Here is a 288,358-nt window from a genome sequence, read left to right on the forward strand (position 1 = left end):
GTCTGCTCACTTTAGCATTACGCAGGAAACAAGGAAGCAAGTCTCTACCTTTTCCCTGAAGTATTTGTACCATAATTACAGCTGCTCTGTTAGATTATCTTCAGCTCTCACCAGAAGATCCTGTCAGGTAGTCACAAAATGTGCTATATTAAGGATCACCGCACACTGAGAATTCACCAGTTCCCTGACCTTCATATGCCTGCTGTGTTAGAAGCAGCTGTACTTTCACGCTTCTCCTCATCTATCTAACATGCAAGTCTCTGCTCCGCTGGAGCTGCTCCTCACGTTTTACATCTCTGATCTTTCCAAGTCTTCCCAGAAGACTGGGAGCTCTCACTTGCACCAAGAGTGCTTGTTCTCATTGAACCGGCTTAGCCTTTCCTGATCCTTCCTTAGCAAAACCCCCAAATGCTAGCTGCTTTTACATAAATTACCGTTGAGCTACTATTGGTTCTGTCCGTAGCCACTGCTGGCAGACTGTTGCGCCAGGCACGCACTACCCTCACACACTCAGGCTATTTCTCGTTTAAAATTCAGGTATTTTTTATTCTCGGGTATCCTCTGTGCTCTGCTGTTAAAACACTTCCTTCATTTCAACCTAGAAATGGCTGCATTTTGCTGGGTGATAAAGCAGCACGCTGCGTTTGGGTAATGACTCTGAACTGAAGTAACCCCGACAGAGAACTGTCTCATTATTACAAGCGCTGGAAGAGGCCACATGGCAGAACCAGGTCTTCGTGCCTTGAGTCACAGAAATAGGGAAATGCAAAATTCTGGTTTCAGCATTAGACGACCAAAAAAGGCATCTGGTTTGCAAGGTAATATATGCTAGTGGGGGCAAGGGGCAGCTGGGTTCTGAAACACGCTGGCATCATTTTGGAACTAAAACCTAGTTGTTAGGTGCAAATATAAGGAATTTTCCAGGGATGGAAAGGCCAAATTTTAAAAGCTATTGCAGTGTTATGGAAACTCTCACTAAGAGCTTATCGTCCTCTTCAGCCTCCTGAGCACTCTGCGCTTTCACCCAGAGGCACACATGGTTCCCCAGACTGGCTGTGGAGGTACTCTGGAGAGTGCGTTCCTGTAGTTCTCTCTAGAGTGTTGGCCGGATCATCTCACAGTGTCCATCTTGAGAGTGCTTTCAGCAAATTGTGCTGGGACCATTCAAGGATTTGGGCAGTGGGCGTACCAACGGGACCTTTCTGACACAGCCTCTCATAGGTTTTCATCTGTCTCTAAAGGTTGTCAGAGTCTTAAAGGTTCTCCTCTACAGTGACATCCAAAACTAGTTTAGTAGCCTGGGGCTTTTGAAGTGGCTCCTTTGCAGTAGCAACACACCAGGCAGTGTGGAAACAGAGCGGCTTTTAAATCTCACTGTTCACCTGATCTCACCTCAGGCAAGATTTTAGCCCTAAATTTACTGATGACATTTTCTAATAGCAACCCCAATGCAGTCAGGTAACAGCTGTTTCCACTGGAGGTTTTTCTTACCGTGCGATTTTCCAAACGAACAAAGATGACAGCCTTTTGAAATCTAAACAGGATTTGTGGAAAGACTTGTTTGGAGAAGGCTCCGTGGCTTTGCTGGGCAGAGTGACTCCAAAGACTGAGGGCACCCTCCCGCAGCCAGCTGCCCGATCCTCCTCTAGAAACTAAAAGCTGTTTTCTCCAAGAAGTTCAGGAATGCCACAGTCACAGGCATCATCCCTTAAATGTGTTGAGGTTGAGGCTAAACTTTAGTTCAAAGACTCTGAACTCAGTGGAAAGAGGAGCTGAATCCATACGGCCAAGGCACACTGTCTCCAGAAGAGGATGAGACTGGTTATACTTGCTAGACTCATACGTGGCATCCCACAGTCACTTAGCCTATATCCTTGCGTTCACCTCAGCCACTCTCCTTCAGGCTTCCAAACCTCCTTGCTTTGAATGGTGCCATCAAACTTCATCAAGCTGCAAAGGCAACATCCAGCTGTCCAAACAGCTGCATGCTTCCCCCAGTGCCTTCACAAAGTGGGTGAAAGGTGGAAGGTGAAGAGCCTTAAAGCTTTGCCTGTCAATGAAGGGTGTGTGCAGTGATGGCACGTTGTTGCAACACAGCTACAATGGATTCCCCTGTGTCCTTTGCCTTGTTACTGGAATTGCATTGATGCATCTGGCCATTGCTGCTGGTTTTTAAAATTAAATGAGCAAATGAATCAGTGGTGGGGAATCGGGAGGCTAGAAAAGGCCAAATGGTGCGAACACCTCTTATGCTGCCCTGACGCTGAGACGAGTAATTGGTCTCAATTCCAAACAAAAACGCAAAAAAAAAAATGCTAGAAAATATAATGGAGAAGATTTGGTCCCTGCTGTGGCCCCTTAATACTTTTCCGTTATTTCACATATATCCATTCTGCGTACACCATAACTTTCCTTTCTCCAACGTAATCCTTCACAGCTGCCACCACAGGAGCATGCCAAAACAGGGCCAGGGCCTCTGGGTGCATATGAAGGTGGGCAGAAAAAGAGCCACTTAACAATAAACTCCAGAGTTCCCATGAGCAACAAGTTCCCATGAATTAGTGTTTTTCTTCCCTTCTGCCCCATCATGTGCTTGGCTTATTTCACAAGTCTCAAGCATATAAATAGGTTTGCCCTACACACAGGTAGGTCCTGGAATGTCTGTGGATACTAAATAAAAAAAATAGATTATGATCATTTCCTTCTCCTGAATAAATGAGTCAATCCCCTAAAGCAAATTCCTATCACTCTTCATGACCAGCTGCATTCAGCTAAATGTAATCCTTTCTGCAGCACTTACCACAGGCATACCATTATTCAGGGAGTTCTGTTAAGAAAATCTCCATCAGCATCACTGACCTGATGTATGTCTATCATGGCTCATTAATCATACACCGAGGACATGTGTGGGTGCGGTCAAGTTTAGTCTTGGAACAGATTCTGCTTCAATAGGTTTGAATGTTACGTCCCATTGGGATCATCTAAGAAGCTTTTATTTCCAAGGGAAAGTAGCACCATAGGCTTTTAATGAAGTTTTATCTTTATTATCATTTTGCTCTTCACTTCATTTAAGTTTCAGTCATTCTCCCTCTTCCATTTATGTGTTTCCCCTGAAGCCACAGTGTTTGGTATCAACCAGAGAGAGCACTACAGAACAACTCATGATACTTTTTTGCAGTCTATCAGTGTTGCTTCTGCAATAAATAACAGGCTCGTGAAGTCAGCTTCTGCACATTTTCTGACATTAACCCTCAGAAGTCATTTTCACATTTCACGTTTTTATTCACAATCTCCTAAATACTTGGGGTACGGGTGGCATTAGTGCCGAGGATTAATTTGACAAATACTCAATTTATAGTTTCTTGTTTGCTGGAGTCACATGCTTTGTTCTCTATTGGAGAAATTCTGTAACTAAGCAACAAGAACATGTGTCTCATATTTTATATCTGAGTCCAGAACATGATTTTGGCTAGCACAGATTTGTGTTTATGGTATTATAACAGAGTCCTGATCATGCACACATAGAGAGCATCGAAGTAAGTTCATCAGTGTCTGCCGGGAGTAAGCAGGCCCACTAATATTCTGTGAGAACAGTTGGGACTACTTGTATGATCAAGCTTTTAATTTTTCATTGTGGGAAGTAAGTGAATCATAGATTTTGCAAGTACTGATGCTATGAAAAGCCAGCTGTGAGAACACTTCTGGGAAGTGATGAAGAAAAGCCTGTGAATGTGTTGAAAATGGGTTTTCCTTAGACTTCGAAGATATGTTCCTGGAATTCTCCTTTGCCTTGGCTATTCATTCAGCTCTGGTGTTTTAGGATAAAAGATTTAGGAATGTGGGGGCTCTTTAAGGTAAGTGAATACATAGAGCACAGAACTGCATGTCTTGAGAACCTGAAGGCTCCATGGATATCACTTTAGTGCCTTATCTTTCCTCACACATATCTTTGCAGTCCAACTCATGCCCTCTAGGCAGGACCTGGGCTATCTTACTACTCTGTACAGCAGTGAGCACAGTGAGGGCTTGATCTGATGGGCCTCTAGGTCCTACAGGAATATATATAATTGTACAGACAGTTATTTCCCGCGTTCTGTAGAAATGGTTTTATTATTGTTTTTGATCAGCCAGACTGGAAATAGCAGAAGTATCAGCTCTTTTAGATGTTCCATAGAAACAGATGCCATTAAGGTAGACCACAAGTATTAAAAGCCTCTCTCTATTACTAGTAACCCATTAAAGAAGCAGTGATCCTCAGTCTCTTCTAGCTGTGTATAAATACATTTCATGAAAAAAAACAACAACGGGATGTTTAGGATGACAGACTTACTTAATTTTTTTTTTTTAATTTCTCATGCAGTGCTTTAGCCACAAAACAACCATTAATTTTAATGGAAATCAAAGCACTAATTCCCTGTGTGATGCTTCAAAAACTCATGCGCAAATATGTAGGACACGGAAAACAGAATTCTGAATTTACTGCCATCTAAATGGAGAACGGACGAAACTCAGGTAAGTAGAGCCAGTGTCCAAGACAAGCATACAGATACGTATTTACACTCTGATTTGTACTTCATGCATCACAGAAAGTCTTCCCGCTTAATGCTTTATAGGAAAAAAGCTATAGTGGAAATCAGGCGGAGTCACATGAGGGGATACATTGCTATCATTTTGAACCAATGTAAAACTACCTCCTCTGTTGTCACACCAAGCAATTCAAAGCTGTATTTGTCAGCCGTCAACAGACTAAAGACCTTGTTCCTGTAATTAAGAAGTTTGTTCTGGAGTTCTGTGTACAGGCAGACTACATGGCTTATCCTTGCCACATAGTTGAGGTCACCAACAGGTAACTCCAGCCAGGATGCGGTAAATTCTGTTAAGCAGCCATGCTTAAACCATGCTATGCCCAAAATCTTACATGAAAAAAGTAAATACACCTTATATGTAAAGATAAGGATTTATGAACAGTATAAATGAAATCTTAATAGTCTAATCATAAAATTATTAGCAGTCCAGATCTCATTGTTAAAAAAAAAAAAAAAAAGAAGAATGTTGCTGTAAAGAGAAAAGCCTCCATAATAATGTAGTTTAAAATGTTAAACACACCGGGTTTATTTTCTGTCCTTTTTCCTGGTGTTACACTCACTCTCTACTGCTCCTCTGGGTCCTAATGTTGATGGTTTCTGCTTAGTTGGAGGGGAAAGAGTAGAGTAAATCATCAGCATCAAAATTCCTTTGCCGGAAAGTACATGATGGTGATTTCTCCTTCCTACTGTCCTTTTTTTTTTCACATACGTCTTTACTACTATGCTTTCACACCTTGCTCCTTCTTCACTGGTCTGCAGCTCCGTATTACATCTGAGTTTACTGATTACTTGTTTTATGTATGTGGAATACTTGCACTTTTTTCGCTTTTCTACTCCTGCAAAGAGCTTTGCCCAGCTCCCGGTCCCAGCTCACCAGCAACCTTCAGAACCAGCCTGTGTCCCAGCTCTTATTCCGTGCCCGTACCCCACCACATGCATCTTGTGTCCTCCCTTCTCAAGGCCTCTGCTATCATACCAGGCCTGTTATTCCTCTGTGCTACATCACTATGTTAAGGTTATATCTTGCTTTGCACAGAACAACTGTTTGTTACTGCTACTGATACTGAAACTATGGCTGTACCATAAAATAACAAGCAAAACTAAAAAAAAACAAAACCAACAGACATAGCCACATGGTCATTAGAAAATTGCCATTACAGCTAAGTAAAGTACAAATAGAACTCCAGTCAGGTCAAGAAAATTTCCAGCAAAGCAAGCCTGACAAGCTTCAGTCCCGAGGCCTTGCAAACTCCATACAAAACCTGCAGCGTGTTACCAGCAATGGCACTACTGCATTACGAGGCTACCTCAGCTGTGAGGTGAGGCTTACTGACGAGACCACTCTGTCCATTCCGAATGCGCTGGGAGAAGCATTCCCAGTCACCTCTGGAAAATAAAAGCAAGTTTTTAACATGGGAAGGTTATCTGCCAGCACTGATAACATTTTAAAGAAGGTACAGCCCCCATGAAAGGAAGAGTTTGAAGACCTCTCTGCAAGAGTCATTCCGGCCCTATCCCCAAAGCAAAGAGGACACTTGCGGTAAGTCCCAAGCCCCGGACCCAGGTCATCTGCAGAAGTGCCGTGTGTCGGACGTGTATTAGACTAACACCCAGAGCTCTGAAGCCACGCAGAATTCTGCAGAGAGGTGTGACAGCTGCTCCAGCCTCTGAAAACCAGGGACTTGCAAGAGATTTCGTGTTGGTTGCCCAGGCATAGAAAGCCTCAAGTGATAATGAGGGATAACTACTGAGTGATTGAATATTTTTAGATAAAATGGCTAGAAATCCATACTGACACCATAAACACCAGGAGGGGTCCACAGCAATTTTGGTGCAGGATTCAATGCTTACAGCTGAAAAAGGATTGGCACATACTCAACACCAAACCTTAAATCTGTACACACTCAACACGTGGGCACTTTGGCATACTGCGCTGGAGAATGTCTGAAGCAACAGTCTGAGTTCATGAGATTTTTACAGTTTCTCTAGGAAAAAGAGCAAACAAAAAAAATTACAATTGTCACAAATTCAGCGTCTTCCACATATGTGGTTTAGTATTAATGTTTCTAGATGAATCACTATTTGTAGTATTATGTGAAGTTCTGAGGTGGTTCTTTTGATCTACAAAATGGATGCATATGAGGAAAACATGTTACAAATAGAAACAAAGCTTAGTTAGGAACAATCTTTTAAGCTTTGCTTTTTGGGTGTTAGTCATTAATATTCCCATAATGAGTTTCAATCTTTAATTTATTATCTAAGGAGATTTTGGTCTGTCTCTAAAAAGCAAACATATAGCCCGAACGTATGCCAAAGTCTAGCAGCTGTCTTCTGTTTGACATAGATCAGTACAAACACTGCCTCATTTTTTGCATTTAATTCTGCGTATGAACTATTCCACTTTTTCAGTTTTACAAGTACTGCATATTCAAACCGCCTTAATATCTCTAAATTAAAAACTGGTAATGAATACACCTATAGCAAGTAGTAAACTCACAGCTTTATAAAAGTAATATTGGCTGGAGATAATAAATAATTTATCCACAAATAATCATAGATTTTTAATAACTAAATACAGTACTGGAGATGATACATTCTGACAGGAATTTTTGAGTTTGATAATTATTTTTTGTCACTGCAGTTTGCCACTAATTATTTGACCAGCTCTGTTAAGAGACAATCGCATAATGATAGAAACACACAATTATCTTTAATCCCCTGATTTGTTCATTTTACTGGGATCAGTAAGATCAACTTAATATTCAGTTTGTGTCTACCTGTCAAAGATAAAGGATTATACAAGAGATCCATGAGATAACGGTGTTTACTAAACGAAACACTAACACCCTCTCCCAAGACATACTATACGTCTTCTTACTGTCTTACAGTTAAATTCAAGTTTTCATTCTGCCTCAAACTCTTCACAGGGATGAGCCTCTCTTGAGAGGGTCATTTTGGTAAAACCTGTAAGTTTAATCATTTCTATACATGCCATTTTAAAAGTTGAGTTAATTTTACTTTGATTATGGGACAAAAAGGGGGTCTTTGGTCTCCTCAACTCACAAAGGCTTTAAGCAAGGGGTGACCAACCTACGTCCTTGAACAAATTGTGCATTCTAGGTGTAGCTGTTGTGCCACAGATAGTAATATTTTGTACAGGCGGGGGGTGCTGGGTAATCCAGCCCCCGCCCCCCCCCCCCCCCCCCCCCATGAAATGAGCCAAGACGTTTCTCAGTGTGTCTTGGATTGCCTTGAGGCCCATAAACTAACCCATCCTGACTCCACTTACAATGGCATAATCGGATGCTTGTGATCAATCAGTGTTACCTCCTGCCTGGGAACAACCCTGGGAAAACCTTTGATCGTCCAAGGTGTGTGGTGTGTTGCTTCTGGTTCTCAGCCATGTGAAGACTATTATGCGTCTCCAGTTGCCAGGAGGCTGGGTTACCTTGCTTTCAACCTTAATTAATGTGAGTGATTGCAATGGTTTTCTATCTATAAATCATCCCCCGGGAAAGTCTGTTTATCCAATAACTGTCCCCTTCCTTCCTCTTTCCATGAAAATATCTGGAATAACTCTCTGATGGTACACATCTACACTGAATTACTCAGCTCCTGGGTCCACTTCTTGTCCTGGTTTCCTGACGTCTCGATTAAATAAATGTTAGTTTATGTAATCCTCTGGGGTTTTGTTTTGTTTTGGTGGGATTTTTTGTTTGGCTCTGACTTGAGTGTGGGTTTTTTTGTTTTCGTTTTTTTTTTAACCCCTAAGATAGCAGACTAATTATATAAGACCTAAGTATAATTTTAGAGATAGCTCACTCTGGTCAAAAGGCAGCCTAGATAAGACAGCATCAGGTCTGCCATATATAATCTTTTAGTAATATCCCAGAGGATTTTGCACTCTCAAAACACCTCTGCATGCTCTCATACTGCAGCCTAGGGCGTGCAACATACCATTTCAGTTCCATGCTAAAAATATTATGCTGCAAGGCTGGAAAAATGCTGACCACTGCAGCAAACAGTATCTGCCCCACTGCCATAAGGCATCCCCTACCCCAAGTGTTTATGCAGTGTATATGTGACCACCTTGGTCTAGAGACCCCAGCAACTGCAGACATAACTCTACATCACTTGAGCTGAAGGCCAGGAGTGGGATGCAGTTAGTCAGGGTATACAGCTAAGAACTCTTCCCATTATCAACTGACTTGACAGTTCATCAAGCTTATCTTAGTACTGAACTTGAGCAGTGACCTCAAATGCTTTTCTAATAAAGTCAGTGGAAGACCAAGCCATGTATTGTGCTCTAGTATCTGCCTGAGGAGGAAGTGAAAGTCTCGGAGCACTTGAACTGTGTCCTGGATAAGACAATATTAGTTCTCACCACAATGCTATGCAGGGAAAGAGAAAGGGAACATGGTCTCTAGTTTCACACTGAGGCCCGTTTGCTCCAACAAAATGAAAGCAGCAAGACTGAAGGGCATTTCTTGTTAGTAACTTTTCTCTTGGTGTGGTATTTCCATGCTTATCAGGGGGGTAAATACTGAGACGCAGACCACAGCTGCTACTGTGAAGGTTTTTATGTATATATTCTCCTAGTCCTGTTAGCTGTAGCTCAGTGTGGAATGACCTAGTGTATTGGTCTGGTCAGAAGATGGTTTATTCCAGCGACAAGTAAGTAAAATGTACCTGGTGATTTGCCATTGTGCCATAATTTTCAGATCAGAACTCTGAAGGTCTCCAAGTCTGTGTGTTAACAGAAGAACATAAGGATGGTCGCACTGGTCAGATCAGAGCTCTGTCTCCCTCAGTGTCCAGACGGCAGCAGCAGACATCTAAGGAAGAATATAAATAGAGCGCAAGCATATAGCGTTATTTCCCTGGCATAACCTCTCTGTCTCCAGTGACCTGAAGCTCAGGGATGGCAGAGTCTCTTTAAGTTTAAAAAAATAATAAATTATAAAACAGAAAAAAAAAAAAAACGAACCAGAAAATCCTCATTGGCATCATGGAAGAGTTTGAAACCTGCCCAGGTCTGTATTACTGACAGCACACACCACATGAATAATTCCTACTAATCTACTTCAGGTCCTACAGGAGGAACTGGGTCTTCTTTGGGGATTTGTGGACTACAGCGGTAGCATTAAGGAGAATAAGTTGGCCTTGGAGTGGAGTTTAGTCATTATAAACAGTGTCCAAAAAAAACATATTTACATGAAGGTGAAAGAGTGTGTCAGGTCTAGTTTGAACTAAAGGCCCGGGTTGTATACAGGTTCCGTATCAAGTCTCTGATAACTTTTCTGCAAGGTGGGAGGATGGGGTGTGGTTCCCTGGAAAAGAAGAACATATTATTTTCTCTAGATCAAACCAATTTGCATCAAAGCACCAAGAAAAAAATGTAATTGCAATCTCTCTGTGATCTATTTTTACTTTTTTAAAGGATTATTAATTAAGTACTGATTAACAATACCAGCAGAGATACACCCAGCAACACTGTAGCTATTGGTATGCACTTTAGCAGTATTTTTGGTTTCTGAGATTTTCACTTATATTTGATTCATAGGCTCTAAGGCCTTCTCCATCAGAACAGTTGGAAATACCTACAGAAAAAAAGAGTGAAAACTGTGATTACCAGTCACATGAATCCTATTTTCCCTTTGATGACAACATATAATCTAGATCCGCTACAGTGTTCTTCATCCATGTATCTCAAAGCATTTTACGAAAGAGACTGTAAACGTTGTCTTAATTTTATAAAAAGAGGCTTGAATATGGAAGGAAGTGTTTGAGGTCACACTGAAAAGTACTGGCAGAGATAGGAATTGAATGTGTCTCGCCTAAGTCAGGGAAAACAAATAGTGAACTTTTTATTTGACGATCACACCAAAAGCTGGGGAAACAATCATTGTGGTTCAATGCAAATCCAAAGACATGTTGATAAGTTATCAAAATAATGCTGAAATGCAAAGTACAAGTTACAACATTTCCCGTTGTTTTTCTAACCAAAACATATCCTTGAACTCGACTGAGATTTGGAATTGTTTCCCATTTTCTACTTGGTGATTGTAATTACTTTTGCCAGTAATATATGAGAGTTTCAGTTCAGAGTGTTACTTGGCCACAAATATCCCTAGCACAGTGTAAGTGTAACACCATGAGATAGATGCTGAAAGAGAAGCCTGAACTTCTGTCTCTTTCAAAGGACAATCAGTAAAAAAATGCTAGATATTAAAACAAGCTGACAAATAACGTGATAAACAGAGCATTATTTTCTTTTGCCTAGAATAGTTACTGAGCTACAACAAGGAAGTGGTCTAGATCTTCCATCTCTGGAACTTTTTTGTAAAGGGCAGAAGAACAAGAAAGGTGCCAAAAGAGCATAATGCATTCAAAGATGTTGTCTAAAGAAGCTATAATGAAAACTGCACCACTACAAGATATGTGAGATGTCAACAACTATCTGACTCTGTCATATACTAACTTCTGGGTACAGCTAAAACATGACATATATCAGACCAAACGTCCATTGATCCCGTATCTTGTCTCAGACAGTAGCCAAAGACAAGCATTTGGGAAAAAAAAATACAAGAATAGGAGAGTCGTATACTTTCAGTCATATACTTTCACTGATATACTGTCATCTTTCCGTGGTTTGAGGTTTAGGGAGAAACTGTATCCTCACCTTTGTGTTTATTAGCCCATGATGGACTTCCATTAATTCATCTAATGAAATCTAAACAAATTGACATCGGTACTCAGTGGTGATGCAGCATGACCATCACGTGTGACGTAAGAACACACAAATATTCATACGGAGAATGGCTAACACTATGATAATCCCAGGCAAATGTGGACCTGGTGCTAGACACACGTTTACAAATAAAGTCATCACCGATTTTGCTGAAAATGTTCCAAAACTGGACTAAAGCTGGTTGTTCTTGTTTTCAAAACAACTCACCAACACAATGATCTGCCTTCATGACCTATGTTATGAGTAACACATGAAGATTATTGAGAGAGTGTTGTCATAAGGAGTGTTGGCAGCTACGGACCTTCACCTACAGCCTTTTGCTATGAACACTTCCTCTCCCCCTGCCCTGTCCCGACAGAAGATGGCTGTCATCTCTTCAGCTAAATTGGGGAGACTCAAATTATGACTGCACTTTGAAGTGGGTGCTGCCTTAGTCATCCCTGGTGTTGAATCCATGCATTTACAATGAAGCCTCTATAGGCGATACTCTGTAAGGGCTAAACTCTTTTAAAAAAGCCCCCAAAAGCTAAAACAATTAAAGCAGGGAAGAAATACTTAAAAGCTCAGTAATTCACTTTCATACCTTCAACAATCTGTCTTTTGATGGGAAACACTTCCTACAATTGCAGGGATACTCACCTGTCCTTGGGCTATGCAAACGTTGGAAAAAAAGATTAGTCCAATCTGCTGTACGCAAGACTCGTGTTTAATCCAGGATGTGGCTGATACCGTTCACACTGAATTTACATAATGCTGGAAACAAAGGGTGAGCAAATCCAGCTGCCATGCCTTCTCTCTCTTTCTTGTACATAACCTATTACATGAGATGACTGATCAAATTTTTAAAACCTTTAAAAGGCTTTAGGTGCCTGCTTCTTTTTTTATTATTGTCCTAATTTTTAAGTGTAAGACATTTCAAACAGCAAACATTTTCACGCAAATTGCTCATGTTCCTAGCTCAGCAGTTTGGACAATGTTTTATTGGAGGGGAGGAGCAGGAAGGGGGAAGGGCTTCAGCCAGATGCACCATTACATTTAGATGCTACTGACCCAGATACTGTGTTCAAAGACACTGAAGGTTGCATGAACATATTTGATTTGTGTGTTTAAGGACATAAATACAATATGAATATGAAGTCCTTTAAAACTCTGAATGTAGGACAGGTTTCCATAGCTTGCTGATCACGTGTAGCTGCCACTGGCTTCCTTGGAAAATGTACATATTTAGCATCTGGAAATCAGACTACTTCTGTTAATTTTTTCAGCTTCAGGTCCTGGACACTAGAGTTTTGCTTATTATTCTCTATGCATGAGGAACACGGAATCGTAAAGCTAAGAAAGAGAAAAGAAACAAGCTATTACTGTGGGGTTTTTTTAACTCAAATAATTTCTAGTCAGTCATTAAGTCCATTTTCTTTTGATCAGCTTTAGTAATGTTGTCAACTCCTAATTTTCCAGGAAAATACAAAAAATTCTGTGTGTGGTGAAATATGCCCCAATGAGTTTGCTTCCTACTGTCAGAAAGTACTTAATTAAAGTAAGAGAACTGAGATTTTAAACAACATGCTCATTATAATGAAAGGGCTTGGGATACTGAAAGGGTGGAACAACACCAGCAAGAAGGCATCTCTTTTGTCTGTCAGTTATTTTGTTCTAAACAGGATGACTCAGGGCATGAGCCACAATAAAAGCTGGCAATACAGAGGAAGATGTTCTACCTCCCTGTTGTCTACTGGGCTAATCTTTCAGTGCCTAGGAATGGCTGGAGCTTTCATCCTGTGCCACTGGCTGGTTTTATCAGTGTTGTCTGTGGAGGATGACTTAGCACTGTCTGTTACTGTGTCAGTGCTTGCAAAATTCCCTTCCGGCAAATAAAACCACCAGCAGCAATATTTGTTTCTTGCCGGCCTGCTGATTAACGAGCAGGTCTGGGCCAGCATTGCTCTGAACGTAAACATCCATCTGCCGTTCAATAATTTGTATTAAAAAATCAGTGTTGACGGCTCTGTGCAAACTTGCAGGAGGTGTATGTTATAAAAGCTTTGTTTAAAATAAAAGTATGATTTACCCCAGCTGGGCATGAGATCTGGGAGTCGTGTGGTTAGAGCTGCGTACCTGTGATGGTTCCTGCTTACCATGGTGACATAGGGCTACCGCCTGGCTGGGGCTGATAGCTGCGGGTGTATTCTGATTATTGCTAGTACTGCAAGCCACAAGCACCTAAGAAACTGCAGTTCTGAAGCAGTTCGAACATACAAACCAGGGAAATCCCGGCTCTTTCAAAGCAAAGGAGAGGGGAGGAGGCCCATTGGCAGTGAAGACAGGATTCCACCCTTGGTGTTCATCCACAGTTTAACCTACGTGTTACAAGTTGGCAGATCTCAGCCACGTAGCTTGTGGAATAATTTATATCTGCAGATATGAGTCTTGAAGAAAATGCTCCATATAACTCTGGTCTCACCTTGCACGAACGTAAGAAGTCCTCCGATTTCTTTTGAGAACCATCCTTTCTGCTTGCAGCCGGAGGTAATGTATAGGTTCCCTTTACTGCTGCTTGTGGTCACTTTCCTTCTAGCTTTAGTCAGAGCTTGTCCACTCCATTTATATTTGGGGTTTAGCTGCTGGACTTGTTTTCTCTTTTTGTAATGAGCCAAGTCAGTTCATAAAAGCTAATGTGTCTGCCTGTGCTGGCACAAGGGGAAACTGCAGGAGTGTGCAGTCAGCAGTAGGAAGGGGAAAGATGGGAAAGGGAAGTAATATTATACAATATTGTTACCTAGCCTTTCTAGAGCTCTCCTGCTCTCCCCTAGTCTTGGTTATCTAAAGTAATTCTGTGTTCTCAGCAGGTTTTGCTGCTTTCATGAGAAAGGGACTTTTATTTTCTAACTAGTAACCAATTTTTAATCCTTCTCAAAGCTTTCTCAGCCTGTGGATTTCAGCCTTTCTTAATAGCTTCTAACAAGGTACTTCAAAAAAGCTGTTTAGAAAACTCCAGTTCTTTATCATGAAAGGTTTGTTTCATTCCCCCTTCAGCCTATGGAGCTTGGCTTTACACCACTGAAGTCAGGGGGCTCTGCTGTTCTATATTGGTTGGGAACCTAGCAGCCAAGAATCTGCTCCACTAGTCTTCCTAAGAAATTTACTTCAGAAGTGCGATTTATAAAGACAAGACTATTTCAACCCCTATTATACTGTTCACATCACAATGCTATGTAATTCCACCTCTAAAGATTTGCTTCAGAATATTTCCTTCTAACAGTTTTTCTTAGAGTAGCATGACGGGAGTGACTCTACAGCCAAGCAGCTGTTCTGAACGATAAAGAGCATAATTTTTGCCACCAGCACAGCTGTTTTATTCCTTGGTTCCTTAGGAACTCCCAGGCAAATGTCATCCAGTCCTGGCAAACACTCACCAGTTCCTACAGTTTTTGTATCCCATTTCTTTATAATGCCTCTACCTATGACAATGCTCCATCAGCAGACAAAAATCAGCTTATCTTTTCCCTTGTTGTGAGGACTGCAGCAAAATGCTCGTTTTGCTGCTGCCTTTTGATGTTCTCCCTTGACAGAAAATGTGTACTTTGTCTGGATTATATTTATTTTTCCTGAGAGGATACTATAGGGAAATAATAAATGTAATGTCCAGGGAAAGAGTCGTTCTCCCTGTTTCCATACTATGAGGACAGTGCCAAGGAGAGGGTGAACTACAGCCCTGCCTGTGGATACATTACAAATGCCAACAGTTCAGACTATCTTTTAAAGTCATTTATAATCAGGCAGCCCCCATTGATTCCCATTCAGAATCAGAGCCTTATTATGCAAGGTACTGCCAAACAATTAACCAAGAAGAGAAGCAGATGCTTACATGGAGCTTATTCATACCTAGAGAGCTTATGTAATTTCTGGCATCTCCTGTTTCCAGCTGGACTATAAACAATGTTAAACATTTACATCTTCAACATTTTAATTGCTCTCCATAGGAATCCAAATGAGATATGTGCTACACCTATTATTATCCATGTTTATGAGGTGCAGGAGACAGGAATGGTGAGTTGTATAAACATTCATGAGAAGTTCCTGGCATCTACCTGTAAAAGAGGCCACTAGATCTTCTCTCAACATATGCCCTCTCCCAGCTGCATCACCTATTCCACCTGAACGAGGAAATGAACGAAGGATATAACCACATTTTGAGGGTGTAAATATTCATTCATATGTGGGCTAAAGAGATAATTTCCCCTTAAAATTTACCTGGAGTCTGTTACAACTAAATGCGTTCAAAATGCCCTTCCCTTTCTGTACCTTCTTGCCCGATACCTTTGACAGCATATCTGCTGCATGGGTATAATGTCAGCTTGGGTGAGGAGGCTGCCTGCAGACTGAGTGGTGTGCCTGTTCTCTTTGGAGATCTCTTATATACCCACAGACACCAAGGACTCCCAAGAATTTTCCTTCTAGAAGCAGCAGCAAAGTTGTGACCAACGAGAGTGTGGACAAGCAGGTAAGCAAAGTGGTGGGGAAAGGATGAGTGAGTTTTAAAAGCAACTCAGGTGCAGGGTTTTTGGGCAGTTTACCGGGGCAGATCAAGGCATGGATGTGGAGCCCTGGGAGGACAATGAAGTCCTGGGCTGAAGTTGGAAGCGTGCCCAAATGGAAAGCATGCCACTTCAGAGTAGAAAACCCTGTTTGCTCATCTGGTAGTCCACGTATCCTGGTCATGTCCTGTGGGAAAACGAGTTTTACCAGTCATGTGCTACAGATGTGTGTGTTTTTATTAATAACTTCTGAACCCATAGTCCAATTACAGTCAAATTTGACAGAGACAGCAATCACAAAGATACGGCATTCCTTCACATTTTAGGAAAATACGTGGATGGGTGTCAGAGTGACTCTTATCAGCATGCTCACTAAGGGAAAGGCTGCACTAAACACTGATAAACAGCAAAGGCTGCACATGGGACAGAGATGCTGCCTGTTCCCCAACCACTGGAAAGCTCTAGCCAGAGCCAAACTTAACTGACCAGAAAAACTCACTCTACAGTCAGTTTACTGGTGTCTAATAAGGAGCGTGTTGACAAAGTAGCTTTCATACAACTGTTAAAAAATCAAGCAACTATAAGGCTATAAGTCACACGTCCAAACGCACCAGGGTTTATGAATTCTGCTACTTCTGAAACTAGTTCTCATGATTCAAGATATAGGATCCAAAGGGGGCAGCATCATATGTTCATATTTTTATGTCTATTCAAAAAAACACCTCAATTCAATGTATCCAGGCACAAGCAGTTAACCCATCCTTGTTCACATTTCTACTCACAAGAGTAAAAAGACCTAAACATCTCAGGAGCAAAAGTCACTGGAATGCCTTGGATTTCAGCAATTTTCAATCTTTTGTTTCCTGAGCATTTTTTAAGTGTTTGAGATTTACATGAACATAACAAGGGCTGTGCTGTGCCCCTTGCATGGAGTCTGGGAAATGAAAGGGCTACGATAAAATGTTATCCGGACAACATTAACATGACTCCAGAATCTCTGACGAACATTTCAGGAGATAGTTAACAGACACTGAAGTCCAGCCTTGCTATTCCCACTCTCATTCCCATTCCCATCCCCATCTAACAGAATTTCTCAGGGTACCACTGACTTTTAGGTTCCTGCCAGAGCTGTACTGGCTGTCAATTACTTCCAGAAGTTTTTGAAAAGATCTAGATCTGTCCTGATCTAGAGGGTAGTTTCTCCATCCAGGTAGTCAACATGCAGTCTTTGCTAGAGATTTTCTGATTTGTCAGCACTTTAATACCTTACAAATGCAAAACCTGACAATATCTTTCACTCTCCATGTTGTTATGATCTGAATTTCATTTTACATTTAGCAACGGTACTCAGGAGGTGTCTGTTCTAGTTTTGATCTGCTTTTCCCTATTTGAATCACAAACTGGAGAGGAATACAGAAATACCACCTCTGAATTCTCAGCCTGATGAGCCAATGGTTAGTAAGTTAGATTTTTAAAACAAATCTCTTCCCAACGCAATATTGAAAATATATAAATACAGATAAAAACAAGTTAAGCAAATATTTTTCAAACTTTCTGTGTCTGAAAGGAAACCCAAGCCCCATAGACTACCACAGCAGAATTGTCCAAGATGGTTGTATTTCTCTGCACAGTCTGCAAGAGGATCCTTTGGATGGACCTTTCCCCATCATTGCATCCCTTGTCTCTGTGCAGATCATCTGAGGCAGCCAGAAAAGAGGAACCCTACTTGTCTGCATCTTTACAATGGTCCATAGATGTGACCCAATGCCAGTAAAGCGACTGTACCACCAGCTCATACTCTTTCTGGAGGATATTATCCCTTTGAGGCAAGTGTTTCCCGCTGACCTCAATCCCTGTCTAAAGTGCTGGGGATAAACAGTACAACCTGTTTTTCTGATTATTATGAGAAAATTAATGAGAAAAAGTAGTTGTGATTTGTGAGTCAACACATGCTGAATATTTTAATCCTTCTATTTCTGTGGTGTTTTTGCCATCCTACAGCTCTGCAGCATGGTATGAGAGAAAAAAAATATGCAGGATAATGCAGGCCTTAAATAAATTTTCCATATTTTAAGTCTGATTTTCTAAGAAATCCCAGCTAATACTAAAGCACTGACTATCCATCTGCTTCTTTCTACTGGGATGAAACTCTAAACATGGGCTGATTGACTTGTGGTCTCAGTCCCTAAATATAAAGTTTATAGAATAGTCTTGTTGGCAAGGAGAATAGTGCCATCTGCCCATAGGATGTTCACACTGCTCTCTCAAAAAGCAGACTTATTTAGTACGTACAAATCCACAGTGACAAAGGAGAGGAGGGCGTGCGTTCATTTGGTGTGCAAATGCTGACTCTGCACAGTCGAAAATAGCTTGCGATGGGCCAGCCTGCTGCGCCGGAGGTCTGGAGCATCACTAAAGGTTATGGAACAGGTATGCAAAGCAGAGGCAGTGAAGATCAAGGGTAAGGGCTTGAGTGGCTGGCATTTCCAGACCCTCAGACTTATTACCTCAGAAACAGGAATCTGCAGCATCGGCAAACAAATTTGCTTGCCTCTTGTAACACCTGAGGAAAGCCAAAAGGGAGCTTGCAACAAGAACTAATACTGAGCAATGCTCCTGATTCCCTCAAGTGCAGAGCTGCTTCTTTAAGAGAATTGTGCTATCTGCCCATAAGATTTTACACTGCTTTTGCATTTCGAAAGTTGAGTGCCAAGCAGCTGGATCTTTCTAGTTGCTCACTTTTGCCAGTTTGTGGATGAGCTTTCCACAAGGCAGTAACATGTCAGGCAAGATGCAGTCACGAGGAAGCTGGAGGAGAAGGAGAGAGCTTCCTCAGAATGCTGACTTTTATACTTTTTAGATTCAGACCAAGCAGGGAGTGGAGGCTTTATTCCGCGTGGTGAAGCTGACACTGCCAAACTGAAAACGCCTCGTGATATCTGGGCCAAAGTGCTGCCATGGAGGATATTGAACATGATCTCCTCCACAACCTCTTTAGGTTTTTTACTTCTCAATGGAGGTAGAATAAGTATAAAAATATAGCTTGTCCTATGCACATCTAAGCAGCATAAAAAGTCTGCAAGGAGAAGAAGCTCTACAAAAGAAGCTCTACAGTCCTAAACAGCCTCATGCAGGTACTCAATAAAGCATCTTCTCTATTCTCTGTTTGAGCAACCTAAAAAAGTAAAAAACATTCAGCTATAAACTGCCAGCCAAGAGCTGCCAAACTTCATTTTGCCAGAGCATCAGTGATTGCCTGAATTACAGAGAGAACTAGTGTGTATGAGACCAGATAGCTTACAAGGAGGCTTTGCACCCACTCTATTGTCTCAGTTCAGACACAAATTTTATTTTGGTTTCCTTATTTGACCCTCTGAATTAACTGCCTTTGGTAAAATACTGCAGTCAAGATTTTAGAGTCACTGGACTCTTCCTTGAATTCCTTCCTGGGATTTATACAGATTGATATGCTGTATTCACAGCATAGCTTAACGGTGGAGAGAATTTTTATTCCAAGCCAGCACTGGTGTTAACCTGCTGGTGTGAGTTTGATTTGGTCATTGTGTTACTTTAATCTTAAATAAGTATAATCAAAAGAAGTATAGCTTTGAAGAAACTTTTTCTTGATTTTATAGTTAATCATTTGCGTAAAATTGGTCCTAAGTTTCCATGTCTAATGTAAGCAACGTGAGTCAAGGCATTATAGGCACGTGTAGAGGACATCAGTGAATTCATGTAAAAGCCTCACCAGCACCCTTAATTAGCCTCCAGATCTTACTCTGTCTTTTAAAAAATGCTAACTGTGTCATTAATGCCTATAATTAAGGGGGAATATAACTCCAAAGAAATGATTTAGTGGCTAAAAATAACAACTAGCTGTGTCATGAGATAAAATACACTTCAGCTCCCTGTGATTACACCATCAGCAAAGGGTGGGGAAAAAAGACATATTCTCCCTAAGCAAATGCAAAGCTTCAAAGGCAATAAGAGCCTGTCAACCTGCTAATCTCAAGTGCTACCAGAATTGGAACTGTCAGGAAGCACTAAATACTTTGCCAAGAAATGTTTTTCCTCAGTAGACATAATAGCATCGAAAACACTGAATACTCCACATCAAAAAACCCCACATCACAACATCCAAACTGAATTCCATGCCTGCCATCTCTCTCTTCTTTTACTTATATTAGTGATTGTATTCCACTATAGAATGAGCACAAAAGGAAGATTATCTGTTGAAGTTGGATGACATCTTTCAGTCAGCGTCACTTAATCACAGAATAACAGAATAATTCAGGTTGGAAGGGACCTTAGGAGCTCTTGAGTCCAACCTTCTCCTCAAAGTAGGGTCAACCCAGAAAGCAAATCACAATATATAACAACGGCTGGGGAAACTGTCCCAGATCACTCTTGAGTTAATCTGCCTTTAAAGGTCAACAGAGCAGTACAAACATTATGCTGGAGTAATAGGGAGTAAATAGGGCTTTCTTTAGCTGCAACAGTACCACGTAGGAAGCAAGAATTGTACCAGTGTTGTGGCAGGGGGTTACATGTGGAAGGCATTAGGAAGGGGAAGTAGAAGGATAAGGAAGTATTCTTTGCTTGACGGAAAGCAACAGAGTTTGCTGGGTTGCATGGTGTGGCCTGTGAGAGGACATGTGGTGGCCGGGTAAAACAGGAAGCAGTGAAATCTGCTGAGCTTTAGTTACTGAGGTGGTAAATTCCAGAAAAGGGGCAAAGAAGTTTTGTGCCATTCCTGCCTCAGACTAAGAAAAGTTCACTGAAGAAAGTAATGCTGCGATGAATTATCCCAAAACCTTGCCTGTGGGATTTGTATTTTCCATCCAACTGAGAAGTTAAATTCAGACAACTTCTAAATTCTTACTTTCTCCTGAGCTCTTCCCAAAGAAAGACTTACAAAAAATTAGCAAAGCAGGTATAGCACAGGGTGACACGGAGAATGGAAGTAAATGCCAAGGAAGGTATGTTGTAAAGCAACAAATATGTAATAACTACCGATAAAGACTGGTGGGTGAGTCATGGTGATGCTCTTGTGGATGCCATAGTTTCATCATTATCTTCTCTTCCAGATCCACCCCCACAAAAATTAGTAATGAAACCATGAAGGACCGAAGAAGCTATCCAAGTGTACACTAACTGAACATCTGAGCCAAAAGTCAAATATTTGACATCAACTTTGGTAAACTGTTACTTTGCATCACATTGGATTTAGCATTGTTTATCCCCAGGAACACCCATAATACATTGCTTGTATTAGGATAGGCTCAAGAAAAGCAGAGAAACCATGTCAGAATCTCAGTCTCTGTGATTATTCTTACCACAAATGAAAAAGAAAGTTTCAGAGTAGAGAGCAACAGAAATTCTGGGTACAGCCTTGCAAACTGAATTTGGTTGCAATCAGAAGCCTTTAATTTCTTTAGAACAACCTTTGTATCAGTGAACCTAAATAATGTGTGAATCCAAATAAAAAAAGGTTTTGAGTAAGACCTCTGCGTTCTTCTGTAGAGCCATAGAAATGGTGCCTGTGCCCTTATGAAACCATCCTGTGGCCCCTATGTTGACAGCCCATGTTTTATAACAACCAGAGGATGGCTGTTTCACGTGACTGGATGAACAGCCAGATAATTCCGTAAGGCAGAACACCTTCCATCTCACTTGGAAGGCATATTCTAAATGCAGATAACAGCTATTTATCCTACAATGTTCTCCTCTTCATTTGGCAGCAAATGCTCTGTGAGAGTTGAGTAATCCATACTTTCTGCGGGCCTTTGGTGAACTCTAGTAACCCTTCTGCCTGCCGCTACTCACTTGTCATGGACTGAACAGGCAGGTTCAGAAATTCCCTTGGGGGCTGGCACTGCTCAGAGCCACAATTTTGCAAACAGTTGTTGATCTGGGTGTCTTCCATTGCACTAGAATAACCCCAGGAACACGGGACAAAAACACCCATTGATAAACGCCTTCCCAGGGAGGCCACATACACAACAATAGCATATGTTCTGCATTTAATTATGATTTTGCAAACATGCATTGGTAGTAAACACAGCAGCTAAGCGATAACTGTACATGCAAGCACAGGCAATGAGGGGGTCCTGTTAAATAAAGCACATCTACTGAAAATTGTACCTATTAACTTAGCTCTTACTTGCAGCTAATTACCGTAACTTCCAGGGCACGTTGGGCCATGTTAAATCAGTGATTTCTATTTGTGTTAATTGCCATTATTCAATCTACATGAAATACCCTCTGTATCTTCTTTGGTCAAATATGAAATCTGGGCACAATAAGGGGCAGCAAGCACTAACAGAGTAATTCAGATTCAAGTCCAGTGCCGCTAGCAGTTAGACAATATACCATAAATACAATTACAGTAAGAAATGGTTCAGCTAGATCTACTGTTGAAGTTAGAGCAGCCAATACAGCAAGCAGCTGAAAAGCTTGTACTAGTGTGATTCTTGTAAAAAAAAAAAATTAATATAATGTGTATGCAGATATATGTAGATCTAAGTATACAGCTACATATTTAACTGTGCTTTTGCATGCAGAAATGTCACCAAAATGTTAAAGGCCTAAAAGGAATTCCTTAACTATGTTTTTTTCATTGGCATCATGCGTGGCCTGGTCAGTTATTATGACCGTCACAAGCCGTAAAATGTTCACTTTATTTTTTGATATGGTATAGTTTTGTTCCTGGATCTTGACCAAATATTCCTGTAACCTAAAAAGATCCATTAAGGTCTCAGGATTCGCAATAGACAGTTCTGAATAGCCCAGAAAGTTCCCATGTGCAATCCACGCAAGAATCATGGGATAATCTAAGTTGTAAGGGACCATGGGAGGTCTCCGGTCCTGCTCAAATGTGGGTCAGCCCTGAGATCAGACCAGGTTGCTCAGTAACTTGTCCAGTCACAGTCTGAAAACCTCCAAGGAGGTTTTTTCAGGAGAAAGGCACAGCCTTTCTGAGCAACCTGCTCTGCTGCCTGGCTGTCCTCATGGTGGTAGAGTTTCTCCTTATACCAATCTGGACATCTCCTGTTTCAAATTATGCTTGTTTCCTGCCTTCCTGCCATGCATTCCTCTCATCTTATTCAAGTTGCGAAAGTCAACAGCTACGACTCTGACATTAAACCTTTACCAGTTTGCAGACTCCCTGTTTTTCCAGTGGAAGTACAGATCCCTGTATGGCAAATTTAAGCCTTCCGAACAGGTAGTGATTTCCTGTAGTCCCCTGACAAGTTGTTGAGGACCACCAGCTGGAAAGCACTGTCAAGATACATTCCCAATTAAAGGAAAGAATGGCCTGTCAAGTTTCAGCACAGAAGACTGGGGAGCAAAAGGGTAGACCACCAGTCTAAGTGGAAAGATGAGACTCAGCAGCAGATGGCTAGCAATGGAGAAACCTTAACATTAGCGGCTGAAGTAATTTGATTAAGCTGGAGAGGAAAAAGTTGTAAGAGAGAGAACATCACCTCTGTTCACTAATGAGAAAAAGCTGGCACCCAGACTGCTGTAAATCAGTTGAGCTCTGGTTCATTCAGTGGAGATATATGCCTCTTACACTACCTCAGGATTAGGCCTGAAATGTCTTATTCCCTAAGGAGCTATTCCTTGTCTCATTCTATGTATCATCTTCCATGTGCTGGCACATTATACACCAGCAGGGAGTTGCTTGTTATGTCTTTACAGTGCTGTATTGCATGGTAATTCATTGCTCACTGACATGTCAGAAATTTTTTTAATGATGTGCCTCTGCTGCTGTAAAATAGGGTGAACTCTGAATATTAGGTTTTATTTACATTCAGCATTCATTTAGATCAGGTGGCAAACCCATTGTCCTCATAACACAGCTCAAATTCATTTTGCCACATTCCTGCTGTTTGATCAAATAATCATTATTAATTTTTCCTTCTTCGGCACAAGCCAAAGGTGGAAAAGTCATTACAAGGAGAAACAGTTCTGACAAAAAGTTTGTACGATGCTAGAAGGAGCGCAGGCAATCTACTTCTGCCACTGTTTAGTGAGATTGAATGAGACATTAAACAGCTCTTACTTGTCTGCGGAATGGAAGGAAAGAGTGGAAGGATCATGCTCAGGTTTAAAATAAGAGCTATCCCAGGGATATGGTAGTCCGTATTTACATTCTATGTCATGCTGAACTTGCAATCTGATGCAATTCTGGTATCAGTCACCAAGCCAAAAGTCATTCCATGATATCGCTCTAGATCTTTAATGACGTCCCCTGTCTAGGCAGGTACTTACTTACATTCTAAACTCTCACTTCAACAGGATCACTCACATGCTTCCAAGTTAAGACACATGCTTGACTGTCTTGCAAAATCATGGCTGAGTTTTATTAATTTCTAAGTCAAACTAAGTAAAGACTGTCACAGATTAAAAGGATTTATGTTGGCCCCTCAAACTAGGTGCAAACAGGAAATGGAATGAAGCTGAGTCAGGGGAAGCTCAGATTGGACATTAGGAAAAGGTTCTTACTGAGAGGGTGGTCAGTCACTGGCACAGGCTCCCCAGGGAAGCGGTCAACAAGCCCGTCAAATTTCAAAGAGTGTCTGGACGACACACTTAGTCATATGGTTTAGTTTTAGGTAGTCCTGCGAGGAGCAGGGAGTTGGACTCAACGATTCTTATGGGTCCCCTCCCACTTGAGATATTCTATGATTCAATATCCTATGCCAGGACAGATAAGGCACAAGAGTTAAATAGAAGCACGACACAACATGATTCACATCATATTGATTTTTAATGAGGCTGTTAGGTAGATCTTTCACAGATGTAAATCAGCATAGCACCATCAAAGTTGACTAAACAATGCTGATATGGAATTGCTCAGATTTACTAGTGGAACAGTAGGATGCCAAAGGGAGGAGCTTAAAACTGCAGTTGTCCCAAGGTGCATACCAACTCTTAGCTCTTCTGCCTCATGCCAGCGCCGTGCAATTGCAACAGTCTTCAATCCTATAGTACCTATGCACAAATTCTCTGCATAGCAAATGATGAAGATGAACTACGTTTGCTGTTACCCTAGTGCTCCTGGTGTAGCCCTTCCGCATTCATCAGTTTAATATCCAACCCATCTGCTGGAGATACAGATTTCCTAATGATGTCTCAGTTAATACACACATAGTCAAGCAATTGTCAAGGCACGCAATTCAAACCTGGCTAAACAAAGATGGATTTTTTCCATTAGGACAATGGATTATCTCCATGCCAGATTTCAGGTTTCCAGTGTCTCCTGTTGAGACACTTTAGTCTACTCATGCACCAAACTGTTTCTGCTCAAACTCCTAAAATAATTCTCTTTCAAGCAGAGTCCAGGTTCAGAAAACCTCATCTGTGTATAAAAAAAAAGAAGCAGCCATCATTTGTTTTTTAAAAAAGATCTTTAGATCAAACCAATTAGCTTTAATTCTAACTCACTTTAGGCTTGAGCTTTAACCGTTTATAATAGTGTAAATCTTAAAGCACTTTAGGAGCATTTGATATCATTTGAAACCATTTGATAAAGTGTTATCAACTGTTTTCCCATTATTTTACAACTAATCAAACAAATGCTTAGTTATTGTACAATCAATAAAAGTAAATCATAAATTAATTCCACGTTTACAGTACTGGCTTTATCTCAAGTATTCCTCTTCCACTGTGATTAGATTTAGGATGTGAAATGTTGGGGGTTTTTGAGGAAGCCAGAATTGAAAGGAAATAAAAATGCTTAGAGAAAATGCTTACTTGGAAAAAATGTCACTTCAAATGTTGCTATAAGTGACAAAACAGTGCCATCTCCTATAAACTCGGTCTCTCCAACACTAAAAAAATATAAAACAGTTATAGAGCCTTGAGATACATGGGAAACTTGCCTAGTGAGAGAAGGAAAAAATACATCTGTTTATATCAAGAATAAAAAGGCAAAAGCAAAGTTCATGCTAAAGCTACCTGAAGTCATGACAGATATATACGCTTTAAACACACTGCTCTTTTCTCAGTTGTCATAACAGGAGTCACCGCTGACTGTACAAAGGCAGGAACAGATAAAAATGCATTTTTAGTACAGCTGATGGTTGGTGCTTACATTCATGAAACATGATAACAAGGGCTTAACAAAATCTCCCAAAAGACCGTACATTGACAAACTGGCACAGAGTTGCAAATATTTCAAAGTAAAAGCTACAACCGTCAGACATTACGCTCTGAAAAAGGAGGTAACATCCTGTTGACTCTTGTGTGTATGGACCTCCATATGCATTTTCGTCACTGACCATTAACAAGAGAAGTTGCGCAAGCGAGGCAGCAAAGACTCCTGTGTCACCTTAAAGAAGTGACACCATTTTAGCTGTTGTCCTCCTTAATGGCCCTGCTGTTAACATGGTCTTCATCTCCCTTCCCTCAGCCCACATGAACATAGAATTTCCATTTCACCAAATAGAAAGCTAAATTGTATGGAATAGTTATTTTTATGAAAGCATAAACACACACACTTAAACACAAAATAAGAAAAGGGCATGTCCCTTATCTCCGATAAAGGTGAAACCAAATATCCCAATTTCCCCTTCCACACCTGGTGTAGGAATTGTCACAGAATAAACACACAGTCTACTTTGCAGATTCAGGTCAGGCGGAAGCAGTTTATAGCTATAGGACAGAACGCAGAGCAGCACAGTTCAGCCTTCTGTCTGTACAAACTCTGACTTAAAAGAAAGTACTAAGGCTTGTATCAATTTAAAACAGCTATAGATTGCTCTGTGAAGGGGCCTGATATGGCATAGCAGTATCTGCATAGAAGGGAACTTTGTTCTAGTGGATGTACCCGTGTGTGCCTGATAACTCAGAATCTACAGCCATGCGGCCTTGGCATACCTCTGTTCAGCTTGTCCTTCTCTTGCTTGTGATACTAGTGTGCCCCTGACCAGCTTTCAGGCCTAGCAAGGATCCCATACAATTTATTATTTGAAAAATAACAATGTTTCAGGCGCCAAAAGATGCTTATTTTACTCCTCCTGTTGCCAACTGGTTTATCAAGACTTATCAATAATTCAGGCCTTTCATATTATTTTCCTGGCATCTGGTAACCAAAGTAGAGAATTTTTTACCTTCAGATGTTACTAACAGAGTATAATAGAGCAGTGTTGGTTATTCTTTACTAAATTCTACTTTACTTCTCTTCACTGGTTTTGTGTTTATATAAGCTATTCCCCATCTGACCTGCTTCAGGGATGCCCACCCCACTGCCTACAAGGCAATTAGGTGAATGGAGGTTGCAGGCTGACACAGTACAGTCCTCTTCCCATTAGGGAATAATTTCTGTCATCGCCAAATATTGTCTCTCTAAACTGCTTTTGCTAAGTAACTTACTAAACTAGCAAAGTTAAACTGAAAAGTACGTCATCCTCCGGCATGGTAGTCCACCTACTGATGCAATGACACAAGATCTGCCATCTGCAAAAAAATACTTTCTCTAAAAGTAGATTAAAACATAATTAAAACCTTCTTTGAGGAGGCATTTTCTGCATGGTTCTTAATTCAAAGCTTGTGGTATTCTTAAAATATTTTACTTTTTAAAATTGAGTTTTGGGGGACTAGCAAAACTTGTCACAATACCTACTGACCTAAAGCCACAAACTGCTTTTGTATTTTCCTTCACAATTACGCAAAAGTTAAAAGCTCCCAGGCCTAACTCAGGGCTGGTATTCTTCCTCCACTCTGACGGGATGATTTGTTTCAAAATGGCACCAAGAAGAAAAGGTCATCAGCCTTTCAAATCACCCCTTTGACACAGAACTACACTACAGATTTCCTTTCCCTTGCCCAAGCTGTATGATCTACCTGTCCATTTCTCCCCACCCAACTGTCACCATGCAACTTTCTGTGTTGGGCTTCTTGAGCAGAGCTTGCTGGAGACCAGCCCCTCTACGGGGCTGGGCTTTATATGAGCACAAGAGAGGACAGGTGATTGAAGAGCTGGGAGCTGGGGCAGCACACGGGAGACTTCCTTTGCTGGACTCCAAAGCCTGCAGAAGGGCTAAGTAGCCACTGGAAATCAAGCTGAGGACAATCACTAAGTGTGAGCTTGAAGGCAACCTAAACTTCAGCCCACAAGTACAATACGGACAGGACCTACAACAAGGCCGGTGGGGGAGGCTTGGCATCATCGCAGGACTCGCTGTCGCACACGGATGACTTGACCATCTAAGGGCATAAAGGTGGCAGTATTCAGGTATTAAAGCTTGAAATACAAGTGTGTCTGTCTGAAAAGAGTCTATTCTGGCAGGCAGGAAACAGAACCAGCGCATCCCAGGCACTAGCAGTTCCCACCCTCCCACCCACACCCATTCAGGCAGCCCACTTACCTTTCGATAGCCAAACAATGCCACTTGCCCAAGAGAGAGCAACAACAACCCAAGGAGCAGCAGCTGGAAAACTGCACCAGTGCAATGCTGATGTACCTGCAGGGTGATAAGAAGAAAAAGTTAAACTTTTCTGTCTTTGGGAGTGAAAACGACAATCTCACTCCTTCATCTCAGCGTGTGAAGAGCAGCACGTTGGGAAGATGCAGCACCCAGCAAAGGAGTTGCCTAGCAAGCTTGCAGATGACAGCTGAAGCTACAGAGGAGCTGCAGCTTAGCAAGAGAACAGGCTGTCTTCAGACGTTTCTGGAGGCTACAACATCCTGCTGTATCTACAAAAATAGGAGGCAAATCCTCAAGTGGTATAAATCTGCATAGCGTCAATAACTTCAAAGGATTGGTTCGAGTTTATATAAAGGAGACGTAATCTCAGTTTTGGCAGACACCCATAGAGGTCTTCAGGGCAGTAACTTTTGCTTTGTCCTCTATCTGTATGACTCTGACCACAGTGGTACTTCAGCCACATGTGGCCCTAAGATGCTAGGGCAACTAGTACCAGTAGTAACTTAACAGTTCTCACAAAACACTACATAACACCAAAACGTGGAAAGGGTAAATTAGAAATGAAAAATACAAAATTATAGTTTTACCACTTTCTTTGCCCTGTAAGACCTACACAGTGTCCTACGCAGCAAGGAGTAATAGCAAAGCTATTATTACTTCAGCCACAAAATTCTATATTGATACAGTTATTAGCTTTTACTTCATATTAGTTTTCCTTCTGCTTTACATAAGATGATTGCTGTAGCTTAGATGGCCTCAAATCAAGTTTTATGCTCTCTAGAAATCTGAGTTCATTTAGAAAAAGAGGCAAAATAAGACAGGCCATCTTTCACATGGTGTTTATAATTCAGTTAATGATCTCTTGAAATATGTGTGTGTATGTATATATGACTTTCATACCTTTTCTCCCTTAACTTTTACTCAACGCAGATCTCTGAGCTATTTAAGACATTTATGCCAGCACAAGAGAGGGTCAGGCAGGAAACAGAAAGCAGAGATAGGAGGGAAAATACCAGAATTGGGGACTGGGAAGGGGAGGGCAGCTTCAATATCCCACAAGTCAAACTGCTCATGGAACAGGTTTTGGTTTTTTTTAGCACTAGTCTAGTAGTGTTTGTGGTATCCTCACCTAAGACTCAGCATACCAAATTCTACACCATAAAAAGAGTCAAAATGCAGAAATGCAGTGCCATGCACAGAAAATTCTGATATTTCAGAATTCTTACCTTCCCAAATAGCAACAGTATTGATAGACTATATCAAAATATTCTGTATAAAAAAAATCTGAAAAAAATCCTTTCTGGAATTACCTAAATCTGACTAGGTTGAAGTGCTTTGTTTAATCTCTGTCTGACGCATTACACACTGCAGCATGACATGTTAAACAATATTTGAAATGTCAAAAAATTAAATGAAAGGTTCTTAAATCATCCATACCCCCCCCCAAAAATCATATCTTCCTCCCAGTAACATTGGTTAAATGTTTCCAACTTTGCTGAACTGAGAAAAAATTGCCATTAAAAATTCTGCTCGAAAATTTTTATTCTGCATTGCCTCCTACTTTTCCTGATTATTCTCAAACACTTCAAGAGGTGGCAAATATGTTTGGTATGCTCTGAAACTGGAATGGAAGCATTTTATGCCCTGTTCGCCCAGGTATGAAGGACAGGACAAGGTATAAGCAGAAGACCCGGCAAGCCCAGGACCAGGAGGCAGTACACAGCTGCAACATGTCTCCACTGGAGCAGCTATTAGTCTGCTGAAAACTGAAACGTCACAGTGGCAGAAAAGTAGAAACATGCTCAGGTTTGGGGTTTTGACCCTCTGTTGGCAAGTCTGATTTAATAAAAGTTCCATGTTTTTATTATATCTAGATAGGTTGCAATTATGTTGTTAAGACAGGTGTAGGAAGTTACATTGCTCTGATTCTTTCTGGCTCGCTTCCTAGCTAGTACTAATACTTGTTAGCCTTTGATTGCCGAGGGCAAATTTGGGCCTAGTTCTCCAAGAAGCATTGTCAAGTAGTGTGGACTGGACTCGTGGAAAGAAGTGAATTAATTTTGTCACAGATGAAGCTTGCAATATTACAGAAGTCAAACTGCTTATGCAGCGGCCTTGATCTGGGATACTTTCTGTGTGTCTGTCATTAGCACAGTGTTTTCCAAAATGAATGAGTAGTTCCAGCCTGCAGAATTGATGCTCAGCTTTAATTGCTTAGCACTGTATCTTTTGCCTTACCACAGACAAACATCACCCATATATTTTAGCTTTGAATTAGTTCAGGTTTCTTTTCATCTGCTGTTAATTCAAAGGCTTTGTTACAATAGTCACTTTCATTCTCTTTTTCTTTCATCACCTGTCGCTTCCAGTCTCTCTCAGTGTCAGTCTTTACCCTATCTTCTAACTGCAGGAAAAACAAAAACCAACCTCCTCCATACCAGGGAAGAACACATTTTGAATGACCTACATATTTCCACCTTGTCTTGCAGTATCTGTTTCTACAATAGACTGTAATGAATACACACACAAATTAAGCAACCTCTTTTTTTTCACGTTAATTTCCTGTTTTCTGGAGGTGATGAATTTTAATGTCTATGGCTCCACGAGAACACAACAATGTCAGGTCACAGCACGGGATCGGGAGAGACAAACGCTATCCCAGCTGCCCTGCTTATTGCAGTCCTTGCTGTAAGTATCAGAAGCTGAGCCTCAGAGGCTCAGGGCTTTTTTAAGTTCAAGGTCTGACTAGGATTTGGGTGTTCCCACAGGTTGAAAGCCTTGAGTCCCGTACTCTGCCACCAGTTTCCTCTGTTATCTTGGGAAGTCACCAAATCTCTCTCTGCCTTTGCAATGGGAAGTAATAATTCTTGCCTGTCCACTGTAGGATCTTTGAGATGGCAATCTTTTTTTATTATTAGTCTCTACAATACCAATCACAACAAAACACTTATCTAGATCTGCAGGAACGACCACATTACAAACACTGGGAATAATTAGGAATAGCCAGTAATATTGTTTTGTGTCATGCCTCATTTCAAGTAGTTACTATTACTTTTTCTGGACTACACAAAGATGGACCTCATCGGGGTGAGAAAGCAGACGTCCAAAGCACACAGTCATACGATGGCTTCACCTGAATTTCCAGTGAGGTTTTCAAGTTCGGAAAACTTTAGGCACAAACAGAAGACCTAATGCATGCTAGGGAGTGAGTTTATAGTGCATCCTACACTCTGCTGTTAACAGGTCTTTGCATGGAGCCAAACCTACACAGTGGAAACTGAAACAGACAAGACTGGGACTGTTGATCTACCAGGCTAGTAGTTCTGCTGAGGATAGCTGTGTAAATCAATTTAGCTGCTACTCAGCTATGGTAAAGTAGCAAATTTCCCTAGTATAAGCCAAGGACCAGGGGAGGACGTGAGTCCTTCACAACCCTGTAGTGTGGAGACTGTCTGTGTAGTGCAGGCTGTAAAGACCTAGAGGAAATTCCTCACTTAATCCCTCACAGCAGCCATCACATCATCAAAGATTAACCAGCAGCTATCTACGTATTCTTGCAGCTGTCTTTCTTTCAGACGCACGTAACTCACTCAGCAAATTCTCACCAACAGTGGCCGCTAGAAACACTGAATCCTTTTAAGACAGCTATATAAAAAAAATAAATTAGCTAACAAACAAGCAGTCCAGAATACCACAGTAGATATTTTGTGAAGAATGAGGGCAATTCCCACATTGAGGATCTAATTCCTCAAACTCCCCTCATCCTGTTGATGACACACAGTATATGAAGTTACGGTGGCAGATTATGAAAGCGCTGGTTAAGTTAATATGCCGACAAAAGCCTCCTCCCATCAGTGTTGCATCCTGTGCAAATAAATCTACCGCTTGGATCTCTCAAAGTTCAACTGACCTGAAAGAGCAGACGGCTCACGTTGGGGAAGACTAAGGCAGCCTGCATGAGGAAGCACTTTGTATAAATTCACCATCCGCTATCTACTTCCTAAGGGGCTATATGCTTTGTATTATCCAAGCACTGTGCAGTCTGGTTGTCCCACTGAAGCAGTGGCCTGAGACTGTGCTCAATTTATCGGTTTATCTATCAAATATCAAGAAGCGAGTGATTTGCCAAAGTCACGCAGTAAAGCTGGTACTGACGTAGATGAATCCTACCCCTTCCTAACTATTGCAAGGTGCTCCTATGAGGTGCTCCCCCCTTTTGTTGAAAGGCTGACAGATGTACCGTTTTTCTTATTTCCTCACTGAAATGGCCATTTCCTGATGACGGGAAAGAAGCAACACCCATCCAGTCAGAGCCAGGCCGAGCTACATTCACACAGCACTTTGGACCGCTAAATAGCATCAGCCGTTATGCCTAAGTACAGAACAGCTGCCCCTTAAAACAGTCACAGCTGGTTTACTATGCGGCAGCCCATCTGCTCATGCAACACAGATAGCTAAGAACAGAGCAGCTCTGGGCTTTGCTCTTTTCCCTGGCTCCGGGTCAAAATAAGATGAGAGTTTTGATCTTCCTATTGTCAGAGAGATGACCTCTCTCTGACTGAGGAAGGCTTCTGCAACACATAGGACAGTGCCACAGCCAGCATGGGGAACAGGCAGAGCAGCTGCAGAACACTCCAGGGATCTGCTCCCGCTACCTGGGACATTCTCTGAAAGACCAAGATGTCTACACAGCACACGACTCCTCTAAACACAGCTTCTGGGGACCCTCATGTCCTCAGGCATAATGAGAAAGAAATCTTTTTCAGATCACGCTTTACAAAATTGTGAAACTCTCAAATACCATAGTAGTGTCTACAAAGAGAAAGAGATTAAAAAAAAAGAAGCAAGCTGTGGAATTAATGAAAAAAACAGGGTTTGAACAACAGCAGACTAGTCCTAAATCTAGGTCTTAAGGCTCTAGAGTCTCATACATCCCTTATGCCTCATCTGGGATGTGAATAACCGACTGTGTTGCACTGCTTGACATTCTGAGGTTCCTATTCAGAAAACTAGAGTTTGAGCAAATTTGAAATCTGGTTTCAAGTACATGGATAATCCAGCTCAAGTGAAAAGATTACTTATGTGCCTAAAGTGAAGCATATGCATAAATGCCTTGCTGAATAGGGATCAAAGGAACCAAGACAATTTCTACAGGTGAAAGATTTGCCACTGAGACGCATGCATAGTGTTCCTGGAAGCACCCAGCAACGTGTGAATTTTAAGATAGAAACTGACAGTGACATAGAAATCAGAAAATGGATATATGCAAGATAAGCTGTTCAGTGGAAAGAAAGAAAAAAACCTGTGACATAAATGCTAAATCTTTAGGATTCTAATTAAAAAATAACCTCATTGCTGCTGTGAGACAGTTACAGAAAAAGCCGAATGTGTACACTTTGCTGAAGTTCCTCCTAGTAATGTATGAGGCCTACTGAGATCCTATAAAGACCAAAAATTAAAGTAGGGGCAGGAAAAAATGATCCTCTCTTAAAAACCTGGTGTCTGACTTAGGCTTATGTCTTAAAGAGTTCCCTGGAGCTCTAGATGAACTGGCATAAAACTGCATGAATGGGAATTTGAAGGGATACCAGAGGGACAGCAAAGAACCGTGCTCCCAATTCTTCTTATAAATGGCAAGCAGCTCTGAGATCATTACACATCTTCACATAAACCCCATTTCCTATAATAGTGACTTCAGTGTATTCAATTGTCATTTCACTTAAATGGGTAAAGCAACATACCTTAACAGAAATTAGTAACTTCATCTTATGCTTCAAAAATGCATCCATAGAGTAGAGTAAGCTTGGTATTTACTCTCTTTGCTTTCCGAAACCTCAGCATAAAGCAGGGTTATGAGCTGCAGACTGAGAGTTTGCCAGTACTTTACAAGAGGATGTCTTCTCTTGTTCCATTCACGTGAATTTAGGGTCTGGATTGTTTATTCTCAGCACCCTCCACGTTCTGCACATCTTCACAAGTGCCTCTCAGCTTACTCTCGATGAATTTTAATTTCCCCAGACACTGTCAGCTTCTGACCTCAGCTGTAGCAAACCAAAAAGCCTCGATTCAAAGCTGAAGCAATGCTGCAGGTGATTGTAATCAGTAGAAATGGCTCTGCAGAGCACACAGAGAACACCGTTCTGCCTGTGAACTTTATTCTAGAGGCTAGAGGACCCCACCTGCAAAAGCATAAAATGGCACTTCCCAATGGCTTTCGCTCAGCCAAGACGAGAATTTCCTTGAGAAATGGCTGACAAAATCTTCAATCTAGTAGCCTAGATGCCATCTGCTTCTTTTTGTTACCTCAGCATGTTAGCATTTCTCATACTTCAACATGTGTGTCCATGCCACTCCTTGGGAGGTAAGAATGGGTTCTGGAAATTGAGAATTTTCTTGGAACACAGACATTTATAAGCATTAAAATAATTCACAGCACTTTCATGCCTTCGCTGATCCTGTCTCATTTCCTTGTATGTTTCTGGGAAGCTGGTATAAGTCGCTCCACTCTCAAGCCATGCTCACAGTATCAGAGCAGAAGATCACATAACTCGGCCACAGCGACATAGACTAGTAAGTAATCTCCCTCTCTAATGGCCAAAAAAGATCTCATCACTCATTCTGCACTTATCACGCATAGCATTCTTATTGGTGTCACTTTATTCTGCATCTAAACTTTCCTGGAAGAATGACTGGAATGTGAAACAGGCAAAGACAGCAAAATCAAAATTACAGCTAAAAATCAAAACACAGAGACTGAAGCCCAAAGCTGCTTACTCTTTTGCCATATAGCTTGTCTGGATTTGCCCCATTCCTACTAATTCCTACTCTGGGAGGGTGCTTCTCAAAGACTTTATTCCAAAACTTCAGAGTAGTTCATGTACTCAATTATTTGCTCCAGCTGAATATTTAATGACATCTCAAATTGTTGGACATGAAGAAAACAAGTTCACATTCACATTCATCTCTGATGTGTTGAGATAAGAGAAAAGCACTGACACATACTATGCACACAGTAGCATGGGACTGACTACTGACAAGTCGGCCTGGCAAAATCCCATAGACGTGCACATGGGAGGGAGGATGCAGAGCTCAGCTGAGCACTCACACTGCCTGAAGTGGGACTGCCAAACAATACTGGACAAATTGCGAGGCCTTCAGTGGCAGGCATGTATTTGCATGATAAACTGACAAGTGCTGCTAATAAAATGTATGTTGCTTGGTTCATTTGAAAGTGACCTTCTGCTTTGCCTGTTTTCCATTTGAGTCTATAGCTGGAAAGCCAAAGCCTTCTTTCTGAACTCTGCTACCATTAAGCGGTGAAGAGAAAGTGGGATTCAGAGAAGCCAACGTCAAAGTCTGGATTGCACCTCAGAAGACTGCAAAAGAAGTTATATATTGCAAGAGCATGTTGACTCAGTGGGCAAGTGGGCATATTTGGCACTAGCAGAAGCTTACAACTGCTTGTCAAAGTTAGTTCTGAAGTAGAATTTTATGCCTACCACCAAGACTGGGCATAAATGATAAGATGTAATAACTGGCATTTTCAGGCTGTAGAAGAGATTACAGTATGGTGCTGTTACATACAAATGTTTGAGCTGCATAAGGTACAATGAGATTCACCATTATTAAGGATACACCTTGTATATATTCCTACTGAATTCATAATGACAATATTTAGAGCAGCCAAAGACTATGGTAGAATAGTAGAAATAGGTAAAAAAAGGAAATGTGGAAACAGCCATCCCATACATGGACAGGGCCCCTTTGGCCATCTGAAAGAAATGCTGCTCTCCTACTAAATATCTAACCAGTAAGTATCTCCATAGAGTGATTGGTCAATAACAGGCATACATCACTTTGTAAAAGACCGGGAAAGCAACTGAAGGTGGATGCTTTTAGTAAATGAAATGCCTAGATGGATGCTCTAATCCATCTCTTGTACAAATCTTAGTGCTGCATTCTGTTCCCAGATTCCCGTTGTCTAGTGCAAACTCTACAGAAGAGTCATATGCCTTATTTCCTCACTTTCATGAAGGCACTGGGCAGGGCTCAGGAAGCCTTAAACTGTGTTATGCCAAATTAATCTATGCAGAGGTTTATGACCAAGAATAGTAAAGTAGCCATGCATGACTCAAGGCAAAAAAAAAAAAACCAAACCAAAACCAACTTCGTTTCTTTTTGTGGTACTACTTCTCTTCCTGCTGTCTGAATCCACAGAGCTGATCAACAGCTCTGAAGCAACTCCTGTTTTCTTTAGTCTGCTCATCTGATGTTGGCCAGTCGAATTTAGCTGTTGCTCATACTCCATCCCTTGATATCATGGGACCTAAGTAACTAATTTTCTACCTGTCTGTTGCAGATGAAAAGCCAGAATTACACACTCAAAAGTAAGCCTGATTTTAGTTTTAGCATCGCAATCCAAAGCCAAGGCCAAGGTCTCTCTACTATCTCCCTGGGAATGGTTTACACTTTGCTCTTTGCAGTGTTACAACTAGCTCTTTACATCTTCCTACTCGTTTCCTCCTTCAGCTCTCCACTGCCAATTGCATGTCAGACTTTTCAGTACAAGGTTATAAATGCTTTACTAGACTTCTCATCTCATTGTTTTTGACACTGCACAGCGAGCAGGGTATGCTTCTGTTTCAATAAAGTGAACACTCAGTCTTGGCCTAAATGCCAGCAAAGCGGACTAGGAAAAGAACAATAAGCCAGAACACTCAGAGACAATAAAGTTAAAAGTAGTCTGTCACGTTCAGATCTTTGTTACATTCTTTTCTTCATCAAGAACTTTGAATCATGAATCTTAAGCAGGGCAGGGGACGTGTCTAGCATTATTGTCATGGTACTGATGCCTGAACTCATTCAAGATGGGGGAAAATAAATATTATGATACTTGGCATTGGTCTCCCTAGAGCTTTGATGTTCTTTGAAGTTTCACACTGCTTCAAAGCAGGAGGAGTAGTTACTCGTGCTGTTCAGATTACAAAAGCCTGCCAACAGGGGTGGAGCTCACATACTGGTCTATCGAGGTCCTGGGTGGCACTGTCATCTGGCACTCAAGGTTCTACCTCATTTGTTTTCATGCTCACGCTAATAAAAAATGCGCTATTGGCACTTTGGGGATCTTGTTCATCCAGGGACTGCAAAACACTTTGCAAAAGGTCAGTAAACATATTGAAAACATGTTAATGAGTGTGGAAGTCATCCACAATTTAAAGGGCTTTCTCATAATACTTCAAGGTATTCATTGTATACGAGCCCACTGAATCCTCATCAGTCAACTGTTATGGGCAACAGATCACTTTTGCATTATTACAATATGCTGACAGCTAGCTAGAATAGCCTCGCTATAAAAATACCATCTTCCAAAAAAGTAAAGAGTGGGTCACAGAACACTCATCACAACAATCTAACTGAGACATTGCTATTTTGCTCTCACTGGAGCTCTCCATCGACTATTGCAAAATAGCTTCTGCTTCTTAGTATTTTTTTTGGCTTCTTGGTTTACCACCAAACAACAAAGACTGTATATCGAGCCATCTGTTAGGGAAGTCCTTCATTTGATTAGAGATACAATTATACAGCTGAAGGCATTATTTGGTACTGAGCAAATCATTCTAAAATGACACAGATTTAATCTCAGGTGAATATTGTGCAAGTAGCATTTCAGTGACAGGGAGGTGAGCCGATAAGATCTTTGTCCTCACTGGACAAACGATTTTGGGTGCACGAGGACAGAAGAGGCTACAAAACCAAGGGAAATAAGACCAGATTATTTAATAATAAATAATAACTCCGGGAAACAATGCTTTTTCATCTTAAACAAACAGTACAAAATATTGTGCAAAGCTCTCAAGGAGAGTTGTTCAGAGAAAGAAGACATTTACCATGAACTGAAATACCACATATGTCACCGGTAAGAAAACAGTTAAATGTGAAGATTTCTCCTAACTCCATGGCGTCACCTCTTCAATAAGTCAAATCGATTGATGACTTTTTGAAATCGGTGTAATAATAACAAAGTAAAACCTGATCCACTGCGTTTAACGTTAGCTGTCAACTTTAAACCATGGAAACAAAAGATTAAAGTATGCAAAAAATCTCAAAGTCAGATCTGCTGAAATTTGTATCCTTCTGCTGCAGCTGCATCTGGAGACCTTGTTTGAGCCCCTCAGTGCCAAGCATTACGTAAAAACATTTCCTTTACTGGAGAGTGAACAGTCAAAATCAAGGAGAAGAAATGCCTGGGAATGGAGAGAGGAGCAGCACATTTCTGAATTCCCACTCTTCCTCACAGCCACTATGCAGTATTGTCTTCTTCACGGATTGTTGAGTGGTTAAAATCAGATTTATCACAAGACAGAAAATCCGGTAACAGACCATCTCCAGTCCGAATACCATTACATGAAAAGCCAGTGTGTCGCCTGAAAAAAGAATCATATACCCAGTCCTCAGCTTTCACTGATGAAATAATCTCTGACGCAGCCTGACAGAAATAATTGCATCTAATAAACTGAGTGAAAACACAATGGAATCTGTTATAATTGGGTCAGCTTAGGCAATTTCAGTTTGATCATTCTGTGCAAATGATCCCTACATCCTGATCCACAAAACAAACTCCCCAAATCAGAAACTAAATGCAGTGTTGTGCTAGCTGCGTTCCTTGATGCAGAGAAAGGCCAGTCACGTGCTGATAGATTGTAAGTAGCGTTCTGAGAAGTTGCAAGACTCTTAGGCTTGCAGCCAGCGGGTAACCAAAAAGATGGGGAACACTTTCCATCTCTTGGAATCTTCCCAAAATTACTTTAGAGCTGGGAGCTGTCACAAATGCTGTCACTGACACAGAAGCTGTATTAGCTGAATACAGAAAGACGTGCACAATTGGCTGGCAAGTGAAAGGAGGGAGGAAAGGAGTTTCCCCCAAGCCTCCGTCTCAGTGACGTGTGGTCATAGCCTACGGGAGTACCACAAGCCCACACTCCTGCTCTGCACAGCAGCAGAGACACTCTCAGAAGAGCACACTGTGCCCACAGCAGCCCCTGCAGAAGGAAATAATGTAAAGACGAGGTGTCTTTGGTGCTCCCCTTCTTCACTCAGTCTGCCCTCAATACCTCCGGCCATTTCTTGAAGACGTAAATGCTACATATACTGTGAAACACAAGAATTTGGCCTAGAAATAGTCTGCAAGCTCTCTACATGCTTACCTACTGACATCAGTGGAGCTAGCTCACTTCCAGAGTGACTCTCTCCCCACTTCAAAAGTAAAGACAAGGAGAGTCTGTTGTGTACTGAGAACCCATTTCTCTGCCATAGTGTGTTATTGAACAACTTGGCACATTTTTTATGTATCGTATGTAATCTGGTATCCTAAAATAATTCAAGCATATGGATGTATAAATGGTAAAATTCACCGAACTTATCCCTGAAAGGTTGATTTGCCTTTTGAATATGACCTTTCTTTTACATCTGCCCAGCTTTTACTGTTTGAATATTCTTCAGGCTTCTTGAACATATTCACATTTGCCTTCATATATAAAAACTTCGACACCAAGTTATACTTCAAGACAAAAAGGTAGAGCTTACAAATGGAAGTGGGTTGCAACTTTAAAGGCAAAGAGGTTACTGTTTCTCCATTATATTCTATGTAGGTGTTTTTACGGTATTTATCACATAATGGGAAGCCTTCACAAATATTGAGTATTTCCAATTCCAAATATTCAAAAATGAACTCTACTCAAGTATCATGACACTTTTAAAATGTTGGTTCTAATTCATCTGACTTGTGATTTTAAGTTTTTAGGTGTTTTCCTTTTCTCCCATTAGGCCCAGAAGCACTTTTGCATTCAAAGCACAGGTATTCACTCCAGAACGTCCTTTCTCAGTACCCAGAGGGACCACATCCCAATTCAGGGAGGTTTTGAGTCACAACAGCAACAGCCCCCTTGCTTTCCTTGAAACACTGTTGACCTAACCTCTGCATTTGCTCCTCTCTGCTTGTGTGAGGCAAAACCTGCAAGCTGGCTCTACCCAGCATGCAAAAATAACTCAAGAATCACCGAATGGTTAAAGAATCTGTATGAGAAAAATCCCAGTGGCTGCATCAAGTCCTCTCAGTAGAATTGGGAGGAGTATTTAAAGATGTTACTGCATCCTTTCTCTGTTCTTAAACTTCTCCCTAAACACTGTGTTTTACATTGGAGAAAGAGACCTAGGGTCTGAGCAAGTACGTCTCTTGTCATGGTCTTATAGAATAGGGCAAGGAGGAGAAACATGCTGTGGTCCCTCTTTGTGAAAGGGCAGGCCAGTCACTGGTTTAAAACACCCAATTGCATATATTGGTGTATTCAATACAGGGGTACGGAATGCTGCTTCATTGTGCCAGAATGGCTTGTAGACATGTCTTCTTTCTTTAGCACACTGTCATCTATTTACATGCTTTGGTCAGTAACTCTGCAATGCCACCACTGCAGATAAAGAGACTGCTTGGAGGGGAGAAGATTCTCTTTATCACGAACTGCATGCCAGCTCCTTGCCCATCCAGCACTGCTCCACTTAACTGAACACATGCAAATGGTTTCTATGTGCTGACTTGCAAAAGCATTGCAAAATACAGGAAGGAGGGGAAAGGCAATGTTATTTTGCTGACTGGACATCAGTTATGTCTGTGAGAGCTACACTAATATGCCTGGCAACTGGATGCTCACAATGCAGTAAATCTGCTCTTACTGAACTGCGCATCTTCCAGTCCTGTCATGTTAAGCAGTGTTATTTTCAGATAAAATAATGTCAACTAGCAGGAAGCAGGAGGGCTGACAAAGACACTATCTACAATAGTGTCCTTCCAGAGAAAAATTCCCTCCTTAGGGAAGGCAGCCTTGAGTTGTCTCTTTCACTGATATTGCAATGCTAATTCCATTTGTCCCGAGTGGTATCAACTCTACTTATGCATTCTGAAATTTTCTGTTTGATGGCATGTTCCAACTCAAAAACATCCACTGGGCCCAGAAGCCTCAGCTGAGAGCTGAGGCCTCACAGCTGGTCCTCGTAGCACCAGCATGTGCTTAAAGTTCATCATCATTCAGCCAACCATTTGAGAACACGGTTGAAGTCAGCTACCTGGGTAAAGTGCTTTGCTAGGCCGGATCTTTACATCCACCGAGTAGGAGATTGAGTTCTCCTACTAAGATGCCAGACAGGCCTGCAAGAAGGTATAGTGGGAAGCCTTTCTCCTAAAGTTGTTTAATTATATATTAGATAAATCACCACCTGTGGAGAGAAAAAGAAAACAAAACAAACAAACAAAAAAAACCCAGAAACCTGTGGGCACTGAGTTTTGGCAATAATAATCTCTGAAAAGTCATCAAAAGTTCTGAAGCATCCTATTGTCTTCAAAAACCCAGCAATCAAACAAACCAAGTCTTGTATCACTATATCCTACACTGGAAAACCTCCTGCCTTGCAAGAACAGACAAAATATTGGGATATAAAACTTTGTCATTGGAAAACTATTTTTAATATAGCAGTTTACAACATTTCTGCTGACATCCAAAATGCTGGATGCTAAAAATACCTTTTGTCTTCATTGTAGTGCAGAATTGTGGTATGCATAAAGAAATGGCTGCTGTCTTCTTTCAACACCAAACAGGTCTGACTTCTAAGGCTGGACACTGAAAAAAAGGAAGAATCCCAGGGCTGCGAGCTTACTCTTTTACCCTAAATTAGATACGCAGCTACTGCAGCTGTGTGGCAAATCAGGTCTTTGAATGTACAAATGGCAAGATGGCCATCTCACTGCAAATTCTGAATAAGGATAAGTAATCTTTTTGCAAATTGTGCAAATACATTGACCGCAGTGTTGTAAGAGACCCTTCCATCCTCTTGAAAATAAAGTATAATAGCATTTGAATAGTGAAATGAGACTTAAAATATTTTCTCATGTTAAGCAACAATACTTACAAAAGGCACTTATTCCCACAGACAGCAGAAACAGAAAAATTGGATCCTCCAGTATTTCAGCCAAGCAGCTTGTCTTCAGCATATATCAACTTGTCTTCCATATATGTCAGAGTCAAAAATAAACCTTGCTTCCATTTCAAATGTATAGGGTTTCAAATGCTATTCCTGATTCCTAACTACCGGCACAATCACTGTATGACTTGAAGCACAAAGATTCTTGCCTGTCTCGATGGAGAGAAATGCAAACTTATTATGAGGCTGTGAGGTTTTCCTTAGTATCAGGTTTTCTTTCTGTACGACTCCCTCGCTCCCTACCACCAATAACCAGCAGTGATGGCCAGGAATACTAAAACAGGAGCTTTGCCTTTGGGTCTTTGATCAGAACATGTAGAAATCTGACTGTTGGGACACAACGCAAGTCCCAAGTTCCTGGCTGTGGAAGGCAAGCAGAACTGATGTCTGATGTGATTACAGTTTGGATTTCATCTTTTGCTATGCATGTTTTGAATTTGAAGGAGAAACAATGTTGAGCTTTTCTTCTGACTTTTCTCAGTATATGTCAAAGATTCCACTTTCACATATAATAAACCCCCTTTCTTTTTGGTAAGAAAAATGAGAAAAAAACTCACTAGAGAAGAATGGTAATGACACATTTGAGTACAAAGACCCAAGGGAAGCAGGAAAAAAATATAAAATTACTTGAATCACCACAGCAAAACAATTTCCTTCAGAGCCTTCAATACCCTTAGCCAGGGGGAATACAGATGATGAAGGTTAAAAGCATTGAATTGTGCATGCAGAATAATTCTCAGTGGGGTCAAGGCACAGAGTTGGAATCGTATTTCAAGTCTGAAGACACTGAGATCTGGCACATGGTTCAGAAGATTATGAAGCCTGTGAAATGCAAAACTGGAGCTAGTTAATACTGTAACTTTTTATTGCAGTTGAATTCCTCTCAGGGTCCAAGATTTTGCTTCAGAATCTTGACATTTCACTCAACCTCTGTGAGCACTTGAAAGGAATTCTTGTATTAGCAAGCTCTCCTCAAATGCAGCTACTAGCTTGATGGCTGCTTATTTGGAATGAAATACAAGGGGAGACAGGCATTCTTCATTGATCTATATACCGAAAAACTATGCTTCCTTGTGGACAGCCAGAAACTTAAATGAATGGGCAAGCTGTACTCCTGCCCCTCCGCACACACCCCTACCTTGTTCTATTGCAAGAATTATGGAAGAGTCTCTCTCTCCAAAGTGTACAGGACAGCAAAATATGCCAATTACAGATTAAGGAAGGTGGCAAGAGTGTTTTTTTCTTTATGCTGCATGACAGCCCTAGTGCAGATCAGTTCTTTACCCTGTCCTTCAGCCATCTTATTTCCAGATGTACCAGGAAAGGAAACAGCAGTCTTATTCCAGACTGGGAGATCTTGTTCTCCCCATTTGCTGCTCCTTTTGACCAATCCTTGCTACGGCCAAGCACAGAAGATATGGCAACTTCAAAATTAATTAATCAAACTAGAAGCTGATTTGATCTGGAGCTGCTTCATGTATCATGTTTACCTTTTCTGCACTGTATCTAGATTTTGTAAGTTTAAAATCTCTCTGTAAAATCACGTTCCTGTTATACATGTTTCCTGGATGTCCGTCATTTATCAGAAAGGTGCTTGGAATAAAAACATTATTTAAATGTTCTCCCTATATTGTGTGGCCTGAAGATTCAAACCAACCTAAAACACTTTGGCAGAAAGAGGTTAAATTAAAAAAGCTCTTCAAACCTGAATTTTCCAAGTGCTTCAGTTTAGCTCAAAAAATATATCCCCTATGATCCCTTGTGATGTAGTGTGAGCTTAGATTTCTAGAGTGTTAGCCAAAAGCACTACAGGATGTGTCTCAGAGACAGATTCCTCTTGATGAAAAGTGCAAATATTGGTCAACAAATAAAAAAGTTCCCTGGAATCAGGGCTGAGCCTCTGTTGACAAAAGACCAGCAACCCAAAGCCCAAAAGAAGGCATTAACAGGAGAACCTGTCAAATCTGCCCATGTCTTTAACCCAGCGTAATAGAAGTGATCCATCATAGAATTGTTGAGGTTGGAAGGGACCTTTAAGATCATCGAGTCCAACCTTTAGCCTACCCTGACAAGAGCCACTTCTAAACCATGTCCCTAAGTGCCCCATCTACCTTTTTTTTAAACACCTCCAGGGATGGTGAATCCACCACCTCCCTGGGCAGCCTATTCCAATGTTTAATAACCCTTTCAGTGAAAAAATGTTTCCTAATATCCAATCTAAACCTCCCCTGACGTAACTTGAACCCGTTTCCCCTCGTCCTATCACTTGTCACCAGGGAGAAGAGGTCAGCCCCCATCTCTCTACAACCTCCTTTCAGGTAGTTGTAGAGGGTGATAAGGTCTCCCCTCAGCCTCCTCTTCTCCAGGCTAAACAACCCCAGCTCCCTCAGTCGTTCCTCATAAGGTTTGTCCTCCAGGCCCCTCACCAGCTTTGTAGCCCTTCTCTGGACACGCTCCAACACCTCAATGTCCCTCTTGTAGCGAGGGGCCCAAAACTGAATGCAGTACTCGAGGTGGGGCCTCACCAGTGCCGAGTACAGGGGGATGATCACTTCCCTAGTCCGGCTCACCACACTATTCCTGATACAGGCTAGGATGCTGTTGGCCTTCTTGGCCACCTGGGCACACTGCTGGCTCATATTCAGCCAGCAGTCAACCAACACTCCCAAGTCCTTTTCTGTCGAGCTGCTTTCAAGCCACTCTGCCCCAATCCTGTAGCGCTGCATGGGGTTGTTGTGACCCAAGTGCAGGACCCGGCACTTGGCCTTGTTGAACCTCATACCATTGGTCTCAGCCCATCGGTCCAGCCTGTCCAGATCCCTCTGCAGAGCCAACCTACCCTCAAGCAGATCAACACGCCTGCCCAGTTTAGTGTCATCTGCGAACTTACTGAGGGTGCATTCGATCCCTTCATCCAGATCATTGATAAAGATATTAAAGAGAACCGGCCCCAGCACCGAACCCTGGGGGACACCACTTGTGACTGGACACCAACTGGATTTAACTCCATTTACCACCACTCTCTGGGCACGGCCATCCAGCCAGTTTTTTACCCAGCGAAGAGTACGCCTGTCCAGGCCATGAGCAGCCAGTTTCTCCAGGAGAATGCTGTGGGAAACAGTGTCAAAAGCTTTGCAAAAATCCAAGTAGATAACATCCACAGCTTTTCCCTCATCCACTAAGTGGGTCACCTTATCATAGAAGGATATTAGGTTTGATAGGCATGACCTGCCCTTCACAAACCCATGCTGACTGGGCCTGATCACCCTGTTCTCCTGCATGTGCCGTGTAATGGCACTGAGGAGGATCTGTTCCATGACCTTCCCAGGCACCGAGGTCAGACTGATCAGCTGCAGGACAGATCATATCCTTGAGAGGGAGTCCTGTTTGTTCCTTTCACATAGCTCCCTCTATCAGGACTTGGCAATTCGTTTACAAGGACAGAGCTGAAGTAGTTTGTAAGCATTGAAAAAAAAAAATCCTGCATGGTTTAATAACGCCAATTCTGCCACCTAGTGACCAAGGGAAACTAACCTACGGTGTATGAACGGGCCGAGGGAGGACTGGCTCAAGCAGCTACAACTGACTTGGGCACCAAATCTCCAGCATGTGGGTGGTAGTGCAGTAGGGCCTTCCTTCATAATTCACAAAGGGAACTCTTAAAGCACCCGCTCAGAGTGAAGCTTCACAGCTCTGTTCTCCAGATGAACTGCCAGCAATCAATCAGCACTCTCCGTCTCAGAAGCATCCTGGCCATAAAGTGATTCCATGCAATTTCCGAAGTGTCAGATGGAACCCTCTCAGCTGAGCCGTACAAGAAAAGGACATCATCTGCATCCAGTAGAAATGTGTGTGTTCTTCTCTGCCCAGGATCTTGTGACCTTATTTTCATTGTCCTGTACCATGTGCACAGGTTCTAGGAGGAGATAAAGCATTTAGGGTGGAAAGGCTGCAGTGCCTGGCAAGTAGCATGGTGTTTAGAAATGTGTTTTTAAAGCAAAATCATGTGAGTTAAACCAACTAGCTTCTACACATCTGCCTTGGAAGCTTTCCTAGGCTAGACACATGTAAACTCACTGCTACCTGCTGTATTTCCCAGTGCCGACCTACAGCAAAACACTCTCCAAGATTTTGTAAAAGGGATGCACATAGATAGAAAACTACAGTTGAACGGCTAAAGGTGAAAAAATCTGAGCTGCTTACAAGCCTGTATTACTAATTAATAAAGTCTGCAATTAATCATTAAAAACTTGGCAGGGCTGGAACTGCAAATAGAATCCATCCCCATCTTCCTTGCTCTAACGACTTGAAAATCCTTTGTCCCTAGGTAGCTGTGCATCTAGTTCACATCCTTAGTAAGACTGCTATTAAAAAAGCTACTGGAGGTAAAGCTGGCTATGGGGCTTTGGTTTCAGTCAGCTGGTTTCTTCTTTCTTGTACGTCTGTAACACAGAAAATTTTATCAGAATCTGTGGAACTAAATAAGGTGAGTGGATAGTCTGATGCAGTGTCTTCAGAACCCTGTATCTGATACAGCTATTTAGTGTTGTCCTGGGAAAACAAAGGTAGTTATTCAGGAAGGCATTTCTATTGTACGTCAGTATACACTTAGCTTTAGCCGTTTTCCTGGTTGAAGTGATAGCATTTAAGCAGAGTTTTTTCAACTGTGACCTGGAAAAAAAAGGAAATAAACCAAAAAGTATTCAGTCTCTCTGATGAGTGACAGAGTTTCTATCATGCAACTATTTGGAAAACCTTTGGAAGCTGTTCCCACCCATTGTACAGCATATATTTACCACTTGGAATCCAACGCACCCAGGATTACCACAGCAATAGTGTAAAATATATGTAAATCAACAGAAAACCACCTTTTCTTCTTTCTTTCTCTTCTCCACACTGTCACACAAAATAGAAATGCGACATTCTTGGTGGTTAAACCATGTCATTAGCACAACTAAACATAGCAAGATTCTAGTAGGAGAGAGAAGGATGCCAGATTCTTGTTCCACAGTATACATATTTTATCCTCCAGCTCCATCTGGTTTCTCAGCCTGTCCTGTTCTGTTTGGGGAATAGGAAATTCTAGGCTACTCTTTGAAAGTAGAATCATTAAGGCAGTGTTTGTTTTAGTAACAAACTGGATTCAGAAAACAATGGTGGAGGAAAAGTGGAAAGTTAACATGGACACCAGAGGAGATCCAGAAAATACTTTGAATTTATCTTCTAAGGAACTGAATGGTGCACACAGTACTGAAGACAGCAGCTATTTCTTAGGGGCACAGTGGAGCAGGGTGTAGAGATCTCTGAAGTAGTCCATCTCAAAGGTTCAACTTAGGTAAGATGTCCTACTATATGTCTCTCCTGTTTCCTGATATGAATACACAGCTTTGGTTTTTTGAACCATACTGTCCTACATGTCCAATTGAAGGATCAAAAATTCCACAGTTAGCCTGAATGGATATTCCTGGATCTATACTGCAGATGACTCATGATTTTGATTCTTCACCCTGAGGTGCTGTTAACCTCTGATTTTCAGAGCTAATACTAGGTCTTGCATGTGTGTGTATAGTGGTGGTGGTGGTCGCTGTTAATTTTAAATAACAGTGACCCAAAGCAGATGCATCCAGAAAGCATGCAGTCTTGTATACAGACAATCAGCTTGGCATTCACTGTGCATCAGTACCACAGCTAAAGTATTTGTAGTTCCTTACATGTCAGAAGAGCCACTAGGCAACAAATGGGGACTGGGTACAACTTTCCTACTCCAGAGCAGTGAGGCACACTAGAACAGATGGACACAGGCATGGAGCTAACAAATTCTTTCCTCCCAGAATTCCTTTTTATTTCTGATAGAAACGGGACAAAACACTCCTTTGTAGATGCCATAGCTCCGCATAAAGTATCACTGAAAAGGCGACAATACAAAACAACTATTACCCTAACAAACAAGTGCTAACAACTGATACTTCATGCCCACCTAGAAACTCACAGGGAGGAACAGCTGCTGCAAGAGGTATTCAGCCAGACCCAGGTAAAAGAGAACACAAGAACAGGGGGAGCCAATATCGTCTCTACTTAGAGTGAGGGTAGCTCATCTGCCTCTCCTCAAGCAGAGTATCAGGCACACTGTTTGACACCTGCTTAATGACTTCCATGATGACTCACAGAACAAAAGCTCCTCACAACAGAATGAATCTGCACTATAAAACAAATGTGATCCTTCCTACAACCTCAGTATCTGAGGCAGAGGTTATCTATTCCTCTGAGCCTGAGAAGATGTAGAAATGTCACAGGAAAATACTCCATGGGAAATCCACTACCACAGAAGAATTGTTCTGAAGAAGGACCAAATGCGGCCAGGTCAGCTATCCTAATTCTCTCATAGGTTAGTCTCCCCCATTGAAGAAGGCAGATCCATCCATTAGAGGGATGGAAGAAGTCTCCTCTTCCTGCACCCAGCCACCAAGCTGGGTGGTAAGCTGCAGAACGCATGCTTTGGAGATATTGTAGAATTGGTGGCTCTGATCAGAGAAAAGCTCTGCAGTAGGATGACATTTATTCTAGGAGAGCCCCTGAGGTTTAGCTGTTTAGCAAACGTGATGGAATAAAAGCTGAAAAGGAGGCCAGGTCCTTGAGACTTTTACCTTACCATCATTTTTATTCCAATTGAGTTCTCTTACTGTTTTAAGAAATATTTTGACTAGGCAGTTTCTCATTGAAAACCTCAAGTTCTTTGAAACGGAAACTTCTTGTGGTACTGCACAAATCTTGCCCTAAATCTGTCAGAAAAGAATTTTGATACCTGAAGAACAATGTATGATCTATACTAGAGTCTGCCCTTGGTCATTAACCCAAACATAACCAACTGTTCAAGTAGTGAGGCCTTCACTTGGAAAATGAGTGAACAGCAGCACAATAGTTCCAAAAGCATCTGCAATAACTTAGCAATTAGCTGATCAAATAAAAAAGTAGCTCTTTTATTTTTTAACAGAAAAAATGTGGAGTCAATTCCTTTTTTTTTCATATTGCAGAACAAATAGCAACTGAAGTCTGGTTTTGAGGAATAGTCACTTTTTTACCACTGATAAGGAGGTTTTATTGTGTTAAGTCCAACGTCTAACATAAGCTGTCTGAGGGTCAGAGAACCTGTGTTTTCTCCCTCTATTCACAAATATTCCTGCCTTTCGCTGTTTTCATTCATTCATTGCTCCTACTTTGCAAACAGAGACTTGCCATACCCTCAACCTGTCTCAAATGCACAGTGCATCAGGAAGCAGTGACAGGGGCAGCTGCTCCACAAGGGAGGTAAGCTTGTAACTGGGAGCTCACCCACAAGGAGCCAGGATGCAGAGCAAATCCAGGTCAGGATCAGGGCCAGAGAGAGCGACGGGGGTCAGAGAGACCAGAAACAAGGCAGTCTGATGTCAAGCCAGGCAGCCCAGCCAGTGGGTCTGGGTCAAGGTGAGGACTGGGCCTGACACATCTGCATCCACGGCTGTGATATGGAACAGCAGCAGAACCTGAGCGTAAGAGCAGCTCCCAGGGAAGAGGAGGGGCAGGCCCTCGCCTCTGGCCTTCTCCACAACAGTTCTTACTAGTGAAGGAGGTGACCTTGGGCTCAGACAGCTAAACTTAACTCAGCCAACTAAACTCCTAGGAGGTGGGTGTTCTCTGGGCCCTACATAACGAAGATCTGAAGCAAGAAGGGAGAGGTTCCCTCACGTACTTCTAAAGGTTGCAAGAAGCTTTCTGGCAGTAATGAGCTGTTATAAGCATCCACCTTGGACGGACTTGGTGGATAGACTCCACCTCTCTAAAGTACACAACATTCCCACAGGACTGTTAAGAAAATCCATTTCTTCCACATTTGAATGTTTTCCATCTTCTATCTTGAAAAGTGCCTCACCAAATCTTTGGAATTTCAAAGTGACACACTTTTCACTCTCCCCCAACTCCTACCAGAAACAGATGCAAGAGCATCCACTGCATCCTGACCTGGCATTTTTCCAGCGTGCCATGAAAACTGATAAAGCTGCACTGTTGGTACCCAGGGTCTGTCAGAGTCTCTATGGTCAATACCTATCTAGCTGCCTTGGTCAGGTTTCTGGAATCTAAGCAGCGAGGTAACAGAGGCGGTGACAGGAGGAATAAAGAAACCCTCTTCAGTTAACTACTAGCACTCATCCCACCTTCTCCCATGTTCTTAGTTTGCTGCTGGGGTCCCCTTACCCCAGTATCTCAGTTCTGTCTCATTAATCACTTTCTCATTAATCCTGCAACAGAAGTTAAACACTTCTGCTTCTCTGCCACAAGGGTGATGATGTCACAGCAAAAGAGCTATTTCCCAGCATCACCTGCTCAACAGTGATGTGAAGCAACAACATGTTTGGCGTGTCAGCCTATTATCTACAGGCAAACTGTTTATGCTTTTAGTTTGGAAGTATTCTCCTACCTAAGAACTTAAAACAATTGTCAACAGGAGCATTAATAGCAGGAAAAACTGGTGCAGGTGACTAGAGGCTGGAGTTTGAATGGTGTCAGGAAGAAGCAAAGAGCAACCAGAACATTCTGGAGTACTGCTAAGTTAATAGTTATGGCAAAGGCAGTTAAAAAATTCCCGCAGACAAATCCTGGCTTTCTGCTGATTATAAAACAATTTACTTGGTGGATATTATTCCAGTATTTAGGGGAATGCTTTGCCAAATGAAACAGATGTAGCCAGAACAAAACAAAACAAACCTAAAAAAACCATTGACTGATTGCGTTCCTATAAAATACTTCTGAGTTTGAATGAAAAATCAGATGCAACTGTATCCCTGCAAATTCTGCAGGCGAGACATAGCTTCCAGGTAATCAAAGACCTGGCAATCAAAGTGCTGACAAGAAAAAATGCTTGTAGAAGTTAATAGGACTTGCTGTTCTCAAGAATAACGTCAACAAATATTTTCTATTTGGTGTTTATACCACAGGCGTTCTGGGGTGCATCAAGAAGAGTGTGGCCAGCAGGTCGAGGGAGGTCATCCTCCCCCTCTACTCTGCCCTGGTGAGGCCACATCTGGAGTACCTTGTCCAGTTCTGGGCTCCCCGGTTCAAGAAGGACAGGGAACTGCTGGAGAGGGTGCAGCAAAGGGCTACCAAGATGATGAGGGGACAGGAACACCTCTCTTATGAGGAAAGGCTGAGGGACTTGGGTCTCTTCAGTCTGGAAAAAAGACGGCTGAGGGGGGACCTTATCAACACTTATAAATACTTAAAGGGTGGGTGTCAGGAGGATGGGGCCAGGCTCTTTTCAGGGGTGCCCAGAGACAGGACAAGAGGTAATGGGCACAAACTTGAGCATAGGAAGTTCCACGTAAACGTGAGGAGGAACTTCTTTACTTTGAGGGAGGCAGAGCCCTGGAACAGGCTGCCCAGAGAGGTGGTGGAGTCTCCAACTCTGGAGACATTCAAAACCCGCCTGGACGTGTTCCTGTGCAACCTGTTTTAGGTGACCCTGCTCTGGCAGGGGGGTTGGACTAGATGATCTCCAGAGGTCCCTTCCAACCCTATGGTTCTATGATTTTTTTTCTGCACCCGAGTTTTTTGTGGCCTTAAACCCCACAGCTGTTAGTAAGAGGTGGCATCAGCCATCACAAGCCAAGGGACACAGGCAGCCTGGTATCTGATACTGCTAAGCAGAGGCAACCTGTATCTACTGGAGCACTTATATTGTTCACAGTACCATCCAGCTGTCCAGCACCAGGAAGGATGGAAATCGTCCAACTAGACCAGCTAGGTCACACAAGGTATACCACTTGCAAAGTTTAAATTATTTTCTTAAATTAGCAATGTGAGTTTTTCAAAAAGAAAGTCAAGATTAACAGGAGCTGATGGATGCACAAAAAGTCTCCATCTTCTCTGCAAGCCAGAAAAATTAACTTAACATTAGATTTTCAAACATTCTTATGATTACTTACAGGCTTTCACTAAGCAAAGCACTTAATTATGAGTTTAAAGTTAAGCATGTGTACATATGTAGGAAACATGCAAATTGAGATCCTCAATTTCAAATATATCTTGATGCCTGTTTATATATATATATAGGTACTTATTTTTGTAATTGGAGTAGTGGGCATTGTATAAAAAGAAATTGCTTTTCAATTTTTTAATACCCTCATTTTAAAGGTGAACATGAGTGATGCAAAGAAAGCCAAGGAGCGAGGCTGAGTCATGGTTTAACCCCAGCCAGCAGCTAGGACTACACAGCCACTCGCACAGTTCTGCTGTTTCCCCACAGAAGGGCAGGGAGAAAAGTGAGAAAAGGAGGGGAAAGGGAAAGAAAAAAACCTTGCGGGTTGAGATAAAGACAGTTTAATAGAAACAATAACAGAAAAGGATAATAATAATGATGATGACACAAGTCACTCTCACCACCTGGTGAACTGGTACCTTCCCAAGCAGTGATCACAGATTCCCACCTCCCAGCCATACCCCATTTATATACTGAGCATGACGGTACAGAATATTCCATTGGCCGTTCCATTGTTCTGTCTAGGCTCCTTCTCAGATTCTATGGGAAGCTGAAAAGAGTCCTTGAAGAGTATAAACATCACTTAGCAACGACTTAAACAATATGCATTTTTTACGTTGCTTTCACAGCAATCACTAGAAAGAAAATTAACTCTTTCCTGGTTGAAACCAGGACAGACTGGGACCTTTAAAACCCACCCTAGAAGGAAAATGCCCAGTGAAACTCAGTATGAAGCCCCTTGTATCTTTTCCTGTTAGCTTTACGTTATGTTAGCTCTTGTGGCTGTATGTATACTGCCAGTTGCAGTATGGAGCTGAATTATGCTGAGACCTATGACAGTCCCATCTCTCTACCCACCTTGCTGATATAACTCAGCCTCAAAGTTTCAAGAGTACTTTCAAAGACTCACGCACAGGATACTTGTCAGTATTTTGAGCTTCATCAGCGTCTATTCAGCTACATTCAGTATATGAACGATGGTTTGTGTCAATGATAAAGCACTGTTTGGTCTTAAGCCTGCACCTGAGTTGAATAGCAATTCTGAGCCCGTTGTAGATGTTCTCCACAACCAGTAGTCCAGACCTGTGCCAATCCAGCAACCTCTACTTGGCCATTACTATAACTAAGCTATAAAATTCATCACAGTCTGAGTCAGCCTCCGCAGAGTGATGTCTCTACTCCTTCTCTCTCATACAAAACACTATACAGAAAGCCAGAGCCACACAACACGTTGAATATTGCCATGTCTCCTTTCTAGTCTTATGCTGAGAAAAAAGCTGAATCTTGAGGAATGCTTCCTTGCATGACATCAAGGAGCAAAGAATGAACAATGCATCCCTCCACAGCCCCTCTTCCCTAAGAAAACAAATGGCAGGTCTCTTTAGCATAGTTTTTTTCAGGCAATGACTTTTCTCCAAGAGATTTACTGCAGCAGCCTTACAAGAGATTTGTAGCAGGCAGTGCTCCATCTGTAGTCTTATATCCTCCATGTGAGAGCCGTAATTCTTCTTGAGTGAAATGACAGGCGATCATAATGGCTAATCATGTATTATGATGATACTGTCTCTACAGGAAGGACTGCACTTGGCTTTCTGTGCCTCCTTTGAGCAACACAAAACTTTCTTACAAAGCTGGAACAAATTACATTTTCCTGGTTGTTAACGTGACATCAGTTGGGTACCCCACCCCTCACACGCAACGGCACTGTCCCAGCTATTTTTAAGGATGTTTTCTGAAGAGTGGATTTCTCGGGGGGTCCAATACTGGATATGGAACATTACAGATGCAAATTCCTACCATGATTCTGACTCAGGCTGATAACAATGTAAATGTGTGACAGATGTTTCACTTGTCTGAAATGATCTACTCAAACAGTTCTTCATGCACAGGTGTCCAACATCAGAACGAAGTCCAGCAGGTTTGAGATAGTGCAAAGCAACATGTTTTAATATAGAAAGGATATCTATTTTATTTTCATTGTGGTGTGAATGGACTACTGTAGGGAGAAAGCACATGTTTAGAAAGCCATTTTGCCAACACACTTAAATATTATTCTTCTAATGGGTCTTGAACATTATTGATAGCCACCAATGGACCAGATCTCCACCATATAGCTCTGTCCTCTCACCAAAAACTTACATCTCTGAGTACAATGGACTAAAATCTTGATTCAGAAGTGGGGAAAGAAAATTTCACCTTCCTGATTCATTCAGAAAGCTCTCTACTGCTTTCTCTTTCCTTGGAGTCTCCAGTTCTCAAATTGAAACCGAACCATCGTGACCAATTTATGGGGCTGCAGCACAAAGTAGAATCACAGCAGGTTTTCTGACTTTCCCAGTAAGTTCACTGAATTGACTTGCTCCTCTGTGGTCAGACAGACAGCAAGAAGAAAATCTTAGCTTTAACTTGTGAGAGCTCAGACTTACTGAGCAATATGCAACTTTTCTTAGTCAGAGATGAAAAGGTCTGTAAGAATCCTGCCATTCTAATTGCAAAGGAGGATTATGTGAATGCTTTTGCCATGACTGAGTAAAATTCATTACTGACAGGATGTTTGGGGTACAAGCTGGAGTTTGAAGATACAGTTCTGTTCTCTGCTTTGTAATTGGTGTCCTGTGTGACTTGACACAAGCACCCATGCTGTAGTTCCTCAGCAATAAACAAGTGCAATGGCATGGTTGAACTTTTCAGGAAGATGACCAGTTTCAGGTGGATTCTGAGATATGCAAGATAGTGAGGCCATGGGGCTCTGAGTGTGTCAGTGGGCTTTATCTCCACATTGCTTATAGAGACAGGCTGACAAACTATTCACCATGCGTTTGCTGGAATGCCTTCTGGCATTGTATTTTTGTTAGTATTCTGCTGAAATCACAGAATCACAGAATCACAGAATGGTTCAGTTCGGACCTTAAAGATCATCTAGTTCCAACCCCCCTGCCCATGGGCAGGGACACCTCCCACTAGACCAGGCTGCTCAAAGCCCCATCCAGCCTGGCCTTGAACACTTCCAGGGATGGGGCATCCACAACCTCCCTGGGCAACCTGTTCCAGTGCCTCACCACCCTCACAGGAAAGAATTTCTTCCTAATAGCCAACCTGAATCTCCCCTCTTTCAGTTTGAAACCATTACCCCTCGTCCTATCATTACACTCCCTGATAAAAAGTCCCTCTCCATCCTTCCTGTAGGCCCCCTTTAGGTACTGGAAGGCCGCTATAAGGTCTCCCTGGAGCCTTCTCTTTTCCAGGCTGAACAACCCCAACTCTCTCAGCCTGTCCTCATAGCATAGGTGCTCCAGCCCTCTGATCATCTTCGTGGCCCTCCTCTGGCCCCTTTCCAACAAGTCCATGTCCTTCTTGTGTTGAGGACTCCAGACGCTGGATGCAGTACTCCAGGTGGGGTCTCACCAGTGCAGAGAGGGAGAATCACCTCCCTCGACCTGCTGGCCACGCTTCTTTTGATGCAGCCCAGGATGCTGTTGGCTTTCTGGGCTGCAAGTATGCATTGCCAGCTCATGTTGAGCTTCTTGTCTACCAGCACCCTGGTCCTTCTCCTCAGGGCTGCTCTGAAGCCATACTCCACCCAATCTGTATTTGTGCCTGGGATTGCCATGAGCCAGGTGCAGGACCTTGCACTTAGTCTGGTTGAACTCCATGTGGTTTGCACAGGCTCACCTCTCAAGCCTGTCCAGGTCCCTCTGGATGGCAAGCTTGAGAGGTGGGCCTGTGTGAACCTCATGTGAACCTTTTCACAAATACGAAAGCTAACAATTCTTTTGGTCACTGGGCACATTATGGAGGGAATAGGTGTGATTCTGTATTTAAATAGATTTAAAAAACCCAACCAACCAAACAAACCAACAAAACAGGAATACTGAGGCTAAACACACAGCATAGGATTTTTTAAAACGCCGAGTGGTTGCCAAGCATTCATAGGTGCGGATTTATTGGTAGGTGGAAGAAGTCAGCAGAATGATAATAATCGGAGTTTGTGTATTAGAAGAGGGAGGTGAACACACAGACTGTAACAATGTGTTGCTAGCACAATACCCCATTTTTAGTCTGCATGACGCAACTTTTCCCTTTCATTAACAGCAAGGCCAGGTTTGGACTACCTCTTGATTGAGCAGTTAGCCCAGTACTGAGCTTGTTTGAAAACTCCATCCCAAAATCCATACTTCAGAACATATCCAAATGGTCTGAATTTTATCTGCTGCTATTTTAAAGGTATTTCTCTCTTTAATATGGCACGGAAGCTATAGATTGTTTTGTACCTTGGAAAATCCTTAGGTGTTTAAATACGTGTGCCTAAGGTTAGGATCCTAGACCTACTAAGAAATATAAATAGTACCACACAATTTTTTCTGGAATGTTTCCTTATCTTCATTTTCTCCTCCCCATAATTCCCAGAGGGGAAGCATTCTGGATACAACCTACAATTTACTCAACCCAAGTACTAAAGGCATTTTTGTCATTTTAGGGCCTTCTCTCTGTTGCTGTCTCCCTTTCTCAGTATCAGATGATACTTCAGAAACTCTAACTTGTCATTCGGAGTCTAGCAATGAAATGAAAATATAGATAAAGCTCATCTTTCTTGGCTGAGAGGAGAAGGGCAGACACAAATCTGTTACAGAAAAAAAATGTAGATTCTTATTAACATTAAATCTGGGCAGTCTGATTTGCACTTTAGCAGCTTGTGATGTAACCATGCCTTATAGCAGATTACAATCAGCTTCAGAAAGAAATCCATAAAGCACAGTTCAAAAAATGCACTTAGGCGTATGCTTAAAGTTCAACTTCTGTATTACTGAATTAAGATTCAGCAATTCCCATTTCAATCCCTTCCAGTTTCTTCCCCAACACCTAATCTGAATAAATATAAAAGCAAGTGAAATCACGAATAAGCAAGAACCTTTTAACTTTTCCTCTCCTTTGTGTGACTGGCCAAACAAAGCACTGTTAAATTAATGAAAGTCAGACATCTACCCCTGCTGCTATTACCGCATCCCTGTCAAAAATGCAACTAATTTCCTTGGGCCAGGAGCAGAGATAAGGACAATTACTCTGGTGACTATTTCTAACACTCAGATTTGTCCAATTTCTTTCAATAGTTGTCACATACTTACAATAAACCTGTTACCTATGCTACAGCCGGTATGTCTTTACAAGCTTTTCCATTAAGGCTCTCCCAGACAATGAAGGACTGGCATTTTTGAATCACTGTAAAGCTACCATTCCCCCTACGCAGCTGCACAAAGCTTTTGAATATTGGCTAGAATGCCCTTTTTTTATTTTGAAGAGTCCACAAATCTGGGGGGGCGGGGGGCAGAGACTGTGCTTTAATCCATCGCTATCTGCTGATAACAGTGCTGAACGTGTTTAGTCTACATGCAAAAAGTAGGAGACAGTATTTAATTACCATGACAACACTTTGAGGTCCTAAATGAAACATAAGAACTATTGAAAAAAAATTAATTTGGTCTATTTAACAGACTGACTAAATAACATCTCTGGTAAAGACATCATGCTCTTGTTACCCAAGCAAATGAAAAAGACAAACATGGGGACAAAAGGCAATTTTATAAATGGCAAAAGAGGAACAGAGGAACTGAAGGGGCATGTCCAAAGTTACACAAGAATTGACTACAGATTTCTTGTTATCCATTCTTGTGTCTATCACAAAAGAAACATACCTCCTGGAGAGCGTTCCTGCAAAACAGTTCTTTGATGGTCACACCTTTGAATAAGACAGAATGGGGTGGAACAATGACTAAAAAGGGCAATGTACATATAAGTGGTAAAAAGGTATTTTAACCAGGTATTAGAAAATATGGAAATTTTGAGAAGTGATTTTACTTGCTGATAAACTGAGAAGAGCTAAAAAAAAAAAGAAAGTATGATTCACAATTCACCCACATGCCAGTTTTTGTTCTATTTTGGAAGCCTAACAAGACTCCTTCCCTAGTCACAAGGCCTCCTTTGCCTCATTCTGCCTGTCAAAGGATCATTTTAAACTGAAGTCACTGCAGTGTTATTTCCAATCATGGATATTCTATTACATTGATTGAATTAAACTTGCTTTAGAGTTAAGATTCAGCAAAAAATAATTTCACTTAGAGTATCACTTAATATGTTTAGGCCATGTCCAAATAAAACTGCTGGGACGGTAAGTTTATGCTAAGAGGGACTGTGAGTTTCTTTCACTCTGAGAAAAGCTGGCGCGTTTGCTGCCATTAACAACTACAAGATGCAGCCATGTATTTACTTCACTGGTTCAGAAGCTGTGAGGCATCTGTTGCTGCCTGCATGGCTTAGGAACATGGTCCAGCGTACTGTTCAGAGACTGAACTTCTGATCAGCTAACTATGCAGCAAATGTCATCCTGATGTAGTTCACAAAATCATCTCTTTTCAGTTACCGAGGCATACACCTCAAAAGAATAACACCTGCATCTGCACCTCTGGGAAGGCTACAAAGCTTGCCAACATCAGCTGCGAAAACATGGCAATCAACTGTGACTCCAGGGGATACACTCACATCTTTTGCAATCACTCAAGGCTACCATTTCAGATGACTGGGTGCTCCCCACGTTGTGCCAATGGTAAGAGCTGGTCTGGAGAGTGGGATAAGCCACGCTGAAGGGAGCACAAGACACAGGCCTGCCAGACTGGATTTCTCAAGCATCTCACCCCATCAAGCAGAGGCAACTCAAGCCCCTCTCGTGCCTGCAAAACACATACTACAGGCCTACGCAAGCAGGTCCCTTCTCCCTCTCAGGGAGCACCCGCCACTTGGAAGCCACCCTGCCCAGAGCACGGATTCCCAACGCAGCTGCCCCCCCATGCTGCCCCCGCACGGGGCAGCGCTCCCTCTTCCCGGGGGTCGAGGGGGAAAAAAGAGGGAGAATCGTCTGACCATGCCCAGCCCCGGAACGGCGACAGCCAGGGCCCGAGGGCCGAGCCTGCCGCCCGCCACCAGCCCTGCCGTCGCCTTGGCGACCGGGCAAAAGCCATTGACGCCAGCGGAAGCGGCGCGCCGGGCGGAAGCGGGGGCGGAGCCACCCGCGCAGGCAGGTACCCCCCTCGCTGCAGCACCTTGGCCCCGCCCCGCCGGCCCCGCCCGCCGCAGGCCCCGCCCCTTCCCCTCAGCCGCGGCCGCCGCCGCCGCGGGGGGAGGATGAGGGGGCGCCGCGGTGGGGCTGGTGCTGCAGCCGCGCTCGCCTGATCGGGCCCGGCGGTTCCCCGGCGGTCCTCCGCTCCGCCTCGCCGCCGCCCCGGGGCGGGCCGTCGCGGCGGGTGGATGCCCAGCGCCTGCCTGGCGCCTAGCGGGCAGCGTCAGGGCAGGGACCCGCGGACGCCATGGGCTGCTGCAGCTCCGCCGCGCAGGTGAGCGGCCCGCGCCCGCCGCCGGGCCCTGCTGTCCCTCTTCTCCCTCCTCGGCTCCCCCCTGGCCCTCCTGCCTCCCCTGCCGGGCCCCGTCCCTCCGCCTGCGGGCCCACTGGCCCCCGTGGCTGTGGGACCCCTCCCCAGCTCTGCCCCCCAGGCTGTCGCATGGCTCTGCACCCGGTTACCACCCCCCCCGCCCCAAGCCGCGCTCTCCGGTGGCTGTGCGTCCCCTTTAGCGCCTCATAGCCCAGCTCTCCCATGGCTGCGCACCACTTTGCTCCCTCCCGCCACCGTAGCCTCACTCCCCTATGGCTGTGCCTCCCCTCGCTACACCTGTAGCCCCACTCTCCCGTGGCTGAACACGCACTGGCATCCCCCATAAACAGAATTTCCCATGACTGTGAACACCTTGCTTTCCCTCCCTCCCTGTCGCCCCACCAGCAGCTCTGCGCTCCCATGGCTGTCAGCGCGTTGCTCTCCCCTCCCATAGTCCTGTTTCTTCATGGCTATGAACCCCTTTTCACCCCCCTCCCACCCCCCAAGCACACCTCTAGCCTTGATGCACATAACTGCGTTGTTTTGCTCCCTGCTATAGCTCTGTTCTTCCCCCTTACGGCTGTGCACCCTCTTCTTCACCCCCATAGCCCTGCTCCCACCCTTCTATGGAATTCTACCTCTGCACTGCTCTGCACACTGTTCTGTGTGGATGCGCATCATCTTGCCCCTTATTCCTCCAACCCCGCTATCACTTTGCAATCTTTGCCTTACCCTGCTCCAGTCCCCTGCCACGGCTGCGTGGGGACCCGTGGGGGGTCATGCTGCATGCCTCCAGCTCTGCCCTGCCATCCTCATACTACCTTGCACCCCTGTCCTATGGCTCTGCACTCCCTCCTACCCTCTTCAGTGCCTCGATGCGTCCCCCCCCTAAATAGCTCTGCACTGCCTCCCCTTCCCTGCCGCTTTTCCGTGGGGTCCGTGGTGCCCCACCCCGGGGAGAGGAGCCATCTCCTGTGAGGAAACTTGTCTAAGGCCTCCCCCAGGTCCACTGCCTCTGGAAAGAGACACGGTCCTGATCCCAGCCCCTTCCCTATTCCACGGCTCAGGGTTCAGGTGCCTCCCTGCATCCTGTTTCCTGTGTGTGACTGGCCCCATGCACATCTCTTATTCGTAGCTCGGTTTTTCTTCCTTGCCCCTCCCCCCCCCGCTCTGCTTTGCCCTTACTGACTCCTTTTTTTTCCCCCAGAGTGGTGCTGCCAAGCAAGGCACAATCGGGAGCTCCACCCAGCGCTCCAGTTTGCGGCTCTGCTTCCCATTTTAACTTTCCCTTTGAACAACACGACCACAGTTATGCTGTTTTTCGCTTGGCTCCTTTCTGACGGCTGTAGGACGAGTGATCATGACTAATGCTATGGCTGTGCCTTGCCTGCTTGTAAATGTTAGTTTCCTTTGGCTGTGTCACTTGCGGTGGCTGAATCCAGCTTCCAGCAGACTGCTTATGTGGGAAAGTCCGTCTCTGCTGTCCCAGATGACTCATCACAGAGATGAGTTTTTGTAGCTTATCCGTTCAGGCAGAATTTTTTTTTTTTTTAATAAGGGCTCTGTCCTTCCAATGCAAAACACTGCAGAGAGCTGTCCAGTTGCAATAGGGAACATCCTTTCCGTACAGCAAATTTTGCTGCAAAGAGGAAGACAATCAGCTTTATGGTGCATGAAGAAATGGTTTGAATTTCAGAGAGGGAAATATATGCCAAATGTTAGTGGAAGATTTTTAAATTGTTCGGTCACTGCAGTAGACTGCCAGAGGAGGTTGTGGAGCCTGTATTGTTTGAGGTTTGCTAAAAAACATGTTAGATAAACATCTGTCAGGAGTGACTTAAGGAAAGCTGATAGAGACTTGGAGCACTGAGAGTGAAGTTGGTGTTTTGAAATCTTTTCCAACCTTATTTTCCGTGCTTCCTATCCAAATTGCTTAAGTGTTTAATAGGCCCTTTCTAGCTCTTCTTTATGAATTTGAATCGCTGTTCGCTGTTAACGTTCTTTTCTTAAATGAAAATGCAGGCTTATTTGTGGGTAACATGAGACCAAAAGCAGAAGAAATAGAGTATCAGATGGTTTAAATATCTGGCTTGTTCATATGTTTCAACTAACTGATTTTGATTTTCAGTGAAATTTTGTGTCCCACTGTCAGGGCGTGTGATGCTAATAGTACGCTACTGAACATTTCATTTGCTTTCCTTATGTGTACCAAGATGTGGTACAATAATTGAGCTTTGTATCCCATACATGTAACTGAAGTATAAAAAATGGTTGTTTACTTAATTCCTTAGCCATGAGCAATTGTGCGTCTTCTCAGGAAATCCAAATCAAAGGGTACTTGCTGAATATTTTATCAGCAACAGTTTTGTCTGGTATATCGATTGCAGAAACCTTGCTACCAACAATACAGCATTACATTAACGCCTCATGTCTGTCTTATCCTCTCTTTTATCATTAACAATAAATTTGTATTCCTCATCTACCATTGTCTTTATACTCCCCCCTCTGTTATTTCCTCTTAAGCTTTCCTGAGCAGGAGTCCCTCAGACATTCCTTCATGTTGCCTCATTTCTTGTTTCTCCCTGTGTGTAGCTTCATCTTAGTATTTGACATACAGTCTGTCCTCTTATCATGACTCCTCACCCTCATTCCGTATGACTTTGTTTTTCAAGTTGATTTCTCATCAAGTTTATTCTTCAGCTCTCTAGCCTATTTGATCTTCATCTGCTAATCGTCATTTCTGTTTCTGGGAGAAGTGATTACTTCTGTTTTGATTTTGCCAGCCATCTTATCTGATTACTGCATCTCCAAGTCCCTTTCTCATGACTGCCACCTCCTCATCTCATTTATGATAATGCACCTACCTCTGACTGGTTGTTGAACCAGGCAGATTTCTTTGACGTTTTCTTCCTAACTCTTATTTCATACTCAATTACCTCGCTCCCCCCACCCCACCCCCCAATGCATTTCCCAGATCCTTTTGCTTTGCAGGCTGTATAGAGCTCTGCCTTAGGCTTTTTCCTGTATCTCTTACGCTGCAGAATCTAAAGGTTTCCAGAGAAAAACTGATTAGAATTGGCATGTTTACCTTTCCTCAGCACTCCTGCCTGCTGCTTACAGTGATGGATTCTTGTGTTTGCTCTCTGTTTTTTCTGCCTTTAACTGCTTAGCCTGACCCCAAAGCCCCATTCATTCAATTTTTCTGCTTCAACTCCATATTTCTGTTTTTTACGTCTTGCTGCCATCTTAAGCCCTTCCTGATTTTTTTCTGAGTTACTGTTCTCCATCCTTAAGACTGACAGTCAACTCTAGTCTGCTTACCTTCTCTTCCAAATTCCTGGAACAGAAAAATTTACACTTGTTGTCGTACATTCTCTCCTATTTCTTTGTACTAAATTCCTTCCAGTCCAGTTTCTGTGCTCTGCTGAAATTGCCTTCATTAAGATCTCTACAGGCTCCTGGCCAAGTTGCAAGGATTCCCCTCCTTTCTTACCCTCCTTGACCTCTGCTGCTTTCAATACTAACTGTAATCCTCTACAGCTTGATGTCTTATTCTCTCTGGGCTTCTGTAATACTGTCCTCTTGTTATTCTTCACTGCCTTCTACTCTCCGATTATTATTTCTTCTTCTCTACTGCTGTCTGTGCTTGTAGTTCCACATTTTTTCCCCCCTTTTATTAACTTACCTCCCGTTCTACTAAATTTTTCAACTTGAACTGCTGTGAGTAATGTTAAGGTAAATTTAATACAGCCATACCAGGCTTTCTTCCAGGTGTGCTCATTCTTTCCTGTTGTTCCACTGCTGTTTTGCCTGTTGAGGTGCTTTAATCTGGAATACTTCTTTCCAGCTTTGTTTGTTGTTTTTTTTTTTAATTCAGTCTTATTCTATGCTCACATGAAGTTCTTTCACTTCCCCTGGTGTGGTATCTTCTGTGATCTGCGCTTGTTCTTTATTGTAACAACCAGAGTTCTTGTTTATCTGTTGTTCCTTTTCAGTGTTACAACCAAGTCATCCTCTTTGTTTGTTTAGGTGATTATGCTGTTCTGTACTTACTTAGGTGGACTTTGCGGTATTTTTTTTTTTTGTGCTTGCTGTCTCTTGACTGTCACCATCTTGAACTTGTTGGGCAAGCCTTGTAAAACGTAAGCTAGATTTTAGAGTTGTCTTAGAGCAGTCAATGTCCTCTTCATTAATTATCATAACCAGATCCGCCTAACACTTCTTTGAACTGTAGATGTTTGGCCAAAGTGTGGTGACATCTCATCAGGCAAGGTGAAAACCTCATAAAGGATATAAGGGAAAAAAACCCAAACCAACCCTGCATATCTACTGTCTTGCAGTGCTGCTGGTTGTCAGTACCTTCACGTGGTTTCAGCCCACTGTCTTCCCTTGCCATAGTTTTATCATGAGCTTCTCAAGATGGGCGCTTCTGTCTGGTTGCATCTCTTTCATCATGGATGTGCTGTGCAACACAGCTTGAAGTTTTTGATCTTTTTTGATACAGATAATTTTCTTGTGCTGTTTTGGAAGTGATCTTCTCTTCCGAAATGTTGAGATCTTTCGAGCAAATGGTGCTGAAGCTCCGAGTTGATACAATAATCAAATTTCTTCCAGATCTTTAGTTTCATTAAAGAAGAAAAATGGATTTTGCAGTTGAGCAGCAATACTCTCTTCCCTTTCTTTTCATTCTTCTCCTTCATCAGTGGTATATTCTGCTGTCTCACAGTTATTAGTCCATTGTAAAACTGGATTTCCAGGAGATGCTGTTGGAGTTCATAGCTCCCATGTCACCATAACTATTAGGCTGTGCTGTAGAGTCTGTTTGATTTAAGTAATCCATACAGGTTTTTGGGTTTTTTGGTGTGGGTTTTTTTTGAGCAAGCAAACTTACTTCATAGGGTAGCTCAGATTGCTCCACCCATCTGGTTTATAGCACAGCTCCACAAAGTTTGCATTGTTATATCTGGGGGGACAGAAGTTCATAGTTCATGAAAGGGAACAATCTGTGGGTAGAAGTGGATTTTAAACTGCTTTCACTTGGGGTAGTTGTGATAGAGAATCCATTCTCCCTTCCTGCTCTTCTGCAGTTGAAGTGGCTGATTGTAGTTAAAAGGCATTTACTTTAGCATGATGTTACAGGAAACAAGACAAGGTATTGAGGTCTTAGTGTTTGTGTTGGGTCTGGGAAATACTGTGTGTGTTTGTTTATTCTGTCATTGGCAGAATGGCAGTGGCACAGCTTTGTGTGCTACTGGCTTAATCAAAGATATGTGTGAGAGGACATCGAAATCTTGCTGGAAATTGGAGGCATGACCGGGATAAACAAAGCATGTGTTATTCTTGGTGGTTTTAGTGGTGGCCTTGGTTTTTACAAGATTAAAAGAAGTTCCCATTATAAGACGAGATGAAGACAGATTATCCATTAACTTTCCGATAAGCACCTGTTGTCAAAACAACACAGAATAAACCTGGAGTTCCTAACTTTTAAAAAAATGTCATAGTTTGATGAAATGTCTCTTCTGAGCTAGTGTGGACAATACATATCATTAATTGTATTTCAGCCATATCTTCAGTTGTCAGAGATTCTTGCAGTCAAATATGTGAATATAGTGGACATCAAACCAAATCCATTTGATTGTGGGCATGGGTAGTATCACGGAAGAATACCAGCCGACTAATAGCACTGATGGGCGGCAGAAATAGAATGCCTTGTGAATTCTACTTTCAGGCACTAGAAAGCTAGATTTCCTTTTCAACACATTGACAGTAGCTGAAGCTTCTGTTCTAGTCTCTGTCGAGTAGATACAGTGTGAAGGGTGTAAGCAGGATCCAAGAACAGTGCTAACGAGTGAAATTTCTCAAGAAGTGTTGACTACTTTTCTGTGTTTCTGGTCTGTGAGCTCTACTCAGTTCATGTGAAGCCTCACAGGTCTCTGTTTACAAATGCTGTCACAAGCAACTGCACAACCTGTACAAATAATTCCTTTTGATCTTAGCCTAGAAAGTATTTCAATTATGTAGCTACTTGTAAGTACTTTCTCAAATTCATTGAGTTTTTTCCAGTGAGGAGTAGCTTCCTCTGAAGTTCAGACTGTCTTTCAGTTTTGTCGCATCTTAAAAGTTTCAAATGGCACACATTATTTTCTTTACTTTGTCAGGTAACTCAAAGATTTATTTATTTATTTATTTATTTTTGTAGCACTTCAAGAAATTATAGTTTGGATTAAGAACAAGCATGGGACATACCCTTACAAGACAAATTTTCTGTAAAGTGAGAACAGTTTTCGAAAAGATTGATTAACTTTCATTGTTAATAGTGAATGCTAAATCCAAAGCTAATGTTACTGTAACCTAATTGGCATCTAGAATGCTGTCAGCCATCAGACTTTTAGGTTAGTAATTGTAAGGGTATAGTCAGTATTATTCAACTGACCACTTTTTTGTTACATAGTGAAGATGTCAACTGTCTTTATGCTATTTACTCTAAAGGCACTAACTGTGCATGCCTTTTTCTCTGTTGTGCTGACTATAATTTTTGTTCCTTTGAACTTACCTTGGTGGTTTATTTTATGAAGATCAAAACTTGCAAACTAACCTAACAGAAACTGTGTCTTTGTCATTTGGCATTTGAATCTTTCTTGCTTGAAGGAACTGTTGGAAAATTGTGTAAGTCTTATGCTTTGCTTCTAAAAGACAGTCATGCAGAGTGTTAGCAGGTGATTTCTGCCTGCTGACAAAACTGATTGCTAATTTTTACTTTTATTTGGTGAAACTGTACTGAGAGCTTTTTTGTGTATAAATTTTAGAAACCAAGTCTATGTTGGTGAATATATAATAGGGTTCTTTTAGGTCTTGTGGACACTTTAAAGTTTCACAGATTTATGAAGTAAATAAATTCAATTTTATTGGTTGTCCTCCTGTCTCTAAGCCCCCTCTTTTTTTTTAATCTTCTAGGTAAGCAAATATCTAATGTGTAATAAAAGCGTACAATTGTATGACAACAGCCTCGAGAAAATCTGTATGCATATTTAAGAAGAGAGAAGAGCCAACTTCATTTTGAAGTTCAGCTTTACAGTCCTAAAGTTAATTTTCTCTGCTTTAATATGATTTCAACAGCCAGTGTGCAATGCATAGGAAAGTTGAGATTCCATACTGCATTTTACATGCCAGTTTCTAACTGTCGCTATTTTAACCACTAGTAGTGCTAAAGTATGGTGCAGAGTCACGGCAAGCAGAACATGGTGACTTGTGTCTGATACCCTTTCTTAATAAATATAATGTAGTTAAGGAGCTGTTTACAGCAGAAATGAACTCTGGCCTGTTTCATTTCCTAGAATCGTAGAATCATAGGGTTGGAAGGGACCTCTGGAGATCATCTAGTCCAACGCCCCTGCCAGAGCAGGGTCACCTAAAACAGGTTGCACAGGAATGCATCCAGGTGGGTTTTGAATGTCTCCAGAGTTGGAGACTCCACCACCTCTCTGGGCAGCCTGTTCCAGGGCTCTGCCTCCCTCAAAGTAAAGAAGTTCCTCCTCACGTTTAGGTGGAACTTCCTATGCTCAAGTTTGTGCCCATTACCTCTTGTCCTGTCACTGGGCACCCCTGAAAAGAGCCTGGCCGCATCCTCCTGACACCCACCCTTTAAGTATTTATAAGTGTTGATAAGGTCCCCCCTCAGCCGTCTTTTTTCCAGACTGAAGAGGCCCAAGTCCCTCAGCCTTTCCTCATAAGAGAGGTGTTCCAGTCCCCTCATCATCTTGGTAGCCCTTTGCTGCACCCTCTCCAGCAGTTCCCTGTCCTTCTTGAACCGGGGAGCCCAGAACTGGACATGGTACTCCAGGTGTGGCCTCACCAGGGCAGAGTAGAGGGGGAGGATGACCTCCCTCGACCTGCTGGCCACACTCTTCTTGATGCACCCCAGGATGCCGTTGGCCTTCTTGGCCATGGGGGCACATTGCTGCCTCATGGTCATCCTGTTGTCCACCGGGACTCCCAGGTCTCTTTCCACAGAGCTGCTCTCCAGCAGGTCAGCCCCCAGCCTGTACTGGTGCATGGGGTTATTCCTCCCCAGGTGCAGCACCCTACACTTGCCCTTGTTGAATTTCATAAGGTTCCTCTCTGCCCAAATCTCCAACCTGTCCAGGTCTCTCTGGATGGCGGCACAACCTTCCGGTGTGTCAGGCATCCCAACCAGCTTTGTGTCATCAGCAAACTTGCTGAAGGTGCACTCTATCCCCTCGTCCAGGTCGTTGATGAATATATTGAAGAGGACTGGACCCAGTACTGACCCCTGGGGAACACCACTCGTCACTGACCTCCAAGTAGACTCTGTGCTCCTAATCACAACCCTCTGAGCTCTGTCTTTCAACCAGTTATCTATCCACCTTACTGTCCATTCATCTAACCCACACTTCCTAAGCTTCCCTATGAGGATGCTGTGGGAGACCATGTCGAACACCTTGCTGAAGTCAAGGTAGACCACAGCTACCACCCTCCCCTCATCTGTCCATCCAGTCATGCCATCATAGAAGGCTATCAGATTAGTCAGACATGATTTCCCCTTGGTGAATCCATGTTGAGTACTTCTGATAGCTTTCTTTTCCTCCACATGCCTTGAGATGACACCCAGAATAAGCTGTTCCATCATCTTTGTTGTTTTGTGTGTTTGTTTTTAAATTGAAACCATTCTTGCTGCTCTCCAGGTACATTATTTGACTGAGGAAGAGACCTCTGAATGCTGTATTCAGATTCATAGAAACAAAACAGGAAACCCATTAAAGTATGTTGTTCAAGGTCATGATAGCCACGTCCTGGGAATGCGTTGTCAGACTCTCCCTAGTTTGCTATGAAAAACTGCAGAATAATTGCCTACTTATAAGGAAGTATGCTTATGTAATAAGCTAAGGACTTGACACATTATTTCCCTTTCCATTCTCCTCCCACCCTTTCTTTAAATCAGATAGAGCCTTCTTAGTGTTGGTTCCTATTAGCCTAATACGCCTTCAATGTCCTCAAGCACTGCCCTCTTACTGTAATCCTGAGTAGGTTTCTTTCTTGTTATTCCAGAATTTTGGACCTGTAAATCAGAATTTTGTATTTAAGAAGCTATGTAAGCTTCCTCCCCCGCCCCCCCTCCAAAAAAAAAAAGTAAGCTTAAAGTTTTTCTGATCGTCATTGGAGGAAATGAGGGAAAAAAGGGCTCTGAGGAGCTTTTATTGTGCTGATGTCATCCTTTAAATGTAACTGAATATGGCTATTGGCTTCTCAATTTCCAACACTTTGGAAAATTTGGGGAATTTGGGTTTCATATGCAGTGATATGGAAGGATGCACATGGCCAACGTATGCAACAGTTAGCTGATAGTGTTCAGTGTAGTGCCACGAGGACCTTGGATGTGTTGACATATGCAAATACAAGCCTCTAACCTCACAGAATCCTCCTCCAAGTAGGCCTTCGCCTTTGAAAGGTAGGAAGCTCTTCTGCAAGGACTGTAAATGATTTTATGATTTTCAATTGACACACCCGTTTGAATGTAGTATGCAATTTTAAAGCATACTTAGCAAACTGCTGTGAATGTCTAGTAAGTGGCAACATCGTCATTTTTCACAGCAGTACTTGTACAGGTCACGAGCTTTTAAACAGCAGTGATGTTTTTGTCTTGAATTCTGGCTTTAGACACTTTAGAAGGGTGAAAAAATTCTTTTAGGGGAAATTGCTCATCACAGACAAAGACAGTGCAGAGAACAGGGGCAGTGTTTTCTGTGGAATGTCCTTCATCTTCTGTGTTGACCGTTAACAGGGGAGTTCTGCTGTGTTGTTTTTTTCTTCTACTAATGTCATGTTGTGATAAAGCTAACACGTTTGGAAGAAAACTGTGTGTAGTAGTTGGACAATGTTTTACTAGTCCAAAGTTTGAAAATATTTTGTATTTTGGGACTTGCAGTCTCATAGTAAGAAAATCTGAGAATCACGTTAATGTACAAGTTAAACAGGTTGATGTACAAGTAGAAAATTCAATGTGATGAAGTAACTTGGTAGGTGCAAAATATCATCAAAGGTGAACTGTTTGGGTTTTTTTTTTATTTTGGGTTGGGTTTTTTTTGCATGACTGCTTTTTATTAATGATTAAAAACCATCGAAGTACCAAACAAGCTTTGAAATGGATGCTCTAATCCCCTGAAAAATATTACTGTGATATTTGTAAAGTGTCCTTACTTATTGCTGCTTTTAAATAAGTACTGAACAACATGTGATGAAGAAAAGAAACAAGAACTAAATAATTTAGGTGTTTAAAAAGTGGGCTTTTGTCTGCAGATGGCCTTCTTTCTAAACTTTAAAATCTCAGCGGGTGTGCTGATCATGTTAGCTCTTTATTTAATCAGCTGTGTTATGTTTCAAGATAAATATTTAAGTTGTAGACTGAGGTGGAACCATGTAATAAAGGAGTTTTAGAAGCAATGTTTAATATGAGTTGACTGAAAAGATGAGTGGAAGATGATATACAACACAGCATATGTCAGATTCATAAGTGAAGTCTTCCAGTATGAGTTTTCAGGGTAAGTATCTTTATATTACACCATCAATAATGTTGTAAGTCCTGTCTTACATGCTCTCAATTTTGTTTACATTATGTTGAAAACTCATAAATACTGTTTGGGGAGTATTAGAACACTAGTGAAGTAGGAGGTGTGGACACATTGAATTGGTGGTATGCTTAGTCTCTGAAGGGAAGCAAAGTATAAATTCATTACCTTTTGATGGATGACTTTAAAGCAGTATTACACCTCCAGAAAACACCTCCTAACAGGAACCCTAAGTTTCATACTAATAAAGAGCAGATGCATCTTTTCAGTGGACAAGGCCTTAGAGAACAATTGGTGATGTGAAGTAATTAGGCAAATGAGGACATGGGTGCTTATATGTGAAGTACTGGCATGTGGCTCTGAGTAACATCCAAAAGCATGACTAACGTCTGCTTTGCAGAAAATTGAAAAATAAAACATTTTGGAATTAAATTGAAGCAGAAATTCCACAAAAACGGACATTTAACACCGCCGTGATTTGCATGTTCTGTAATGCAATCCCTTTTGGAATGGCCCAGAGGCATCTGTCTTGTTATCCAGAGGATGGTGTCATCCTGGAGGGCACTTATGGGAAATAGCGTGTAAGGTTTTCCAATGTTTTTAGAGACAACTGCCACTAGTAGCTGTAATGGTATTATGGTGACAGCTCACTTGCCCCTATAAGTGGGAGATCTAGCTTCAGTTTTGTAAGTCTTGGGGAATTCAAGCCTCTGCCTCCCAGGAGAGTGCTATATTCAGCAGGCTCTTCACAGTAGGAGCAATACCGTTCTTCCCCAGAGGTCTACACTAAGAATTTTTTTGGTATGTTTATGGAGATATTGATACAGCATGGTTCATTCTTTCAGGGAACTGGTATACAGTAAAAGTTTGAGTTTGTTGGTGCATGTTCCTCCTCTAGTAATGGAGGCATACCAATAACTTGCTGTATAATAGATGAGGTTTATTGTGAACTTGAGAGAATCACCTGAATTTGTGGTAAACTGCAGCAAGCTACTGCTTGGTGTTCTATGTGAACATCTATAGGTCATGCTCAGGAAGTCTGTAGATACTTGTGAGCATTTTAACTAGGGCAGCTTCTCACAGTGTTCCTAGGCTTCAAGGTGCAATAAACTAAGGGTTTTCTTTAAAGAAATTGTTAGGTAGTTGATGAAGTCATGAATTGAAGATAGTTTTAACACTTAAAGACTTTGGGCACTTCAACAGAGTGCATTCTTCACTCGAAGATTTTTATATAGAGAGCTAGTATACCCGAGTTGTTACTTTTTTTTTTTAATGTTCTCATGTTTTACACTCAGATCAGTAATTATCTACTAAGTTGGTTGTGTATGCAGACAAATGCTCTGTTTTTCATGAAATAATTACTGCCTCATGTTTATAGTGAGACACATGCAGTCTATACCTGTAATTGGTATCATGTATGTTTTAACCACTTTGTGGGCAAAATGTAGTGCTAATGCACTGTGCTAGTCATCTTACTCACTGCAGTTTAACATTCATAATGAAAGGAGAGAAGTGGCTGGTTAATTCATTTTATGTCAAAATAGCTGCAGCTGCATATGGAATGGGGAAGTTGATTCTTGATTTTAGGCTCCAGGTTAGAGTGATCTGGAAATATCCTAAACTATTAATGCTCAGGGTCAGGACTCATCTCCTATTCCTCTTTATGTGCTTGAATTAGGACCTGTTCAGAGGTGGAAGAATTTTCATTAGGACAACATACAGTTGCTGCTAGTTCTTCTTTTAAACAGCTGAATAGTGTAAAAAGGTGTGCCATGTCTTGGACAGAAAAATGCCATTCTCTTTGGTAAACTGGAGAATTACATTCTTGTAATAGAAGCATTTTGGTAAACTAGTAAAGGTGCCATGCTTCATAGTGAAGGCCAGCATGTGATTGGGGCTGTTCTTTAGCTTGTAAAAATACATGAAGCGAGTAAAGAATCAGCTCCTTAAACGGTCGTTAGGAAATGATGACAAATGGTTCAAGAACTGGCTTTTTGGCAGTGTAGGGAGGTATCAGTAGCATGTGAAGCTGGAGTTTTGAGTTCAACAGAACAGCTTCTGGCCTGGGTGACTTCTCGGTAGCAACCTCTTTAACCTGTATTGCCTGTTTCCCAAAGAGAACTCAGGAGCAGACCATGCCTTACATATCATTTTGTGGTGTGCACAGTGTTGCAATCAACCCACCAATTCTGAAGCATTGAACTTGCATTGTAGGTGTAAAATGTATTGTGTACTCATGGTGCCATTGGAATGAACTAAATGCTAATCATACAGTCAGTTGAATCTCTGGTACGTTATCAGAACCAGCCTTCCTTCTCGGAAAGCTATAGTCTGCAGGACGCAATGGCAGCTTCCCCCTAAAGAACCCGGTCAGGATGAGTATCCTTTTTTGCCTCTGAACGCTGTTCATTAATGCTATGCATACACTGTGGCTCTTTTATCTCCTGTGTAGATAGATAGCTACAGAGTAATTTAGCTTCTTGATTTACTCATATGAACAGCAGTCATTTCTATTTACTCTCCTGCAATGCGCTACAGTTGCATATACTCTGGATCCAGGTGTTACATCGAGGTGATAAAAGAGCAGAGAATGTAAAGGAGTTGTAGTTAGATGAATGTGGTTCTTAGGATGAGGTTTTATAACAAATGATCTTAAACTGCCACATCAGTAACAATATCCCTGATGAATTTTAAAAGTACAGTAAATCTATCATTTCATTTAAAAAAGCAACACCCTGAAATACTTGTATACCAAATTTCTCCATACCTTCATTATTGAAACTGATTACAAATGATTACAATGGATATTCCAAGTTTTTCTATAGTGACTCTTAGCAGAGCAAAAAAAAAAAAAAAGCTATTTGAAAAATTCATTTATGCAATCTTTTTGTACTAATTTAAACTACTGGTAACTTATGTTTTAAAAAAAATAAATCTTTTATGCAGGTTACACACATCTTATTCCTTCAGGAAACTACTCATTCTCCCCCAAATATCATTGATCTGACTTGAGCTAACTTGGCAGTGATAGCTAATTCAGCAGTGATAGTTGATGCAAAGCTATTGCCTTCCTATGAGTTTAATGAAAGATTGAGTCAAACTGTTTCTGCAGAGAAAGGGGCCATAACAAAAGCTGACTTATTCTCAAATGTCAGAGAACCTAAATGAGAAGGGGGGGAAAAAAAAAAAGAAAAGATAAGGAATTGTTTCCATTGGACAAAGAACTGTGATCAGAACTTTCCCTTTGTTAAGTATCAGAGGATCTGATTGTACTGTGCAGAAAGTCCAAAGGAAATCAATCTTAACTAGTTCCATGGCTTCTAGAACTATTGATTTTTTTTTTTAGCTGGGTTTTGTGCTTAAAAAACAAATTAAACATATGTCCCACTGAAAAGAATGGTTATAGACACCATTTAGAGGAACAAGCTGGAGTTCAGATATTCATGCAGACCAGTGTTCATAATTGACAGCCTAATGCAACAGTTTTGTGGAAGGAAGATGCATCTTAAATTTTCTTAAATTTTGTAACTGCTCATAGGGAGGAAATCTTCATAAGGGGCATGCAGTTGCTGTGGTGATTGAGATATTAAAAACATGGAAGGTGGACATAATATAGAAGGGAGACTAACGGTCAGAAGAGGTAAAAAATTTCAGTGTATGTCCATGAGGGGAAAGCAGTGGATGGATTTATTTTGTGAACTTATCCAATCTTTAAGGAAAGGTTAAATAATTAATGAATGTAAATGCTGAAGGCAGTGGGGAAGTTCCCGTGCACTAGGTCCATGTGTGGCAGTACAGTAGCCCACCAGCTGAAGCGACAGAAGTGTCAGAAAGTGTAAGTTGTCTGAAAAGTCACATCCTTAAAGTATGGTATGAACTGTTAAGGGGGGAGTGGGCCAAATGTTAAAGTGCCTGAGGATGCTAGGATCTGAAAAAACTTTGTAAAACTACGCCTGATTGTTTAGATTGATAAATCAAAATGCTGTGTCTTGTATTCAGTATTCAATAGAAAAAAAAAGTGGGCAGTTCTAAGCATGGAAATTATGAAAGCTTATTCTTAATGCCTGCAAATGGGAAACTGGATGTTCTGCAGCAGCATCTTGTGTTAGAACCAGGTTGAAAGAAAAAGGAAACTAAAACAAAAGAATTGATTGCTTTTTAAGAGGAAATGTCAAAATTATTTGTGTGGATCTCTGTATAAAAACTATTTCAACTTTTCTGTCTGATTTTCTCTTATTTTTGAGTTGAAGTGTAACTGATCTAAACCAAATGCTGAAGTAGAAGAATATTGGATTACTGTGTTTCATCTGCATGTAAGGTTTCATCTAGTGTTACTTACAAGTAGGGGTAATGAACAATTTGTCCTGCCTGTGGACCTTCCAGGAGTTTGGAGCAGCTGCACTTGGAAGCCTTCTCTTGAGCCAGAACAGCGTAGTTCATGTAACTGGTATCTCATGAAGTTTTAACTCAGTTTGGCTTTGCTGGCTGTGGATCTTGCCTTAAAATTTTGACTCCTCTTGGCTTTGTTAACACTGTGTGTGGTAGTCCTGGAGTTAGATTAGTAGTCTGGAAGATGCTCTTCCTCATGACTAGTAAATCTTCCTATGGCGTTTTGATGGGACATCCTCCAATGCTGGGTCTCTTTTAAGACTTGTTTTGGGCTGAGAAATGTGAGGGCTGTATTTGTTGTTCTGTTTATGTCTGTATTCTTACAACCTGTGTGTTCATATGCAAATCGGGATGGTCCTATACTCTTCAGTTGCTAATTTAAACTCACTAGCCAAAGTAAAGCTTGGAGTATAACCTCTCACTGCATCTCCTTTTCATCCAGTGGATGTTACTCAGGCCAGTTATTCACTGGGTTGTCCTTAATTCAGCCCATCTGTCTCAGCAGCAGCTTCATTTTTGTCTTCCTGAAGTACATGATCTGATCACCACAAGACTTTAGGATTTCTTTCTGGTGCCTTTTTCATGGTGCTGCAACATCCTCTGTTGATGGCAAATTCCATCTTTATCCTGATCTTGTTCACATCTTTACTACTTACCCACAACTTGATTATCCATATATATAATACTGCAGATGTCCTTTACTTGGCTTCTTGTCACATCACTCCCGAATTGTACATTGCCTAAGACATTCTGTGTTTAAAAAAATTCTCTGTAATTCCTTGCATCTGTAGTTTTCTGCTGACAGGCCATATTTTTACTTTTTTGTCTGCTTATGTGTTTGTTGTACTCTGGCTGGGGACGGCGAGTATGGTAGCATCCAGTACAGCTGTTACAGTTAGCAGTGAAAGTGGTAAGCCATTGGCTTTACATATCTGTAAAGTATATTACAGTATGCAGGAGACATGTAAATTCAGACCTGCTACGTGGTGCTGCAAAGGTACATTTTGGAAGTGGCAGGGAGAAAGAAATCTGGACGGTGGGGTTCTGTGTTTGTTTTGAGGTGACTGGATGCAATGAATACCAAGAAAATAGTCCCTTTTTATTTTGTATTTGCATACAAGTGCTTACTTTCTTGAGACCACCTAGCTCTGAATTCAACTACAAAAACCAACAGCTAATGTGCTGGCATTCCTCACACTTTGCTTCTGCAAGAAAAAGCCTAACTCTAGACATCCAACTCTGTAGGTGTGGAATTAAGACCCAATTGTAAATTTGTGCTGCACTCAGCAGTTCTGATTTTTTTTGAGAAGCATTGAGTTTGACAAGTTTTTTGGAAGTAGACAGATGTAGACTTATGAACACACACATTCGGGTTCTTGAGTAAATAATTCTTAGAATCATAGAATTGACTAGGTTAGAAGGGACCTTTCAGATCAAGTCCAACCATCAACCTAACTCTGACAAAAAACATCATTAGACCATGTTGCTAAGCACCACGTCTACCCATCTTTTAAGTATTTCCACGGATGGTGATTTCACCACTTCCCTGGGCAGCCTGTTCCAATGCTTGATAACCCTTTCAGTGTAAAAATTTTTTCCTAATATCTAATCTAAACCTCCCCTGGTGCAACTTGAGGCCAGTTTTTCTTGTCCTATTGCTTGTTACTTGGGAGGAGAAACTGACCTCCACCTCTCTACAGCCTCCTTTCAGGTAGTTGTAGAGGGTGATAAGGTCTCCCCTCAGCTTCTTTTTCTCCGGGCTAAACAACCCCAGTTCCCTCAGCTGCTCCTCTTAAGGCCTGTACTCAAGAGCCTTCACCAGCTTCGTTGCCCTTCTCTGGACTCGCTCCAGAATCGCAATCTCTTTCCTGTAGTGAGGAGCCCAAAACTGGACACAGTACTCGAGGTGGGGCCTCGCCAGTGCCGAGTACAGGGGGATGATCACTTCCCTAGTCCTACTCACCACACTGTTCCTGATACAGGCCAGGATGCTGTTGGCCTTCTTGGCCACCTGGGCACCCTGCTGGCTCATACTCAGCCAGCAGTCAACCAACGCCCCCCAGGTCCTTTTCTGCCAGGCAGCTCTACAGCCACTCTTCCCCAAGCCTGTAGTTCTGCATGGGGTTGTTGTGACCCAAGCGCAGGACCCAGAACTCTTAACTGTTATGATCAGCACAGAATAGCTGTAACAGGCAGGAGACGTGTTCCCAACCTGCACGTTTTTCTTGGAGATGCAGGGTTTTTTTGCCTGCTTTCCACTCTAACTGATAGAGGTCCTAATTCTCTATGCTCTCATAATGCTTCACAGGTAATCCTATGCTTTGTTAATGGCAAGAATATCCATAGGTGGCATAGCATAAAAGCCCTGTTTTACGAAAAAACTTAAAATAAATCAAGTTGTTTCCAAAATTTTTATTTTTCCTCTAGCTTATCTAGCTTTCTTGCATCAGCAAATATTGAAGGCTCTTAATCTGGAGGAAAAGCTGAAATCAGTAGAAGTGCTGATCTAGGACTGCAGGCAAAGCACGTGTGCTAAAATTTTAGGGTATTTTAGTTACAACGGAAACAAAGTATAGTTTCCAGACTGCAGAACAAACAACATTTGTTACACCTTATGTTGACCATAGATTAGCAATTTGTGTTGCCCAAGCGTGAGTATCAAGGTCTCAGTAAACATCTAAGGGTTGGGTGGGGAGTGGTCACTAGAGATGTATGAACACCAATATCAAAGATGGGGATGAAGGGCTGTGAAGCTATGGAAGAAGATACACTGGGAGTTGTGAGTGCAAGGGAGCAACTGAGAAGAAAATAGCAGATAGATACTGGCAGCTATCTTGGGTTGTACCAAGATCTGGAGAGAAGAAAGATTGGACAGCCTTCTGGAGAAGGCTGTTGTTCTACAGATGTATAATTTCATAACGTGTTAGTATCCTGAGTGGTTAAATTGAGGTTTGGTAAGTACCTAGTGCCTTTTGAATTGCCTCCAAGGGTACCTTTTGTTTAAAATACCCTCCTCTTTTATTTTTTATTTTTAAATTTTTTATTATGTTTTGGAGCAAAGTAAAGACTGTGGACACAGAATGAATTCCTCTATGCGTTACACCATGGCATCTCAGGTTTCTTTTTGACATATAAATTGCAGTCCACTTAGTAAATAAAATGGATTACTTACAGGAACTGTGACTAGTCAGACAACCTAAATCTTTGCCGGAGCTGTTACAGAGGCTGTCCAGTGGCTTTTAAAAATCCTATTAAAAGATTTTATTTGCAGATGGTACAGAGAGGATAAAAATCCCAACAAAACAAAGAAACCATACCACATGGTGTATCTTACTGCTGCCTCTTTAGTCAAGGGCAGCTTACTCTTAAGGTGCAGCTATAGCTGAAATTTATCTCTGCTATTTGTAAATGAAAGTAAATATCTACAGAGTCAAGAGTTCTTGGAGTGAATTTAGGAATAGGAAGCGTGAAGCTTTACATATTTTATGAGTTATGCTTATTATAACAATATAAATCTTACAATCTTGTTGTAAATGTTAAGTTTGAATAGTATGTTAGTTTTAACTGTGAACTGCCAGAATCAGCAAACAGGTTTGTTGAATGAGTGTAGTAGAGTGTATAATGTGACCTTTTAGCACCACTCACTACTGATTATTGAGTAAAATAAAAAGAAGTTTGACTTTTCAGAACTCAGAGTGAATTTGCACGGTTTGAATTAACAATATAAATGTAACATCTTCAAGTGGAACTTCCTTAATACAAGATTGCAAAAATAGCACAGGATTCCGTAATGCAAAGATAGACTACTTAGAAGACTGCTTTTTGAAGCGAGGTACATGCAGGATTTCATTTATATTACGTACATTTTGTAGTTTTCTAATGCTATTATTTGTAAAGGTTCCTTTTTGCATGTGAATTAGCAAAAAATGATGTCACTAATACCAAAAAACTACCTTTCTGGTATCACATGAGTTACATGCTGTAGCTTTTTTGATAAAAGTCTGCAGAAATACATGCTGGAGACAAAAGCTGTTGACACTTTCCTAACCATTCTGTTTTAATTCAGTACTGATATTTGCTACCTTGTCAACAGAAGATGCCTCAAAGTCTTGAAAGGAAAAAGAAATTAAAAATTTGAATAGTTTACCCCTTCTGCTTTGTCTTTGAAGAGACCTGTTCCGTACTCTCCCTGTATCAGTCTCCTTTTCTTTCTCAAGTATGAAAACAGTGTGTGCATTTTTTGGGTCTTAGTAGGCATATGTGAACAGTTACTACTTGGGAACTAATTGAAAAAACTTGTCTGTGCAACTGTGTATTTTTAGAAATAGCTATATTCAATATTTTTGTTATAATAACCAAATTCTGATAGGGTGGTTAGTTTTGTGCTTACAGCCAATGTTCATTCTTTTCTTAAAATCATTCTTTGCCATCTAGCAAAATACTTTTTAAGCAAAATGGCTGTTTTTAACAGACTTCAATTATCTTAGCAGTGTATACACACTTGAGAAATTTTACCTTATGAGCAGCAAACTATTTGAATTGCTTACAACTGCCTCTTTATACTTTGCCATAGAACCTCCATCATTGAGTGTTTCAGCCTCTAAGTACTAGGTTTTCCTCTCTGGCACCTGGGCGATACTGACTAGGAATTATTTTGCTGAAATGTTAAGCTCAGCTGCCTCTTGGCAGGTAGAGAACTGTTCCTGTAACAGCAATTTATCACCTCCTTTCTGCCTCCACTGTATTTGTTAAACTTGCCAATGGTGTTTTAAAATTTAGGAGCTTTTGAAAAGTTTAACCTTTTATCCTTCTTGGAAAGCAGATTACTGGAAGGTAGCTGTGGAAGACGGCAATAGCAGATACTGTTGACTCTGTGCCATTATCTTCTCTTTTCTGTTAACAGAAAAATAATACCTTGTTTCGTGGATGAATAAGTGTAAATTCCTAGATAAACTGTTGATCTAGCTTCCAGTGGTAGCACTTTTGAAGTGTCTTTCATGAACCTTACTCTTTAAGTTTTTTGACCAAGTTCCTTTAGCTATATGAGAGTTTAAAGATAATTCTTGCTGTATGTTAATGCCCTGGAGAATAGTTTTCTGCCTTTTTCTATTATAAGGAGGATACAGTTAAATAAGTATTGTTTAACCTCATCTCTCTCTTCTCACGCAAGAGCTCCAAGCGAGAGTGGAAGCCTCTGGAGGACCACAGCTGCACAGATGTACCATGGCTGCTCTTATTCATCCTCTTCTGCATAGGAATGGTGAGTAAAACTCAAAGGATTCTGTGAATGTTATATTGTTGAAGAGTTCGCATTTATTAGAAAAAAGTTTTACAACTCTTCATTCACTTAATCACTGGGTATCCTGGGTATACTGGTATGTGATCTCTCAGCTGTGGAACAGAAATGGCTAGTATGTACACATCAAAGGCCTTTGGTAGGGATCCATAATTCCTTGTTTGTGCCAGTTCTTGCTCCAGCTCCTCTTTCCCTGAAACTCTGGTTTCATTTGTGAGTGATTTTCATCATGGTGAGGTATTGCTAGATTCATGTTACTTGTGGGACTGTGGAAGTCCCAGAAATTATAGCGTTGAGTCTAGTAAACAGTTCTGTGAATCACAGTCAACATTTTGCTGAGAAACAAAGATTCTCAATATGAAACAGTTGACTGTTTTCTTCTTGGATGCTTAGTAGAAGCACCAACCATATTACTAATGGTAAGATCTTTCTCTTCAAGTTACCCCAGGTTTGTCCTGCTTGATGAAAGCATCACCTTGCTCAAGACAACCTCACAACACTGTGCACTTTATATTAAGAAACAAACAAACTTCCAAGACCTGCAGATGAGTGAAAACTAGCAATATGCTTCTTTTCATCTTGTGTTGTTTTGTGGATTTATGTATGATGTTCTTCCTAAACAGAGAATGTCTGTCACTGTCTTGTACTGCTGTGTTGCAAGCAGTAGCACTTGGAGTTTGGGAGTTCTGTTCTGTTAGCTTTCTTTTCTACTGTTCCTTGGTCTCTGGTCTTTGGAATTATTCCATTGAAAAATTTCTTTTTCTTTCCCTGAAGTGTTTGTCACTGGCTGCACTTCAAATGCAAAGACGAAAATTTTTTGTCTAAAACATACAAATTACATTCTTACTGTAACATGTGAATGTCTTAAAATCTTAAAAAGCACAGTACTTCCTGAAACAAGCAGGTCTTTTTTTGTGGTTATTTTTTCCTGCCTTTTTTGATGTTCCCTAGTTACTCAGTCTATGCCTACCTGTTCCCCCAATTATAAGTTAGTCTGCTGTGGGGTTAGTGTCACAGATTTTTCTATCTAAGCAGTATAATATACAGAGCAATTATCCTGTTGGGTCAAATACTCTGTTACTTACTGTTCTAGGGGACTTCACTTGAAGTACCATGATGGGTCAGGAGGGCATCCCTGCACTGTTGTAAATTAAATTAGATTAGATGGGGGAGAAATTATATGATTTCCCTTACCCATGTGTAGGGAAAAAATTATTGAACCAGCCAAGAACCTGAGTACTATTGTATGTAAAATGCATGCTAGCGTGTCCTTTACAGAATATTAAGGGATACGAGAAATGGAAAGTGAGTGCTGAAATTAGCTTTAATTATTGCTTGTGATAGCCTTTTGCTCACTTTGTCCTTGTTTTTCACTTTAAGTATTAAGTCTGTAAGTGCATTAGTGCATTGTGCAGAGAAAGATAATGACCAGCTTGCTGTCTCGAATTTCTCTGCAGTGATAGCCTGTCAGAGAAGGTCAATCTCCTGTATCTTTGGTCCTTTGAAACCACCCACATTTTAGCTGTTCATGCTGAATTCGTTACCTGTTATCATCTCATCTGTCACTGCCATCTGTTGCACCACGCATTTGTCTCAGCTGTTTACTCTGCTTCCCCTTCTCAAATCTTAGCTTGCCTCATCTGTAAGAGCAGTTCATTGATGGTAGCTGAGTGAGCTGATGGGTGACTTCTCCCTGTCAGTGGTGTTGCTGGAGAGCTAATGATTCTTTTGGGCCAGTCGCCTATTCATACCATCACCACCTTGATCTTGGCTTTGCTAGTGAAGTATCTCTGAAAGTTCACAGCAAGACCTGCCTGATGTTGGATATTTTCTGCATTACTCTGAGCCATTTTGTATTCTCGTGCTCTGTATTTGTTCCTTACCCACGTTTGAACCAGCATCTGGAGCCATAGCGATCTTGACCTGGTCACTTGCTTTAGAGGATTTCCTTAAAAATGTCAGCTAGGCCTCTTCATTCTAGCTTATCTTTGAAAGCACATAATTTGAAGGAAGAAAATAAAATCTTAAAGCAAGAAAATCTGGGCTGTCTGGAATCTTCTAAGATGCATACTAACCCCTGACAACTCCAGCTCTGCTTGTAGCTCTCCTTTACTGCCTGTCTTTGGCCTCCCTTTGGCTTCACCCACAACTTGCTGACAGTATGACACTCAAAAACCCCACCTACAATATTCTTAACACTGCTTGTGTAATATGCAGTGTCGGATGTCTGAAGCCTCTTTTTGTCTTGCACTTAATTTTATAATTGCACAATGGTTCTCTGTGGAGGGTCCTTGTCTCTCCTTCCTCAGTCTGAAAAAATTAAAACAACCCCACAAAACTCTGCTTAGAAACAAATGAATTAAACTGACTTTTACCAGCTGCCAAACAGAGTGTTACTAAACTGTGAGTATTTTTCTCCTCCAGGGTTTTATCTGTGGCTTTTCAATAGCTACAGGAGCAGCTGCAAGACTGCTCTCAGGATATGACAGTTATGGCAATATTTGTGGACAGAAAAATGTCAAGGTGGAGGGAATAATCAACAGTGGTCTGGACCTCACACACAAGAAGTGAGTATGTGATTCAAATGCTTCATTCTGTAAACCAGGAAAGGCAAAACCTTTCATCTTTTGAGAGTGGTTTTCAATAAAATGGGAAAAGGGATTTGCTAACTCACTCTTAACTTGTACTTTACTCTTCTGTATAACAACAACCTTTTGTAACAACCAGCAACAGTACTTGGAGAGTATATGTTACCAGATGTGCAACATGAGTACCAGCTAAGTCATTGAGGAATTTCCCTTTCTTAGCATCCACTTTGGGTAGGAGATTGTGTCAGGCCATTGAAGAATCTTGTTAGAATTTCAGGTATGACAAGTATTCTCAGATTTGGGAGCCAGCTTTTGATATCTATGTGGAAATGGTTTGCTTTTGTTGTTATATGCTCAGGTTCTGCTACTGAGTTTAGGGGGAGATATGATGTATGCAACATATTAACATGAGACTTTGAAATTTAAACTGTAAGCAGAATATATAGAAGTGGCTTGCAGAGAAAATGCACGAAACCTTTAAGCATCACACTGCTCTCACTAAGCAGTGTCATGTGAAAACACATACTCACAGGTCAGAACCAGCACAGGTATTTCCTGTCATGCAGGAAAAAAAATCACATTACAGTAGTGGTACTGGAAACGAATAACAAGAATTCTGGACTGAAGGATTGAAAACCTGTGAACATCTGTTTAGGTCTGTCTGCCAGTCAATGCTCAGAGTGCATCTGTACAACTTGGGTGAGTTTAGAAAGTAAAGTACTTAGTCTAACCTTAGAACAGTGATATTAATTAATAGAAAAGATAATCCTTGCACCGTTGATTGCTTCAAAGAACTAAAAAGTCTGTAATTTCTGACCATGATAGTTTTTTACTTCACAGTTTACTTTCAAACTAAAACAGGAAATCCATAATTTGCATGAATTATTTTGGAAGGATGCTTTCCTAAGATCTGCTTATTTTGAGTTGCTATGGTAAAGATTTCTAAATATCTGATTTAAGATTTAACATGGCTAGGTAACTGGTGCATTATCAGAAGAATTTGACTTAAATAAAATAGCCTGTCTTTTTCTTCTGTCAAATAATTTCTTAATCTAATTACAGCTCCCAGGAGAGTTGAAGGGCTTAAAACTTATGCAGCATAATTCTCCTAGTTTTTTATATAAATATTTTAGCACTTTCTAAAATTGTGTGTATTCAAATACAAAATTGTCTTTTAGTGTTGTGAGAGAAAATACAATATTTAAAATTATAATTTTATACTTGCTCACCTTTAGAAAGAAATGGATCTGAGTTTGTATGAAGGCAAAAAAACTCAGACACTTTATTAAAATGTAACAATTAATAGTGTAATGGTCTTCTACATGTGACAGAAATTGCGTCATCATTAGGAGTAACATCTACCACTGCTAAGTGATTTCCTTTCATAAAGGCAAGATTGAAAGACAGCAAATAAAAATAGAGACTATTTTTAACACAGTTGATAGACAGAGCCTGTTGCTTGTCAAAGTTTTAATAAGGTTCAATAGGATTATGTTTTTTCTAATACAGGTATTCTGACTTGAGCCATGAGCTAAACAAATGAATGGATGAAGTCATATGGGATATCATGATCTCTATTTGGTTGAGACGGAGCAAAAACCTTCTACGAAGGCAGATTATCCTACAACTGTTCACAGTGAAGTACAGTCCAGGGTACCCAGCTTTGTAAGAGGCCAGTTCTTATATAAGGAAGTGATCCTTCCCACTCTCACACCCTCTGGCTTTTTAAATTTGTTTGGCAGTTTTTCAGAAGAAACTATCTGCTTTGCATCTGTCTCTAGCAGATGGAGTTTCTGCAGTGTCTGAGGTGCAGTTCATAGGAGTACTTCATGCTATTTTATAGGAGTACATTTCAGACAGACTGTAAAAATAAACTCTTCTTACTGCCTGTACATTTCAGTTTGTGTAGAGAAAGAAAGGGCTTTAAGCTCCACAAATATGGTTCTGGAAACATGAAGTTATTCTCATTTCATTCTGCTTGCAGGGTAATTCTGTCTTCATTTCCCAGTCCAAGGCAGAAAAGCTAAATCATCTGTAAAAATAACATTTTCTTCCATGTAAATGACAGCAACCCGTAGACACTGTAATGAGGAGGTGAAATGGATGTGGTCTGTGCGGATATGGAAATCTAAGTGGTAAAGGTGAAGAGCAGAGTCCTCACAGGGTATGATTTGGTCTGTGTGCATCAGTTATGCTGAAACCAGAGAGGTGTAGTGTTGGAAAGGTAGATTTTACAGCCTGGTCTCGTCAACAAGGAGTGAATCAGGCATCTTTTTATTTTTACAAATAAGACACAGTATAGCTTTAATAGGCGGTAAAGTCAGACATGAGATTATAGTCTAGTCTTGGCACTGAACTCTAATTAAACCTATCAAATATGGTCCTTCCTTTTCAAGTTTTGGCAGTTATAAGTGGATTAAAAAAATGATCTTTTAATTGCAGATAAATGATGACTATGGCAGCCAAATATAAGTCCCTGAAATGCTAGTTCAGTCTGATTTTTTTTTTTTATCACCAATACTTTGCTGTTTGGACCGAATTCAGTTCGTACTGTTTACTCAAGTATAAGAAGATATGTATGTGGTGCTATAGGGAAGAGTTAGGGTGGCATTCCACCTTATAAATACCTTTGACTCAGGAAGATGCTTGGGTTTTAGGTTTTGGGAAAACCCAGGGAAAGTTTGCGGCGTGCATATGAAGAATTTGGTTGAGTGAAACTGTATATGCCCTACCCATAATTTGTTTAGAATGCATGTCATCACTTACTTCACTTCTCCGTTATTGTGATAAGATGCTTGTAGATCACAGCAAACGGTTGTTCTGTGAAACAGAACATTTGCCTATAAAGAGATGCATTGAGGGCTGACAGAAAATCAATGACACTGGCAAATGTGAGAGTGTACGAAATACTTGAAGGTAAGATATACTTGTTCAAATGGTCTGCCACCGCGCGTCCCGAATCAAGGTGTAGTATATGAAATGATGCTTGGTCTTCCTGGTTTTGCAAAGGAAGAGGAGACTGCTGTATTTCTCATGGGCCTATATAGGTAATAGGACATTTTTCTAGTAAGCTACCAGTTAGAAGCCAAAATTGTTGATGCGTTTTTTTAACCTCCTGTCATTTTGAAATTATATTTTGAATTACTTGCCTAGAAATGTGGATTTTTCTTTCAGAAGTGAAAATAGAGACACATGGAAATAAAAGCTCAAAATGGTATAAGCATAAGGAAGGTTATCCTATAGATCCATAAAAAAAAAATTATGATGCATTTTGAAAAGATGAAGTTCATTTTGAATTACATGCCTCAGGATGGACAACTTGCTACTGACCTTATTTTCAGACACTGGCTCTTGAAAAGTTAAAGGAAACTAACAAAAGAGTTGATTTATGTACAGGAATAAGCTTAAAATTAAAAATGAGCTTAAAATTTCCAATTTTTATTATGGCCACAGAAGGTAGACATATGAAAAATTACATGCAGTTATTTTTACTGAAGGAACTTTTTCATCATTCCATATTTCAGAGTTTCTTTTAACAAATTTTGATATTTTCAGAAAAGTGGACTGTTAAGATCAAAGAGTCACAGAAGCATCTCAGAAGCATAGAATGGGTTTGGGTTTCAAGAGACCCTTGAAGATGATCTAGTCCAACCCCAACATCTTTCACTAGACCAGGCTGCTCAAAGCCCCATCCAGCCTGGCCTTGAACACTTCCAGGGATGGGGCATCCACAGCCTCCCTGGGCAACCTGTTCCAGTGTCTCACCACCCTCACAGGAAAGACTTTCTTGCTTATATCTAGTCTGAATCTACGCCCTTTTAGTTCAAAACCATTACCCCTTGTCCTGTCACTACAGGCCCTTGTAGAAAGGATGTCTACATATTTTTTATAAGCCCCCTATCAGTACTGGAAGGCCGCTATAAGGTCTGTCTGGAGCCTTCTCTTCTCCAGGCTGAACAACCCCAACTCTCTCAGCCTGTCTTCACAGCAGAGGTGCTCCAGCCCTCTGATCATCTTTGTGGCCATCCTCTGGACCCACTACAACAGGTCCATGGCCTTCTTGTGTTGGGGGCTCCAGAGCTGGACACAGTACTCCAGGTGGGGTCTCACCAGAGAAGGGTAGAGGGGGAGAATCACCTCCCTCGACCTGCTGGCCACACTTCTTTTGATGCAGCCCAGGATGCTGTTGGCCTTCCGGGCTGCAAGCGCACATTGTCAGCTCATGTTAAGCTTTTCGTCCACCACTACCCGAAGTCCTTCTTGGCAGGACTGATACTTTATGAAGATGACTAAAGATGTTTCCTAGGTTGTAAATCTGTTATACTGAATTTCCAGTAGCAAACACATTTTCATCTGCAGCGTTGAAGCATCTCTAACAATATGATTACTTTGTTTACTATGATTACTTTGTCTTTGTATTGCTGATCTAAGTTACTTTTTTATGAACAAATTAGTCTATTGTTGATTCTGAATAACTGAAATTGCAGCAGAAAGCATCTAAGTACATTCTTTTAGTGAGAAACAAAACCTGTTGTGGTGACACAGTATGGAATTTTCTGCAGTAAAATAACTTACTTTCAATAAATTGTAGCTTTGAAAACAAAAACCAAAATACCTTTTCCCCTGTAATACTGTTGCCTACCATTTTGATTCTTGTTTTAGCTCCTAGAAATTAAACAAAAAATAATCATACTTCTGTCTTCCTAGACTATGGATTGAAGGCACAGATTTGATAGCTTGGAGTTTGCTTTGCAGCTGCCTCATTGCTGTCAGAACTGTCTTTGAACCGTGCAATGCTGTGTTTGAGTTACATGTGTCTGTTTAAGGGTATGCCAACACAGCACACTTCTGCCAAAACTGCATATGGCAATAGAGTTGCATTGTGTCTCTAAATTTCCAGGCTTGAGTTAAAACTTGTTGTATTTATTTTACAAAATACTCTAATTTCTTCTGTCCATTAAAATTATAGCTTGGTCCTTGACTTAGAATGACTAAAGGAGTGGGCTGGATTCTAGCTTGTTAATGCCGATGTTCCTGATGTGGTTTCCTTGGGCTTCTCTAGTTATATGTGTTAAGGGATGTTTGGAGGAACCTCTTGCCCGGCCATTGGCTTCGAGCCTGGTCCACGCCAGGACCCAGGGTCTCTGCCCACGCCGAGGGACGTGGATGGACAGACACACACAGGACATTGACATGGCGGGTTACATGGACTGGCCTTCAACAGTGCCCACATGCAGGACACATATAAAACACAAGCCCAGACAGCCATGTCCCCACCTCCTCATGGGCTGGCAGAGACAGAAGGTCGCTGTGCAGGCACGCACATGACACTCACAGGTTCACAGGCACATGCACATTTGAGGATGTGCTAAGTACCAGCACAGCGCCTCTGCCCACCCACCACCCCTGTCCGAATCCCAGGCCCCCTTAGCCCTGCCATGGGTCCCCTCTACTCATCAGCTGGTGCTTGCTGGCAAGCATGAACATACTCATCCCACAGGTCCTCCCAGCACAGACCTTCCACCCACTTGACACCACTGCCTGGACCCAGAGCGTCCCACGCACTAGCTGGTACAGCTTGTAGTATGCTGGTGAGTTACACGTGCACACCCTGCACATGTCCACTGTGTGTGGGGGACAGAAGTTTTCATGTTTGCATGTGCTTCTTAGACTTTCATGATCTGTGGAGTCCTGAGGTGTGTAGTATGTCTTAAGTAAAAAAAACAGCAATAGTGCTGGATGATTTTCTTAGAGGTGTGGACAAAGAAAGGGAATGTTTAAAGAATGCAAGGAGTCTATTGCCACATTACAGTTGATACAGATGACATGGACTCCAGGCCGCACCTGGAGTACTGTGTCCAGTTCTGGGCTCCCTGGTTCAAGAAGGACAAGGAACTACTGGAGAAGGTGCAGCAAAGAACTCCCAAGATGATGAGGGGACTGGAACACCTCTCTTATGAGGAAAGGCTGAGGGACTTGGGTCTCTTCAGTCTGGAAAAAAGACAGCTGAGGGGGGATCTTATCAACACTTATAAATACTTAAAGGGTGGGTGTCGGGAGGATGTGGCCAGGATCTTTTCAGTGGTGCCCAGCCACAGGACAAGAGGTAATGGGCACAAACTTGAGCATAGGAAGCTCCACCTAAACGTGAGGAGGAACTTCTTTACTTTGAGGGAGGCAGAGCCCTGGAACAGGCTGCCCAGAGAGGTGGTGGAGTCTCCAACTCTGGAGACATTCAAAACCCGCCTGGGCGCGTTCCTGTGCAACCTGTTTTAGGTGACCCTGTTCTGGCAGGGGCGTTGGACTAGATGATCTCCAGAGGTCCCTTCCAACCCTATGGTTCTATGATTCTGTGACTTGCAGGAAGTAGGACAGGAGGCCTTGAAGGACTAAAAAACTGCAAAGTAGTAATAATTCTTCTATACTGAGACTGGATAGTAAAACTGTCTTTGTACGGGGGAAAGTTAGTCAGCAATTGGTGTGTAGACTAAAAGCATTCAGGCGGCACCTAAATGCTTTCTGGAGCAGAAGGGATTTTGATAACAAAAAGAATTCCTATCGTGAGGTTTACAAAAATAGAAATGGCATCTTATAAGGCAGTTTGGTGTTGTTTTTCTATGATGATGTTAGATAATATGAAGAGAGTATTTCAATGCTTATCATATCACCAGAATTGTAGGAATTTGAAAGACTTGTTTAACTTCAGAATAGAAAAACATTCTGCATCTCTGTTATAGCATGAATGGACAATATTATATGGTTAACGTTTGTGATGAAATGTGTATAGCCAGGAGAAGATGTGGGCTGCAAAGCTATAATACATACTTCACAAATTGGGTTTTTAAATGCTAGTGACTCATCATGGAAAGTTAGCATATAGAATCTCTTTAAAATACTGCACTTGAACATTAGGTACTTGCACTTGAAATAGCTGAACAATTTTTTATTTCAAAATAAATAGTACAGTAATCTGCTCATTCATATGGACCTGTTGTGGTAAGATCAATCTTAACCAAAACACTTAATTACTGGTATTATGTGTATTCATTAAAATAGCCATGGACTTTGTCCTTCTTGTAGCGTAAGTATAACCTTATGGGATTTGTTGGGTCTTTTTGGAAAAAGTTGTAAATCTTGAAGTGAAGTTTAAGGTCAGAGTGCAGCTTTCATTGTGAATGTTTAGACCTGTATCTGTGAAGAGGCAAGGTTGAAGTTCTGCGATTTGTATGAACAGTACCATTTGAATGGACTTGAATCTGGTTGAGTTAAACATCCTTTCTGTGTGATCCAGAAGTATATAAAAAAACATTTATTTTACCGTGCATATGAGTACCTGAATTCTTTTGACCCACACAATTATGATAATATCAAATTTCTTGTGTTTCTGGGTAAACTGAAGGTTAATTTTGGCTGAATCCTTTAGTTTGAAATGAAAGTCATAGAATATCTCAAGTCAGAAGGGACCCATAAGGATCATCAAGTCCAACTCACAACTTTTTGTTCAGTGTAATTTTAAACTATAATAGAAGTAATTTACCTCTTTTCTTTCCTAGGTATGTGTTCTTCTTGGATCCATGCAACATTGATCTAGTACATCAGAGGATCAAGTCCCTTGCTTTGTGTGTAGCAGCTTGCCCCAGGAAAGAACTAAAAACTCTGGCTGATATTCAGAAATTTGCAGAAACTAATGGTATGCAAAAAGCATGTCTGTTTCTGTTCATGTACTAGATATTTTCATAGGAGACTTGTGCATTAGCTGAACTAAAAATGGCATATGTGTTAAGAAATATCGATAGAAATAATGTGATATTTTTATTAAGCTAAAACTTTACTAAATCTTATTAATATGCTTCTGTTCTGTCATGTCTTGGTCAGTTTTGAAAGGTCATTGTTAAATCAGGAGTACAAAGAGTAATGAGAATTTGAAGGAATGTCTAACTGTAGAGTACGTTCTCAGCTCCTCTGGAAACTTTCTGACGTTGCTGCTAAACAATAATGCTGTTGAATGTCCTCATGTATATGGGGCTAGTGAGAGCAATGCTGCTATTGAACTGTGCTTGCAATGTGGAGTATGGCTGTGGATGTGAAAATATTGCTGCTTTCATTCAGTGCAACAGTGCAATTCCTGGGGGTTTTGTTTTCTTACACTTTTCTTTTTTAAAAAAATATGCAGGAAACTAACTGTATTAACAAATGAAATGTTGTACCCCACCCCCCCAAGGGCAGTACTTTTTCAATGTACTAATAATACTGGTATTATTTGCTCAGTCCATGTTTTGACACTGTATGGAATAAAATGCACCAGAGGTAACGAACATTTGGACCTTCCCAAAGAAAGTGAAGTTAAAACAATTTGTCCAAATTTCAGGGTTTTTCAGCTATTCAAGTGGGAACATTTTGTCCTAAACTTTCCCACTTAATCGTTTAAAATGCTGCAGTAAGATTTCTTTGCAAGATACTTGGCCAATGATGAGTCAGTCTGGGTGACCAAGTTCAAAGCAGATTACTTTTCCTCAAAGGAAATGAAATGTTGATTTCTAGTCTGGTACAGGTTATGTGAGTACTTCTTGTCTGAAAGCAGAGTGAACTGATGTGGCCCTAGGGTGCTGTTAGGACCCTTAGTTCTTCCACTGCACTATTCCTGCAACATCTGGGTGTCTGAAGGAGGGAGCTGAACTATCCTGTGGTGTTACACCATGCATGGAGCTTCACAAGCAGCTGTGCCAGCACGGTGCAGCGGCTGGTCTGAGGATGGGAGCTTTCCTCTGCAATCTGTGCTCTGCTCTCAACTACAAGCCCACAATGAAGCGAGCCAGTCTCATAATACGGTTTTACTCTTTAGGGTTAACCCTTTAACCAAGCATACTGAGTTTTTCTTAACTAATACAGGCCAGTTATTTGTTGTTGTGAAGTCAAGGTCATCAGTAGTGGAGTTTCCTAAGTACCTCTTGAAATAATGCAATGCAGCCATGCCTTGTTTTACCACAAATATTGTTTCTATGTTTATAAGTCAAGTCTGTTATTATCTGTGCCTGAAATATGTTCAGCATAACCCATCTTTTAAAGTACACCAAAAACCACACTTCCTACAACAAGCTATGCCTTGTCCTCATGATTCTCCATTCTATTTTTATTTCCCTCACTGTTTTAGGTTTTAAAATACATCTTTCAGGGTTTTTTTTAAATTAATATTTCAGTTTACAGGAACCTTGGTGAAAAGTATGAAACCTAGTATTACAGCAGAACAGACTCATTAATGAGTTCAAGTCCTAATTTTCATTATACGATATTGGGCTTGTCAAAAACAGGTACTAAACTGACCTTTCCTTTTGTAGATGAAAACTGTGCAAGACTGGAATCGCGCAGTTCTGAGAAATATTGTCATCATCATGGTTATGTTTCTGTTTAAATGTTCACTAAACCTGTGCAGGTTCCAAAAAGCGATGGTTTACAGCAAATGAACAGCTTAAGTATTGATCACCTTAAATATTGCATAGGTATAGTAAAAATTAAAGCATGATTCAGCCTTACTATAGACAAATAACAGTGAATTAATACCAAAACTATACTCCTCAGTAAACAGAATAATTTTTCTGAGAGCCACTTTGTAACTATGATAGTGGGTTTAAATTAATTAATACTAGGATTATGTTTGGCAGTCTGTTTCAAGTGATTATACGCCACTGTAAAAAGGATAATAAGGAAATCTGAGGACTTTGAACATGACTGCTCAGAGCTTAATTGCAATTTCTATGTTTGTGATGATACCTAGTTAGAATTTAGAGTTCAGCTGTCAAGTTCTGAAGAAGGAGGGCAAGATGTACGTGTTTAGTTTCAATGCTGAATTTTCTAGGCTTGCTCAACAAGAAAACCACCTTAATATTTCAAATATATGGGTAGAGAATGCAGGCAACACTTAATTTTGCTCTGCTGACCTTTTGTGAAAGCTTTAACCCTTCTTGCAATCTGATAATAGCATTTGTGCTGGAGATAGGCTCTGTGTAGGTTGTTGCATGTGCATTCAAAAAGTTAGCCATTACTAGCTGTCTTGCATGCCATCCCTGAAATCACCTTACTTGTCCATGCACCTTGGGATTCTTTCATGAATTACTGTTTAAGCACCCTCCCATCCCAAAGAAATCATCTGTTGTGCCTCAGCCTCTCAAGAGGTGGTATGGTAAGTTCAAATTAAGTTTTTTTTTATCTAAATGTCTTTGTCAAAAGATGTAACATAATAAAACAAACTACAACATCCTTATATTATTAATGATTTTATCAATACCAGGTATAGTCTTCCAGCTAGCTTAGCATTTATGGTATCTTCCCCAAAGTGGGACAAGCACTTGATTACCTGCACACAAAATGACAGAACTGCCAACCCGTAAGGTTCAGAGCAATTATGGCAGAGCTCATACTTATTGTGCAGTACAGCTTGTATTTTTCTGTAAGCAAGATTATAAATAAGCATTTGGGGCAGGGAAAATGCTTGCTTGAGGCTTGAAGATCATTTCATAACAAAGCAGCCTTTTGGCTTCCTGAATCAGTAATGACGCACTTGCTATTCTGCTGTAATTTGGGAAAAGGAGCTGATTTGGTGAATAATGCTGCACCATTTCAGGACAGTAACTCCACTCCCAGCCTCACCCCACATGCTCCCCCCTGCCCCAGTCAGGTCTTGCATTTGCAGTATCTTTCCATCTAAGACAAGGAGAGGTCTGCCCCATGCAAAGCCTGTCTGATTGTAGGAAACAAGAAAGTGCGTGCCTTTAATCTGTTCAGAATGACTGACACCCAGAACACTGGGAACTGGTTGGCACCTTCTACAAGAGAAGAAAAGGAAGGAAAAAGCTGGGCAATTGACTGCTCAGATCTTCAGTCTGTACAAAGGTGCAAGTTGTAAAGCATGGGAATGCTCTGGAGCAACTCCTGGAGGTGATGCAGAAACATGCAGTGCTGGCTGAGAACATTTTCTAATGCTGTTCTCACACAGCCATGCTGATACTTGTGTTTGTAGAGCTATGGGTTGGACACAACTGAGAATGTTGTATATTGTGAACTGGCTGCTGCTAGTGTCCCCAGGATTTTCTCACCCAGCAGAACACCTTAGACAGGGAGTACTTGGGATTCATTGTTTTTGTTGGTCTTGGCTGATAAAAAGGATGTATTTTGAATAGTGTGACTGAAAGCTGGTAGTTTTTTTGTTTGTTTTTGGTTTTTTTTCAGAAAGCTGATGGTTGCTTCAAAACATAATGTCCAGGAAATAGTGCAGTGCTCTTTTCAAGGTCTTGCCAAAGTATTTTGAAATATCCTTGAAAATATCATTCATAAATGACTGTGCCAAATAAATAATGAAATGTCATTATTAAAAAGAAACACTAAATAGGTGGCCACAATTTCTTTCACGTTTAGTTCAGTGATAGCTGTGCTGACTGGTCATTGTGGAAAGTAATATTCCTGTATTCCTAATATTCTAAATATCTGTTGTCTAAATGAGTGCATGCAGATTTAGGAACCAAAAATTAAATTTCTATTTTACAACACGTTGGTAGGCATCTTGGTTGTCAGAATTCTGTAGCTAGGCCAGGCTAGTTGAGGTCTGGGTGGACTTAGAGCCGGAGGTAAAGATACATTAAGTCTGCGACGGAGACTGACCTGAAAGAAATCAATAAAGGCAATCAAGCTGGCTAAGTCAGAGCAGGTCACCTCTCTGAGCTATGGGAAGGAACCGTAGGGGAAACTAAAAGGATTTTTCCTTTGTCTGAAGAAAATGGCATCTTCATATGTAGTAATCAGAGTACATCTTTGCAGTATACTGTTGGTGCTTGCCTTAGAAACAAATACTTGTTATATCAGTTGCTGCCAGCTTCTGAGGTTTCTCTTCTGCTGCAGTATTCTGTGTTCCTCTCCCACCTTGACTTTGTTTTCAGTGGAAGCGTGCTGGTTAAAGCTTAATCCTTTGCTCGTGGTTTTCCTGAACCCTGGTGTACCGTATTAGTTATAGGCATATTATGGTTAAAGAGATTCTGCACCACTAGGTCTTTGGGAACCTGGACATGTTTCTTCTGTGAGTGTCATTTTTTGAATGGCTGGAATAAAACTACAGTGTGACTCTTTCTGAGATACAGAGCCATCCACTGCTAGTCTGCCTTGTTACCAGAACTGCCTGTCAGGGTTGTCTTGTGTTGGAAACAAACGCTTTAGTCAGAAAGAAGTCATTTGCGCAACAGAAAGCGACTGCACGTGGAGTCCTCCAGTAATATTGTGTTATTGATTACATTAATAAACCATTTGGAAAGGGGGAGGAACGGTGAGGTAATAAATCTTGCTGCAGCTACTGAATTATTTAGAAATACATGAAAAAAATCTGATATTGGTTACAGTGGAACAAAATGTCAAATGCAAAGGAATGCCTGCAGAATGAAGGGGTGGGGGAAAAAACCCTATTGTTGTGCATTTAGCTTTTTATTTTAAAACAGTTATTGCTAGTTGGCAAAGTGATTGTGAAGCTGCTGAGGATAGTGAGAGGATTAGGTGAAGGCACAGCACTGTGTGAAAGTGTAATGTTTATCAATTGTGAAGAGAAAAAAATAAGCACTGTATTTTGTGTCAACTCAAGCTGTGTTGGCGTGATAAAGGCTGTTCTGGTCCTTCCTTGGCAAAGTGTTTTCTTAACTGTTTTTCATATTATGTGTACACATAGTGAGAAGGCAAACAAGGATGATCAGAAGAAAAGACCAATGACTCTTTTGCCTGGAAATCAGAAAATTATCAATCAGGAAGAATAAGGTCTTTATAAGCGGGAATAGCTTAGAGAAGGTTAAAGACTTTATATTCCTTGATCTCATAACTTGAGTAATATGAAACTAGAGGTCAGAAAAGAAATCACTAGGCATAAAAAGGGACACATTTTTTTCCACGCAAGTTACAGTTAATTCATGAAACTTATTGGCATGAGGGTATTTTAGATACCAAAGGGTAAACTGTTAGAATAATAGTGTGTGAATATTTAATAGGTTAGTACTCAAGGATATTCTTGAGCTATAAGTGATGGAGAGCTAAAGATGCAGTAGGGGAAACATCTGCTACTGGACTAGATGGATTTTTAATTTCATTCCAGAATAGCTGATTTTATTTAGCACTGGAAGAAATATGGATAGCAGAATGAGTAAATTAATAATTGTTTTCATCTTTCTGTACTGTTGATAAGAATTGGGGGGATAGAGAAGAGGAAAGTCTGGGCTTTTTAACTCCAACTGAAAATGCATCTATAATGAGTTCTGATTCTAAGATTTTTTTTTTTTTTTTTATTTTTATGTACAGTTAGAGCAGTAACTGCACTTAGCTATCTTAGTAGTTCTCTTTATGAGCTTAAATTCTGGAGACATTTGAAGATCTAAGTAGCAGGTTTGCTACTTGTGTTGGATTTTTCTCAAAACATTCTTTCATGCACTGCAGGATACTTATTTTCACTTGAATCCTATATTTGTTCGTAAAAGCATGTTGTAATTTCTCCTGCCCTCTAATTCTCATTCTGGTAAAGAAGAACAACTCTCTGCAACAACTTGAAGTTTAGATATAGACCACCCTTGCTTTCCTTCCTCTAAAACACTCTCTGTGCTTCTGGAAGGCATCAGTGGGTAGATCTAGAGAATGAAGCTTGCTTTCTTTGCTGAGAACGAATCTGTCACATTAATCTGAAAAGTCCTGACTACAAATTCGTCTGTCCTATGCCATCTTGGTCATCTCAAGGCATGACTATTTTTCTATACTCCACTAGGTCCCAGAAATCAGGTTTAGGTGTTAAGGTGCAGTTCCATCCATGTTTGACCTTCTGCCTCTATTCCTGCACCATTTGCAAAAGGGGTAGCTGCAATGTTTAGGTGTGTCTGTGCTGTCTTCTGGTGCTTCCACATTAAGTGCTACTTCAGACCATATTCAAATCAATGGCCAAGAAGCAGAGTTCTTGGGTTTTTTGTGCATTTCCACCTCTAGTGCTAATCTGTGCACAGATCAATGCTACTTCATTCCTAAATGAAGCATCAAATGTGAACTTGTCTGCTTAGGCAGTATTTTTGTTCTAAAAACCTGTAAGCAACTAGGAAACTTATGCAAGCCTAAACTTTATGTATTCTTAGTGCTTGTGTTCTCAGCAGAATTATTTCTCGTAGCTGTAGGCAGGGTGCAACTACCATTGTCAGGCCTAGCAGAGAAAGAATGAAGAAAGTCTGGTCAGCATCGGTATATTTTCTTTCATGATGGCCTGAGCCTTTTTCCATTTGGCAGGAGTTAGTGAAGAGAGGGTCTTATTACTTCCCGTAGGCAAGCTTTTTCTGAGGTCATGCAACATTATCTTCTCTTACTGGCAGAAGTCAGCAATGGATAGGAACTTCCTACCTTCTGCAAAAGTAGCACTTGGCATCCTACCTCTTCTGTGGCTTTTGGCTGTGGAACTTGCAGCAAAATTCCCTGCAGATACATGAGCCAGTGTCTTAAGCTTCTACTTTTCTATGCCATGTTGCTAGTCCATAATACGGTAAGATAATAGGCAATTATTGGTGCTGTAACAAGTTGTCTTATTGTGTGAAGCTTTGGACTGGCAGTGTTGTTCATATTAACAGCTTAGAGTTGATAGAGTTTGACAGGTAGATTTGAGTCAAGCTCTGGAGTGAGGAAAGTAGAGGAGCATTAAGAATTTCATGCTTGTGAGAGTCTGGGAGCCTTGTCAACTCCACCCCTGTCAATACCTCATAGCTTGTATTGTGTGGGTTGGTCAAGCATAATCATCTGTGAGTCATGTGTTCACAACATTAGCTATGTTTTAATTGGTGACACTTGCTCGTAAAACATGCGGAACCCAAGAGGACTTAGCACTGGGCTGAAAGTACAGAGGCTAATAGTTGTGATTTAAACAGTCTCACTCCTGCTAACATTTTTGCACGTTTCTGTATCTGTGGTCACCTGGAGTTTGATTCCTGTGTTAGAGGCTTGCGTTACTGATAGACTAATAGAGAGTTGCTTGAGAAAGAGCGAGAATGCTTAAAATGGAGTAAGATGTTGAGGTTTTTAACTACAATCTCTGCTTCATCGTGTGATCTTTTAGAAGTCAGTTATGTCACATATGTGCACAATACATGCATAATGTCAGTGAGAGTCAGAACAGGAGACCATACATGGAAGACCATATAAATTACCTTACCAAACATGTGGTTCCTAGTGTCTCAGACTTGCTTTGCAACGTGCATGTGAAAAGGGGAATGTGGAGCTGCTTGAAGCTGTGTCTGACTTCAGCAGAAAATACTTCTAAGGTGACTGTGCTGCTCCTGGTGCGGAACCTATCCCAAGTATTTCTATATAGTTCTGTGTTTTTCTGCTTAAATCCTTGACTCTGAATATGAGTCCGTGTTTTTAGATCTGGAAGTCCTTGTTTTAGTTTCTGCTGACACTGTTCAGAGACGGATAGGCACTGCTGAGCAGCTCTGAATGGGATCCAGAGCCCCTGGTGTACTTTCCATCACTATCATTTAGGCAGTATTAATGTCAGCGGTTTCTTCTGTGGGCGGGTACTCTTAGGATATAGCTTCAGAAGCTGAGATAACTTTAGAGGTTGTACCATTTCTCAAGCTGTAAACTTTTATGTAGATAGTGATGCTGATGTAGCTAGAGGTTTTGCGTGTTTGTTTACGGCACAGCAAATACAGGAAGGAAAGCTGTACTGGAGCTCTGGTCGCTAAAACTAGTTTTATCTGACTACCTCAGCTTAGTATGGAACTTCCCTTTTACTGTGGGAAGTTCCATACTGTGTCCTCTGAGCACACAAGACCTTTAATAATTTGTCTTCTCAGTTGGGAAGAATCTTTGAAATAACTGTTTAGTTCCCCCATCTTTCCTGGCTTTCTACAGCACCTTTGCATAATTTGCGCTAATTGTCGTTGTTCCTAAGAATGCCAGAGGTAATGGCTGTTCAGCTCCTTACTAATTTCAGACTAGCCAAAACAGAAAGAAGGCTTTTTAAAGGAAGTGGTGGCTTTCGCTTCTATGGCATGGTTAATGTTCATAGGGAAGTTTGTCTTTTACGATACTTTGCTCCAGTCACGGCCCCAAAATATTCTAATGGTTGGAGCAACTCTATTCATGGAAAAGAAACCATGGAACAGGAGCTGTGTTGTGTCTCCAGAATATCACTTTGTAGGTGAAAGCACCAAATACAGCTCTGTGGGACCAGTAAACTCTGTGTGCTTTCCAGTAGCCTGGCAACTGTTGGTGTGCATAGTTTAGTAGCATTTTTCTTTAAGGTTACAACATGTTGGGATCTCAAATCCAGTCCCTGTAGGACAGTTTGATGTTGTTTGCCTAATGATTTCTCCAGAAGAAATACGTGCACTGCTGTAGGAAGAAAAGGATGTATTGCTTTAATGATTTTTTAGTTTGTTCTCTGAATTTTACCCATAATGTTTTGGAAACATTTGCGAGTGATAATAATTTAGCAGTAATAGTAGTGTCTTTGGTAAACTAATTATCTCAGCAAAGTAGATGATTCTCATTCTTCTTTAAGCTTTTGCAGGCCTTGCAAACTCAAACAGCAACAATATGACTGGATGTGCTAAGACAGTCTCTACTAACCCAGAATAACTAGTATGGGGTTGAAGGTTTGTCAAAGCAGTCCATTCCTCCCACTTTCACACAAAATTCAAACTTTTATTTGTTGATGCACAGAGACTCTTGTTAAGAAATCAGTTTGTTTGAGGTAGAACACTCCTCAAACAATGTGGTACTAGAGAAGTCAGAAAGTTTTCAAAATACAAAGAAATAAATATTTATGGGAATAGTAAAAATTTATTCTGCCTAATTATACAGGAAAAAAGAACAAATAAATCTCATGGGCGTTATTTCAGCTATTGGACTAGTAGTTTGTTTAGGTCCCTTGTCTGACAAGCTCCACGAAAATATTTTTCTGCTTGGCTGTGAGTCTAAAGAAGCATGCTACGTGAGGTGGACAGCTGAAGGGAGGAGATCCAAAGAGTGGTTCATAGGCAAGAGGTGATAGTAGCAGCCAGAGTTGTCCACTGCTCCATTGGATGACAGGAGGAAACATGCCTTTGTCAAGGTGCCTCCAGTTTGCTTTACAGCCAGGGGTTTATTGGGTTACCCTGATCTACAAGTCCTACTTGAATGGCTTGTGACCTGTGTTGCAGATCAGGACCTGGCATTCGATTTTGCTTGGCTTACATTTGTGGTACAAACAGAAGGTCTTCACATGCATGTTTGTCCAAAGAACCTAGATCCTCCTTCCCTGACCATAACAAATCCTGCCCTTTTTCACTTCTGCATGAACTGCTACAAGTCACGAGGGGGCAGGCATGGGCATCCACAGATCAGCTGTGTGCCTCAGAATTTTTTAGGTATGGAGGCCTCTGCATAAGATACTTAAACTGTTCAACACTTGTTAGTGTTGAATGGCAAAATTACCAAGCTGGCACCAAACATTCTGTATCATGAATCTGTATACAGTTGTTCTTACACAGCCCCCTCACTTCTTTCTATAAGACTTCTTTTTCTAGACATCTTTATAACTTAGCTTTTGGCCTGTATTCAAAATAAAATAAATGTAAATGCAATCTTCTTTTTCCTTCTGTTTTTAAGATAAACGTGTGACTCTCTCTACTGCTGCCCCTCCATCAAATTCTGGAATTGTTTATAAACACACTTGATCGCAAAGTTTTCACATCTACAAGAATAGATTAAAAAAATTTGCAGCAGTATAGAGCCTTTTTGTCCAAAAAGAATAATGATTCTTTTTAGATATTACATTTACAACTGTGATGTAAGGTAGGTAGTTTTGTTTGTTGTCTGTTTATCTGATGCCACGTTTACCACATCAGCAAGCAGAGGCATAGGGATTCATATAAACATTATAATTGCAAATGGAGTTCAGATATTTTACCAGATACCTTCTCTTTGCAGGAAATCTAACTGTCTTCAATGGTGTATTTAGTATTTTTGACCTGCCCCAAGAAAACTAATTTGTAAAGTGGTATTTAAGTAGTGTTCCAGAGACTGCATGGGATAGCCGGCTCAGCTGCTCTCTGTCTTCTCTTCCAGTCTGTAAATAGAAGATGTACCTTCATAGAGGTAGCAATGTGGCAATGGTAAACAAGATGTCTGCCAGTAATATTCTACAATTTCTACAAATAATACTTCTGTTTGGTGTCATGCAGAGCAAGATAAGGCTGTCTGTCAGAAGTCTTGGTTTAATTCGGGTAAAAGTGTGTATGTATTGTCCAGATCCAGTTTGTAGAACTCTCCGCTACAAAGTATTTCTGAAGAGGAGACTTTCATAATGGAAAGAACTGAATATTTTAGGGATGATCAGTATGTCCTTAGTTTATTATGTAGAAAAAAACAACACTAAAGGCTAGGTATCCAGAGCCCTTGCACAGGGGAGTAAGCAATCTGTTAGCAAACAAACTTGGGAAGGAACTCATCTTTGGGTAGGCAGCTTATACGGTTGGAGGCTTCCTTACCTCTTCTTCCAGTTTCTGAGAGACCACTGCTCCAATCTGATTTGGCAGTTGCTATATTCCTAGAAGCATTGGCTCAGATATTCAGTATCTTGATTGTAGACAAATGGGAAGAGATCTGTCTGGGTAATGTACTTCCATTAGGCAAGTGTCAGGTACTAAGGAAAGCTTAAATTATATTTGAATTTGGTTGTAGGCAACTTGATCTTTATTGTGCTGTACCAATTTGTTTATAGAGAGAGTTCAGCTTTGTTAAAAGCTTTGGACATCTAATGTGGTCAGAGCTTGTGTTGTATTTTGAAAACACCAAAACAATCCCTGAAAAACCCGCTTGAATGGTTTCTTTCTATAATGAATGTTGTCTTATGCAATATTCATGCACTAAAAATGATCAAGAAAAAGCATGGTGGAGTAGCAGGGGAGGGTCACTTCAAAGTGCTTTTTGTCCTTGTCTTTTACACTGCATTGTGAATTAGCCTTTTCGAATTAAATACACAAATGTTGGAAGACTCAAAGTTAGATGAAGAGTGTCATTCTGTTACACTGAAGCCTGCGTTGGGCTTGATTCACTGTTCCATTACAGGAGGAACTGTAGCATAACTTTGTAGTAATAACATGAGGAGCTGCAGAATCAGGACCTTTATCAATTTTAGTACCATTTGGAAATAATAGGAATATTTGTTTTTTATTTTTTCCCCATCAGTCTTTTTCTTTTCCTCTCAACAGGATCCAGTCTGTGTAGCTATGAACTACAGCCATCAGAATACACTACAGACCCAAGGGCCACCAAGTTATGTCCTAAATATCCTGTTCCAGAGAGGTAATATTAACATCTTGTTTGATTGGGGGTGGAGGGAGCAGAGATTGTTTTGTTCATGACAGTTCTTCAGAAAATATGCAGCACAAATTTATTCTGTCTTACAGGTGGATGTTTTAGTGTATTATTGCCACTGTTTTTAAAAGACATTTTGAAAGCAACTCTTAAAAGAAAAACGCAAACTATTCACGCATGTGTTACTGACAATACTGAACTGGTATCTTCAAGTTCTCTTGTCTCATGTAACTGATGCTGTGCTGAGTATTACCTGTTTTACTGCCTTTCACCCTATAGCCAGTTGCCTGTCAGCAGTGCTGATCAGAGGCAATTATGGAGCACTTTGGATCTTTGGGAGGAAAATGGATATATTCACACACAGCTCTCTGCGGTGTTCACTTCTTACACCTGACCTCAGGCAGTCAGATTTAGTAAATTGCTTCATTTTTTATTCTTTCGGTCCCCAAACGACCAATATGAGGATGGTCAAGTACAAAAAGGAGGGCTATATTTTATAAACAGATCAATTTGAATTTTATTGTTTAAAATATTTTACTAGACTGCTTTTCGGGAAGTAGGAAAGGAAAGTTTGTAGCTCCAGAAACTCTGCTGGCTGGAACTGTGGAGATCAGCATTACTGTGTGCACACCCTTCTGCCAGTAATTCCACTCAAGAAGAATCATGTTGTGTTTTCTCAAAATTTAGCTTCTCAAACATATTCAGTAGTGGGTTGTAACTGCAGTCTTGCCCTACGCATAGTTTTCTGTTATGGTTTTTTTAAAAGTTACAATTGTGTCAGTTCTGAAAACCTGGATTTTAAGTCTCTCTTGTCAGCATGGTAGCCTATCCAGTGAATAATTTTTTTTTATGTTGTAGTGACAATAAGTAGCAGCTGGAATATTAACTTTTTTTTTTACTTTTCCCCAGAGCAGATTAATATTCCATGCAGCTAACCAGCTGTTATAGCTGTAATACAAAAACAAATGAAAACTTCAGTGCCAGCTTGCATACTGAAAAGGCTTGTCAGTCTTAATTTTTGCCAGAATTATATTGACTTTTCTCACTGTGTGTTCCCATGTCATTCAGTCTGAATGAATATAGCTTAATAAGAAAACAGGAGGATAAGAACAGTGTGTCAGAGCTGTAATGACACTATGTAAATTCCTCACAAAAACTACCTCAAGTTATTTTTGAAAAGCTATTGTGTAGGTGGAGTATTTCCCCTTTTTTATTTGATATGAATAAAATGCTCAATATGATTGAATATTTTCTGAGATTGAAAAGTCTGAACTTAATGTCCTAAAGCAAAAAAGGCCAATATTGTATCTGTAAACCACTATGTTTTTCAGACTTTTATAGTTAAATTATTTGAGTAAATTAGTGTAATTTGGAGGGTAAATGGAATCCTGTGGAGACAAACAAATGAAAACCCAACACGGTGTAGGCTGAGGCATTCAGGGAGAGCTTACCTAACACTTCTGTTTTCAGATTTGATCTGTCAGAGGTATGAACCATCATCTGACTCCCATTAGGTCCATGGGATGGAGACAGCATATGTTGTGAGGACTGTCCCTTGATGTTTTCTGTTTGAGGACTAGGCTTCTTCATGCCCTTAGTTGCGGCTCCACCTCTTAATGGACTCTGATCCTCCAGCTTCAAGGCACTATGTCCAACTTTGACACAGCAGAGCAATCTAGCAATGCAGCCAGCAAAACGTGTGTCTTCCAGAAACTGTGCATAGCACATCTCAGCCTCAGTAGAGCATGACTTTGCTGTGTAGTTTTGAAACAGGGGGCCCTAGAGGAAAACCTATCCAGCTTTTCCCTGCGGCGTTTATCAAACAGTTGTGCTGACCTGTGCCAAGGGGCTGCTCTCTAGACGTTATAAGGAGCAGGAAGCAGTGGCACTCCAACCAGGCTCCCCACACACCGGTTGCTATATATGCCCCGGCGTAGTAGTGAGAGGAAGAAGCTCTCCTCTGAAATCTAGTACTTGAACATGTTCATCAGATGGGTCTCTTCATTTGAATATTGCTTTGAAAACACAACTTCTAACATCGTCTGCTCTTGTTCATGATTAAATATCATGGTATTCTCAGAAACGTGTAATTCCATTTTGGTATGTAACATACCAAGTTATAACCAAAAGGCCATATAAAATAGCACAGGGTACTGAGAATAGATCTATTACTGTATTATTTTTTTTATTAGACAAAATACCTTATCTCACCCACTTATTCAGTCAGAACCACTGAATTAGTGGCATATCTCAACAGGTAGATTCTCAGGAGTCCTATTTACTCAAGAAAGCTTGTAAGAACCACTAACCTTTTTTTTTTTTTTTAATTAATTACCACAAAGTTAGAAATTAATTATTGCACACAGAAATAGCTAACTTAAAATGTGTAGTGAAATTGCCATAGCTTAAGGGACGTTAGATGGGTAATATAAACTCAGGTATGCAAAAAGCATTTTTTCCTCTGTTGGGATGTATTTTGAAAGAGTATTTTAATCCCATTAGCTTCCCTTCTCATAATGGGTATTTTTCATATTTGGATGCAGGAATGACAGTCTTTTGCCTATTCCCAACTCAGATTTTGCATTTTTTATTATTTATATTGACAACTTCAAAATGCTCTAGGCTTCCTGCAAAGTTGTGGCAGTTAACAATTAAGTAAACCTCTCAGATTTCAGTATTTCCCAGTATTACTGCACGTAATGAACCGCAGTATGCTGCATATTCCAAAATAGGCTATGTTGAAAGAGGCTGGGAGATACATGGGCTGGCTTTTAAATAGGGCAGCCATCATTATGGTTTTAGTGTGGTTTTTAATAACTGTGACTAATTCACAATTACTTTGCTATGCATAACTGTTGTCTTCATCACTACCTAAAAGTAGACCATCAATATGAGCATCTCTAAATGCATTTACCTACTCAGCACAGTAAGTTTAAAACCATGTAATTTACAATGGTCAGTGACTTCAAACAAAAACCTAGCATCTATTAATTACCTAGATGTGGCAGGTGATCATAATTTCTCCTGAATTCTGTAGAGAATAATTACACACTAATGGTTTTCAGCATCTCGTCTTTTTTTCACAAAAAAACAATGCATAGAAAGGATATGCCTGAGGCAGCTGGTTTACTCCCTATGTGTTTAAAATGACAGAATTTTGGAAATGCTTGGGCTTAACAAATAGTTATTGAGAACAGAAAATTGCTGGTTTGTAGGTCATTACTGAAATGGGGAAACTGCAAAAGATTATGTGCATTGCTGCTACAGTCCACTGAAATCTTTTTAAGTAAGGAAGATCGGGGAGGGTGAAACAAATTGAAGAGGCTAGAAGAAAAGACTGACTTAATAACAAAGACATTTCTTTCATTGCATCAGTTATAGGAAGGAACATGTAATTCATGGAACGTGTGTCTGAGATGTAATTGGGAAGACCGATCAAAAGATGTAATAGGCCACTTTGAGGTCTGACATAGTTTATGAGCAAGAAAGGCAGGTACTGAATGGGAAACGTTTGGAAAACAAAATTACCCACTTTAAAGTGAAGTTTCTGCTCTCTTGCATCTTCTTCTGATGGACTTGATAACAGGTTCTGCTGAGCATTCGGAAAAGTTTAATGTATGGCATCAGTATTTTGGGGGAGGATGCTTCCAAAACAGTTCGGGAATAATGAAACAATAGAGACATCATTGCATATTTTGCAAAGAATGTAGCGTATAATTTTAAGAAAGTTAATGAAAGTAAACACTGTGATTGCAATCTTCAATATGAGAGCAAGCTTAGTAGGGGGAAGGACTAGGAGCAAATACATTGGTTTTGCGTTGCAGCAGTTTTAAGTGCTGATGTCTTTTAGCGTAACATGTATGCTTGCAAGAAGAGTATTGTCATGCTGGGATGTCATTTGCTGCAAATGTGGGCCAGTATTCCATTCTAACACGAGTGAAAGGCATTGTTTCAGCTGCTGGTTCACCACCTGACACTTGAATAAGAGACGTTTCAGTGGAAATAGGAACGTGTATTTTCTGAGCCTTGCTGTTTAAAGGGAGGGCGGGGGAAGGTAATAATTTCCTATTGGACTGTGCATTCCAGCCTCACAGAGTTACTTGTAAGAACTGCATCACTTCCCATTACGATCATCCTCATTCCAGCAGCACTTGTGCATTCAACACATGGTTTCTGGTTATGATGTTATGAGGGTGGAGTGGTTGCATCTATTCACCTTTCATTTGTGTGTTGATGTGGCATTTATATTAAGTAGGAGTAATTTTTTTTTCTGATTTTTTTTTTCTTGTGTCACCAGTGCACCTATTCCATTCTTCCATCGCTGTGCTCCTGTGAACATTTCCTGCTATGCCAAGTTTGCAGAGGCCCTGATCACCTTTGTCAGTGACAGTAGTGTCTTACACAGGCTGATTAGTGGAGTTATGACCAGCAAAGAGATTATAATGGGACTTTGCTTGTTATCACTAGGTAATTGTTTTTCTCATTACTAGCTATTTCTTAGTACTGCATTAGGAGATTGTTAACACCCTCTAACCACAATATGAGCAAAAAAATGTATGATAGCAATGAGCCCTTAGAAAATGGTTCAGAATGCTTTTTTTAAATGTTATTTGACAGCTGAATAACTTATTCAGAAGCAATATACATACGTATTCCTGTTTTTTTTTCCTCCTCTTCCACAGATTATGAGATACAGAGGATGTGTGGCAGTTGATTAGCCCACATGAGTTTTGGTGTAGTTAACAGAGCGTCCCCATTATCCTCAAATTTATTATAATCTTCACCTTTCCCTTTTCTAATATTCACCTTCTGCTAACCCAACTCCAAATAAACCCTTTCCAAGTAAAAAGGGCTGGGTGAGAAGTGCACAATAGCACACTCCTCTAAAATGTAGGGCGTTTAGTTTGCTTCATTTAACATATTTGTGCAGGGATATGAGAACTTTCAGAGGGAAAGCAAGAGAGTTAGGTGCCCTTTTGTTGTATTGTGTGTTATCCTGTTCTTCCCCTTAGCCTAAAGTTAAAAACTTCAGGCCTTTGAAAAAGTTAGCCTTGTCTGAAGAGCTGGAAATTCCCAGCAGCATAGAGGTGCTGAACTGTTTCCATAGTTGTGAGATTCCTGTGGCCTATAGAGTGACACATTGCACTAGGCTGAAGTGCTTTTTCAGTGAGTTCTTGTGAATTAAGATAGAATGCTACTCACCCACATAAATTACTTTAATAATGAATTTATTTTACTTTTTCCAAGTATAAAATCTGAAATCCTAAAATGGGAAGCTCCAGATACTATGCATGTATATGAGCAGTGTGTAGTTTAGAAAGAAACACTGTGCAGTTATACAAGATAAAGAATTCCTTTGTCTTCAGTCTGCCTTTGTAATTTAAAAAAAAAGAAAAGGAGAATGTTAGATACCATAAAAAAAAAGCACAAAACACGAAGGACCATTGAGTATCTTCTCAGCTATAACTGGAAAGCTGTTTGTTCCTCAGTCTTGACAGCTGCAGTATTTCATTGTAGTGGTAGAAAGACTGTTCTGAATCTGAAAGCTAGTGGCTAATTTGCAGTGCTACTTTTGGGTTAGAGTCAGAAATTAGTAGAGAGTTTTACATAAAGTTAATTAAAAATATTTTTCATACCTCCAAAGTTAAACAGAATTTATTTATTTTTAAACAATGGGTAAGACTGTGTGATTCAGAAAGCCAGGTTCCAGTGGTTTTCCTGTAATTTGCTGTACACAAAGAAGTATATGTAAAAATACGTGCATGCGCTTACACACACTAAATCTTAGTTGGCTGAGATTGTAGAGGGTTTTTTAACACCCAGTTCCTGAATGGCAATGGAACCATATGAACAAAGCTTCATAAAGAACTAATTTTGAATACTGAAAATAAAGTAGAAATTTTTTTTTACTTTTTACTGGCATGACATTTTGGAATACACAGGTGTCACATTATCTGCACTTGTTTGACAAGTGTATTTGAGTGCAAATTCTGCTCTGCTGTTCAGGAGGTGTGCTTTTGTTACCAGACTAGGACTACTATCATGTCTTGCTGTCTGTTTTGTCATTGTCTAAATGCATCTCTGTCTGTATGTATGCATTATGTCTTGTATTTAATGTACCATGTAAATGTATTTATGCTGTCTTTGTTTTAATCAACAGTATCAAAGCAGAAGGTGTAGAGGCGCCTAATTACCTTAACTATCTGTGCAGTGAATTTCTAAGCCTCAGAAAATAAATCTGTCTAAAATTTCTGTTAGAAGGCAGTTAGCTTAAGTGCTGTGGGAAAATTAGAAAGGCTATTTCTACTTGAAATAATTGCTCTACATATTTTATTTGTCTTCTTTTGCAGTGTTGTCCATGATTTTGATGGTTATAATCAGGTACATTTCAAGAGTACTTGTCTGGATTTTAACAATTCTTGTCATTCTGGGATCACTCGGTAAGTCTTGCTTGTCTCCCAGCTTCTGACTGTCCAGTTCTAATATTTGTGCTCCATGGCCTCAGGTCAGCTACATCCTGCACAGATCTTGGACCATGCATTTCCCTTCAGCTTTCCTTTGAGTCTCCTCCAAGACAATTGTCAAAAATGCCACCTTTGCAATTGCAGTCCTCTCACAGCGATTACGTTGCTCCTTAGAGATCTGATGCACTCCCTGGTTGGCTAGCCAGCTTCCTCTCAGCCTGTCTCACTAGACCCCACATAGGCAATATGGGATATTCCTCACAGCACTTGTAGCACAGCCCTAAATGTTTCCTGCTTTCTTAACCTGCTTTCCAAACATGTGAACAAGCATGCAGGAATCAAAGGGCAGCTATTGTTTATGCAGCCTCAGGGGACCCTTAGGGTGTAGATACATCCATACAACCCTGACAGGTTCATTGATGCCTTCAGTCCTCTGAGTAGCTCTGTAGGTTTATCTAAGATCTGTTCTTGAGGAGACGAGGCCAAGGTGCTTTTCTGTCATTTCTAATCAAATCCTTGTATTTCCATATGACTGAAAGTCCTGCATGACCTAGGTCGTGTATGAAATGCAACCAGCCATGCCATCTTGGGAATGGCCAAAGATTGTCTCATGCAAAATTATTTCGCTTGCATAAAGATAGCCTTGCTTTATCACATTAACTTTTATGTTTGTAAAAGTAAAGTTTTCTATTACTGATACTCGGGAGCAAAACCAAAATATATGGGCAGATGACTGTAGGGGAGGAAGAAGAATAGATAATTAAATTAGGAGGTACTGGCAATGCATGAGGTTCTTGCAATGCATGACTGCAAGGGATGGAAAAAAAAATCAGCAGTCCATCTACGTCTTTTCCGGATCACTTGTTTTTTCTGCTTACTGTTCACAAGATCTCTGACCACAGTGAAGGGAATTTGTTTTTTTTTTTTCATTTATATTCCCTTAAGAAACTGAGCAACTATGTTGAGTGGGAGAGTTGAATGACTTACTGCCATCTGTTATAATGCTCTAAAAAAGTCCTATCCATTACATGAACATGTCGTTTGTGAGACATACTGCTTATTCAGAATTCGTTGTTCAGGGTACACCAAAAGAGCATCCTCCATTTTAGACCTGAAAGTACCTTCAGCCAAGACTTGTGACTTGTGCAGATGATTCAGAAATAACAACAGAACAGAGAAGTATACTCAAAGGAGATACTCAAAACCCTCCCTGAGGGGCTGGAGTCTTGTATTTAAATGAAGTTCTACCTTGGAAAGGTAGATAGAGTATGAGAACAAAATTCTGGCCTTAAGGCTAGGGTTTTGTAACAGGCGTTAGAAGAAAGTACTTCAGAGTATATTGGTCTCCTGAGCCTTTCAATGATGTTTTTTCCAGTGCCCAAAAGACATTTTCTGATGCAGGTGTAGCTGTATGTCATTAGCCTGAGGTGCTGTTTTCAGTATCAGGGCTGTTCCTTCTTATGTTGGTTAGTCTTCCCAGAAATTGCAGGCTCCTTCTTTTGTTCCTCTTGTTATTTTGCATCGTAATCCAAAGGTCCCTGTCTGTTCCCCCTCCTAAATTCTTTCTCCCTGACATATTATACACACATATCTATCCATTCTACCATATAACTCTTTATTCTTTTTGTTACTGTATTGCCTGTCTAATGGGAGCTGTGATCTTTGTTGTTAGGGTTCCCCATGAACTAGTCCTCTCATGCACTTCACCCTAAAACACGAAGTCGAAGAGCTGCACAGCTCTTAAGTTGTCATAGTGGGGTGAGACTGTGAAAATCCACTTGAGAAGAGTACGCTTCTCTGTCCTCAGAAATTTCTGTTGGTTTAGCCGTCAGTGCCTTTGAGCCTTCTGTACCAGACTAGACTTAAAAGAAGAAACTCCTTAGTTTCTTTGGTACTAGGTAGTACAGCTGTGTCACATAGGAGCATCTCTCAGCCTTTTTTTTTTCTCTCTAAAACGTAGGTGGTACAGGAGTCCTGTGGTGGCTGTATGCTAAACAACGAATATCTGCCAGTGCTGTTGAGACTCAAATAGCCAAAGACAATCTTCAGGCTCTTCTGATCTATGCTATTTCAGCTACAGTCTTCACGGTATGTTTTGCTAATGATTGTATTATTTTCTTGTTCTGTCTTCCTGGTTGTCTCAATTTTTTTATTCAGGTGAAAGTTCTATATTGCACACATTTTGGAAGAGTTTATTTCTACTGCAAGTTCTGTTGCAGTGTTTTGTTTTTTTTTTTTATTTTTACTTCTACGCGTTGTTCTGTAATACCTATTTTTCAGTCAGAAGAGAGTTCCTGACCCTGTAGCTACTTCCCTGTACTGTAAAACGTCCACAGGGACTTCCATGAATTGGTACAATATTGGACTCCCAATCCAGTTTCACGTACGAGATTTTTCTTAGGTTCCTGTTTCAGAGATACTTCATAATTTCAGTTTATTTGAAGGCCCTTAGACTATTTCTGCTTCCAAAATTGGTTGTTCCCCAAATTTTTCCATCTACAGAAGGATCATTGTGGAAAAAAAAATACTAAAAATTATTACTGAACCAATTTGTCTTCTTCAGGCCTTGCTGTTTGTTTCAGTTACTGACTTTACTACTAAAAATTGACAATGTTTGACTAACTTAAATGCCAAGTTCACGACACCATGCCCAAGTGTAGATGTTAAATTGTATTCTTTGTTAAATCTGGCTGATTTCACTGGTTTGTGAAACATAATTGAGGATAGAATCTGGTCTAATTTCATAAGCCTGAGGCTGGTGATGATTCCAAATACATAATTATGATACTGGAATTCCACAAAAGTATAATTTGTAAAATAATTTCTTACTAGAAGCAGCTAATAGAGGTTTTTTCATTTTGATCTTGTGATCTTCTAAATAGAGCATGTGTTAATTTGCTGTGTTTGAATATCCTAGCTGTGCAAGACGATAGCTTGCTTATTTTTCCATTCTCTAAAATGTCATTTGGAAACTTTTTCCTCTAGGTTATCTTGTTCTTGATAATGTTAATTATGCGCAAACGAGTAGCTCTCACCATTGCCTTGTTCCACGTGGCCGGCAAGGTCTTCATTCACTTGCCGCTGCTAGTCTTCCAGCCATTTTGGACATTCTTTGTGCTTATCCTCTTCTGGACATACTGGATCACAGTCCTGCTTTTCCTTGGTACTACAGGTAAGCAGCTATCAAGCTTATTTTAAATAAATTCCGCTTCATTTTTATATGATTTCAGGCAGCATTGGTTAAAAAGCATGTGGGAACCTCTGCAGCAAAACCCCACGTGCTATGCTTCTGTTGTTGTCTGCTTCAGTGACTTCAAAACACTTGTTTCAAGAAAGTTGTTGTGCATTTGAGTCTGCATTCCCAGTATGTTATTTTGTGCCTTAGGCAGGCCTTTTGATTTGATGCAAGTTGGCATGTTGGAAACTACAAGACTCCATTAGTAAGGCTGCTATAGCAAATTTTCCAATAATTACCTCTAATTTTACATAAACAGGTCAAAACCAGCCAATCTTACAGCTAATCTCACAAACTATTGTACAGCCAGCACTTGCACAGATGCAGACATAGTAATGAAAGGGCCGTTCCACACATCTACCGTCTCCCAAAATGTAAATATACTCGAAGTAGTGTTCAGTTGTTCATAACTTAGGTGTCCAATATTACTTCAGCATTTTCCAGGATTATTAGGGGGATTTTTCTGCTGTTTATACATCAGATTCTGAGAGCAGCCAGCGTGCTCTCGATTTCTGCCTGCTGTGAAGTGCGTAGAAGGAGAGCTTGCTTTGTGTTCAGGGTCTGACAAGCGCTTCTAGAATTAGTTGATCCTATAGGTTCAAATCTTAGTTACCTCAGCAGAGAATCCTAGCAACTGCTTTTTGAAATAGGAGATGTCTGTGTTATTTTGCAGTAAGTTGTAGACAATAGAGACAATCATTCATTATTAAAACCTTAGAATTTTGAAATTTATTGTTTTACTACTGATTGAAAAGTAGCAGTGTTTCAGATCACAGGGCTATTTCACAATAATACAAGATAAATATTTTTTATTTCATAGCCTGAATTCTTAGCAAGGGATGGAGGTAATAGAATTCACCTGTTCTAGTTCTCATCACTGTTGAATTTTTAGTGTGTGTGGCATGATGCACTATGTGCAGAAAGCGTTCACCTCTGAAAGTGAGTTAAGTCTCAGTCGCATGCTTCACTGCGAGTTAAGACCACTGCACAGAGACTGGATTTGTATCAGAATTTAGACTGATGTTTTATTTTTCTGACAGAACTCTTTCATTGGCCTTGATTCTGCAAAGACTAATTTATGCTTTTAACTTTATATGCACTCACTATCTTAACTGATATCGGATAAACAAAATCTTTGTGCAAAGAGGGACAGATCTTTTCAATAAAAGTCTACGTTATCTGTGTATGAGAAGAAGCCTACGCTTAAGAAGAGCTTGTTCACTAAAACCAAAATTATTTCAATAGTTCAATTTATTCACAAGAAAATACTGATTTTTTTTATGTAAGCATAAAAGTGTAGCTAAGAAGGTGGAGAAGGTGCTATCAATGCTAAGTCTGAAGGGTGGTTTTCAAGGTAAATATTTTATACACGTGATGTCATTTTCAGTATATTTCTGAATCTCATCAGACGTTCACATAACTGTTGTATAAGATGAACCATCTCCATGTGGGTTGACACACTGGAAAAGAGGTTATCCTAGGGGGGTTCTGACATGTACTGTCAGTCTCAACCCGTGATACTGCTATTCAGATGAGACACAGAGTCAATGGATTTCTGAATATACGAAATCATGGTTAGAAACTCTAAAGCTCTTCCTTATGTCTGTAAATAACTTTAAAACGACAAATAACTGTAAAACGACAAAAACTGACAAGTACATGTACAAAGGCTTACCATAAGGAAGAAAAAAGTGGGTTTTAATGTTGACATCCAGATGTAAGGAGCTATGAAGTTTAATATTGATGCTGATTCTACAAATAATACCAACAGAGCAGCAGGCTGAAATTAAGAATGACTGAGTCAGGCTTCTAATTATGTTTAATTATGAGAATTTTTGCTACTTGCTGGTGGTTAGTTTGGGAAATTTTCAGCATGTGGCTATAAAATAAAAGAAGTGTTGCAGGATTTTGAGTGCGCTCAGAATATTTCTTTAGTGCTTTTTTCAAATGCCGTTGTACTGATTGTCTCAAAAGCTGTATCTTCCTTATGAACAATCTTCCTAAACAGGACATGTAGTAGTGTTAGTAGAAGCTAGAGGAGTTCTGCTGTAACTGTGTGCTTCCATCTTTCTGACTTGATTTAAGCACCATTTCCTTTTTTACCTTCATTTATTTCTAGGTAGTCCTGTCCCGAATGAAGAAGGATTTGTTGAATTTCGGATGGCAGGCCCCTTGAAATACATGTGGTGGTACCACGTAGTGGGACTGATCTGGATCAGCGAGTTTATCCTAGCCTGTCAGCAGATGACGGTAGCAGGGGCTGTTGTGACATACTATTTTACAAGGTAAGGACAGCTTTAACAGCTCTGCTTTGCGCAGCCTAGAAATGGAATTAACAGAAGTAATAAGGGACACAGCTTTTGAGGAGAATACTTGCTTCCGTCCTAAAAGTTGGAGAGCAGTTGAATTGTATTGACTCTTTAAATCACGTCAAGTCCTAAAATAATCTGTTTTGCTGATTGTAGGTGGTATTCTTGATATTTTGGACTTGAAGTCTTGTTTGCCTTGTAACCTGTGCGCATTGTACAGATGCGGATGACTGTTTATAAAGCAGAGTGCACCTGGAAGATCATCTATAATGCTAATAATTAATGCTGATAAGCTCGGTAGAGATAAAAAAATATTGAAAGCATTTGATTATTATTTTAACTACAAATCAGTCCAGTTCAATTTACTAACAGTGCTTCATTAATCTTTCTTACACATGATTACTTAAGATGTTATTAGAGTCATCCTTTGCACACAGATCCTGAACAGATCATGTTCAAATACAAGGTGATATGTGTGCGTTAAGGTTCCATATTTAATTTGTGTACTAAGTTGTGTATCAGGGCATGCTTTATGCTGGCTGTTCCGCGTGTATCTGCTAGCTATTCAAGAAGGCAATACTAATTATTAAGCAATGGTTTTACCAACCTTCAAGCACAAGAATTTAGGACCCAGGTTTTTAATTAAAAAAATGGTATCAGGTGCTTTGTTAGTATTTCATGAGAATAAATGGTACTTCAGTGGTCTGAAGCATTACATTTTTGGTATGTAGAACGGAACTATGGCAGTATTTTTGATAAGGAAAAGAAGCAAGTACACTAATACCTGTTTTATAAAAGTGTAGTTTAATGAAGCTTCTCTACATGTCGTCCTAGATCTAGTAGTTCATAATAAATTTTTTCACAGAGCCCACCCCACCCCTCCATACCCCCCCCAAAAAAAAAACCCCAAACCAACAAACCCCAAACCCACCATATCATTGTTCAAGAACTAGATGAGTAATTTTACTTCAGATATTCTCAAAGTCTATTCCAAACAATATAAATACAACTCCTTTGGGTAACGAGCAGAATGAGTAGAGGACGTCGACAAGATACTTAGCAATGTTGGTTTACTTAGGAAAGGAAAACCAAGATGTTGGAGTGATGCTATCCCCAAGAAGTATCCTAAATACGCATGTAGTTCAGCCATTGGGTTTTAGTATGTGATTTTAGCCTTTCATGTGAGGGCTATTCTATATAAAAATTTCAAATGATGTCCAGAAGCTGCACTCTGTTCCTGCCATGTGCTTTTAAGAGTCTGGTTTTTTTAAAAATCAGTTTTTAAATAATGCATGCAGAAATTTTTCAAGTGCATGATTCAGATCACAAATGTTTAATTGGTTTGTCTTTTTAATTGAGACTGTTATCTGAATTATATTGGACTCCTTATCTGCCCTAGTCTTTAAAGCAATATCAAAGGCAGGGAATTAATTTACTATGCTGACAGAAATTCTGTTACTTTATTAATGATGAAGTCTTCCAATATACCAGCGAAATACATCTGTGAAGTTATTACAAGATGTTACAGGGATGTAATCTTGTGAATAATTAAACTAGGTTGAGTAACGAACTAGGAAAATACAGAGGAGAGAGGGTATCTTTGCATGTAAATAGATCACTTAGCAATGTGTATGCTTCATCTGTAACTTGATGTATTTTCTATCACCTGAGGGTGAATGATTTTTCTTTTAACTGTACCCCAGTTAGTGAGTATCTATGTCTCCCTACTGTTCTTCTTTTCTGCATTTTAAGGTACAATTCTAGTCTGAAAAACGACTTAGTAAGAAAGGAAAGTGAATTAATTTGGACTTACCCATTATTTTGCATATTAGCAGCTTTCCAAAGCAAATGAGGTGAAACTATCTATGGAGAAATGTTTTATATATATTCACTCTTCATTCACCTTAGCCAGCTGGATTCCTTTCAACTTGGGCGATAACAGACCTCAAGGTGTTCTGCATTACAGCCTCTGCCCTCTGTTGCATTTACCTCAAAAGGAGGAAGTTATTGGGTTGCCTGGGTGTAAGGCTCAGGCCTTTTATGTGGTTGTGCCCAAAATGGAATAGAATTTGGCTTCCCCCACCTGAGCTCTAAAGGTTAATCGTAAGAAAATACAGGGTAAACCTATTTTAATCGTTGACATCTCAGGATTAAGTTACACAGATGTTAGTTTCACGGAATGAAGACTCTACTTTTTTATCCTTTTGAATGCAAGTCACATGAAAATAACTTCCTCCCAAGCTGAGGAGATATTTTATGTTTGGAATGTCAGCACTTGTTCCTTTAATATGCTTAGTATTATAACTCTAATAAAGAAGAAGAGCCATTCTTTAAATGTTGAATAAAGCTATTCCTTGAGAGAGAAATAGAAATGGCTTCATTGGTAGGAAATGGAAATAAAAACTTTGAGGGAATTGCTTCAAAACTGTGAAATTGAGTATTCATCTCATAGTTTAAAAATATTCTAGCTATGTTGCAATAAAATAGCTTGTTTTAAGGCTTAATATTGGGTTCCTTGAGGATATAATAGCTAAATCAGAAATGCAAAACATCTGAGAAAAGAATTTACCTAATAAATAATGATAGTGATATCCTCTCCAAAGTCTCCACAAAGACCTCCACAAGAGATGGGAAAGCAAGTTTATCACAGTCCGACTGAAAAAATGTTAGCTTTGTTTGTCGCTTCTTTTGGAAGGTTTTGAATTGCACACCATCAAATCTAGTTTTATAGAAACTTCCAGTTGGTGATAGCAGTAATGCAGCCAACTGCTGGTGAGACTACCCTTAAGACATACTGATTCCTTATCCTTTTCCTGTTACAGCGTTAGAGCCAAAACTGTGACTTGCACAGACTGTCAGTGTGGAGTGAAAAACACACTGAAAGCTAGTATAAGGATAATACGTTCCTTTTGCACATTAGTTCATTAAGAATTTGTAGTACTTCTAGATGATACTAAATACATATTGATCATTCTACTTTATTATTTTTTTCTTTTCAACAGGGAGAAAAGGAATCTGCCATTTACTCCTATTCTGGCATCTGTTAATCGCCTTGTTTGTTACCACCTAGGAACAGTGGCAAAGGGGTCTTTCATTATCACACTAGTGAAGATACCACGAATGATTCTTATGTATATTCATACACAACTCAAAGGAAAAGTAAGAGAAATAGATTCCATTCTCTTACTGAAACCCAATGCCTGATGTGTTTACAGCTAATTTAATTTAATCTGTGTGGGGGCTAGAAGTCTTGTTTTGGAATATTTAGTCTTTAAAGGACCATGGGACTGAGAGGGACTGCTTAAGTTACCAAGCTAAGTATCAGTTACTGAAATACAAAGGAATATTGTTTTCTTAAATCCGTTGGTTTTAATCTTTACCTTTGTTTTCCTACATTCTGTGCTTTCCTAGGAAAATGCTTGTGCTCGCTGTATGCTCAAAGCCTGCATCTGCTGCCTTTGGTGTCTAGAAAAGTGCCTGACCTACTTAAATCAGGTAAGATTTTTCAATATTCAAGTTTTATGTAAGGGCTGATAATATATGTGGTTCCCAGAATGCACTCTGAGGCTGATGCATAAGGTATCATACTTTGGAACTGAACTTCAATGAAGGTACTTTGGTCTTTTCTCCATTACTGAAATTACACTACAAATCACTACATTAGTCTTTGTTTACCTTGTAAAGGTGAAAAATAGCTGGTGTTTATCTTTCTGAACATGGTATCTCAACTTTATGAGAATGTGGTTGTTGGAGGTGTTCCTCTGTATGTCCACTCTATCAAACTACATCTGAGTTTCAAAATATGTTTGTTGTGAAAAGATGAAGCTCTTCTAAGTGTAATATTTAAGGTTCACACAATTGAAAAACTGTACATAACATCAAATTGTCATCATCATCTACAAAGTGGAAAAAGAGTTGTAAGTTGCGACACACTGGCTGGTCAGACCTGTTTGTAAAAGAGATTTTATTGGCCCATGGTTCCACCTCTCTACGTATCTCTCTAGTATCCCTTTCACTGTTGTTCATGTTTTTGCTTGTGAAAATACAGAAACAAAAGCAGAAGGCAGCATTTAAAAAAAACCACTAGTATAATCCTTGAAAATTATCATGGCTCACTTTAAATGCAGTCTAGTGATGTATCTAGAAATTATCATGGTGGACTTGTATGACTCTCAAACTCCGTTGTATTTCCAGAATATTTTATCTAACTACTTAATTGCTGTAGTTATGCCGCTGCTCACCTCCTCCTGCAGAGAAATTGCAAATTCTGTTTAATTAGTTTTTTGGAATAAACTTGTTAGTGCATAAATGATGAGCAAGGGAGGAGAAGAATAGTGATTCTCTACCTCATATAGTCTTTTGTCAGCTGGTGCACACTGCTTGATTCAACAACTCTCAAGGGAATCTTTGTTCGTTAACATCATATGACTTCTGTGACTTACTCAGAACCCGCATCTTCTCCCTGTTCTTCCCCCCCTCCATCTGAATATCTAATCATTCCATGAGTAAATTTTCAACCTCCTTTTCCCAGAACGCATATACAGCCACAGCTATCAACAGCACCAACTTCTGCACCTCAGCAAAGGATGCCTTTGTTATTCTAGTGGAAAACGCTTTGCGAGTGGCTGCCATAAACACAGTTGGGGATTTTATGCTGTTTCTAGGAAAGGTATGTCTGCTGTATACAGTTGTTACTGACCTATGTAGTAACAAGCTTTTGCTAGCAATGGCTTGCACCCCAGATACAAAATGCCTTCAAATTCCTGTTTCTTATAATGCAGTTTATTACATCTAGCTACATCTAGGGACTGTCCAGGATAGCAAAGATAAACAGATGACCCACTTAAGTAAAAATGATCAGAAAGGAGTAGCTGAAGATAAGGACACCTATTGCATGAATTTATTTTTAGGGAGTAAAGAGAAAAGTGATTATTAGAAGTTCTGGCTTTTTGATTGTTTTTGTGGTTAAAACCTAGAATTTTAGGGAAAGGAAGCATTTGCTCTAAATTATTTTTAATAAGGGCTCTCCAGGTTTATGTTGAAAATCGCACATTATTGCTCACCATTTATGACAAAATTGTACTGGAAGGTAGTATAGGAGCCTGCTATGAGGAACTGACAGCTTATTACATTCCTGTACTTTTATTAAGTCAGAGTACAGCGGGCTGGACTTTCAGTCTAGTAAATTAAGTCAATAAGATGTAAGAAGAAATAAACACATAATGAAGATATAGGTGCTTGGGAGACTATAAAATTACATAATGGGCTTTATGGAGGTGTCTGAAAGGTGTTAGGAAACATTTCCCTAAAAAGATGTTTTTCAAATTATTAGAGAAATGCACAGGTGACAGAAATGTTGAAATGAACAGTGCAGCGTATAAAAAAAATATTATCAGCTGAAACACTGCTGGGCTGCCATCCTGTCTCCTCTATCAGTGCAACCTGGTATTTTCATAATAGTGTAAAGCTGACCTATTTTACAATTTCATGTTTAGCCAGAGTTCCTAATAATAGATTCGGAAATGTTTAAAATGTTGAGTGGCCAGAAAAATTATTTTAGTCCGCTTGTTATTCCCAAAGACCAAACTGGTACCCAGTGAAACATCTTCAGGGCCTCGCACATAGTGTAGTTCTGTGGACAGTGTTACAGGAAACGCCTTACATGAATACTCATCTACTTTTCCTGTATGGAGATGGGACAGAGATAAGACAAGCTTTGAAGTTGTTTCCGCCAGCAAAATGAAAAGCGTACCATCCCCTCAAGACCTGCCTTCCCTCCTCCCTTTCCTTATGTCATTTACAGTCAGGGATGTGGGGAATCCAGGAGTTAAAGATGTGATTACCACTAGCATCTGTAGCTCCTAGTTCTAGCCCTGGCAGAGCAAGGAGCACATAGGTTAAAAAATGAAACAAAACAAAAAAATTAAAAGGCTTCTGCCCTGAGAGTTGTCTTCTGTTTTCTCCCTCAGGTTCTGATTGTCTGCAGTACAGGTTTGGCCGGGATTATGTTGCTGAATTACCAACGAGATTACACCATCTGGGTGCTGCCACTCATCATTGTCTGCCTCTTTGCATTCCTGGTTGCTCACTGCTTCCTTTCCATTTATGAAATGGTTGTTGATGTCCTTTTCTTATGTTTTGCCATCGATACAAAATACAATGATGGGAGCCCTGGGAAGGAATTCTACATGGATAAAGTTCTCATGGTAAGTTTCCCCTTGGTCTCTAAGGCTAAGGATATGGTTTCATAAGATGGGTATTTTGAGAGTGGAGTTAACTCACTAGCTGAGCTTAATACTGTAATTTTTTTTACCTGCGTTACCTTACTGTCTTGTTCGTGGCTTGATCAGCAAACAGTGTGATCTGATGAGCATCAGATAAGTAATGCTTCTTCCCTCCCTTGAGGCAGGGAATTGGTATTGGCTGCTGTATGCTGGCTGTGAGGTGACCAGTTGTCTTGCAGAATCATACCTTTGGATATCGTTTCTTGTAAATGATACTCTTGCAGGGTGGAAAGAAGCAAAACAAGGGGTAAAGGCTTGGTTTTTGTACTTTCCTAAGAAGGACCTCTCCTGGGCCATGGAAGAGAAAAAATATCGGAGTATTTTACCCCACACGTAGAAAAACTCCAGTGTGGTCACTCTCTTCCTTCAGATAGACAGGAACCAGAATTTGCTTCTCAGCCTGTCATGCACAGAAACAACAGAAATTACGTTCTGTCCTGGAGTCTAGATCAAGGCCCTTTACATAATTCAGTTCTTATTTGTCCCATCTCATTCCCTGTTCACTCTAGCTAGAGACCAAGATGTAAAAATTCTGCTCCTCAAGCCATTCAGTTTGTTGTTGAGTAGGTAATTTTCTTGATAATGTTTTTAAGTGTAGGAGATGTCCCTGTAAAATGTACCCCCACGGCTGGCTAGGGGAAGACTCTCATAATTTCTTAGCATAATTTTTTTTCCTGATCACTTGTTGGAAAAACATGTCAAGATTTTAATGCTAAATTCTTTGTAAAATACTACGGAATCTAGAGTATATAATAAATAAAACAGTAGCTGATGAGTTGCTTTTTAGGACAGAATAAGAGTAAAATGCAGCATGCTGTCTCAGAAGACAGCAGAGATGAATCATAAAAGCATTGTGGTTTCTTCAGTGAACAGTCAATATCAGAAAACACTAGCAGCTAAAGTTTACTGAAATTTACTACAGGATGCTTGCCTTCAAGAGAAAAAATTACATAAAATTGAATTAGCACCTTTGCTAATCTTTGTGAGTAGGTGATTCTGATCCAGTGGAAAATTTAAGAATTTGAATTGAGAGAATTTAGGGAAATCAACAAGACCTTGCAAGTAATTATCTCCAAGTGCCTCTGTTGGATGGAGTTCTAATGTTACACACAGTACACGGGATAGGAGTTAACAACTAGGATCTCTGGGCTTTTTTTGACAGCCATCCTCCTACCTTCCTTCCCTGTAAAGGAGAGCATTGTGTGGTAAGTGTGAAAGTTGTAACAACACACAAGGCAAATACCTGTCTGACTTCCAGAATTAAATGAGGGAGACCCAAATGAGGCTATTTGGCAGGCTTTTTTGGTGCTTTGTGGATGAGTCTGACCCAGACCAGTGGGAGGAGCAAGTTGTGTTGACATTTTGAGCAGTTACATCTTAAAGCTTTGTATTGAAATTCATTGTTTGGGGTCTACTCTAAGAAAGCACTTTTCACTTTGTTACTGTTTTTTAGGAATTTGTGGAGAATAGTAGGAAATCTATGAAAGAAGCTGGCCGGGGAGGTGGAGCTGAGGGCAGAGAGCTAAAACCAATGGTAGGTGCAGATGAGGAGGTGGCGATCCTCCAAGAGTTTCACTTTTACTTCTTCTCCCTCTTTGTCTTTACTGACTGCACTTCTTCAGGAGAAGTTTTTGTTCTCTGTATCACTCAAGATGTTCTGCTTTTTCTGTTTGTGAGCTTGCCTATCACCTGGATGGCAGAGTTTTTGTCACAGCTGAGACCATCTCCTGTAAAAGTAAGATGAAAGGAACTGTGTCATATGAAAAAAATGCAGTATCATTTCATTAGGATGAGTATGCATGCCATGTGATATACGCAGACAGCCCCAGCTGCTGAGTACTCCCAAAGTAAGATGACATTGGAATTCATTGGGCTATTCTGACTTAAATTCTCTTTTCAGTCCTGAACTGGACAATTTTTGTTCATCTTACATTCACGGTAAAAGCCTGAAGAACACTACTGAGCGCATCCATTGTTGCAAAGTAGGACCAGGCATTTAAAGCTCTCAACAAATTATTTTATATAGTGCCAAAGAACTGAATACAGTGATTCCTTTCAACCTGCTCAAATGACATTTCTCCCAGTTGTTTGTTTTTATTGCCAACTACTTATGTTGCTTGTCTCTTGTGTGCTCTTTCCATCTCACACTGTCAGATATACAGACAGTGAACAATGCATCATTTATGCTTCTGCAGCCTGTTTTACTTATGGTGTGCCAGTTAGGAAGGCATTGCATGTCTGAGTAGCCTGGAATAAGGAACAGCTATACATGGTACAGATAACAGATAGGAGGATGAGTTTGGAAGGTGGAGAACTGAGAGCGTATGATGGAGACCCAGGCTGGGCAAGGTATGACTTGTCATCGTGCAATATGACTTTGTGAAATACATATTTTTGCATTTTTGAAAGTTCTTAAGAGTATCTGGGGCCTGACGCAGTTCCTTACCATGAGGACAATTTTTTAACCTAATGGAACCTAAATGAGTGTATGCTAACAGTAGAATTTTTTTTTTATTTAATGATGTATGTGAAGCCATGTTGCATGAGCACTTTTTGACCTAGCTGGAATGGGTTTGTGCTGTAGAATGGATAGATGTGTAGCTTGAGTGTTTTGCTATTTCATTATAGCATACTGGTTTCTAGATTTGCTTATGCCTAAATGCTTCTATGTTTACACATCTAAAAAACTAATCCTATGCTCATTTACTGTTTTCTTCTGGGAGTAATTCTAGCTGTTCAAATAGACACTACTGTTGGGGTTTTCAGAGTGGTCTAAACACTGTAAATGTAAAGCTGTGCTTAAAATGATTGAGAATTGGGTTTGCAAACCCTATAGTCACACGCACAAGAAATCTCAGTCCAAAAATGCATTATGTTACTTTCTAATTCAAACAACTGTTTTACGTTAAGTGGTTTTCCACTTATGCTCTCATCAGTGCTAGCACAGACCGCTACTCAGGCTTTTGTACTTGACTGCCTGCAGCTTGGATGTTAAAACCTTTATTCATTCCCCCTCGTAAAAGGGCAAACCAAGTACTTGCAAGTCAAGGGTGGTCTTGTTCTTTTAGCAACTGGACTCTAGGCACTTGAGCCTAGAACTGTCTGAAAGTCCTCCTAGGACTGCTGCAGAAGATGCTGAGCAGCTGGGGCTCAGCCTGAGTGTCACCTGCTGAATTACTCCCAGTTCTGCTGCTCATGTGATAGTCTTGTTTGGAACTGACTGGGCCTTGTTTTCTCAAGTGGTCTTTTGTTTTGGGGCGTTCAGCTCCAGTTGAATAGGTTCTGAAATATTAGGGTCTCACTTCTTGACAAGTACAGGACACAGCAGTTCCCTCTGTGAAATTTCTGGTATCTTCCCCCAAAACATTCATAAAGGCTTCAGTTACATCTGGAATAGGATCATTCATAAGTCTATTCTGTACTAGTGGCACCTGTAGTCCCAAAATTGGGTATTTGAAAATTAAATTAATTTTGCTTTATTTTTTCCTGCTTTTTTAAAAAATAGAGACTTTACTGTTTTGTTTCAGTTGCCTTGAAATGTGGATATTTCTTAGACATGACAATTGGTTCTAAAAGTGAAATGCCCTAAGTGCCGTTGTAATTTAAATAGGTATTAATAGCAGAGATGAGGAAACATTTAGGACCACCTGTTCTTGTATCAAGGCACAAGAAGAAAGCCCAACACCTTTTCACACTTCTTTCTTTATGGTTTCCAGCGACCCCTTTGACTCAGTTTCTCCTTGTCTTTTGGCATTTGTCTAAGACTGTGCTGTATGACTTTGTTTTCTAGGCCTCTGGAGCAAGTTCATCTTGAAACTAGCCAGCCATATTGGAACCCATTGACATTCCAAAACAGTATATATATACATATATACATACATATATATATATATATAAATAAACAGCCAAAATCAGAGAAAAGGAACAGGGATTTAATACTTTTTTTAACAATTATTTTTGTGAAACATGTACTCTTTTCATACGGGTGGCTTTTACAAGCAGCTTTATCATTGTTCCATTTTTTAAATTATTCATTGTGGTCATGGAAAAGTTGATTCTTATCTGCTTGATATTTTAAATCTGGAGGAGGTATCATTGTAAAGATAATCTGAAATGATGACTGGGTTTAGAGACAGATTTCCCATGACACTGCTAGTCTGCTGAGAGTTTTACTTGCTTAGTGTGTTTAAATTTGCATTAAATTCAGGACAGTTACATGTGAGGAAAACCTTCAAATCAAGAAAAGTTTCAAATTTAGTTTTTCAAAAAGTGGTTTCAGTGAGAGTTCATTCAGTTTGAATGGGTTTATAAGCAGCCATTTTACTTTACAGCCCTGGTGGGGCACCGTTTTGTTTATCAGTATCAGATATCACAATAACCAACTCCTCAGGTATTCAGGTGTGTGGGAGCCCTTGCATCTCCTATTAAACAGAAACTAGAAAATGGGGACAAATAATTTTTATATGCAATTAACTTCCTGTTTTACCCCTCTTACCCATTGCCCACAATCCTCCCCTTGAGTTCAGCAGCCTCCTTCACACTTCAGCAGTGCTTCTTTGAAGGCTCCATGTGAACAATTGAAATAACAGATTGTTAAAGCTCAGTCTTAGCCATACTCATGATTAATTCATGACTAGATGTAACGATGCTGAGGGTGGGAAGAGAAATGAACTGTACTGGCGTACAAAAAAAAGTACTGTATGCTTAATTTTATTTAATGCTGGAGAGCTTTGGGAGGTGGAAGGGACCATTCCTTGCTTGTTGTTTCATCCGTATTTGTATGTACTGTAGCAGGTGGCTAAAACAGGAAAGGGCAGAGAAACATTTCTTTGGAAGTGTAACTGCCAGGATAGTTATCTAAAGTTATCAAATAACAACAAGAAACGTGCGTTTTTATTGTTAGATATTTACATTTCTTTTCAGTCTGGAGGTTCACCAGATATGAATGCTAATACTCAATTCTTCAGTATATTGTAATCGTAAATGCTTAAAAGTGTATTTGCTAAGAATTCATGATATGTCTATGCTATAAACTCCTTTTGTTACAATTTTTTTAAGAAAACTATTTTTGTTAATGTAAAGTTAATATTTCAGAGCAGAATTTTTAAACTTATTGCACTAAATACAAGCTCTGTACAAATAAGTAATGCCTCAATTGTTCGATCACTCCATTCAAGAAAATCTTTTGAAAGAGAAAAGTCCTTCTACAGAAGCTTTGTGATCGAGCGGAGAGGTATGTCTAGGTAAAGACATGCACAACTCGTGTTATCAAGGTTTAATAAGTAAGCAGTTCTCTGTGCTTCCTTTCAGAGGATCGGGCTTTTAAATTGCTGACAAAAGTCTTAAAAATAAATAAATAAATAAATATAGTAGTATCATGTAGCTAACCAGTGCCCTTACCTTTTGGCAATAGTGAAATACTTCACTTTTGCTTCTAGAAGTAATTTGATAACTTGAATTTGTTTAGTTTTCTTTCGAAAGCAAATTAAAAGGATTTACTCTTTTCATATCACAGAACCCAAACTGTATGAAACGTGTGAAAGTAAAAATACATTTAGAAATTATAGCTGCTGGGGAGGCAGGGAGACAGGACTACCCAATCCTGCAAGCACTTAGATGCTCATTTAAGGGAACCATATCAGTAGCTCCACTGACATCAGGGGGGCTCTCTATGGAAGCTGTAAGTTACACATTGGTGTAAGTGCTAACTGCACTAGAGCTTCAACCTAGGGATCCCAACTGGAGCACTGGCAAGGCCTCCTAGTGCAAGTTAGACTATCTAGAAGAACTACTGGGGCAGCCTTGCGTTTGTGGAGAGGAGGCATTCCTGATGTACCAGTGGCTAAGACAGCAGTAGCGCTGAACACCAATATTTGTGTAGATCAGTGGGGTTTAGCAACAGAAATGTAAAAACTGGCTCAGATGAATGCTAGAAACTGGGTTCCAAGGCTGAGAGACTTACCACGTACACAGTCGCTTACAGAGAAATTAATTTCCATCTTGTCTGGAAATTACTGAAGGTGCTTTGATTGAAGACGTGGATTCTCCACACTTTGACAACAAATTTCTGCCATGACCAGTTCCACAAGTTTGTGTTCTCTGCTCACTGGAAGTCCTGGGTGGGGGCTTTTCTCTGCAATTGCAACTAGGACTGCAGTTGGAAACAAATTTTGTATTTTTGTATGACTTGACTGTGCACCATTTTTATAGCAGTTTATCCTGTTTTAAAAAGAAATTTGTTTTATTTACATGGTGTTTAAAAGATACAGGCAACACTTTTCTATGGGTAGCTGTAATGTTTAAGTGACAAATCTATATCATTATAAAGTTCTTAATAAAATTGTGTGCACCATTCTTGAGTGTATATCTGGCATGCAAAGCTTTTTCAGTCATGCCAAAGAGGCATTCCATCCACCTGCAGGCTTTCCAGTGGCCATTTTGAATGTCCTTCAAGTTCATTTGCAATCAGACTACAAGCTGCCCTCTTCCAGCCCTGTCTTGTGCAAGGAGATAAGCAGAAGACTAACATCTGAAGAGACGAACTTTTCAGGACAAATTTAGGCTCTGCTTTTCTTCCCTAGTGGGGATAGTAGAGTAAGAGAACACTTGACATGTAAATCCCCAGTTGGTAGTAGAGGTGCTGGGGTCTGCCAGTTGTGATGGATTAATTTTTTTTTTTATTTTTTGCCAGATGGTTATTAAAGCCAGTATATGGACTGCTTTGTGGGAAGCAGTCTAGACTAACTAGAGTGATGCTGCACTGGGAATAACACTGCAGGAGGAGCAGGTGAGACAGCTGGGATAGAGAAATCATCCTCATGGAAAGTCCACTGAACCAAGCAGTGCTCCTGAGGAGTGGAGATTCAGGTTGGACACATGGGGTTTAAAAACCAAGCCAGTGGGATTACTGGTTCCCAGCATTTGGTTTCTGCAGACGGTCTGCATCATAGCCTTTGATCAGCTAGGTTTCAAAGGAAAAAAAAGCATGCCATACTTCAGATTGTTTAAATTTTTTCCACATCATTTTACTCTCTGTTCTGTTTGGAAGCTGAGCAGCAGTGCGTTGTCTTTTTGGCTTCTTCCAGCCCTAGGGAATTTTTTTGGTTCTTTTAGCTCTCATTTTTGTTTTGCTCTTTCAGCAAAGGAGTGCCAAGTGGCAGAGTGTTAACTCCCCTTTGTCCCACCGATCTTAGCACATGCCTTCTCACTTTCCCGAGGCAATGATTCAGGATATCACCTGGACTGAATGGGAGGGTGAGTAGGTGCTGAGCTGAAGTTCTGAGGTGGGTTTTTTCGTGTGATACCACTCCATCACTGTGCTTGCTGTGGTTAGGAGTGTAGCCCATCATTTCTACAGTTTCAGTGCTGCTCCACAGCTAGAGTAAATATGTGGTACGGCAAGTTTAGAATTGCATCTTCAGCCTTCCAGTAGCTTGTGTTCACACTGCCAGCCGCCAAAACCAGGACTGGGTTTTACCTGTGGCCTTAGCTTGGCACGGTAACCCAAGGACTTTCTGCATTAGGAAAGCATGTCCTGGAAGGGAGAACTTAAGTGCAAGACCCAGTTTGAAGTTGTGGTCAGGGTTGACCCTGGCTAGCAGGTAAGCCCCTACTCTGTTGCTTGCTCACTTTCCCCAGCAGCGGGATGGGAGAAAGCATTTGAAAGGCAAAGGCAAGAAAACTCATGTGTCAAGATGAAGACGCATTAGTTCGTTAAGTAAAGGGGGGGGAAAAAAAAAAAAAGGAAAAGAAACCCAAGTGATGCAAAGGCAATCACTCACCACCTCCCACCAGCAGGCCAATGCCCAGCCAGTCTCTGCACAGTGGCTGCTTTGGAAAACTTCAACTTCCTTCCTCCCCCCCGCCTTCCAATTTTATTGCGAAGCATGATGTTATATGGTATGAAATATTTCTTCAGTCTGTTCAGGTCAGCTGTCCTGGCTGTGTGCCCTCCCACCCTCTTGCCCAACCCCCGCCTACGCTGCTGGGGTGGCAGAGTGAGAAGCAGAGAAGGCCTTGACCCTGTACAAGCACTGCTCAGCAACAGGTAAAACACTGTTGTGTTATCAACACTGTTTCGGTCACAGATCTAAAAAACGGCACCATACGGGCTGCTGTGAAGAAAATTAACTCCATCCCAGCCTAACCCAGGACACAGGTCCGCCTACCCAAGAGTTAATCCAAGACTCGCTCCCTGCGTTTCTGTACAGCACCTTCTCAGGGTGGTTACTTCTTTCTGAAAGGGCTTTTTCAGCAGCGGGCCATTAGCCTGCTCCACAGTGCTCCCTTTCATGGAGGGAGCAGGGGATGCTAGCTCTTACTCTTTCAGCACAAAATGGGGATATAAAGCAGAAATGAGCCCTTTCTGTATCAGTGTTCTGGCAATTGAGCAGCCAGTGTTGGAGACAACATACTTAATGTGCCCTCAGGGCATGCACTTTAGTGGTTTGCTCTGAGTGGTTATGATGTATTCTATGAATGTATGTTATAGAGTCAGAATTATATGCATGTAGCAGACATATAGTCATCAGCACCATCCAGTGAACATTTGGTTATGAGTGCATATTACATGCTGTATTGAACATGGCACTGTCATTTTAAGAAACGCTCTTGAGATTTAAAAGTAGATACCTAAGAGCATTCCTGTTTTTTAAATCATGGCTTTGCCTGTGCAGATACTGTTTACTAAATCTAAACATCACAAGTCCGTTGTTTCTTGAACAGTTTGTGTGTCACATCACCACAGAAATCCTATTTCATCTTTGTGGAAAAAAACCTTCGTGTTTCCCAAAACAAAACCCAACAGACTTACTCGAAGCATTCCTTGCACTCAGCTTGTTTGTTGGGATGATGGAAGTTTACTCTAAATTATACTTCATTTTTAAATGCTCTTTCACCTATTTCATCTCTGCTGTTATTTCATCACATAACAAGAGACTATGGAGACTAGTAAATTCGTATTTCTTGTGTTCTGTAGCAAATACTGTTCTCAAGGTATTTTTTTTCTTTTATATTTAGAGAGATGAGAGAAGAGATGAAACTTGTCTCTTGTGATGTGGGTCATGTATAAAAGGCAGAATTTCTGGTCTGGGATGGAGCTGTGATGTGTCTTGCAGTGTTTTGCAAGCTGATGCAATCAAGCCAAAGCTCTTCAGAGACATTAGGATTATGAAAATATTTCTAGGGAAAATAGGTAGCATGAATTCATCTAAAAATACCCATTTGGAGGCTAAACTACCTGGCATTCATGTGACAGAGATCAGTTAAAACAGAACTAGCAGAAAACCAGCAAACACCATCAGAATCGACTCCCCTGCTCACTGAAGCGGTCAAGTGATGTGTGAATATGATGAGCAGAATTTGGTGTTTTAAGCATTTGTAGAAATGTAGAAACATCTATAGAAACATGGCACTCTCCTTAGAACCAAAGTTGCAAGACTTCAGAGCAAAAGTACCAGCTGACTTTAGCAGAACTAGCCAAATTTTTCAGTAACTTTAAAGACAGCTCTGGTGTCTCTAAATATGTGATGGAAGATGCTGGCAGCATAGCTGGCTACCAGTTCCTCAAGTGCACCACCGCTCCCCTCCGGCTTGAGTGAAATAGGGGCAGCTAGGGAGTATATCGGAAAGGTTTTGTGAGATTAGGAAGCTGGTTACTCCTGAAACCCATCAGAAGTTGGGCGCTGACTTGGAGTTCCCACGAAACTCATGACTTTTAACTCTCAAATAAATACTGCATCTGCTCCAGCGTTAGTATTGGTTGGGTCTTGCTCTCTGCTCAAACTGGAAAGGGAGAATATCTCTCGTTAGAAAAACAGTGCTACTGTCAGTGGGGTAGTGTCTCCTGGGGGAGTGAGGCAGGAGAAAACAGAAAGGTGGTTTTGTTTCTAATGTGGGCCAGAAAGCAGCTGCCAGAGGTTAGGTGGAGCCATGGAGAGCAGGGTTTCACAGGTAGAAAATATTCTGCAGGATCTTTACAGTCGTTAAACAAATTTAACATTCCCATTCACAGACATCTCACAGCAACATCCCCTGTGCCCTGCTTTTATTTTGCTCTGGAGCTCTTCAGAGCAAGAAAGAAGGTGGAATCCTATATACCTATAGAAAGGAATTATTCATTTCTATATGGTGGATTGTGTTGCTGATTATAGCAACTACCCTAAGGAAAAAGGAAAATCTTCTGAACGGATTTTAAAGGCTTGACAGTACTTGCATTGTCATAGTCCATCAGAGCTTCATCTGGTAACAAATTTTTCATCCTCTTTCACTCATACTTCTAACGGCGCAGTCAAACCCCTGAACTGGTTTAGTGATCTACATTGAATCAAGATCAACTAAAAAGTGCTCCTTTTTCCAGTGGAATGCCACCTCCTTTGGGAATGGGAAAAGTAAATGTGACACTGTTTATTGTTGTCTTGAGAACTTGAAATGTTTTATACTGCAAGCTGTGAATGCAGGAAGAGAAGGGACATTAACAGTGCTGATCTAATCTTAGATTTTCTGTGTAAACTGACATTGTGCCAGAATACTGATGCAAAACTGTATTTTAGTCTAAGAAATGTATAGATTTTTTAATGTATCGAAATAAAGTTTTTCTTTTTAAGTAAGAAGGATGTTTCTGTGTCTTCCCTATGGGGTGCTAAGCCCTGCTTTTTCTCTTAGGAATACTGTCTCACGGCCCTGAAAGCATGCAGAGTCCATCCAGATCCTTGCTCAAGCTTTGCTTCACTCTGTGACTGCCCTTCAGCAGAGTAGCTGCAGCAGTGCAGGGCATGCGTTCTTGGCTCTCTTGCTGTCCTGGTGCCAAGAGGAGTGGTGTGATGTGAGTGCTTTGTTGAGCTGGTTGGGGTGAATGAGGTTTTTAGAACAAAGGTGGTCCCTTATACAGACAGCTTAGGGGAAATGCAGAGTAGGGAGGGATGAAGGAAATCTCGTTATGTATTATGAGAGCTATGCAACCTGCACATCCCAATGCAGCACCTCCTGTGCGGCCACCTCCTTGCTCTGCAAGGTCCTGTTCATGCTCCTCATCCCCAAAGCAGGATCCCTGTTCGGCAGAGATGTTCTAAAAAGCCTGGATAGCTGAAGATGGATGGTGAATAGAAGCAATTGATAACAGCATCTGTATAATCGTACTAGCAGAGGCAAGTTCAATCTCAAAGATTCCTTCCCTTTTCCTCTCCCTGCTTTCTTTACTGACAATTTTTTAAGGTACTAATAAGCCAAGCTGAACAATGTCTTTTGCTTGCTTCAGCACTGCATTTGTATAAGATGGTTTACTTTATCTGGGAACCACTGCCCCTTCTGAACCCGAGACTGAAGCCAGTGTGTCAAATCACTATAGTCAGGATGAAAAGGACCAGCCAGCCCATCAGACAGAACCTCTGCCCACAGGCAGGGTCCCGTGCTGGTGTCCCAAGTGTTTTGCTGCCTGTCTCGGTGTTCTGCAGTTCCTCTGAAAGCGCGTCCCCATGGCTCCAAATGTCTTTTTCATGGTTTATTAAGGGTGAAGCTGCTTGCCTAGGTAGCTTTAGTAGCATGGAGCAAAAGAGACTCCAGAGATGCCCCTCTTCATCAGTAGAGGTGTAAGGGGCAGGAGGCACGTCGCATACAGCTTATGAAAACACCCTCTGGTTTCCACTGGGTTTTGCCTGTGACAGAACTGCAGAACAGGAGCTCTTTGGCTCTCCTGAACCTCCCCAGCGATAAGGGGCTGAAGCACTGTCTTGGGGAGAGCAACGATGATGCCCCCAGCTCTAAGGGTTTTGTGGCTTCCAGGGAAAATATTAAAAAAAGGAAGGGGCTGAAGGTGAGTCAGGGAGGGCTAGGTGAGGGAAGGATATGCAGGGAGAACAGAACAGGACATGGGACTTTAAGTGGAAGGGGAGAACCTGAGGGCACTGGAGGGGAGTGGGCAAGAAAACCCAGGAAGCTATTAGCGGACAGGAGAGCAGGGACCTGGAGCTGCAAAGGAGAGGAGAGAGGAGTGGAGACAGAGGCAAAGACAGGAACGACTTGGAGCTGAAAAAGCAGGATTTGTCCTTCGGCCACACAGCGGTCCCCGCTGCCCCGATGCTGCAGGCAGTGAGCAGTACCTCTGGAGGCTAGCTTCGGATCCCTGCTCCCCCACCACAGCTGAAGGACCAGTCTCCTTGCTTGCAGGACAAGCACGGGTCCCTGCCTCCTGCCTCACGCAGGGGATGGGGACCTGGGCACGCAGCCCTCAGCACGCAGCAAGCCCGCTCAGAGCCAGCAGGGCCAGATCCTGCCCTCCTGAAGTCTGGCACGGCTCCTTCCTCCCACCCGGGGCCACTGAGGAGCTGACCCACTTTCAGTCGCTGGTATTTAGATGTTTAATGAAGATTAGCTAGTGCCCAGGGAGAGATTATTTAGAATTTCTAATTACTATTTAAATTATTAATGTGTGAAATGCATGGAGCTTGCATTCCCGCACACAGAGCACCTAAAAAAGCTGTTTTTCTGACAGCTACTGCCATACTCTCCAGCTACTGCTCAGTCCTTGTTTACCTTGGATACACTAAAAATAAAGCGGAAGAAAATCCAGCGCCAGGGCAGATTTTCTGAGACCCTCGCGAGAGCAGTCAAAGCTGGGAATAAAGCCTATGACAGAAGCTACCGAGTTGTTTTATCTAGCCGCCTCAGCTGACAGTAATGGAGTGGGAGACAAATAAATGGGCGAGCAGGTATTTCACACTGCAGTGCTTTGAAGAAGAAATCACAGGCCTGAACCCTGTGCCCTGCCCAACCAAAAAAAAAAAAGAGTGAGAGTCTGCCACAGTCCCAGAAACACTGATAAGATGTCCCTTGATTTTAATTACTTTTCTGACAGCTCTTAGCTGTATTCTAGCTTTAAATATTAAGTCCCGGCGGAATACAAAAATACAAACCGTGGCAAAAAAAAATAATTCAGTAAATGCAACGCTTGAGCATGCTCCTGAAGAGGGAATTCTGGGGATCTGCAGCCTGCAGGAGGGTGACCAGCAGGTTGTGACAGATCAGGGAAATGATACAGATACAGACAGCCGAGACTCATCCCTCTTCTGATGCTTAAATATCTCAATCCTCCACTAGCAAACCCCTTCCAGTCCTTTAGTGGGCCTTGGTAGCTTGTTAGATGCATGAAGTCATCCTGACTTCCTTTCAGTACAGGTCGTCTTCTGATTTGTTTCCGACATTTCTGGTTTCAGTGAAAGCTTTCCTGGCACAGGCTGTTATTCAATATCCCCTGTTTTTCTGTGTTGGGCTTCATTGCCCTGACTTCTCTTCAACAGAAGGATGGAGCGGGAAGAACAGTAACAATGTCAACCCCAGGGAGGGAGGAGGGGAAGGGCTCAGAAGAATATCTTGAGAGAACCCAGGGTCTTTGTTTTTTAAGCCTCTGATAACTGAAAGCGAACCACGCACCAGTCACTCTGTGACAGAACTGACTGAAACGAGATGTCTCAAATCCCAGGCCAGGAACACCACTGGAAGAGCCTGAAAGAAGGAAAATTCACATGTTGGAAGGCACCGCTGGGTCCCTTCCAAACTTCCCCAAATTACACTACCCCTAATGACAACAGCAAAACTTGACCTGAATGCCTAATACTGGAACATTGCTAGAGGAGGTAAAGGGATTTCAAAGCATGAGTTTGCTGCCTGTTTCATAAAGCCTGAAGCACAGAAGTCCTGCTGCCTCCAGGTGAGAAGCTCCACAGCTTGCTTTTGAAAGATCTCTGGTGCTGCATCCATTCATCGTGAGATAACACGAGAACAAGAAACCTCAGAAGGGCATATGTTGCATCCCCACAGGAGACCAGCCCGCCAGAAGAGCATCTGAGGTTCATGCTGCCTATGATGAAGAGGAAGCTTGAGAGCTTTATCAAAAAAGAATTTACTCCCCAAAAAACCTAGCACACAAGTGTGCAGGTCTGAATTTCCCAGAAGGTGCACAGCTTGAAAAGCTTTTAAGCTTCAGAAAGAAATAATAAGAAAGCAAAGCTTGAATAAAGGATGTAGGAGAACTATACACAAACCTGACATTTATGCCCACATCATTGTATTCTTAGGCCAGGGCCCCCAACCTTCCCGTAATCATTTGGATTTCCTTTAAGAATAGCACATAACAAGACAAGTAAAATTTGCCCATCAAGTTTCTGAGACATGGGGGTGAGGAAACTGTTGTTCAAAGCAAGGTGAACATTTGGTATGTGGTCACAAACTGCTTGGGCTCCACAAGGGCCCCACCCGTGACATGGTGAAGAAAGTGGGAAGGAGGGAGCAGACTGGTGACCTGCCAAGCCAGAGGCGGGAAGTCAAGAAGGATAGTTAAGTGCCAGCAGTGGCAAAGCCTTGCACAGTGTCCAGGCTGCAGAGCACCTTGCATTTGCACCTTGTAGCTACGTCCTCCCCTGCTGAGCTCTTGCTGATGTTTCACTTCTGGAAGGATCAGGTTAGAATGGCAGTAAGTAGGGAAAAGGACAATAAACATGGAAAAGGCAGTAAGCAGTAAATAAGATGCCAAAGTACGGAGACCCTCCTCAGCAGTGGGCTGCAGGAAAGCTCAGAGGGGATCCAAGAGCATTACCCCTGGCTCACTTACTGGAGAGATGGCAGCAGTGCGTTTCTCTGCAGGGTGCGTATTTGTGCTCCCTCTATCAATTACAGCTACCCTGGGTGAATACAACCGCTGCTGCTGGCAATTAAAAAGAATTAGGTCATCTTTGGCTAGAATTAAGTATTTGCATGGAGGCATCTGGGAAAACTCTATGAAGACAGATGAGTCCCTGTAGTCTGAGGATCATTGGATTTGCAGCAGAAGGGCTTCTGGAGAAACCCTCCCTTGAGTGTCTTACTTTTGCATGGAGGCAAAGCTGTCCTTGTGGGAGAAAAGCCTGTGAAGAAGGTCTGGTAAGAAACAATGCACCACTGCAGGCCAGAACACACAGCATCTCGCTGTGGTAGCAGTAACACAGCAGGCAAGTGGTGCTGAGCATGTCTATATGAAGATACACCTGTGGTGTGCTAGTGCAGTTTACCCAGTAGAAACTGTTATACATGATAAGCACTTCACACTGAACTAGGCTACTCTTTAGAAAAAAAGAGCAGCTGCTCCTGAGCCAAGGGGTTAATTTTTTTTTTTTTTTTTTTGGTATTAAAAAAGCTGAGACAAATAGAAAAGTTGCGGTTTTGCTCTTCCAGATGAGTCCTGCCAACTTGCCGAGCCTGAGGGCACAGCTCAGTACAAGGCATAGGCAGGATCATGAGCCCAAACAGTAACAGCTTCATCTGCTATTCTGTTCCTTCCTTTGCAGTCACAATAATGAAATCCAGCGGGAATTAAAAGCATTCTGGCTCCAGAGCCCATCAGCCAACCATTGTAATTTGGCCATGAAATAAACAACCATAGACGAGCAAGCACAATTAGCTAATAAGATCGGTGCTTCATCATAACCCCATTTTGCTGCTGATAGAGTAATTTTGACACCAAAATAGCATCGCAGGAAATGCACATCCCCTGAAACTCCTCCTGTGTTCAATTAAATGGCGTTACAGAGAAGCCAGCAAGTGATTTTCATGGCGGGCTGCCAGCGGGAGGAGGTTTTTCCTGCCAAAGGCTGTGCCCGGGCCCGTGCTGACCAGCGAATTTTCTGTGCCCTCCCCTTCCCCCGGGCACAGCCCGGGACGAGAGGGTGGTCATTCCACACCACGCTCCCTGCCCCGGGTGTTTGGCTGCCCACAGCTCCCCCTCACGGGCCACAGCTGGGAGTGAGGGGCCGCGGCCGCCCGGCCGCACGCTCGGCTCGGCAATGTCCTCCGTAAATAACCCCGTCTGGTTCAACTCGGTGGGCACTGAGCCCTCTTTACTCCTCCGGGGCGGCACAGGCCTGCTTTTTCCCCCGGGCATGAGGGTCAGGAAACCACACCGGCCGTGCTGGCTTCACTGCAGGCCATTTCAGCGAGCTCCCAGAAAATGGAGGTTGCTGGGGTTGCCGGATCTCGCTAGCAGCTCAGAGCTCATTAGGGAATCTGATTTAATGCCCTGGCAATATGCAACCGCTTCCCACAGCGCGCATGGATGCACGGTGCTCCCTGGGCTTGGAAGCCCCCCAGCAGCGGTGCTTTCACTGTCCTGATGGAGTGCAGCACTCTGAAAGAAAACCGCAATTCTTTATTTCTCCTCTACTTTCTCCTGTAAGAGCAAACTGCTCCGTTTTTGTATCTATTCTTGGCCTCTAACAAGCCAGCAAAGGGCAGCTCGCCTCCTGAGAGCCCCTGGCATGGAATCTTTCACCACAAAAATAATCCGGCGGCAAGGAAGTCTCCAGTCTTCAAAGGCAGCTCCTGGAGCAGCTCCCGGAGCAGCTCCCATTTGGGGACCGCCCTGTTGTGAGCTGGGCTGAGGTCCTGCAGCCGTCCGGCCTGGCTTCAAAGGGCTCTTTCCTGCCACCCCTTATCTCGGTGCCCCCTCTGCCTCCTGAGCCTGCCCCCAGGGTGGGCTCCGGGCTGTGCCAGCGCTGCTGTGGGGTTTGCTACCCTCTTGGCTGTCGCCAGCTCGATGACCTTCTGGCGGTTACTGGTGTGTGTCCCACCTCCCTCCCCCTCCTCCAAGGCGGGGTTGACCCGCAGCCTGCGGTCCAAGCGCCTGGCGTGACTTCCGTGCCGGCGGCGGCCGGCCTATGAGCGGCGCGAGGCGCGTGGACAGATAAGAAGCTGGCCTCTCCACTGGCCCAGCCCAGAGTCAGGAGATGGTGCACAAGGCACTGGCGTTGTCCCGGTACCTGACCTCCACCCCCGGCTCCCGTCCTTGCCTCCTCCAGCTAGCTTATCAGAGTGCCACCCAAGGCGATGCGCCAGAGGTTATTGCTCTCCAGGAGGCAGCAGGAAATTACCCTTCGGGGTGAAGGTGATCCGCCCCCTTTGTGCTGCAGTTACGGTAAATGTAGGACAGCGTCAGAACACCCGTTTCACGCTCGCCAGTTTCTTGTTCTTAAGGAGAGTTATGGCTCATCATGCCCAACCGTACTGTGGGTTTTGGTTTTTTTTGTTGCTGCCAATCTTCTTTTGCTGTGCAGCCACACTTCCCTGCAAGATATGGGAACTTAAGGGGTCAGATCCATCATTCGTTGCTGCTCTGCTAAGGGGGTGCACAAACAAATGCAACACTGCCTCCACAGAGGTGCAGAAATGTAACTTTCAACCCTTTTATAATTCTCTTCTTGTCCTTGAGGTTCACACCCCCTGAATCACCTCTTTTACCTCACCTCAATTGCTGCAGCCCTATTTTTTTCTTTTCTTTGGACAGACAGGAGATCTTCATGCCACAGGTAAAACTCGGTCTGTGCTCCTGCTGTCCGTATGCTCAGCCACTTTCCTTCTCCCCATCTGCCTTACGCCGCTTTGCTTCCCCCACACTCTCACCCGGGCATCGTGCCTCCCTCTTGTTCTCTGCTGTCCTCTGTGCTTTTCCCAGATCGAGCCCTTGGCCCCAGCCTTGAACACCATGTGTCATCCCCACCTCTCCTCCACACAGACCTTCCCTCCACGACACCTCTCAGCTCTTCCAGCTCACATCTGAGCTGTCCCACTGCCATGGCTGCTCACCCCCACTCTTGCTCCTGCAACGTTTCTCGTCTTTCCCTTGCTATCTCTGTCGTTTGGCAAGCTAGGTATCAAATTTGTCTGTCTCAGAGTTTCAGCATCCCTCAGGGAAAGAAAATGGAAGCTGTCGCCATTCTGCAACTCTGGCTTGCCCCGGTAGCTTCAGTGAAGGTAGGCAGACGGACAACAGCTTCAAATCTCTGCCCTGCCTTTTACGAGATCAGTTGATGACCATGCAGTTCTGCTACTATTTTAAGCTTTAATCTCCTTGCTTTGTAGCTAAATGCTGGCAACACAGAACAGGGATGTGTCGCTACATCCTTGGACGTCCATGCTACAATTCCCGTCTCTGTGCAGGTCAGTCATTGTGTAGCGCTTGGTAAACCAGGGGTCCCACTCCAATACAAAATATTAGTGGTAGAATTTCAACTGCACTTGACTCTGCCTCCTCTTAATTGCAGTACAAGCAGAGGGGAGAACAGAAATGCACGTTCAAGTGCTTTTAAACATCTCGCCCTGAAATGGTTTGAACAAGGACCCAAAGGCCTTATGCGTGGTGGTTTTCAACTTCATTCTTCAAGTAGCATTTAAGGGAAAGTGCTAGGTGCAGGGTCCCTCATTAGCACAGCACTCAGCACATGGCAACACAACCATAAATGCAAGCGGTAATCTGTTTACATTTTATTCAGAAATAGAGCCTGGACTCAGATCTAAACAACCCTAAAGCTTTGTTTTAAAGTGTGTTTTGCCTTAGGTCCAGTTATAAGCTAAATACTGTAATTTATTTCAAGTGCTCCCTTTGAGAAGCCAGGAGTAAGTCAGGCACTCCACACCGGCTCCAGTTCAGGTAACGCGGAGAGACTCTCATTGATTTCTGCAGGATTTCACTGCACTTTTCAACTGACACCCGAGAGCACCCTTAAGTGACTAGTGTTTTCAGAACCTGGCATTTTTTAAATTTTTAATTTTTAAATTAAAACTTCCTCCAGCTAGTGACATTAGCAGAGCATGGTGCCACGTGTTGTAACCCACCTCTCCTCCAAGAGATCGCAGCTGGTGGCTGGCAGACCCCCATGGTCCCAGGCACACAGACCAACACACATGCAAGCTCTTCTAATGTCAGGTGTGTCCCTGCAGCAGGCTCATGGTGTCCTCTTCTGCACAGACCCCTGGCATCCCCTGGTGGGTGAGGGCTGTGGAGACTGGGGGAGCCTGGGACACAGGAGGGAACAGGGAGTGCAGCGATGGGTGCTGCTGATACCCAGCTCTGGGAGTGCCTGTGGAGATGCAGTGCAAGCCCTGGGATAATGCCGCTTGCCAGCAAAAGTGCTTGCAAATTCAAATCCCCCATCTCTCTGCCTTGTCTTTGATCTTCAAATCTTTTACGAAGTTCTTCACGTGTCCCCAACAACGTCGGTAAACTCTATTTGCCTGAGCAAAACTGCAGACACTTCAGAAGAGGACATGGCCCCAGGAGGATCCAGTTAAAAAACATTATAAACTATAAATGCCTGTCAGTGACCAGCAAGCTGCCCATTTGGCCAGCTGGCCAGCAAACGGCAGGGCCTTCAAGCCAGACACATCCAAATTGCATTACCAGCAGGCAGCTGTTTCTGTGAAGAAAGGCATGCACAACGCACAGACATTTTCTCGAGGACCACAACAGCCTGCTTTCCATTGCAGGTCTCTGGCAACAGCTGCACCCTTCTACAGGAGCACGTTGTGGAGCTTCACTGTGGAGCTTTGCTGACCTGGGTGGCCATGCCACCCTGTGGAGGGAGCCGGCAGGCCATGAAGGGCATGGGATGTCTCTGACTGGTTGCATCATGGCTCACCCTGCCCCAGAGAGCAGGTAGGCACCACGGGGAGGGGAAATGCATCTGCTTGGCCACAGGTTGTGAACTGAGGACTGGGTGCATCTCTTCCTTTGCAGGAGGGTGCTGGTGATGTTGGGGTGGAGCTGGAGGTGGCTGTCCTTGGGAGGAAGGTGTGGGGCTGTCTGGCTCTGGCTTTCAGACGGTCTGCAGCTCCCAAGAGGAGAGCCAGGATTGCCCTCCGCACCACAGCCTCCAGCTCCATTGTGCCCAGGCTACCACCTCTGTGTGTGCAAGAGCTTCCTCCTGTGCAAAGCCTTCAGACCCACCACCCTGTTCAGCAAACTAGAGGGTAAACACGACAGGCCATGCACCACGTTTGGAGCTACAGCGTTCCTGCTAGAGGAGCTACAGCATTCCTGCTAGACACAGATCACGGGCAGGTAACCCTCTGCTCTCCTCCGGCCAGACAGACTGATGAAGACACAGTGCCATCAGCTGGGCGTTTGCAGCCACCCGCCTGTCACCTAGCCCAGGCGACTTTCCTACCAGAGGGCAGGGGCTTCATATAGCCACACCTTTAGTCCTCCGCAAGCTCCTTGCGGTGGACAACAGTGCACACAGGGCCTGTGCCTGCCCTAGGTGAGGAGGGCAAACCAGTCTGCAGCACAAAAAACAGGATTAGGAGGTCTTGAGCCCATTAAGAGGACAGTGGCTAATCCTCGCTATGAAGCAGCTTTAGGGAGCCTTGCATCCTCCATGGTGCGCCCCACCATCCACTGGCACTCACTGGCTGCCTGAGGGCAGCGGTGCCCCAGCACTAGTGGCAGTCTGCCATGGGGGCAAAAGCCTTTGCCCACAATTTGCTTTGGGAACATCTTATTAGAAGAGGGGAAGTCCAGGCAGCATGTTGGAAAAGAAGTATTCCTGAACTTCTAATGACCAGAGGAGTGCAGCCGACCGTACAGCCTAGCAAAGTGCAGCCAGCCTTGAAAACCTTATTAATTACGCTCTCTCTCTTCCAAACTTCAACTTGTCTCTCCACTGGAGTATGCCAGCACATCTCTCCCTGGAGGTCAGAGCTCTTATTTCCTCATCTCCTCTTACCTCCTGCTCCCTCACTCTCTACTGGCAACACAGGCAGCAGCAGGCCCTTTTTCCCAGGTGTGCTTGCTTTCATGCCATGTGGAAAAGCTGCCTTTCTCTGCTGTTTCTCCTGCTGCTGCCTCTGCTCTTCCCCAGTTTATCTCCTCTGCCTGTCTGGCTGGCTGCAGGGCTTCTCAAAATCTGGTTTTAAAACGTGAAGTGACTTCTGGACTGTGTGGCTCTGGGCCAAGCCTTCGTAGGCGGTGGCTAAGAAAATGTACTTATTCACCGCTTTTCAACACAGGTCAACGCTTATTCCAACAGGCGTTTCGGCATGAGAGGAGCAACTTCAGGAACTGACAAAATGATGTGATTTGAAGAACTCAGCCCTCGTCTTCATGGATGGGTGACTCCTGAGCAATATACTTCGTTTTCACGTAATGGGTCTTTCGTTTCTTTCCAGGAGCTCTCATGAACTCCCTTGGCTCTGCTTTATTTGAGTAGTGTATGTGGGTATGTCCTCCCTATATAGATACATCCTGTATCCTGAAGAGTTCTCTCTCTCTGGGGGGGGGAGGGCAGGGATGGAAGACAGAAATCCACAGTAGTTAAGTGAAATTGAAGGCCAAACTCAAATGAGCTGGGTGCTTTTGAAACTTATCTCACCCAACAGAGTGAGTCGGTAGCAGGAGAACAAAACTCACAGCAGCGCTGGCTCCCAGAGATGGCACAAGCTTGGTGCTGTGCTAAGGCACTGATGTGCTACCAACAAGCTGGTACCAGCACTGGGCAATGGTCTGGTTTTACTCAGCTTGGATGCTCCTTTTTATTACTCCCACAGCTCATGTATTTTATTGTAAGGCCAGTTTCCTGGGATGGAGGATAGCCATTTTCTTTCAGTCCCAGTTATCGTGAGCTCTGTCACAATCTGTGGCACTGGAGGGGTATTTTCTGTAGGCTTAAGTGTACCCAAAATGTGCACAACTCATCTCTCTTCAGTTTCCTCTGCAACCACATACAGTTTTTACTATGTCCCTACCAATCTGAACAAGAATGTGACCCAAGGCACAGCTGCAAGCGTCTCTGTGATACTTCTGGCACCACGGCATGGGCTGGGAGCCAAGGGGCTTAGGACCCTGCCCCAAGGGAAAGATGCTCTGACAGTGATGGACAGAGGAGATACCTTAAAATACGGGTGCACAGTGGTATGTGGTATATGTGGGAGGGTCACACACAGTAGCAATATTGAGAGTATGAAACTATGGATATGGGAATAAGAAGTGTGAGAGAAAATAAATGTGGAACTTAACAGTAAAAGGAACTCTGGAGAAGAACACAAGGTGTATAAGTCATTAGCGTAGGTATGATTTTCTCTTGTGTCTTCAGGAATTTTTTAAAGCAGGTTTTGGGGCACGTGCAGATAACATGTGGAGCACCTGGAGTGTGTACAGACCCTTTCACCAAACCTACAAAATTAATCTGCATGGGGCAGGATGTTTAGGTCTTCTGGAAGAGGCTGTGGTTCAATGGCAGGCCGGCAATACTCCCCTCCCTGACCTACAGGACCAGCTGCTGGGAAGCCTGTTGTACATCCATTGCCTTCGCAGCAAACTGTGCTCAGAGAAGTCAGGTTTCTACACAGGCAAACAGCAAAACCTCCATATCCAAGTGCTGTGCCTGATCAAGGAGATGCTCCATGCCACATTTCTTCTTTTTTTCTTATTTTCCCTCCTCCTCAGAAATATCCAAGGCTTGAACTCCAGGCTGCACGGAGCAAGGGAGAGGGAGGCACTCTGCTACCTGGTGCAGGATGTGTCCTTAATGGATTCAGGCTCCAAGCTTTTCTGTAACAGTGATGATGTCAAGTTGGAGCTCTGGTGAAAAAGATTTCATCCTGCCTATCCTGATTTATTGTGTACCAAGTGGTGATGATGGTTTTTACACCAATCACACACCAAACTCCTCTCCTCCCTCCTCGCAATTCAATGCCTTTAAAGGCAGATTCACTACTGACTTACAGTGCTTTAAATGAGGAAAATATTATTTAAAAAGCTTCAAAAACCTCATTTGACACCTTATTTACGCTGGTATGAAAGTATCATTAGTGAAGAGCAATGCAAGTCTCACTTCTCTTTTGTTTGTTTGTTTTCAATTCTAGGTTGTTGTTTTGTTTTATTTTTTTTTTTAAAGAATGCCTTAGTATGTATAAAACCAGCAATGCAGTAGATTTTAATGTGCATTCCAGGGGAGGAAAATCAACTGTTCAAGTCTCAGAACACATTTTACTCTCTTCCCTTTCTAATTGGAAGACTGCTGTGTGAGCTGACAAAGGCAGGACATGGGAACAACCACAAAACCACAGATGAAAGGCAAAGACCAAATTTAAATCTCAATACCTCGCGGACTGGGGGATCTCTGAAGCACCCCCCGGGCAGAGGCATGCAAGTGGGGGACACAGGCACAGCGAGAGAGTCCTTGATAACGGGAGGGTCCATGTTAGCAAGACAGAGAGTTCGAACTGGCTGTTCTCACCTGTATATTAGGGATGACAGGAGGCATAGTTTTCCACTGTGTTTTGATCTCTGACAGCAGGGCAGGCATCTCAAGCATGTTCGATAAGGTGCCTCTGACTCCATAGCAGGCCTATGTTATCTAAGCACATGTATTCTACTTGTGGAGCACACAAGACTAAAGAACAATTAGTGTGATATATGTGTTTTCTGACAAGGCAGGAGCAAGTCACTTGAGCGTGTTTACAATCGTCCTCGCCGATTTTCCGCTACTTTCCCAAAACTACTAAGATAATTCATCAAAAATTAAAGCCCTACTACACTGTACGTATATAACGCACACTTCTTCTCTCAAAGCAACGTTTGTGTGCACATTTTAATTCTGTGGTTGCAGAGCCTGTTGAAACAATAAAGGAGATTTGATAGCCACAGCCTTCTCTGCATGCGCTTAAATAAAACCTCACTGTGTTTCCTTCAGTGCAGTGACTAACTGATTCAAAGAAAGCCTGTTTCCCTCTGCCCGCTGTCCTCCATTCTTGATATGAAGCAGAACACTCTAAGACAGGCGCACCTCTACCAGTTTGGGACTAGCAGGGGGCATTTTAATCAAAATTTCTCTGTTCTTTAACTGCAGCTAATATTTAATTTGTTTCAAAAAAAAAAAAAAAAAGACGTTCAGAAGGAAATTGCACAAATCTTATTTTCTTGAGTCAAGACGGAAACACTGCGGTAATTACATTTAACATAATCAGCCATCACCAGACTGACTTCCGAAGCTTTGGTATTCATCAAGGTATCGATGTAATAATCAAGCACTGAAGGAGCAGCATTGCCGCGATCTCAGCCCATCCACAGTGACTCCCAGGAAGCTCTGGGCACGACCCATGAAAACCCTCCTCCCCAGCCCTGCTGTTTTCAGGGACCTTGCTGGGAGGAAAGCCAGGGAAGCCTTTAGTGGTCTTAGATTATTGGGGCAGACTCGGTCCCATACACCGAGGCATCCAGGCTTCTCTGCTGCTCCACCAATCTTCCTCTCTGATGGTGCTGGTGGTTTCTGACCTCCTGCTCAAAAAAAAAAAAAAAAAAAAAAAGGAAAAAACTGATGCAGCAAGAAAAGTCTGCATCAATGAGGAGCCTGTTGGGGCATTTTTCTGGCACTCGCCCCTTGCTTTGGTACATGCCCTTGCCCATACGCTCAAAAGAACAGAAGGGCTCCAGGTCAATGGTGGGAGTGAGCTGCCTTGTTTTAAGACACGAAAAGAAGGCCTTTTCAAAACAACAGGTCATGGTGACTTTGAGCGGCGCAAGGAGAGGGGTTAGTTGATGCCAGAGCCACACTGAAATGCACATAAGCAACTCTCATGTCTGTAGCAGTCATCACAGGGTCCAGCCCTCCTCAAAGCCAGCACAAAGCAAATATACTGTGTTTTAAAGGCCATCCACAGCTGTCTTCCTACCTTGTTATTTTGCTAGCTTGGTTTCTCAGACAGAGTTTTAGTATCAGTTTTAACCACTTCCAAGCCTTCTATGATACAGAAATGCAACCTGCTGCCTCCTCCTCACATGATACATAGATGTATCTGGCACTGTAAATAAATATAAGTACTGCCATCCGACTATTGTTTGAAGAAAATACAAAAAGGGCATAATCTTATACTTGGAGCTGGAAGAAAAGAATATTAATATTGTAATTCTCATGAGTTTCAAGATAGCAAGAGCTCCTAGGAGGTGGCCAGCTAAGGCTATTATGCTTCAGGTGTTATACTGTAAGGAAACAGCATGTTTGGTGCCAGAAGAAATTTCCTCTGGGGAAAAGTCCTTCCTTAAATTTCTAATCTCTGTTTTAAAGACAAATTTGATAAATAGATGTGTCTCATTTACCATCCTGTGTAGAGACAGATTAAATCCAACCTCTAGTTGTATTTTTATTGTATCAATTCTGTATTGACTGCCCAAGCTGGTCCATTCTTGTTTTAGGGAGCTGAAGTATTTCTTCCTCCTCCAAATTCTTGCCATTGTTTCCTTTCAGTCTTCTTCCTGTGGCATCTCTTTTTGGCCTAAAATAAGCTAAGAGCCTTAACTTAGAAGATACTCTCTATCCTCTCTAGTATCCTGCCAGCAGTGTTTCTGGTCATATGTTAGCTTAGTGACCATCTGCTTGTCAGGCACCCTACCTAACAGGGGTTTTGTCCAGGACCCAGGTTCAAAGGCTGCCAAGGATCTGCACATGTTCCTGCCTTGTTCTCTTATTTCCCAGTGTATAAAGCAGTAATATGTCATTACAGGTTCCTTTAGGGCCTATTCTAATAATCTGGAATATTTCTTCTCACCAGTCCTTCCTTTTTTAAAAATCTCCCATCATGGATAAAAAATGAACATGAACAACTCTAGAGAAAATCTTCTTAGTACATATTTTGTTGCTCAATTTATGTTCACAAGAGTGCTGAAGAAACCCATAAAACCGTGGAATTATTTCTGGATGGTGACTCTTCCCTTGCATTTGCAGTTTTGAAATGAGAAATCATACAGGAAGATGTGTGGTTGAATCTTTCCACATAATCCAGAACTGGAATTAAGAAGTGGGCCAGCAACTTCAGACCTGAATTTAACCACCCACCCCAACACACTGCAAAAGGTTTCAGAGTCAAATGTGCCCCTTCCTGAGGCATGTGTGCCCCGTTACTGGCACCCCGGGTGTCTGACCACAGGCACTACTTCTGACCTAGCTGACAAATTCTCTCCCAGGCCAAAACATCAAAAATCCTTTTGAGTTTTACTATTTTGTTGCTAAACTGTTTGGGGGAAACAGCATCGATGCCTTTTGATCCTTGATTCACGGAGTTACGTACAGGGTAAGTCTGCAGTCTCCCTGAGAAGTTGTGTTTAGTTATGTAGGCGCTAAGTTCATTTTAAGAGCAATAGCTGTCTTCTTGAAAAGATTTAGCATGTTTTTAACCCTCAGGAAGATACTATAGGTAAGTCCTGTTCTGAATGGATGTCATCACTAAGAGGATGAAACCACTCCCCAACTTTGAAACCCCTTGTTGCCCGTCTGGGATGAAACAGAAAGGATGCATATGAAGGGAGGATGTCCAGGTGGGTTGCAATGGAGCAGTCCCAGTTATCATTCGGTCCTAATGCTTTCCCATTTGCCACCACCAGCCACGTCCCCCAGCAGCTGCAGGCTGCCAACTTCTGTAGCAGCAGCCATGCCCTGAGCTCCAAATGGTCCGAAACCATTCCAAGAGATTTATGTGCTCTCCTCAAGCAAAAGGCAGTTGGAGTTTTCTATTCAGGACCAGCAAAATCAGCAGCTGTGCAAGGCAGGGCCAGACCCTCTGCTGTGGGTAGCCAAGGGGTATGTGCTGGTCCCAGTAGTGTTGTTCCTGCGGGTGTAAGACTCATTGCCTCTTATCAGACTGAGCTGTGGTACAACCAGACATGATTTTTCTTCCTCTTCTTTCAAAGGTTTCAAGTGGAAACTACCAGCACAGGCTGTGGGCGGTAATCGGAACACATAAGATATCAGGTACCTCTAATAACTACAACAAATGTTCAAACCTCAGCCAAGGCCCAGCCCGTGCCTGGTAATGGAGCCGCAGGAGACCTCTGGACGGAGCAGGGAAGACTTGGAGCTCCGCCTCTTGGCAGGTCAACACCACCTTGTGCTTCTGCGGTTCCTCCTGCCCTGCGTTCGTACAGCGCTGCCCACGGAGAAGTTAAAACCATGGTGACACAGGGCTCGCAGGGGCATAAATGCATTTAAAGAGATACCTTCACTGGTAGGTGGCAAAACGTCCCAACTGTGATAAACTTCCACGCTAGCAGTGGGCTCCTGCTGCTGTGCACCCAATGTGGAAAGCATTGCTTTTTAATATCAGCGCAGCACTCAAAGCAGCTATAAAACCCTAAGGCTACGCTTCAGCCCCACGGCTGTTTTATGGCTGTATTTCTGTAAAGTGAAATTACTATTTCTTTCCAATACTGCAGTGAAACGATCCTTTTTTTTTTTAAATGGGATTAGTGAGCTCTGAGATAAAGCAAAGCTGCCTGACGGGACATCTAACCTAGTATACGTACAGCCGATACAGCATGATAACACGACACAGCACAACAGAAGGTACACTATTGCCACTGTGGCGCTGCTGCCATCACAGATGGCGGCTGGGGTGAGGGCTCTGTTGCCTGTGGCGGGACCCCTGCCCCGCGACCCACAGTGGGAGGCAAGCACGCGGGGGCTGCGCCGGCCTGGAGACTTCCCACGGGCGCCACCCAGAGTTTTGGGGTGCCTGCCCGCCTGCCTCCCCCAGGCCTCGGCACCGGCCTCGGCGTGGGGAGACCCGGCTCTCTCCCGCTGCCTGACACCCGCGGCGTGGGCGCTCCATCTCCCGGTGCCGGGGCTCGAACGCGCTGCAACCAGCGCAGCCCGCTCGCAGCCTGTCCCCGCCTTCGGCTGCCGGCTCCGACTAGCGCATGCCCACAGGCCTCTCCCGGGAGGGGCGGCGAGGCGAGGCGCACGTGCCGCCGGCGTGCGCGAGGGGGAAATGAAGGGGAGGGAGGGTATGGGGCGGAGAGCAGCGCGCATGCGCGCAGACGCAGCCCGGCGCGCGTGCGCCGCGCCGCTCCGGGCCGGGGCGGGGCGTGGTCTGCCCGGGGGGCGGCGGCGTCCGTGGCCGTGTTTACGCGGGGCCGGGCGCTGCCGGCGGTGCTGGCGCCGCTCCCTCCTCATCATGGATCCGCACAGAGTGAGTGCTCGGCGGCGGCAGCCGGCCTCCCCGCGGGGCGCTGGCGGGCGGCCGCGCCGGCCTGGGCTGGGCGGGGGTGGGTGGAGGGGGTGGGCTGCCCTCCCTCAACTCGCTGTGCCGCTGGGCTCGGGCGCCGGGGCTGTGGCCGGCGACTGCGGCCGGCGAATGCCGCTGGGGCATTACCCCCGGGTAGCCCGGCTTTACCCCAGCTCGGCCGGACTGCCTGAGGAGATGGGCGGCGGCTCAGGCGGTTAGACGTTATCCGCCCGCTGAGGGAGGCCCTGCTCCCCCCGGGCGGCTGTGGAGGGTAGTGGGGGGCTGCTCCTGCGGAGAGGCTCGGGAGCGGAGGGGCGCCCAGCGAGGGGGGCTTCTCCCCTCCTGCCTGCCTCGGGGGCCGCACTCACCGCCGCGGTTGGTGCATCTTCATTAAGTACGGTTCTGGTGTGGAGCTCTTCTACGTTGTGTATTCCTGTCATAAGTAATTATGGTGCGTACATAGGCCCTTCTGTTTCTCGTTGATGTAATCCTGTGTTGAAGGGAACTAATTAATAAAAGGATTTCGTGGGTTATTTTTCCTATGGCTGTTGCTCTATAATTCCCTCCTTCCCTTACTTGCTGTTTGCCCCCCGGGGCACATCGCTGAGGAGCAGAGATGTGCCTGGCCAAGGGCCGGGCTTTCTGAAAAAGATACTCTCTGCAGAAAGTTCTGACTCAGCCTTTTGGCTTTCAGTCTGGCATTCCAAAAGGACTTCTGTTAGTCTCTGTGAAGGCTGTGCTTTCCTTACCTTGGAAGGTAGTTTATGAGTAGGGTCTGGATAACTAGCACTGCTGATGGCTTGAAACTTAGAGATCACAGATGTTTGCTATTTTAATTAAGTCCTTGTGCACTGCCGTTTTGTACTCATCTGTGTTTTGGAAGGTAAGATGTGAAATGCCAAAAAAGTGTGCCCCTGGTAGATACTACGTGAATTTGAGTCTGTGTGCCTTTGCTTGCTTTATGTGAGATTAGTCTCTTGGAGAAGGAGTAAATAAGGGCTGCAGCTGTTGTGGGTGCTCTAGGTGGATGTTCCTGAGTGGTGTCACTGATCATTTTTGAATTTTGGTGCTGCTCAGAGGTTCTGAATAAAGTGGTAAAATTGCAGTTGATACCATATTTTACAATACTTTGTCTGTTAATTTGCTGTTGTCACCTGTATTGTCTTAAGTACACCTTCAAACTGGCAACTTCAACATGTGGACTTCAAAGTGCAGAAGATTAAATTAATGGAGGCTAAGTAAGTATGTCCTCTTGTTTGAAATTTGATCTGCACATGAAGGTTAGTATGACACAGGATTTTGTCCTAGGCCCAATGTTGCTTCAGAAACTCTGTTCTGAGAGAGAAAACTAAAAGAAAATTGTTTGTAATACCATTCTATGAAATGCAACATTTGTCTGTGGGCAATAGATTTAAATTTCCTTCAGTGTAGAAATACCAAGAAGATTTGCTGAGCTTGGTGCCATTGTAATTCTTTTATAAAGTAACTTAGAATATAAGCCTCAACTGCTGCTTATGTTGGTAATTTTTCTGATGCCCTTTCTGTTACACGTAATTGTAATGACTTTTCAGAAATTCCCATTAAAAGGTAAAAATGACAACAGTGCATTGTTTTGAATTTTACTTGTGTCTTGACATGTTTGGAAGAAAATCTGTTTATTACATAGTAGGGATTAGAAAATTACAATGGAAAATATTATATGTTAGGGATTCCTAAAAGCTGACTTTCTGTTCTGGTGGTTTGTGCATTGGTGTTTAAGAAAAATTCTGTCTACTGATGGTCAGTATTTTTAGGCCTCTTGCAACTGCACTTGTACAAGGTGTCTATACTTATTCGAGTTTGACCAAACCTGGTGGAGTTTCTGTTTGGAGAAACTGGTAGCTTACTTAAAAAAAGCCGTATTGATCCTTGTTTGTTCAGTTGACTTTAACTTTAGATGTAGTGGAAAACCTTGTTTGACAGTTATCTTCCAGTTGCAGCCATGTATTTGGCTGTGTAAAGGCTTTCTAAGCATTCCTCAGATGTAGATCTCTTCCTTTAATCAGTGTGTAGCTATGAAAACAAAAAACATTGTTCAGTACTATGTGCAAGAAGACTAATTTTTTTTTTTTTCCGTGTGGTGCAACCGAGTAAGCCCTAATATCCTATCTGAAAGAGGATTGGGAGTTTTCTTGTTCATCCAAATTGACAGTTGTGTTTATAGGATCTAAGGCTTAATGTTTCTGACATGCAAAAACAATTGCCTCTGGTCAGTAGTGAATGCCGAAGCAGCTGGTTGGACAGTGGCGTTTCATTTGACATTCTAATGTGTCTTTAAGCATGTTCAGTTTTAACCAGACAATGAAAATATTCTGTAATGAAGTGATCAAGAGTTGCTGTACTCTGCTTCTGAAAGAAACTGATCTGGTCTTGTTTCTTTTCTTCAGAGTCCTAATTTCAGTCACTACTAGCTGGTCCTTTTTATCTTCATATAACAGCATAACAATGCCTGTGGTAAAAGCAGTAAAATTTCATTTTCCTCTGCTAGTGGTTTAACTTTATGAGCATGACGCTGTGCAAACAGGCAATGGGTTGGACTACCAATACTGCAACATCATTGTAGATTCATTGAAAACTGTTCAGGAATGGGTCAGAAGAAACAGGTATCGCATCCACTCTGAGGCCCCCAACATAAGAAGGACATGGACCTGTTGTAGTGGGTCCAGAGGAGGGCCACGAAGATGATCAGAGGGCTGGAGCACCTATGCTATGAGGACAGGTTGAGAGAGTTGGGGTTCTTCAGCCTGGAGAAGAGGAGGCTCCAGAGAGACCTTATAGCAGCCTTCCAGTACCTAAAGGGGGCCTACAGGAGAAATGGGGAGGGACTCTTTGTCAGGGAGTGTAATGATAGGACAAGGGGTGATGGTTTCAAACTGAAAGAGGGTGGGTTTAGATTGGCTGTTAGGAAGAAGTTCTTTCCTATGAGAGTAGTGAGACACTGGAAGAGGTTGCCCAGGGAGGTTGTGGATGCCCCATCCCTGGAAGTGTTCAAGGCCAGGCTGGATGGGGCTTTGAGCAGCCTGGTCTAGTGGGAGGTGTCCCTGGCCATGGCAGGGCGTTGGAACTAGCTGATCTTTAAGGTCCCTTCCAACCCAAACCATTCTGTGGCTTAGGTCTAGTGGAGAGATTCCTTAAGCAGGACATAGTGTTGAAGTTCACTGTGGATGTTGTGAAAAGACAAAATATTTTTCTTGCTTTTTGGCAAACAAATGTGATATAAGTAGTAAATGGTTATTAAGAAATTGCAATGTCTTTTTGGTGGTCAGGCTGTTCTTAAGTTGTGCTTATTAGCTCTCCATGCCTTGATTTCCTCACTGTTGTCAATAATATTAAGCTGAACAACGTGAAACTCTTGAGTCCAACTGATTAAGAATGTTCTACTTTTTAAAAAAAGCCAAATCTAGCATTTTAGAGTCAGATTTGTTTCTAAAACTTATTATCAACCAGCCTGAATTACATAACAGAAAATTCTTAGTTATCTCCTCACCTTGTCCTTTATTTTTACTTAAATATGCTGATGTGCTCTGTGCTTTAATTATGCGACTCAATTTTAAGTACTAACTGTTGATGTGTTTTTGTCAAATTCTTAGAATATGCATTTGACTACTCAACAAAACTAAACTTGGTAGTCTTATTTAATTTAAAAATCATTTTGTTGTGCTTAACAGTTTTGCCCTCTTAGTATGTGTTTTGTAAGCTGAATCTAATCCTTTTTAATAGCTGGAGTAGTACACCAGAGAAATAACCTTGATTCTCTTTTTCAGCTATTGGTAAGCTTTATTCTTTGAGGTAACTTTTAATTCGAATATATAGTTTATTTGCCAAAATATTTTACCACTTGTAGAATAAGTTTACAAATCACTGTTACAGGTTTTTTTTCCTGTGTATATGATAAACTGTCAGTTTAATTATTTAACACTAGCTTCTTTTGACAATAGAAAATGCTATTTTTCTTCTGGGTTAACTTTTACCAGCTTTTTTTTTTTCCTTTATTGGTTCACTGTTCGGTTGTTTTTGCACTAGCTTTCTCATCTGGAGGAGCTGTATATGGCGGAGTGTGGTGCCAGTAGGTAGTCTGGTTTAGAGGACTTGGGAGTTGCACAAACATGGGTAGCAAAACATGTGAAAGAGTGGTGTATCATAAAAGAGATTCTTGATTTCTCTTAGACTAACAGCTGGAGATCTTTAGTTTGGTGGAATGCTTCTTAGACCTTTGATAATCTCTCTCTTTTCTAAGAAAATTTATTTCCTGATCTCATCAGAATAGAAATTGAATTCACCAGAACTGAAATGTATATGATGAATTTGCATGTATGTTGAAATGGTCATGGTTAAAAAAAATTACAAGATTCTTTTACAACTTAACTCACTTGTTTTTGTAATTCTAGGAGGCTCTGCAAAGGATTGTCTCTAATCTAGCGAACAAAAATGGTGAAATTCACAACTTCATTGACATGCTGAACCATACAATAAAAAATGTTCAGGTATATATATTAAGTCTCATAGATTGTAGCTGAGAGGGGAGCAACTTTTCAGTTTTGTCAATTTCAAACTGTTTGGGTAGCGTGTAAGGGATGGGATGAAAGAGTCAAATTTTAAATATATCTTCATGTTGGAACCAGGTAGAAAAACACTTTATTTTTTAAGTCTGTCTCTAGTTGAAAGGTATGGTGGTTTTGCTTTTCATGAAAAAAAAAAAATTATTGTGGGGTTTGTGTGGAAGAGAATCTGAATTGTGATGCAAGATCTCAAACTCCTGTTAACTGGAAGTAGTGTGTCTTTTCTAGACTTCTAGTCTGCTTGGCAGAGTTAAAAATGAGACCATTCTGATACTGGAGATAAAATTATTTGCTCTTTCTCTTTTTTAGTAGTTGCTATTTGTTGGGCTTAAGTTAATAGTTGGACCTAATTTTACACTAGGATGAGGTTTAGGTTTCTTTAGCCTATCAATGAACGCTAAGCTCTTTTTTTCATGTTAAAGCTCAGCAAATTTACCTGCAGAAATAAAAATTATCCGACAGATCTTTAAGCTGTCTTCTTGAGTGCAGTTTTTAGTATCAAATTAAGCTGTTTTATATGGAGCTGGATAACTACCTCCTTACAAACATCTGACAATAAATATATAATTGTGAGAGAGAACTCAAGGCCTTTTGGCATGGAACAAAGTTAACAATTATGTTGGTTCTGTGCAAGTTTGAGTATTACGGAATTTTCATGGATTTCAGTCTTCGGTGTTTTAATGTAAAGTCTGCGTAAGAGGTGTCCATCACTTTTGATAAGATGAGGAGCAGTGACAAGGTATTCAGCGGTCATAGCAAAGCTCTTTTGGGCAAACAATGTGACTTTCAGTCTAAAAGACTAGTCTGCATTGTTTCCAGTACAAATTGCAGCAGTTTTAATTCTCTTCTTAGGTAAACTCTTCTAATGCAATCAGTGAGTTGGATGAAGAATTTGATGGTCTGTATTCTCTACTGGATGAGATGAAGGGGAGTATGGCCAGCACTATTCAGCAAGAAGAGGCCCGTAAAGTTCAAGCTCTGCAGGTAACTATATAACTAAATCTGTAAATTTTTGCAGCTGGGTCAAAGCATTTTTAAACTGCTATTTTAAATCTCAACTGAGTGATTTTGGTAGTGTTGCAAGAAATGCAGTAAGTGTAAGGTAGATGTTTTCTTTGTTATAAGTACTTCTCTGGAACCTTCTTCTAGGGTAGTTGATGGTGTCTAGCATATTTATGTTCTCAACATTGTTATGTAGAAAGGATGTAGTAGTACTTGTAGAGCTTACAGGTGGGGATTTGCTGCGTCAGAGCAGGACTTAGATATGTTTGCTTCCTTCAAACTAATGAACAGCTTGTGGACTGAAATTGGTTTCTTTGGAATATAAGCATCTGAACCTGTAGACATGCCTCAGTGATTTGTTCAGACTTGAACTTAGTTGAGAATCACGTCAGGTATCCGAAGCACAGAGGCTGATCTCCTATTGACAGACCTAGCCATCTTCCATTTGTTAACATCAAGCAAATTGTATATGCACACTGGAATACATATGGGAATTGTCTGGGAACAGGTTACACTGGTGCCTGCTACTAAACCTGCTATATGAACTTCACCAGCTTGTAGTTGTATAATTTCATGCAGGAGAATGTTTCCAGTGAGTCTCAGAGAACAGAAACAAAAACATCGCTTTCTGAAACATGTATAAGTCTATGTTTTTCCAGTAGTGTGTAGCAGGTCGGCTCTAGTTTTCAGAAAGTCTGGTTGCATGGGGTCAAAGCACAGTTAAATCTTTTAAGCAGAAGCTGTTTCTCTGTCTTTTTTCTTTAAATGATCTTAGTTGCAGCACTCTTCTGCCTAGCTCTTTTTGCTTATGAAAAGCAATAAGGAAGGTGTTTGTTTCTGAAAAACTTCATCTTCTTGTGTCTAGTCAGTTTAAATTCCTGAAACAACTTCCACAGGCTTTCTTACAAGGTCTGTTTTTCACTCTGGGTGTAAAACACTCCAGAACTTCTGAGTGCACAATTTGAGTTAAGCACTTAAAATTGGAGATGGAAGAGTGCGCTTATTTCTCTCCATATGTCTGTTTTAAGTTCTTCTGAAGTTTCTCAACAGACAGAGGTCTACCTACATCCATGGACACTTAGGACTTAAATGCTTAAAAAATTAGTGCTTCTCAATGAACAGCTCACAGGAGAAATTCAGCTGTGGCATGTATCAATTATTCTACCTTCTAGTGGAGTTGATCAACTAAAGTTGATCTTGCAAAAAATGATTCTGGAACTGAAAACTGTTTTGATAGTTACTCATCTGGCAGTTTGACTGTTGACATTTTCTGTTAATTCTGGTACTGTCTGTTAATTTTCTGATAGATAAGCTAATTTGATCAAGCTCAGGTGTGGTTGAACGAAGTTCTTCAGAAAGCTTGTCAGTGTGTTACAGCTGTACCAAGAATTGCTGCCCGATATCTGTGTCGAACAGCTGATCTGCTACTTAGTCTGAAGTGGATGAAGACAAGTGGAATGTTACAGATCACTGACATAGTTGCTAAGTGCCCTACTTGTCTTTCAGCTGAGGCTCCTCTCTAACTACAGGCCCAAAGAACATTCTCTTTACTTGATGACAGACCAAGCTTCCTCTGTAACAGGCAGTCCAAGAAGGCGTTTCCCAACAGTCAATCTACCAAACCAAACTAACAGATGAAAACTGTTGCATTGAATGTATTAATGCAAGCCATTATCTTTGGCTGGAACTGAAACTTTGTATGAGGAAACCAAGGAACTTCAGTGAGGTCTAAACATCCAGTTGAAAGGAATGGACTTGCTTAATTTATGTCCTCTTAAAGTGCTTGTGCTATATTTAGTCTTCTGAGTTGACTAAATGCTCTTGTTGAGAATGAGCTGTAACTTAAAATACTGGGGCTACATAATGGTGGAAGAGGGTGAGGATTTAGTATTTAGGCTGATCCCTCCCAAATAATTTCCTTGGAAGTTAAGGCTGAAAATTAGAAATTCTCCTTAAACCTTTGCTTTGAAAATACATTGCTTCATTTTGGGGCAGTGTATTTTAATGACACTAAAGTATTTATTTTTAACTCCCAAATGCAGATGCATCTCCGTAAGATGATAATGGAAGCATCCAGTTACTGTGTCACTTCTGCAGAGCTGTTTGAAAATGCCTCTGGCATTAACTTCTCTCTTTTGAGGTGTTTGCCTGGGACATTTTGGCACTATCATGGTATATCTGAATTTGTCAGCATTGGATATCCTCCAAAGAGGAGAGCAGCTGTATTAGATGAATGACAACTTGTGTTAATGGCATGGTTCAGAAGTTATCTGGAAACTGCATACAAACTTCTAGCTGTTGGACTGTTTCCTTACTGCTATTTTATCCTTGCACAGTAAATCTGAGGAACAGCTGGCCCAGGTCAACTCACCACACTTGACAAAACCAGTTACACTTCTCAAGTGCTTCAGACCAGTCTGTTCTCAAAGTTGATGCAAGCGTTGGTTGCTTCTGAGACAGTGACTTCTTTAGACCAAGCTGTCTTTTCTGAAGTGTTTTAAAGAAAAATAATTACTTTGTTTGAGTTGTTCTGAGATATTACAGTAAATACCACATGAAGAGAAAAACAACTGTAGATTCAGTGGTGATGCAAAAGCTGTTGGAAGGCTTAAAGTGCACCTCTTGTTTAACCTGTGGTACGTTTAGGATCCTGCAGTGGATTCAAAACTAATCTGTTTAGGGATATACCCGTATATGTAATACCAGGTGTTCTCTGTGGGCTGTTTTGTGTACTGGCAATGGTAGTTTAGGTATCGTTTTAGATAATCATGAAAGAAATGGCTCTTCTGCCTTTCTTCCTCTGTTCCCCTTCCTCTACTATTCCCATTTGTTGTACAGCAGTACTGACTTTCAGGATTGTCTTGTGACAATTCTAGAGCTGGTTGGAGATAAAATAACTGCCTTTTTCAAGGCTAATGCTACATTAAACAATATCAGTTCATTGGTGAAGTGCAGTTCTGTAAATAGAAATTGTAGTGCATGCAGATGTAAGCATTTCTTTGCTTCTGAAATCCTGATGTTGAGAGAAACAGGCCTTCAAATTAAATCTGGCTTTTAAATCAGACTTCACCATCTATCCAACTGTTTCCCCTTTGGATTTATAGGATGTGCCATGTGTCACTGTGTGCTTTTCAAGCACAGTGAAGTTCTAGTTCACACAATGTGTCAGAAGTAATAGCCTTGATTGGGTAAGGTAATAAGTTGTTACAAATGCATAGCAAAGCCATGTAGTTCTAGTACTGGTAGTTCGTAAACCACTTTTTAAATGTGAATGCATCAAATTCATACTCTTTGTTTTTGCTTCAGGATCAGCTTAGCCAGTGTAGTAATGCCCTAGAGAGTTCTGAAGAGCTGCTGGAACTTGCTGCGCAGTCATTGGACATAAAGGACCCTGTGGAATTCTTGAAGGTAGAAAACTTGGAACAGATATGCATAAGGCAGACGTTGGTATTTGTCTCAATTTGAAATATCTTTTGCAGTACTGTAGTGGATCCTGCAAACTTACCAGGAGCACTGAGAGTAAGAGTAGAGAGGCCTATGAAAGTACAGTTAATGTTCTGTTGAGGAGGCCAAGTCAAGCACTATAGTCTTGGGTTTTTATGCAATCTCTAATAAAATAAGGTTTTTCTTATTTAGAGTGAGGGGGGACGGAAAGGAATACCTTCTCCTGGACAACTGTCAGTGTTAAGCCAACCTGTACTGACGTTAGGTAAGCGAACCCAGAAAGTGAGGGTGAAATAAATCTCTATGAAACTGAACCAAGACTTACAAAATGTTTGATGGCAAGCAGTCAAAGCAGTGGCAAGTGACTTTGTCAGTTGCCCAGTGCTGTTACGTGACACTTGCAGAGAGTTTGTGTACTCAAGCTGCAGCAGTCAGTGTTTGATAAGATCTTTGTTTTGCAGAACTTCATGCAAGCTGTAAATCTTTAATTTGCAACTATGAACTCTACACTTGTCCTGAAGGATCTTATGAAACTGAATTCAGGGCAATGGTTCCTGTACTCCCCCAAAACCTTCTAATGCGTTTGTATATTGTGCAGGCAGGAGCCTGATTTGGGCCTCGCGTTGTGATTCCAATACAAATAACATGTACTTTACAACAGCAGACTTGTAAGTAAGGCAACATGTATCTAACTGAAAGAATCTACTTACAAATTAATAAAACAGTTCTACATATACACTTATGTGGTATACTAGGCTTGCTATTATAATCCTTGTGTTAGTAGTGGGGTCAGCCATGACAAATTCAAGACCCAATTACTTTTGCCTTCTGTGTTTTAGCAGGAACAAGGACACAAATTATTCTAAAAGAGTGGACAGGAAAGCTGTCTTACTGTGTCAGTTATACCTTTTGGCAACATGTTTGTGTGCTGTCACGCTTCCTGAGTGTCAGCTTTGTTTTATTTGCCTTAAAGAGTGACAATTCCTAAACTGAGTATTTTTCTTAGCACTTCAGTTGGAATTGTTTTTTCTGTCTTGTCATAGCAATGTGTAAAGATTTAAGTTAGCTCTTAAGCAGAGTGCAGAATGTAACTTTGAATTTGTTGTAAGTTGTTTCTTTTCAGATGTCTCTAATGCTTTTTTCAATCAAATGCACTAAGGAAAGTTATTTGAGTGTTTGGGGGGAAAATCTCTTTAAATTTGGATTCTGAGGCTTAAGATACAGAAATCTAATTTAGTCAACTCTAATATCTAGGATTTGAAACTTGTATTACACTAGCTTGCACTTGTAAATGTGCCTTTGGATATGGCATTTTAAGATAGTGTTGCCTTGGCTATTAGCTAGCTAAATCTATTGCTCTTCTGGTAGGAATACCAAGTGTTCCTGAAACAGCAGCTCCATCCTTGACTTTTTTATCAGCACAAATTCTGTTCGGATCCTCTAGGAAATCAGTTCATGGGAAACTATTGTAAGACTAAACTATGATTATTTTTTTTATTTTCTTCTATGTTAGGTTTCTGGTGGCTTTATTTGCTGAATTGGCTTACCTGGAAGTCAAAAGAACATGAATGCTAGCATACAGGAGGGTTCAGTGATTAGACAGGATGTGGTTTGACACTACTGGGCAGTTCATCTGAGATGGGCTGGTACCCTTCTTTGCCAGTAGCCTGGAAACAAACTGAATTCAAAGGGGTTAAGCCATGACTGTCTTGCAGAAGACTGTTCATTGAATCCTGGCTACCACATGCTCTATAAGGTATAGAGGTTATGAAGAAGGCTTTTGGTTCTGTCTACAGCTGTCATGTAGGAAAATCAGTCAGTAGTTCTTAGAATAACTTTGGTTTGAGGTAAAACAAAGCTACCTCGTAAACTAATTTATTTCTAAACACTTCTGGGTTTTTTCTGCTTCCCACTTTGGGAATATAAAATTGGTTTTATGTACAACTGACTTTTGTTATTTTTTCATTGAGCGTGCTTTGTATTTAGTGAAAAATTTGGAAGTCCTCCACTTTTGTTTAACTTTAAACTGAGAAACTACCTGATGTTTTTTATCCCCGCTTCGGAAGCGAAAGTAGTTCAGCTGAATGGCAACTAGATCAAGTAGCAAGGTTAACTCCAGGCATGAATTCAGCAGGCTTAACTCAGCCATCACTGCTTCAACAATTTGCAGTTCTTCTTGGTGAAGGACGGGGATTTTGCCTTTCCAAATTGCAGTTAATGTTTATCTTTGAAATATGCCATCACCACTTCTGCATCTGCTTCAGTGGTATTATTTAAATGCTGGAAAGAACTGTATTCTATGGTTTCGAATAGTGACATATGGAGAGAGCCTTCTAGGGAGTATTGTGATAGTATAATAACTTTCAGAGGAAAAGTTGAAGCAAGTCCTATTTTTTTTTCCTTGTTTGTCAGAGTATACATCATATGATGTATAGCCAAACAGGTCAGGTATGGTTATGTGCCACTAACAAGCTATAGTTTCACAGAAAATACCATGGTAGTTAAATTTTACTGACTTGGGAAGAGAAAAAGTCATGCCCAGGAAGCTGAGTAATTTGGAATTAGTTTGGTGGAGGTGTTGATCAGTTTTTCACAGGTGATACCTTATTGCAGTTCTAACCAATACTATTAACCTACTTTCTCTCTTTTCTCCTTGACATGCCTCAAGGCTGCCAGACAGATCAAAGAGAGGTACAGTAAAAAGTCTATTGCTCTTATGTCTTTGAATTAATCTTATCCTTGAAAATGCATTTATTTTGAAAGGGTCATAGTCAGCTTAAATTAAATTAATTGACTCTTTTCTAAGTGTTTGTTCTGACATCGCAACTTCTGAGAGAGAGCTAAGAACTTCTAATGCTTCCTTGATGGCTGTTGGCCTTCCATGACTTAATATAAGAGAAAGGTGTTTTTAATGCAGGGAAGTGGACCTCTGCAACAGCTATTGTTATTATTTCTTTAAGTATATGTAAGTATATAATTAATTATTATTACTAATAAACTGTTGATTTATTATTAATGCCAGATGGCTGAAATTTAATAATGTTTCAAGCTGACTTGGTCCCTTTAATTTATGAGAAAATTTTGGTGAGGTTTTTTTTTAAAGTACTTACAGACTTTTGCTAGCTGCTTTTCCTTTTGAATGTAAAAAGTCTTGTAGGTGTTGAAATATTCCTGGTGACATCACTCTGACTGATGTCAGTGAAACTGCTATTTCTTGTAGCTCTTCTTTGAACTGTGTCTTCAAATTATTGTTTAGAAAGCAAAATGTTAAGGTTTCAAAATAAATGCTAAGGTTATTTTTCTTTACTTGGAAGAAGGATAACTATGTTCTGAGAGTCTGACCTGGTTCAGAAAACTTACTGTGATGTGCATAATATCTTCAAAGACAGCTCACAGGGTGTTTCCACCATATATTGCTCTTATAGAGCAAGTACGTTGGGTTTCAATTTATGGGTTGTCCAGGAAGGGTCTGATTGTCTAAATTCTCTGAAGTTTTGTGTAAAATGAGTAATTAATTAATTTCTCATAAATTAATTATTAATTAATTAAATGTATTAATATTAAAAAAATAATTAATTTAAAAGTAATTAATCTTTGCTTTTCCAAGGGTGAAGTTTTAGTGTCCTTAACAAATCAGAGGGATAGTGGCAGTGATAGGAATATTAATACTTTTTATCTGTAATAAGCATTCTCTTAATCTTCCAGTTTCTTGAAATGCTGTGTGATCTAATCCTTTTGAAGCAAATGTGGCTGGTTCTCTCTCTGAGAGATCTCACTAAGATTGGTGCCTAAACAGAAGTTAAAAAGCTGTCTGAAGCTGACTACTGAGTATTCTCTTACTGCTAATCAGAGAATTATTCTTCCTTAAGGAGAGACTTACCTGCCTGGCTGAGCAGTGGCATCTGCTAGGCAGCCCATAATGAATTTCAGAAGGGCAACTCTGTCTTAGGAAATGAATTAACCTGACTCTCTTGTGATGTTCAGTGACATAATTGTCTTATATCCCGTAATTGTAACGCTTGAGCGTTATACTCAGTTTCATATTTCTTCCCCCTTCTTCACTACCTGAACTTTTTGGTTTTTGCCATTCTTTAATGTACATTTAGTTAGCACACAATCTCTCTTACATGCTAGAGGAATACTTAATGTGTATCACTTCCTGTGAACTATTAGGTGTTCTAGAGCTGACACAGATCTGTGGGTGTAAATTAGATACAACTTTTTGCAGTTGACTTGCTTTTGTAGTGTGTATACAACTTCCCAATTAAGAATCTCTTTTTAAAGCAGAAGTTAGGACCTGTGTGCTGTCTGAATTAATGTTGTTCAAATTCTGCTGCGTGGTGTGATGTCTTCAGAGTTACAGAACTATGCAAGAGACTTGTCCTCCTTTTTTTCGTGGTCTAGTTGATGGAGTACAGCAGTGCCTTAGGAGTATTCAGAATAAGGACTGAGCTAAGATTTCAGAAGTGGAAATGGGAGCTGTGCTTTAGTCCTGTAAGACTGAACTTGCATGTTCCAACTTAAATGCTTCTTCATCCCCGGATACGATCAGAGGTAGATAGGAAATTGGGGTATTCAGCCTGTTCACTATTTATAAATGCCTTCTATTTAGCATGTGAAAATGCATTTTGGAGGTGATGAGTCAATCTTGTCAAGCAGAAAAGTCTTTGGACCTTTTTAAACTAAAGGTTTATGTTTCAAATTTCTAAGTATATAAAACATATATGATGCTGATTCTGCAGTGCTTTAGATACTTCATACTTCCTGATTTTGTGTTGTGCGAGTTTTGTTTTGTCTCTTATCCAAGTTTTTTGACAAGTAAAAGAAGTTTTAAGCTTCTAGTCACTTTTAGTATTTCTTTGCCTAGTAATACGGAACAACTGAGACCACACACCATTTTGTCTTTGAGACAGTCACATTAGCAAAACTTGCTATTTTGGAGTCTGTGCTACATGGTAAACAGTTATCTGTTAGAAAAGCGTTCTGGTCTTTGATCACTATTTTGGCTAACAGCTTGACATTAATGACACAGGTTATCTGATTGCTGTTTTGGAAAATGGCTATAGGACTGAAACAATGCAAAATACAATTTTGCTAATGCTGCTTTCTTGACTTTAGAGTCACAATGGCTTCAGCGTTCCGCATCTCTCTGAAACCAACGGTCAGTGATAGTATGACTCATTTGATGGTGGACTTCACTCTGGAAAGGCGCATTCTCCAGGCTGTAAATTTTTTGCCAGGTAAAAATTGTATGCAGTGAGTTTAATTTGTTACTACATTAATGATGTTCTATATTTAAAACAAACAAAACAAAACCACACCTCTTGCACCCTAATGCGCAGTTTTTTCAGAGTATCTAAAGTTGTTCTTATTCATTGTATTTTAAGCTGAATACCTTGAGGGTAAAAAGGTTTTCTGATTTTATTGTGTTAATTTCTACATAATACAGCATTTCAGAAAATAACATTGATCTCAGAAGTGAGAATGAGTCTTCGAGACCATGTTTTTTCTTGAGTTGTCAGTTCCTCTGTACTTCTTGAACTTGTCTTGTGTTTCTCAAGACTGTACCTGCTAACTTGATCCTCAGTGACACTCCGAAGCCCTAGTCCTCTGCAGTAGTGTTATGCATGGAACTGTAAGCTAATATGTCACTTACAAGACTGGTGATAATGGTCTGAAATGCAAGAGAGCAGTCTACTAAGGCAATGATATTACCATAATATAAAATGTGTATTGATGCATCTATTTGTTCCTGTTTGAAAGTAAACTTAGTTGCAGTATTCCGGTATATATCTTTCATGTCTCTTTATTCTTACTGCTTTCATATTTAAACCACTTTGCCCTTGACTGGTACCAAGAATATATTGACAAGAATAGTGCTGGCAGGGATGGAAATTGTTTCTTCTCTAGGTCACTAATCCAAATCCATTAAGGACTTGGCAGCGTCGGTTTACATTTCTGCCCATTTATCTTGTATGCTGCAGATGCAGTATGTCTTAGCAGGTGTAGTAAATTACCAACATTATTCCTAGTGGTCAGCTAGCAGTGTCTAGGTGGGAATTCACCTTTTAGTCTTAGATTCTGGGTAGCAGTCATTGCTGTGTATTTCATAGATAAGGGAACAAGGTAGGTAAGCTAATCATAGTGTACCTGTTTAACAGGAATGGGATCTTAAAGATCTAACAGCAAGTGTGAACAAGGTTTTGTATCTAGATGAAGATAGTATTTAGTATGACCCTTCTTATATGTGTGTCTTCGTTATCAAATACATGGGAATTTAAATTGTTTGGGGCTTTGATTTGTAAACAGGAAAAATTAACTGTCTGGATATCAGTTTTACTTTCCTCTACTCTAGTGTCAAGCTATAAAATTACACTTGACACCAAATCCTGATAGCTCAAACCGTTGCAGGCAAAATTGTACTGAGCATTGATTGACCTTTATATATCAAGAAATACTAATGTTCTAGCGTGGGAACTTGAAAACAGGTTTGGTGTTGTGGTAATATAAACAATTTGAATGCTGCTTGCCAGAATTATGCTGAAGACTTGGTCACTCCAAACACATGGAAGACACTCTATCTGGTATCTTATACCATGCCAAAAATAATTGGGACAGGTAGCTAAACTTGGAGGTATATGTTCTGAAATACTTGTCTTCCTCTTAATTTTGTCTAAGAAGGGATTTACAGGTATATTCTGAAATACTTGCCTCATCTTAATTTTTCTTTTGCCTAAGAAGGGATCTTACTGATACTATTCTCAAATTATTGTTGCATGACTTTTGAAATTTGATGGCAAATGCATGTGGTTAACTCTTGAGAATTTGTTGTGGTTTAACCCTGGCAGGCAGCTAGGCACCACACAGCTGCTTGCTCACTCCCCCCTTTTGTGGTGGGGTGGGAAGAGAATCAGAAGAGTAAAACTGAAAAAACTTGTGGCTTGAGGTGAAGACACTTTAATAGGTAAAGCAAAAGCTGTGTGCTGTAAGTTAATTTATTTGCTACTTTCCATTGGCAGGCAGGTGTTTATCCACTTCCAGGAAAGCAGGGCTCCATCATGAGTAGTGGTTACTTGGGAAGGCAAAATGCCATCACTCTGAAGGTCCCTCTCTCCTTCTTCCCCCAGCTTTTATTGCTGACCACTATGCCATATGCTATGGGATATCCCTTCGTCAGCTGGTGTCAGCTGCCCCTCCCAACTTCTTGTGCACCCATAGCCTACTCGCTGATGGGGCAGCGTGAGAAGCAGGAAAGTGCTTGATGCTGTTGAGCAATAACTAAAACCCCAGTGTTATTGGAACTGTTTTCATCGCAAATCCAAAGTTTAGCACTGCACAAGCCTCTATGAAGAAATGTAACTCTGTCCCAACCAAAACTAGTACAGACTTGAATACTTTTGCTCTCAGTCTCTTCTGTGCTGCTTATTTGTTCCTAAGCATTTTAAACCTATACCACCAGACTCAGTGTAATTCCTGCTTGGCTTACATAAAAGGCTGCATTTCAGTAGTGCTAGGTTGAAATATTTAATGATATCATGAAGGGAAGGTGTGAAGTAGTGTGCATAAAGCAAACTAGGCCTACTGCTTCTAGCTAGCTATAGCTAGGAGTTGTTTGTATCTAGATGGTAAAATTGCACATCTCTAAATGTGCCTCAGCCATAATTAATGTGATGCTTATTGTCATCAGTCATTGTGGAGGGGAATCATGGCTAACAATCTGTTCAAGAAATAGTTGTTTTAACTGCATAAAGGCAACCTGTGTGTACTTAGGACTTGGTCACGTTACCAAACAACACAGTTAAGGGTTTCAGTGTTGTGAGAAGGTATGATTTTTGACAAACAAAATCTGTGGGTCTGTCAATTCCACAGATGCATCAGTATTGTATGTTTTTTGATGTTCCTGATTGATATATTGACTTGCAGGCCACTTCTATCTATTTCAAGCTTTTGTGAATGCTGAAACAAACGAAGAGCTCTTCCAGATCCTTCCTACAAAACATGCAAACAATAAAACATCTTTTTCACTTCCTCCAGCAAAAGTCTTCCTTTAATGTATTTTGGACACTATGAAGAGTGTGTAAATGCCTTCTTTTGAAAAATATTTTCCAGTGACTTAAGTGTTCTTTGATTTCATAGAAATAGACTACTTTGGTCTTGAAACAAAATGTCAGTATTTTCTTCAGTGAATCTTAGGACTTCTTTCCCCTTCTTTCAAGAGACAAAGGATGAAAAGGAAAGAAAACTAGGTAACTGCCGACTGGCTAGTGGAAACTATTACGCTGATAGTTGTCTGTAGTGGTGGACATAAACTTAAGTGATATTGCTTGAGGGCTGCAGCTGTACTTACCTTCCAAAAACTCATAAGTAAAAGTTTGCTGTTTAATGTTCTTGTGTAGCGTTCCTCTGAATGTAGGGTTATAATTGTAAGTCCACTCCACTCTAACATGCCCTTCTCATTGCTTTCAGAAGGAAATCAGCCCAACTTACTGACAAAACAGGAAAATGCGATGCAAACGTTTGCTTCAGAGATAATGCATATTTCTTGTTTTGTAAAATGCATGTTAAGTCAAAGTAATATGCCTAGTCTCCTATTGTGCCTTGCTAATGGAATAGATCCTCAAAAAAGAATGACTGTTACAAGGCCAAGGGCAACTTCTGAACTCTATAAATCCATAGAGAACAAATTAATATTCAGTCCATTCTCTTTAAACTGATCTGTATGTTTGTCTTTCTGCAGTCCCTAAAGCTCCAGAGATAGATCTAGCAGCATGTCTGGTTGCAGATAACTGCATAACAGTATCATGGAGAATGCCTGAAAATGATGGCAGAATTGATCATTTTGTACTAGAGTATAGGAAAACCAATTTTGGGCTTCCTCGAGTAAAAGATGAACAGCCTTGGGAACTGATAGACTACATCAAAGCCACTGAATATACATTATCAGGTAAAGGTTGTTTTATTTATGCTCAAACCAAGAATACTGATACAACTCTTTACGCTTGGAAGTTTTGTGAAATACCCATTTTCCTGTATGCAGGAAAACTTCAGGAATGCAACGAAGCTTCCATTGTTTCACATTAGCCTTGGGTGGTTTATATGATAATGGCTCTGCCTTTTTAATTTGACCTTGAGGTTTTATAAAAAATCATTTCTTAAATGAAGTTTACGCTGATTTAAGCTTTTCTTGCCAGATTGAGATAAAAGGAAGAGCGCTACATGGAATATAGTCTTGTAAAAATTGTCAGTAACTAATGTCAACTCAAGTTTCTGAACATTCACTTTTTAGGTCTAAAATTTGATACAAAATACGTGAACCTTAGAGTACAAGCTTGCAACAAAGCTGTGGCTGGGGAATACTCCGATCCTGTGACTCTGGAAACCAAAGGTAAAATTTGAAGGACTCTGACCTTGGATGTAGTGAAAACTGTGTGTTCTGGCTTCATAAATGAACTTGTATGTTAAGTCTGTTTCTTCATGAGCACTGCTGAAACGTGTGCGCTAAGTGAAAAGGAAAACAACCATTTCTGTAAAGGATTAAGAAGCTTATTGGCACAAAGCTGGCCTTTTAGCATTCAGACACAAAAAATGAGGTAGTGATGTAACTTTCTCCAGTAGAGCTTGACATTGGTTGTTTTGAACTGTGGATTGACGGTATTACGTGCTGCTGCATCATGCCAACGTACAGCGAAATAAGATGAACGTTGTGGCTGAGCATTGCTAGGACTCTTAGGGCATCTAAACAGTTGGCGCAGTTGGCTGGTCATTGGTACTTAGCATGTGACAAGTAATAGCTTTCTGTAAATAGAAGGTGCTGAAAAGTATTTTTTTACTTTGTAGCTGTAGGTTCTAATCACTATCAATATTCAAAATAAAAAGGGAGCTCTAAATTGCTGAAGTTATTAGAATCGTAGAATGTGTTGGGTTGGAAGGGACCTTTAAAGGTCACCTAGTCCAACTCCCCTGCAGGAAGCAGGGACATCTTCAACTCGATCAGGTTGCTCAGAGCCTCATCAAGCCTGGCCTTGAACGTCTCCAGGGATGGGGCCTCCACCCCTTCTCTGGGCAACCTGTTCCAGTGTCTCACCACCCTCATTGTAAAGAACTTCTTCCTAATGTCTAACCTAAACCTACCCTGCTCTAGTTTAAAACCATTGCCCCTCCTCCTATCGCCACATGGCCTTGCAAACAGCCCCTCCCCAGCTTTCCTGTAGGTCCCCTCCAGATACTAGAACGCTGCTGCGAGGTCTCCCCGGAGCCTTCTCTGCTCCAGGCTGCACAACCCCAACTCTCTCAGCCTGTCTTCATAGGAGAGGTGCTCCAGCCCTCTCATCATCCTCATGGCCCTCCTCTGGACTTAAATCGTTGTGTTAGAAATCAGTTGATCTGAGGATGGTGGCTTCCTAACATAGTTTTGTAAATAAACTAGAAGAAAAATTTATTGGAAGGGATGTCTTTTCACAGAACACAAATCTTAACTAGTATAGTGGAGATAATGATCCTGTAGCTTTAATTACAGACAAGTCTGTAGTGTGAAGGGCAAATGACCGATATGAACTGGATAATAGAAATATAAATTTTCTTACCTGTGAATGTTACTTCATAAAAACAAAGCTATATGCAATTTCATTCTGGTAACTTTCCTGATGTCGTTTTAGTACTCTTAAGCCACAGTCATTGTCAAATACATAGTATCCATTTAATAGTCACTTACATTCCTCACTCCAGTATGAGGAAAATAATTCTGATTTTGATTGTTTGGGCAGTTATCATGTTTCCCATATTTATTTTTGTTATTTCTATGTGAACATTTAGTTCACTTTCTTATTAATCAGCCTATAAAAACTCAGTATCCTCATCCGCGTGCTTATCTTACTATCTTTTATGCTTGTATGCTATTGAGCTATAAACTCTTAAAATGTCAAGTATACTTTCTTCTAGAATCAGACGGTATTAGGACACTTACAGAATAGTCTGTAAATGAACCTCTTTAAGGAACTTGGCACGTTGTATTAGTTTTGTTTTCTTGGATGAAGGACTTGGCTGCAACAAATACCAAGTCTCTTCTAGTAGCGTGTATCCTCTGTGGTGTTGTATCTGCAGTTGACATCAGAGTTCAACTCTGCCTGTGTGTGCTATCCTGTCAATTTACTATTCTCCAATTTTGCAGTCCTTATTAATCATAAACACCTTGTTGGAGAATCAGTGCTGCAAAGCATGGAAAATAAGCATTCCTTTTTAAATCATTCATGACTGTAAGAATCTAAGGAGTAGTCTCTAACTAGCAGAAATCACTAGCTGAATTTAATTGCTGATGCTGTAGCACTGTAAGTATGAGAAAACTTACTTTGTAACCTATGCACTGAGGGTAGATAGTTGGGCTTCATTTAAAGGGATCCTTACCTTGATTACAAGCATCAGACTAAAAAGCTGATGTTTCTATTAAGTTAAAAAGTGTTCTGCTACAATTTTACTACTGCTTCTATAATTCGCTATGAATAGCCACTCTTGGGAGAACATTATACCATTTCACTATTTTGCATTTTGTCTTGACCAGCATTTGTGTTCAGTTTGGACAGTACTTCATCTCATCTCAACTTGAAAGTTGAAGATACCTATGTTGAATGGGATCCTACTGGAGGCAAAGGCCAAGAAAAAGTAAAAGGGAAGGAAAATAAAAGCGGGTAAGAGCTCTGTTTTGTAAATGTTTATGTTGTCTGGGATGTCTCATCTGGCAATTAAGGGATGAGGGCAGAGGGGGAGGTTGGATGGAGCTTTGGGTAACCTGGTCTAGTTGGCAGGGGGGTTGGCACTAGATAATCTTTAAGGTCCCTTCCAACTCAAATCATTCAGTGATTCAGATCACTGAAGAAATACAGTTGGAAGAACATCACTATATAAGTCTACTCTGAGTAAGCCTTGAATATGTCTAAGGATGAAGAATGTGTTCACTTGCTGGGCCTCTGTTTCAGGCCACCTTCATGGGAGGGGAGAAATATCTTGATACCTGACTGGAATTTCTGGTGGTGCAATGAGTACCAGGTGCCTCTTTGCTATCAGTGTGCACCCCTCTGAGAAAAACCTGGCTTGATCTTCTCTGTACCATTCTGTTATGTCATTAAAGACATAAATTAAAGTCTTCCTGAGGCTGAGCAAACCCAGTTGTCTTACTGTGCTCCAGTCCCTTAATTGTGTTGTTGGCCATCCACTGGACTTGTTCTAGTATGTCAGTGTATAGTCCCGAAGAGCCCAGACCTGGAAACAGGACTTCAGGCTCATCTGACAAATGCCAAATAGAGAGGAACAGTTGCTTGCCTTTGCCTCCTGGTTGCTGTCTTACTGATACAGCCTAGGATGTGGTTGGCCACCTCTGTCACAAGGGCACAGCGCAGTGTGGTGTCCACTGTTGTCGACTCCTGTTGTCCACCAAGAATCCCAGCTGCTTTTCTGCAGAATTGCTCTTCCCTCAGTTGTCCCCCAGCCTGTTCTTTCGTATGGGTTTCTCTCATCTGGAGAATACATATCCATAGCTGTGAGCCTGATGTTCAACTGGTTCTGTACACAGCTATGGCCCACTGCCCAGTCTACATCTCATCTCAGTTTAGGGATACTGTGTGGGAATGGGTCAAAAGCTTTGCTGAAGTCAAGGTGTGAACAGTGTCCATCGCTCTTGCCTTGTCCACAAGACTGGCTACTTCTTACTCAAAGACAATTAATTGACTTTCAGTGTGTGCTTTTCAGAATAAAGAGCACTGCCTGAGATAATTTATGAATAAATACCTTCCCTGTAGGCATATACTACCAGAAGCATGGTAGAGTAAGTTTTAATGGCATCTTAGAAATGGGGATAATTTACTGTAATAATAGAACAGTTCTTTAATGATGACTTATTTCTGTCGACAGTGGCCAGAATCCTTTGCTGAAGAGCAATAGAAGGTGGTAATATACCTTTTATTCCTAGGTTTTAGCACCTAGTTTTGTTGGGAGCCTTATGCTGCTTTCCTTTGCTTGATGTAGAGAGAAATAAATCTAATAGCCTTTATCAGTGAAAGTACACATGCTTTAAAAAAATATTTTGAAGTTTAATTTGGATTCAGAGATTATGTATATATTTTCCAGTGGCTAGAAAACAGTCTTCCTGAAAGGGTGTGTCATAGTGTGTGGGAGACATGACTTCCAATAGCTGGATGAGAATTATGTATTCTAGTGTTGATACAAAGATCCCTGTTATTTGCAGATATATTGATGCTTATTAACCTTCTGGCACATGATGGCACACTAAATTTTTTTACAAATGCAGTAAAGATTTCCTTTCTGAGAACGTTAAAGTATTTTTTTTAGTTCTTATTTTTGACTCTGAAAACCTTTTTGCCTCTAAACTTGTGCTATAGCTTTTACTAGGTATCTGAGGAAAATAAATAAATATTGTTACACTTTCAAAGAGGATGAAGTTTAGTCTGATACCATATGTAAGAAGCTTCATGGCGATTCTACTTGCAGACCGAATTGTTCAAACGACAGCGCCTCTTTTTTGATATGTAAAGGCAGCTAAAGTAGTCTCCTATTCCTCGTACAATCATATTTTTAGTGTACATTTTTTTCATTATTTTTCTTAATAAAACTCCTGTTTAAGAAATTATTCCTTCTTGCTCTCTTTCACTGGTTTAGAAGTTGTGGGACCAAAACAAATGCCCAGGTTCCTAATTTCTCGTAGGTTTTATTCCTCTGTATTCATCCATCAGGTGGATATACCTTTGGCTTGAGGTCAGCAGTAAAGTTAAGTTTGTGTCAGTGAAACAAGCTCTTGATGAGTCGATAGTTCTACTACACAAGGCTTATAAATTTCTGCTAAGCTAAGTTTTAAAACTATCTTGGATATACTGCTACTTGCTCAACAAACTCTGGGAGTCTTATACCTTGGTCTTTTTGTAGTCATCCATAAAGAACTTCCCTCGTTCTGGCCTTTGCTTTGGTAGAAGGACATGGTCACATGTTCAACTTTGCGTGTCAGGCTGACCTTTTCTAGCAGGAGACTTAGATGAGCTTTGATTCCTGCAGGCGGCTTTTTTCCCTGCTAAGATTTATCTGCAGTGTTCCCTGCATTAGAGGGAAAAGTTGAAGCTAGCTTCATAGTTGGTGTAAAAAGTTGCAGTATAATTGTTTTAAACATTAGAAGTGCAGCTTTCAAGGGTTGGAAGGATACAGTGGCAATAAAATGCTGAATGACCTGTAATATCTTTTAGGCTGGAAGAAAGCCTCTGGGTAACTTATGATGTCCCTCCATGGATAACTACTGTTATCCCTCCTCGGCCTTTCTTCTCCAAAAGAGAACACACATTGCTTGGAATATGTTTTATTTGCTGAAGTGGTTAAGAAAACTGAGACTAACTGCAGTGCTGTAGGCAATAATCCTCACCATAAGATGAGACTATGTGGTAGAAGAAATGCATCAGTTACTATACTAGCTAATGAAGACGGTGCTGTATTGGAAAATGGGCACTAAACTGACTTTCTGCTATAAAATTTCCTGCCTTTCCCTATTGGAAGGAGCACTTAAGCACTTGGGGGGAGGGGAATCTAGCTGTTTTTTCAGACTTTTATGCCAAATATTTAATGTCATTGTCTGAACTGTTAAAGGCTGTTAGATTTTGAGTGGACAAAGCACATGCAGTGGCCATTTACTTGAATGAAATATATGATATTGAGGACGTATTAATGTCTTCCTAACTCTGAGAAAATACTAGCAAAGCACCTGCATTTTTCTTATGGTGATTCTGTAAATGGCCACGTTGCTTTCTGCATAACTCATTTATACTGAACCTGATTGAAGGATTTCAGCAGCTTTTGTTGAAAGTGTGAGTGAATGATCTCTGATGCAGTTGAAGCAGGATGGAATCTACAAAGACTGGTAGTTCCTCCTGAAACTTTGCTTTAATTATTGGCTTTGCCTTTTTTTCATGCTATCGCTTGTTACCTTTTTCCTTGGTAAGTAAACTACAGCTTGCTCCCTGTTAACAAAATTCAAAAGCATTTGATGTGGTGCACCTGCACAGTATACACTTACCCCCTCCATATAACTCTTGCAAGCAATTTAGAAGCTTAACTGTCTTCTGATAAGCACTGTCAAATTTGTATGATAAATGGTGGTGCTAATGTATACAGCCTTTTCATCAGTGATTTCTTGTAGACTTCTGTAACTGGAATAAAACAAACTTAGTGATGAAGATGAACCAGAAATTCTAACATACTTCATACTTATGTATGACAGCTTAATACCACTCAGCTTTTGATTCACATGTAACTTTATTTTAATGAATATATTGATCAGAAGGAATACTTTCTAATCCTTTATGAAACGGTATTTGAGAACAGTTCCAGAAAACTTGAAATCAGTGAAGAATCAATCAGAAAGGAAACAAGCTGAACTTCACTGTATCAATGGGCATTTAAGTAGCAATTACCTTTACCAAATTGTAGTTGAAGGAAAAGTTGGAGAGAAAACTTTCTTTTGTATGTGGTAACTCTTCTGAGGCTAATGTATGATAGACTACAGAGGATGAGAATTAAATGAATTCTCACATGTGTTTCAGAGACTTATTTTGTACTCTGTAAACTTTTGTCAATGAAATTAAACTGTAAACTGCATAGCTATTTCTGAGAAGTTAACATTCTTTGCTACTGATTGCTTTTAAAATAATAACCAGACCTGATTCCCTGGCTACTGAGTTTTAATACTCACTGTAATTTGCAAGTAGCCTTCATTTTGTTTAATAGTCATGTTGATAGGAATTATTTTTGAGGGCATAACCGAGGCAAAATAAATAATTTAAAATCTCAGTAGGTTAAAATTATTGTTTTACGCAATTGATTACTCATTAGAATATTCTCCAGAGCGAAGTGTCTTCGTTTATTTTGCAACTGCTTCCTGAGAATGCTTTTCAAAAGTATGACTAGAAAATCTAAGCCTTTCTTGATTGAGATTAGACTCTTAAATTTTATGACTCTAGAGGGGTTGCTGTGTGCTTCTCAGAACAGTGTGTTGTGACACAGTTTTCTTTTCTCTAGTCTTCGATAGAGTTAATAGAATCAAATAAAATCCCACACCCTTCAATACACTTTTTGCGTTTGTTTTTGTTTTGGGGTTGGTTTTTTTGATGGGAGTTGTGATGCATTAAACTCTGGAAGTTTCACTTCCTCTTTTTTTAATATAAATTGGGTATTAGATTTGACACTCTTGGGTTTTGCAGCATCTTCAGCGTGTGCATTTTGAAGTACAATTATCACATTTCTTTCCTTTCATTCTTCATTGGGTTAGACTTTTTTCCTGGGATTTCAGTCATTACTTATACAAGCCATACATGTGCTGAAAACATTATCTTTAACACAAGTGGTGTTATTTTCCTCTTACTGATATTTAAATACCAGTGAAAGTTAAGCATTTTGGCATTCAATATCAGCAGTGTCTTCGTACTTATCTGATTCTTTTAGCTCATCTACAAGGCTTATTAGAAATCCTATGCAGAAAACCAGAAACATGACTTTTCTGAGGTTCTGCATAGTACAGGCAATACAGTGTTTTATACAGGCTTTCATTCAAACCACGTGCCATACATCTGCTTTTTTATCCCCTCCTGTTTCTTTTCTCAGCTGCCTCTGAACTTGTTTGTTACAATGTTTTGTATTTTTTCTGGCTGTCATCTCCTTTAGTTCTTGTGCATGCATACTGTTCGAGGTGTTAAGTGGCTGAACTAATGTGTTGTTTCAGTAGCTTATGTATGTTTATTGCACCCTCATTGTCTCGTGAAAACTTGCTTGAGTGTGCATTTCTAATTGCATCCAAATCTTGAACAGTTCATCTCTTAGAAGTGGTGGACCATCTCCAAAGAGGACACCTGTTAACACAAGATCCTCAGTGAGGGGCAGCAGAGATCGTTTTACTGGTGAATCATATACTGTGTTAGGTAAGGTGAGCTTTTTTACTTTTGTTAGAGGTGTAATGCTGTGGAAAGTAAGAGTTTGAGGAAAAACTTGGCAATTGCTCAAGGCTGTGTACTTGATGCTGTTCTGCACAGAGGTAGCTTTGCCAATATAACACCAGGATTTTGTGTCTCAGCAAGTGGCTTTAAGTCTGTGGAAGCTCTTTGTTACAAAGCTCTTAGTGACTGACATTCACTGCTATTAAATGTGAATTGATGTCAAATGTATCTTGTTTCAATAAGTCTAAGTAAAAACCATCTTATTCTATTTTATATTTTTATTCTATTTTCTTGTACATTAATTTTTTTGTTCATTATAGTTCAGATTTTTGTATTTCTAAGGCCTCACCTTAAAATGAAACAGGGAAGACATCACTGCTCCCTATGAGGAATCAACATTGTAAGGTACGCTTAATTATAGCAACTAAATGTTTGTTTTTTTTGGTAGGAGACTCTGCTGTTGAAAGTGGACAGCATTACTGGGAGGTGAGAGCCCAGAAGGACTGCAAATCCTACAGCGTGGGAGTGACATATAGAAACCTGGGGAAATTTGACCAGCTGGGAAAGACTAATTCAAGCTGGTGCATCCATATCAACAACTGGCTGCAAACCACAATTTCAGCAAAACATAATAATAAAACCAAAACTCTAGATATAACTGTTCCAGACAGAATAGGAGTATACTGCGACTTCGATGGAGGTAAATTGCAGTTTTATGAGATTTAGCTAAAAACTTCGTTAGCTATCTGCATCACGTTGAAGCAGTACAAGGCTAAAGTAGTACATTACTTCCAGATTGATATAGTCTCTTAGAAAAATGAGACCCAGAGCTGTTTGTGTAATAGTGCTCTTGTAATGCCAAATGACTGGGGTTCATTTGTGTGACAGAGCTACTAACTGAGAATTTTTCAGTCATGTGGACTGTATTAAGTGTGTTCTGGAAACACTGGATTCTTTTCCCTGGAAAAGAATCAATTTTACAAAAAGTTACATAGCAGTAGCATTTAAACATGTATCTTATCTTGTTTTCTGCCTCTTGTAGGTCAGCTCACATTTTATAATGCAAACTCAAAGGAGCTGTTATACACCTTCAGAACAAAGTTTACTCAACCGTTATTACCAGGCTTTATGGTCAGTATCTATAAATTTTGTTCAGTTTCTAGCACTGAATTCAGTCTATTGAAGACTTAATTGTTTTATTAAGGAGGAAACTGGGAGGACTGGTTTTGACTAACTAATAACTTTTATAAATGCTTATTTGCTTTCTTTTTGATTTCATGTGGTGCTTATGATAGCACTCTAATAGGAGAACTCTGTACCTGGATGTCTCAGCTACGTAAATAAAAGTCATTAAATTTTTGTAGGGTAAATTAACAGCACATTGCAGTAGCAGATGAGCCTGCTACAATAATTGCCCTGAACTGATGCAGATGGGAGCCAAAGATGCTGTGAGCCATGAGAGCAAGTGTCATAAGACAGAATACCAGATGCTTCCCTCTGAGATTTAAGACTCTATCTTTCAATTCCTTAAAAGCCCAGTGGGATTTTCTTGACAGTCACTTCACTGGTTACCACTTCACTGGTAACTTTTTTTTTGCTCTAAGCTAGTCAATGAAAACTTCATGCGATTCTAAAAACTCGTATCTTGTGAAAAATGCACAGGAGAAGGATTAGTTACTGTATATTGATTTTCCTTTAGTAATGTAAGTAAGTGGTTTAAGTAAATTTGGAGGCCTTAGCTGTGTTATAAGATGCTACCAAGTGCAGCATACTTTGGGAGCAGTGCATAGGTCTGGGAAATCTTAGGAATCTGGAGGAGGCTAGTTCATACTAACAGCTCAACTGTCCAGGCACTGATGTCTAGCCTCTTGTAATTCAGCCCATAGAAAACATAGCATGGTAATTTTAAAGTGTGAATAGGCCAATTAATAAAGTTATTTAGGTGTGGAGGAGGAATGGAAAAGTAGTAACTTTCCCAGGCAGCCTTACATCTAGCATCTCTGAACAACTGAATCGGGCAGAATTCCTTTCACAATTTCTAATGTTGGCTAGATGTACTGACAATAGGAGTCTTGATTAGCTATTTATTTCGAGGTGACTAACAAGTTGCTGTACTGATCCCTTTCAACATATGGGGAACAGAATAGCTGCAGAACTGTTGGGACACGTATAGCGTTGCTGAGGCTGACTCATTAATTCAGTTCCTAAGGCATCCAAGAAAACACTTGCTTACCATGCTTCAGCCTGTTAGTCTGCATTTCACACAGCTCCTAGTACTTGGTGATAGCAGTCTTTACAGACGCTACTTGGGTTTGTCTGAGCCGTTAAAATAAAAATTGCAAGCTACTTAAATACAGCTCTCAAATTTATTCATAAACATGGAGATACATTCTTTCATGTAACTCAGTTGTAGTCTAGAGGTCATTGGCACCTGTGCCCCTGGAGCTTCTCAAAACTTAGTTTTTCATACTATGTTTACATTGACGTAGTTCTGCTATGTCATGTTAAAACTAAGTGCTGCTTTCAGACACTGGAGCATAGTGAGAATAGTGCTTTTCATTGTAATTTCAAGTACTTACTACTAGCACATTGGTCTTGAAGTTTTGCTATTAGGAGCAAGTCTGTTAGTATTAGGTCTTAGATTTGGGTATAAACTTATAAAGCATAGTATGTGAAGCAACTTCTACTTTATGGTCTTAAAAATTAGCTTCTGTGTGATTAGAAAGTTTTAGAGTGCTATGACTAGAGAGCAAGATAGAAGACAAATGCAGCTGCAGGATAAGTTTTATGTTAGTTCCATTGTGGGATGGGAGAAGAGAGATGTAGATGCTTCATAATGTTCAGAATATTAATTGTTTTTTTTCTCCCATAGATCTGGTGTGGAGGGCTTACAGTGAGTACTGGATTGCAGGTCCCAAGTGCTGTGAAAACGCTCCAGAAAGGTGAAAATGTATTGAGTGGCTCAACAGGCAGCCTGAACAATACTGCCTAGTAATGTCTGTCAAACACTTCTGTTGCTGAATGTTTTTTTTTTCTGTAGCTGCTACTCACAGGAGCTTGTGAGCATTGGATTAAACTGGGTTTGCCACCTACTGCTGTTTAAGGCCTGGGTACTGACAGTGCAAAGGTTTGGGGCTAATGTGTTAGGAACCTACTGTGAATCCAGACAGAAAACTAAACTGTTGCCTATTTGAAAAAGAAGCAGAGAAATCAAGAACTGTAACTATGGACTTTTCTATCACTGTATTAAAGCATTTTGTTATGGATTTTTAGTATTAATTCTGTTATGAATATTATTTTTCTATGAAGAATATAACAGATACCACTTTCTTAGCTCTCCTAACATGACTTACTTGACAGTATATTTTATTATTACTGGGCTTCCCATTAGAACCTGTGATGTCAAACGTGTTTCAGAAGAGTATTGATTTGTTAGCCTAGCCTGGCAAAATATCATGTCAGTATGATTTCAAAAGAATATTATAAGAATACTGTAAGAAGTTGTAGGCCTGATATGAAGAAATAAATCCTTCTATTTTCCACGACTAACATGTTTAACTATCATATACTTAAAGTTTGGCTCCTATTTATCACAAGTTACAGAAAATATAAAAATTTAAAGGCATTTAAAAACATTCTTAAGTCCTCAGTGAAGATGCATTCTGATAGCCAGCCATTGAGCTAGGAAGTATTTCAGGTAAGAGGTTTAGAATCAGACGTCCAGAGCTTTTTAAAAACTACAGCATGGTACTGCTGTCTCAGCAGCTCTTAATTTTGGGTCATCTCTTGCCTTTCCAGTTTTGTGGCATTATTCTGATTGGATTCTGATAATCAATAGTTAACATTGTTCCTCAGATGTGAATGACAAATGAAATCTTGTCTGCCAGTAGCAAAGCTGCAGTGCAGCTGAGGCTGGGAGCAAAGGTGCGAGAGCTTCAGTTTAAATCTGTCTCCCTGGAGAAGATGGGGAGGTAGGGCTATTGCTAAAACATCTTTCAGCTTTTTCTCAAGCCAGCTTCAAGACTGGCTAAGACTTCTCAAACAGCTGTGTCAATATCAAAGCTGGCTTTGAGCGGAAGCAGCACTGGATTCCTGGTGATAGGGTAGTAGCCTCTGAGGCCAGGCACACACTTTTGCTACCCATTTTGACTGCCTAGTGAGGATTCATGGAACTTTCTAGATAACCAGAGAAGTCCAAAAATTGCAAGATTTCTTTATCCAGCAGAAACGGAGCTTATATATGTAGCTTCCCACTCTTAATGTGCAAGCTTGTACCATATGCCATGTATATGTGCCTATGAGACTGGCTTTCAGAGGACCGTGTTCTAGAGGATGTCTTTATAACTTCCGACTTAATGCCTTCCCCTTTTTTAAGGGCAAGGAAAAAGTGGAAAGTGAGCAAATGCTTTGCTAGCTAACATATGATCTACTTACCGATCTGTGGTTATACATTTCTTTCATGAATCAAGTGAAATGTTGAGCCTGGATGTTCTATTATATCAACTCCTAGTTGGAAGCTTAGTAATGATAGTTAAATGATTCATAATAGCGGAGGAGCTAAGAAAAAGTCATGTCATATTCTTCATGGAAAATCTCAACTCTTCAATGAGAGTTACTTGTGTATTATAGACTGTTTAAATGTGCTTTCTTCCTTCTAAACAAGTCCAGGAGCCTTGAAAAAATTTTGAGATACACACTTGAATCAACAGTTTCCTAACTGAAGTTTTTTTTCTTAGTATCATCTGAAAACTGTTTCAAATTCATGCTGATAGGGTCCATAATGAATTGACTCCTTTCCTACAGCGCCCAAGTACTTTTTTTTTTTTCTGTGTATCTTCTAGTCTGTAAAAACATAACCATCTAATCATGTTAAATCTTGTTAGTATCAGTGGGTCCTTTTTGTCAATCGAGATTTCTCAAGAGGAGGAAATTCCTTGAAACAACTCATAATAAATTGGTTGTGATGTTCAGTGGAAAACTTAAGAACAACACTTAAGTTTACCTGCTCTAGAAAGTTTTGTTTCACTTGAGAAATCATGAAGTTGGCAGGACGGTTGAGCCCTCTAATGTTCATTTCATGTCTGGAACTTGAGCATCTCTGAATATTTGCATTGTGATCAAAGTTAGCTGTAATGTCTTTTGCAGAGGAAAGTCCAAAACAATTCCCAGCTTAAATGTACCTTCCTCTGCCAGTCTACTGTTCAGGGTCTTGAAGCAAAGCTACTGGAAGGTGACATGGTTCTTAAATGAACTGTGTCTGAAACTTTCACACATTATCTACAGTTGTTGTTACTATCCAAATAGTCTGTGTAGTAATCTTAAATATTTCTTCCTTGTTTCTTCCCTTTTTACTGCAATGAACACCTGACTGGGAGTTCTAGGGGCTCAGCTGCTATGAATTCAGTGGTACGTGAGGGAGTGATACTTGCATGTTTGGGCCCTGGTGCTGTTTAGAGAGAGAAGGGTTAAGATGGATGCTTTGTGTTTTGAGACTTGTTCTATTGAAGGACTGTGGTAAACAGACATCAAAATAGACTACTACCTGATTACGCTGCCCAATCATCGGCTTAATCTTGGGGTGTTCAGCTACAGTTCCTATTTAAATTTCCCTTTTTTGGAAAAAAAGGGAATGTTTACAGTAAGTTAATGTGTAGTGAGAAAGAACCATGAGTCATCTCCAGCCCTACGTAAAAGCATTTAAATTATGAAGTTTTTTGGCAAGATGTTGTGCAACCTACAAGGTAAATTTGATATGCACAATGTAAAAATGTAATTTTTCTTTAACATTTAGTTAGGAGAAAGCTTGAACTGTTTCATACTGTGACTTGTGACTTGCAAGTTTTATTTTAACTGACGTCCTAGATGAACTTAACATGTGACCTTTTACCCTTAAAGGATGAATTTGTTATATAATAGTTTGCACAGATGTCAAATTTTTGCTGCTAACACTAGTCCAGTTCTTAGTAAATGGGGATATGAAGAATTGCCTTAAGCACTTTAGATTTTTTTTAGACACTTTTTTTTTTCTGAGCTAGTGTCTTCTGTCCAGTACCAATATATTGGTGATACTTTGTGGCAGGTGGTGCACTCTGCTTGTACCTGCAGCTGGAGAGGGATGCCTGCAGCCTGTGAAGTTACTTTTTCCTAGGGGGAATCCGCTTCAGGGATTGGAGGGGTGGTTCTTTGGCATTGGATTAGACCTTTTGAAGGTCTGTCCTTTCCCTCTGTAGTGTTAAATATAGTAATACACCTGGTGACAACTGAAGATGATGGTGTTCGGTGGCTAGACAGGAACTTTCTTCTGTATGACCAAAATGAGGGTTTTCTTAATTTATTATTTTTTTAATACTGATTACTGGTAGTCTGCTAAAGTAACTTCAGAATAACTTGTGAGGAGATGAAGGTTTTCCTTGAGTTCTGAATACATCACGAAACTGTAGCTTTCACTGTTCCTGCGAAAAGCTGTATGAACTGCAGTAAGGGGATGTTTATTTCAGAAAGAGTGATTTAAAGACATCCAGGTGATAGGTGCTTCTCCAAATACCAAATACGGATGGCAGAGGGTGGCAGGTTTATTTCTCTAGCCATCCTCCAAGTAGAAAAAGCAGAGGCTGATGTACCAATCCTGTTTCTTCCCCGCCTCCTTGCACCCTCCCACGTTACTGCTCTTTCATAATAAGACTGAGGGAACTAACTGGAACTAACTAATCTTTATTCCGATTTGCTCCCCGCCCCCCTCCACCTCCCAGCCTCACTTGAACGGGAACGGTCTGAGGGGGGGAAGCCAGGCCGTGGTTTCCCTGCGGGCCTGGCCCGGCTGCCTGCCCCTCCCTCAGGTGTCTGTCAGCGCCACCGAGCCCGCGGGCTACTCTGATGTCTGTGACCGGTGTGTGTGATGCCAACTTTTTGTATTAATACAGACATTTCAAACCTGACATGCCTGAGTTTTCCTCCTTTGGTCTTGGGCGGGGGGGGTCGGGGGGGAGGCCGGGGCACCCACTGTTGCTGGTAGGCCCCGGGCCGGCCTCGGCCCGCGCCGCGCATGCGCGCAGGGCGGCGGGCGGTGCTTCGCGGCGGGTGAGGGCGGCCGGACCGGCGGAGCTTGCGGAGCACGGCGCGCTGTCCCGCCGGCTGGGAGCGGAGGGGAGGGCCGGGCGAGGCGGTACGGTGCGGTGCGGCTGACGGTCCCCGAGGGCCCCGCAGCAGCCTCCCCTGCCGCAGGGCTGCCGTGGGCCGCCGCGGCGGCCGACTCGGGCCTGCAGCCGGCGGTGCGGCCTGCGCCGCGCCCCGCGCTCCTCGGCCGGCCCGCAGGGAGGAGCCGGGAAGGCGGAGAAGATGAGCGAGGCCCCGCGGGTTCCAGGCGGTGATCGAGAGCGCCCCGAAGACTAATGCAGAAAATCAATAAGAACGTGGTGCTGGCGCTCCTCTCTCTGACCAGCCTGGTTTTCCTCCTCTTCCAGTTGTACTATTACAAGTTCTACCTGTCACAGAAGGTAAGAGAGAGCCGTCCCGCACGGGCCTGCTGCTGTGGAATAACCCCGTATAGTGCCTGCTCTCTTCAGAGCCCTTTGGCAGCAGTAATGCCACCCTCAGACTTCCCCCGCATGGCTAGCAATTCCTGTAGCGTTGACACGAAGCGACTAGGTAGCCCGAGCAAGCTTCTGGTGGCGGGGGTACATCCAGGTGTCAGTTGTCAGCCTGGTACACAAGTCATTATGTCCGCCGGAGGCATCCCATTCTTTTGAAAACGGGATGCTCTTCGGGGTTCTTAGGCGCAGGTTTGGGCCACCACGGCTTCTAATCTTTACAAGCCTTCCTGCTCTTGTTGTTAAGTGACTTTTATTGAAAGTGAAGTCAAACTGAGCACTACCTTAAGGCGTTTCTGAAGAAACAAGGAAGGCAACATTTATGGGTTGCAGGTTTTTCAACAGTGATGTTTTTAAAAGAAAACCCAGCTTTTTCTGCAGTTGTCTTAGCGCTTTGTGATTCAGTGTTCCTAATTTTCTAGATGTTATCAATTAAATTCTGCTTTTATACCACCTGTGTTTAGCTGAGTGATTTTCTGAACAGAAAAGAGGTAAATGTTACTATAAATAAAATATTTTTTTTTTTTGTGGTTTCATAGTTTACAGTTGCAATGCAGGTTCAACAAAGGAACTAATTTTATTTTTACAGAAGAACTACATAGGTATCATATTTCCTGAGTTTGTTTTCTTTTGATGAGGACATTCTTAATAAATGCAGGCAATTTAGTGCTACCTTAGTCCTCTTTGTTATAGTTTTTGACTGTAAAGAGCAAGACTGAATAAGAAATTTTTCATACTTTTAAAAAGCTAAAAGCTGAGCCACTAACTGCCTGGGCTCTATCACATGAATATACTTTCTTTCAAATTTAATTCTCTAGGATTACGTTTGGAAAGACTGAGGCATAGTCCTGTCTTTCCCCCAGTGGTATTTATTTGTGTAACAGTGTGTGTCACCTTCCCGTTTTACGCTTACTGGCATATTGACTTAGAAACCTGAGGCCCGATCACACTATCCCTGTGTGTCTGGAAGTCTCAAAGGCTTGTGCTGTCCTTCCAAATACACTAAGCCAGACCAGTTGGTTATGATTTCACATTCAATACTGTATTTAAGTGACCAGAGACATAACCACAGCCATAATTATAAAAGTGCTAAGTGGATAAATGCCCCTGAATGTCTAGTTAAGAAATCCTAAGCAGGGATTTGACTGAAACTTACTTTTTTTCTTTTCTTTCTCCTTCCCCCTCCCCTTCTTTGGTTTTGATAGAATGGAGCAGTTTTTTCCAAAGTCAGAGGAAGCCAGTCAGGCCAAGACAGCACTAGATGGGTATGTACGGTGTCATTGGTTCATACAGTTCTTCTACAAGTCTCAGAGAACTCACATGGAGTTGCAAACTCGGGGTCCAGTTCTCTTTCCTCTTCACTGGGGATTTTGTAGTATGAAGGACTCCTTCACTGAGCAAAGTTATGAAGTGTTTCAAAACATCAGTTTAAAATGAAGTTGAGAAACAGTTACAGCTTAGCAGCTGAGCAGCCTTTGCCTGTGCAGTCCATAGTAGTGTTGTTGATGTTTTAAGAAGCAAAACTTGTTCTTTCTGATTTACAAGTTTTGATCCAGGCTTTTGCGTTCTTTCAGACTGAGTATTTAAAAGATCGGCTTATTTGGCATGCAGCTTGTTTGGTAGTTGGTAGCATGGTAAAAGAATTGGCTGCAGCTCTTAAGTCACAGAATACTCTTTTGCTTACTCTATTTGTTTAACCTGCTGCTCAGTGTTGTGTTACGTGCTTATGCTGGGTTATAAAGTTCTTCACAAGAAGGAAGCTGTTGCATTTCAGCACTCACCGGTTGCTGTATTTTCAGTGTTCAGGAGCAGTGTTAGGAGTGCTATTTGGTACTTGAAATAGGATATTTTTTTGTTGTGTCTTACTTAAGGTTGGCAGGATTGAGTGCAACCAAAACATCACGTTGGCCTCAGGGAATCAGAAGCTCAGTTATGGTATTTGAGTTAGCATTTGTTTGGAAACACTTTTACAGAAGTCTTTTGTTAACAGATCTCCCAGTGGAAAGACAGCACAGATGGTTAAAGAGTACGATGCGCTGGGAGCTGGCTGCCTTTCGCTTTGGATGCAATATGATACGTTGCTAGTTAGCAAAATATCCATTTAAATTCCTTGTTTCTGCTGAGCAAGAGGAAAGGTGCTCTGATTAAGAGCTGTTCTTGGGAATAATCCAAACCAGCTGTTTTGTGGACTGCTTGCTTGCACCAGGAATGTCTCACTATTCTTGGAGGTGGCAACCCTTGGAACTACCTACTAGGCGTTAGGTTGACATGGTCACAGTGGGCTTCCAACCTCCCAGTCTGTGGACAGAGTTCTCATTATGTTTTAACTTGATCTTACAAGATCATTAGTAACAAAGCGGAATGCTCCATGGTCCTGCACGGGACCTGTTCCACTCCGATCTGCTAGTTTTAGTCACAGAAATTATACTAGCACATCGCTTACCTTTCAGCTCCATATAGCTGAAATTACTGTAGAGGGTAGCCTTGCTTCTGCCTGTACAGAACATGTAATGCTGCTGCCTAAATTCTGTTTGTTGATCCACATTCTGTCTTCACGTTTTTACATCTCTCTGAAGCCAAAGCCCCATGCCAGAATTGGAGGTTGACCTGTGGAGTCTGACTGAACTGACTCATCAGCTGGACAGGAGGAAGGTTTAAGCTTCAGTTAGAAAGCCAAAGTCGGCTTACTGAGCAGGTAGCTTGGGTCGTAGGCTGTTGTTTTCCCTTATTACACATCTTCTAGAAACTTTCAGATGTAACAGACATAAAGCCTGACAGTGCTGTTCTAGGCAAGTATTTTTTTCTGGTTAGAATGGTACTTTAAGTCATGAAATTTAACTGTTATGGTTAAATACAAGAGCTACATTTTGAATAGCAGGGTGGCTGTGATTGCTGTAAATCTTCTGTGTGCCACGGACATTTAAAAGTACTCGATTAAAATTCTCCAGAGTCAAGCTAATAAATCCTCTCATCAGGCACAGGACCTTCTTGCTACAGCTTTTCACCCCTTATGCAGTGTGGCCATGGTTGAGTGCCCTGGTACACTAGTATCCAAAGACTGGGTAGGACTTGCTTCTACTTTCTCAATGAATCACCCGTCATATACAGTGGGTGTCATGCCTGAGCTTCGGGGATACTGTTTGGGAGTGGGTCAAAAGCCTTGCTAAAGTCGAGCATGAACAGTGTCCATTGCTCTCAGTTTGCCTACAGATTTCTTCAGATGCAATCGGTGTGGTTAGGTGCAGTTTGCCTTTGGCTGGGTTTCCCAATCACATCATTGTCCTTCGTGTGCTTGGATGTGACTTTCCAGGGGTTTTTGCTCCAGAAGCTTCCTAGGGACTGAGATTGAGGTGACTAGAGTTCCCTGGTCCTCCTATTTGAAGATGGCGTGAGATTTGCCTTTTCTCAGACCTGAGGAACAGCTCCTGGCCACTGTCACTTTTCAAGCTGTTGCAGAGCAGCCTCAGAATGACACCAGCTCCCTCAGCACCAACCTGTGCATCACTTCTCACCCTATAATCTCTGGTTTATTCAAGTGCTTTCCAACTCAATTTAGAGCTGGAAAGAATCTAGAGTTTAGCCTGGAGTCCATTCTCAAGTCTAACACACTAGAGCTAGATGCTTTAACTTGTAGAAAGTTCTAATTGAAGCTGAAAGGTTTTTACTCTAGTCTTAGAGACCTGGAAAGCCTGAGAGCAGCCTGTTCTTCTGAAAGAAGAAATTTCCATTTCTACAATTGTTCATGGAAGTAAAGTGTACACTCAGAAAATGTATTGGGAGATAAGATTTCCTTCTGTCAGTGGGCTGTTGTTTTTTTTTCCTTCTGTCAAAGAGTTTTAATGTATTAACATTTGTATGCTTAAAGATGGTGTTTCTAACTTCTAATTTTATCCTCTGTCAAACAGCACGTGGTTAGGAAGTTCCTAGGCTTAATAGCCAGTCACAATATACCGGTGTACTTGATCGATCCTTTGATTCTGGGACTGGTTGATAAAGACATTGAACAGATCAAAAGTTCTCCTGATGGCCCTAGTCCAGAATGCAAGTACTTTTGTGCTCCAAGGGACTTCACTACGTTTGCACTCCTGGACAAAACATGGAGACATGAAGTAAGTATCTTTTCTTCAGTTCAGTACAGTGCATTCAACTGTTCTATGATTTTGCAACATAATGCTTTCATGTTTGTATTAAGGCCTCTGAATTTATTGTGTGGAAATCTTGTAAAGGTATTGGCAGAGGAGACTTTTTTAAAAAAAAAATAAAAGGTATCCAGGCACTAGCCTGCGTACATTAAGAGTCATTTATAGATAACTAAAAGTTTTTAGAAGCTGTCTGCTTGTAGTAAGACACCACACCAAAAACATAAAAGAAGGTGGTCTGTTAGAAAGAAAGAATGAAAACTGTAAGACTGTAATGTAGGTATAGCTGTAATAAATCTCGAGTTTGGGGATCTACCAAGGCCAAAAAGCAGGTATTGATGTGACAAGGCTGGAAAGACTATCATAGTCTGCTGGTTTACGTTTCTTTTAGTACATCCTTGTACTCAACACCATTTACACCAATGACAAACAGCTTTTTTTTTTTAAGAAAAAGCAGGAGACGTTAAAATGGTCTGTGACCACTCAAGTGAAGAGTGATGGCACTCTGGATCTGATCAGGCGGTTGTTTTACCCATAGCTGTAAAGGAATTAAAGTAACTGAGAATAAGGTTGTGTGGCAGCACACTAATATAAATCCATCTCCCCATTCTTTGTGGCTCATTGATAATATCTGTAGCATCCAAAGGAGAAGCCGATATGCCTGTGTAAAACAGGGGTTAACGGGGGGTTCATTTAAAGGGTCTTCAGATGCTAATGAGTTGGTTTTATATCACCCAGAATTTCATTGCCTTTTTCTATGGAAACATGAAAGCTTGTTACTTAATGCAATGTTCGGTGTTTGGTGAGATTTAAACAAGTATTTGTGTACATCATAAAAGAAGATTTTGGAGTAATTGTTCCTGTATTAGTGGTATCATTATTGAAGGACTTACAAATGCCAAGTTCAGCACAAGAATAACTTTAGAGAACAGTTTGAGGATGCAGAGAAGGGTGCTATGTCAAGGAGCAAACCTAGCCCAAGCATGGCTTACAACATTTATTTGTTGTTTTACCGAATAGTTTGAGGGACAAAATTTAAGGCAAGGAAATGTAGTGGTTGGAATTGCATGTGGTTGCCGATCTTTAAGGTCTTGGAATTTTTTGAGTAGTTTATGCTTAGGTCTGATTATGAAATGAAAATGGGCAATAATGACAGTTAATAATAAGCATTTAGCATTCAATTTTGGTTTTTCTAATCTTTAGCTTCTCTCTCTTTCCCTTCCTTCCCACCACCCCTCATTTTTAGATGGGCCTTTTTAGAACTGCTGAGAAAATGGGGTTCCAATGGCTAAAGATTATAAACAAGGACCCCCGCTTGGACGGGATGAATGACCTGTCTGGGATTGAAATTCCCTTGCACTACATATTTAAACTGGCATCTCATGCTATTCACCTGGTGGTCTTCTATGAGAGGAGCGGTAATTATCTCTGGCATGGCCCCCTGAGACTCAAGCAACATATGGACAGGAAGTTTGTGCCTTTCCGGAAACTCCACTTCGGTCGCTACCCTGGAGCATATGAAAAGTGAGTTCAAAACAGAGGAGGGAAAAAGCCATAATGACATTTCCAAAATAACTCCTTTTTCCTGTGTATGAAATTACTCTCTTTGCTAAACTCAGGTGGTAAAATTTAGCTCATGTACGGTTCAGCCCTCAAAGTGCAGGTAAATTACAGTATGACGGTAAACCCAATTCTGTTTACCTGGAAACAAGAGCTTCCCACCATTTATAAATTAAGAATTTAAGAGGAAGTTGCTGTGTAGCCAAGTTGAAGCAGGCAGAACGATGAGAGAAGTCAAAGAAGTCATGTCCAGAGGATCTTCTGCTGGAGTCAGTAGTTTACCGTTAATATACTTAAAAGTTTGAAATCTGTTTGATAGGCATCTGTACTATCAACACAGGGGTAAAGTAGAAGTGTCAAGAGATTTAGTACTAGCTGATAGATACTTGGTGTTCTTGCTATAACAATATGTATCCAAAAGTTGAATCCAGTTACGGAACATTAAATGAAAAGGGGAAGCAACAGAAACATTCAGTAACAGTCCAAACAATCAATGTTAAAGAACATGAATAAAGAGAGGTGACATTTGTACCACAAAGACACGTGCATTGCATCTAACTCGTTCCCTTAACGTGCTGAGTGGACTCCTTTCTTTCATAAACATTTGAATTGGTGGTGTTATTTGTCCCTAGTCTTAAACTTTGCGGTACATTGGTAAAGTTAATGTAAATGTCTGCCTTTTCTTACAATGCTTTCAATAGCAGTGTTTCAGGAAATACAGATCATGGCAAATCTTGTCACTATTTTCAAAGACAAGCACATACCACTAGGCTTTGCGAACAGTGTTCCTATAGGGTATGTGTATACGCCATAGATTAGAGAAAACCAGCCAAACAGGTCCAAATAAATCTGTTTAACTTTTCCTTTAAAAATGACACCATTCTTTCTTCTTTTTAAAATATGGAGTCTGTACCAGTTATGTGCCTAAACATTTGAAGTTGACTCTGTTAAATAGCACATTTCATTCATTGTGAAGACTAAAGAGTTTTTAAATGCAAATAGCCTCAAGGTACAGGGTAAAATTTGGTTCTTAAGTGTGTATACTTAGACAACTAAATAAATAGCCTGCGTTTTCAAATGCGCTGAACAAAACTCTGGACAAATTCAGTGCGAGTCATGAGTTAGTAAAGAATCAGTGATCTGACAAACTAACTGTGGGCTTATAAGCGTAGAATTTCTTTTTAAACAAAATTTTGAAGTGTATGGGGAAATTGTTGAAGCTCTTGTTGCTCCTCTTTTGTAATTGGTTTTGTGTGTATTTGGACAGAGGAACCACTGCCAGTAGCATGCATTAAGATTTTAACCTGAGCTAGTAGAAAAAATGGCTTGTGATTTGTAAATGAATTGAATGGATACATTAACCCATATTTCTTTCCTTACAGGCCAGAACTTCTGCTTGTTTCCATTGATGACTTAAAAGTCCAGATTCCAAAAAATCCGTCCAATTTCCTAGAGGAGATGTCACACTCTAGATTTCTTGAATGTAGGTACAGAGAAGCTCGGGCTTTCTTTCAGGTTAGTGGTAGCGTCTCTGAGATATAATGTATTTTTTCACTGATTGACCCAAGCTTACAAACGGTTCACTGCTTTTTACCTAGATGGGACTGTTCAGATACATAAAGCTAAATACAGCCCCCGAGAGTCAATCTACAGAGTTTAGTAAATGGTAATAAAACTAAAACTTTAACTGAAAGTCACGGTCTGTCTTTTTCACTTGTGAGTGCATTTTTTTCCATTTTCCAAAACTTCAAAGAGAAGAAGTGACCAACACGTCCACAGTTCTCATGATTAAATAGATTTCATGTAAATAAGACTAAGAAGATTTTCCTTATGGAAATTCCCAAAGTTCTGAGTAATACTTCATTTTATATTCTTTTGAACTGTGCACTGCAGTTCCATATTCCTAGTTCAGTTTGTTTGAAATGGTATATTCCTGCTGTAACGACTTATTTTGTTGCTTTTTGACCATGTAAACTAATGTTTTTACCACTACTTAGAGCAGTATTTTTAGAGTATTGCTACCTGATTTAGCAGATAGTAGAACACTTTCTGCTGCAGTATGGGGAGGGAAGGGAAGACCATCTTTGTCCAGTCTAGCAGGCTGTAGTTCCCCATATGTGTAGCAGGAGGGTTACTGAACCCAAGGGCACCTGTGTGTTGTCACTGCCCCTGTAGAGAACAGAAATTGTAAGCATGCTGCACTGCAGCTGTAAAACCTCCAGGCAGTAATTGCCTCAGGCAGAGCAAATGTACCTCAGAAGGTATATTGAATTTTTCTGGAGCTTTAATATTGAAATAAGCAAGCAGCAGGCATCTGTTTTGAAAAGTAAGTGTTCATTTCAACTGTTGCCCAAGAGCTCTTACTGAAATCAGTCATGAAGCTGAGTGGTGAGTGGTACATTGTTCCTGTATTTGATTTAGTAACGTTTGCCCAGGCTGAGTTGTTGCTTTTGGCTTTGCATTAACAGAGAATCTTGCCACAGTTGTAACTGGAAGACAGGCATGATTTTCTGTTCACGTTGTTTCTGCTCTGTGGCAGAAGTTGCCAACATCCGCTTGTAACACTTGGTGGCGCCAAATAAACTACTGTGCTGGAAGTAACTGATTCCGTCCCTGTTCTCCCCCAGGACTCTGAGTATCGACTTCAGCCTGTGCAGAACTAGAGTTCATCTGTGGTGTTCCCAAGTGCTGATAATCAGCGTCTAATACATATATTCTTGTTCTATTTTACTGTGACTTTACATTCTACTAGTTTGAAAAAACCGAAGATTGATGTTTTAGAGTTTAAATTTTAACTTGTCATTCCAGTGCATGTTCTCAAACTGGGCTGTGTATGTGAAAACAGATACTGCCCGGATATTAGTTAAGTAAATTTTTAAAGGTGATTTTTGTCTTGGGACACTGAAAAATGAAGAGACAAGTTTGTTCCCTGACAATAAGTTGCATAGTCTTCCTTTGCCTTCCAGCTCTATCCTGATGATGCCTCTCTTGATGCAGTAGAGTTCAGAAAAAAAGCAAAATCCTTGCTCCATCTGGCTGCCCTGACACTGAATAACTTAGGAGTAAAGTTCTGGCTGAGCAGTGGAACATGCCTTGGTAAAACATTTGTGTTATGTTTCATTTTTAAACTCGTCTGAAATTTTAAACATTTCATCCTCTGTTGCTTGTGATGTCAGCTGAGGTTAAATGTACCAGGTTGGAAAGTAATACATGGCATAAGCTGTATTGAAATAGATGTTTTTGCACCTGACAAAATGCTTTTTCTTAGAAACTTGAGCCTTGGAGATGCTGAGCAAATTTCCAGTGAAGCATTTAATGTTGTTAGCAATTATCTGTGTTGGGTTGATCACTGCTTAGAGAGTAATCAGCAGTTCTTTAAATTGTGTGAATTGGAATTTACTTAAATGCTAGTTGGACAACACAGTGATGGATAGACTCTCACCTGGCTTTTCTTCCCATGCAATTTGGTGCTTATCACTGACTTTTAAAATATAGTTTACATTTATTTATTTATTTATTTATATTAAAATGCATCCTTTTAATAAAATATCAGTATAGTGGAGTAGGTACTGGAAGTTTTCAATTCTGCTGAAGATGGAAGTAGTAGTACCTTATCACTGGTGAAGATTCTTTTATTACTGGAATAGGTAGTGAGTGCTCATGTGTGTGCATATTTGACTTGTATTTGTTTAGTCCTAGGGTATATAATTTTCAGAATGAACAGTTACTAAAAGCTGCTTTAATGAAACAGATAAAAGGATGTCCCATTTCTTGGCGTACTGTTTTGCAGTGGTGATTGAAAGATGATTAACATCTCAGATATTATTTAAAGTAATAGTCTCAAATTAAAAGCAGAGCTCTAGCCTTGTGCCTGTTCATTGCTGATTAGATTTGGGCCCAGATAAAGAATATTTTTTTTTTTAAAGACATTTAGATTACAAAACTGAAGATATTTTATCTTTGAAAGAGATAGTGTTTTCTCTCTCATTCTTGGCTTTCTGGAGAAAAGAGCTGGCTATAAGTGAGTAACATTTGTTTTCTTCCACGTGGTTCCTTTCATACTAGAGAAAGGCAGAAGTCTTGTTTATAGCCTCATTCAAAGATCTCTGCCGGGTGACCTTATGGCAGTTCATTTTTATGTTGCTTTTGTTCTGTTGATATATTTCTCACGTTCCTGAATTAAATAGTTTGGTTTTTTCCTTTTTTTTTTCCCTCTTTTTTTTCTCCTCAGGCTGGTATAGACAGTGCAATGTCATTCCTCACAGCAAAGATGTGGATTTGGGAGTCTTCATAAGGGACTACAAAGCAGATATCATTCCAGCCTTTCAGAAAGCAGGGTTACCACTGAAGCACAAATTTGGCAAGGTACATATATAATGAACAGTTTGCTTCATATGTCTTTATGTAGGTTTGTAAATTTGAGTACAGCTGCAGATCACTTATGTACACGTGGGTATCTGAAGTCTCTTCAGCAGCCATTTAGTATTAGGGTTTTACCTAAACATATAATCTTGATGCTTTTTGTGTGTTTTGTTGGACAGCGTGTGAGAAAATACCCTTCTTACTAGCTTCAGCCCTGTTTGGAGAATCTGAATTCCACCACAGAAGAAGTTTTTAATAAGTTTTAAAGGGGTCTAATCTGTGTTGGTGGTGCTAGGGAAATTTAAGAGTCAAGGTAGAACCTAGTTTTTGAGAGTGGATGGGCCTCATCGTATGGGAGGATTGGTGGTAGCTCTGAGGTTATCTGTAGCCCTGTATGTAAAACTAGCAGAAAGGAAGGATGGCTTAAGGGGGCACCGGTCTTGTTCATTATTAGTTTATGTGAATCTTTATTTAGCTTTTTCAGAGTGTAGGCTGCAGAATGGTAGAGAGAAACAAAGTTACAGGAATATGAAGGTTGAGCCACAGTACAAGTGATACATTATTATTGATGCTATTGAGTGTTTTATCATAGAGGAAATACGTTGAGTGAAGTCGCCTACTAATCACGTATTTATTCACTGAGATTGTTTTGCTTGTGCCAGAGGACAAAGGGATAGTGCTGAAGCCTTTGGGGCTAGAGGGAGGAAAGACAAGGTAGTCCCACTGAGGTGCAGAAAATTTCCAATGTTCTCAAGGCATGAAAAAAAAAAAAGAAATTGCGGAGTTAGTGTATTTCCTTCAGGCAGAGGAGTCACCCTGCCTACCTGATCAAACCTGCTGATATAAGTAGCTTTGTATTTTTATGAGTATATACAGCGTGTATTTTTGTCTTGCAGGTAGAAGACAGCTTGGAACTCTCTTTCCAGGGAGAAGGTGATATAAAACTTGATATTTTTTTCTTCTATGAAGAGGATGACCACATATGGAATGGTGGAACTCAGGCCAAATCGGGCAAGAAATTTAAGTATGAACTGGATTCGTACCTCTAGTAGGAAAGAAATTAAACAAGTTAGTGTATGGTGTTGGCATGTTGTGTGTTGTTGCCTAGCAAAGTCTGTGCTCTTTGTGGATCAGTTATCAGAGGAGAATCAGTGGGGATTTTGCACTTTGAGACCAGGTAAGTAGAAAGAGAACAGCACTATGCCTTACTAGAGGGATGCTGGACTTGTAAAATGTGGATTCTCTTGTGAAACTCAAAGCAATGCTGGCATGTCACATATCAAGCAGATCTTATCTGGACTGTGACAAGCTCTGAGTTAAATAAACAGCTAAGATGACAAAGAAATCTGTAAAACTATGTTTGTAGCACAAACTAATCTCACAGGAAAAGGTGAATCCTTAGGTATCCATCTTGATGATGGAGCATTATGGCAGAAAGCCTCAACTGTCCTTGCAAAGTAAACAAAGTTTTGGATTTGGTGGTAACTTTGGAAACTTTATTGACTGTAATGTTTTGACAGCAATGCAGATGACTACTGCAGACCTTGTTGTTCATGTTTGAAAATGGAATTTTAAATAAGATCCCACATTTCATACCTTTCAGTATTAAATCAGCAAATAAGTACAACAGCTCCCTCATCTACTCAGCAAACTGAATATAGGTTTTGATAATTAGATTTGTTTCTTTCCATCACGCACTTTAGCTCAGAAAGAGACAGTTGCAAACTAGTTGAAAACCTTGTTGACTTCGACAGGATTTATTATCTTTCATATTTTGCCTGAACAGTATTTGCTTATCTTTAGCTAATGGGAGCTCAGTGAACACTGCCATCCAAATGGTGATAATGTCTGAGTCCTTGTCTTAGTTATCTTTCTTTTGAAATGATAAACAAAGATCGGGGAAGTTACTTTGATGACTAGAGTCAAAAGGCACACTTAGAAATAGATTAAAGTATATGACTTTGATTTGACTGGTGCCATGCATGAGAATAGAAGGTAGATGTGCTATGTGCTAATAGAAAGTAGGCGTGCTATGGTCCACCTCCTGTACCCTAGGATATTACAGCTCTTTCGGAACTCCAGCTTTCATAAAACACTTTTCCTTTCCTTGTAGCCTAGTACTTATTTTTGGTGGTAATTTTTTTCAAAGTTTACAAACATGGCTTTTTAGTTCAATAAGAACTAATTTGCTTAAACATAGTAGTGTAAGGAAGCCTGTCATTCTGAACTGGTGTTTCTAAGGCATATCTTACTGTAATTAATCCATACCGAAAAGGAGCAAGAAAACTGCTTATTTACCATTACAAAGGCCTCGAGCCCTGACAGAAGATGGCTGTTCAGAATGTTTAGCCAAATAATTCCAGACATGTATTATTCCAAATACCTTCTCAGAAAGAGAGAAAATATCACAGCTTTGTAGCTGTGAGAAGTGATGATTTAGCATGCTTGATCTAAATGCCTGCAACACCAGAATGACCCTCAACTTTGCTTAGTCTTCGTCCCTTTCAAAATTTTGGGGGAAGGTAAAGTGAGGTGGTCAGTCAAAAGACAAGGGATTGTTTAATCATGCTGAATCCTAAATCCGCTTTAACAATTTTAAAGGAAACTCATCAGCTGTTTATGTGGTATCAGAAGAGATACTGGTTGCTACTAGATCATCACAGATAGGGTGAGAGTTCTACTGTAAGGTATTTATGTTTTAAAAATGAAAGGTAAAAGACATTTTCTTCAGAAAGCTAAATATTTGCATTGGCATACTTTCTATATGTCTTGATAAATAAAAGTATGAGGAATGAAAGTATTTCTCAGTCTCTAAAAGATTTTTCGTTAGTTATATTTAGTCTCTGTTGGAGAGCTGGTTTCTAAACCTTACAAGTATGGCTGTATGGTTTGCGTTTTCATGTACACAAATACTTCCTCAACACTGCAGACACGAGCAAGCACGTACGTCCTCCTTATCTTGGCTTGAAGTTATGGCAGTTGAGACTTCCTGTTTGTTTACAAAATTAGTGCTGGACAGTTGCGTTCTTCAGGAGAGAACAAGTATTTACAAAAACTGAATCTGGGAATCAAATCTATACTGTATGCTTTAATCTTCAAATAGGCTCTTAAGATAGAGGAATTTGTGTAAGCATAGAATCTTTCCAGTACAGAGATTGATGAGACTGAAATTGTAAGAAAAAATGGTGAGCAGTGTATATGTGCAAGAGTACGTAGCCTTATTCCAGCCACTTGGAATGAGCAAATGATGAACAAGGATTCCAGTACTGTGAAGCATCACTGAAAGCTACATCTTTCATCAGTGAATGTAAACATTTGGTTTTAATAATAGTTAAACAATTACTTTAGTGAAATTTCCAACTGACTTTTTAATTTGTGGATTAGTTTATTTAAATTACCTGTTTGTTCTCCTTAGAATTATTACTTAGAGTTCACTTGCTGGAGGATATATTATTTCAGTGGGTTGCTGATAGCTTTTCTGTATGCACGCCCACTGCAATTCTGACGGATGAACAATTTCCTGGGTTAATAACAGCTAAATAGCTGTTTGATGGTTATAGATCCACTAATAAAGTTTCTTTACCTTGTTTTTCCCCTTGCTTGATGTGGGGTTTTTTGGGTTTTTATTTTAGTTTAGAGCTAATGAGTAGTCTCCGGATATATATTCAAAAGGGATTGATCACTTTTTTTCTCTCCCTCCATTTAAGGCGTAAAAGCAAGGTTTTATTTTCTGAAACTGTTTGCTCGGTGCTTAGAAATAAAATTACCTTTATGCTTAGAGGAACATGTGGGGTTTCTAATTCATGCAAACGTACAAATCTTTTAACCTTCCTTTTCAAAAGGTTTAATGCTTATGGTTTCATTTTAAGCTGCGAAAAGGAAATTCAAGATCACTTTTTTGCTGTGGAAGAATTCACAGCTTCAGAAGTGGGAATGATCCTCTGCAGGAGTAGTACATATGCTTTGGTATTTACTTATTTAACACATGGACTTTGACGCTGTGCTTCTGTAGGATGTCATTCTGACCAAACTGTGAAATTTACCTGTAAACTTTGCTGCTGTAAGCATACTTATAGGTAGGGCTTATGTTTGACCTTCTGCAGAAAGCAACAGGTAAAGAAGAAGGTCAGTTTGGTAGAATAAATTATTTTTAAAGTCTGAATGGGCCAAGAAGGTTTCAGAAAGTACAGGGTGGCAGCTGCATCTTAATTTTTTGTAGCTTCTCCAAGTCTGGCACCATGTTTAAACATGATTACTGAAGGGAAATTGCATGCTTTGTTTGTTAAGATTGAAGAAAGGTAAAAACGTGTTTTTAAAAAAGGCCTGACTCATAATAAAATACTCAATGCTGCTTTTATCAAAATCTCCCCCAAAAAATAAAGTTTATCATCCTCTTGACACCCTTCTAAATGAGGTAACTATTAAATCCAGTTTCTAAGTGGAAAAGTTGAGACAGGGACTAAGTGATTTCCTATAGGTGGTAGAATATGGAAATTCTACCCATATTGGGAAGAATATAGGTAGAATTTTTCCCAATATGGGAATAAACAGCAAAAGAATTAGAAATGCTCTTTCCTAAGAACATGTGGCAAATGTTAACCAATTACTGTTGATAATAGCACCCCTGGCCTGTATGTTAATAATATTTCGTGGATAGAAAATTACAAAATAAGAAAAAAAAACAATTATAAATGTAGCATGGCCACTTGCTGCAGTTGTTTGCTCTCTCCATGAACTTATTTAGAGGTGTATTTCAGTCTTCTGCCAGTGACCGTGTTCTTTTGTTATGACACAGGTATCTCTTTCCAAAGTTCACTCTGTGTTGGACTGAATTTGTAGAACTCAAGGTACACGTGCCCTGTGAAACCCTTCAGTATGTTGAAGCCAACTATGGCCCAGACTGGAAGGTTCCTGTGAAGACATGGGACTGGAAAAGCTCACCGTCCAATGTGCAGTACAACGGTGTCTGGCCCGTCGATGAGTGGGATGATGTCATTCAAATCTACTGACCACCTGACTGCTAATAGAGCATGCCTGCCATCTTTGAAACTGTCGGTTTGTAACTTCCTGTTTCCTGAAGGCATCAAGATCCGTTCCTTTTGTAACTTCTCATCTGTTTCCTAAGGAGACATTTACTTTTTTTTCCTTAACAGGTATTTTTTTTTCACCTTCATGCATTTTCCAGGTTGTTAAAGGAAAAGGTTAAAGACAACTGAAGAGAACAGAATCCGAAAGAAAAGCTGCACAAAGAGAATAGGGAAGAAATGTTGCAGTAAACTTATGGGCAGTTGACTGTTTAAATGTGAACAGTGGCCAGGTGGCTTAGACTTTCCTGGGATCATCAAAATCTTGGGACTGTTCACTTCTCAAGCTTAAGAGAGGGATAGGGTGGGAGAATCCCATAGAGAAGTTCCTCTTTTTTCAGAGGAGAGTCTGTGAATATTCAGCTGTTAAACACCAGAGTCATGGGTACCTCAAATATGCTTGATTTGAGACCGATATATCTGTACAATATGCAACAGGTTGCTCTTGGCAGTGGAATGTTTCTGTCACACAGAACCCGTGTGACCCACCTGCTTTACATGTAGGAGACACAGGGTAACGGTGTAATACTAAATGAATGGAAGGAGAAACTATGCACATCACACTCCTTCCAATAACACTTCCATTTTTTGTGAGCTAACCACTGCATGCAGTTATGACAGGGAATGTTATCTGCTTTTTTCTGCTTCTTTTTTTTCCTCTTGTAGGAATATGAAGGTGTATGCCATGGGGATGTCTTTCCCATAAAAAATAAATAATCTGGGTTTTGATGTCCCAATTAGCATGTTCTCCATGTTTTGACCAGATTTTAGAAAATTATAGCTATCCCTGTTTTTTTACAGGTAGATAGAAATGGGGTTATTGATAGTTTTCCATTTAACATGGGCTCACAGAACAGACATCTCAGACAATTGCAGCTCTCTTCTCTAAGTGTCAGCAGAAGTGTGTACAAATACCAATTTTTCCATTGAATTTGCAGTAGCATAATTGCAAGTGAAGTGTTAGTGTAACATTGGACTTTGGATTGTGCTTTTTGGTCGGTGAGGTAAGCTTTCTTCTTTGGTACTTCGGAGAAGGATAATAGCTTTCATATCAGCATGTGTGTCCAAATTTGTTCCAGTCCTGCTGTGCAGGGCAGACAAGGACAGTAGAGCTGCTATAGTGAGTTATGACTATAATATACGGTACAGACCCAGGAGTTCTTGTGAACCAGTGTCAAGGTACTGAATGGAGCTCGTCCTTACTGGCAACAAACCTGTATCCATTCTTCCCTTGCTAAAGCAGAAGGGCTGCCTACGGGTCATGGCTTTGCCATCTTTCTCTGGGTAGAGGTAGGTTGAGTCTGTGTTTGGCGTTCTGTGGATCTGCAGTTTTCAGCTGCGTATTCAAATGGGTACAGTTCTGGAGAGATGAAGTAGCTACTGCTGTGCAGCCGTTTTACTACTGTATCATTCCAGGTGCAGTCTGGGGCTTCCCTGCTCTTTTTGTCCTGGAGTGTGCTGCATGCTTCTTCCTGCCAGTCCTCTCGGTTCCAGTGGTCTCCTGCCACCGAAGCACTGCAGTAAATTATTCAGCTTCTGGCAATCGTCATGCTGGCTTTTCAACTGGTATAGTAACTTTGTTAGCTTTGCTTCATTAAGAAGAGAGAGATGTAAAATCCTGCTAATGCCATTTACTCCATAAAGTAAACGTTACGTCATAAGGGATAATTTCTCAGGTAGAATTTTTTGTATTTTTTCCTTAAAATGAAAAAAGCCAATGTCCTTGTGTCTCTTGTGTTCAGAATTCTGTTGTTGTGAACTTTAAATGTGATAGATGTTTGAGTGAATGAAAAGATACTATCAGAAAACTATAATCCTGTCAAATTTTTGACTTTGTATTTGTAGATGGAAAGACTAATGGAAAAAAACGCATGTCGCTGAAGGGGAGGATGTTTTCAATAGTTGATTATACCTGTAAGTTATTCTTCAGGTTAAAATGTTTTCTCTTCAGAAGATACAAATGTATATTTAACACCGATTAAAAGGAGTCTCTAATTTGCAACTCAAGATGTTGTTTCATCCTTTGTTTTGTCATCTTGGGCAGCATTTAACACATTTCATTGCATTGCATTACTGTGACAAAACGCACAGAGAAAAATTTTAAACTGTTTCTTACACTGCTTATTGACTGTCTGCTTGAGCTTTTAGTTTTTAATAAAGATACTTGGACACAACAAAGATACTTGGAATAAAGCAGGAGCCCATATGTAGAAAAAAGGATCATGCAATTGCGCAAACACATGTTTCCAGTCATACTTTGTGCAGTGCCCTCACCACAGATTTCCTGCTTGTAGGATTGTGTCCCAAGGAGTGGTGTAAACATCGCAGAATTGGTGCTTTTTGAAGGCTTGCCGTGGGGCTGAAGCATGACCATTCCCCATGGAAACACCCAGGTTTATGCATTTGTTTCCTGTTAGCTTCTCCTGAATTGCCTCATCTGAAATGGAAGCTTACTTTTAGTTCTGTGTTACCTTCCTATCTTACTACCTACCTTCAATTTGAAAGGGAGGAGGGCAACTTCTAAATTCCTAAATTCTCTTAATGGCACGCATTTAAGGTGTTAAGCAACAATATGTGAAGTGCCTTGACTTTATAAAGCAAACAAAGCAAGTTACATATATGTAACTGTTAAAGATAGCAGAGCCTATTCAAGGAATGCCCACGAGCTAAAAGGGTAGCAGGATGTTGAAAGCTCTGGAGTAACTGGAAGGAAAGATTGAAGAAATGGGGTTGGCTGAAGAGAAGGGACCACAAAGAGCCATTTTCAAAAGCTGTAAAAAGTGGTTACAAAAAGGAAGGGATATATGTGCTCCCTTTCCACGGTTGGTAGGAAATAGAAGTAGATGGGAGGAACACAATTTGAGATGAGCTGCACAGAGTACTGGAGTGTTTTACCTCTGGAAATGTGTGAAGCCTCTGACTTCGGGGGTCTCTGAGAACACATCAGACAAATGTCAGCCAACACTGACTGTAGTTAAGGATCGACTGTAGTTAATCCTGCCTTCCAGCTGGAGGGAGTTCCTATTTTCATGATTCTGTTCAATAACTTTCTGCTTTTACAAAATGAAAATTGGAATCATCATTTGTGTATGAGCTTAAGAAAGGTTGTATTTCTAGAATCAGGTACGAGAGCTCATACTGGGAGTGGTGGTGAATTGCCACCCCACTGTGGAAATGATCGGAAACTGCAGCATCTTGAACACTTGAAAAACGTGCTCATTTACAACAGGAGCGCAGTGCAGCTCTTCCAGAGGATAGGTCTGAGCCAAACAGCCTGTAGAACAATCTTGTAATTCCTGCACAGAACAGATGATGCTTGGCCGTGCAGAGCAGTGAGCATCCGAGGGAGATGCTTTTGATCTCTCCGTAAAGAATCTTCTGATAGAAGAAGGGCCTGTATTCCACCTCACTCTTCTTTTAAAGTCAGAAATGGAAGGGACAAAACTGCAATGATACAGGTAGGAGAGAGTCCTGAAAGTATGGTTGAGTCTTTCTCTGCTGTCCAAATGAAAAAGTAGTAGCTGATTTTGTTGTGCCTGCTCCCTTGAAACAGTCTTGGAGGTGCTGGCTCCCAGTGTTAAGCAGTTTGCATCATTTAGAATTCTCTCCCCTCTTCATAAGTCTTAAAGTCTGTCAACGCAAGAGAGAAACAGTTTCAGCTTTGTACTGTCAGTTGGAATTTTTTGTTTTGCACAGGTGAATGAGATGTTAAACGAGTAGCATCTGTTTAATGGTATGGATACCTTCCTTCTTTCCAAGGACTGGCTTGTCACAGTTCAATGACTTTCAGGAACTGAGTTCTGTCCTTTATTGCCCATTGGCAGTATTCTCTGAGTTTGCACAGCAATTCAAGAAATTCAGGGGCAGCTACCTCACTGTTTAGGCTTGGATTTTTTCTCTTCGTGTAATTCTGTCACACTATGTATTGCAGAACAAAATGCATGAACTTGGGAAACTGCATGCTGGCACATAAAAGACTATCTAGCACTTGTATTTAATGATCTACATCCTCTGTTTTGATAAATGGGCACCAGCAGTCGATTTACATCAGCTGATGAACTTGCTTAATAGTATTAGATTGCCTAATGATGACTTGTCCACTGAGGGTAGTTTTATTCATAAATGTCCTATTGATGGAGACTGCAGCAGAGCACATGAGTTATGAGCTGAATGAGTCTCATCAAATCCACTCCGCTGCTGTAATTAAGGGGTGTGGGTGAGAACTTTCCCCTTGAAAAAAGGAAGGCACAATGAAAGTTTTGTTCTTAAAGGAGGGAAATGAACACTGTTGTGTTTGTGCCTGTTTTCCTGAAATAAATCTTTCCTGCAGCTTAAAAGAGAAGTCTGATGTCTTATCCAGAATTTACTAGGTGAAATGTCACGCCTGGTGCTTTGCAGATTGTACTGCGTGCTCATAATGTTCCTCTGCTGGCCCTAAAACTTCTGAATAACTTCTTTTGTCACCAGAGTAATTAGCTTGAATGTTAGTTGGTACAATGTACCCGTATTTCAGACTGCAGGGGCATATTAGTATCACTCAGGGCAGTAATATGCCTGGACCATGCTGTGCAAAGATGCTCAGGTTAGTTGTGAAACAGAGAGCAGTTTAGAGCTATGGCTGATAACAAGCTGAATACGTAGTAACATAGGATGATGTTGTGACCAAAGGAAATCAGGTGGGATGTAGAAAGAGCGCTGGTATCTGCAGGAGGATTGAAATTAAACTTTTGTTACTATGTTCAGCATTTCAGTTGATGTGTAGGGATCAGTGCAGGCACTCACCTGTTACGGTGGTGGGCCAGTTGGGGAGCGTCAAGAGGAAAATAGTAGGTTATAGGAAACCACCTACAAGGAAATGTTGAAAGAACAGGGGTTGTTTAGGTTGAGCAGGATGTGGCAGGTTCTCCATCCTGTCCACTTGGTTAATAATGCAAGCAAGAAGCAGCTTAAATTCCAGCAAGGAAGATTGGACTGGACTTGTAGCGATAGAAGGAGGGGCAATGGTTTTAAACTAGAGCAGGGTAGGTTTAGGTTAGACATTAGGAAGAAGTTCTTTACAATGAGGGTGGTGAGACACTGGAACAGGTTGCCCAGAGAAGGGGTGGAGGCCCCATCCCTGGAGACATTCAAGGCCAGGCTTGATGAGGCTTTGAGCAACCTGATCGAGTTGAAGATGTCCCTGCTTCCTGCAGGGGAGTTGGACTAGGTGACCTTTAAAGGTCCCTTCCAACCCAACACATTATGATTCTATGGACTGTGGGGAAAGTTTCTGGAATTTAAGGAGAGGGTAATAGTTTCAGGAAGGGCATAGTATCTCTGCCCTTGGAGGCCTTCAAGAATGTGGTTGGTCAGTAAATGTCTGGAAGAAACAATGTGATTGCATGTATTCTTGCCGTTACCTGGAAGAGGGCCTGACTGTGTTTAGGAAATTATTTCCTTCATTCTTTTTTTTCTTTTGATTTCTTCATTTTCTTACTTCCGTGTGCATTGTTTTGTTTTTGTGACATCTAAACAGCATCTGACCTCCACAATTAAGCCTGCTGAGAGACGTAGTGGAACATCTTTATCTCATGAGCTATGGATAGTGTTAGCAGATGCTATTCTCAGAAGTTTAGTTTGCTGTCCTAAGAGTGATTAGAAGTGCTTATTTCAGGAAGTCCATGTTCGCTAGGTATCATTAGGGTAAAAGGTTAGAGGTAGGTATGGATGTCTAATTTGAGACAAAATTCCAGAATCACAGAGTGGTATAGGTTCGATGGTACCTCTGGAGGTTGTCTGGTCCAACCTCCTTGCTCCAGCAGGGCCACATACAGCTGGTTGCCCAGGACCATTTCCAGATGGCTTTTGAATATTTCCAGGGATGGAGACTCCACAGCCTCTTTGGGCAACCTGTGCCAGTGCCTGGTCATGCTTGCAATGAAAAAGTGTTTCCTGATGTTCAGGAGGAACCTCCTGTGTTTCAGTTTTTGCTTGTTGCCTCTTGTCCTGTCAGTGGGCACCAATGGAAAGAACCTTGCTCCTTCCTGTTTGCACCCTCCCTTCATGTACTTGTATGCATTGATGAAATCCCCCATGAGGCTTTGGTCAGAAAAGGAAGGTTAAAGAAAATTAACCCCCCCAATAAATCGTAGAATCATAGAACCCTAGAATGATTTGGTTTGCAAGGGACTTTGAAGAATTGGAGAGCTGTAGGTTTGACAGGTGGACTGTGAGAAGAATAATGAATTGGCTGGATGGACACATCCAGAAAGCTGCAGTCAACAGCTCAATGTCCAAATAGAAATCAGTAACAAACGCTGTCCCTCAGAGGTCTGTATTGGGACTATATCCTAATTAAGGACATTGACAGTGGGATTGAGTGGACCTTCAGCTGAGTGGGACAGCTGCTCGCTTGAGGAAACGCATGCCATCCAGAGGGACCTTGACAGGTTTGAGAAGTGGGCCAAAGTGAACCTCATGTGGGTTCACGAGGCCAAGTGCAAAGTTCTGCACCAGAGTGGGGGCAATCCCCAACAGCAATACAGACTGAGGGTCTGTATTTAATCTAGGAGAGAGTAGATTCAGATTAGATACAAGGAAGAAAATCTTTACTATGCAAGTGGTGAGAAACTGGAATGAGTTGTCTAGAGATGTTATGGATGCCCCATCCCTGGAAGTGTTTGTCAGATTGGATGGGGTTTTAAGCAACCTGATCTAGTGAAAAAGATCCCTGCCCATGACAGCGGGGTTGAACTAGATTGTCTTTAAAGGTGCCTTCCAACCCACACCCATTCTATGATTTTGTGATTCTATGATGATGTGGTTCTATGAATGCGGTACCAGACTCCACCCAAGGTTCTTGGAGTGATCTTGAACGTAAGAGAAGAGAAGGGAAGGGATTTTGCTGGGAGCAGTGTCTTCCTGACAGCCAAGAGCTTGGGTCCTGGAGCAAATCTTCCCATGGTGATGGATCTCGTTTAAAAAATTCACAGCTGGAATATGGCTGACAGGAATGACTTTTGGCAGAGTCTGTAGAAGTCACTGCCAGACCTGGCAGGCAGACTGAAAGTAGACTGAGCCTTACAGGTAGAGAAGAAAGCACGGCTGACATAAACATTCTGTTGGCCTTAACACTAAGCTAAGGTACTAGAGGAGGACAGCATACTTAAGTGGTGCTTGGTATTGAAGATCCCTTGGAGTGCTGCCAGAGTGAAACAGTATTCGGCATGAATGAAAATTTGGCTTGCTGGGCTGCCAAGTATGAAGGAAATACACAGCTATGAAGAAAATGGACCACTGAGGATGGCTTTACAGAGTAAGACATTGCCATCTTGCAGCTGGGTAAGGTGAAATGAAATCTAATGGGATGCTCTCTAAGCTCACATTTTGTTTTGGATTTTTCGTTTTCTAACTGTTACCAAATTTTTCCTTCTTCCAGTAAGAAATAAAGCTGACAGAAATGCTGTATATGTGCTTTTACTGTATAGATCTGTACAAAATGAACTTAAAATAGCTGGTTCCTGGAGGACTACTTGACTGTCATAGGATTAGTGCTGTTTGCTGTGTGTTCCTCGGGCCACCTTTTGTGTTGACGGGCACAGCGAAGTGAGAGAAGTTTTATAATCGGACTTGAGTTTTAGCTGGCATTGATTAAAAAGCCCAACAAGCACAGAACATTTTGGAGGACAGAGGCTTGAAATGGGTATCGGGGCACTCTGAAGTTAATAATGTGGATCTCAAGTGTTGGCCATGGCTTTACACGTGGCTTTACATAGTCTTCATCTGTGTGTGAAAGATTTGCTCCAGCAGCTGGAGGGAAGAGGCAGCAGATGCAGCTGGGATCCCCGTGAACAATCTGTGCTCTTCTGCATCTAATGCACCCTTTTATCTAATGCACGGGTCCCTTAGCCTTGACTATATCCATTTCCAGGATGCTGTCTGCCACTACATCACTGTCCTGAGGACTAGGCCCTAGACTCCTTGAACTCAGTGGCCCTGAGCCCACCAGCAGCCTCTAGTTGCCATGCTCAGCCTACAGGTGCCTTTTTCTGCAATACTGCCATCTTTCACAGGGAAGCTGTTAGTGCGAGCTGGCAGGGAGCAACTGGGAAAAATCAGTTATTCCTGAACTTGCTGCCCACTGTCTTGCATTAATGAACCTGCCTGTAAAGTGTCTAGGAAGGGGCATTTGCTGAAAGACCTTTGAAGACAGACTAAGAAATTGGTCTGTTTGGAGCAAGAAGAAAAGCCGGGGGTTTCATGGAAAGCTGAAGCCTTGTTGCAAATAATGTTTAAAGTGCAGTGAAGAAGAGCTGTGTTGCGTTGGGGAAAACTTGAGCAGGCTGCTGGGGCGGTGTCTACAGCAGCAGCCTGTAAACTAATTGTCATGCCTTGGGAAGAGCAGATTCTGCCCAGTTTTGGGGCGAATTGGTAAGCACTGGGAAGGGACAGAAAACATGTTGCTCTCCAGGCTGGAGAGCATGTAGCTCCAGGCTCTATGTACAAAAGCTGGGATGCTGGACAGAAAGGATACACTGCAAACTTGCAAGAAAAGGACTTATGTCGGCAGTGCCATACTGCCCTCTGGGCTCTGCTGCTTCCTCCCGTGGGGGGTTACAGGGAGCTCTCAGGGATTTTTCTCACGGGACCTGTGTCTGGTGTCCATCAGGACTCTCAGGTCCTTTTCTGCCGTGGTGCTTTCCATCTGGGCAGTCCCCAGCATGTGCTGGTGCCTGGGGTTGTCCCTCCCTTGTTGCATTTCATGAGGTTCCGGTCAGCCCATTTCTCCAGCCTGCTGAGGTCCCTCTGGATGGCGGCATGAATCACTCAGTCCTCCCCGTTTGGTGTCATGTGCAAACTTGAAATTCCAGCAGGGGCTCCCATGTGGCAGGGCATGTGCCATGGGTTGTCGTTCTGTACCAAAACCAGTTCAAGGAAGTTTTATGATGACTTTGTTGTGTTGCTTTGTGATGCTTTGTTGTGTATGAGTCCTCAAGAGTGGACTGATAACCTGGAGCACCAAAATTACACCCTTTGAATGATTGTGATGCTTCAGTCTCTTCGCTATTTACCAGCTCGGCCATTTCTGTTCCTACCACTTCAAAACCAAGATAAACCGAGTGGCCCTCCTTGACATAAAGCAACTAATTACTGCGTCTTTTACCCAGTCACCTCCTGTCAGAAAAGTCAAAACTCTTGAGTACAGCAGCTTCCACACAGAGCTACTGTTGAACTCTGTGGCCTCCCCTCTTGAGTTGACACTAGCCCTTGTTTATCGCTGCCGCTGTCCGGAGCCGTATCTCAGAAGCCCGCTGGGGCAGCAGGAGCATCTTCTGTTGAAAAGTCTGCGTGTTTGCTCTTTGGGCGCTTGTAATCATCTCATATTGTCAGCATTCAGGCTTGGTTGCCTGTTAGTAACAACCTTTCCAGCTGCACTGAAAGAGAGGGATTTCTGAACAAACACAGAACGGGAGACAAGATTAAATAGGTGACAGCCGGTAAAGACAGGAGCCAGGCCAGAGCCTGGGGGTTTTTAATTAATTATTTTATTTTGGGAAGCCAAGATACATTTGTGGCATGGGGGAGGGGGCCCTCTGTGACTGACCAGACATATGGTGCCTTATACCCTGGGGGAACTGTTTTTCTTTATCTGTACGCATGGATGCCTCCCAAACTTATTTTTACGTGTTCCTTTCCAGCCATATTCATAGAGGAAACACACAGAGATCCCAAGGTCTTGTCTATGCATGAAAAGACACTGCTTGAAATAAGTGACGGTATTCCCAAGCACACCCGTTATGACTGCAGTTATACTGGCACGCAGGCATTTATTCCAGAGCTTTAGCACTGGAAGCACATTCCGCACTTTAGCAGGAGAAGGGAGTAAACCAAGCACACACCTGCAATCTGAACTCACATTCTGGTCCACAAAGGAGGACTTGCACCAGTACAGATTATACTCCCGTATCCCCAGAGGTAAGGGGATGCATTGGGTTCTGGTGCATTATTCGGAAGAAAAGGAGGCAATTTTCTTGGTTCATGCTTTCTCAGCTCCAGGGGCTGACTTCTTCTGCAGCAGTGTAATGTGTCCTCTACCCCGCTGCGGCCAAAGGACATGGCTTCCCACCCTGCACTTGGAAAGAATTTCTGTGACTCATATTCCTAGGACAGGCAGGGAAAAGGATGTTAATAAGGCTTTTGGCTGGGAGTTTTAGGTGACTTTGTAGTGTTCTTGGGTGTAGGCGTTTTGCTCTGTGAGCCTAATAACGACATGCAACATACCTGGGAACACAGGAACACCACCAGTGAAGGAGCTTGGCCCCCACCTCCAGCAGAGACCTTGGCACATGCTGCCTGTAGCCATCCGCGATGACTTTCCTGCACTGCTGATGCCTTCAGCATCCTGTGGCTGCTTGCTGTAGCAACTTCTCTGGGTTAACGATGCCTCTGCAATGCATGCATTGTTTGTTCAGGAAAAGTACCTGCTTTTTCCTGATGAGATCAAACTGTTGCTCAGGGACAATGTGCAAAGACCATCATTAGCATCTTCATTACTGGTTCTTTTATGGCCACTTCATTACAAGCAGCTAATCAAGTCAGCCAATCAATCTGCTGCCCCTCCGCCCTCCTCAGACCTGCCTTTCCCTGTTGTACAGTAAAACTGTTCTGACCTAGGAGCAATGGTCCACAATATCTCCTGCAAGCACGCCAAGGAAGAGCCCAGAAATAGCATGACCTGTTCTTGTTTTCACTGCCCCATCTTCCAAGCCCTGCCCAGTATCACTTTTTTACTAATATCTTATCTGGCGGACTGACACAGAGCTGGTTGAAACCAGGAGCTGGATGCTTTTGATTGTGGTCCAGAGTGGTGACCAGACTTCCACATCTCCCATTTCACTTCTTGAAATAAGGGGTTTCAGCAGAACTTCCACTGAAGAGATACAAGGCTTTGGCCCAGGGGCCACACAAGCCCAGATTTCACCTACATATGGACCTGATATGGAGGAACCTGTGTTTGACACGGGACTAAGGCAACATTTGTGTGTGGTCACTGGTGCTCAAGCAGAGGGTTGGCATCCTTAAACTAAAGGTGTGAGTAAGACAGGGTTGTCCCTACTTGTAGTACTAATTGGTGCGTTTCTCCACTATGTTAGCAAGTGCAACGGTAGAAATGCTAATCCCTGCCAGAGTACTTTTTCTTGCTAAGGTCTTTCTGCCAACAAACCCTCATAGAAGTGTACGCAGCGATGGCAGTTGGAAACAACAGATTACACGTGTTAAGTGAGTTCGTAAGTGCGCTGGCTGTCAAAAGGTGGAAGAGCTTGTGTTGTTAATAGTTTGTATTTGTGTGACTCGCGATCCAGGGTGGAGTGGAGAGGGACTTAATCTGAACCATTGTGTGATACCTGAATAATGCCCAGGGTCTGGGCAGATGGGCATCTACCTGGTGGTGGCACCGTCCAAACACAACAGTCCTGGGGCTGGTACATTCCCGGATAATGCTGAAGGTGCTGAGAAGAAAAAGGGGAAAAGGGGAGCACATGGGGCTGTTCTAATAGTTTTCCATTATTCAGCAACGCTAATTAACAGCAAAATGCCTGATTAAGGCCCGTTTATGGAGAGAAGAGAGAAGACTGTCAGGGGTTTGGGAGTCCCCAGTACTTTGCTTGTTAGGGGCCATTTTTCTTATATTTGAAGGAAGGGGGAAACATGAAGTAGAGGGGAAAAAGGTATAAACTCCTCCTTCCCGATCCGATCGTTAGCTGGTAAAAAGAGGGAAGGCTGCTGATGCCAGCCCAGCTGCTCTGGTTTACACCAGAAGGGGCAAATCCAAACCACCCACCAGGTGGGCACTGCTGCCCTCCCACGTGGTGTGGGTCGGGACCACGGCTCTAGCAGTGACCAGTCGCAGCTGGCAGGTTTCAGGCTATTCTTCCTTGTCCCACCCAGCCCTCCCCCCACTCCATCTCATCCTGGGTCTGTGCTCCATCCCAGAGAGCTGGGACACAAGCAGGGAGCTTTATTTATAGGGGAAAAAAAATGTCAGCGGGGCGGGCAGAGGGGTGTGAGTGGAAATGGGCTGTGCTGATAAGCCTTCTGACTGTATTTTATTTTACTGAGGTTCTTAACAAATAATCTTTATGCAATGCAAACCTGGCTTATCAGGCTAATGCAGATTGTCTGAAATCCTTATCTCCATGGGCCAGTTAGCTGGAGTGATCCCCTTTTCACAATGAATAGAGAATGAAGAGCTGCACACAAGCCTACCCCTCCCTCCCTCCAATCATTGCCATTTACTGGCAGTGAACCGAAAGGCTCTGATTTCCAAACTCATAAATAACGCAGGGCTTCAGAGCTGAGCTGTCCTGTGTTTTGGAACAGTTGTTCAGCTGTGCAGGGAGCCTGAGTCGGCCGGGAGGGGCACGGGGGCAGGGATGGAAAAGGAAAAAAAGGAAGAAGTCCCTGGTTTGTTGCACCTTTCTGAGAAGAAGTCTATGTTTAAGCTGACTTTTAGCGCTAGAGCGATCTCCTCACATGCACAGATGCATCCCTTCCTCTAGCATTTGCCAGTGGACCCGGACCCTAACATTTGAATATGTTTCCTCCGTGTGCTTTTTGCTCCGTAGCTTTGCCCGCTGCGTGCTGGGGAGAAGCTGCTGCTATTTGTAGGTTGAAGATTTATGGTGAGAAACGTGTTTGCTGCTCAGGAGAAGGTTTTTTCTTCATTCTGTTCATGCTGTATATGTATTTTCTACACCTCCCATGGGTCAACTTTGTGTACCTGGGGAACGGATGGCAGCTAAACAGCTCTGCTGCCTTTTCTGGGGACAGAGGCATGGAAAAAAAGTAATAGCAGCTGTGAGGAAGGTTTATTGTTCTGGCTGCTGAGCTCTGGAGAATATATATAAAAGTCCATCCCTGGGAACAGACGATGGAGAAAACAGATGTTGCTGTTGTCTCTGTGTGTCTGTGATCTGTGAAGTTCTCCCTTCGTGGGACACCGTGAGATGCTGGATGTACTAGGTCCTTGCCCTCTTATTCCAAAATACAAAACAGGCCTGTACTGAAGTGACAAGACCTAGTGAAGAAGAGGCCTGAATTTTATGCACCAACATGTGCAAGTTCCCTCACCTCTATTTTGCCTCTATCTGTTTTGAATGTTTCTGCTCAAGAGGCAAGGGTCTAGACTCAGCATCTGGTGCAAGGGGACATCATTAGGCTACCGCTGTACAGAGAAATAAGGCTCTGTAGGAAGCAGGTTTGCAACAGCACACGGCATGGAGAAACGCTGTCAGTTCCTCATTCCTCTTGGCATCTGGGCAGATGCCAGCATCTACAATGAGTTTAGCAATAGAGATGAACTTCCTCAAAGCAAGAGTGCTTTTTTACCCCAGGATGCAGTTTGTCCCCTTGTATTGATATTAATTAACTGGTAAATCCAGGAATATGAATTATATCAAAGCATGGAAATATCTTGTCAATACGTCTACCACAGAGCATGGAGATATTGCTACCATATGGCGTACTGGACACAACATTGCACGACATGCTACATCCCACAGCTGCAATTGCTGCACATTATGCAAGCCAAATCACATCAGCCAGCAGCTGTTTCCAGGTAGCACTAGGGTTTGATCCCTGGTCTCTGTGCAACATGCAGCGAAAGGGCAGCCCTCAGTGCTGCAGCTCCTCGAAAGAATCCGCTCGGTGGAGATGAGGATGCACGTGCAGCTGGCACACACAAAGTCTTGTCTGGCAGGTGCTTCCCAGCTTTTGTCCTGGTGCTTTTCACCCAAAAGTCAGAAGTGGTTTCCCCTTCTTGCTTCAGAAGAGGAGGAGGAATTGGAGAAATAAGCGGGCAGGATGACTTCATGACGCTTTGCGATCTCCCTAACTAGACCACTGTGTAGCATTATTCACTCACGCTGCTGTTGGTAGGAGAAAGAAGGACACATAGCACTGCAAATCTGTTTAGGTGGTGTCTGTGAATGGCAGCTGTCATGCGGGTCTTCAGAGGTCCCCAGACAAATACAGCAGGCATCAGTGAATACGTAAAGGAACACCCGCATCTCCAGACCTAGCTGTGAGGATGGAGTGTGCTCCTGGAAACAAAGACTCACAATTAGTCCTCAGTGATTATACTGCAGCATTACGATTGGAGTATTAAATTTATTTGTGTCTCTTTCCTTCTAGAAAGTCCAGTTTTTGTTTCCTTGGAAAGCTCAATAAACTTTTATGGTTGCCTGGCCTTACAGACGTCCCTCTGTACAATGGAAAAATGTCCAAATTCTTCCTCTTTCCCTTGGCTTTCATGTGAATGTGTGGGGGAGGGTCCAGCTCATCCTAACTGCTATTTCTCCTCATCTGGAGACCTCTGTCCCCAGTTCTTTCCATTCTACAGTTAACACGATTCTCAGCTTGCAATTTCACCCCTTCACCATGGGTGGACGCTTGGGGTGCAGACCGGTTCTGTTGAAACCAGGAGCTGAACTCGTCTTGCCAGGACCTGAACTTCATCCATCTCACCATCTCCGTCTGGGAGAGCTTGACTCAGCCTTAGTCGTTGCCCTTATGTGCTGCTGAGTTTTGTATTGTGTCCAAGGAGTTATGGCATGTGCTTCCTCTTCTCTTCAGTATTTTTTTAGCCTGCCTGCTGAGTTGCTACAAGAGTGAGCTGCTCTCCTCTATGGGAGTCCTTGGACTGTGCTTGCGGGAGAGCAGGTCTGCAGGCTTATTCCTTCTCTCCTGAGCGTTCAGCTGGGTTGTCTGGGGGGTCCTGTTGCCCTTCCCACAGCTGTGACCTCTGCCAAGTCCCTGGATAACTGGACCCTGTGGCAGCTCGTGGGCAATAAAAAGATAACATGTTGGGTGTGATGCTTTGGAAGCCCTCGTCCCCATGTCACTGCGTTGTTCCTGGCGGGGAGAGGTGTGGGCTACTGCCTGAGAAGCTCTCTGGTGATGTTAGAGCAAGGGTCGAGTCTGGTTTGCTCCCAGGTGAGCACTGGGGAAACCGTGTATTTTGTTCTCGCATGTGCAGGACCCTTCTGCCCAGCTCCTTTCTGCGGCGGGTCTGGATGCGCCCCACTGAACTACTCACAGGGAAACCGGGATGAGCCACACAAGCCGGTCCTTTTCAGAGGTGATGGCTGTTCCTGATAATGCCAACTGGCTCAGCTTTCATTTCAGCTTCCTGAAGACTAATGCAGACAGATCAATTAGGGACTTGCACACAAGAAGCTGCAGCTCCTCAACCCTCCCCTAGATAATAATAAAAATATGCCACCGCTTTTCTCCTTCCTTGAAGTCCCCAGGAGAGAATTAGCTGGTGCTGCAGGTGCAGCCGTCCTGCAGGGTGGTGAGAGCAATGAATAGTAAGATTTTTAGCTCAAGCACACTAAGGCTGTTCAGCAGCCATTGGATAATCCTCCGTTAATCAGATTATGTAAATTCCTACTTCAGCATCCCTATCCCATCTCTCGTCCCCCTGCTCTCCAAGCTGGAAATAAAAGGCACTCTAAAAAGAAACATTTAAACTGCAAAAAGGCAGCGCTGCTGAAAGGGGTGGGCAGAGGGTGCCAGGAGGAGGGGCGGCGGAGCAGGGCTTTGTTTCTGTGCAGACGGGGGTTCCTGCTGGGCAGAGCAGCGGGAGACACCAGCAAATCGAAGGTCAGGAGTGTATCGTCAGTGTCTCAGTGCCAGGTTGAGGTGGGCAATGCCGGTGCATTCCTGGAGACCAGCGCTTTGCCCCGGGATGTTACTTTTGGTGCACGGAAGGAGCATCCCTGACCTCCTTGGAACACAGTGACTTCCTGCCCTGTCTTTTGCATTCATGATGTGTTATGCGTTTGCTAGTTTGTAGTGTTTCAAAGGGCAGCACCTCAAACAGGGTTTGTGGGGGACATGCTGTCAGCAGTCCGGACTTAGTCACTGAACACAGCTACCAAACTGAATGAAGGGACAGATTATCAAAAATGGCCATGGAACCTGTGTCTGCAAAGCTTGGACATGCAGGCACTGTATCACCTACAACCCGCACTTGTGCTTTACTGCATGCAAGGTAATCACATCCTCTGGCTCTGGGCTTCACATAGGATTATGTCTTCCTGAAACACTTATCAGGAGCCCGGGCAATCAGAACAGCATCTTACTCAAGTTTCACCAGTACTCAAAATGTGGCTTATGGCACTTACTTGGTCCCTGAGGCTGTCACATTTTCATCCAGGTAGGATTGGTAGGGTTTTTTTTTTACTAACTGGAGTAGAAAGCTGAGGAAGGCAAGAGAGGTCAGTTACAACTAAAACAGAGGATCAAGAGCTTATTTATTCCTTGTGCAGCCACTAAAAGCCTCCAAGAAAGCTGAGCTGACCCACATTTGCTGTATAATGCTCCTGTCTGAAAGCAATTCCTTTTGTTTGTGACAAAGATGAGGTTGCCTCTCCCATGGCAGATGCAACACACTGGAGGCGAGGTGTTCCACCCCAGGCAGGGTTTTTCACTGGGCTTTTGGTGCTCACAGATGAGCAGGAGAAATTTGTTCCCCAGTCCTTCTCCGCGCTGCTGAACACACATCCTGATCCTTACATCTCGTTCGCAGTGGGTAGGCAAAGCTGGCTACGAAGGGCTACTAAGAATATCGCACATACAAAGATCGGACCCTGCTGGTTTGATGGGTCAAGATAATCACAGGGCATGTCTTGGTTTCATGGGCTCAGGTGACACAGCTAGGGTGAAAACATGCTGATGTGTACATGAAAGACTTTATTGGTGTTAACGGAGCTGCTTCCCTGTGCTGTTACACAAGAGGATGGGATGCCAGCTGTGCAAGAACGGTGCTCGTGGTCAGGTGGGAAATGGACGTATCTACGGCAAAGACACTTCAGCGTTTATAATCCAGCCAGGAAGGTTTCCTTACATTCAATTCCACGTTTCTTTGAATCCCTGCTTTGAGTGATGATCATGTGGTGGCCTTATTGCTGCATGCAGCCTGGCTGAGCTCAGCAGTGCCCGCCGGTGAAAACGGCAGCTGCTGATCCTCTGAGACGACTGCCTTGTTTTTCTCTATTTTAGGTGATTTCCAAAGAACTTTTAATGTCTACGTATGTCTGTGTCAAAGGGAAAACAAGCTGCTTGCCTCTTGCCTCTTGCTTCCAGTGTAAGGTTTAGAGAAACATTAGGTTTTCAGTCTCTTTCTTCTGTGGCTAAACATTTTCTTCAAGGCTATCAGCCTATCAGCAAGTTTCAGCATTTAAAAGGAGAGGATTTTTGGCTTCTGGAATTAAGCTGAAAAGTGTGGCCAGAATTCAAAGCACCCCCTGATGTGAGTGTTTTGTTAACATTAATAAGAGATTCAATATGTTACAAAAAGCTTCAGATGATGGAAATTTAATATTTCAGCAGTCTGCATGCAGCTGCTGTTCTGAACCCCAAGAAGCCTCCTCCAGCTCGCTATATTCAAAATCTATTGATCTAAATTTTGATTTTAAAGGGCAGGAGCCCAGATGTGTATAATTGCTTCTTATTGTTCCCATCTGTAGTGCATGGCTCTGAACTCACAGCAATAACGTGGCTGTGTGCTTGTGCTCTCTTGTCGTCCTTTTTGTGTCCATCACTTTCTGTGTGCTGCTTTCATCAGACTGAAGGCGGTCATCCCACGAAGGGGGAAAATAATTTGAACCCAGGCCCATCTTCTGAAGCCCCTCCCCATGTTTAGGCAGGATTCTCTTTGATTTCCTGCTCATCTGCTCTCAGAGATTTGCCGGAGAAAGACAGGGTTTGAGGTCTGTCCCAGTGTTGAAACACAAATGGTATTTTTTTCCATCTGACCATTACTATTTCTTGGAGGGTCTTCTGTCGGCCTTGGAATGTGTAGCAGCAGGATAAAGCCTTTTGCTCCTGCTTGCATACTGCACCATCACATAGGGCAGAATCAGCTTTTTCTTCCTTTTAGGAAGAGGAATAACTAGGGTTAGTAGCCTAGGATGTTTTAGGGGCTGCAATTTAAATACTGGCATGCCAAATTTCAATAAGGAACATGAGAAACCTGGTTTTGAGGATGTTCACACTTTGCAGCCACCCACATGTTCTTGACTTCTTCAAAGTGGCCAACTCTGACACCTTCCACTTTGCCGAGCCACACATGTAAATGCTGTTGCACGAACGAGTGACAACGCAGGCAGTCTGCTCCTTCATCCAGGTCTGCTCCTGGTATCTGTGGTGCTGGGGCAAGCTGACGAGCTGACCAGAGTGTGGCTCCTCAGAAAGCGGGTGCACTAAATGTGAGTTCAGCCCTGCCTCTGGTCCCACTGGGCATGACAGCGGAAAAGCAGAAATACAGCGTCCTCGGAAGGAGGTGCGTACCCATCCTACCTTCAGCCTCAGTTCTTACTCATGAGAGGGCTGAGGCTACATTTTCTTTTCTCTGCTTTCGTTTCATCAAACGTGCTGAGGAATGTCTCTCTGCTGGGACGAATGTATACCTGCTGGCAGAGAGGGTCTGCACCGCAGCGAGGGCCCGCCAGCACTGCTGCAACAAAACGGTGGTTTCTGCATCTGCAGGCACAACAGCTCTACACCCTTAGTCACCCTGTTTGCACATGCAGTTTCCCCATCTTCCTCCCCTCTTTGGTGCTGTAAAGGCACTGGGACTCTACATTCTGAGAGAAGTTATCTGAGGAGGGAAAATGTGGCCATTACATGTGCAATGTCAACTGCAGTCTGGAGGGTTCTTGAGTTCTTGAGTGCAACTTCAAGAAATATATTGCTTCCCCTTGACTTTTCATGAACTGATAATAAACCAGACCTGTTGCAGGTAAGGAACTGCCCCAGACTCCAAGGAAACTGTCAGGATGGATCCCAGCAGAAATTTTTGTGAGGAAAAGCACGCCCAGGGTGCAATATTGTTTTCACCGCTCTTGGTCCCCTCTTGCCACTGGCTGACCTACACTATCCTGGCAATTATGGATTGTTCTAGGGAAAAGTAATCCCAAGACTGCAGGGATATATTGATAACGTATTCCCCCTGCTGCTATGTCACTGCCGAGTATGGGAGGAAGCTGGATGAGACCACTGCGGTTCATCGATGCCAAGTAATCACAGTTTAATGGGCAGCTTAATAAAGAGGCAGTGAGGCAGACCCTCATGGACAACCCCTTCAAAGCAATCTGACAGGGTGGAAAAGACCGTTAAAGTTGGTGTAAAAGTAAGCATGCCTGTGCTACCTCAACAGCATTCCCAATGACTTGACACCAGTGCTGGCTCAGCACCCGGGATGTCCCTCCAGGGCCTGACAATGGGTGGCCACGTGTCCCAACAGGGCAGGAGAAAGTGTCTCTGTGCTTTCAGCAGACTCAGAGCTTTGCTGTAGTGGCTTCTCAGAGAAGGAAAGAAGGTGGGGCTGCAGGGTGCTGGGGGATGGTGGGAAGCAGGGGAGTGAGGGGAAGGTGCGGTGCTGCTGGGTGCTGCAGGTTGCACAGCCTCAGCTGGGCTGCCACAGAGGTGTTCAGGACAAGCAATTCCCTTGAACAACAGAGGGAGATGAGGAGGCCTTGGGGCGTGCCTGAAACACTAAAGAGACGTGCTGGTGGCTTTTCCGAAGTACGTGGGAGGCTAGGGGGCTAGGATGTCCCTGTTTCTTCTCATGTTTCTGCAGTAAGGCAGATTTCTCGCCGTGAGCCTGTCTCTGGAGAGGGCACGGGAAAAAGCTGTATCTGACAGCAACAGGAGCAGGATCCAGCTCTCTTGCATGGATATGTGCATGAGACAGAATAGCAGCCCATCCAGCCCTTCTCCCTGCAAGGACAGACACTTTCCCGGCTGTATATTTTATGGTGCTTCGTCTGGCCAGGTTTTGAAAGCCCTAGGCTGTATCCAAGCAGTCAGGGATAAAGGGCTCCAGCTCCCTCCCCTTTCTGGACCGGCAAGCCCCCTTCCCGCTGTGCTGGCTGGAGCTTCTCAGGGCAGATTGAGGGTAAATAATGGGTTGGAGGAAGTAACAGAGAGGAGGGGCACTCTGCAACTTTCCAATGTAAATTACATGGAAATTAGGCTTCTGTGAGGCCAAAGGCCCCTCCGGAATAGGGCCTTTAGTTAACATAACACTTGTGCTAAATGAAGCGGTTGACACAGCTTTCAGGCTGTAGTGCCGCTGTTAATTTACCGTGTGAAAGGCCTGAACCTCCAGTCGAGCTCTGCGGGGAATGACTTGCCCCGGCGGGGACCTGGGGCTCCTTCTCCCCAGGGAGCAACTGCATCATTCCACCGCTGGGTTGATGATGATATTTATGGGGTCAATCCTGCTAACTGAAACATTTGCAGTGCTTTTAAAAACCTGGTAGGTGAGCCCTACCTAGCCAGCTTGCTGTTTCGGGTGAGGTGGTCTGGGTAAGAGCTGAGCTTTCTTGGGGCTTGGCAGAGGAAAGCCGTAGAGTTGTGCTCAAAGCTGCCCTACCCTGGATGCAGAAGTTCTCCTACCCCGTGCCCATAGTGAGGTGATTAGCTGGGGCCCCTCCTTCCCCATCCCCTGTTCCCATTTAGTACCTTGTCACTCCCAGTGCATGAGTAGGTGCCTTGCTCCTTTTCTCCCTGTTTATTCTGGTTTCCACCCAAAGCAAACTCCCAGCACCCAATGGAGAAGTGGATGCAGGTGCAGACGAGGTTGTATGGGTCCCAAAGGCTTTGTATGTTTGTAACAAGGTTACACCCTTGTTGGCATCTGCCCGGGGATCAATTTTGTGACTATTTTCCTATGAAGAGAGCTGCTGCCCAGGGGGAGGGTGAGGCTGGACAGACCAGTCTCTGTCGTGGACACAGAGGCATGTGCTCCAGTGATGGAGACGGTGTTAGTCCTCAATTTTTGTTTTTTGCAGTCAGATGTGAGCTTGCTTGCCGGTTGTCCCTGAGCTAAGAGGAAGTTTTGGGGCCACCCCATCAGCAGAGAAAGAAGTGTCTCTTTTACTGACCCTGTGTCCTAGCCACAGGGGTACGGAGTTGGCTCATCTCTGCTGTAAAAGCATGAATTAAACCTACCTTTAGTGCACTGAGTGGACCCTGAAGTGAAGGGCAAGCTGGTAGGTGTGTGAATTCACACCTGCAGCCTCCTGTTGTCAGGCGGACTCAGGCAGAGGGCCAGGGCAGGGCTTGGGGCAGCCCTGAGACCGCAGCAGCTGTAGCTCTCCTCCAGGCTGAAGAAGGTGCTAAATGACAGAGGGCTTTCCCCAAAAAGAGGTAGTGCAGGATCAATTTGCCTGCACGTGTTCAGCCCCACAGCCTCACCGCACTTACTGTCAGAGCAGAAAGGGAATGTACTGCTGAGGAATACAATAAATACACCAGCCTGTGCCTCAGTACTGAGTTGTCTTAAAGGTGGCTTTTGAATGAGCACTGCATCTCTCTCTCTCTGGAAACATTTACAAGCTCAGGGCTGACTAAATAAATTTAAAAAAATATCCCTCCAAAAAGAAGAAAGAAAAGAAAAAAAAGAGAAAAATTAAATTCTTGCCACAAGCAGTTTCCATCCTTTCCGGCAAAGTGCACTGGACATAGCCGGATTCCCCCTAAGACACGGTCTCAGCTACCGCCCTGTACCAGCCACAGAAAAGGGCAGAGGGCGAGTGGTGAGAAGAGAAAAGGCAGGATAGAGAGAATCTCCTGGGAGATGCAAAACAAGCTCCCTGGATTGCTGGGACTAGTGGTGACACGCGTCAGACAAAGGACCTGCTACTCTATAAATGAGGCAGCCAGGACGGGCGCGGGGCTGACTCCAGCGAGAGCAAGCTCTGCAGCCAGGCTCTGCGAGGGCAGTCGGGACAGAAAAATAGAAAGCATCCGATTCTCCTGTCCGTCCACCCGCTGACCGGCTTTCAAAAGCCACAAGCACCTGTGACCAGAAAAGTAAGTGACAACGGCCTCTTCTACGTCGTTGCCTCTCCTCTTTTGGGTTTATCTTGCAACTTTCTTAGGAATGCCAAAGTTTCCTCTCAGAGCAGGGAACACCCTTAAAGCAAGGAATTTCTGCAACAGCCTTTTGCCACCCACTGCACTTTTATTTCTTATCATAGCACCTCTGAACCTTCTCACCAAAAAGTTGAGTAAGGCATCTGATCTGACAAGCAGAACACTTACAGAAACGGCCACTTGCAGGTGGCTGCGTTTAATCAAGCAAAGGAACCGTGTTGCCCTATTTTTCAATTTTTGTGCCTGGACTTTTCAAACTCTTGGTGTCCACAGGGACTCGGTAAATAAGACCTCATGTCAGGAGAAATCATTAATTGGCTATACTACTTTTGAAAGAAATGTTGATGCTTAGATAAGAAGCAAACTAAGGTGATTTTAAAATCACTGTTCCTGCTATTCCTAGATTTTCTTACTTCATAACTGTACAATTACACACTAACCAAACTCATTTATGCCACTGCAAAGTGCTGTAAATCAGAGTTATTGCACCGATGCAAAATGATTACACAGAGCATCTCAGACTTTCTGAGTTTAGAACTAAAACTGAACAGAATTCTCCAATGGTGTTTGATATTTAAAACAAATTATTTGCAAAAGCACAGATAATCATGCATTCATTAGACTTTACTGAATGCTTATGCATAGGACTGTGGAAATCCTATGACTGTGTCAACAGGTAAAGATGTAAAGAAACAGTTTTAAATTCCAGTCCTCACATATTTAAATATTTCACTACTGTTTTATTGGTCGTCTGTCTTACAGCTGATGCATATGTAAAATACATAGGCATTTGAATTTTGCTCAGTTCAATAGTTGACTTAGGAGAAAATGCTTAGCAATTTTATTAATTTCAGTTCTGCCAGTAAATAGTCATAATTCTTAGATTTGAAAAAAATTTTGGAAACTGCCAATCTAGAAGATGTTTGTATTTCCAGGGCTACCCTATTGCATAAAGCTGTATTTGCCTGAGAAAGTTAATAAACAATAAACCAAGCATTTTTCTGAAGTAGCTCTCTCTATCTTTCCTGATTTCCATATAACAGTGTAGGACGATACCTAATTTTTAGAACCTTTTTCCACCACGAGTTTCTATATCATTTCCCAAAAAACAGCTAAAATAAATGCATCTTGGTTTTACTGCTGCTTACATAACTTACAAACTAGATTTACTTACATAAATCATTAAAGTAGTTGTGATATGAGCAGCTGATCCAAGGAACTAAGTGCTCAGAGGATCAGCATGTCAGGTGGGAGGCATGGGGACTAAATGCAGCGGTTGAGGCAGGGGTGATCTCCGTGCTCATCTTTCTATCAGGCATAGCACCACTGGGATGACATCTAAGGGAAAACAGGATTGCGGTCCTTGTCTTGCGGTGGTTTGTATCGCACTTTCGGAAGTCATGACTTGCTGTGGTGGTTACATTTCTCAGTGCTTGCGGTGACCTCTAGTCTTAAGCACACCCCAGTTAATTCCTGGGGTGATGCCATGGTGGTTGGTAGACTGGTTTTAACTTGTTTTTGGTAGGAAGAGAGGGCACTGCATGCCGCTATCAGGATGCTGTCAAACTTTCAGTCTTGCTTTTGCTGAAGTCAGAGAGATTTGCTATCAGAGGGCTCGCCTGGATAAAATGCAAAAGCAAATACTATCTGGGGTTCGTATCCAAAAATAATACAAGATCTGATGCAAATGTCCCTTACAGCACTGGCTTTTCCCTTTGCTCCTAACAACAAGTCTTTGCTGAGTTGTGGGACGTGCAGCATCTGCCCCCCCCCCATTCTTTACACAACAGATCTTCAGTCAGGAGGATGTGGGCTTTCCTACACATGCAGGCAAGGCAAGGAAATTAAAGCAAATGGACACGTTTTTGCTATTAACAGTTACCTTACTGCCTCGTAGTGGCAGGTGCAGAGAGAGGCATGCGGGAATATGTGCTCTTATGAGGTGGGAGAAAATATCTGTGTGGAACAGGGTTTTGCACGCTAAGTCTGGTAAAAAGAGTCCCTGAAGAGCTTCCAGAAGACCGCCAAGCTGCTTTTCTTCTCCGTGTCAACCCTGAAGTACAGGGATAGTGTCTGTATGTAATATTCAGGAAGGTAATTGGGCAGAGGCTGTTTTTAAAGAAAACCCACTGGAACTGTAGTTCAGACTTTGACACAAGAGGGCCTTACTGGAAATGGGACCACGAGGACAGAGAAGCACAATTCCAAGAAAGACTCTCAGGTCTTGTACAGAAAATAGCGCAAGTGCAAGTTTAGTGAACCAAAGCTAAACCTCCTGGCAGAGTGCTCCTTTCTCAGCTTTGCAAGCTGTCATGTCCATGCCGATACACCAGACCTCCATTTAGCAAAATCTGTCGCAGCCCATGAGCAGGTTCTTTGTTTTGCACAGACCCGTGGATAATTCAGCTTTACTGCAAAGGAACATTAAAAACATTGACAAGAGGGGAGCCACGGAAAAAAAAAAAAACCATACCAAAACCACTCCCATGTGCAGGGCTTCCTTGAGTAAACCTCTTGATCGCTATGGTAAGTCCTTAGCTCCACATTTTGTGCACTCCCAAATGCCTGCTGGGTGGCAGCCTATTGCTTTACAGACCTACCTTTCCTGAGGCAGCCTTAGGGGACGTGACGCCAGGGTGCCCAGGTTATGAAGTCTGCAGGCTAGGCTGATTTCTCAGAAAGCAGCAACCTCTGTCCCTCGCTCTGGATCTGCCCCCTCTAGGAGGGCAACCGGATTACAAAGCTAGGCAACCCAGGGGCAACACTGGTTCAGGTGGAAAACTTGCCTTTTGAAAAACGTGGTCATGTGTATACTAGTATCCCCAAATGTGAAGGCTGACTTGAGCTTGAGACCTTTACACAGTTGCTTTTGAAGACTGCAGCAATTTCCTTTTTTTTTTAAGGCTCAACGAGAGCACAGTGTAGCTGTAAATGCTGCCCTTAAGACAGGAGGGCTCCCAGAACCAGAGATTTCACTGCGTGTGTTTTGTCCCAGATTTACAGACTCTAAAAAAGGTAAATCACTCTGTCGGCACTGACTGATTTTTTATAGCGCTTTTGCTGCTCCGCTGCGCTTTGTACCGTGGTATGGTTGTTAGGTACCACTCCCGACAGAGGCACGAGGCCGTGAAGGGAGCCCATGCTTACTCCTGAAGTAGCTGCTCTTCCCACATCTTATTTGAAATAAAATGAAGTTTCCCTGCAGGTGTTAGGAATTGTCCTGCGAGGGCTGGGAGAGGCTCTCCTCTGTCATTACACGAACGCAGCACCCACCAATGCTGCGCAAGGCTGGGCCACCATGTGCTGGTGGCTACTCTAAAACACCCACACCCACACCCAAAAATGCTTTCCTTTCCACAAACCTTGCAGCTGAGACAAAAAAATTACAGGCAGGAAGGACACAGAGGTGCAGCAAAAAAAAAGAAAGAGGAATTTTCCTGAGGCAAAGGATATGAGGACAGAAGCAGATATGAGGACAGAAGCTCAACTCCCTGATTGCCAGCCCAGCGTTCATCTCACTGCACTGCGCTCCCTCCTCGTGTCCTTGTCCACCAGCATACCTGTGGGATTCCAGGTGGGACACACTTGCGTGGGGGCATAGTGCCCAGATACAGGGAGGCGGCCATGGAGACAGGGGTCTGAGGAAAGCTGGGAGGGAAGGGCCTGCACCCAGATGTGATCATAGAATCATAGAATGTGTTGGGTTGGAAGGGACCTTTAAAGGTCACCTAGTCCAACCCCCCTGCACTAAGCAATGCTCTTACAAGCATTGTCCCCTCCCCTCTTCCTTCCCCTCCCAGTCCAAGGGAAGTCATGGCAGTTCGAACAACCGTGCAGCAAACAGAGCATGGTTCAGCTGCAAAGAGTTTGAGCTTATTCCTCCTAGGGGGTGGGGGGTGGGGGAAAAAAGGTCACACGTTATGGATGGGCAGTGTAATGTCTTGTGACATCCGTGCTCAGTCTTCCCCTCTGCATGGAGCTGAGTCCCACGCTCTGAGGCTCGCATGGAACTGAAGAGGGAAACAATGAGCTTCCTCTTTCTCCTCTTCTCCAAATCGCACTGATGCGAAGTGAACAAAGCGTGGCAGTGAGGAGTGATAGCTGGGGAATCTTTGCTCCCTGTGGTAGATCAGGCTCACAAGCACCTGCCTGGTACGGGGAACAGGCACCATCTGCTCTTCTGTTGCCATTTACTTAAGGGCTGAGGGGACTTCACAGAATCCAATGCACTGTGTTAAATAACCAATTTTAGCAGGCACTGGGTTTCCCCGGTGGAGTAACAGCGTGGCACTGCAGGTTTACTAGAAGCACGCCAATTCTTGCTGGCAGCAGGCATCTGCTGTCTGATTAAGATTTGCAGGAGTAGGTCTCCAGTGGCCAGTTTTAACACGGATTTAGCTTCACCGAGGTCAAAGGTATAACTTGAGGGAGGAACTTTCTCATCCGAGATCTTTATTTAATAGCAGCCTGCTAATTATGACTGAGTGCTGGGCTCCCGGCGAGTCCCCTGCCAGCCCTCAGACATTAACCGCTGGCTCAGGGGCCATTTGCCAGGGATGTCCTAGCAGAGACGGTGCTTTGTGCCTGAGCTGCTCTGCTGCTGCCGGAATGGCTTTTGCATAGAGAGGCAGTGAGAATTGCTACTACCCAGGGAGAGATCTTCATCTTTCCCATTGTTTAGCCTTTTGTCTGGTGACACTTGCGGCTGCACTAACCACAGACAGTATTTTCCCCCCCTCCCATTTTTGTATTTTTCAAACGGGTAGGCAGGGGTGTGCGTGTGGAAAGAGCTTCAGTTATCCGTTTGGTGGGTGACGGGGTTCTGTTTTCTCTCTTCCTGGCTGTTGGAGCAGATTCACTGCTGGGCTGGGGTTATTTCTTTGCACAATTCTCTTTACACACTGCAGATGTGGATCTTAGCTCATGAAACTGTGCTTACCCACCGCTGCTGGATTTGTCTTCTTGATCTGAGTTAAATCCTGTCCTCAGCGACAACATTTTGCCCTTCAGAGTAATTCCTCCAGTGGAAATGGTGTAACTTTCCAGATTTACATTCCTGAGAGCAGAATTAATCCTCTTGAATTTAAGCTGATGTCTTCCTGGGTTTCTTTATTGTCAGCTAAATGTGGCGCTGTTAACATGTGGTTACGGGAGATGACCAGAATGCACAAAATCCAGCCTTGCAGGTTAATGCAATTTATCTGTCCGTGATATGTACAAACGGGTGGTTTCTGCACAGATTTAAAATGGACCAGTGGGATATACGCCACACACAGCCACTAGACAATACATATTTTATACAGTACACCACAGAAAGATAGAGAATACATTGATCAGATGTGCAACATTAGCTAAGACCTGAAGCTGCAAGTAATAGCATATTGAAAGTCAAGCTTGGTGGGGAGGGCTGGGCAGAAGGAGGGAACAGGAGGAAGGGAATGAGACAAAACTAATGGAAATCAGATCCCTTGTCAGTAAACTCACTGCATTTTAACTGGAAGGTGCTGTGGTTACAGAGAACGAGAGGGATGTGTAGGTGATGATATGAGAAAAGAATCTGTGCTGAAATATTACAGTTAATGCAGGATTGGACCAGGCTTGTTTTTCTCTCACGTTTCTAGCCGAAACTCTGAGCACAACAACTGGAAAACCGCAACAGTAATGGGAGAAAGGAGAGAGGAATTTAAGGTGGAGAGATGTACGGAGGTGGATAACACCTGAAATGAAGATCCCAGTAGAGCTGTCAGTGCAGGAGGAGGCGCTGGGGGAGGGGAGGAGCTGTTATTTGCTGATCTTGAATAAATGTCAGAAATGCAAACACACGTTTTTGAAGTGTAAAGCAGGAGCTGATCTCACAAAGGCATCTGTTTGCTGACAAGGCTTGTGACCACAAACGTAGTGTTGTCCTTTCCAAAGGCAAGAGAAGACAGACAAAGAACGCATAGCATGAAGGAGTGGGCTGGGGTTATTTTTCCACTAATAATACTGCTAACAGGACGAGCTGACATGTTCACAGCGCCAGGGCTGGATGCTAACCTGCTTTCCTTCGCTGGGGCTGTCTGCAGCAGGGGGAAGAGGAAGAGCAGACCCTCTGTTGGTATTTGTAGCTGAGGTGTAAGCAGGCGCATGGCAAACCCAGACCCGCTTGCCAGAATTACAGTGCAGACTGAGAGGCCTGGCAAAATACAATCCACCCCGGCCCATTAGAAGAAACGAGGAAGCTCAAATAGCTTTCCCTACATTACAAAAAACAACTGCCTTTGTACATGGATAAATTTGTTTCAAAAAAACAACAAAATAAAACCCCCCAAAAAAGACCAAACACCAAAAACAGAAGGGAGAAAGACAGAAGCAGGTGGTACTCTGAACTTCACATGGATCCAAGCAGCTGCTTGGAAGAATAAAACTGTAAAGGCAAAAGTTTTGCCTTTGGGGAGTGAATGTGCCGCAGTATAGAGGAGCACGGGAAGACAATGTTTAAAATCCATATCACTGATGTGGCGAAGTTCTGGAGTTCTTGCCAAAAAGGTACATGTTAGCTGTTTCAGGTAGGTGCAAAGTGCCAAGTAGATTTGTTCCCATAGCACAATGCAAAAGTAATGGTAGGAGAATAATAAAAAAAGAGTGCTACAGTCCCCTTTCAGATCAAGAAACGTGACTGAATGTAAGTCTACAAAAAATACGAAAACCCCTCAGCCCCTCGAAATATGAGAGTTTGTTTTTTAAATTAGACTTCCATGAAACAAGGACATTTTGATGAGACAACTTTCTCGTCCCTTGAAGGCAGAGTAGACAACTGGGCCTGACAGTAATTTCAGGCTTCTACCAAAATAGAAATGTGTTAGCTCTGTAAAGGCTATGACCGAGAGGAGCCTGGGAGGTACAGGCGGCATGAAGGTAGCCATATATAGTACACATGGGTGCATCTTTATTAGCTGCATCTCTGACCGAGGTCTCCAAACACGGCTCTGACATAATTTATGAGCCTGTAACTGTGTTTCCCTCATGACTTGTAGTCACTGCTGGACTGGGGCTTGAAGGAGCTGGGAGGGAACTTCCCTGTCTGCTACGCACGTCTTGTCTCATTGCCAGGGCACCCCAATTAACCTCCAACTCACAGCGGGATTTCTTTATTCACCCGCACTGTTACCACATAGTTTGGTGAACCCTGGGCGTCTTGCATGGTATGAGGCTGCTTCATACAGAGATGGGATCACAACTGGGCTGTCACCCCAAACTTTCCCCTTTCTGAGGGTGAAGGGTGCTATCACCCCCTGCTCCCCAGTCTCCTGTGGGACTGCTGTAGGGTTGGGTTTGCCAATGAATGTAAAAAGCTGAGGTTTCCACATGCATGGGAGGGTAAGTGGAAACATTTGTCCTTTAGTCTCTTGGCTGCAGATAGTTTTTCCCTGCTCCAACTGTCTGTGTGCCATTGGCACAAAAAGCAGCTTCAGAAATGGAGAAATGAGTGTCTCCTGCAGGGCTGTGGGAGAGAAGGGAAGACTGTCTCCAATGGCGGTGGGAGCAGGGTTAGGACAACCCCAACAGCTTTTGATTACCTTTCCAGTAAATCGGATTTAAAATTACCCTGTGCCCCTTGCACAGTGCTCTTCTGTTGCCAGGTCTGCTCTGGGCACTGTGTTCCCTTTGCTGCCCTGTGAGGCAGGGAACACCTAAGTGGATGTTTTGGCTGGGATGCCTGCACGTTTTGTAGGAATCACACTTTCCCTCTGCAGCCTGCACTCATGGCACTTGTGGCTTAGTCTTGGCAGCTCTCAGAGGCTAAAGCAGAAGCCTGAATGGAACAGACTGAAGACTCTCTGCCACCAGCAGTGAGCAGTCAGTGTGGGCTGGGCAGGGAACCAGATGGTTGCTTCCCTGGAGAAGCCTCCTGAAATAACCGTAGACATGTGCGCCTGTAGTGGCTCACTGAAGGCCCACGATGAAGGTCCACCTGGCTTAGCTCCAGCCACGAGTCACGAAGCTTGGGGGAGTAGCCCCCAAGAAGGTGTGAACTGGGGGTGTGAAAGCATGGACGTGTTCTGCCCTGGGCCTGCCTCTCTGCCTGCCTTCCACTGCAAAAAGTGCCCAGGTGTCCTTCATGCAGCCTGGCGGGACACTAATGCATTAGCTTTTGGGAATTCTGCTGCATGGGAACTCTCAGAAGCTTAGACAGGCTGGGCTCTTAGCAGCACCAAAGGGTTGTGTGAGGAAATGAATTTACTCCTTTGTGAAGTCCTTACTGAACTGTGGCAGCTGGTTGCAGGTGCAATGCTTATGATCGTGGCTGCGAATGGGGCCATGACTTTAGAGATTGGGGTGAATCCATGCAGAACACACAGGACAAGGGCATCAGCCACAGGTGGCAAAAATTAGAAATGCCTAGCACCATCACTATGTGCTTGCAGCTGGCCCAGAAGTTATGGTGCCCCCAGAGCAGCAGCCTGTGTGAAAGCCAGGGGTATCTAGCATTCACTCCCATCTCCTTTGCTTTGCAGCACCTTGAGAATGACAAGAAAGATCTTCACCAACACCAGGGAGCGATGGAGGCAGCAAAATGTCAACAGTGCCTTTGCCAAGCTGAGGAAGCTCATTCCCACCCACCCGCCAGACAAAAAACTGAGCAAGAATGAGACACTCCGGTTAGCTATGAGATACATCAACTTCCTAGTCAAGGTCCTGGGAGAGCCAGGCCTGCAGCAGACAGCAGTGGCAGCACGGGGCAGCATCCTGGGGTTCTTACAGCAAGCCCCACACTTGCAAAGTATAGAGGAGCTGACTTTGATTGAAAACTGTGGTGTCTCCTCTCCTGGCATGAGCAGCAATATAGTAGAGTGCTGGTCTGAGACATCATCCCCCTAGCAGACAGAGACATGCAGTCTTGTTTTTAGTCTGATAGTCACCCTCTTTTTGCAGAATCTGTGGGTTGCTCCTCTGTGTACTGTGATTATTTATTTATATTTATTACTGGTTTATTTGGTACAGATTTTTATTTAATAGGAAAGGAAATCCTTGGTCAGCCAACAACCTGTAAGACCAGACAGAACTCGTAGCCTCTGGGAACTTGGAAGGACTCACTGCTGTCACAGCAGAGTCCAAGCCAGAAGGGCCTTCTGCTCTGATCTCCTCCGTAAATCAGGCCATAGAAATTCATCCAGTGTTTCTGGCAGGGAAAGAGATTGTTCTCCCATGCTATTTGGAGGAAACACTACTGAGCTCAAGAATGATGACTGCACTACAAAATTTGTCAAAGACAGACATCTGGCCTTGGTAGTGAAAGATTTTGAGAGACGTGATATTTGCCACAGTTGTCCACCAGTGTTTCTAGGGGCTAATTGCACTCACTCTTGAGCCTGTGAATCTTATTTCCAGCTTGATTCTTTTTCTTTGAAAACAGAAGTCCTAGCCCTTGAACCTGGCTACATCTGCCTCCATCAGATTAGAGGGATCCCTAGAGACAGAGGAAAACGTTATTAAACAAAATTAAACATTAGGTTAAAGTAAAAAGGACAATTTAAAATAAAAGAAGACGTAGTCAAAGTTGAGTATCAGTGTGTTCAATAGTCAGAGTAAACCTCCTCCACAGCAGGGACAGTGTGCATGTGAAGGAAGCCGGTCAGCTACACTCCAGCTGCCTTAAAAGCCCATCAAACAAGTTGTTGGCTAAGCATCTTTGTTCGACAGCTGTAGCAATGGGGGAGGTCCTGTTTTGGGAGAGGTCCCAGAAGAAAGGCCTCAGGGATGCACTGTGAAAACCTTCCTGGAAACGTCAGTGAGCACTGCCCCTTTCTGTGCCGGGGTGCAGAAGCAGCTGGAGCTTGTGCTAGGCAGGCACCACTGGTGCTCTGAGCTGCCCCTTTGGCACAGGGCTGCATGCTGCAGGTCTCGGGCATCAAGTTCCTGAACCAGCCCTAACACCCTGCTGTGGGAGACACTATCAGGCCGCACACATCCTTGCTGTCACCTGCAAGACCCTGGTGCTGTGACTCTGGGCTGCGTGAAGTTGGGTTGATGTCTGCCCCAGGCCGGGTACCAATACTGTGGACAAGACTAGGGGCATGCTGCCTATGAACCCAATTAACTCTAAACCCCCTGCTTTTGCCTGCTGTAGGTGAGGGACCTCCATCTGGACGCCATCCCCAATAGGCTGATGGAGGAAGGACAAAGAAATTGGTGTAAATGTCTTCCACTGGATTCAGTGCGTCAGTTCCCTCTAGGGAACGCCAGCCACCGTGCTGTAGGTGTTTAGATGATAAGCAGGATGACAAGAAGTTTCATGAAAATGACCATTGTGGGTTGCTGCCCACAAGTCAATTTAATTTCATGACTGAGCTGTAACCTGTGTCAGCAAAGGTCGGGACTGCTCATGCAAGTTATAAAGCTGCCTAGAGAAAGAGAAAAAATGACACTGGGTTTAAGTAAAACTGCTTCCTGGTCAGATCCTCCTCCCCCTGACACCGGTCCTTTTGATTTCCATGTGGACCAAGGTACACTTCATTTAGAAGCTTAGAAAAGAAAACTATTCACTACTGGTGAAGAAATGGAGCTCCCATGTGCCAAGGCACGTCCCTAGGCTGTTTCTGTGTATTCAAGAGACAGTGAGCTACTTTCAGGAAGCAGATATAGGGTTTGTGCATGTAATATGTGCAGCCCTTCTGCACGAGGAGATTTGGTACCCAAAGCTGTGCTGCCTTTTAAAGCCTCACTAACAACCAGCTGCACCAAAAATCCAGGGCTTGCTCCTGCTAAGCATGTACTGGGCTGTCCTGGGCGTTAACAAAGACCAAGGTCTGACAAGAACACAGTTCACCCCACCCAGGGCTGGTGCTGTAGGGTACACGGGTGCCAGTGGACAGCTTTTGACCAAAAGAGAAAGCGGGGGGGCAGAAAGCTGTAAGGCTTCATGGTGATTTCACTTTGTTTCTGAACACTGTTAATCTTCATTTTGCTTATCCCTGCATTTCTGAGCCATCAGGGCTGAGTACTGCACTGGAGAGCAGCTGAGTGGAAACGCACTAAGAGTCTTTTGCACGGTCTGTGAAATTGGTACTGCTTTCTCCCCGCCTCTGCCCACTTTAATGTTACTGAACGGAGTCACAGCCCCTTCCGCACAGTGCCTCAAAGGTAATGAGCCAAGTCCTCCTCCTAGCTTTCTGTTGACTTGCTGGGAGTTACAGAAGGATAAATTAGTGCAAGTAAATCAGAGCACTTAAGGGCGAGGTGTGGCTGTGCTATTTGGTCTATCAGCCACTCGTTATTCTACGAAACGCACGTCACCAAGGCAAGCCAAAACATCTTGTGAGCATAGTTATTGCCCAGGAAAGAGGAAAGAAAACCTGGCAATTCTGTAGTGTAACATGCTTGTTATAGTTTCTACTATAAAAAGCTTCCCTTTTTGTTATTGCTTTGGTTCATATCAGCTCTTTTTTTATTCTCCTTTCCATTTAGGAGCTCCTTACTCTCACGTTCAGCATGTATTTGACTAGATCTATGTACCAAAGATACTTCTTTCTCGTCAGGTTTTTTCTTTGTGTTTTGTGTATTTCTAATCTGTATGATCATGGGCAAATATGGTATAACTGACCACATTTTGTGCTATGTGATGTTATTTAACATCCAATATATTCCAAATAAATTATTTAAGAAACTAATCTTTGTCTTTTTAAACTTCTCTAAAATTTCATTTTACATTTGCATACCACTTGGTAGAGGATACTAAAACCATCACAATGTAATTTCCAGTAGAGAATTGTTCTACCGTTCAGCACTTACGCAAGATTCTTGATGTAAGAAACAATGCTATCAGATGATGAAGAATGACAGGAATTTTTTCTTTATTATGATTTCTTACACTTTTTGGTTGAATTGTTTTCCAAGCTACACGTTGAGAAGATTTTGACCAGCTGTTGAAAAAGACAGATAAATAAAATTTCATTGTGCAACACTGCTGTGTTTGTCTTCCAAATATTCACAATTCGAAAGATTTTAACCAACTCCATTTTAAAAAGCAGAAATCACCCTAAAGAATTAATTTGGACTCTGACTTGTGTCTGTTGTTATCTGGGGATGTTCAGATAGGCAAAACCTACACGTTCGAACCGGAGTTGAGGTTCGGATATAAAAACTCCTCCAAAGTTGAGGGGAGCTTAGGATGTAAAGCTGCTCTTTCTGGCGAACACCTGTTGGGAACACCCTAATCCCCAATTGAATACGAGGCTGGGAGAGGGAGAGGAAGCACTAGGATGATAGATGCAGAAGTTGCGAGGCAAAGATGGGAAAACACTGGGACATAGGGCCAATTTCAGTTTCGTGCTCAACTGGATGTCTCACAGCCCTGAGGCTGCTCGGTGAGAAACCAAGAGAGGGATTTCTGCACAATATGTGCCTGAGAAAGGTATTGTCTCAAGAGATTATACACAAAAGTAATGAAATCAGCAAAATATGTAACTATACTAAGCAAGGCAATGCCACGTTAGAAAGGACCCTCTGCTTACAGCAGGTACTGTCAAATTAGCGTGCTCAGGATCATGTGGCAACGCCTCCTCTGGAAGTGGGCATGGTATAGGCTTGTTAACATGGTGCTGTGCTGTGAGAAAATGGGACCTGGGGCATGGAGACATACCAAGTCATTTAGAGCTGGCTGAAAATGTCTCACATATGTTGCAGCAGTAGCAAAACCTTAGTATAAATGACAAGAATGTCCCTAGTCTTAAGGCCCTTACTGAGTTTTCTAGTTGTAAATATCAGTGCTGGAGTTTTTTCCTTTTTTAATTTATTTTTTTTTTTGTGTGTGGGTATGGCTGTCAATATCACAAGGAAGACCAGCTAAGGTGGTATCTTCTAGAAGCATCTTTGGTATCTCCTGATACAAAAAGGCATGATGCAAAGTTAAAAGAGTCATGGCTCTTTCCAACCCATGGTACTGCCTAACCTGCACAGAGGGTTCTGCCTTTGTGAAACAGAAATTCCAGTGAGACATTCCTTTATTTGGAATTTGCATCATGATCAATGGAAGAATAAAGATCCACATTTCAGGTCAAATGAAAATTACTTTCATCAAAGGCTGGGTGCTAGCAGAGAAGCGCCACTCTTCAGCTATCGTGGAACCTAATAGAACCTATGCCAGGTGAGGTGCAATGTACACTGTCCTTAAAAGTAGCCCACACATCACCAGGAACAAGCCTGCTGTGCAGACGGCTTCATGATGTCCATTTTCTCAGTATCTCCCTTATGGCTATGGAGTGTGATTGAAGTTGCATATTTGGGCTGGGTAACGAAAGAAATATGTTGCAACTGTGTCTTACCAGAATGCTGTAGTCTTGTGCATGAATCCTAGTGATGGCCAGGCTGTGGTTAGAGGAAAGGCAGGTCTGCAATCGGGGTTTTGGCCTGGCATTCAGTGGATTCAAATCCTGGCCAATGTGACCACACTGTGCCTAGCACTGGACATTGCATAGTGAAAATCTACATCTGCATGGTGCCTCTTTTTCTGGAGTGTTGCCCATGCCGAGGAAAACTTTGTGGTGAGGCATGTACTCAGCAGCCTTGCTAGTTGTACTGCATCTAAATCAGGGAGGAGGGTACGATGAGCATAGCAGAGGGAGACTTACACGATTCCTGAGTCAGCCAAATTAAATAAGAAAACAAAAGTTGTTTTAGGACACCAAGACTCATCCTAGCATCTTGGTCTGAGCAAGAAGCGGAGGCTGCAGGACCACTGTGTTTCAGAGGCATACGATTCATGAATTGTTTAGTAATTTATCTTCCAGTATCTAACTGGCTCCCACAAATTTCTTTGCTGCTAGGGAATGATATGCAGTGACCATGGCTAAAGTAGTGTGAGCAAGGCAGATCTGACTTTTGTTCTTTGAAGGCTGGGTGATGAAAGGAGGTGGAGAGAATGGGCGACTTAACTACTGACCTGTGGGGCAGGGGTCACTTGGGAGCCAGTCTTAAATCTAAAGGTCATCAACAAAGTGACAGAGTCTAAATCCATTGCTTTTCAGGGGTGTAATTGTATTTTTAATACAGCAGGTGCTGAGAGAATCAGAGGGAGAAGGTGGGGTGGAGGAAACAGCTCAAACAAGTATTTGGGTTGCAGGAGGCAGAGATTGCTCTCTATCTGGTCGATATATGTATCTGGTTGAATTTTCATTTTTGTTCTGTCAGTAAGCTATGGATAGCATTTTCATTGTACTCTGGGTTGGTCCAGTTCTCTTCCGTGAGAAACAACGTTACGTCTCATGCCATTGTATTCTCCCCCTATCCCCTTCCCATACATGCAAACCAATGCACATCCCATCCCTTCACGGTCTATTTCTCTTCCACAGACTGCAAACCCAACAGTGCCCAACCGAGGACCCTGTGATAAGCCCCTGTTTGGGAGCACCTTTTGGAAAAGGGACCCCCAGGCACTGAGAGCCAAAAAGAGAGTCAAAGAGCAACCATCCTTTCTGTGGGTACATCGCCACTGCTGAGCATCAATGCCACAAAATAGCACAGGGGCAGCTCAGGACAAAGGGTGGGAAGAAGTCAGTAGAGACTCCTGTGGATCTCAGCATGGCCCGCATTGGACTGTTATGCTGGTAAGCAATGCAGAGAGGTATTCACACGTACAGGGCAGGAGAGGTTCCCCATACACCCACCATTACAGCTGGCCAGGGGCACTGTGAACAACAACGAATACCTCAGACCTGTGGAAGATCCCTCACTTTCTTTGAAATCCCTTACTCTGCACCTTTCTTTCTTAGGTAGCCTAGAACCTCAATGGAAAGCTAAAGGATGACGACCCAGAGCCAGCAAGACTTCAGGAAGGTGTTCTGCCTCCAGCCCTTGGTGTAGACAACATTTAGCATTTATTTTTCTCCTGGTGACTGTATTTGGCAAACCCTGGCAGACAGCAGTGCTCAGTCCTGGAGCCTTAGAAAGGCTAAGAAAGCCAGTATTAAATCTCCCTCAAATTACATCAGACTTACTGTGTTCTGATATGTAGATGTACAACCAACGAAAACATAACCTGTAGCTTCCCCCAGTTCAGGACTACGCAGTATTAAATTCAAGCTTTAAAAGGCTTTACACTCACTGGAAAGACCTGAAGACTCTCAAGAGGAAACTACAATGCCTAAAAGCATTTTGAGTGGAGGTTATTAGACCTTGCTAACCACAGATGCTCAGGCCAGCTGACTGTGACCTGAAGTGTTTTACTGCCTGTGGGTTAAAAGGTTTTTTCAGAAGGAAGTATCTGGCCCTGTTAAGAGGCTCTACAGTCATCTCTATTGGGCTGAATGGCAAAAAGTTGTTTGCCAGTTGAGATTCCCTGACAGAGCGAGTGAGCCTGGCAGAAGCTGGACTTGCCAAAAGCAATCGGCTCTGGCACAGCCCGCTTGGGTGGGAAACCTTCCCACCATTTGAATGGGAACTAAAATAACTCAATGCTGAAGGGAGCTGCCCTCTCTGGCTCGTCCTCCTGAGCCATGCTGCAAATGTTTTCCCTAAATTTTCAGGCGCAGAAGAGCAGCCAGCTGCCGTCTGGTGAACATGCGCAGCCACTGTGTTTGGCACAGGACAGCCCAGTCTCAAAGGCCACATTTCTGCATAGACATGTGGAATGCCAGTGAGTGTTCCCCAGCTCTCAGATTTGGAAGAGAGGAGAGAAATTCATGGCAGGTTAACTTCAGCAGAACAATTTTACCTGTCAATTTTGAACTGAATAGCTGAACAGATTAGAACACGTATATATATATGTATACGTCTGCCTGCCTGCCTGTATATCTGTCTATCTATCTATATTCCCCTTATCATCTCCTTGAAGTCCACGTTGAAGTTCACTTAAGGTCACATGCAAAGGGGGAAACCCACAAATTTTGCCTTTAAAATCCAAATGAGTGAGACTGAGGAAAAAGAAAAATGACAAAAACAAAAATAGGACAAAATGTCAGTGAAAGTGGGAGAAAGCAGGCAGGATGGTTATTCCACGTCTGAGATACCTGGATGGACACTACTCTTCTTCTAGGAGAGAGGACTGCTTCTATATTACTTCTCTACATATCATCTGCATTACATGATCTACAGAAAACAGAACAACAAAACCTTGTTTATGTTACATCTAACAAGTAAGTCAAACTGCCAATTAGGTAGTTCTGAAAGCCCTGATATAGTGACTCCTATTAATTTCAAACACTTCCCAAGAGTATATGCTTCTGAACCAACAAGACAAACATTGATCACATGGTTTTGATTATCTAAATACATTTTATATTTCCCTTAACAATATGTTGGTGAATTGCTTATTTCTGAAGTCAAATAAATGAAAATGCTGTTAAAATAATAGTAAAAAGGTTTCTTTTCTTTTTATCACAACTTCATCAGTTAAATACTTCCAGCAGTTCTCTGCCATGTGCTTTTAAGGTAAATGGAAGCAAACGCAGTATTTCTTCTCAGAAACTGCAGGTTTTGAGTCAGCTAGGGGCTTGTCATAAATACTGCCTTAAAGCTGGACTTACCCTGACATTTATGTTTGTTTTTATCCTGACTCTGTGAAGTACTGAAAAAGTCTAGGGTTAAGGCTGTCAGTAAGACTCTTGATCTTGAGGGCTCAACTTAAAAGATTTTAGGGTTGTCACGACTGCTTTTTGGAGTGCTTTTCTTGCAATGTCTGTCCATGCATGCTTTTAAGATACCTCAGAAAGACAAGGGTGACTGGTCAAGGAATTGAGCTGGAAGACCTGGTGCTGTGGGAGCAGCCTTGGAAGGTATCCGAAAATTTTTTTAAAAGCTTTCAAGTCATTTCATCTCGTGTTTCTGAATACAAAAGCATATAAAGCCCCCAGCTGCTTTTAAAATCTGTGGCTATGGATTTGAGTCTTGAGTCTTCTGGAAGGGTTCTTCTCCCAGTGAGGGCAGAGAGGAGAAAATTAGGACGGGCACTAAGGCAATCAATCAGATTGTTTACTAGTGTTAGCTACGCAAGCCCACCACAGAAAATGCCCAAAAACACCCTCCCCCCCAGCCCCCTCCATGGACAGTTTGCTTTTTTCTTACCATGTTCCTTATGAATCTCCTGCAGAGACTCTAACACTCTTACTTTGATAGGCCACGTTACCATGATGAATAGGAATCAAACAATGTTTTCCACTGTCACCAAACCATACATTCCCAGTCCAGACAATTCAATTAATAGAATCTCTCCTCTCCCCCTCCCCTTCCCTCCCCTGTCTTCCTCTCCCCTCCTTTCCTCTCCTCTTCCCTTCTATCCCCTCCCCTCCATCCCAGCCCTCCTGTCTTCCTTTCTCTGCCTCCTTACCCTCCCCCCAATTAATTTCTATGCTTTAATACCATCTAAGAGTCCTTAGTGAGAAGAGGATCTGCTTGCTATGCAGGTGCAAGTTTTCAGCACCACAGCACAACAGCAATACCACCCCCTTCTGCCCTCCTCAGGGCTTCTCTTTGTGAACCACTTTTTCTTTTTCTTCCTTTTCAGCTCCATGCTGAACAACCCCATGCAGCTAATCTGATTATGCTAATTTGTACTTCATGAACCCAAAGACTGTAACGGGATCTGCGGAGGGTGAGCTGGGCTAGGGATGAGGGTGGTGAGTACAGGAGAGAGGGTATGGGAAGGGGGAGCACAGACAATGGGTTCAAGTCAGTTAACAAAAAAAGCCGTCTGTATTGCCAAACAAAGCACACTCCGGGTAACCCCTTGCTGCTCTTGACAATTTAGAGTGTCCCAAACTAGCCTGTGCTACTGAGCAGAAAAGGGAGCACAGAGAATATACAATGAAGGGACACAATGAGAAGTCTGTTTCCTGTTGAACGTTGCTTTTCTTTCTCCTTAACTAATCCTTCCCAGAATCTAGTAGTTGAAGTATGGTCCACAAATTGTTCATCGGGTGGTAGCTATGGCACTAGACGGCTTCTGAGCACATACAACCTCTTCTGTCCAACTAGACTGACACTGCACTTGAAATTTATTGAATAATGGGCAGTGGCTTTGCAGACACACACTCACAACTCTAAATATGGACTCCCTCTCTGTAGGAGCTGACAGTGACCCCAACCTGGTGTTACCAACATTGCCTCTGCTACAGCTGGAATTGTCCTGAGAGGAAACATAAAGGGTATGGAAAAAATAGTTTTCAAGATTAAAGCAACCCTATGGTAGAGTTTCAGCAACCGCAGAATTGTTCATGTTGGCAGGGATCTCCTGGGATCATCTGGTTTAAAACCCCTGCTCAAGCTGTGTCACCTAGAGGTGGCAGCCCAGGATCGTGTCCAGTCATATTTTGAGTATCTCCACAGATGGAGAGTGCACAAACTCCCTGGGAAAACCATTCTTGTGTTTGCCCACCCACGTATTAAAAAGTTTTTTATTGTGTTCAGATGGATTTTCCTGTTCTTTAATTTATGACCATTTGTCCTCTCAGCAGGCACCACTGGGAAAAGTCTGACTCCCTGTACGTCATTCCCTCCCAGCACATATTGGTACGCATTGAGCAGCTTCCCTTCAGCCATCTCTTCTCCAGGCTGAACAGTCTCTCTTCCTATGAAAGATGTTCCAGTCCCTCAATCATCCTTGTGGTCCTCCACTGGACTTGCTCCAGTAAGTCTATGTCTCTCTTGTACTGGGAAGCCCAGAACTGGACACAGCACTCCAGATGTGGCCTCACCAGTGCTGAAGAGAGGGGAAGGACCACCTCCCTCGACCTGCTTGGAGGACCATGATTACTCCTCAGGGTACTGTCATTTGTGCAGGATCAAGACAGAGTGTTGCTCTGAGTTGTTTCCCAGGATGGTGTGAGCAAGCACAACTCTACCACTGCCTCTGCTGAGTATACTTGCCACAAACCAGAAGTATATTTTGTCTTCCAAACTGGAAGTTGTTGGAAGGAGGCACCTTGTTTCCACACATAATGAAAGCAGTATCTATCTATATGTATATGCCTGCAGAGGTGACAAGAGAGGGAAGGGGGCATTGCAACACTTCCAGCAAGAAACGGGCCTGAACTTGCTGTCAAACTCTGGTGAACGTTCTTTACAAGCCAAAGGGCATATGGCCAAATATTAACTATTTCCTTAATGTCTGTTTTTTGTTCTGAGCTCCTCTCAGGTGGAAATTCAGAAGGTTGGTTTCTAAGAGACAATTCCTGCCTTTGCTGAAGATAAACCATGCGCTATTGAGAGGAAAAAGGGGAGATGGAAGAAAGACATTTGCTCTGCACTCCACCTTAAATAGGGCAGCTCCCCTTTCTCATGCAGAGCAGACTATTCAGTCCTGCAGTCCTCAGCAGAATTTTTTCGGGACACCATTTTATGAAAGCAAATGGAGGAAAAATGACTGTCTTAAAGCTGTCGTCTCAGGTCCAGCTGCATTTGCATTATATTTCAGAGAGGGGATTACACGTAGTCTATTTGATAGGGTAGAAAATATGTAGTATCTTGCTGGCATTGTTCTTTTATATCTGAGATCTCATTTGCTGAATGTGTAGTGCATTACAGTGTATATATCTGTATTTAACAAAACTAGCTCTAAACAACACTGTCAGTGGAGCGACTAAGCAAAGGAGCAGAAAAAATATTGGAAACGTAAGATTAACAGGTTAAATTCAAATATAAAGACTATGCTTTTTGAAATTATCACACGCTGATTGGGGCCTCTATGTTCATAATATGCGCAGAAACATCCTTTGCTTTTTTCCTTTTCCCTGGGAAGCAGGGAAGCTTATCAGATGTGAGCCAAACCAAACAGCATTTTTATGAGCTGTGCTGTATTACACATAAATACATCTGATTAAACAAATCGCTTGAAAGCTGAGACAATCAGTAATACCAGATCCTATGCTCCTTCAAGGCCAGATTCTTGAAGGTATTGGAACACCTAAAATAAAAGTTCACCTAGTGAACTTTACAGAGCTGGGCTTTTGCCCTAATGACGCATCTAACACAAAAAAAAGGCACTGCATGCAGCATGGCTTACTGCACAAGAGTAGTCTGAGGCATGGTGACTTGTACTGTATGAAGTCTTACTGTATCCTTTTATTCCCTTCTACCGCCCATCTTGAGTGAGATCAGACTGGCGAGGACTTGACAACAGAGATAAACAAAGTATGTGGCATAATCCAGAGAAGGACCTGCTTTGCCACCTTGGCTTTCTCCTGACTTGAGGGATGACCTTGCCCAGACCACTGCTTTTCCTAACGTTTTGTTTACAAAGATAGTGAGTTGTACTAAGCAAGGATATTTCTTTTGCTGCATATATATATAGGGAGTTTAATGCAACAGGCTTTGACCTCATTTGAAACTCCTAAATAATATTGCAACATATAATACTAGTGCAATAACAGTTATGTTAACAGGAATATATAAGAAATGTATTGCAAATTGTTATTGGCAATAACCTTAAAACGAGCTAGCAGTGATTATTAACGGCATGAATTTTTCCAGAAAAAAAAAGTGAAGTTGGTGGAAATGATCAAGGGAATGGAGCATCTCTGTTATGAGGAAACGCTGAGAGACCTGGGTCTGTTTAGCCTGGAGAAGACTGAGAGGGGATCTTGTCAATGCTTATAAATATCTAAAGGGCTGGTGTCAAGAGGATGAGGTCAGATTCTTCTCAGTGGTGCCGGTGACAGGAAAAGAGGCAATGGGCACAATCTGAAACACAGGAAATTCCATCTCAACATGAGGAGGAACTTCTTTACTTTGAGGGTGGCAGAGCACTGGAACAGGCTGCCCAGAGAGGCTGTGGAGTCCCCTTCTCTGGAGATATTCAAAACCTGCCTGGATGCAATCCTCTGTAACCTGCTCTAGATGAACCTGCTTTGGCAGGGGGGGTTGGACTAGATGATCTCCCAAGGTCCCTTCTAACCCCTACAATTCTGTGAAATAGGACCACAACTTTCATATTGAGAACAGACTCTCATATTCTGGAGTACAGAGTGGGACTGGTCAATTAACTACAATGACAGTCGTGTAAAGATGAAAGACAATGAAGGATATTAAGCAGATGTTCTCAGGAATCATGTATATAATGAGAGGAGAAAGAGGCTGCTCAGCGCTTGTCAGTGCTGAACCATAAGTCAATACAAAGGCTAAAAGTTCAAGCAGGGAACATTATGGGAGAGTAACACTGCAGTAGTCCTGAGTGCCATTGCCTCAGCCCATGTACCTGCTGAAGGCGAGTCATGACTGTAAGGAAAGACATCTTTGAATCTTGAATGCATCAAAAGAGTGGTGGAACCTGCTTCAGCCCTGTGCACTAAGCATCTAGTGATACATCTAACGGTGCAATAGGGAGATAAGGAAGGCAAGTATGAGTTCAAGCCCACTCTAGAAGTTCAGTAAGTTCAATAAGTTCATCTTGTTAAGGAACAAGATGTGCTAAAAAGAGGCTTGGCCCAAAACCGAAACCTAAGCAGAGATGAAAAGTACTGGGCACTCATTTCTAGCCCTTTTCTAGAAGAGCTACACCCCTTCAGCCAAGATAACTTTTGTATGGGATACCTCTAATGCCCTGATTCATAACTGAGTTTACTGCTGTAATAAAGAGGTAAAATACATGGAGTATGTAACTCAAGAGCCTGAATCACATGCTTTGCCTAATTGTGTGGACATAACCCAAGGGTATATGCTAGAGACCTCCTGGATCGAGCCAGCAGCACTGGCTAGAAGTTGCTCCAGTCCCCAGTATCAGGCTTCACCTAGGAATCAACAGAGTGCTGCTGCTTTAAAGGCTGTAGGAGAAAAGAAATGTTAAATGGATTCTTAAATATTTGTGAGAATCTAATCTGATCTGAGGCGATGTAAGTCTAAACAATGCTACTGCTCAGTTTAAAAAAAACTTCCATTTCTCCACCTTGCAATCTAGACTGGTATCAACTATCAGATAAGGAAAATACACACAAAAAAAATAGTGTTAGGCGATAAATGGCTGTGTGATCTTCCTGTGATTTATTTTCTCAGCTAATTTTTTCAAATTGTCACTTTAGCAAACAAGTTCATAGAAAAAACTTAAAGGAGACAGAAGAAGGTGGCCTGCTGGAGGAAGAGCGTGGAAAAGAAGGAGGGTAACAATAGTGAAGCACAAAGTTGGAAGGTACGCAGTGGTAAAGGTGAGGCCTGATTATATGAGTGTTCATTGAAAGCATCCACGAGAGTAAGGTGACAAAGATGAGACGAACAGGCAGATTCTCAGAGAGAGACAGGAGACTGAGAGGTGTACTGAGCCATGACTAAATGCTGAGGATGGCATGGAGAAAGCAAGAAAATCAGGCAAACTGGGAATGTGATAATAACTGGGAGGAGTGACAAGAAATAGGCAAGGTTGATGAATATATGGTGTTAGAGAGGAAAAAGAGGAAAGTGGACTAGAAGATCGAACTAAGCAGCTTGAGGGGGATAAAAGACTGTTGAAAATGGGGAGGAAATAAGAATGGGGCAGAAAACTATGGAGCAGGGCTGGAACTGAATTGGAAGAAGATAGATAGCAGTGTGGCTGATGACTACAAATCACAAACACAGCAGGATGAGTGCAGACAATGGGAATGTCCATTTTCATATGTGGCAAAGATAACTACTTTAACCTGACTTGATTCTGATACATAGACTTGAGTTTGAGAGATCTTCTAAGAGAGATAAATTAATCTAATAATACATAAAACAGGAATATTTCTAATTTCCTCATTTTGGGAAGTAGGTTACAGACATACGAGTTTTGAGGCATACTAATGACTAAAGAAAGTCCTCCTTGTTGTTTTTTTCCTAAGGCACCATTTTTGAATTCCAGGTCAAAGTCTGTAGAATCCCAGACATTACGAAATAAAACACTAAATAAACATATCCCACATTTAGCAGCAACTTCACCAGCCGTGCTTGCATCCTAGGTACACAGACCTTCTCTTCAAATACCAAATTAGCATAACTGCCATATAAAATGGACACAAGAAATTAATCAGATATGACAGCTCCAGTTCACGTTATCTACAACTTCCGTCCCTAAGATCTAGGGAGCAATGGGTTACTGATGTCATGCTCTGTAGACATTAAAGATGTGGACACACACTCACTTTGAAACCACCTCTCTTTGTTACTTCTCTCTTTGTTACTGATGAGTGTTATGTAGGGATTTCAGCTTTGCCTGGAATGGACCAAGACCACCTCTCTATCCAGGATCAATTATGACATGCAGCAAGGCAACCATCAGGAGTAGCTGACAGGCATGTAACATCCCCAGCTTTCACAGATGTCTCACAAGTAAAACTGTGGCAATTTCGTGAACAGCTGGAATGTTTTCTGAAGCAAATACAGAAAATGTTGGCATTGATTTATCAGTGTCCTCTGGGAAAGGACAACTAACCCTGCTGAAAAGTACTGTGGCACATGTGGACGCTGAATAGCTAATCAGCAGGTGTCTAGAGTGTGTTTAAGGTCATGCCAACATTCCTTGGGCAAGAGAGTCAGTTCAGGCTTCTGCTTTATTTTCACGTTGAGCTTTACAGTCTTGCAACAGTGCAGAATACTAAACACCTCATTTTAAAATTTCCTATATGCTTAGCGTGCTCAGCTATTTTTATTAGCCTACCCACAAGAAATGAAGGTGTATCTGTTCCTCCTGTTCAAAATCAGTAAAATACAAAAAATTGTGTAACACAGACACATAAAAACATATCTAGCTTACACAATAATACTATCTTTTCACACTGCCACAGTTCTCTCAGCATCAGCATATTTGGTCCAAGGATGAACAGGATTATTTCAGAGGTGCTTATCCTCTGTTATCTTTAAATTGTTTCTGAAATATCCAGGGCAGCTGGAAAATCAATGACCAATTTTAAGTTTTCTTATTTGTTACTGTACTCTTATTCCACAGACTGTGTTCCTTGGTCTGATTTCTCTTTGGTGGGTTCCTCTGTCCTATGCTCTGCCAAGGCGCTACCCTGAATGCACAGAAATCTCACTAATCTCTCCTTGGTTATCACCAAACTTAGAGTAACTGCTGTTCTTATTTCCCACTGGTGCTGGAGGTAGAAAACCCACCAAAACCTCTCTCTAGTTTAGCTGTGTTGATTAACACACATTTCCCACTTAATTGCTGCAACGGTGGCTTGTGGAGATCCACCTTCACACTAGCTAGCTCTGCTTTGGAAAGCAATGCTTCAGGTGAAGACTCCCTGAAAGAGGATATTGTACGTATTTGAGGACATGACTAGAGATTCAGGTAGCTATTGCCAATCTGCTACCTGATAGCACCGGTAGTGGTACCATTGCTGGCACTTTAGAGAACTTGGGTATATCTACATGAGCTGTAGGCACAGCGGTAGCTGCGCTGCAGACAGTGCCATCAGGCACGACACATTGCTGGCCCAAATTAAGGTTCTCTTTCGTGTCACTATAGATTTGTTGTGGTCATTTGCCATTTTTATTTCTCTCCCTCTCCTATGATCACACGCAAGATAGATAGTCTGAATAGTTTTTACTTTCTAGCAATGAACATGATGCCACTCAGTGGGAATAAAACAGTACTGCAAGGAGTAGTCTAGTATTTCTAAATTTGTGGGTAGAGGATCCCTACATGGCATAAAGCCCTGTCAGTAACTCCTCTGTTGTTGCAGCTGCATAGACACATATTGCTGTTCAGTGGGAAATAGAATGATACTGATTTCTGCCAGATAATGCAATTTACTAATTTATTATGTCATACCACCTATCAATTGTGGCAAAGTGATATTCTGCTCTAAGAAAACAACATGTGGTTTTCATGTTGCACATAAGCACAAGAGGAAATAAGAATTAGAAATGTTGATAATAAGACTAGTAAGAGATACTTTGGCTAAATCATGTAGATGAAATGCAGGATGGATATGTCCAGAAAATAGAAACCAGGCAGAATCATGAGAGAGAAAATGAGTCACTGGACAAGCAGAAAGGAAGAGGTATTGAGAAAAAGGAGAACTTATTCTGTGAATATGCTACTCATTTCACCATCCCTGGAGGTGTTTAAAAAAAGGGTAGATGGGGCACTTAGGGACATGGTTTAGAAGTGGCTCTTGTCAGGGTAGGCTAAAGGTTGGACTCGATGATCTTAAAGGTCCCTTCCAACCTCAACCATTCTATGATTCTATAAAGAGTACAGTCAATGAAAAGAATGGCTCACTATTCACGGCGAGGGAAAGTTATTCTGTGAAAAGCCCAGGTGTTTGCTATCTTTCCCTGCATCAACCTTTTTCAAAAAATTATCCTACAGTTATTCCAGCTATTTCCTGAACTTAGTAGGCAAAAACCAAGTTTAAGAGCATCTGAAGAAATTGTGTGGTTTCAGATTGCTTAGCTTAACTTCACCACACAGTGTGCAGATCTTAGAGCCACTAACAGTTCTCTTCACCAGCTTGTGGAAATTGAATAGTAAGGTAAAAATGGTGCCTTTCTTCACTAGGAAAAACAGCTGAAGAATCACAAACCAGTAAACTTAACTTCCACACCCAGCAGGAAAAAAAAAAAAAGTATGCTGAAAAAGTTGGTAGACCAACAACCTCTAACATAAATCGATCAAGGCCAGTGTCACATCAATGTAATTTCCTTCTATCGCAAGTTAGCCAGTCTGGTGGACAAAGAAGATGCAGATGTTGTGTATCTTGGAGTTAGTACGTCTTTGATAACATTTCACTTGTGAGGCTCATGATCAAGCTAGCTTTGTTGAAAATACTGTAGGATTGATGGAAAACTGGTTAGAGATCTACTTTAAGAAGACAAAACAGCTAACAATGGCCTTTGCTAAAAAAATTGGATGTAAAGGTGTATTAAATGGGTTCCTGCTGAGGTCTGTCTGGGACATAGTATACATGAAGACCCCCAGCAATTATTAGGCAGGTGATGAACAGATGACATCAACCTGGGAAAGACCACATGCTGGAGGATAGGACTGTAATCCTAAAAACTCTTGATGAACTGAAAAAATGTTCCGCAGGAGAGGAAAAAAAAAAAAAGAAAAAAAAAAGGGGAAAAGGTCTCACACCTATACCTGGTTAAGTGCACTGACCTGTGTGTAAGAACAGCCAGCTGCAGGCAGGTATCACAGGGAATAAGCACAAATGTAGAAAAGGCTCTGGGGGCCACAACCAACCTCAAGCTTACCATGAACCAGGAATAGCTGGGTGCTTTTTCTTATAAAAAGGCCAACAAAAGACCCGCTAGAGATGGTAAATGTCCCGACAGGCAAAATGCGACTTCGGAGGGGAAGGGAACGGCTGGTGAGGCGCGGAGAAGGGAGATGTTTCTTCACCATGAGGGTGGTGAGACACTGGAACAGGTTGCCCAGAGAGGTGGTGGAAGCCCGAATCCTGGAAGTGTTCAAGGCCAGGCTGGATGGGGCTCTGAGCAACCTGATCTAGTGGGAGATGTCCTTGCCCATGGCAGGGGGTTTGGAACTAGATGATCTTTAAGGTCACTTCCAACCCTAACAATTCTCTGATTCTATGCCCTCAGGGGAACACCTCGCCGTGACCGGGCCTGGCCCGCCGGGAGGGCACCGACCCCCGCTCCAGCCGGTCCGCAAGCACAACCCGCTCCTGCCCGGCGTTACCCAGAACCGCCCCCGAGCAGGTACGGCAGCGGGAACACCCCTCAGGACCTGAGGAGGGTCCGGCCGGACAGCGCGCCACGGCCGCGGGGGAGACCGGCTACAGGGTGCCGGCACCGCCTGCAGGGAGCCGGCCGCCCCGCCCCGCCGCTGACGGCGGCCGGCAGGGGACAAGCTGCCGGCGCCCGCCCGCTGGGCAGCCGTTTATCGGTTCTCCGTCCCGCCGCCGTCCGCCCGGCCATGGAGCTGTGGCAGGTGCCGGTGCTCTTCTCGCGGCTGCCCATGTTCCCCTTCTTCGACCTGGCGCACTATGTGGCCTCCGTCATGGCGCTGAAGGAGCAGCGGGGTGAGCGGCCGCGGGGACGGTTAGCGGGGCGGGGCGGAGCCCGCTCTTTTTTTCCCCTCTCCGTGTTTCCCCGGCCCTCTGCCGCGTCCCCCAGCCGGGCCAAGCCTGCGGCGGGGGCCGGGCAGCCCCCTGCCGCCGGTCGCCCTAGCCTCGGATGGGCAAGGGTGGCCGCCGCGCAAGATGGCGGGGGTGCCTAAGGGGAGCCGGGGTGCCGGCGGGGGTTCGCCTGGGCTTTGCCGCTGGGTCTCAGCGGGAGCTGCAAGTGTCCCGCCCGGGCTAAGGTGTTAGAGCACCTGGGGGTCTTTTGTGTCGAGGTCTGCTCAGCTTGCAAAACGTTAGAGAGTTGTTGGGGTTCCCCCCCTTCCACGCTACTTTTGGATTTTATTCGTTTTTAATGACGAGTGGCCGAACCTCTGTTCCCGCGCATACTCCTACAAAGTCTCAGGTGGTTGGTGTGTGCTTTGGGGCAGCGATAGGTTTGTCTGCGCTGCTCCAGGCCTCTGAAAAGCAGCAGCCCTGTAAGGCAGAAGTTTGAGGTTTTACACCGAAGCGTGGCACAGGTGCAGCTGGGGGCTCCGCTGGCAGCCCTGCGCCTCCCCCGGCTCTGCCCCTGCCACCTGCTCCGCTTCCATCAAAACCCACATGGTCTTTGCTAGTCCCTAAGTGTGCAAATAAGATCATCTGCAGCCTTCATTGGGCCGTCTGGCAATAAATAATGTCTGTTTGGCTGCAGAAACCACATAGGAAGCGCCCAGACAAACTTTTCTTGCCTTCTCAGAACTACAGGCACTGGTGAAATCAGCCGGGAGTTTTGTTGAAAACCTTTCTGCAATTTTAAGATTTTAAAAGTGCAAAGAATAAAAGGGCTGACACCCTTTCCCCCCACCCCAAAGTTAAGTTTATGGTTGGACTTGGTCTTTAAAGGTCCCTTCCAACCCAAACCATTCTATGACTTTATGTGGAGAAGGAGTGCAGATCATAGGCCAAGGACTTGCTGTCAGGTGTTAGATCTGAGAGGTGCTAGAGAAGAGCTGCTCAGCTCAGGAGTTTATATCCTTCACATGCCCTGGTTACGCAGCAAGCTCTTACGGTAATTCTGGCTGGTAAGAAACATAGCTTGGGAATCTAATGGGCAGGTTGTGTGTGAGTTAGTGACTTTTCATGTTGTACCTGTAGATAGTAAAATTAAATCAGGGAAACTTTTCACTCCTGGTAACAGGATTTTGGATTTTGTGTGCGTGATGACACTTCAATCTCTACATGCTGTTGTCTAGAAAATGTTTTGCACTATGGCTGTTAACCCCAAGCTTAGTTTTCAGTTGTCACAAATGTAGAGACTAGCCTTGTTTTAATATTTACAATAGCTACTTGTGGACTAACTTTGGACATTAAGAGTAACTGTGCATCACACCTGATAACTGTGTCGGAAACTAAACTGGCCTTTGGGATTATAGTGCAGATTTAGGAGTTTCTGCTTGCTTCAGATTTTTAAGGCTCTGCACTGTTTGTTTAGTGAGAGCTGTTCCTTAGTCCCTTCCTAAAGGTGTCAAGGTGAATTTTTACTTCTGCTGAGTAAGTGCACTAAGCAAACTGTGAAGACTGATATAAAATGCTTACCTATGCTAGTGTCTTCTCCAAATTTTTCTACTACTGCTAAAATTGTTTCTGAGTGCAGATTTGTGGCACTGTTCCATTCAAAAAGGGACTTTCTGCCTAAAGGTATCTGACACTGTCATGCACTACGTTTGAACTTTTTCTGGAATGGACACAGATTTAAACACCAGGATGAAAGGAATCTCTCTGCTTTGCTAGAATTAACGTAGCTTTAGTGAGAAAGCACTTCTGGACAACGGTAGTGCTGTCAGAAGTCTGGTCAGATCTGCGCTGGTAATTTTTTTCCTCTTGGCGTAATAGATGGAAAATTCAGAACTCGAATATCCTCTGATGCTTTGAATTAATAACTGGAGTTCAGGCTGTGGGCATGCTAGGCTGTTGCTTGCTTGCAAGCAGTTTGAACTGAATATTAAATCATAGCTGAAATAGCAGTTATTATTAACTACTCAGGATAGATATATTCTCATTGATTAATATTCTGCAGGCATTACTATGTATTCTTTCTGGAAACTTAAGCCGTAGTGACATATCACAGGGAAATAACTGGGTAACCTCAGCTGGCTGATGATACAGGAAGTTTGTGGTCAGGTAGGAGACACATTTGTTTTATCCCAGGTTACTGTCTCATGAAAATACCACCCTGCTGCACTGCTTAAAATAAGATTCAGTGTGGGTATTTGCATCATGGATGGGCGCACACCAACTGGGACTTTCCAGTCCTTCTAACTAGATTTTCTTGCGCTCTTGTGACTGCTGATGAACTACAGCAGTGACAACGAATGTGTTGCTTTCCATATGTGTTAAACTCAGACTTCTTGGTTAATGTGTTTGGGGTTGCTTAAGGATTGCTCATTTTTAACTCTAGTCAGTTGTAGAACTGGCAATTTTCTTTTCCTGGGATGCAGGGACAGCAAAAGTTGTTGAGGACTGAGAATGCGTCATATTTGGATGAATGTGCTGGTTTACTTCTTGCAAGTTTTCTGTGACATGATTCTGATGATTTGAAGAGAATGAAGTTTTTTGATATAGTTTTACTAAATTAAATCTGACTCTTTAAATCCTTTAGCTGAATTCATTGCATATATAGTTGAATAGAGGTGCTAGAAAAACTTCTACAAGTCCTTCTGGTTTGCTCTTTAGAGGTGTGTGGGGTATGTGTTCCTGATGTTTCCATTGGGAACATGCTGGAAAGGTTAAAGCAGATCTTATCAAACTGACAGAAATAGTTTGCTGGCGAGGTTTTTTATTACTGTTGTCTAGAAACAACATTTAAAACTGTATTCAACAACAGTGCATTTTGAAACCTTATCTTTACTTTCTAGAATATACCATCTGCAGGACTGGTGGCCTTTTGGCAGATCATATTCTGCATGGTTGTATGGTGCCTCATTAGTTTTACAGGATGCATCAGAGGACAAATATAAACGATCACTTGTTTGAAAACATGTGACCCACTTAAAATTGAGTTTGTTTTCTGAAAGGTTATGTCCCATTTGTAATTTAGGTAGCAAGGCCAAGATGTGCTTTAAATTAATATCAGCAATTTTTACCTCATTATCTTCTATGTTGGGTATATTCCTTGTTGGAAAGTGGGTATGAATTGTTAATTACTGGTATTTGAGCCAAGAAAATTCTAATGTTGCCCAAATTAAAAATCCTGAAGTCCAGGAAAGTTACCAGTCTCTTGTACTTTTACACCTAGTAGCTTAATGAAGAAATTTAAATGCTTTGTTTTGCAGCTTGCTTACAGAGGTTTATCTGGTAATAATAATAGTGATTCCTATATGTGTCCTCAAAACTGGAATCTACTTCTTGTTAGCTGTGGAGGAAGGGAAGAATGGAGAAGTGGTGATTGCTGAAAGGCAGGGGAATGGATTTGAAAAGAGAACAGATACCAAAATAATTTTAAAACAACTCCAACATTTCATTACATTTTATGTTTAAAAGTGTTTGGTTTTTTTTATCTGGCCTTTAGTATAGGAAGTGAAAAATCATGAAAATATTTTCACAAAGGAGAGAAGGCAAGTAGAACTAGAAGCAATGTACAACATTGCTTCAAATGTACAACAGAAATCAATTTAAGCCTTTTCAAACCTGATGCATGAGAATCTTCCATTTTTTCCTTAAAACTGGTCATTACTAGCCGTGTTTCATTGACTGCAGTCAATGTCTGTGTGCATGAAAAACAGCACCTGGAATAGTTTCCTTTCATTATGTTATTAATCTGACTGAACACTTGCTGAAGTGAAGAAGCAGCTGAGTTTCAGCTAGCCAGCTCTCAGTCATGCTGCATTTTGTGGGGAGGGAGGAGGTAGTTCAGTATTCATGAGAAGCTTCAAGCTAATGAAGGAGGGGTTGGTGCACACCTACCTGATGATGTAAGATTTTGGTTTGGTTTTTTTTTTTCAAACCTGGTCTCGAGGCTGACAGTTCTTGGATGTGGGACCTCCTGTCGTGATCTGGTTGCTGGTCTCACTCCAAAACCAGATTACTGTGCAGGTTACATTCTGTATTAGATCTGTCCAGGAGTTAAAGTTTGTGCATAATGCAACAGCTGATCTGTTAAGCAGTACCCCCCAGTTCCAGTGTGATTTGTGACTTACACTGGCTACCTTCATTAGCTGGGTTTTCTCGTTGTCCTGTAAAGTTTGGGATGTTTTTTCTCTATACGGTCACTTTGTGCTATAATGCCACAGCAGCATTTAGTGGAGTTACTCAACAGAGAGACTGCTGCCAAATGTGGGGGTAGGATATTATCTTGTTGCAAGAAAAGGAATTCAGTCCTTTAATGCCAAGGTAGGTATATGGTAGTACTTTTAATGAGGTTATGCAACCAAACGAGAATAATGATATGTGGGAAGGAAGCTTCTATAATTCTTTTGGACCAGTGAGTGTCTACTTACTACGATTTTGCATTTTTTTTCTGAATGCAATGGTTGTCAGCATTTTTAGATAACTTTTTTAATGAGGAAACCTCAATGTAGTAAGCACAAACCATTAATATTCTGCAAGTGTCTTACCCTTTTCAAATATATTGGTGAAAACATGGGATCTCGATGTAATGGCCCAGTTTATATTTTTACTTTTGCTCTTAAGTAATGTTATCAGGTTTTAGGATTTTTCTACTGTTAATTTTATGCACATGAACATTAATTGATAGTTACTTTGGAGAATTGTTAATATGCAATAACAAAGTAGAGCATAACAGACTTGGAACACCAGCTATTGCAGTATGGAAAATAAGTTATGCAATAGTTAAAAAATGTATTTTATTTTATATTCCGACATTCTGTAATACTTAGGAGTGCTCATTTTTATAAATTGGCTGTTACATGGGAATTTAGATAGTGCTGGGATATGTGATAGCTGTACCAACACTAAAACTGGAACAATGTTGTTAATACTGTTGTATAAAGTAAATTATATTGAGAGTGCTATATTCTTTTTGATACATTTGAGCTTCTCATCTTCAGTAAGAAGCTTCTTTTCCCACAGAAGTGCCTGAAACACCAAAAGCTTCTCCTCTGAATTGTGAACATGCCGAATTTCATTTTGGGGTAGACGCTAGGTTTCATCTTTGCTTTTGTGAACTTCAGCCTTTGGACTATGGAAAGTTAAACTAGTTAAGGCAGACAGAGCTCTGCACCTGTGTAAAGGGGAAACTTTGTCAACATTGGACTTTTGAAGTGGAAGGAAATAGTTAAAACAACTACTTGAGGATATTTCTGGCTTTGATAAAATATCATCTTCCCGTGAAACTGGTTAAGGCTTCCCATTACCTCCAATATAATCTTTTGATATGGAATAGTCTTTTGGCATAGTTCAATTGCAATTTAAAAGGGATAGTTCATTTTAAAGATAACAAAATAAATCAAACTGTGAACCTTTTAATAAGAAGGGAAACTTATATTTGTTATGGATTCAGGTAACCTTTTTTCTCTATTAAGGATTGCAGGTGAAACTATTTAATAATTGTTCTGGATACTGCTTTAATTTTGGTCAGCAAACACAGTTAGCAGCGCATTAGGAGGAAAAACAAAAAGAATGACCTTGAATTCATGAATGCTCAAAAGCAGAAATGGAATTTGTAGAATAACCCACCAAAAGTTACCAGTACCATTCCTGTCTAGGTCAACGAAGTTACTTGTGTATTTTTAATACAAATTTGAAAGCAACTGTATATCTATGCCAGATTATTAACAATGACAATTCTCAGACATGCTCTGAAAGCTTTTTCGTTACACTAAACCAACCCACAAAAGATATTCAGAGAACACGACGTCAGTCTTTCACTTTTATTTAGATAGCATATGCCTCATTCAAGGTACTCTGAAGTTTGGATTTCTGAAGACTTTTCCTATGAAAGCCTAAAAATTTCTGCAGGATACTTAAAGGAACAATGTGGGACTCATGACTTGAAAATCAGTGACTGGTAAAACATGATGCACTTCTCAAATGTTTATTTCTATTTATGCATCTTTTCAATTTGTTTCAGGAGCTGTGGAAGTGTCAGTCCGAAGTCCAATTGCCTGCTGGTTTAGTGCTATGCTTTATTGCTTTGGTGGTTCAGTTTTGTCTTCGTTGATGCTTGCAGAACCACCCATAGCATTTCTGGCAAAGGGCACAAATATTCTACTGGCATCTTCAGTCTGGTGAGTAGCCACAGCTGAGTTAGGTGAATAGTATTGGTTCTGAGGAAGCGATACTTTTTTTTGTAAACTGAGATTATATCATCAAACTTCCGTGTAAATCAGAAACTTAATTTAAAAATGTTATGGATTTGGATGCTGTCTCTTCAGCCCGCAAGTCACTGCAGGAAAATAGTTTTTTATAGCAAATAGTCAAAATAGTAAAAAAAAAATGATCCTTTTCTATAGGAATAAAATACTTGTAAGAGCAACTTTTGTTATGTGATGATTCTCAGTCACTAGTCTGTTCCTGGTCAAACAGCTGAAAATAGTATTTTGGGATAAAGTGGACTTCAATTACTGCTTTTCTGGATATATGGAAGTCATAAAAATTGTCCAGCTTTTCAGCAGTGCTCTTGAAGACCAGAACCTGACTGATGTAAGAGATTTTAACCTTTCTGTAATTGGGGATCTAGGACACGGATCTTCTTTTGTGTCCTCTAGTTTTTGCTTCCTGACATAATTTTTTTTCTCTATTTTGTGCTTTCCCAAATGGATGGGTGTTGTAGTGAAAGACAGTAGAGAGCTGCATGGGATGTTGGGTATGTGAACAAGGCAGCAATTTGGCCCATTTTGGAATTCAAAAAAACCCGGTGGCGTTATTTTCATATAAATGTGACCTTCCAGTAGAGTTCATTTGTTACAGAAAGTGATCTTTGAAGACACCCTCAAAGTTTAAAAAATTTGTGAGGAGCAGTGGGGTTTTGAATTTAAAAATCTCAATTTCTCTCTTAGAAGAGTGTTACCTGCTTGAAATCCTTTAGCATCTGTTCCTTGTAGCCCATTAGGTTTTATAAATGCAAATTCATTAAAATGAAAGTAAGTGTCTGTCTGTGTGTATCTATATATTAGTCTTGTGGTCTTCATGTTGCAATGGAAGTTGCAGAAAGATTTCATTTAGGCAAATCAGTGAAATGAATAATGTGTGATAAATAGTGCAGTACTAACAAAGCTTATAGAATCTGCTTATGGTTCATATTAGTCTGATGCGGGCAACATGACTGCTTGTTTTAACAAATTACGAGACTTAAGAGTACATGTAAACAGGACATGCTTTCTGTTGAACTTAACGTGGTCAAATATGATTTGCTGTGCACAAATAAAATCAGGTTTTAATGAGGAACTGTGAATGTTATGAAACCTTTTAAGCTTCTAGTTTTACAAAGGTCTCTCTTCATGAGTACAATGACTTTAATTCTCGGTCTCAAATCACGTGAAACGAAATTCCCCAAGCCATGCATAAAACTGGAAAACAATAGGGGTTGTGCTATGCTTGAGAAATGCTCGTAAATAGTCTGTAGGGCAGCGACATCTACTGTTAGCAAGTGCTGCTAGCAGGAATTATAGGCAAAAATGCCGTGACGGGTCGCAATGCAAGGTCCAATCCAGTTCCTTGGTGTCCTAAACCCACATTCTGCAATTGTAAATTAATTCTGGGTAGCGTTGTCTGTTGAGTACATAGCTTAAATGGCTATTTGCAGTAGCCAGTGAAATACATGCTTTGTATACATCTTTGAATTCATATAAACTGAAGCTTGGTTGCATACAAAGGCAATGAAATTTGCAACAGGAGAAAATGGAAGGAATATAAGTAGAGCTAAAACTGAACACTGGACCAGTACTTAGCTATTAACGTAAATTCCAATAACTTCCTTGTATGTGAGAAATAGGTTATTGCATGCTCCATTCTGGGAGGTCTTGAAGAGAAGAAGCTTTAGAAGTTTGCAGCGGCAAGGTACTATATCCACTGCATCAAAAGCAAATGTATAACTACGACAGGACTTCAGCTAAACTTTGCCTTTTTGTGGAGGAAGCTTCCTGACATTCTGCTTTAGAGGATAGGCTTTTTTTTCAGGGGAGGCAGGGGGGACAGGGACACACGATGAAACCAAAAAAACCCCAGTGAGTGCTGTCCTGATTTCTAATCTCTAACCACGAAGCGTGACTCTTCCTAGTTGTGTTGCCTACTAGTAGTTCTAATGAAGTAAAATAGATGCGAGAGGTCTCTGCCTTGCAGCCTGAGTAAACAGGAGAAGGATAGAGCCTTTAGAAATCCTTGGTAGACAGGATTGAGCTCAGAAGCCTAAACCAACAGGCAAGTATCTTTTTTTTTTTTTTTTTCTTTTAATAAAATGAAAAAATGCCCTTCTCCTATTTTAAAGGCTTTCTCTGTTTTTTATTTAATCGTTACTCTCTTACTCCTGTGCTGAAATAATCTAGATACTTAATCTTGAATATTATTTTTTTGAGACCATGAATTTCTCTGTAAGAACTGAATTTTGTTTAGGATTGAAGAAATACAATACAACACCACATAATCTAATCTTTTAAAATTTAATGTCAGTATGGGATTTCATTGTTAGCCATTTTTAACTTTACTTTCTTTTAAAAACAAGTTGATAAAAGATGTTAAATTTTGAGTACTGTGCTTTCAACACTTTGAAAAAAGAAGCGTGCTTGTAATTGCCAAGCTGGAAAAGCTAGAATTGGTGGTTACTAAGATGTGAAATGTGTTTGAATATAGCTGTGCATTTCATCTGGCATGACACTAACTAGTGAAGGCATTCTTGCTGAAGTTACGTAATTCCACGTACCTATCAGTATGAAAGCATGGTGTCAGCAAGTAACTTAGCACCCTGTTGTAATGGTATAAAAAAAACCCCAAAACCAAAAAAACATCAACCAATCAAAAAATAACCCACAAGAACCAAAACCACAGAAAATCAGTCAGACACTAATTTAATAATTGGAATTATAAAAACATGATATGTAAGCTGTAGAAAAGTTGGTAAAATTTAAAGCTGTTTTTCATGTACGTCAGTGGATTCTTCCCTAGGACAATGAGGCAGTAAGAACAATGTCAAATAAAGTTTGATGATCTAGGTGCAAGAGCTCAAGCACACCCCAAAGCATTTCAGATTTATTCCAATATATCTACCATGCAAGACAGTGAGTTATCTGTAGTATATCATATCTTGCTAGTCATATACCAAAAATATCTTTAAAGGTTATTAGAAAGTGAATTCCTTAGTAAAAACTTTTGACTGGTGCTAATGGGTCTTCTCATGATATTCAGGTATCTTGTGTTTTACTGCCCACAAGACATATTCTACCGGTGCTTTGCCTTTCTGCCTCTTCGGCTTCTGGTCGCAGGAATGAAAGAAGTGACTCGGACTTGGAAGATAACGGCTGGCGTTGCACATGCAGACAGTCACTTCAAAGATGCCTGGCTTGTCATGGTAGCTGTGGGCTGGGCCAGAGGTAACAGGCATAACATCTTGTTCTGATAGATTGTGATGTTTTGGAGTGGTATTTAAATGGCTAACCCTTCAGCACAACTGTAGTACTATTACTTGCTGTGCTTGATATGATAGTCCTAATACAGTCTGTTATCCCCTCAAGGGAAAAGCCTGTGCAGTAGTTTTTCTATGTGGATTAAAGGTGACATTGAGTGACTTTGAGGGAAGTTCATCATACCCCTTCAGAAGGTCTTGAGAGTACTCGTAGAATGGGCAGTTGATGGCAATAAAGAAATAGATATCCCGTGTAGCTTCAGTGCTATTACTAAACATCCCAACAGCATATTTCCTCAGAGCTGTTTTCCTTGCATGTGGCTGAAGAAGAGAACTTGTTTTGTTAGCATTTTGGGTTGCAATCATTAGCTGATTACCAAGAGGTAATGGGCACAAACTTGAGCATAGGAAGTTCCACCTAAACATGAAGAGGAACTTCTTTACTTTGAGAGTGGCAGAGCACTGGAACAGGCTGCCCAGAGAGGTGGTGGAATCTCCGTCTCCGGAGACATTCAAAACCCGCCTGGATGCGTTCCTGTGCAACCTGCTCTGGGTGACCCTGCTCTGGCAGGGGGGTTGGACTAGATGATCTCCAGAGGTCCCTTCCAACCCTATGATTCTATGATTTTAAAGACAGCAATGAACCTTCTCGCCTGCCTGCTCTTTGGAGTATGACTCTGGAAGCCACCTTCCTAGGAACTGTATCTGTGGTCACAAATTTAGAACCACTTCAGAAAGTATTAGTGCAGCTCTTGTTTCTATCACTTGATTCTGTTCTCCCTTGGGAAACAACACGTGTTAATGTGATGGTCTAATGTATTCACTTCCCAGGTTATGATACCAATTAATCTCATTGGCCAGAGTGTATAACAGTGTCTTGCCTTCTTTTAATGCAAAAATATATATCTACCTTTTCTCGCAGAGGCTCCTTGTACTTTAGAGAGACACTGTACTTACATGACAACATGAAGGAAGGAATGATATAAGCCTCTCTGGAGATTTACTTCGGCAATTCAGGCATTTGTTTGTGGTGATGAGTGAATCAGTTCCGATGCTATCACATAAAGGTGAACCTGAGGTTCTTGCTAAGTAACTAAACCTCAGAGGTTTCATGCCAGTTGCTCGAGTCATGCACATATAAAAAAAATGGATTAATCTCTTTAAGTCTGAGCTTCGGGTGCCACGTTTGGCACCTGGTGTAACGAGTTTTGCTGGGAGCAATAATAGGTTGTGCAGTGGTGGTAGCAGTCAGTGGGGGCTTATCATAAATCTCTGCAATTTCAGGAGCTGGTGGTGGCCTAATTTCCAACTTTGAGCAGCTGGTGAGAGGAGTGTGGAAACCTGAAACCAATGAGCTATTGAAGATGTCCTAGTAAGTTTTCTTTGTTTGTTTGTTTTTTAAAAAAAAAGACTGCAACATATTAACTGTTGTTTTGCTAACTCCTTGTGTTGACACTCACTGTTAGTGGTTCAGATTTTAAAAAAAATAATGTTGGTAATTAATGCTTTGGTGTGTATCTTGTGGAAGATTAGTTTTAATCATTTTAGGTTCACAGCACAAGAACACCAAATGGGAAGACAAGTAATCAAAAATTATTTGGCAGAATGCAGAATTGAGTCAGCAGGAAGTTCCTGGAAAGCAATGTTTAGTCAATTTGTCTTACAGGAACATGGTCTTCTATCCAAAATGAAAGGACAGTGGTACCAGAAGCATCCAAGTGAAGTCTGCATTTTGGTGTGTGTTCTGAGCATCACTAAGATGGCTTCCTTTGAGTGTTGTCCATCGTTCTTTCTCTGCCAGTACTGCTTTCCTCCATAGATACCAATTGTTTGAGAAGGTGCAAGTCAGTTATTCAATATAGCAAAAATCTACTGCAAGATAGGAAATGTTACTTCTCTTGCAGAAGCAGAGAATGGGAATACTACATGGCTCTCAGTTTAGTCTGTACAGTAAAAGGAGAATTAAGACAGGCTAGAAAGTCATAAGCTATTGTTGTAAGTCAAGAAAAGCTCACTGTGGTAATTTCCTAAAATCTGTTTGGTCTTTCCCATGTTACTCTCAAGTCTTTAGAAATAATATTTATTTATTTTTAAAGTTGCTTTGCTTTTCTGCAGCCACACTTAGCAGCAGAGAGAATAACAGAAGAGAAATTTGTATCCTTCTCTTTGGAAATATTTCAACTTTTTATGGCTTACGTTAGTTGTTGGCTTTTTCCAGGTATTTAGAATTTCCTTCCCTCAGTCAGTGCCCAAGTGGCTGCAGTCTTGAAAGCAAATTTACAGAAGGAAGATGCCACTGTCAATAATAGCATGGTAAACCCAAATAACACTGTACTTACAGGTGCAACACTAGAGCACTGCTTACTGACTGTGGCAGCGCTTGCATATATTCTCCTTTTCCACAGTGGATGTGGCTCAAAATAAAAAGTATTTTTAAAATTCTGTTTAATATATAAAATTTAAAAATATGAAGTAGGTTACAAAGATAAACGGATAAAACATTCTGCAAGTGGATGAGATGCATGTATACAGAGTTGTTTTTTGGACTTCCTAAGTAGGAAGTTGATGCAGTAAATCTTGGAGTAACTGAAAAGACAGTGAAGAATTTGTCTACGCTAGATGCTCTGTGATAACAGGAATGTCATCTGTATGTCACATGCAGATGCAGATTAAAAAATGCAGAGAATTTTTCTGCTGGTATATTAGTGCTGTCTTTTCAGATGACTTGAGATAACTGACCAAAGTTCTCTTGTTTTCTGACTGCGTACCTAGTGAGGGATTTACCACCGCAATGAAGATAGCTAGAAGATGTAAGTCTTTGCATGCCAAAGTCAACACAGCTATGTTGGAAAAACCTGGCCATACAGGTCTGGCTCAAATCAAGTATAAACTGACTACAACCCTAGAACTGGTGGAGTGTCACAGTGGACTGAGACTTGGACTGAGTTGTTCTTCAAAATCTTAAGCAACTCCTTGGAGTAATTGCCACCTGGCGGATAGGAGAGGAACCTATTCTTAAGTGCATTCTGAGCAGTGCAAGCTTTGTGATTAAACTCTTCAGTAAGATATATTGGGAGAGGAAGAAGGGAAGCAAGCTGGTGTATAGAGTCTGAATAGAGGTGTTGATTTGAGGAGGATTTGTTACACATGGGTTTGCTGGGTGTGTAAAATAGTGCTAAACTGGATACTTATTCATACTACGGACAGAAAATATAGTAATACTATATAAAGTGAAAATGTTAGTTTAATAATAGCTAGATTTTGGATGTTGTACCTGTTAGCACAAGTTTTCATTAGTTCTATTACGAAATAATTCTTTTGCATGCTAAGAACATTTATTGCTTTGCAGGCCATTGCAGCTTTCACTATGGAGTAGAGAAGAGAAGTTAACGTTGTTTGTTTGATTTCCAGCCCTGTGAAGGTAACTTTGATAGGAGCAGTTCTTTTCACCCTGCAACACAGCCAATACTTGCCAATAGCAAGACACAACCTTGTGTTTTTATACACCATCTTTCTTGTGGTCTCCAAGGTAAGAATGTGAAGGTGTTACAAGCAACTGAATAACAGAAAATATTTTATTTCATTATTTCAGAGCAAAAAATATGCCCTCAAATATTCTACAACAAGTTTGAATGCGTGCTTCTGGATAGGAAGGCCAGCTCTAATTGAAGTCTTAAACCTGTTGTCTATCCATGAGCAGAACAGAAGACCTATTCTGTTACTGATACTGTTCAATATATGGAAATAAAAATAAAAAATGAGGAATTTGGGCACCCAGCAGTTGATATGTCAGGCTTGTATGTCCATAATCTCAGACAAAACTTATGTTTGTAGGAAGAAACTCTCCTGTGCTCTGCCTTTTGCTAGCTACTTAATACCTTCCTTGTACCTGTGCAGTCATCTGTGAGTGTGCAAAACAAGCCAGCTAGGTTCTCATCTAGCTTCGAGTGTTGGCAACATGAATGTTCAGGTGGGAAGTGAAAGTGTGTCAAAACCATTTTGAAGTAGCTGTAACTACTTTTATAATAAAATAGATACTACTTCTCTGTTGAATCCTTTAATCCCTCCAGTCTTGTTCATTTCCAGGATGATGCCTGTCTTCAGGATTATTAGCTAATAAGAAAGCGTAGTCTCTGTGTTAGCAGAAGTCTGGCAATTTTAAGAGCTTCAGAGGTGCTGTTCAACAGACTGGAGAATGTTTTAAAGTGGTGGTTGCCAGTCACCTTTCTGTGAAGTAGCTGACAAGTTTAATTCTAGAGAAGTTGCTTTAGGGAGCCAAAACTTAAAGCTGATGCTCACAGTTCTCCACCTAAACCAATAAAGGCATTGTTGAACTGGGGATGTTGGGCATGGAGAAGGAAAGGAATGTTATTCTGGAAGTGAGAAATTACAGCTGTTTTCAGAAGCTGGCTCTTAGGTTGCACTGAAGTGAATAAGTTCTGAAACTGATGATCATCCTGACAATCGAAGCTTGAGTGTCCACTTAACTAATGAAACAACAGTTGTGGGTCTGGCATAGTCCTGTAGTACTGTCTTGTTTTAGAAACCTTTCATGTCTCTGAAAACTGTAGAAACTCTTGCAATATAAACTTGTCCAGTACCTGGGTCTACAAACCAGCTTTTTCTATCCTGATTCCAAGTAATGTATTCTGAGGAATTTCCACCTATATCTGTGTTGCCAATCTCAGCTTTATTGAATGAGTATAGCTGTCTGGAATTCTACCTAAGGTCTGTATGTGCATATATATTTAGGTGCTTACACATGGCATTCTTTCAGGTTAAATGGAAGTAGCCGCTCTGTTTACAGTTTTTCAGTTTGAACAAGGTAAAAAACAAAATAAGTGTTGCTCATCACCTTAGTTGTATGACATTAAATGCGGTTTACTCATAGGATGATTGTAGTAAACTTACATAGAAAGTTTTTTGTGCTTATTGTTTGTGTATAGCAGTGTGAAGAGTGTAGGTCAGAAAGAAAAACATTCTTTGATCAATTCAAGCTAAAATGAACATGTTTCTGTTCTTGGTGGCATGGCCTCATGCTTGTGTAGAAGGTTAGAAATGCCATACATCAATTCAGCTGTGAACTTTGTTTTCAGTAGTTGTGAAGTCATGAAAACTTTTCTTGTAACTTGATTCTTGTTCTCCATAGGTAACAATGATGTTAACAAGATCCGCAGCTTCTCCATTTGCTCCTATTGAGGCTGCATTAGGCCATATGTTCTTTGGCTTGCAAAAGACACCATCCAAAGTGAAGGGTGAAGGTACCACCTCTTCCAATGGCTCTTCAGTCTGTGACCGGTCTTCTTCTGAACAGCACCGTGATAGTGTTAAGAAAAGACAGGCAAAGAAAACAGAATAAGTGACTTAAAATCCTTGATGGTCATAACTGTTTAAGATGTTTGTATTTCAGATTAGGCTGGCTGAGAAATTTGTTTGAAAAATGTGTATGAGGAGAGAGTAAGGTTGTATACTGCTGTGTTGTTTGCCTTCAGAATGTGTTTTATAAGCTACTCTTCAGATGTCTATATGCATGTGTTGGATTTGTAAGTTAAAAACTACAGATTTTTATAGTGGTTATAAGTTTACTAAATTTCGTATTTATGAATAAATGCTTACATGCTAAAAAGATAGTTTCAAAATGTGACAATCAGCTTTGTTTTTTTTTTTCCTGGTATACCACTTGTTCCACCTCTCTCTTTTTCTTTTTTTTTTTTTTTTTTTCTTCTTTCCCCTCAATTCTTATGTTTCATTGGGATAGCATGGACTTGCACTGCCAGGTGTTCACAGTAGCATGTCCCAAGTAAGAAAGTCATCATTGAGTAAGGCTTAATCCCATTGCACGGTAAAACCATGAAAATGTACTGAACTAATGCCTTTAACTAGAAAAAACACTGAATTACTGTTCAGTAATTCACAGTGCACTGGTATAGATTTTCTTCATTCACTAAGGTAAATGTTTTTGATATTTTTCTATTTTTTAAAATAATAGTGAATTACTGGCACTTTTAAAAATCTTTACAGTTAGCATGTAGGAACACTTCAATATTTTTGTTGTTGGCTTCAACACTTTATTTGCAAGCATTCGATATATAGCTTTTTTTTCATGTTACATAGGTGATTTACATGTGGTTTGTGGTATCTTTCAGTTTGACTGGGACTATCCAAGCATACACTTCTTTTTTCTCTTCAAAGCTTAACTTTCTTTTAAAAAAGAATACTAAACAGTACATTTACCTTGTTTTTAATGAGTTTAGCCCTGTTATGCCTCCATTAATAAATACCAGCACTAGTTTGTAGCAATTACCTCTGGTGCTACTGGGGAAGAACTATTAACATCAGAAGCACTGAAACTATTTATTAGTGCTTGCTGAAATCTGCTGCGTCCTGCTCATTGCATCTTTTTTGCACGTGATGTGAAGCAGTTGTAAGTGGCATACACTTCAGAACTTTTGACATTACATTTCATAAGAATAGAATCTTCAGAGGAATCTTTCATTGATGTGCCAATTCCTAGAATAAATTAAACTATTTTTACAGAATTAGATGATTTGTCTTCCAAAGAGTATTCTTCAGCACAAGGAGGTAGGTTAATTTTTGTGCAGGGATGCCAAGGAGAACGTGGAGGGAGATCTGATTTGAAAAGACAAGGTTCTGGTTCCAGGTTCATATCTAAATTTAGAAAAACTGTCACCAGTGCTGTGCTCAGAGAAAACAAAAAGAAAAAAGTACCCAAGAAATTTCTTGTGCCTGCCTAGTCACATTTCCAGGGTAGTGACCAAAAGCATTGAGCTCCTCAGTTTGGAATACAACTTTATAGCAAATAAAACCTTGAAAGCTAAAATGAGTATTTTCTTCAACACAGAACAATTAAAAAAAAAAAAAAGAACACCCAACTCTTTGTACAAAAAAAATAGCAGTTATGTTCCTGACATTTTACACTGAAATGTCCAGTTATATATGCTTGGAGTATTCATCTGCAGGCTCTCTCAGTTTTTTGTAACTTGGTGTCATGGGTGTATGGATGAACTTGAAGCTGCCAACTGACTAACTAGTTAATAATCAACTAGTTATTCAGTAACACCAGCAAAAGTTGTATGTCCACAGTTTTTAAAACTTCTGGGTGTTTTTTTTAAAAGGTGCAATTGTGTATACTAGATCATAAGAAACATACAGCATTGGATTGTGGTATGGAACTATGTTGCGCAACTGTGAAATGCTGGCTGATAAATGGCTGCTTTTAGCCCAAATAAATGTGAAGAAAGACTAATTCTTTAACAAGTTTACAATTTGAAAGAAAATATATGGTTTTGTATTCCTTTTGGACTTAAAGACTACAGTATTAAAAAAAAAAAAGTTGTTTTTCTTGACTGAACACCTTAAGAGAAATACAGATCATACTAAAAACGTGTATTGCTGTGTGTTGTGTTTTGGGCTGGGCTGACTACCAAAACCAATGACAGATGCTCTCTTTTACTTCTCTCCCCTTCAGAGAAGAGACACATCTCCCTTCAGAGGAGAGGAAAGAAAAATGAGATAGAGAGAGACTTATGAGTTGAAAAGAAACTGAACTACTTTAATGAAATATAAATAATAAAAATAAAATATAATATTAATAAGAAAATAATGAAATATATACAATGTATACAAAACCAGTATCAAGCTCCCAGGATGATGATCGCATCACCAGCAGGCCCTGGGAAAGTCCCAGACTGGACTTGGTGACAGATGGGAACTGGATTCTGGATCTGGAGTCAGGAACGCACAACAGATCAGGATCAAAGGACAGGGTCCTCCTTGGACACTAGCCATTGAAGAAAGAGACTAACCCTTTGATCCCTCAGCTTTTGTGCTGAGCACGATGCAGATGGGATGGAATACCCTGTTAATGCTGTTCTGCTTCTGATCCTCCAGCAGGGCATATGACAGAGTTAGCTGACCTTGGTTGTTACAGCAGTAAGTATAAACAAGAACTTCTCTGCATACCATTCCTTGGTATTAACTATAAACATCAGGTCTTATTGCTCTGGAAGTGGAAAAATACGCCATTAATTGCAAAGAGTTAGAAGAGGCTTAACTGAAAGGTAAAATTACTGAAAAGAAAGTTGATTCTCTTTTACGTCAAACCAGGACACTGTGTGATAGAACATAAGTTATGCTGAAAGAAATCCCGTGGTAAGCACCATGAAAGCAAACCTTCATATTTAAAGATCTCACAAGCTTCTGAAGGATGGGTCTTCAAAAGAACTCAACACTGAATAGTTACATGCAAGTGTTCTGGCAACTATTTTTCCATGGTACAAAAAAGATAACCAGTTGCATAGGGTTAAGCTTGAATTCTACAGACTTTAATACAGTCTGTCCCGCATGCCTTAAATGAACAATTACTTCCTAGCTTTCATGCCGATAGTTCTATATCTCTGATAAACTTCTCCGTGTGAGATTGGGAAGAAATCCTTTTGACTGATCTGTTCTGGTAAAGCAGACCTTTTTTTTTCTGGTTGGACTTTTTTTTTTGGGCCAAATTTGAAATAAAAACACTAAAAGATTTTTTGATCCAAAGCTCTTTGTCAGACATTCTGTTTTCTGAAAATTGCATCCATTTATGGTCCTAGGATATTAATGGAATTATAAGGAAGTATTTTTGAGTGGCTGTCAGTGGAATTTGAGTATACCTCTAAGGCACTTAACAAGAAGATTATGCTGAGGAAGTTGAAGACATGAATTTATATTGGTTCTTCTGCTACCATAGCATAATGTCAGAAAAATCCAAGGTGGAGAAATGATTTTTTTCTTGAAGAGAGGACAGTTTCATGGCAACTTGTCTCTCACAGGAGTGACTTCTGTAGTTCAAATGTATGAAAAATTTGCTGTCTTAACTTACCAGCCTGCCATCATGCACCAAAGCTTGGTTCTGACTCTCCCAAAGTGCAGCTGTTGTCCCATAAAGCAAGTTATTTTTCTTTGGTGTTTCCCTTCTAGCACATGAAAAGTTAAAAAAGTAGGAGAGAGGCTTAGTGCTTGGTATTTTCAAGTTGAGCCAAGGGGAAGAATGGAGCATGGGAGAGAGACACGTCTTTCTGAGCAGCTGCCTTTGTGTTAGTTGGGGTGTGTTCTTTGGCTTCAATCCAATCATCCAATATATTTTTAAGGCCCTTTAATTCAGTATAGCAGCTGAAAAAAAGGAGAGGTAGCTCATGTGATATGTTTAGCTCATATGTGTAGCCCCACCAACAGCACTGACAACCAGCATGCAAGGAGTAAGTATCAGCAGTGAATTGCCCCTTCAACAATAGCACCTTCTATAGGGTTTGTGGATTTTTTAAATCAATTTAGACTTTAAAGTCTGATAATATGCAAAGGAGAGAGAGTGACCTCATCACCAAACCCGAATACGAGTTTTGAAACAACATTTCATGCTTCCAAAGATTTGCATTCCGATAATTTGGGTATCCTCCTCTGTAACTAGTACACATACGCTTTATTTTTATATAGGACCTTCTGGATTAAAAAAGTTAAAGATTAGGTTGGATTATTCTGAATCCATCTCTCCAAAGCATAATTCAGATGTCTTGTAGCTGGCTTTCGTTTAGAACTGTCTTGCTGAAAGAACAGTTCCTTAGGAATCAAATGTGTTGACTTTTTCATTCCTTTATCTTTACCTAGACATTCTGCTTATTTCAGACTGAACCTTTATGCAAGTTTGGCAGGAACTGGCTCATAATTGATTTTAGAAGAAGCTGAAACACAGGGGTTGTAAAAAAAATGTTTCAATGCTAATATCTCTTAAGTAAGAAGATGCAGATGCCAAATGCTAGAGAGTTTACCATAAGACAACAAAAATTAAGTGCTAAAAGCCTATACTTAAGCAGAGAAATTTCAGAAAGCAAACCCATGTGCTGCTCTTGAGAGAAGTCACTATATATGGACACAAGAAACAAGTTTCCAAATTGTGCATTGCTATGTATAAGTTCTTGCCCTCACATGCAAACTGAATGGAGCATAGCGTTAGTGAGCTTCAGGCCAAGCTGAAGCAAGCACACAAGGACTCAGGACAAAATGGAGTAATTCCTGGGAATGCTATACAGTCTGCTATTACCATAGCAAGGGGAGGAAACCCACACTGCTGTCAGAAATGAACTAGGAATATGGTTCTAACGCTAGTATGGCCTTATTGTTGCTGACCTAAGAGGTGACATGCTACGTTTCTGAGTCTGTAGCTGGTCTATATGGATGTCTATGAAATTAGAGCATCAATGCTGGAAGGAAAAGCAATGATTAAGAAGGTCAAGCTGGGTAAGCCCCCTGGGGATATGTTTGCAGCATGAACTACAAGAATGCGATCAGGCATTTCAAGTTATTAATGAGATGTGCTTCTGATATCTTTAAACAGTGCTGATTTTTTTTTAACCCAGTGGTGTTAAGAACCAGGCTGAAGTGATGTGGAGGAGAGTGGAATTATGTTCGAGCAGTTCATTAACGTCAGAAGAAAAAAATAAATGAGTGCACTGAACAAGACACTCCTAGTAAAACACAGTCAAGTAGTCATGTCAGGCAACATAGAATTCAACCACTTCTATTGTGGGCAATATGGAGCTTCTCATTGCTCCTCCAGAGGCATCAGGCTGGTGTGGCTACCAGATCTCGTTTATGGTGAAAGGAATGAGTAATGAAACTTATAAAAATTATGAGTTGTCTTCATCACAGAGTGTGACTGACTCAGTAAATGAAGACTGCTAAAGAAGAGAGAGAACACCAGCTATCACAAAGGTCTGTAAAATAAAAATCAAACCTGATGCCCTGATTTTCACATAATACAGCAACTTCAAGTGAAACTGCTATGTGATGGGCCCTGATTGAATGAAAAGAAAGCTACCACTTAAGTTGCACAATGTATAATTTAGCTGTGGAACTCATTGCCTCAGGTAGAAAAGCTAGACATGGAAAGCAATTAGATACCAGTTCTGACTCAGGCAGGCCTTGTAGTGTTCTGTTAGACGGCGGAAGAGTATTAAGGGTACATTATATAGTACCTGCCTGACCTATTCTCAGATTTTCTCCAGGCATCTACTCTTGGCAGACCCTGTTATCCATGGAAAGGTGCAGAAAGTTTCTTGCTACCAAAAATTATTCATCTGAGGTTCCTGGGAAATTACAGGGATCAGCACATCTGGAGTGCGAAGGATTGGCTTCACCCTAGAAAACCCACCTTCCACGACCACAGTGTCTCCCCTACCAGGCAAAATAATAGTTATTGGGCTAGAGAGGCCATTGGGCTGATACTGTATTGCAGTACTCATGTTTATATTTGCTTCTGGAAACTGGGCCCTTGCTTTGTTAGTGTTTCCTCTCCTGTAAAATACAAATCATTCTTTTGCCTCTTTGCAGTTCAGTCTATTATTTGTAGAATGCTTTCAGGAGCCCAGACGAAAGGGTATTCTAGACGCAGGAATTATTAGTATTAGTGTTAAGCATGGTTGTTTTGTGGAGACCTTTTTTTCTAGCTGAAAGTGGGTTTGACTGAAAGGAAATACCTTTCTGCAAGAAAACTGTATTGCCGGAAATTGTTTTTCACACCGAGTAGCAAAGAAAGCAAGTAAAGTTATTTTTCTTTAAAAAACTGGATTTTGTTTTGGGAAAATTATTTTTCCCTTTGTTCTAATTAAAATAATTATTTTTTAAGTGGAAAACTGATGTTTAGTTCATTATAGGAAAATTGTAAAACAAAATTAATAGTTTTGGGGAAAAAGTAATTTCCTCAATTGCATTCTATCTATTTCCTTAGGTATTGCAGAAAATTTTCTTTGTAGCTGTCATCTCATTGAGAAAGCAGACTTTGAGATGAATGAAAATTCTCAGCAAATATCTGCTCTGTGCATAAAATATATCCCTTTTTATTTTTTAATTTTCAGTTCAAATGTATCTTTGAAAGAACCATCAAACTGCAGCTGGGAATTTTCTGTGATAATACATTATTTTGAAATCTTGGGTAGTGGGGAGAAAAATTCTCACCTTTTCAGGTTGCGGTCATGTGGTAATATTAGTGATGATTTACCCTAACTGTTTAGGTTACAGATAAGTATTTTATTTCACTAGTCTGGTCATAAAAGAGGCTTTGTTTCTGATGTAAGCTACATTAAAATAAGCATTATTCTCACATTGGAAGGCCTCAAAAATTTTCAGGCTGGAAAAATAGGAGAGGAGAGGAGAATGGTTTAGTCTTACTAACAGCAGTCCTGTCCCTTTTCCCTTCAAATGTTAAGCTGATGCTAAAAATACCTGTTTAAGCCTATCACTTAGTATTGATTTTTTTTTAACTTGTAGGAACTTATGCCATTCTACTTCTCATTTTATGACAAGAGAGCATCTCAAGCAAGTGGGAAAAGCATCTGCATACGTGCCTTGTGGTTGGTGTTATGGAAACATAAACACTCTTGAAAGACAAAGCAACATGGGAAAAGTGTTGAAACAGGCATGGGTGGAGTGCTAAGCGCAGCAACCAGAGGCAACATCTGCAGCAAAGGAAGGTGAGTCTTATTCTTTGGTCTGTGGTGCCCCTCTCAAGAGTATTACTTGATGGTTGTCAGGACCGTGGCTTGTGTGATCAGCTCTAAAGCCTGGGAAGAATCTCCCAACGGAGTCAGGGCTGGGAGCCAGTGTGCTGTGCCTAGCATTAGCTAAACATGAAGGTCGGCCTGGATATAACAGTAAAAATCTGTGGGTCACCCTCCGTGGTTCTCTTGGATCTAATTAGACTACCTTACCTCTTGTTATCTTACAGTGTTTACCAAATCTGAACTATGAAGAGTGCTACAAAACTCTCCTTTACTTGCCTGGTGTTATTTTGCCTCATATTATTATGACTGCTTAGTGGGTGTGCAGTAGTTTTGCTGCTTAGTGTGCTCCATTTCACACAAAAGTATGCTCTTTCATATAGCCAGTAAATGCAGGATTGTTCACCATGCAACGGGAGGGTCAGGCACTTCCAATGTAACCTGTGGAATAGCCTGAATGCTGTTGTTCAATTGTCTAGAGAGACTGATGTGAATAGTTTTGCCCTTATTCCCAAAGCTCTTTGCCAAAGGAATTACAGATAAACCATGAGAAAGGCTGGGTCGAAATTTCCTTTGGTATGACCATCGCCAACAGTGACGGTATTGCCATAGCAAAAAAATTGTCCCCATGTGCCCCAAAAACATTTAAGATGTGTTTCAACTAGTAGGATCAAAAAATACAAATGCTGTTTCCAGCTCTGTGTAATTAGGCATTGGCAGTCCATTGAAAGGTCTCGATACATCTATGCTCATTTAAAGCTTTAGCCTGAACACTTAACAGAGGACGCTTGGAAAGATGCTGAAAGCATTTAATGTTTTATTTCCCTTGGGTGTGCAAATTTCCAAAGCGGCTTTGATAATCTTGGCCTGGAGATCCAGCACTAAGGATATTTTCTGAAGGACTGAGTGTCCTTGGCTCACAGTCAGGTGCAAAGGGGTGCTGGGTTCTGGGTTTGCATGTGCCTCTGCTTTTAGAAATAATTTGGGAAAGGGAAAGGACAGTTTTCTGGAGCCATTACAATCTCTTCTATACATGCATGTTTGGGCAAATTTTAAAGCTTTTCTTTCCTCAGCTATGAAATCTTCTTTGAGTGGTTGCATTCTGTCTTGTAAGCGCTCTATTTAGGGCTTTTCCAACATGTATTTACAAGCCCATATGGATGTGCTGAGGATCCAGCTGGAGAATAGGCCTTCCTGTAGCAATTCCTGGCTCCACTTTATTGTGAACATCTTGCTACTCATGGGGATTTGGAGAGGGGAAGAGCACAGTGGGAAATGACATCCACAATTCCCAGTGGCATGGACCAAAGCTGGATGCCTGTGTGTCCTTTAGAGAGTCTTCCTCTTTCTGTGGAATGGACATTCTTAATATTTTCTCTGCTGGTAATAAAGCTATGCTACTTCCATCAGCACATACATACCATTCTCATTTTACACTCTCTCTCTGCCCACTGTATCATCTAAGGCAGTCTTTAACAAAAATAGATTAAACTAACCTGTTCAGTTTTGTACTTGCAGCTTGCCTAGTAAAACCTGTTTCAGTTGATGAGCTGTTGCTTAACAGCCATGGCAACCCATTGTCCACACCATGACTGGTGGATTTTTAATTGTTTGATAAATTAAACTGTTCTTTCCACCTTCCCATGGTTATTTTCCTTGATTTCCCTTGACATTCATATTACAAAGTAACAATATGGTAATTATTTTTTAAAAGAATGAAATGACTTTGCCTGTGAGATGTTCCACCTTAGGAGCTCTAACAACATAAAACGTTGTTGGGTGGTAAGCGATAGCGTTATCCTGCAAAATGTGGGAGAAAGGTGCAAAAGGAATGTGAAAGTAAAGCCACGAGCCCGTAAACACACAACATGCTTGATTTAAGTAGGGAGGGGTCATCTTGATGTCAGTGGAGACAGCTGTGAACCTGAAGATCAGTATATAGAGTAGGAGTGTATAGGTCTGGTGTGTCATGGCTAAGGTTTTGATGAAAGAGACCAAGCCAATTACCCAGCACAGAAGGTATTACACTAGCACAGATACACTTGTAGTCCTTAATTAGGACAGAATGTGGGAACTGTTATCCAGGGAGTAATTCTGGAAATATCTTCCAAAAGTCTTCCAGTGCTCACCTCCACAGTCAAACATTCCCTCCCCTCAGAAGCTAAAGTTATGATTGCCAAGGTATGGATTTTGCTGAGAAGAATCAGAGGTGGTAGTACACGTGTGCTCTGAACTATGTAAGATCTGTGCAAGGGAGAGGCTGAGGTTGAGGTGGTGCAGTATGCCCGTAAACCACTCTCTTCCTTCAGGGAGGTGACCATCATTCTTGTTTTTGCGGTTCTGGTGCTCTTAGCACCCCATACCTCAAAAGGAGGAAGAGTCTGCAACTTGGTTTGTTGTCTGAGCAAAGAGAGAGCGTTTCTATTGTGATGTAGTCATGGCAGTCTGGTGAAGTCCCCACTGACTGGAAAAGGGGAAACTTAATCCCCATTTTCAAAAAGGGAAAGAAGGATGAACCCAGGAACTATAGGCCACTCAGTCTCACCTCCGTGCCTGGTAAGATTATGGAGCAGATCCTCCTGGAGGCACTGCTGAGGCAGAAGAATAAGAAAGAGGTGATTGGGTACAATCAACACGACTTCACCAAGCGCAAATCATGCCTGACAAACCTGGTGGCCTTCTAGGAGAAGGTCACAACATCAATAGACAAGGGGAGAGCAACTGACGTCATTTACCTGGACCTGAGCAAAGCCTTTGACACTGTCCCGCATGACATCCCGGTCCCCAAGCTGGTAAAATATGGGATTGATGGACTGACAATTCAGTGGATAAAGAACTGGCTTGACGGCTGCACCCAAAGAGTGGCTGTCAATGGGTCCATGTCCAAGTGGAGGCCAGTGACAAGTGGAGTCCCTCAAGGATCACTGCTGGGACCAGTCTTGTTTAACATCTTCCATCAGCGACATGGACAGTGGCATAGAGTGCACCCTCAGCAAGTTTGCCGAAGACGCCAAGCTGTGCGGGGTGTCTGACATGCTGGAGGGAAGAGATGCCATCCAGAGGGACCCTGACAGCCTGGAGAGGTGGACCCATGCCAACCTCAGGAAGTTCAACAAGACCAAGTGGAAGGTCCTCCATCTGGGTCGGGGCAATCCCAAGCACTGATATAGGCTGGGCAGTGACTGGCTTGAGAGCAGCCCTGAAGAAAAGGACTTGGGGGTGCTGGTGGACGAGAGGCTCAAAATGAGCCGTCAGTGTGCACTACCAGCTCACAAAGCCAATTGTATCCTGGGCTGCATCAGGAGAAGCGTGGCCAGCAGGTCGAGGGAGGTGACTCTCCTCCTCTACTCTACTCTCATAAGACCCCACCTGGCGTACTGCATCCAATTCTGGAGCCCCTACTAAAAGAGAGATATGGATGTGCTGGAACATGTCCAGAGAAGGGCCATGAGGATGATCAGGCTGGAGCACCTCTCCTATGAGGACAGACTGAGAGAGCTGGGGTTGTTCAGTCTGGAGAAAAGAAGGCTCTGGGGAGACCTTATAGTGGCCTACCAGTATCTTAAGGGGGCCTACAAGAAAGCTGGTGAGGGACTTTTTAGGATGCCGGATAATGGTAGGACTAGAGGGAATGGATTAAAACTAGAGATGGGACAATTCAGACTGGATGTTAGGAAGAAGTTCTTCACCATGAGGGTGGTGAGACACTGGAACAGGTTGCCCAGAGAGGTGGTGAAAGCCCCATCCCTGGAAGTTTTTAAGGCCAGGCTGGATGGGGCTCTGAGCAACCTGATCTAGTGGGAGATGTCCCTGCTCGTGGCAGGGGGTTTGGAACTAGATGATCTTTAAGGTCCCTTCCAACCCTAACAATTCTATGATTCTATGTCTGCATTGCTATGCTCTCTGCACACACAGCCTTGATGATGTCTTTTAGCTTTGAAAATAGGAACCCTCCCAAAGCCTGGAACGTTTCTGGACTGTCATCTGTTCTGCCCTATTACTGTGTTTCCTGACACCATCTGGGGTCTTCCTAGAGTGTTCCCATGGCTCTGGAAATACCTGTATAGTCCAGCCATTTCCAGCCTTCTCTGGCCTACGTAGTATTGATAGAGCATTGCTCTCTGAGCAACATTGAGGTACCCCTGTCAGCCCTGAAAACAGGATCAGAGGACTCAGTTCAACTTTTTAACTTGTCTGGCCACAAGCAATCATGGAGTATGCGTGGCTGTTCATGTAGCAAAGGAACCAGCAAAGGAACAGTGAGAGGTATTCAAGACTTAGTGCAGAGCATAAGACGCATTGAACTAGGCTTTGCCCCAGTACTTGTTATATGCAGCAGTTGTGCTGCTGAAGCACATTCATTAAAATTTCCATATGTCACATCCTGGAATTATAACAGGGTTTGTAGCTGTTCAGTTTCCTCACTGTCTTACCACACATGCTTTCAGACTGCAGTTCTGCACAGCCTGAGAGACATCTGCTGGTGAAAGCTATTGTAGCATTTTGCATGAATACCGAATTTGAAACGCAGGCAGTCTAGACAGTAATGACAGAGATGGCAGGAATACCACACATGTCAAGCAATTCAGGGACTAAAAGTTTAACAGAAAACCAGTAACTACAAAGATAGATAACTAGTCCAATGTAACCAATTGTCTAATTGTGTAAATACACTTTTTGCCTACACAACTGCTGCCCTGGTTTGAAAGGAAACAGGTACATAGAATCTACAGCATGTTCAGGCTCATGTTTACGCAATTAAAATCTGCTTCTTGACCCATCTGAAAGAGTCATAGAAGCTACCATTTCTTTTGGTAAAAGTAGGGACTGATTTTTATTTCTTTTCCAAAAATAAAGAAACAGTACTTGCTTTTGAAGGAGCTGTGCTATTTCATATTGGCTGATGACCTAGTCCAGAAGCTGTCAGATTTTCATTTCCTTTTCCAAAACTAGGAAAATATGATGCCCAAACAGCATGGAGGTCCTGTGTCAAGAAACAAAAGTCTTGCATTTGACCTCTTGCATTTGTTTGTTACATCAGTGCAAAATAGGCAAGGTGAAAGCCATCAACAGTAATGCAGATCTGGTAGTTGATTTACATGTCTGTTTAACTGTTACTTCCAAGGAAGAGGTTTGCATTAGAACGGAGACTTATGTATAATTTAAATTGCACGTAAATTGCATATAATTTAAGTTGCTTATGAACTACGATTTATCTTTCATATACCCGCCTTGCTAGCTAAAATATGGTCCACTTGTCTCCAACCACATATGCATGCAAAAGCTCTGTTTCTTTCACTGAATTTGAGGGAGGATAGAAATCTGCGCTATCAGAACTAGCTGAAGCATAGCCAGAGATCAGAGATGTTCTAGAGGACAAGTGTTAGGTCTTTGGAACAACCTCCTCTAGCACATTTTCAGAACAAGTCTCTTCTTGACTATGGGTATCTGGATGTGAAAATGGCCTTGGGAAGGCCTGTCTCCAGTAGCCATTGTGCATCCCTGAAACTGGTAATATTATACAAGTAACAGTCACCTTCTCTGTCCCTTCCTGTATGTATATAAAATTTGCCGTGGTTGAAGTCTGTCTTTTGGGAGGTTCCAGAGGTAATTGTTTGCAGTTGACTTACAGGGATTCTGTCAAAAGGAATTAGTACTTCAGCAACTCCTTGGCCAATTCCATGACAGTACTGAAATAGCTGACTGCCTTACACATCAACAGGCCTTACTTAGGAGGAACAACTCAAAGGTCTTTAAAAGCAAAATAGTTATCGTTCTTCCATTGCTTCCTGCCAGAAAGTTCTTCTGGCTCAAAAGGTTTCAAGGGAATGAGTGTCTTTATCTTTCTCTCCATCTGTCTCTATTTATAGCTTATGCATATTGGAAAATATGTGACCAGGTACTGGGAGAGGAATGGGTTTTAGGACTTCAAGCTCAAATATTTTGTTCAAGTGAAGCCTGAGTTGTTCTTGATGAAACGGATAGACTGGTTGCAAAGCATTGAGAGGGAGGCGTGTGCTGTGCTTAAGGTACACAGCTGAAAAGGGAAAGTGATTAGTTTCAGGAATAAATCTTCAGTGGACGCAAAGGGTTCCCTATCACTTCCAAGTGTTCATCTGGAGTCCAGAAGCCTCTCTTGAAGCTCCCTTTTAGATACGTTGAAGTTCAGCAGCCTTTGTTTGTGGCCAGATCAAGCGTTCTTTTTCCTTATTGCTCATGACAGTAGTTGCAGTGTGAGAAAATATTACTCAGCATCAGTAAGAAATACTCAGTACAATTAAAATTGTGTCACATCATGAGTTTCTTTCCTCGCAACACATTTCCCCTTGGTCATTTTATCCACTGCTGATTGTATATCCCACTGGAGCAGGCTGGCAAAATTCATCCCAAGTCCTTGAAGTCAACGTGATTTAAATGGACAAGGGATCTTTTCCCAAGGTTATCAGTGTAAAGATATCTGGCGCTTGGCCTTCAAACTCTGGGCTGTGTAATCCTTATCTTGGTAAAGTCAGCAGCAACGTCTTCACTGACTTCAGCAGAAGTGGACCTTACGTCACACTGCTCGACTACGATCCTTTGAAACACTTCACCCTCTACAGCATCCAGCTATGTGTCAGATGTGATTGCTCAATTGCTTGTTATCCAGCTTTTCTCTCATTTCTTTCTGCTTTTCTATTGCAAATGATATTTCTTCTTCACTGTTTTATATTCTACCAGAATCTAATTTGAAATGCATTGGTCTTATTTACAAGTTTTAACACTACCCATTCCTCCTCTCCTTGTAATTTTCAGTTCCACAATCTGGGCCAGGATGTAAAAACATCTTTCCTGAAAGTGCGGTAGTGCTTCATCTGGGAACGCATTGGAGGCAATGTCCAGTCACAAAATCCCAGTCTAGCTCCCGAGTTTCTCAGAAACGGTACCTGGGAGCTTGATTCCTTGTGGACTCTTATTAATAAAAGCGGTAAAAAGGAGCAAAATATTTACACTTGGATTATGTTGTACAAATTGTCCTGAGCTATCAGTTTTCAAGTTTGGGGTTTTGTTTTGAAATCATACCTCTTCTCTGTTTAAAAAAAAAAAAAAAAAAAGTAAATCCAGGTAAACAAATTTAAAATATGTATGTGTCACAAGGCTCATTTATAATTCAGCTGACAGGGCTGTCTGATCCCAGAGAAGATGGAGAATGGTGAAAGTAACTTTCTACTGCTGTTATGTCACTTTGATTTGCATGTGTTCATGAACACATTCACTTTGGGTACTAGTTATGCTTCCTTGTTAACTTTAATTAGAGCAGGCTTTGGCTCTGTGTCATTCTCTTTGGAATGGCTGTTCATGTTGTAACCTGCAAGAGTAAAGTGTGTACATGCAATGTATAATATATATGTATGCAAAGACTATTTGACTTACTTAAAAATCAAAAAGAGATACCCTGTGTTCTCTGAAATATGTGAAATAGAGGACCAAATGCTGGTTTCAGCTGCAGTCAGATGGGTAGATGGTGTCAGTGACAGATAAATTTGGCCTAATGCCTGTATATTGTGATACTTGATATTTTTGGCAAACTACATAAACAAATATTGTGGTATTATTCTTGGCAAACAACATGAATACCACTCTTGCTTTATTCTCTTTGTCTCCACAAACACTTTATGGCAAGTATTCATCACCAAATAAAATATGAGACCATGTGCACTGCAAAACCCATTAGGTCATGTATTTTGGCATTCTGCGAGGCTGCAAGGTCTGCCACAAACTTGGCTGAGCTGTGCATAATGCTGACAGTATTTCCCATGCCATGTAAGTCAGATATCCTTTTCCTTGTGTACACAGAGGTGTATATTTGACTTGGTGGGTAGTGGTGGTGGTGTTTTACACTCATTTACCTTACCAAGACCTAAAATTGTGTTAAATTGACATATTTAAAATATGCCTTTGTTAGGATTTTTTAAGCGCATTTACACAACTGTTGCATTTGTGTGCTTTTTTCCCATCCTGCCCTTCCTCATCAGTCAATGCTTTCTAACTTTCCAAGCAGACCTCTAACACCCAAGGGTCTCAAGAACCTAAGGACCTCTGCTCTTGAAGCTCTAAATATGCTAGAAGTTAACTGTAACAACACCAGCCTCTTTTCTACCAGCCTCTTCTCTCCCACTCTCTCCTCCTGCCCCACCGCTTCTACTGGCTCTGATTAGCTTAAATTGCCACGAGTAACAGTCTCTTCATGGAAGATCTTCCAGGAAAGTTGGAGACATGTGCTTTTCCATCAATATTTTGTTCTGCAGATGCTCTGGCATATGTCCTTTGGTTATCAGAGCAGAAGTCAAGGACTTTTTGAAGCTCCTGAAGCCCCTTCTTCAAGCAATGCCTTGGGGATGTGAATAGGAACCTGGCTGCAAGACTCTTCTCATCCGGAAACTCCCACTAAATGGGAGGTAGTCACCTTAGTATCTCTGTGGATATGACACTTGATTCTTAGAAATTACTGTGCACTGGAATTTCAGACGAGCTGCATGCACAATGTATCTTAGCCTTGGCCTTCTCAGTATCAAGCTTAACAAACCCCTGACCTGGATGATTATTGTACTCTATACACATACCGGGTTGGGTTTTTGTGTTTCTCAGCAATGATTAGATGTCAAATTTACTGGAATCAGTGTAAGGATTCCATCTAGCAGCATGTACCCTAGATCAGTGGTGAAGCCAGGAAGTGACTACAGGCAGCCCGATGGCCAGATTGGTTGCTGCAGTAGGTTACTAACATCAGCTTGGGGGGACTGCTAATGGACCCAGATGTTGTTCAAAGGAAGTAAAAAGAAGTACTGCCAGAAGTACTTTGATAATGTTTTCTGTTATTAAAATCTTCCTCTTCATTCACTATTCTCAGTGCCTTCCCTGTCAAAAATCAGCATTTGCATCTTTATACCTTGGTCACCCCTTGGCTTGTGTAAATGATAAGTTCGAGAAAATGAACTTGATTTAAGGTACAGATTCAAACTTTTATGAAGGGAACCATAAGATGCAGTTACTTACAATAATAAGGACCCCGGGAACCGAGTGGGACTTTTTCAGTCCCATGTTTCCATGACACTGCTGTGTGGATTCTGTTAAGAACTCAAAAGATACAAACGTGCATATACCTGCTGCAGCACTTTCATGTATTTATAATGCTACTCTAGAGAACCATACAGACTTGGACAAATTCTTGTTGTTTATAGTGGGTGTTGGCTGTACCTGACTGTACATTTTCACCAGAAATTCTGGAGGATATGGAAGATGGAAGCCAATATCAGAACGTTTTGCCCATACTACTGCCATCCTTAGGTAATCACCTGGAACTGAGCATCAAAGGAACCCATCTGTTCTGCCGTGCCTGGAGGGGAATGGAGTACAGGTGGGTTATCAGCTCCTTCAGTGCAGGTGGTAATGTGACAGAACTGTTTACATAAATGCTTCTACAGTAGGATGTATTATGACATGGTACAGAATTTTAAAAAGAAACCATGCAATAAAGATCTTAAGAGATGGACACTACCAGAAATTATTTCCCTATTATCTCTTGATAGTAAGATTATGCTCTAACACGGCAGTTGATTATTGTCCTAATTTAAAACAAGGGCGACTCTGGAGCACAGTTATTTCTCTGTTAATTCTCTATTTCTGCATCGGTACTGGATTAAAGCTAAAAAATTAGCTTTATTTAAGCCCCCTCTAACAATTAGTAATAGAGTTGGTGGGAAATAACCTACTTGGCTGAGTTTCCCATGATGATGTCTTGTCTACTTTGGCTTTGTTTTGCAGAATTTGCTTTGATGAATTTTGCACACTCTTCTCCCCCCAAAAAGTCTTTTGTGGATGGCGAATGATCTGCCATAGCATCTTCTTGTGCCCACAGACAGAATACATGGATGGCCTTAGGGCTTTTATTTATTTTGAAGCTCAGAGCTGTTATTTCTGAAAGACAAACAAACAAACACCAAAAAGTACACCCAAAGCCAATCAAACTGAAGTATTTAAGAGTACAACCGGTGCCACCTTGGCCTCTGAATCTATGCTGACCCGCCTGTGGATGCTGAAGGACCCCATCTTTGAAGCCACCCTCAGCAGAACAGAAGCCGCAAACGCTTTGATAGCCCTGGATGGTGCTGCCGCCACTCTTTCGGATAAAGCCGCCAAATTGGGACACCCAGGTGGCTAAAACTGAGAGGGGACCGTGCGTTTTTGAAACAAGGAGGGGGAGGGGGTGGTGGGGCTGGAGAAACGGACAGTCCAGCAGGCGTGAAAGCATACGCCTGCCGGGCTGCAGCAAAGATGTAACGTGCGGCTTGAAGTTTGGGCAGGGAACAGGGGAAAACTTCTGGGATGGCCGGGAAAGGGGGGGTGCGGCGGGTGCCCCCAGCCCCCCACGGCCTCTCCGCACGGCGGACCCCTCCCCGCAGGACGGCGGGGCCGGCGACGACCCGGGGGGGAGGGGATGGGGCGGGGGGTGGAAGGAGGGGCGGGGAGCGGGGGGGTGGGCGGTGGGGGGCGGGGGCGGGTGCGGGAAAGCGCGCGCGCGGGCGCGCCCCGGCCCGGGCGGCGCCACGTGGCCGCGCCGCCGCGCGCCCGCCGGCAGGTGGCGCGCGCCCGCCGCCGCCGCCGCTGCCGCCCTGTGGGCCCCGGGGCACGGCGCCGTCCCGGGCCCGTAGCCGCTCCCGGTCCTGGTCCTGGTCCCGGTCCGACCGGGCCGTTTGGCCGCCCTGCGGGAGGCCCCGTGGGCGGGGATCGCGAGGGAGGGGGGGAGCGCCGCCGCGCCCCGCACCGCCGCTCCCGCTGCGAGCAAGCACGCACCCCCCTCCCCACGCCCCCGCTCGCCACCGCCACCGCCCCGTGTTGCTACCGGGAGGAGCCGCGAGCGGCGGGAGCGGGCGCCCGTTCGCCTTCTTGCTCCCTCCCTCCCTTCGCGCCTCCGCCGCGGGTTTGAGGCCGGGCGAAGCGCTGCCGGGAGCCCTTCGCCCGCACCGAGGCGAGGGGCGTGAGCGAGCACCGAGGGGGACGGGGGGGGCTTCGCGGCGGGGGGCGCTTCGCGGCCGGGGAAGCCTGCGTCCCTGTGCGGGGGTGCCGCCGCCTCATCCCCGCTGCAGCGAGCCCACCAGCAAAGCACGTGCTGTGGCGACAGCCCCGCGAAGAGGCGGGAGCTGTGTGTGTCCCGTGTCCCTCTCTTTCCCCCCGCCTCTCCGTGCGGGGGTCGCCCCCGCCGTGCAGAGGTGGCCCATCACTGGTCGGTCCCCTGGCTCCACAGGTTGGTTGAGGCTCACGCTCCAGGCACTGGTGGTTTTCCAATGAGTTTGGTGCTGCTATGTACAGTGTTATGAACTGCTACTTATTTTAGCCCTGTGGTTTTTGAAATCCTGTTTGGACGGTGTCGGTGCCCCCCGACATGGTTGCCTGCTCGCTCACCGGTCTACACAAGCAAGCTTACAAATTGGGAAAAAGTTAACTCACACAAGCACAACTCCGTATGTTAGACACATGCTGTACATCTCCTGGCGGTTTCTGCTGAGTTATGCAAAGTTCTTCCCCCTACTAACAAACGTTCAAGTCAATGGTTAGCTTTGACCTACTGAGATTCCTTCTCTGCTCTCAACAGACAAGACCAAACGTCAGGCAGCTGTCTGGTGGTCTTTATACTTCTTTTGTTTAGAGATGTGGTGTTCTTAAATCTATGAATTAGCAATGTGCCCGCGTTTCAGTTCTGCAGAGTGAAGTTACATTGGTAATGCCACCTGTCACTCACAATGTAACCTTTTTCATAGCCATTGTCTAACAAATATGTACACAACAGTAGTACTTGCAAGCCAGCCAGGTTAAGTTTCTTGTGCATTAGCAATGTATGATAGAGTCATTCTCCCAAAAAGCTGATTTTGTAAATAGCTTAGGTCCCACGCTGAAGACTTATTGAAGGAGATGTTCACTGCTAAGTGCATGTCAGTCTTTGCTTATTCTTAACGACAAATTATTAATATAATATAGGGAAATACATCATTTCAACAGCTCCTTGTTTTTTGCCATTCTCTCTGGTCTTGTCCTTGTAAATTCAATTTCACAGGCACAATCTGTAACGCAGCAGGTGCCAAGTGTAGCCTTCTTGTTTCATAGGATCCAACTAACTGTCTTTGTGGGATTCATTTAAAGAGTAGCAGAGGCAGCAATGAAAAAAACTCCGTGTTTCTGTTATACAAAAAAAAAAAAAAATGATGCTTCTCTATTGACCTGCCCTTGTAGGGTGTTCCAGGGTTTTTAAAGACCACCTAATACCATGCTTCCATGCAAGTTGGTTCTGAAGTCTTCATGAACTCAATGAAGAAAATTGTGTTATCAGTGAATGTGGCCTTGCTTTTGCCGGCGAAGTACTGTAGGTCAAGCCCAGATACTTAATGGTGCTGAAACCAAAGGAACTTGGACATCTGAATACCTTTGAGGATTTGGACCTCAGTTCTTTTCTGCAGTCTGTTATTAAGACTCCAGAGCTTGGGCTATTAATTACTGTTTTACAGATTGTCTGTGCCTTATGCTGAATTAATTGACCTATGTGCATGTCCCAGTCCTGCCGTAGGGAAAGGAGCTACCTAGCCCATTCCCTCATCACTTGCTCTTGATTTTTAGAGCAGATGCAGGCTAGTAGTCATTCTATCCTGAATAATCTCGTGGAGGTTTCCCTGGGGAAAGCCTTTGTGTAGACGCACATCCATGATACGTCTGCATGACAGAAACTACCCCCACAGAAAATTCACTCTAATTGACATTGCAGGAGTGATCAAGAAGGGCTGGGTGATTGGTGGGACTGAACTACAGTTTGCCGGTGGGATGGCTGTGCAGCTGGAGTTCACATCTGCAGAGCTCAGATGCAGAGATCTGTACATGAAGTTGGCAGAAGAAGGAGGGGTGAGCACAGCTGAGGGTGCCAACATAATTAAAGCTGAAGAGAAGCACAGGGCCAAAGAGAGAAGTGACTGTTACCTATCAGCACCCTGTGCTCTGCACCTGAGCGCCAGATGAAGCAGGATCTGCTCTAAGCAGGGATTTGCGTCAGGGTGGGAACCAACAGAGAACTCAAGGGCTGCTTTAAATTTGGAGGCAAAATTTTGAGCTTCAGCATGTTTGGCTGCTGTGATTCAGGTCCCACAGCTAGACCTCTGGGCTCCAGTGTGTGACAAAGCACGGGCACCCTAAGGAAGCTGCGTGCTGAACGAGGAACACCCAAAAGGCAGCCAGCTGGAAGCTTGCAGACACGGGAGTTTGTCACAATCTCTCCTCCTCTCTGGAGTGCTGGTGATGGACTCAGGGCTTTAGACAGGCACTTCCAAAATCCTCTCCCAAGAAGAAGTGCTTGTGGTTATTTTGAAGTGAACAAACAGAAAGCACGCTTTTGAAGTCAGCACAGTAGCAGGAGAGGGAAGCTGCTGTGCTGCAGTTCAGAGCCTTTTATTCGGCAAAGTAGTGGTCAGCGCACTCATCTTGGAGGCCTATGTAGGGAATGCAAAAGGCCCTTCAGCCATGAGAACTAGGATATGTACCAGCCTTGCATGTGGATGGATGTGCTGATGGAAGTCACTCTTTGGGATCACACACATTTTAATTGAACAGCAGCATTTAAGATAGAGGAGAGAGAGCGGGAGACCCCAAACCCCAGGTTTCTGAGGTGTTGGGCCGTCAGAATGGCTCATCTGATGCATGAGTTACTCCCTGCTACTTTTGAGGGGCGAAGAGTGCAGGGAGCAGGCTGCATTGATCACTGGAGGATGGGGCTGTAACGGTGAACAGTATTTGGCTGCTGGGCTGGCAAAGGGGTCTGGCCTCCAATCTCTACTTCCACTATTATTTCCTTTTTTAAAAAAATTACAGTTAGTGCTATAGACAACATTCCTAAATGCCCCAGAGAGCACTGAGTCTTTGCCTTTCACACTTTAGTGACTCTAGCCATAATGTTAAGAAAACTAGTGCGGCACAAATATTCCTCTGCCAACCTTTTTCAGGAGTATCCTAGATTCAAGCAGCAGATACTGATGGTGATGGTCTACAAGTGAGTGATAAAGCATTAATTGCTTCTTAGGTACCTGGTTATGCGTAAGACTTGACTATTTTAGCCCAAGTGGGAGGAGAATGGTTTTATGACCTTATAATTAGCGGTTGTGTGAGATTAACAGCAAGACTTATTAAGTCATTTCTGATAGCAGTTTCCTTTCTTTTACATTGCTAAATTAAAAAAAGAACACTTCAGCATGTTTTATAACACAGCTTTAAATAAGCAAACAGACAAACCTGATTGCAAGGGATGGTCCAGTGGTCTCTGCTGCTGCAGTTCATGGTATCTGAAGTGTAGCTGAGAAACGAAAGAAAGCTGATGGTCTGGCAAAGAGTGGATCGGGCAGAATACACAGAGGCGATACTTGGGAACATCTTGGGGTGATGACTAGACAAGCTTGGAAGATGTGAGAAAGATGAGTGAGTGAGCAAAATGGTAATGGTATGCTAACATGCTGCACTATATCCTTGCTGATCATTTTTCCAATAGCAGTGAAGCGCAGCTCCATTCATATCTACTATGAGTTCGTGATGTGCTTACCCCTTCCATCTCCCTTGTGCATCTTCTGTTTCTTCTCTCTTCATTTCCAGTTTCTTCCATGATGCTGTTGTAACACAGTTATCTGTGATCATTTTCCCAAAGACTGGGATTTTCGGGAAGTCTAAAGGGAGTTACTTCTCCACTACCAATGAATTTCAACGTACCTGACAATCCCACCCTCACCTTTTTAGAGTGGTTTAGCTGTCTGTCTCCCCTGGGTTACCAGTTTCGTTTTCAGGGTCTGTCAGCACCTTCTTCCCTGTGACTTTAGTCACTAGTTGCTGTAGCAGCCCTGCAGCTAAGTCTGGATGACAAGGCACAGAATACCGGCATTGTGCTTACATCCAAAATTCCCAACAGGAGGAGAGCTCACGCAGGGCCTGATGCTGGAGGACATCTTGGTTTTGTTGGTTTTGGGACACTTGAGAAACCAGGAGCTGAAGGAGAGGTGCTCCTATTGAGTCCTGAACTTTTCTATATGAGAGAGAAGTTGGAGGCTGTCTTCTGTCTTCCTGTTGTTTTTTTTTTTTTTTCCTCTGATAATCCCTGGTGCATGCAGGCACCTGGTTTATTTGGTTTTCTGAGGAGAGAGGCTTTTCTCCTGCATGGCTCATATCAAAAGAATTGCACTCAGAAGATGGCTGTCAGCAGTTGCTTGGGACCATAGATGTGTAAGATGTTTTATAAACAATAAGAAACATGCCTGGCTCTGAAGTTTACATACTTTTCCCAGAAGCAGGGCTTTCGTATTGCTTTCTTTTGGGGAGGGGGGCAATCGTTCCCCCAGCACCCCAACACCCGGTGGTCAGATTATCAGCTGGCATAAATCATTACCACTCCAGTAATGTCGAAAAGAATGATGTCTAAACTGCGCTCGTTTACCATCTGGCTCCTTTGTTTTCTGCGTGGGTCTCTCAGGGAGGGGCCGCAGGTCCGCTGAGGGAAGCGAGCTCGTAATGGGAGGTGCGTGGGCACCTCCTCGGTCCTGTCTGCTCTTTACTGCCTGCCATCACTGTTAAATGGCTTGAGATTGCCCAGATGTTTTCTGGGCTCAGAGCCGCTGGAATTTTGATTGCAGCTGACATACTGGGGTGCTGCGGCATCAGGTAGCCTGCGTCTGAAACGCTGTGAGAAGAACTGGCGTGACCTCTGAGGCTGGAGGCTTTATTGTGCTGGCTTCTGAGAGGGAGATCTGGAAGATGCACTCTTTTTCTCCTGGAAAGAAAAGGTCCTGCCATCCTCAGTGTCTAGAGAAGACGGGGGGATGATGGGCTTTGCAGTCCGTGTGCCTATTAGGTTATTAGGCCTTCTGGTCTTTATGCATTTAGGGAGATGAAAGAGTGAGCATTTCTTTGATCGCCCACAGCATGGCTGTGTGGTAGATAGGAAGCACATCTCATGTGGACACTTTGTGGGGTTGTGCTGCTATCATGGGTGGTAGGCGGAGAGCAGAGAAGCACAAGTGCTTCTGCTGTGGGCGCTTGTCTAAAAAGCAGGCCCGAGCAACTGGGGTCTGCTTCTTTTGTCTACATGGAGTAGAAGATTGCCCAGTGCAGAGTGCTTACATGGCCATGGGTCGTGCCTTTGCTTTTGGTTGCACTTTGTGACCAGGGACAGGCACAGGCACAGATGAGGAGTTACCCAGTGCTTTTGACTGTGGCAGCAGACCGTAGCATTTCTTGCATCCATCAAGAAGAGGAGACCACTGGCTGTTGAATATGCCACTTTTCCTTCCTGGTCTCATTTTCGTCAGTGGGCCTTTTTGGAAGTACTACATGAGGTCTTTATCACCACTCTCATTTTAGAGAGGTAAATGGAGGCATTGGGGTTTACTCTGGGCAATGTTTGGCACTTCTCCCTGGAGGCTGCAGGACTCCCTGATGCAATCCATGAAGTCTCTTTTGACATTTAAAGCTTTAAATGGCTTGGGGTCTGGCTGCCATGGAGACATGATCTCAGCCATCTGACGCACAGTGTTTGAGCTCAGACAGGGACTTGAATCAATGGCTCCAGAAAGGAGGCAGCAGGGCATTATCAATGCAATGTTTTCAACTGTAATCCCTCCTTGTTGGCCTACAGAATGTGCTTTCTTTGCAGCTACCTGGGAGGACTATACTTCTTATAGGCTTTGTCTGGATAGGGTGTCACTGCATTTCTATTTTTGCAGCAGCTTGAACTGTGACTGAAGTTTCACCAGGATGCATTATTTATACCTGGGAACACCAATGCAAAATGGAGGGAGGGAGGTGTGAATGTTTTTCAAGCTGCAGATGGGGATTTTCGAACTATTAAGAGACCTGGGGGCTCAGCTTGCACTGGGGCTGCACTAAGATGTGGGCACCAAAGTTCATTAGTTCTTTTGGGAAAAAGTCTCCATTGCAATCTATAAATTATCTTTGAAACAAATTCTCCTCTGACTGCAGCAGCTGTATGGGCTGAAGACACTTCATTTTGTACTGAATAATAAGCGAAATGTTGCTGATGGTGGGACCCAGCACCCAGAATGCAAAATGCGTGGATTGTGGCGTACTGGAGAAACAGTTAATGTGCATCCAGTGCCACACAGCTGTAGGGCAGCATTGCTGTCTTGCTGAAGTCTCCAGATTTTATGACCAACTCTCAAGTCTAAAATTTTAAGAATTTTTCTGGAGACAGCCCTCATCTTTCCATTTTACATTTTTCACCATGCTCAGAGACAAAGCAAGATTCTAACAGGTGAAACATGTTATGCCTCTAAGTAGCTCCCAGCACTTTCCAGAGCTGTATTTTAGCCAGATCAGCTGCTTTGTTGAGACAGATGAGATGGAAATCATGATTTTTTTTTCCCCCCACTTGTGTGTGCTCAGATGACATAGCTATCAGGCTCTTGCAGTCCACTCTTATCTTAGTGATACTCTTGAGAGGTGTGTGAGTAACATTTGGGAAGGCTGTTTGATGTAGTCATTCGTAATGGTAGTCACAACAGAGATCCTAAAACAAAGGACCCTGTGTGTTTTACCAAGAGAAGCCACAGTAACAGGTTTCAGTGTAAATGAAAGTTGTATTGCCTTCCATCAGAGATGACTTGAAAATAAAGTACTTTGATGGTAATACTGCAGATGTCTGCAGGAAACCCAGCACAGCCTTGAACACTGTAGTTAGATAGCTGTGCAAAAAAGTACATGAAGGGAAGAGCTAATGTGCAATACTTCTATTTAAGATAGAGGGAGGAAATAGAAATTGTGATAGCATGCTATTTCAAGTAATAATAGAAAGTACTTGATGTTTACATGGTGAATGGATCAATACTAATTCTGTAGTCAGGGCACATACAGTAGTTTGGATTATACAAGTGATAGATGCACTCGGTATAGCTGAAATTTCCACCGTGCAACATTTATTTCTCACTGCGTGTTAGATGGAATTTTCCACCCAACTATCTGAAAGGATTTGCATAAGAATGGTGATAGAGCAGTATTCTTTAATGATGTGCTTTTCTTTGTTAAACTTCAAAAATGTCTACGATGCATGATGAGGTTCGGATGAATTGCCAAGCTAATGCTTTTATATTTTCTTTAAAGAGCTTATCTTCACTGTGTTGTGGGAGTTACTTTATATTGTTGTCATAAAGGCAGTAGCAGTAAAGCCGACTTTGTAGCAACCCTGGTAGGTGCCCCCTCCTCCCTTACCTTCAGGTCTTCAGTACTGCTGAAGGAGACAGATCACAACACCCCTTACCCAGCACCTGTGTGTCTTACTGCTAGCTCATTTGTACTGCGTCTCTGATGCTATACGTGGCATTGCTCATGGTTGCACTGTCATTTTACTTTCAAAACAATGACCCTCTTGGTGTTTAACCTAGATCAGCCCAGGTTGCTGCACTGTTTGTTGAAACTGGGTCATAACCAAGCTCTTCCCAGAATGACATCTTGATTTAAAAGAGAGTCAGGATTAAAGCAAATGTGGAAATCTTCTGCCAGTGGTGATTTTTACAGAATGATAGAGAAGACCCTTTTGTTTTGTTCTTCATCCCCTTCCAACAAAAGTCTAATTCTTTAGAATATGAGGGAAAACTTGCTTGAAATTGGTGAATTTTAGGAATGCAACCTGATGAGAAGCAATATTTCCTTACCTGGCCATTGGTCCAGTGAGTCACCTTCTAACCTGCGCTGTAGTGAAGCTATTCAGAAACCTCCACAGCAGGAAAAATAAGCAAGACAAGTGACTGCGAGGTTTGTCATCAAATCCAATTGCATGTAGGGTGCAATGATTCGACTTGTATGATAGCTATTAGACAGAGTGGGGCTAATTCTGCCCTGAATCAAGGCTGCTGTAGCACAGTGCGAGTGTAACTGAGGAACGATTTGGATTTTGTTGCGTTTGCTTTTTTTTTTTTAAAATTATTTTTGCCTTTACTGATAATAGGCATTAATTGAAAGAAATTTTAACAGATATAATTTTTTCCCTAATGATTTGAGGCTCTGCTCTGATATCAGACCTCAAATGTAAAATTCACTTGCATTTTATTTTGCTTTTGCTTCTGAAAGGATAATAAAAGCTGTGTATCCCATATATACAAGAGCCCAGTGCACCTCATATGTGTGCCTTGCTAGTAAGTCACTTCCAAGGACAATTACTTACCTTCCTGTGCTCTGCAGACTTCTTCATCTAATCTTCAAAGTCCCTCAAACTCAGTGACTTCCTTAGTGATAGCTGGAGGAGGTGGTGTTTTACTACAATGCAGTACTGCACGTGTACAGATCGAGATAGATATTTTTGTGTGCATCTACAGCTATACCCAATATGTATATATTTTTATTGACACTTATAATGGGAGATCACAGGATAATTCAGTCTGGAAGGAACCTAGGGAGGTCTCTAGTCCAAAATCCTGTTCAAAGTAGGCTCAGCCATGAGATCAAACCATGGTGCTCACAGTTTTATCCAGCTGGGTCTTGAAGACCTCCAAGGATGGAGGCTGGTTTTCCTCCCCGGGAAACCAGCTCCACTGCCTGCCCATCCTCAGGGAAAAAAGCGTGTCTTTATCTCCAGCCTGAACGTCTCCAGTCGAAACTGCTGATGCTGCTGTCTCACACCCTCACATGTGGCACTGCTGGGAGGAGCCTGTCCCTGTCTCATCAGTCCTTTCCCAGTAGGCACTGTGCTGCTGTCAGATGCCTCGAAGCCATCTCTGGTCCAGGCTGAACCAGCCCTAGCCCCAATAGCCTGAACGTGCTGGGCAGTGTCCAGCCCCACCAACTTGGTGGCTTTCCCTGAATGCCCTCAGTTTGTTGACCTCCATCCCACCAGGGTCCCGAAACAGAGGAGACCTGATGAGTCTTCTCCAGTCCCATGCTGGCATCACTGATGAGGTATTTCCAGATCTTTGAGTGGGTACTACTCTATCTTGTCTATAGCCCCGTATCACAACATGACCCTTGTCCTGCTTCTGGAAATGTTTCGTGATGGTGACACAATATGTTTAGACTTGACATCCATTACATGGGTTTGAGAAGGGCAGATGGCCTAGCTATAGAGCCTCTTGTTAATGGGACTGTCACTAGGACATACATGAAGATGACCTGATGGACTGGCCAGTTTGGGGGAGTGGGTACTCACACAGTCATTCTAGTGATGCTAGAGCTGAATGTATGTGGAAAGGATCAAGAGGGCCAGCTTTAAAACACAAACACGTCTGTGTGCATGAGTGCTATTTTATATTTCTTTTTATTTTTTAAATTATTTTTTTTACCAAAAACATGTGGAACTGGTTCCTGAAAATCTCTTCTGTTCATATGACCAAATAATGCTTCTGTGGCTTGTCTCATTCATCACTGCCCGCTGCAGGTGTGCCCATCCCGCGGTGTTGCTCTGTGGCCTCGGGTGAGGCGTGCAAGTACTGGGATAGCCGTCTCTTGGAGCAGTGTGTCCCAGGATCTGTGTCTCGTCAGACGTCACAGGTAATGGCCAACCAGTGT

The 288,358-nt window shown here is 42.0% G+C and overlaps 5 protein-coding genes and 1 long non-coding RNA gene across 19 annotated transcripts; 5 read left to right on the forward strand and 1 right to left on the reverse strand.

The window, feature by feature from the left end:
- Window positions 1-4,085: 4,085 nt before the first annotated feature.
- LOC141736122 (uncharacterized) lies at window positions 4,086-60,603 on the reverse strand. Its single transcript, XR_012584900.1, has 4 exons — window positions 60,497-60,603; window positions 28,250-28,345; window positions 9,276-9,421; window positions 4,086-6,571 (listed from the first exon to the last, which is right to left on the reverse strand). It is a non-coding gene; the product is annotated as an uncharacterized LOC141736122 (long non-coding RNA).
- Window positions 59,505-126,626, forward strand: SLC44A1 (solute carrier family 44 member 1). 2 transcript variants are annotated; one of them, XM_074569847.1, is made up of 16 exons: window positions 59,505-59,728; window positions 79,907-79,996; window positions 82,457-82,599; window positions 90,174-90,310; window positions 101,865-101,958; window positions 106,268-106,437; window positions 108,321-108,410; window positions 110,395-110,522; window positions 111,420-111,606; window positions 113,789-113,954; window positions 116,981-117,137; window positions 117,390-117,473; window positions 118,510-118,647; window positions 119,948-120,184; window positions 121,716-121,796; window positions 124,053-126,626. In XM_074569847.1, the coding sequence occupies exons 1-16, from the start codon at window positions 59,702-59,704 to the stop codon at window positions 124,074-124,076; spliced, it is 1,953 nt and encodes a 650-aa protein (XP_074425948.1). In that variant the 5' UTR covers window positions 59,505-59,701; the 3' UTR covers window positions 124,077-126,626. The 2 variants fall into 2 exon arrangements, with proteins under 2 accessions (XP_074425948.1, XP_074425947.1); XM_074569846.1 differs by lacking the exon at window positions 124,053-126,626 and having other exon boundaries at window positions 121,716-123,973.
- Window positions 126,627-147,881: 21,255 nt separating this feature from the next.
- On the forward strand, window positions 147,882-177,286 carry FSD1L (fibronectin type III and SPRY domain containing 1 like). Of its 6 annotated transcripts, XM_074569754.1 has the most exons (15): window positions 147,882-148,018; window positions 152,482-152,577; window positions 153,505-153,636; window positions 156,961-157,062; window positions 159,767-159,789; window positions 162,217-162,338; window positions 165,836-166,042; window positions 166,385-166,483; window positions 168,653-168,779; window positions 169,999-170,034; window positions 173,947-174,056; window positions 174,520-174,771; window positions 175,114-175,202; window positions 176,944-177,013; window positions 177,112-177,286. In XM_074569754.1, exons 1-15 carry the CDS (start codon window positions 148,004-148,006, stop codon window positions 177,132-177,134), a joined length of 1,503 nt encoding a protein of 500 aa, XP_074425855.1. In that variant the 5' UTR covers window positions 147,882-148,003; the 3' UTR covers window positions 177,135-177,286. The 6 variants fall into 6 exon arrangements, with proteins under 6 accessions (XP_074425855.1, XP_074425852.1, XP_074425853.1 ...); XM_074569751.1 differs by having other exon boundaries at window positions 176,944-177,206; XM_074569752.1 differs by having other exon boundaries at window positions 169,999-170,031; window positions 176,944-177,206.
- Window positions 177,287-181,123: 3,837 nt separating this feature from the next.
- Window positions 181,124-198,809, forward strand: FKTN (fukutin). Of its 6 annotated transcripts, none has more exons than XR_012584879.1 (10): window positions 181,149-181,564; window positions 182,863-182,922; window positions 185,563-185,766; window positions 187,043-187,320; window positions 188,739-188,871; window positions 190,323-190,452; window positions 191,588-191,721; window positions 192,615-192,742; window positions 196,514-198,368; window positions 198,648-198,809. XR_012584879.1 is itself a non-coding variant. In XM_074569561.1 (9 exons), the coding sequence occupies exons 1-8, from the start codon at window positions 181,460-181,462 to the stop codon at window positions 192,765-192,767; spliced, it is 1,197 nt and encodes a 398-aa protein (XP_074425662.1). In that variant the 5' UTR covers window positions 181,149-181,459; the 3' UTR covers window positions 192,768-192,786; window positions 196,514-198,809. The 6 variants fall into 6 exon arrangements, 2 of the variants coding, with proteins under 2 accessions (XP_074425662.1, XP_074425661.1); XR_012584877.1 differs by having other exon boundaries at window positions 196,514-198,092; window positions 198,219-198,809; XR_012584878.1 differs by having other exon boundaries at window positions 196,514-196,871; window positions 198,219-198,809.
- TAL2 (TAL bHLH transcription factor 2) lies at window positions 198,240-227,594 on the forward strand. Its single transcript, XM_074569562.1, has 2 exons — window positions 198,240-198,368; window positions 227,231-227,594. The coding sequence occupies exons 1-2, from the start codon at window positions 198,265-198,267 to the stop codon at window positions 227,592-227,594; spliced, it is 468 nt and encodes a 155-aa protein (XP_074425663.1). The 5' UTR covers window positions 198,240-198,264.
- A 17,798-nt stretch (window positions 227,595-245,392) lies between these two features.
- On the forward strand, window positions 245,393-262,668 carry TMEM38B (transmembrane protein 38B). Of its 3 annotated transcripts, none has more exons than XM_074569563.1 (6): window positions 245,393-245,650; window positions 251,760-251,916; window positions 255,029-255,213; window positions 256,530-256,617; window positions 258,657-258,774; window positions 260,395-262,667. In XM_074569563.1, the coding sequence occupies exons 1-6, from the start codon at window positions 245,545-245,547 to the stop codon at window positions 260,602-260,604; spliced, it is 864 nt and encodes a 287-aa protein (XP_074425664.1). In that variant the 5' UTR covers window positions 245,393-245,544; the 3' UTR covers window positions 260,605-262,667. The 3 variants fall into 3 exon arrangements, with proteins under 3 accessions (XP_074425664.1, XP_074425666.1, XP_074425665.1); XM_074569565.1 differs by lacking the exon at window positions 245,393-245,650 and adding an exon at window positions 246,657-246,740 and having other exon boundaries at window positions 260,395-262,668; XM_074569564.1 differs by lacking the exon at window positions 245,393-245,650 and adding an exon at window positions 246,673-246,753.
- Window positions 262,669-288,358: the final 25,690 nt, after the last annotated feature.

The sequence above is a fragment of the Larus michahellis genome, chromosome Z (genome assembly GCF_964199755.1).
Source record: "Larus michahellis chromosome Z, bLarMic1.1, whole genome shotgun sequence".
Taxonomy (NCBI): Eukaryota; Metazoa; Chordata; class Aves; order Charadriiformes; family Laridae; genus Larus; species Larus michahellis.

Bases quoted from the DNA above. Each gene is read 5' to 3' on its own strand.
- TAL2 (XM_074569562.1), top strand. From the start codon at position 198,265: ATGCTTCTTCCTGCCAGTCCTCTCGGTTCCAGTGGTCTCCTGCCACCG. The intron at 198,369-227,230 runs GTATAGTAACTT...TTTGCTTTGCAG, and splicing joins TCATGCTGGCTTTTCAACTG to CACCTTGAGAATGACAAGAA.
- FSD1L (XM_074569751.1), top strand. The intron at 159,790-162,216 runs GTACAGTAAAAA...TCTTGACTTTAG, and splicing joins GCCAGACAGATCAAAGAGAG to AGTCACAATGGCTTCAGCGT. The intron at 174,772-175,113 runs GTAAATTGCAGT...TGCCTCTTGTAG, and splicing joins ATACTGCGACTTCGATGGAG to GTCAGCTCACATTTTATAAT.
- SLC44A1 (XM_074569846.1), top strand. From the start codon at position 59,702: ATGGGCTGCTGCAGCTCCGCCGCGCAG. The intron at 117,138-117,389 runs GTAAGAGAAATA...GTGCTTTCCTAG, and splicing joins ATACACAACTCAAAGGAAAA to GAAAATGCTTGTGCTCGCTG. The intron at 120,185-121,715 runs GTAAGTTTCCCC...ACTGTTTTTTAG, and splicing joins ACATGGATAAAGTTCTCATG to GAATTTGTGGAGAATAGTAG.
- FKTN (XM_074569560.1), top strand. From the start codon at position 181,460: ATGCAGAAAATCAATAAGAACGTGGTGCTGGCGCTCCTCTCTCTGACC. The intron at 181,565-182,862 runs GTAAGAGAGAGC...TGGTTTTGATAG, and splicing joins AGTTCTACCTGTCACAGAAG to AATGGAGCAGTTTTTTCCAA. The intron at 192,743-196,513 runs GTATGAACTGGA...GTTATGACACAG, and splicing joins AAATCGGGCAAGAAATTTAA to GTATCTCTTTCCAAAGTTCA.
- TMEM38B (XM_074569563.1), top strand. From the start codon at position 245,545: ATGGAGCTGTGGCAGGTGCCGGTGCTCTTCTCGCGGCTGCCCATGTTC. The intron at 251,917-255,028 runs GTGAGTAGCCAC...CATGATATTCAG, and splicing joins CTACTGGCATCTTCAGTCTG to GTATCTTGTGTTTTACTGCC. The intron at 255,214-256,529 runs GTAACAGGCATA...CTGCAATTTCAG, and splicing joins AGCTGTGGGCTGGGCCAGAG to GAGCTGGTGGTGGCCTAATT.